General features: G+C 37.9%; 16 protein-coding genes and 1 non-coding gene across 33 annotated transcripts; 11 read left to right on the top strand and 6 right to left on the bottom strand.

Moving 5' to 3' along the window:
• Window positions 1-11,179: 11,179 nt before the first annotated feature.
• On the top strand, window positions 11,180-31,838 carry clint1a (clathrin interactor 1a). Its single transcript, XM_053505282.1, has 12 exons — window positions 11,180-11,353; window positions 16,440-16,544; window positions 17,000-17,096; window positions 17,478-17,586; window positions 18,450-18,614; window positions 20,917-21,091; window positions 21,614-21,839; window positions 22,153-22,240; window positions 24,397-24,474; window positions 26,233-26,480; window positions 27,531-27,714; window positions 30,172-31,838. The coding sequence occupies exons 1-12, from the start codon at window positions 11,313-11,315 to the stop codon at window positions 30,498-30,500; spliced, it is 1,845 nt and encodes a 614-aa protein (XP_053361257.1). The 5' UTR covers window positions 11,180-11,312; the 3' UTR covers window positions 30,501-31,838.
• A 1,790-nt stretch (window positions 31,839-33,628) lies between these two features.
• lsm11 (LSM11, U7 small nuclear RNA associated) lies at window positions 33,629-36,861 on the bottom strand. The gene is made up of 4 exons (XM_053505295.1): window positions 36,236-36,861; window positions 35,980-36,119; window positions 34,953-35,036; window positions 33,629-34,113 (listed from the first exon to the last, which is right to left on the bottom strand). The coding sequence occupies exons 1-4, from the start codon at window positions 36,663-36,665 to the stop codon at window positions 33,781-33,783; spliced, it is 987 nt and encodes a 328-aa protein (XP_053361270.1). The 5' UTR covers window positions 36,666-36,861; the 3' UTR covers window positions 33,629-33,780.
• Window positions 36,862-37,184: 323 nt separating this feature from the next.
• Window positions 37,185-42,921, top strand: zbtb3 (zinc finger and BTB domain containing 3). The gene is made up of 3 exons (XM_053505283.1): window positions 37,185-37,331; window positions 37,601-37,756; window positions 37,853-42,921. The coding sequence occupies exon 3, from the start codon at window positions 37,859-37,861 to the stop codon at window positions 39,611-39,613; it is 1,755 nt and encodes a 584-aa protein (XP_053361258.1). The 5' UTR covers window positions 37,185-37,331; window positions 37,601-37,756; window positions 37,853-37,858; the 3' UTR covers window positions 39,614-42,921.
• On the bottom strand, window positions 42,912-45,311 carry rnaseh2c (ribonuclease H2, subunit C). The gene is made up of 5 exons (XM_053505299.1): window positions 45,220-45,311; window positions 44,739-44,889; window positions 44,537-44,649; window positions 43,205-43,324; window positions 42,912-43,126 (listed from the first exon to the last, which is right to left on the bottom strand). The coding sequence occupies exons 2-5, from the start codon at window positions 44,887-44,889 to the stop codon at window positions 43,103-43,105; spliced, it is 408 nt and encodes a 135-aa protein (XP_053361274.1). The 5' UTR covers window positions 45,220-45,311; the 3' UTR covers window positions 42,912-43,102.
• Window positions 45,312-45,505: 194 nt separating this feature from the next.
• trmt12 (tRNA methyltransferase 12 homolog) lies at window positions 45,506-51,198 on the top strand. 4 transcript variants are annotated; one of them, XM_053505292.1, is made up of 8 exons: window positions 45,506-45,570; window positions 45,982-46,047; window positions 46,751-46,919; window positions 47,014-47,212; window positions 47,617-47,767; window positions 47,869-47,978; window positions 48,075-48,232; window positions 50,442-51,198. In XM_053505292.1, exons 2-8 carry the CDS (start codon window positions 45,995-45,997, stop codon window positions 50,847-50,849), a joined length of 1,248 nt encoding a protein of 415 aa, XP_053361267.1. In that variant the 5' UTR covers window positions 45,506-45,570; window positions 45,982-45,994; the 3' UTR covers window positions 50,850-51,198. The 4 variants fall into 4 exon arrangements, with proteins under 4 accessions (XP_053361267.1, XP_053361266.1, XP_053361269.1 ...); XM_053505291.1 differs by lacking the exon at window positions 45,506-45,570 and adding an exon at window positions 45,651-45,713; XM_053505294.1 differs by lacking the exon at window positions 45,506-45,570 and adding an exon at window positions 45,762-45,841.
• Window positions 51,199-51,901: 703 nt separating this feature from the next.
• On the top strand, window positions 51,902-71,723 carry sytl4 (synaptotagmin-like 4). 6 transcript variants are annotated; one of them, XM_053505279.1, is made up of 18 exons: window positions 51,964-51,978; window positions 52,298-53,249; window positions 54,069-54,206; window positions 54,841-55,056; window positions 55,191-55,300; window positions 55,519-55,633; window positions 59,745-59,870; window positions 59,954-60,050; window positions 60,300-60,396; window positions 60,956-61,056; window positions 61,151-61,243; window positions 61,334-61,512; window positions 62,894-62,996; window positions 63,339-63,500; window positions 63,644-63,749; window positions 70,813-70,921; window positions 71,034-71,242; window positions 71,528-71,723. In XM_053505279.1, the coding sequence occupies exons 3-18, from the start codon at window positions 54,088-54,090 to the stop codon at window positions 71,668-71,670; spliced, it is 2,085 nt and encodes a 694-aa protein (XP_053361254.1). In that variant the 5' UTR covers window positions 51,964-51,978; window positions 52,298-53,249; window positions 54,069-54,087; the 3' UTR covers window positions 71,671-71,723. The 6 variants fall into 6 exon arrangements, with proteins under 6 accessions (XP_053361252.1, XP_053361253.1, XP_053361254.1 ...); XM_053505281.1 differs by having other exon boundaries at window positions 54,045-54,206; window positions 59,760-59,870; XM_053505280.1 differs by having other exon boundaries at window positions 54,045-54,206; window positions 59,748-59,870.
• A 414-nt stretch (window positions 71,724-72,137) lies between these two features.
• On the bottom strand, window positions 72,138-81,595 carry srpx2 (sushi-repeat containing protein X-linked 2). The gene is made up of 10 exons (XM_053505289.1): window positions 81,356-81,595; window positions 78,893-78,970; window positions 77,661-77,852; window positions 74,666-74,842; window positions 74,139-74,262; window positions 73,943-74,064; window positions 73,651-73,830; window positions 72,860-72,993; window positions 72,641-72,762; window positions 72,138-72,494 (listed from the first exon to the last, which is right to left on the bottom strand). Exons 1-10 carry the CDS (start codon window positions 81,426-81,428, stop codon window positions 72,314-72,316), a joined length of 1,383 nt encoding a protein of 460 aa, XP_053361264.1. The 5' UTR covers window positions 81,429-81,595; the 3' UTR covers window positions 72,138-72,313.
• Window positions 81,596-91,367: 9,772 nt separating this feature from the next.
• On the top strand, window positions 91,368-96,958 carry tspan7 (tetraspanin 7). Of its 2 annotated transcripts, none has more exons than XM_053505297.1 (8): window positions 91,368-91,563; window positions 93,135-93,323; window positions 93,574-93,648; window positions 93,734-93,829; window positions 94,141-94,296; window positions 94,420-94,503; window positions 95,727-95,795; window positions 96,011-96,958. In XM_053505297.1, the coding sequence occupies exons 1-7, from the start codon at window positions 91,477-91,479 to the stop codon at window positions 95,793-95,795; spliced, it is 756 nt and encodes a 251-aa protein (XP_053361272.1). In that variant the 5' UTR covers window positions 91,368-91,476; the 3' UTR covers window positions 96,011-96,958. The 2 variants fall into 2 exon arrangements, with proteins under 2 accessions (XP_053361272.1, XP_053361271.1); XM_053505296.1 differs by having other exon boundaries at window positions 91,370-91,563; window positions 95,727-95,804.
• A 2,347-nt stretch (window positions 96,959-99,305) lies between these two features.
• mid1ip1l (MID1 interacting protein 1, like) lies at window positions 99,306-101,014 on the top strand. The gene is made up of 2 exons (XM_053505298.1): window positions 99,306-99,454; window positions 99,833-101,014. The coding sequence occupies exon 2, from the start codon at window positions 99,882-99,884 to the stop codon at window positions 100,353-100,355; it is 474 nt and encodes a 157-aa protein (XP_053361273.1). The 5' UTR covers window positions 99,306-99,454; window positions 99,833-99,881; the 3' UTR covers window positions 100,356-101,014.
• An 18,818-nt stretch (window positions 101,015-119,832) lies between these two features.
• On the bottom strand, window positions 119,833-159,455 carry bcorl1 (BCL6 corepressor-like 1). 4 transcript variants are annotated; one of them, XM_053505275.1, is made up of 12 exons: window positions 159,232-159,455; window positions 150,551-150,644; window positions 147,857-150,454; window positions 146,879-147,023; window positions 140,468-140,956; window positions 129,580-129,776; window positions 129,084-129,347; window positions 123,528-123,694; window positions 122,850-122,995; window positions 122,116-122,193; window positions 121,767-121,935; window positions 119,833-121,671 (listed from the first exon to the last, which is right to left on the bottom strand). In XM_053505275.1, the coding sequence occupies exons 2-12, from the start codon at window positions 150,554-150,556 to the stop codon at window positions 121,356-121,358; spliced, it is 4,575 nt and encodes a 1,524-aa protein (XP_053361250.1). In that variant the 5' UTR covers window positions 150,557-150,644; window positions 159,232-159,455; the 3' UTR covers window positions 119,833-121,355. The 4 variants fall into 4 exon arrangements, with proteins under 4 accessions (XP_053361250.1, XP_053361248.1, XP_053361249.1 ...); XM_053505273.1 differs by having other exon boundaries at window positions 159,241-159,455; XM_053505274.1 differs by lacking the exon at window positions 159,232-159,455 and adding an exon at window positions 154,990-155,428.
• A 1,135-nt stretch (window positions 159,456-160,590) lies between these two features.
• Window positions 160,591-160,663, top strand: trnav-uac (transfer RNA valine (anticodon UAC)). The gene has a single exon. It is a non-coding gene; the product is annotated as a tRNA-Val (tRNA).
• Window positions 160,664-164,697: 4,034 nt separating this feature from the next.
• Window positions 164,698-172,675, top strand: cstf2 (cleavage stimulation factor, 3' pre-RNA, subunit 2). Of its 2 annotated transcripts, XM_053505286.1 has the most exons (14): window positions 164,698-164,850; window positions 165,587-165,665; window positions 165,742-165,911; window positions 166,197-166,333; window positions 166,454-166,573; window positions 166,912-167,034; window positions 167,250-167,388; window positions 167,475-167,537; window positions 169,628-169,687; window positions 170,194-170,320; window positions 171,132-171,289; window positions 171,384-171,523; window positions 171,615-171,653; window positions 171,904-172,675. In XM_053505286.1, exons 1-14 carry the CDS (start codon window positions 164,772-164,774, stop codon window positions 172,024-172,026), a joined length of 1,557 nt encoding a protein of 518 aa, XP_053361261.1. In that variant the 5' UTR covers window positions 164,698-164,771; the 3' UTR covers window positions 172,027-172,675. The 2 variants fall into 2 exon arrangements, with proteins under 2 accessions (XP_053361261.1, XP_053361262.1); XM_053505287.1 differs by lacking the exon at window positions 169,628-169,687.
• On the bottom strand, window positions 172,492-178,925 carry nox1 (NADPH oxidase 1). Its single transcript, XM_053505285.1, has 13 exons — window positions 178,648-178,925; window positions 178,169-178,264; window positions 177,745-177,855; window positions 176,924-177,008; window positions 175,422-175,573; window positions 175,092-175,273; window positions 174,874-174,997; window positions 174,700-174,792; window positions 174,351-174,592; window positions 174,067-174,229; window positions 173,614-173,760; window positions 173,399-173,523; window positions 172,492-173,316 (listed from the first exon to the last, which is right to left on the bottom strand). The coding sequence occupies exons 1-13, from the start codon at window positions 178,690-178,692 to the stop codon at window positions 173,190-173,192; spliced, it is 1,692 nt and encodes a 563-aa protein (XP_053361260.1). The 5' UTR covers window positions 178,693-178,925; the 3' UTR covers window positions 172,492-173,189.
• Window positions 178,926-179,503: 578 nt separating this feature from the next.
• xkrx (XK related X-linked) lies at window positions 179,504-194,959 on the bottom strand. Its single transcript, XM_053505288.1, has 3 exons — window positions 193,762-194,959; window positions 182,148-182,413; window positions 179,504-181,152 (listed from the first exon to the last, which is right to left on the bottom strand). The coding sequence occupies exons 1-3, from the start codon at window positions 194,169-194,171 to the stop codon at window positions 180,374-180,376; spliced, it is 1,455 nt and encodes a 484-aa protein (XP_053361263.1). The 5' UTR covers window positions 194,172-194,959; the 3' UTR covers window positions 179,504-180,373.
• Window positions 194,960-203,823: 8,864 nt separating this feature from the next.
• arl13a (ADP-ribosylation factor-like 13A) lies at window positions 203,824-208,739 on the top strand. 3 transcript variants are annotated; one of them, XM_053506443.1, is made up of 9 exons: window positions 203,824-203,919; window positions 204,096-204,166; window positions 204,939-205,188; window positions 205,313-205,418; window positions 205,547-205,752; window positions 205,919-206,012; window positions 206,115-206,376; window positions 206,463-206,582; window positions 208,604-208,739. In XM_053506443.1, the coding sequence occupies exons 1-9, from the start codon at window positions 203,861-203,863 to the stop codon at window positions 208,684-208,686; spliced, it is 1,251 nt and encodes a 416-aa protein (XP_053362418.1). In that variant the 5' UTR covers window positions 203,824-203,860; the 3' UTR covers window positions 208,687-208,739. The 3 variants fall into 3 exon arrangements, with proteins under 3 accessions (XP_053362418.1, XP_053362419.1, XP_053362420.1); XM_053506444.1 differs by lacking the exon at window positions 208,604-208,739 and adding an exon at window positions 206,891-207,137; XM_053506445.1 differs by lacking the exon at window positions 203,824-203,919 and having other exon boundaries at window positions 203,966-204,166.
• tmem35 (transmembrane protein 35) lies at window positions 208,608-211,114 on the top strand. Its single transcript, XM_053506446.1, has 2 exons — window positions 208,608-208,898; window positions 210,017-211,114. The coding sequence occupies exons 1-2, from the start codon at window positions 208,779-208,781 to the stop codon at window positions 210,377-210,379; spliced, it is 483 nt and encodes a 160-aa protein (XP_053362421.1). The 5' UTR covers window positions 208,608-208,778; the 3' UTR covers window positions 210,380-211,114.
• A 4,571-nt stretch (window positions 211,115-215,685) lies between these two features.
• cenpi (centromere protein I) lies at window positions 215,686-245,798 on the top strand. Of its 2 annotated transcripts, none has more exons than XM_053506378.1 (20): window positions 215,686-215,920; window positions 217,653-217,790; window positions 224,307-224,425; window positions 224,524-224,631; window positions 224,953-225,001; window positions 225,087-225,133; window positions 225,278-225,367; window positions 225,459-225,590; window positions 227,947-228,072; window positions 230,762-230,882; window positions 231,046-231,140; window positions 235,895-236,012; window positions 236,347-236,411; window positions 239,487-239,596; window positions 242,266-242,401; window positions 242,603-242,727; window positions 242,925-242,973; window positions 243,235-243,453; window positions 244,464-244,505; window positions 244,663-245,798. In XM_053506378.1, exons 1-20 carry the CDS (start codon window positions 215,755-215,757, stop codon window positions 244,774-244,776), a joined length of 2,169 nt encoding a protein of 722 aa, XP_053362353.1. In that variant the 5' UTR covers window positions 215,686-215,754; the 3' UTR covers window positions 244,777-245,798. The 2 variants fall into 2 exon arrangements, with proteins under 2 accessions (XP_053362353.1, XP_053362354.1); XM_053506379.1 differs by lacking the exon at window positions 215,686-215,920 and adding an exon at window positions 217,945-218,099 and having other exon boundaries at window positions 217,657-217,790.
• The last annotated feature ends 42,560 nt before the right edge of the window (window positions 245,799-288,358 follow it).

The raw sequence follows: 288,358 nt of genomic DNA, 5'->3' as shown, positions 1-288,358 counted from the left end.
TATTAGTATGATAGCAATAAACTATGTAGTCTTAGAATAGTTTAGAATACTGTTTGTTTTATCGCCTAGAAATGCTAGAAGGCTCTAGTATGAAGATTCTGTGAAAAATTCAACCACATCGAAACAAATTTGTGAAAAGATAAGAGCATGGCCCATCAAACAAAGGTTACAACAAAGCTTGTCCAAATGAAATTCCTAAAAAATAAATAAACAAATAAATAAATAAAATTAAATAAAATTAAATAAAATTAAATAAAATTAAGTAAAATAGAACCTTATCATATAAAAATTTTGTTCATAGGATATATTGGCATATTCATGTTTCTGCTATGCCATTTTGTGTTGTCCAACATTATGGCAAAGTGCTCCATGCATTCAGAGTTATGATGTGATTTAAAAACAAAACTACTGAGATGGAGATGAGCAGCAAGTGCAGTGCCACTGCTTTTTTTCGTTTGTTTTATTAAAATTCTTACAGTATTTAAACTGGAAATGCACAAACACAGAAAAAGAATATTGTACCATTTTTTCCAGGTAGTAAACATGTAGCAGTTTTAAATGCTAAAAATATGACTAACATGCATAAGCAATATATACAGTACCCTTATACCATATGGGTTTCTCTGATTTTAAAAAGAATACATATAATAAAAAAAAATATCTGATAAGTTGTCAAAATTGTCAAAAAAAATACACACAAACTTATAGTTAATAGTCCATATAGTCAATTATCTTTCCTTCATTGTTGCCATACTAAGAAGAGTACGGAAGTGTTTAAGCAAGGGTGTTTGATAAATAATGTAAAAACCAATGTGACTTGACCTGCAGTCCCTCCCATTGTGAAATATAACCCACAATGTGTTACAAACAAAAACAGCTAATTCAATGAAATGTTGAAATTAAACAGGTCAGCAGCAATTTTTCTTTAAAAAAATTCTGATTTCTAGACCGAAAACCTGCATATTTATTAATAGTTATGAATAACTTGGAGGGGCACTTTCACCTGGGGCTACAGACCCTGTTTGTTCATGCATAGCCCAGGTACCATTTCACCCTACACTACCAGCAGCACTGCCATAATCACCAGGCAAGCACAGCTACACTGCAGTACATTTACTGAGGATTAGGCAGACCAACAAGAACTTGTCTTTTATTACAATTCCTAATTTATTAAAAATTTTGCCTCTGGCCTAAGTTATTATTTTTGAAAACATTTTCAATTATAATTACATACCAACAAACAATAGTATCTTTTCAAATTATAGGCAGACGTTTAGGAATGAAAATCATTAAAGTAATCTCTGATATTTTTTCAATATGAGGCAGCACCGTTGATTAGTGGTTAACACTATTACTCTCACCTCAGGGGTTCAAATCTCGCCTCCGGTCACTCTGTGTAAAGTTTGCACATTTTTCCTTGGTTAGACGCCTCCTGGTACTCATGTTTCCTCCCACATTCATGCAGTGTGACATGTGTTTCCAAATTGCTCCAGTGCTTGTGCGATGGGTTGGCACTCCATGGCCATTTGAGTCCAAAGTTCCTTGGGACAGGCACTAGACCCGCGTTACCCTGCAAAGACATGTCGTCAAGACAATTGAAAGTGATGTTTGTATGTCTTACTTTTCTTTATTTTTTGTCATCATGTAACATTGTGTCACATCATAGAATGTACTGGTACTCTCTTTCTGGATCCATGTAAACCATTACTGAAAACCAAGACAACAGTAGCTGGGGGAAAAGTACTTCCCAATGCAATTCAATCAAGAGATTCTAATGTACCCAGATCAAATGACTTTAACTCTCTTCACATTAAAATAATTTAACAAATTTTGCTTGGTTATATGTCATACATTTTCAATTATAGCAAGTGATGTAAATGTATAGTCAGTCCACTGATGCTAAACTGATTGAGATAAACTGCTGAAACCATAAGCAAAGATTGGGAAATGTAGCCTATTGTAAATGTATGGTGAAAAATAATGGCAGAAATAATCATAAACCAAAACCTGTCTCTTCATTAAGTGCTTTTAAGTGTTTTTAACCCTTCACTATAAAAATGGCTGCAATAATAGTTAAGGGTCTAGAATTTGCAAGATTTCTTTCTATTCGTACAAGGTTTCACCAACAACATAATCTCCTTGTGTATACTGTACATGCACAAAGTCTTATGAAGGGTATACTGAATTAATATGTTGCTAAAAATGGCTAAAGTTGAAAACTGGCAAGACAAATAAGCACATCCTATCTAAAACATTCAGTTCAAGTGTATACAGTATTTTACAAAAGTGAGTACACCTCTCAAATTTCAGCAACACTTTTACAGTATATATCATTTGTTTTGCCAATTTTAAAGTGTTTGCTAAAATTAGGGGGGTGTACTTACTTTTGTGAGTGGGTGTATATATACAAAATAAGTACACCCTCCTAATTTCAGCCAACATTTTAGTATATCTTATCAAAGGACAATACTATAGAAATCAAACTTTGATATATTTTAAAGTAGTCAATGTGGAGCTTGTAGATCAGTATCGACTGTCCTCTGAAAATAACTCAACATAAAGCTATTTTATATATACACAGTATGTGCATCTCAATAAATCAGAATCTCATCAAAAAGTTGATTTATTTTATTAATTTAATTGAAAAAGTGAAACATTATATAGATTCTTTACAAACATACTGATATATTTCAAGTGTTTATTTCTTTTCATTTTTAATGATTATGGTTTACAGCTAATGAACCCCAAATTGAGTATACAAGAAAATTTGACTATTACTTAATACCAATTTAAAATATATATATTGAATCCAAGAATGTTGGACAACTGAAAAGCTTCTCAAGCTACCAAGTGCTCAATACTTGGTCAGAGCTCCCTTTGCATGAATTATGCAGCGTGGCATGGAGGTGATCAGTCTGTGGTACTGGTGAGGTGTTATGGAAGCCCAGTTTGCTCTGATAGTGGCCTTCAGCTCCTCTGCATTGTTGAGTCTGGTGTCTCGCATCTTCCTTACACACAATCAGGATATAAAACTTCAATTCTTAATCCATAGGGTTTACTAAGATGTTGGCCCAACCTTTGCAGCTATTACAGCTTCAACTCTTCTGGGAAGGCTTTCCACAAGGTTTAGAAGTGTGATTATGAGAATTTTTGACCATCCTTCCAGAAGCTTATTTGTGAGGTCAGACACTGATGTTGGATAAGAAGGCATGGCTTGCAGTTTCCACCTTAATTCATCCCAATTCAATCAAGATGTTTTATTAGGCTGAGGTCAGGACTCTGTATTTAAGGACCTTGCTTTGTGCACTGGTGTGCAGGCATAAATAAGATGATGAGAACCAAATAAACACTCTGTGAAGCTGCATGGAAAAAAAACACAGTATGCTAATAGTAAAAGGAAGAGCATTTCCATATGTACGTACACAATGTGATAATGCTCAAATTTCTTAGGAAGCATAAAGATTGGACTGTGGAGCAATGGAAAAAGGTCATGTGGTCTGATGAGTTCAGACTGGCCTTATTTAAGAGAGATAAGTGCATCATGAAAAGAAGTAAAGCGCGTGAATAAGCCCCTTTTCATGCATAGTGCCCACTGTACAATTCTCTGGAAACACTGTTATGATTTGGGGTTGCTTCAGTTGGTTATGTCTAGTCTCACCTGCTGCTTGACGATGCCCCACAGATGCTCAATAGGGTTCAGGTCTGGAGACATACTTGGCCACTGACAAACACATGAACATAAATTCAAATTCAAATTCAAATTTTATTTCTCACATACACAATAATAATGTACACAATAATAAATATGATATGTGACTTTGCATGGTTAAAGATGTACAGCTGTTATCATTTAGGGTGTACTCACTTTTGGTGTCAGCTATTTTAACAATAATGGATGTATGTTGAGTTATTCTCTTCAGAGAACAGTAAATATATACTGTTATACAAGCTGCACATTGATTACTCTAAATAATATCCAAGTATTATTTCTAAAGTATTGTCCTTTGAAAAGGTATACTAAGATGTTTGCTGAAGTTAGAGGGGTGTACTCACTTTTGTGAGTGGATATACACAGTATATACAGTGGGTACAGAAAGTATTCAGACCTCCTTAAATTTTTCACTCTTTCTTATATTGCAGCCATTTGCTAAAATCATTTAAGTTAATTTTTTTCTTTATTAATGTACACACAGCACCACATATTGACAGAAAAACACAGAATTGTTGACTTTTTTGCAGATTAATTAAAAAAGAAAAACTGAATTATTACATGAGCCAATACTTGAATTACAAGTATTCAGGCCCTTTGCTCAGTATTTAGTAGAAGCACTCCTTTGATGTAATACAGCCATCAGTATTTTTGGGAAAGATGCAACAAGTTTTTCTCTGCCATTCCCCCTTTCAGATCCTCTCCAGTTCTGTCAGGTTTACATTTACATTTGGCATTTGGCAGATGTACATTTTTAATTTTTTTTTTATCTCATTATACACCTGAGCAGTTGAGGGTTAAGGACCTCGCTCAAGGGCCCAACAGTGGCAACTTGGTGGTTGTGTGGTTTGAACCTGAGATCTTCCGAACTGTAGTCCAATGCCTTAACCACTCAGATATCCCTGGCCCCTTTGGTTGGATGGTAAACATTGGTGGACAGCCATTTTTCGGTCTCTCCAGAGATGCTAAATTGAGTTTAAGTCAGGGCTCTGGCTGGGCCATTTAAGAACAGTCATGGAGTTGTTGTGAAGTCACTCCTTCGTTATTTTAGCTGTGTGCTTACCTTCGGCCCAGTCTGACGTCCTGAGCACTCTGGAGAAGGTTTTCGTCCAGAATATCCCTGTACTTGGCAGTATTCATCTTTCCCTTAATTGCAACCAGTGGTCATGTCCCTGCAGCTGAAAAACACCCCCACAGCATGATGCTGCCACCATCATGCTTCACTGTTGGGACTGTATTGGACAGGTGATAAGCAGTGCCTGGTTTTCTCCACACAACGCTTAAAATTAAGGCCAAAAAGTTCTATCTTGGTCTAATCAGGACCATCTTGGAGTCCTTCAGGTGTTTTTTAATGTGTCTTGCATTGAGTAGACATGCAGTCGGGAGATGGGAGAAAGTTGTAGAAAGTCAACCATCACTGCAGCCCTCCACCAGTTGGGGCTTTATGGCAAAGTGGCCACTTTGCCATAAAGCCCCAACTGGTGGAGGGCTGCAGTGATGGTTGACTTTCTACAACTTTCTCTCATCTCCCGACTGCATGTCTGGACTGCATGTCTGGAGCTCAGCCACAGTGATCCTTGAGTTCTCCTTTACCTCTCTTACCAAGGCTCGTCTCCCCAATACCTTAGTTTGGCCAGACAGCCAGCTCTAGGAAGGGTTCTGGTCGTCCCAAACGTCTACCATTTGAGGATTATGGAGGCCACTGTGCTGTTGGGAACCTTAAGTGCAGTAGAATTTTTTTTTGTAACCTTGGACAGATCTGTGCCTTGCCACAATTCTGTCTCTGAGCTCCTCATGGATGCTCTGACATGGTTTGTGAGCTGTAAGGTCTTATATAGACAGGTGAGTTGCTTTTCTAATCAAGTCCCATTAGTATAATTAAACACAACTGGACTCAAATGAAGGTGAACCATCTTAAGGATGATCTGAAGAAATAGACAGCACCTGAGTTAAATATATGAGTGTCACACCAAAGGGTCTGAATACTTAGGACCATGTGATATTTCAGTTTATCTTTTTTTAAAAATCTCAACATAAAACAGAGCATTGTTTGTTTGACAGCACTCTTAGGATTATCCAAATGCAGATCGGGAAAAAAGTCTTGTAGAATGTCTTGTAGAGCAATTTCTAAACAACTGCAGACTGCAAGATCATTTTAAACAGTTGTAAGTTGATGTACTGCCCCAAACTCTTACTCTCAGCTGAAAGGGAATTGGCTTAGCTGGTCAGGAGCAGACAAGGAAACACCAAGTCTGCAATTACTGCTAGAACACCAGAGTATTTTTCTACAGCAACATGTCCAGCTGAACAAATGGACAAAGAAAATGCTTTCTGGGGAAACATTTTCACCAAAGGTATGGTTTTAAGAAGTAAGGGTGAGGCAATCAGTCCCAGAAACACTGTACCAATTGTTAGTGGAGAGAGTGGACAGCTTCCGATACCTCAGTGTTCACATCACGCAGGACCTGTCATGGTCCTGTCACATCAACACCGTGGTGAAAAAGGCCCGGCAGCGTCTCTACCACCTCAGACGCTTGAGAGACTTTAGACTGCCCTCCAAGGTGCTCAGGAATTTCTACTTCTGTACCATAGAGAGCATCCTGACAGGAAACATCACGACCTGGTTTGGAAAAAGCACCATGCAGGACAGACGAGCTCTACAGAGGGTGGTGCGATCAGCTGAGCGCATCATCCGCACCGAGCTCCCTGACCTGCACTTGATCTACAGCAAGCAGGGCTCACCAGGAAGATTGTGAAGGACCTCAGCAATCCCAACAATGGACTGTTCTCTCTGTTGCAGTCTGGGAAGCGATTCCGCTCCCTGAAAGCCAACACAGAGAGACTGAGGAGGAGCTTCTTCCCGCAGGCAATAAGGTCTCTCAATCACACCACCACACAGGAGCAATATCTTTTAAACATTGACATTGACTGGACAATCATGGACACATTCATGCAATACATATTTACATACAGTATCTGAAACCATTGCACGTCACTTTCATAATTCACTTTATACAATACATGTTTATACTGTATATCTGCCATTGTTTATGGAAACACCTGGAAAGAGGTAGACCTGGTGAATATTAAAGCCTACAGTACATTGGTGTGTTGATTTTATGTGGTGTCTACAGATTACTCAACGGATCTGCATCCAGCTTATGGGATGTGGACACTGGTCAGGCAATTTTTTACATTACAATGTCTTTGCTGACCTTCCATATCCTGTCACGTGTGATTTGTATTGATGACCACTACACAAGAGCAGCCAGAAGTCAACGAGATGAGCTGGGATATTTGGCAGAAGTGGGTGGAGCATCTGTCAATCATTTACAAACCAGGTCCTGACATCACCGTTGATGAGCATCTTGTCGGTTTTAGGGAACGGTGCCCATTTAAGCAGTATATGCCAAACAAACCATCTAAGTATAGTATAAAGATATGGATAGCATGTGGTGTGAAGACATGTTATACCCGGAACATGCAAGTGTACACAGGCAAACTGGCTGATGGTGAGAAAATCAGGGAAAGTGGGAGGGTCCTAAAAATGACAGTAGGGCTACTTTAAAATATGTTCATACAGTGTATGGGTCACGCATTATATTTGTTATAGAGTCAATATATTCCCTGTGTACATTTGGGCTTTTGTTTTCAATAAATATATCATTCCGGTCAGTTTTGACAGGGAACACAAAAGTTGTTACTTTGTGCCATAGTTTAAAAGATTTAGCTTGTTTCAAAAAAGTTACTTTGATAAACATTTTAGTGAAGTACTCTGTGATAAACAGAACAATAGGTTTCATTATTTGGTCAAAATAATATCTTTATAATGTTTTTACTTTTAAAAAACGAGTATTATGAGCTCAGGTACTGTAAATGAGGCCTGCAGGACATACACAGCAAATACAAGTTTAAAACATGTAAAGTTCACAAGAGCTGAAGTTAATAAAAAATATTTAATACAGCATTATATAATAATATATTTATTATTGTGGCTTTACTGTATAATGAAATAAAATTCTCCGGTCAAAAGTGACCAGGAACACATTATGAGCCTAAAAACAATTACAACATGAGGGTTAATTACAGTGACCTGAAATATGGATGAGAACATTACAACACTTCAAACACCTGACCATCTACAGTATATGTAAGCCATCTACTGTAGCATGGATGGATGCAAGTTAGTTCAGTTGTGTAGAGGTCTCCTGGTTTCACTGGTGTGCAGTACAAGCATTGGGAAATACCATCCCCACCCTTCTTTGTTTCCCATGCAGGAGATAAAAGGAGTTCTTTGTACACAATGGACCACCTGGGAGTGGTATAGCCCCTCTGGGTGAAACATGCACTGTGCACAAAAGTCACAGAGGAAGCTGTTATTCCTGCTTGATAGGAACAGTTCATGTTTCACTCAAAGCAACTGATTGCTGCAAGACAAATGAAATGTTGGATGCTGCTCTCCTCTTTCACCCCTCGATATTCTTGAAAGTTGCAAACAGAAAATGGTGAACTCTGCAAGTGATGTCTGGATGACCATAAATCATTTTCAATACCATTACAATCTCGAGGGATTTTTGAAATGTAGTCATTTTTCTGCTTTGCGCGATATCAGTTAACAAGCATCTAATTATCTGTACCACTAACTGGGCCCAGCTGCCTTGTCTGCAACTGCAGGTTGTTCTGCCTACCTTTCCCTTGTCACCCACACAGTATTGGAATTGGCCAGTATTGACTTGGCTGTCTGGTCTCTCCTTAAATACAGCACATGCACAAAATGAAAGCTACATACAATTTTAAGAGAAAAGAGTGGGTGAGAATTCATCACTCATTGTTTCCCAAGAAATGCCTTTTAATTTTTGTTTTTTTATAATGTTTGTCCATCTTTATGTGCATGTGATGCAAATGAACTGGTTAATTTTGATTCTGTGACTGATGATAAGCTAACAATACCCTTAAAAAGGTTTGCTAGTCCAAAAGATGGTTACATACAGTAACAAATGTAATTGCAGACATGTTACTATTCCCTCGTAAAAGGAGTTGATCATTTGCACCACAAACAAATACGTAATCCATCATCTCTGAAGGTGTCCAATTGTACTATTACTACCTAAGGGCCAAAGAGTTGTGGGTCAGGAGTGTGTATTGTTCTGAATGTACTGAATGACCAGATTATTCACAGAATAACAAATACATATGTAATAAAATGTGACAGGACCATTTAATCATAAAATAAATATGTAAAAAATTTTGTATTTAATTTAATTAAGCAGTATTGCACAAGGAAGAGGGCATTTAAACTGAATATCAGCATGGCTCTTATTAAGCTTTGAGTGATCACAGCAGTGTCAATATTCAGTATAACCACACAACTACATGTGATATTGCTTTCATAGAACAGTTTTATACATATATATATAGTGTAAGTGGCATTTTAAACATAATATGGCCAAATGTTCTGCACATTTTTGCTTCCCTATTAGAAATAGATCACAAAAAAGCCACTTGAACTTTATAGCCTAAGTGATAGTATAGTGAGCTCACTAGTTAGCACAAATTGTGCATTTGTGAAGTGACATTGAAAGTGGTTTTGGTGACATTTCATTGTTAAGTCAAATTCCCAAATATATTATATGCTGTATGTTATATTCCCTTAATGTTTTCTAACACTACCATAATACAAAGGTGGAATTTTGTGGAGCAAATACAGATGAGCAGAGACATGCACGCACGCACACACACACACACATCCCAGCTTAAATCACCCCAGAGCAAAAATAGGAAAGATCAGCATTCATGGAATGCAGCTCAACTAGTCAAATTTGTGGACCGGATCTTTTGTGCAATTGCCTATTTTTCCTATAATTGTAAAATCATTTTACGTGTGTTAGTTGTAAAGTTATTTATTATAATTACATTTACATTTACATATGTAAGAGGGTTTTCAGAAAAGTGTTCCTCTAAAGGTATGTTTTGGGGAAATCATCATGGCAGACAACCAGAATTACCTAAGGGTCTCAATTAAAATTGATTTTAGTTACTGTAAAGCTAAAAAAAATCATTGAAAAAGTATGCATTATTTACTTATTAGTAATGTGGCACTGGATGGGAGGGCTGTGTCAGGAAGGGCATCCGGCATGAAAATCCGGCAATAAAATAATAATAAAAAATATAAAAAATATTTGCAAATTATGGTGGAAAATAAGTATTTGCAAAAAATCCTACAATGTGATTTTCTGGATTTTGTTTTTCTTATTTTATCTCTCATAGTTGAGGTATACCTATAATGAAAACTACAGGCCTCTCTCATCTTTTTAAGTGGGAGAACTTGCACAATTGGTGGCTGACTAAATACTTTTTTGCCCCACTGTGGTCCTACCACAGTCGTGATACTGGGAATAAATACAATAGTCACCACTGGCCTCCACAATCCCTTGTTAGACTACAGAGGTTCCTAGATGGATGGATTATTAAAGTTGATTAATGAACTTTAATCCACATTTATCTTTATTGGTCTAGTCCAGTGATATATTCACCTTATTTTTTACTTTAAAGGATCACAATAAACACTGTATATATATATATATATATATATATATATATATATATATATAAAAAAGGGCTATGTGGACGTTAATTCATGTCAACTGAAAGAAACATGGCTAACACATGTTAAAAGAGAGACACAATCGGTTAGTAACAGATTCTGCAGAAGAGATGTAAAGTGGTATATCAACCACATTTTAAGTAGAATTTACATGCGACTGCATATTGAAAGACACTGATCATGTGATTTTTGCACACTTTGCATAAATTGCAAATCAATCCATGCTAAGGGGAAGCGGACGCGTTAGAGGGGCCTGGGTATAGTGCACAATATGTAATGCACATTGGAGAGTCGAACTGCACCACGCTGAGACCACGTGTACACCTGAAGAAGCAGTGACAAGGAACATGTAAAGATTGTCATATGAAGAGTTGGATCCTTCTATTAAGTGATATTAACGCTAAAAAGGAGAATGCATTATTTAATCTTTGTGGATATTTTTAGTTTTAAGTGTAAAACACTTTAAAACAGTCCCAATAACATTTTATGTCTCTTATTTTATGTACACGCACACATCTTAGAAGATCAAAAATTTTATTTATAGGATAAATAAATAAAAATTTATTAAGTTGGTTCAAAAATATTTTATACTCATTATACTTTACTTTTAGATTAATTTTACATTTATACAATAGTGTTCAAATTTAAAATATTGTATAAAAAGATTACATTTTGTTTTCTTGTGTATTTCTAAACCTGTATCACATGAAATAGTGTAATTATATTTAGTCATACTCGCGTGTCAAACCACTTACTGTACAGTACATCAGTCAACACGAATAAACAACTTCTTTCGCACTTTACGCAACTTACGCAAGTGACGTCGCAGGCACATCACCGTGGTAACCTGGCCGGCCCACTGACACTCGCGCAGCCTGAAACTAGTTTGGAGAGTTGAAGGTTTTGGTTTCACGACAGCTGGACTTTCCCAACTAGTTGGATTTAAAAGGGCTGAAAGACGTGTTATCGCCACGGAAAGCCTTAATCCATCCAGTCAAGATGTTGAATATGTGGAAAGTTAGAGAACTGGTTGATAAAGCGTAAGTATTACATTTATTTGTCGACGATACTCCGCTGTTCTTTCGAGGCTTCGGAGTTGTACCTGTTCGAAAAGAGACACGTACTCATTCTCTGACGTCACGTCGCACTTTTGGATAGTAGCAGGCTAGTTAGCGTTAGCTAGCTAACTAAAGCGGCAAGTTTATTGACCTGAGTGGCTAACATAGCTACTTAGCTATCAAAGTATTTAGCACAGGTTCGTAACTGGCTCTGACTCATTAACGACATTTCTCGTGGACAGGTTTTATATCCAGGTTTAATTGGTTTTTATTTAAAAAAAAGTTCACTCTACACGTCAAGCACTTCCATACATTGGCTAGCATTAGCTATATAGTATCGACGCTAAGGTGCAACCGAGTGCAAGTGTTTTTAATCAGATAATTCCGAGGTTTTTGATGAGATTAGACCTGTAGGACTTATGAATCAACACGTTGATAATAGGCTTGACAGCCTTAGTGTTAACATAAATTCAGCTAATGTAGCTGTGCTAATATGCTGCTGCTAATGTTTATCAGGATTAACTTGGAAGGTTATTGAAGTCCTTAGGTGTCTCGGGTGTTGCCAAATGTAAGCGCAACTGTCTGCAACAAAGTGTCTCTTGTTCGTTAACCAAAGTTTAAACTGTTTCTGAGTTTTTAAACGCTGTGATGTTGTCCAAGGAAGCAAGTTATGTATAGCTTGATTGGTTTGTTATTGTCAAAGTTTGCAGTTGATCAGATGATTTCTAATTCCAGTCAGTTTAACGTTAGATAAACACGTGTGTATGTGTGACATTTCCAAAGTAGCATGTGTGCGAAAACACGGCCTGCTGTCGAGCTTTCTTCTTTTAAAACTGTAAATAAAACATAAGAACGTCTACCAAAATGTTCGGTCATCAATAAACACGACCTAATAGTTTTGAGCATATACCCTGAAAAAATATACCTTTAAACCTTTTCTTAAGAAAGGGGGATTTCCAAACTCGTTGACGTTTTATGAGACTGACAGTTCAGACTCTGACAGTTCAGAGTCCCCGACTCCGTGCCATGTGGGTTTTGGCCCACCTTAAAAATACATGCCCTTACATTAATTGAACACACCATATTGTAAATTCAGGGGGTCTTCCCACATCACTGCTTGTGTTCCCACCAAGGCAAGACATCCATCACACTACTGATCGCTTGAAATTACTTCCTGAAAATAAATGTATAATGTGTGATAGAGTGGTTATAAACCCTGGTTCTGCCTTCGCTTTGCACAGCTTTTTCACACCCACCTAGAATGAGAGGGGATGTTTGGTTAGTTGGATTAGTTGTTTTAGGCCTAGTTCCCATTTTTCACTTTTTCCCCTCATGGCTCACTATGAATGTGACTTTTAATGATTCGCAAATGAAATTGGGCAAACAGATCTCAGACTGCTATTTGTAATGCTTTAAACTTTGGCAAGGATGTTGAAACACCAAGATGTTATTACTGGTATGTAAGGATTTAAAAAATGTATAGACAAACAATATATCACAATACAAATAATGTGCCGCTAAGTATCATCTGGTTTCCTTACACCAGCAACATTTTATTTATTTTTGCAATGAAGGTAACAATTTGGGATGTCAATATTAACATGTTAACCCATGTGATTAATCTAGAAATTTTAATGGACTACTGTTTTTAATGCAAATTAATCATATGACCAAGTTTGACCCTAATGGCTTCTCGTAATCGCAGTGCGGTTAACCGGCTGTGTGTGATAATGGGATGTTGAGCATGGATAATAACTGTGACTGAGGAAACATCACCAGGTGTGCTGAATGGGCAGTTCCATTATACAAAGCTTCTAGATGGAAGTTTGGATTAAATCAAATTTGTGTGCTCGAACTTCTTTTAAGGGAAATCATTTTTACAATAATGCATTAAATGTAAGATGTGGGAGTGGTAGCTTAGATGGCTAGGCTCTAGATTGTTGTATTTTGAATCTGATGAGCCGGACTCAAGCCCCACCGTCAGTGGGCTGCCACACCCCGTACTACCCAGCCACTGCATGCTGTGCCGGTCCCATTTGAGAGATTTTAATTTTTTATTTTTAATGTTTGAGTTATTATAAAATTGAATTAGTTTCCTCTAACCAGTTTGTCATGCCTGTCTTTATTCCAACATTGTACATTTATACAAATAGATCTAAGTATTTTAAAATTGAATTAATTGTGATGAATGTCTAATTATTTTTTTATTGATTAACAACACAAGTAATAATACATAAGTGATTAAATATGAGGACAGTACACCCGTGCTAATAACACAAACATACAGCTAATATATGGCGTTAAAATTTTGACCAGAAAAAAAGCTTTCGCACTTTTTCTCTCATAACATTGCAGCCCTGGGCTTACTTTCAGTATATTGGCACACCACGACACAAAACCAGCTAATCATCGTGATAAATTGTGTTGGTTAAAACCGGAAGAATTTGCAAGCGTTAGCCATTAAATTAATAAAATGTAGGATTATAAATGCTATATATATATATATATATATATATATATATATATATATATATATATATAGATAGAGAGAGAGAGAGAGCTGTATGTGTGTGTATTTGTTTGTGTTTAAAAAATGGTGCTATTGCTGTGACGGTGCATTACAGTTAAACTTTATTTAACTTAATCTGACATGTTGCCCTTCAAGCTGCTTCATTTTAGACATGTGTGGTGCCATTTCCTGTATATACAGTAGGCCCCGGTTCTTATCAGCCTTCAAGTGGATTATATTTACTTTTAAAGCAATTAATGACTCAAATTTAAGATGACACATTTTGCATGTATTACTATTTGAAAAAAATACAAGTAATTGTAAACAGACTATGTTAAATTAAAAATAAGAAAAAAAAGAATAGCATTTTTTACAAATATTTGTGTGTTTGTCAGTTTAGATCCCTTTTCACCATGCGACCCTTTCTGCTTAAAGACTTATTCATGTGAAAGGGAGTTGAGCTTTAATTTGTTGAAAAGTGTATTAACTTTTTTTTTTATTTCTGTGTTAGATGACTAGATGAAGTTCTTTGAGAATGTATGTATTGAGCAAACAGCAGTTAAGTTAGGGAAGTTGACGTGTCTCGTAAAGCCACTATCAGCAGGAAATACAGAAAACACTGCAGTGTGTATCAGTGTTGCAGATCTGGGTTGTTGAAAGTGCAAAGCCAGCAGAAAATTATGTTTTCAAAATAGTCTTTTTAAGGATTTAAGGACATTTTAATGGCCCACATTAGCCCAAGCCTACTTTAAAATTGTGTATTTTTGTTGATTGTTTGCTATAGTTGTGATTTCCCAGGACCTGATTCTTCTTGTAAGAATATATGGAGCACCACATGTATTCGTGGGATGTTCTTTTGATTCATGCACTCAATGAACCTGTTTGCTCTGAATCTTCTGTGGCCCCACCTAACTTTTTAGCTCTCACCTCTTGCACAACCAGACTGTCTGTTTTGTCATTCCTGCCTTTTGAGTGCTTAACAGGTTTCACAGAAGCACTTTTGCTTGGGGTTTATGGACCTGCCCGTTTAATAAGCTACATAAATACAGGAACAGTTATTACCTAAACACTACTGCAATGTTTGTTGTAAACGTAAATAAGATAATCGATATTTAAACTGTATTTTTGTGTCCCTCAATTAAACCTAGCAGGAAGAACAGGGTGTGGTGCAGAGAATGTGAACTTGCAGGTCCAATGTTGCTTGTGTGTAGTTTGCAATGTTATCTGATTTAAAATATGTAGCTATTCACCAAATTCAGAGTAACTGACATTCATAGGAAAAAAGAAGCCTTGAGGTCTAGCAGATTCTCGTTAGCTCATTGGTTTCGGTAATGGTCTTTCTCCACTACTTCAGCACTTAAGCTTAACCAAATTTTTTAAAAAGTGGAGTAAAAACCATAAAAGTTTAACTTTTGGTAGGAGCAAATCATATGCTATACTAATGTTAGTGCAGGGTGTAATCTGTAAAGTTCATGATTGATTAGTCTTCTCAAAACAGTAAGCTAAATACAGTGAAACCTTGGATTGTAACTAACGCGGTTTGCGACTGTTGCGCAAGACGCGAAAAGATTTTTAATTAATTGTGACTTGGAAAACGAACAAGTCTTGGTTTACGAGTGTCGAGTATCATGTATAATGCATGCCCCTCTTGTTTTGACACCAAGCGTCATGTGATCACAACTGAGCCAGCGGTTTTTCTCTCTCTTGTGGAATTGTGGGTAATCGTCTCCCCTGCTGGGTCTTAGTGCGTGTCTCTCACTGGTATAATCAACATCCGTGCTGTTTACTATAACACTGTGACCACATGTGTGCGCGTAAAACATTTTATTTTGTGTCTGTATGCGTGTGTGTACAGCGCATGTGTAAAGCAAAAGCAAGTCTCATTAAAGAGGTTACAAATCCATTATCTCTCTCTGCTCAAGGCTTAGCCTGCTCTGTGTCTGTGTGAGCGCACGTCATTGGACACCGTGTCCCCCCCCCCCACCCCCCCCACACACACACACAGACCCCTCCTACTTTCGCCATCACAGACACACACTCTTTTTCTCTGCTCTACACAAAAACACTGTCGCGATTCTTTTCAAAGGTAAAGTGCAGGTTTTACTTTATATTTTTGGTTAATTATTATTATCTATTTATTTTTTTGGCCTCTGTAATGAATAATTTGAGTTTCTGTTATTTTTTATGGGAAAATTCAATTTGGTTTACGAGTGGTTTGGAATAGGAGCCCACTTCCAGAATGAATTATGCTCGTAATCCAAGGTCCCACTGTAGTGAGTATTGTTGCATCATGTCGGGATTGATCAAACACAAATGCTACCATAATCTCATTAGATGGACGTCCATGTTGATGTGATCTGTGACGAAGCTGGAGTTAAGAGCGTCTTCTCATATTTAAAATCAGGAATTCCAAGTTAAGAAGAAATTTTATTTATTAGTCAGTAAAAGCAGTGATTTACTAGTTATAGTAAATTGCTTTAATAGGACTCTCCTGATTTGATGTGTTCTTCAGTAACACATAATTAAACCTTTTCTGGTTCATGTGGTTTTCTTTTACAGAACCAATGTTGTTATGAACTATTCAGAAGTTGAATCTAAGGTTCGAGAGGCCACAAATGATGACCCATGGGGACCCTCTGGCCAGCTAATGGGAGAAATAGCCAAGTAAGTAGGAGGTATTCTACTTGGGCAAAAGTATATGGACGCCCGACTGTAACACCAATATGCATTTCTTTTCTAAAATTTATAGCCACATTTATTTGGAAGAACAGAATTGTGTACAGTGTCTTTCAGTGCTATAAAATAAGGATCCCTGCCACTGTTCATGCAGCAGGTCCATACTGTAAAGCATGGTTTGGTACAGTAAAAAAGAACAGGTGAAAGAACAGAATGACTTGGAGCGAGCACTGACCTTAAAAACTTATTTTGCAGGATCAATGTCCAACCTTATCAATGGCTGAATGAGCAAATCACCAGAGACATGTTCCAAAATATAGTGGAACGGCTAAAAACGTTTAGCAACATCACATGATTTGATGGTTATAGTGATCTGCTGCTGCTTTAATGTTATCTGTACATTGTTCTTGAATAATCTCACTGCTATCTGTGTATATGTGTAGAGCTACGTTCATGTACGAGCAGTTTCCAGAGGTAATGAACATGCTGTGGTTCCGAATGCTGAAGGACAACAAGAAAAACTGGAGGAGAGTTTACAAGGTAAATGTTGTTGATGAATGTTATTCAGCCTTGTGATTATGGGATTATATACATGGATATTGCTAAGCTTTTAAATCCGATTAGTTTTACAAATATACTAGGTGTCCCATGCATTGGCATTGTTTTCTTCATTTAAGAAAATGCTAGTTCAAAAAACACACTTTTGGTGTTTTCAGTTTACTTTACTGGGACCTGCCTGATTATTTTGTTAATTAATTTGGCAGTCAAGTGCCATCTTGTGCATTTATGCAAAAATTGTCTGCCTTAATTCCTTAAATGTGTTTTATCTGCATATGTTAATGTGTAATAACAATGTCATTCATGACAAAATTGTTGTTGCTTTTTTTAATGGTCATTTTAACTGAGCCCTGCTTTTTTCAGTCCTTACTGCTGTTGGGTTACCTTGTGCGGAACGGATCTGAGCGGGTGGTCACCAGCGCAAGAGAGCACCTGTATGACCTGCGCTCTATTGAGAGTTATCATTGCATAGGTGAGTCCGCAGCGTTGGTTCATTGTGCTCAAAAGTGTTTCTCACTAAAGTGTTTCTTTTTTGTTTTCCAAAAAGCATTACATTTAAAATCTTTTAAAGATTTTTTTTTCCATTTGTCGATCTGGATTATTATGTGAATATTACTGTACATGATCACCAGAATGCTAGATGCACAAACCCCAGTCATGGGTTTGTCAGAGCATTTTAGATGATATTCATTTTTTAAATTATTGGTTATAGTTAATAAACTTAATTTCTTTAATGTCTATATTCTAGAACTAAATATGCATTAACATCATTTTATCAACACGACTTATTAGCCATATCACATGCAAAATGTATTTTTGAAGTGCTTTTTGAAAGAATTCAGCTGTTTTACTAATTTACTATTTTATGAATACACAGTTGTCACACATTTACATGCAGTGTTGTGGGTTGTGGTTTTTGAGAATTATTTAATAAATAGTTAATGTTTTAAAGATGTCCTTTGTTTAATACAGTACTAATATAGCTATAGTAAGAGTAGAACTGTTGCAAATGTTTTCTATTGATGCAGGTGCTTAAAAACCAGGTCTGTTTGTTATCCATGACCTGAAACTACTCTCATGCTTAACCAATCACCATAGTTACCCGAGTCTCAGCACAACATTTCCAGTGCATTCAAATGTTGTGGGGTAATTTCAGCTCCAGGCCAAATGTAAAAGTAGCTACTTTCAACAATTTTGCAGTGAACCATTTTTTATTTAGTGTTCTTCCTCATGATGCTTTTGCGCATCATATTTTTGGTCTGCATAGATAGTGCTTTCTGCTGTGCAAACAAATGTCTTAAAGAGATTCATGACAGCAAGAGGTTATTTTTGCAGATGAAAATGGGAAGGACCAAGGCATCAATGTGCGGCAGAAGGTAAAGGAGATGGTGGAGTTTGTGCAAGATGATGACAGGCTGAGAGAGGAGAGGAAGAAGGCCAAGAAAAACAGGGATAAATATATTGGTGTATCCTCTGATAGTATGGGGGACTACAGATACGGTAAGTCCTGTTCTCAGGAAAGGTTTCCTCTGTTTTCTCTCTCTCTCACTTATTCTCAGTCACTCACTCTCATCCTAATGCTCAGCAGGGACTCACACATACTTGGATGTGCTGTGACTGGGGAGTTGTTTATCATGTGTGATGCCATGGTGTTTCTCTGTCGTCTTTCTTCTCCAATTCTCTTTTCCTCCCAGGAGGTCTGTTTTATCAGATGAGTGAACTCTGGATTTATTTTGATAGCCAGTAGGACTCATTGTTCTTACCACATGATGGCATACACTTCGATTATTATTATTTTTGTTTGTTTTCTGATTCAATGTCACCTTTAAATGTAATGTTTAAAATATACCATAATGTTTTAAACTATCCATTAAGTTATGTTTGTGATCACCCTTTTTTAATATTTGCATTTTTGTTAGTGTGAATACTGTTTCAATATTACACATTTTTATATAATGGAAGGGAGAGAATAGTATCTATTATTCGATAATTCCAGCTATGTGCTGGCCTGTACCAGTAAAAAGGCAGCAACGCATTTAAAATACCAAACCACTCAAAGCCAATTATATTTTCTTCCATTTTACTCTACAGAGCCCAGTAAAGCAGTTTAAATAAAGCATCATTTGAGTACAAAATCCTAACGCAGGATGGTTTTCTAAAAAGCTTGACAGAATTTTTTAGAATGTTTTAGTGTCATTTAGAATAGTGTCATTTAGAATGACACTAAAACCTTAAGTTCTCAGTTCATGAAGCGGATAGAAACATGTAATATGAACTATTTGAGAGTTTAAACCTTTTGGCTTAAACTGAATTACAAATGTTTGTTGTTTCCAGCCATATTTCCATATATATATATATATATATATATATATATATATATATATATATATATAGATGTTTTTTTTTTTTGTAGTGCATGACTATAATGATATATCGCACTTTATACAAGTAGTTTGTCATAATTTCACTAAAGATGTCAATAGACGTACTTGCCAAAGCACTCAGTGTCTTCTTCTTTGTCTTTCGGCTGTTCCCTTTCAGGGGTCGCCACAGCGAATCATCTGCCTCCATCTTACCCTATCCTCTGCATCCTCTTCTCTCACACCAACTAACTTCATGTCCTCTCTCACTGCATCCATAAATCTCCTCTTTGGTCTTCCTCTAGACCTCCTGCCTGGCAGTTCCAACCTCAGCATCCTTCTACCGATATATGCCAAAGCACTCAGTGTATTCAGCCTTTTTGCATTGTCTACAACTATGAACGCTGGCACTGGCACAAGTGCCAGGCCCACTTCTTGGCATACCACACTCTTGTCAGACCCTTTTCTTCTGAAAGAGTTTTTTACACTCATGCTCAGATATTGGTTATTAGGTACTGTTTTATAATGAGCACTCCTTGCTGTCAATAGGGTAACAAGCCCCTGTGCCAAGACCTCCAGCCAATCTTTGTACCCTCCTGTACCATTTTATTGAGTGATGCTAGAACTTTTTGCTGTACTACGACTATTTAAAAATATGTTTAGGATATATTGAGGGGCAGGGACTGAAGTAACTAAATACATTTCTGCTACTTGTATGAAAAACTGTCAGGTTAGGAAAAAATAAACACCAGTAGGAATTACACCAAATAATTTGTTTATGAAGTTATAAATAATCAAGATTTTTTGATTAAAAATCACCCAGTCATTGGTAATACACTGGGTGATGGCAAAATCACCCAGTCATTGGCAATACACAGCCCAATTAAAGTTTTCATTTCCTTTACCATAACAGGTCTCCACTTAGTGCTGAATGGAGTTTGATCAATTTTTTTCTGGGTTTCTGTGTTCTGTACTTGTGTCTATAAATATAATTAGGAGTTTTCTGGTGTGCCTCTACACTGTATGGTTGAGGAGCCAAGTTAAAAAAAGGAATTCAAGAGTATCTAATGCACCTTTCAGGTCCTCTGCTCTTACCATAGTACTGTAGTACTTTTACATTATTTTTATGTATACTAATTTAGTGGCACTGTTAAAACTGCTCATTCATGCAATTATGCATGTACCTAATGTATAGAATTTAAGGCGAACTATCATGCAAATGCAGGTTTCCGGAGCTTTGATTTTAGCGTTCACGTCAGATTTTGTAAAGCATGAGGTGCTTGTAAATCATGAGGGTGGATAGTAGGTAACTGTTGCAGCACAATAATGATAAACAGTCTATAAACCAGTACAAAAGGGTGTAACATGTTTTACTTGTAAATTTTATCTGTTTTTGAGCTGGCTGTTAATGTGTCAATATTCTCCTTTTTTGTTTGTTCAAGGAGGGGACAGGTACGAAACACATTCCAAATGGGATGACGACTGGGAGAACAATAAAGGCGCTTTCCCATTTAGTGAAAAACTGGGAGAGATCAGTGACAAGATTGGCAGCACAATTAACGACACGATAAACACGTTCCGCAGGAAAGACAGAGATGACTCGCCAGACAGATTCAGGTTAGTGCCTTGGGTGTTGTCGAACTTTCTTTATTTTCTGATCTAACACAAAAGCAGAACTGGCCAAATCAAGCTAAGATAAACATTGTAGCAGTTCTATGCTACAGTCAACTTTTCCCTGCTAACAATGCACTGCGCAAGGAAACCCTTAGTTTTTACTTTAATGTTTTGCACATAAATTCTAATTATAAGAACATTTAAAACATGACATTTTCTTAAATTAAAACTTTGTTAGCATTTGGTTACACAGTACTAGGATAGTAACAGCTTTTTTCTTTTTTCTTCTTCTTTGGCTGCCTACTCTTCAGAATATACTCATAACTGCAGTCTGTATGAAAACTAATAACTACATTTTTACCTATAGTTAGAAACATTTCTTTCCCTTTTAATTTTTTTGTCCATCAAATTGTCACCAGATGCAGTTGTATTGTTTTTGGGTTCCTGTTGAATCTATGTACACAGAGAATACACAGAGAATACATGCAAACACTTTTATCTGCATTTTATTTTTTTTCCCTCAAGTGAGACAGAGGAGGAAAGGAAGAGAGATTTCCGAAAAAGGCAGTCTGGCAGGAACGAATTTAAAGATGAAGAGGAGACTGTGACGACCAAAAGTGTTCAGATTGTTCAGGCTACCGAGACTACTGCCACGCGAAAGAAAGGAGGGACCCCATCGAAAACCATAGACTTGGGAGCAGCTGCCCATTACACTGGAGATAAACCTGCCACAACTATAAATGCCACCAAGGTAATATAGCATGAAGAATTTATTTAAGTGTAACTATTAATATCATTGTTAATTACTTTACCATTAGTAACATGGAATATAGTTCATTCAAAGTTAGGTACCCTGGAAAGATATAGTTAAATAATAAAAGCCAATAATAAACATAAATAAATATTCTCCTCTGAGAACCTTGAAACAAAAAAAAGTGAGTTAATATAAGGTTATACATATTAATTATTTAATGGTATGTAGTGATTTCTGGATGTATTTATTATTATTATTATTATTATTATTATTTAATATATATAAATTATTCCTATTTTTCTTGCATCAGCCAAATGTCTCGGGTACAAATCAGTCCAGTGGTGGTCTGGTGGACTTGTTTATGGCAGATTCTACACCCGTAAAACCAGCTTCAACAGGTTATCTTCCTCTCTCTCACACATGTACACAAACACCCAAACAAAAAGATTTTATACATTTTAGTTTAATGCAAGTAAAACTATCTTAGTGAGAAGTATTTTAATTAATCAGTGGAAAATTAAGTCCCATATTCATGGTTCATGTATCTTAAATTATATTATTTGCACTCATTTACAATATCTAATTAGATTATGTCGGTGGTGGGAGATATTACTTACAATATTACATAGAATGTTGATCTGCTAGTTCTGATTCATTGCTATGGCAAAGCAAGGATGCTATATAAAGATGTGTCATTATATGGCCTTGTGGTTTTGATGTGTGTGTGTGTGAGAGCGAGAGAGAGTGCATGCACACTCAAAAAGTGCACCAGATGGGCTCTCCTGTAGCCCCTGTCCACTGGAGCAGTTAGTTGCCAGGACCAGATGTTAGAGTGGTCCCTTGTGGAGGTGGAGTGCTGAGCAGATGTGGTGTTCCCATTTCTTCCCATCTCTTTCTCCACTTTCCTAATATACATCAGTCAAACAGCTGCTTCTGTCTCTTAGCATCAGTTTTCTAACCACATTCCACTAAATCCAACAAGAAATGGACAGTTTTTGTGGGCACAAAACAAGCCAACAAACAGTTTTTTTCCTCTTTAAGGATATTCGTTGAGCAAAATGAACAGTGTCACAGTTTTTTGAAAGTATTTTACAGTGGACATAAAAAGCAGATTTTTGTAGTATAAAGCCAAACATGAAGGAAAAATCACTGGCAACTGCTATATTTAATGTTAAATTTTAACCGACTAAACTGTATTAGATAATTAGTAGGAGTTTGTAGGGAGGATTTTGAATACTCTCTGAACATGGGATGCTAGTCCATTGCATGACCCGAAGCATACTGTTCAAGTTTGCATACTCACATAAATGTGAGCAATTTAGGGAAGCCAATCCACCTACTACAGATTTTTGGGAGGGAACAGAGCGGAAACACTTGTGAACATAGTGAACAGTGCAACCACACACACAACAGCATTCTGTCCTAAACCTCGTACTGTAAGACGGCTTAATTTTCAGATTTCTGACAGACGATAGTAGTTTCTCTCTCAAAATATCTTGACGCTTAGGGGTTACTCATAATTCCATCTACCCTGGGTAAAGAGAAGCTGCTTTAAACCCTTTTCTTGTCTCTTGCCTCACAGTATGTGTGGTATCTTCATGTTTAACATCTCTACTACTAATTAGGCATAAATATTTTTCTTGTCAGATCAACACTTTCTCACATTTTTTATTTCATGTGTTTATCCTGTCTTTATGGTCTGTATGGTTGAACATAATAAAATGGATGCTACAGTTGTGGTAATAATAGCGAAATGACTACCATGGTAGTCAGTAAGGCACACTTTACACCAGACATAGGAAATGCATCAGCAGCAGCGTCACATCTGTCATACTTCATTATTTATCTGTTTCCTTTTTTCACTAGAGTCATGTTGCAGTTACACAAAGCACATTTTTAGTTGTCCTACGGCCCTCCCGACTGAGTGGTATAAAATATTTTCATTTTGTGAATAGTTTTAGTACTTAGGAAGGTATGATGTTTAAGTAATGTGCACTGCTATCGAAGTTTTCATTATAAGGTTATGGTTTACATAATTTTTCCAGCGTTAACCTTATTAATTATTTATTTTAGTCTTTGATTTTGAAATTGTTTTAAAGTTCTTAAGTTAATAAATAACTCTTATAAAATTGTGTATGTGCACAATATAACGATTGTGGCAACCTAACCTATGATGTCCCTCTATACCTGATGTAATGAATGAAGACAGTTTCGGGAAAGGTTGATTGGGGGTGGAGGTGGGTACTTTGTCTGGAACGGAGTTGGAGCAAGCAGATACTTTGTCAGGGCTTTGTTGGGGGTGTCCATTAGGTAGGGACTGTGTTTAAGAGGGTGGGTGCTGGGTCAGGACTGTTACAGCATACTGTTACTAGGTGGAAACAGTGGTTTTAAAAGTGGGAGCAGTTGTGGATTTAATGAGTCTTACTCATTATTTTTGAAGTGAGGTCTGCAGTGAATATTGATTCATGACTTTTATACAAGAAAGCTGACTTTGTTTTAATTCAATTAACTTAAAATCTTATTTTCTGTTTTCCCTTCCCTTTCTTTGGCCTAGGTTTAAACTCGGACCTGTTTGGAGGATTTGCAGATTTCAGCTCAACTGCAGCTACAGTCAGTCTTCCTTCAGCAGCAGGTATGCCTGTGTAAATACTACATCAGAAAGTTTGAGTAACACTGGTGTCATTATTAGTCTAATTACAACAATTAATTTGGCAAAGAAGGCCACGTGATGGTAAAGAACCTTAATCTAAGTGTATTATGCAGAGGTAGCGAAAATATCTACATCACCCTCTACGTGATTAAAAACATGTACACCTGCATATGTAGTGCACAAGATAAAGCAGGTGCAGGCCAAGAACTTCAGTTAATGTTTACATCAAACATCAGAATGAATAAAAAATGTGATCTCTGTGACTTTAAACCATGGCATGGATGTTGGAACCAGATGGGCTGGTTGGGGTAGTTCAAAAACTGCCAATCTCCTGGGAATATCATACTCCGTAGTCTCTAGAGTTAATATAGAAAGAAGCAGAAAAACGAAAAAAGCACAGAGTGAGCGGAAATGGCCAGATGGGTTTGAGCTGCCGTGACTGATATAGGTTTACACATTATCACTTTTTACAACCATGGTGAACAAAAAAGCATCTTGACATGCACAAAACTGGTCACCCAAACTAGACAGCTCTAGACCTTTTTTTAACCTGATCTTTAGCTGTCCAATTCCAATGAGCTTGTGCCCCTGATGGGATACAACAGCAGAAGACCACATTGGGTTCCATTCCTGTCCTCCAACAAGAATCTGAGGTTAATATTGGCACAGAATCTCTCAAACTGGACAGCAGAAGACAGGAAAGAGACCAAGGGATTTTTTTTTTACTAATCTTCAACTGTCTGGTTTGAGAGAGTCTGTGCCCGCTTTTTGTGCCTGTGTGCCCATGATTAACATCAGATTCTCATTCTTAAAGGACTGAAGTCTTAAAGGACATCCTCTGATGTCCCTCATCAACAAGGTGTTGTAGTCTGTACAACCCCCACACAAAGGCTGTTTCCCCCCCCCACCATTCTTTGTATAATCTAGAAACTGTTGTGTGTGAAACGTTTAAGAGATCTGCAGTTTCTGAAATACTCAAACCAGGCTGTTCGGCATGGACAGTTATATATAATTTTAACTTTTTAGAAATCACACTTTTTTTCTCCAATCTAATGTTTGATGTAAACATTAACTGAAGCTCTTGATGTGTATCTGCATGATTTTATGCATTGTGCTAATCCCACATGATCATCTGAGTTGATAACAACATAAATGAGCAGGTGTATGTTTCTATTAAAGTGACCGATGTGTGTATATTTAAATCGATAGCCTATCAAAATTTGAGCACAAATACTCATTACATTTATCACTACAACTATGACACAGTTTTTTTCTTTTTTGTTTGATTAGTAATCATTAGTGGGAGAGAAAACTTTTTAGCTCCTTCCAACACACATTTTTACTTCAGCTATTTCGAGCAAGTGACACAAATGTAACAGAAGTCTGTTGGTAATTGCAATGGGGTCATCGCCTGTTGTCATCATCTGCCTTTTTATGAAAACCAGAGAGCATAAAGCTCTTAAATATTGAAAAGAAAAAGGAGGGCAAGCCATATGGTTGAGCTCTGTGCTAAAGCTAATGAGGACAGACACATTTCAACTCACATTGGGCAAAACATCTCCTGCTGTCTGCTTGGGCGACAGAGGAATGCCAGAGAAAAACCACTACTTTTTTTTTTTTTTTTTTTTAACAGAAATGGACTCTTTCTGTGTTCTGTGAAAGTGTTTTATATCGCAAGTATAAAACATGACTTGAGTTCCTACTTCTAAGCTGTTTACTAAAGTCTTTTTGTCAATTCAGCCTCAGCATCAAGTGGAAATGGAGACTTCGGGGACTGGAACGCGTTTTCAGATGGGCAACCAGCCCCTCCGCCTGTGAAACCGGCAACAGCAGACCTGTTTGCACCTGCCCCTGCCTCCACAGTGCCCTCTGGTGATCTTTTTGACCTCATGGGTCCTTCCCTTAGCACCAACATCAGTGCTTCCCAAAGCATAAATTTCTCCATGACCAGCACTCAAAGCATGGGTCTGCCAATGTCCAAATCTCAGGTGTGTATTTTAATTTTTATTTTTTTTGGCCATTTTTCTTCCCCCCAATCTTTTACACATTCATAAAATTGGCATTGACTCTTTGTTAACGTGATAATGGCCTCTAAGTAAGAATGTTCTGAACATGTATAGATATAACTTAACCTGAAGTCAGGTTTGATTTGTTGATTATTTATTTTAATATGCATTTTTTTTATTAATTTCTTATTTTATATTAACATCTGCAATTACCGTGTTTTTCTTGATTGACGTTCCCTTCACATAAAACGCATTAAACTGTGTAGAGTATATTGAGTAAAACATCTGAACCCCATCTGTAACATGATTAATACAGCATGTTTAGAGTGGAAAAGCTCACTAAACAAAATTTACCCAAGGAAAGACAATACTGGTTGAGATTTTTAGGAGGCGTATTTGAGTGCAGAGGAACATAAAAACAAGACAAAGGAGGGTTAAGATACAGCACTGGTACAATTTACACCCACCCTCTTTCACATCATCCACCAGCCCCTGCCCCCTGGGACACCCATCACAGAGCCTAGCAGAATGAAGAAGAACAAGTTTGAGTCAGAAAATCATTAAACTGAAACAAAAGCCTCATGTAAAGATGATATTTGCATGCTAAAATCCTGACCTACTTTAAAATGGCAACATTTGTTTGGCTAAAGAAAAAAGTAAACCCCACACACTTGCAAGCAATAACACAAAGCTTCTTAGTCATCATTGTTATAATCTAATAACTGTCAAGAAACCTGATAACCTCAAGAGATTTTGCTCCAATCTCTAGAATTTTTCACACTGTCCCTTATTTTGCCCTTTTTTTATTATTCTTGCCTTCAAGAAATTGAATCTCTTAAGACCAAATGCAACTGATATAAAAACAAATATTTTGCCTCTAACTATAACAAACTCTTGTAAATATCTTGTAAGAATTATCACTAGTATTGGTGAATGAGAAGACTGCAATAGAGCAACATCTCTGCCCTTATTTAAGGTGCAGTGGTCATCCCTACTTAACGAACCTCTGTTGTTTTTCTTCTGTTGGATCAGCCTCTTCAGAATATGGGGACTCCACTGGTTCCTCAGCAGTCTGTACAAAAACCAGAAGCCAAGAAGGCCTCCGTGCCATCCACTTGGTCTGATTCCAGTGTCAACATCAGTCTCGATTACCTGAGTCCTGGCATGCAGCCTCCCAAACCAAGTCAGCCCACACTCAGCATGATGCAGCAGCATGGTAATGACTCAGCATTGCACAAAAACATAGCCGGGCAAAATGCCTGCCTCTGATAGCCAGCTTACAATAAATTTCTAAACATGGTAGCCAAAAAAAGTTAAGACAAAAGTAAAATTCAATGTTTTATTGACTCTCATTTTTTTAATGACAAGTAAGATAATAAGAATCATTTATTTTATACAGTGACATTGCTCTACAACAATCAATATTTATTATGAAGTCCTTTATTCTTCAATGCCTGCTTGATCTGGCTGGGCAAAGAGTCCTAAAGACATCTGCAGTATTCTGGTGTCCCTCGCTCAGTCTACACCTGCTTAAATGCTTCTTGAAAATCATGTAGACAAGATGGTTTCCCACCATTGTCCCACAGTTTTCTGTTGGATTAGGTCTGGAGATGACTCCACTCATGGCTCAAGAAGCTGAATACCACTAGCACACAGCTAGTCTTTCATTAGGTTTCCAGTTACTTATTTGAATTAGTACTGGATGTACTAGTACTAGATGGTTTGATTCATTGTAAACACAGTCTAGCTGTAATTAATGCAGACTGACATTCTCCCTTAACTATGAGAGACAAAATAAGGAAAGAAAATCCAGAAAATCACATTGGGGTATTTTTAAAGAATTTATTTGCAAATTTTGGTGGAAAACAAGAATTTGCTCAATAACAATATTTCATCTCAATACTTTGCCAACAAAGGGTATATAACAATGACGGAGGTCAAACGTTTTTTGTAAGTCTTCACAAGGTTTTCACACACTGTTGCTGGTATTTTGGCCCATTCCTCCATGCAGATCTCCTCTAGAGCAGTGATGTTTTAGGGCTGTCGCTGGGCAACACATACTTTCAACTCCTCCAAAGATTTTCCATGGGGATGAGATCTGGAGACTGGCTAGGCCACTCCAGCACCTTAAAATGCGTCTTACGAAGCCACTCCTTAGTTGCCCGGGTGATGTGTTGGGGATCATGGTCATGCTGAAAGACCCAGCCACCTTTCATCTTCAACGCCCTTGCTCAAAATCTCTTGATACATGGTCCCATTCATTCTTTCCTTTACACTGATCAGTCGTCCTGGTCCCTTTGCAGGAAGACAGCCCCAAAGCATAATGTTTCTACCCCCATGCTTCACAGTAAGTATGGTGTTCTTTGAATGCAACTCAGCATTCTTTCTCCTCCAAACTCAAATAAGTTGAGTTTTTACCAAAAAGATCTATTTTGGTTTCATCTGACCATATGACATTCTCCCAATCCTCTTCTGGATCATCCAAATGATCTCTAGCAAACTTCAGACGGGCCTGGAAATGTAGTGGCTTAAGCCCAGGGGTGCAATTGGTGATTGACTAAATACTTTTTGCCCCACTGTGTGTATATATATATATATATATATATATATATATATATATTATTTTTTTTTTATTATTATTATTATTATTTAATAGTTAGTGTTAGATTTAACATATATCTGTATATACAAATATAACACCTAAATATTAAATAGAAAAAAACTGTTTATATATACACACACACATTCACTCACTCACTCACACTCTCTCTCTCTCTCTCTCCTAAGTTAACTGCCCAGTGTGTTGTCAGTGTGGTGTAATAGTCAGAACTTTGACGTTTCTGTTTATTTCCGATGTTGTGCACAGCCATGTTGATTTGACATCACTGTGTAAACTTGGGAAAACTCTTGGATTTGGTAATGGTACAAAACCCTGTGCTGTAGGATTGGGACAAAACAGAGGCCATAAGTTTAATAACTTGTTAGTGAGGCTAATGTGAAAAAAGCTTCAACTTGCTAGGGAGCACAAAGATCGGACTTATGAGTCCAGACTGTCCCTATTCCAGAACAAAGGGCATCAGCGTAAGAAGGTAAGCATATGAAGCATACACTGCACAAACCTCTGGAGACCGTGTCATAATCTGGGGTTGCTTCAGTTGGTCAGGTCTAGGCTCAGCAACATTATGTGGCAATAAAATGAAGCCAACTGACTACCTGAATGTACTGAATGACCAGGTTATCACGTTAAAAGGATTTTTTTCTTCCCTGAGTGCAAAAGTGTATTTCATTTACTTAGATTGTGAAAGGTTAGCTCTGGAAGTACGTATAATCATTTTTTACACATCAATTGGCCACTACAGAGTCCTGACTTTAATCTCATTAAATCTTTGGGACATGCTAAAGAAGACTTTACAGAGTGCTTTGGTTCTCCCATAATCAATACAAGACCTCAGTGGAAAATTAATGCACATGTATATAACCCGCAGTAAATAAACCCAGAATCACAACCTGTGATATGTTACTTTTTTCAAACAGAATGATCATGAATTGCAGAACATCCAGTACTTACAAGTATCAACGTTTGTGAAAGATATTTCTTATTTTTAAAACCTGTTTTCCACATATATTTAAATATTTGTTCTTTAAGACATTTTTTTTTCCCCCTATTCTTTAGGAATTCAAGTCCCAGTCAACATGATGGCACAGGGTTTTGCCAACATGAACCTTGGCATGCAGTCTGGCCCTGCCCCTGTGCGACCCCCCACTAATCCTATGATGGGTAGCATGGGCATGTCCCCAGCCATGGGAGGTAGTGCTACGGGCGTAACACCTATGGGAGGCATGCCGCTCAATCAGGGCATGATGGGAATGAACATGAACATGGGAATGCCAGGAGCTGTTGGCATGGGGATGGGAATGTCAGTGCCAGTCATGACTATGAGCCCTCCCATGGCACAACAGAAGAATGATGCCTTTGCTGACTTTGCCAACTTTGGAAAATGAAGGTGAGATAGTGGCTGTAAGCTGGGACAATCTTTCTGGAAGGCAGGAGCATGAAGGATTTAAAGAGCTACAAACAAAAAATACTTGAAAGATGTTAATTATAGCTGCCCAGAATTCTGTTGTTCCTTACACAATACAGATGTGTAAAAGAGTGAATCTAATCAGTCTGGCCCAACAGCCACATGGACTGATTTGTCTTTGTATAACAGAGAAATATCTGATTGCACTTCAACTTAACATTGCTTTAAATCTCGAAATCAGGTTCACATAGATAGAAATGTAATGACATTGACCGGCCCTAAATACTATTCTCACTCTCACTCTTGTATGTCGTTACTAATGATTATTTGATTTGTTAAATCTGATCAGAAGTTATTTCCTGTCTTTTCCATTCTCTTATACATAACCTTGTAAATATTATTGAAAATGGACATAAGTTATTTAAATGAGATTATTAATTAAAATATAAATATGTTGTTTCAAATTATGGGAATTGGTGCAGAACTATAGCAAGACATTGCAAGTGAGAATCATGTTAAGAGCAACCGCCGTGGCCTTTGGAATGGGAATTTATTTTTATAGAAATGTGATGGTGTGCATTATCTGAGTGTACAGGAGTCTCCCTGAGGCTTTGGTCATTCAGTGTCCTTACACACACAGTGCCTATCAACTTGTTGCCTATACCTTTTTCTCTTGAATATTTCTTGGGACAATATAAAATTACAGTATTTATTACAGTACTGTAGACTTTTGAGCATACATGTATGCATGTTTGTTTTGTTCGTTTTTTTTTTTTATCTGTTTATTCACACATTTTCACTGCGTGGCTAGTATGAGTGATTAAAATGTGTGTTTTTTTTTTTTGTTTTTTTTTATCATGATTATTGTTTTTACTATATGCAAGTCGGTTCATGAGTGAGTCGGGCCAGACTGTACACAGAGATGTGTGAGGTTCTGCTCACAGAGAGGAATTGTGTAGGATCATTTCTACTGTCAGCAGCAGGAACTCAAACTGAAGCCTTCCGTCTCATTCCGAAGTAGTGCACGCACATGCAAATGACCAAATTCTGCTTTCTTTCGTCTCTTTGTCCAAGGGATTGATGTGTGTCTTTTTATTTGATTTTTTTTTTTTTATTATTCTGTAGGTTGTGTGTAAGGCTGGGATATAATGAATAGGGGCTGTGGATCTTTACTAGAAAAACACTATACTTTTATGCAAATCTCAGACAACCAACAAAACATCCCTTTCTGTGTATGGTTCTCACATTTGTACACTGATTTGATTGTACCTATGATGGTCTTTTATGTCCGAGAATAAAGAGTTGATTTTCTTGTGGATTTATATAGTTATGCTTTTTTTTTTACTTAATCTATTTTTAGAAATGCTGAAAATTATTTGGGATTTTTACAACCACTAAGAGATGCCACACCCATCTTTTAGACAGAAAAAGAATAGTCTGAAAAAGAGAAAATATTCTGAGTCGCAGTTCTGTGGGTAAAAAAAGTCTTGTTGATGCCATAGGTCAGGGGAAAAATGGCCAGACTGGGCTGAGCTGAACAAAAGGCACCAGTACGTCAAATAAGCATGCAGGGGAGCATCTTTGAATGCACGATTCATCAAACCTTAAATTAGATACAGCACCGCATCATTCTACAGCAGCAGAGGACCACACTGGGTGTGACATTTGTTAGCTAAAAACAGAAAACTGAGGCTACAATTTGCAATTACAAATAAAATTGGGCAATAGAATATTTGGAAAATGTTGCCTGAATATTTCTGCTGCCTACATTCAGATGGTAGGATCAGAATTTGATATATAAAACTTAACAGCATGGATCTGTCCTTCCTTGTTCAGGCTGGTGATGGTGTAATAGTGTTAATATATTAATATTAATAAATACTGAAGATGCTGTGCACGGCTTTGACTTGTGGTAAGAGGTTGAGTGCCAGTGGAGGAGAGCCTCCATCTGGCCACATGTGTGTTCCCACAGCCAGAGCCAACTGGCCTGATCATGAATATGCACAAAACTGAGTAACGAAGGAATAATAAACAGTTGTAAGATGACTGCGCAGAAACGCTAACAAGAATTATGAAGAGTTTGCTATGAAGCTTTGTGACACCAGGACATACTGCTCACCAGGCACGCTTTACTCTAGTACTTTAGCCGTATCCAAGTGAGATCATTATAAACACTCTTAATTAAACGCTCCCCGCTTGATTAAATGTCAGATGCAAACTTCAGGGGAAATTTGTTTAACCTACAAGATTTCTAAATTATCTTTAAGCTCTTGTGTGATCCAAATGTACATACTGAGCGTGAAAAATATTGCAATCTTATCAACCTAAAAGAAGAGAACAATACAGAAATTGTAAACATTCAGCATTAAATGTGAAATACTTTTAAGTCTTTCTGAAGTAGGACAGATCATAAAGCATAACGACTTCCTTATTGAACCACAACGCACTTTGTATGTATGCTTTTGATTTTTTTTTATATTTATTTATATATTTATTGCCAGGAGACATTTAGATTAAAATTCGAAATCAAGAGGAAATGGCTTTTTAAAAGTTCCATGGACTGCAGTAAGTAGTGTATTTATTGCTTATGTATGCATAAAGCATCATCGGGACAGTAACAGCCTCTGAGTGCCATGTTCAATTTCCAACTTTAAAAGCTCAATTATTAATGCTGTGCTTCATGAACTCCCAGGAGACTGGTGTGTCATTTCTAAGAGTCATAAAACTAACAGGACTTTCCTTTTTCTTCGAATCTTTCACAATTATGTTAGTCTGAAGTGAAAATGGGTACTGTTGGGACTCGGATTCAAGATTTGGAGACAGGCTTTTAGTTTTCATCACATTATTGTTAAACATTTTTCTGTTAAAATGGTTTCAAAAATGTACCTAAAATAATTTATGTGAAGGCATTAGTGAATAAATAATGATTTGCCTGTCTTTTTGCAGATGCTAAATGAAGTAAACCAACAACATTACTACCAATAATGTCAAGGATTTTCAGCAGATAAACAGGCATTCATGCATGAAGCTGGTCATATCGGTCTCACAGCACCACCTAGTGGACATCTCTGTAAAGCATCAATATCTGATAAGCACTAAAACAAATCATTGCAAAGAACAAATTTGGTTTATTCATATTGTTTCCACTTCTACAAGTAGGATTATAAATCATATCAATATGATACATTGAGAAGACTCTGAAAATGTGCTTAGAATCAGAAACAGCGGCTATTCACACACAACCAGCTAGCACAACGCTGCTACTCTTGTTGAATATTCACAAGGAGAACGTTTTCTCCCCGGATAAAGAGCTGATTGACGTGACGAGTACGTACTCGTCCATACTCCACTTTTGGCTTAGACACCTTCGGTTTCCGTTTAGAACCAGCAGATATATTCGACATTCCCGCGCCAGTCACTTCCAGGTTTTTTACAGACTGTGCCAGTCTCTCTGCTGCTTTTCTGGAGGATTGAACCCTCGCGATGCTGCTTGTGCTAATAGGGTGTGGCTTAGCACCAGGATCATCTTCTTTAGAAGTTACAGCCTCTGATGCTTTCCCAAGTGCAGTTTGTACTTGCAACTTTTGAAACAGCTGTATTTAAAAAAAAATAATTAAAAAAGAGAATAGAAAAAAGATTATTCTGGATGGCAATTGCCTCTCATTTTCTTTTCTCACAAATACTGGTCACAACAGATTGGCCAAAAAAAAATCATGGTGCATGATGTGTTTTATTAAAATAATAATAATAAATGCAGAACATTGCCTGGCATGGGGCAGAAATACATCCTTCACCATACTCACACAAATTCAGACCTAGAATTAATTTTTCTTAGGCATGTTTTTGGGAGGAAAGCAGAGAACATAAAGGAAACATTCATGCAGACTAGGAAAGGCAAAAGAAACTCCACACAGTCACCTGAGCTCAGGATCAAACCCAGGACCCACTGTGGAAAAAGCTTAACCAAACAACAGAAATGACTATCAGAAATTCTGACCATTTAAAGAATTGTCACATCTTGCTACGTAGATCTAGCAATTTTCACTTAACTTAGATTCACATTCATTGATGAGAATTACATCTTCACATTACACTCTGCACACACAGTGGCTAGAGCGTCCCTATTTCACAAACTACACATCGTTTAGAGCAGTGGTTTCTCAACCTTATTCCTAAAAGACCACTTGCTGAAATATTTTTGTGTTTTACTTGCTCTACCATGCCCACTTCAATTACGAAAAAACTGAGAATAACACGCGTAGCAGCATTGTTGTCTTACAGCAATTGTTATTGTGGTCTTTCAATAATTTCCCCCACAGGATCGATAAAGTATATCTATCTATCTGACAAAGCAGTGTATAAAAAGTCAATCATGGATGAGAAATCTTTCAGCCAGGAGTAACTATTTCTGAGTAAAGTCGTCGTGCCATACCCTTGTAACAGTCAGAGCTTTTTCATGGTAGAATGCCTCTCCAAGTAATGGCTCCCTGTAGGTTTCATCCACATCCACCATCGCCTGAATTAAAGAATTAAAGCTTAAGTTAGTGGGTTAAAAACACACATTAGGACAGTTAAGCTTTTTTTATTACATACATATATAGTATTCTACTGAGAAGCCCCTCATTGCACTTTCTGACTCCGTACATGGTAAAACTTCCCATAGCCTGTATACAGATGAATATGCATCCAGACAGCTCATGTCTGCTGGAACCCTTTTGTTTAACTGGAGAATACTAATGTATTTCCTATTGTCTGTCTGTCTCTGGGTCTCTCTATGACTGACAAGTTAATTACTGGTTCTTTTGATGTATGGGACATATGTGGCATGTCTTTGAATGTTGGGAGGAAACTTACCAAGCATAAGAGAGAAAATACAAAACATGCTTACAGACCGTGAAGAGGGAACCACTATGTCACTTACAATAGTCTCTCATTGTCTATAGTGTTATATCCTGTACACAGGGTTGCAGGGCCTGGAGCTTATCCCAGGAAACTTAAGGAACAAGTTGGGGTACACATTGGACAGGGTGCCAATCCATTGCAAGGCATACACACACACACATTCACACACTACCGGCAATTTGGGAAGACCAGTTAGCCTAATCTGCATGTCTTTTGACTGTTGGAGGAAACAACATTTAAACAACAGAACATTCAACTCCATGCACCCAGACAGGAATCAAACCTGGCCTGGAATCAAATCTAACCACTAAGCCACCATCTAATAATACGTTTCCCAAAAGCTTTCATCTTTGAACTCTAAACGGTTCATCTATGCAGAGACTTTACTCTGGTTTCGCTCTGCTTCTGATTGCTCTTCAAAAGCTTCTTTCAAGCAAAACCCACTTATAATGCTGTTTTGTTTGTGTGTGTTTTCTTGTGTGTTCATGGCTCACGGCTTATGAGTTATGTATTCCCATCTCAGTACCAAGCTTGATATTTCAGTTGTAGTTCTTTACCAGGTTCCAGAATTTGTCGAAAGCCACCACGAAGCCGGTACACACTCCGCGCAGCCCCTTAAACGAGCGGATGTGGACTTTGACTCGGAGTCGGTGTTGGACGCAGCGGTTCAGTTCTCCTAAAGGACTGCCCTCATGCACTACACACACACACACACACACACACACAGGGGGAAAACGCATTTTTAAAAATAAGTCATGACAAAGACTGTATGTTTGTGTAATGCCTGGGAGCTTTCATTCCTGAGACACACACATGGCATCCGTGTGAGAACATTCTTCGGAGCTCTGCGCCTGGCAGCGTGTCTCTTCGCCCCGCGCTCCTCCGATTCCTCCGTCGGATTTTGCACCATGAGCTGCTTCAGCCTCTCTATTCTCTCCGGATCCGGTACTCCCCTTTTCGCTTTCCGGATTCTTTTCTCCACGTTTTCGGGTTTCGCCCTTCCACGACCACCTTTCATAAAGCTTTCGTATTCCGCGAGGTTGTTAAAGCACTTGATGTTGGGGTAAGGCAAAGGAACTGCTGAAGAATACAGGGCAAGCAGCGGGTCAAACTGGTCTGAACTAATGTCCAGTTTCCTGTCAATATCATCACTATCATCTTCTCCGCCTGTGTTCTGCTGCTTACACGAGGTGAAACTTTCAGAACCGAGCTCACTCACTACTTCCCTCTCACTCTCCTCCATTTTTTTTTTTTTTTTTTTAAATAAGCGCAGGCTCGTGGAAACGTGTGTTAGCGTGAAGCGCGCGCACAATTCAACTCGTTAAATGGTTCAACTTAAAAGCAGGCACGCGCTAAACGAACATTAATTTACTAACAAATCACCAGGTCGTTTTATATTTACAACCTAACCATGTATCATGGCTTGCTTCATTAAAAAAAATAATTCAAGTAAAACATATATTTCCGCTTATTGAACAACTCTTAAGCAGTGTCGAAGATCTTGTTATCTCAGGAACAGATGTTACTACGTTTGTGCTACACGGAGCTTTAAAAAGAGCGGACCGGTCCCGTTTCCAACCAATAGGTGGCAGACTTGAGGATGGGCCTATCCTGAAATCGTTCTATTTAAAACTATTAGTGCACTATTTATAGTGTGAAGGCCAATATGCCGTGGCCTCTCTAGTGCACCTATGTTGAGGCATCAGGGCTATTTAGGATTCAGCCGAGGAATAACGGCTACGTTAGCAGGATAGTGAGTCTTCGTTGGTTTCGATGCTTTACAGAAAACATCACTGTATGCTCAAAACTGTTTGTTGTTTATATCGGCAACAAATTCTGTCGTATTTATGAATTTAAAAGAAATATTACGAAATGATGTCTGCAATATTGTCGTATTTGTTTTATACAGGTAAATGTGATGTGCCGTTGTCTTAGCTACTAGCTAAATGAGTTTTCTTGCTGTTATGTTGGCTGAGAATAGCATGCTAGTGCTCAGAGCGTTTTGTTGTCAGAGCAACTAGTAGCTAAAGCTGCAGTTGTTTGTCCTGCATATCGGCAATGTGTACATTGTTAACAATATATATTCTGCTCGTTAGTTCTAACCGTAAAACGCGTTAATTAACCAACCTGTTGGAAATCCCCAGAGGTTTTTATAATGCTAATGTCTGCCTTTTTCAGGTGAAGTGATGGAGTGATTGGTTTTATTCCTTTCTGGGTTTTTTTTTTTTTTTTTTTTTAATAATGGCTTGATTGGATTCAGGTCTGATGACGTTACTACTCTGAAGGTCTTTGCTCGTTGCTGTAACCTCATTTACACCTAGTTCTTCATCTAAGGTATAGTAACTCAACATTTCTTATGTTTTATGCTTCAACTGCATGTTATCTTCACCTGTTGAACATGTTAACTGATCTCTACGTCACGTCTTGTAGCTTGACATGGAGTTCCCAGGTCACAGTCAGCAGCTCTTGGCCAGTCTACGTTCTCAGCGTCTACAGGGATTCCTGTGTGACTGCACCGTCAGAGTTGGCGCCACTCGCTTTCTGGCTCACCGTGCTGTGCTAGCGTCCTGCTCACCGTTCTTCCACATGTTCTACTCTGAACACCCAGTAGGCAGCACGTCTACTGTAAACGGAGGACCAGAGACGGACACCGTCACCATTAATGGAGACATAGTGACCCCTCCGGCATTTGGGTTGCTCCTTGATTTCATGTACGAGGGAGTACTACAGTTGGCGGCACATCCCCCTCCGGAAGACGTTCTTGCCGCAGCCAGTTTCTTGCACATGAACGATGTGGTCCGAGTCTGTAAGAAAAGACTGCAGGGTCGTGGACTGGCTGAGGCTGACAGCACCAGGGAAGAAGAGGGAGGAAGTGAAATGGGAGGAGATGGAACTATGTTTACTGGGTCATCTAGGGAAGGAATGTTGAATGGCCGAAGAGAAACGATGGAAAGTAGACAAGGAGCTGTCAGGGTGTCTGCATCAAATCCAACCTCGTCTCCCTCGGTAACACAATGTCCTCAGCCAAGCCAGCAATCAGCGGTTCATATTGACACTAAAGCAGAAACAAATGTGGGAGTTCCTAATTGCATCACACACAGCATAAATCTGGGAAGTCCAGACATGGCAGACACTACTCAACCAGGAATGGACTCTCTTACAGCAGTAAATGATTCTGCGCCAGGCTTGTACAGTTCTTCTCCTGGACCTGCTAGAGCTGGAATGTCAGCAGCTGGTAATATGGAATCTACACTTTCGAGTCCTTGCAGCACGACAGAACCAGTTCAAGCAGGAACAGAAATTTTGCCTAGTGCACCCACAGTTATGGTTTTGGTTCCTGTGGAACACAGCCAAAAGAGAGACCAGTCAGATATGTCCATGTCAAAAGAAATAAGCAATGTGTTTACAGTTGCTACTCATCATCCTGCACAAACAAAAAAAACGACATCAAGGCAACGCAATGGACCGAGTGCAACTGATGATGTGAGACACACTGCCAGAGCATTAAATGAACAGCCACGGTCACGGTCGTGCTCTCCCATGCCTTTGAATTCAGCAGGTAGAGGAGATGGAACAGAAGAGATGGCCAAAGTAAAAGTGGAGGCCATTGTGATCTCAGATGAAGAGCCAGAAGACATGGATGAGGAACCTGTTAGGGCCAGGGAGCATAGGAGAGATGCTAATTTAGAAGAAAGGGAGAATTATGAGAGCACTAATGACGTTGAGATTACTAACGCTCACTTCATACCTCCCCACTCATTAATGCAACTCTCGCACAATCACCAAGAGCCAATTTCTTTTCCCTTTTCACCACAGGCTTCTAGTGCTTCCTCTTCTGACACACCCAGCTTCCAAACTACACTTTTCACGGCAGCTTCACAGCAATCAGACCAACAGACTGTCTACTTTGAGGAATATCACGATTCTCTTGGGAATTATGTGGAAGATGTGCCTACATGTGCCACTTGTGGAAAAACATTTTCTTGTGCCTATACACTGAGAAGGCACGCCATAGTGCACACACGGGAGCGTCCTTATGAATGCCGTTACTGTTACCGGAGTTACACACAGTCTGGGGACCTGTACAGGCACATAAGGAAGGCGCATGATCATGATTTGCCAATGAAGCGCAACAGAACAGAATCTGACCCTCCCCCATCCCCACCTCTTCCTCAACCACCTCAGACATAACAAGATGCATGCTCAGTCATACTGTACAGAGTATCAAAGCTATCCTGAAGTAAAAAAAAAATCATCCATGTTAGATTTTTCTTTTTTAAACAGGTTGTGTGGACCAACTTTGCAATGGACTGTTATTGTGCGCTTTCGGAGTCAGAAAGTGAGCATTTAACCTTAACCTATTATGGTATTACATTGTGACGATAAACAAAATGTCCCATTCATGACATTGTTCACTCTTATAACACATCATTTTAAACAGTTGAGCTTCATTAATACAAACTGTTGTGTTTAAATACAGATTTTTCTGAAGGTATTGGAACAGAAGAGCAGTTCTATTGTTTTTGATAAACACATTTCGGTTTGAGATCAAAAGTTGAAACAGTAGAACACAATTCTTTTATTTCCTGATATTTACATCTAGATGTGTTCAAATATGGCACCTTTAGTTTGAACTCAAGTGGTCAAAATTATTGGAACAGTGTTTCTTGTTGCCTAGGTGTGCCCTATTAGACTGAATGTCTAATCTTGATTTGAGGCCTGTGTTTTTAATATAAAAGCTTAATTTATTGTTAAAAAAAAAAAAAGATAAACCAATGTGAAAACCAGAGAACATTCTAAGAAAAATCTAAAAAAAATAAAAAGCCAGCATATTTGAAGCTGAGAAAAGAGGGAGGCAAATACAACCATTTGTTGCAACAAAATGTCCTAAAATGTTTCTCTTGGTCTACTAACAAGTGGATATAGAACAGGTCACACAAGACAAACAGCAGTTGATAGAGTGGTTGGGAACTATGAACTATGAAGAAAAGCCCAAAACAACTGACATTACAAAGAAATTTTCTTGGGCTGGTCTGTGGGCATCTGCATCCACTGTTCAACTGTGACTGTGAGAGCAGAAAAAAAGAGGCCACACCACAAGATGCACATTCACATATATTTTGTATGGCTGCATATGTGACAGATAAAATTTTAAATTTATACACTAGCAGTGAAAAGCAGAATTGAGAAAGAAACACAAAGATGTGTCTCACAGATACAGGAATCAAGATTAACCTAAACCAAGGTAACAGAAATGCCAACGTGCAGAGAAAGAAAAGCTCTGCTCATGATCCAAAACCTACAAGCTCATCAGTCAAGCACAGTGGATGTATTTTTACTGGCTTGGGCTTGCATGGCTGCTTCTGGAACAAGCTCACTAACCTTTAATCAATGGCATAATTCATGACGGTGGCAGTACAATGGATTGAGAAGTCTACAGAAACATTCTGTCTGCCAATTTAGAGAGAAATGCTTCCAATCTAATTAGGGGGAACTTCATAATGTAGCAAAACAATGACCTAAGCCACAGTCCCAACACAACAAAGGACAAAAGTGGAAGGTTTTAAACCGGCCTAGTCGATCACCTTAACCTAATTAAGCAGCATTTCACCTCTTGAAGCGAAAACTGAAGGGGGCTGTGGTGCAAACCAGGAACTACTTTACAAAAGAAGAATAGTAATGCCATATTTTAGAATAAATATGGTTATGCAACCAAATATTAAGCGTACTTTTGCTTAAGACTGCTTTTTGCTATACATTTGCTTACCTACAATTCGGATGGTCAGAAACCAAATGGGTCATGTTCTAAGTTTAACACATCTAGATGTAAAAATCAGGAAATGGAAGCTAAAATTGTCATCTCACATTCATCTTTTGATCTCAAATCCAAATGTCTTCAGTGTCCTTGTTGTTCCAGAAAGAAGTATAGGATTAAAACTTGCGTTAAGGAATGTAGTTGACTCAATTCAACTAGCATTTTGTCCGTTACTGCTGACAAGTACTGTTAGTTTACTAAATTTGACCATCCAAACCTGCAGCAGTGTACAAAGTTACTTTCTTTGTATGCTAATATATTTGTCTATTAAAATGGATTCTGATGAATTTAGAAATTATGTATTTTTAGGCAAATTTTATTTTATGGTTACAGACATCATCCTGTCCTCTATTTTTAAAACCCTTTTGTTAAGAACATTATTTTGGGGCAAGCAGTGTTCTCTGGATGGGGAGAAGCTTTTATCCCTGCATGCTTTTAAGAAGCACCAGCTAAATCCATCTACCTAGACAGCCTCCTCTCACATTGAAGTAGGCAATACACCTGTTTAAAAGATCACATTAATACTATAGCTGTTGAATGTCACTGTGTCTTATTCATCATTTGTCATCATGTTCAGTAACTGCTTTATGCTGGTAAGGGTAGCAGCGGACGTTCTGGGAGTAATGGACGAGAAGTGGAAATGTAAGCTGGATAGAACGCCGGGGTCACCACAGAGCCTGCTGTACATCAAACACATAAGCTTCTTGCTAGTCTGCATGAAACCCGTTCTGTCTAATGCAAAACATGCAAAATAATTCATCCACCCACTTGCTTCCCCCCCCCCCCCTTTTTTTTTTTTTTTACACAATTTCCTCATACAAGACAATACTTAAAGGTACAGTACAACTGTTAAATGCTTATTAGTTCTGGTTATATTTATTCATTTTGTGAAAGCACGATTAAATTAATGTAATATTCATAATTACAAATAATGTTTTTTGCAAACAAAGTGTGGTAAATATATACAGTATATATACTATTTTTGTCACAAACCTGTAGCATTGTTTGTTGTGGGTCTCTGCCTTCTCAATACCAGAATGTGAGCATCCTGGATAGCTCAAAATGAGGAAGGCACTCTAAAGAAGCTACACACATGAAAGAAATTATCATCTAAGAAATGATACCAGAAATGTATAAATATTAGATTAACATTATCTTTATAATCAGTGTGAACTAAACAGGAAATGTGATCAAATAAGCGCCTTCACTTGCAAGAGAAAGTTTGTCTTTTTAACCAATTTTTAATTTCTTGCTAAAACATTACATTTCACCATACGTTAAACCAATAACCTCTATTGGTTTTCCTCAATAGAGCCACCATCATACATGTGAGCTTTCTCTCACCTTGTGTGTTTTAGAATCATTTACGTGATGAAATAGTATATCAGCACTCCCAAGACCAACATATCTTGGCTGCTCCATGTTCCAGGTTATGAGTGTGTTAATCATTTATACAGTCCCTGCAAACAAAATCCTGCAACAGCATGTCTTACATCCGGCTCTTTTGATAAACAGGTTTTTAAAAATGTTTCATGCAGTAGTTTGTTCTGAACTGTGTCGTTTTGAAGTTATTCAGATCCAAAACTGGGTCATCATGTTAATTAATTAAAGCCAGTAGATTTACACTAAATTCATGATGTAAATGTTGTTTCATGTCAATAATGTGAATAAACCTTTTACTAATTGCTGAGTCATCTGTTTTTTATTTCTCAGACTATATGTGTATATTTTTTCTACACAATCATGTGGAAAGGAGAACATAACAGAATGCAGAAATATACAGAATTATCAATTATTTCAGGGACTGCACACACAGACGAAAGTGGAACTGTATACTGGGTGAAAAATGTGTCTTGATAAAGCTTTCAGTCGTCCACTGGTGCATGCATCTAAAAAAAACGAAAAGATTTTTTTTTAGTTAAGAGCCAGAAGTCACTTGTCTGATCTGCATCTTTTGGGAAACTCACCATCTCTGCTAATTTTGGCCATGTCATTGCCATAATGATACGATCGTCTGATGTGGGAGGAGTCTCCAAATTCCAATATGTGAAACTGTGAAAACCTGAAGAAACTTTAACAACTCGGTCCTAATTTTGAGACAAGTAAGATAATACAGATTAGTTCTAATAAAACAAAAGCACAAATTCTCTCAAAATAAACAATCATTTAGTATTCACATACTATGTTGCTGGAGTTTAGAGTCTTTAAAGCACAGACCAGTGGTTCTCGAAGAAGACACTAAAATGTTGAGAATCACTGATCTAGATCAAATCATACATAGGTTCTTCCTATTAGGTTTTTTTTTTTTTTAGGACCATGATGTACTTAGGTGGTATACATTCTCAACCTTTACCAAAATGCTAACACGTAGTGTTATAAAGCACTATAAAAAATAAAAAATAAATAAACCTTAGATACAGTAAAAGTTGAGATTGTCCCAAATGGGGCTTTTCCAAAAAAGAATAAAAAAATAAAATAAATACATTGCATATTTTCACAGGTCTGGTTTAAATAAATAAATCATAAAATCTTGTTTTTTTAATTAAAATATTTGATTATTATATTAGATATATCCATTATTATAATTTTCCACAATAATTAATTTCATGCACTGTATTTTAGAAAATGGCTGCTTTGGTAGTGCTGTTTCTGTAATTTAGTGATACATTTTACTTTGTGCATGCCCATATGAACATGTTTATACATTACCTTTTTTTTTGTTGCCCCTTTTCATTTTACAAATGTAATAAACTGTCATTTCACTCTCTTTGACATGACCCCTCCTCAGGCTTTGTCTTATTAGCAAGGTCTTTTGCAACTTGCACTTTGAGTGTCTGGCGTTGCCTCAAAGTGGTATCGGTGCAGTTGTAACAACAGCTTCATAGGTAGATGAGCTCAGTATTTAACTGATACCCGATACCAATATCAGTATCTGTATATCAGTAGTTAATACAATAAATAAGTAAAAAAAGAAAACAAGAACAGAACAGAGTAGAGTACTGTATATATGTATATGTATATATGTGTGTTTGTTTTGCCCTGCGATGGACTGGCACCCTGTACCCCACCTTATGCCCCAAGTCCTCTGGAATAGGCTCTGGGATTCCCACTGCCCTGTATACAGGATAAGCGGTATAGAGGATGAATAAATAATTTTTTATTTTATGCTTAATAACGGTGATTAAAAAAAAAACTCCTTAAGAAATAAGGAGGTTAAAGTTGTACTGGTGTGTAGAAAACTCTGGCCAGAGCAGCCCTGAGCTGAACTTTAGTACAAACTGATAGTTCAGTAGACCTACTTCTTGATCAGATGAGGGTCTCTGAACCTCCTTCAGCACCAGTCCCGTGTAGCCCTCAGGATGCATTACTTCCTGCCCTTTCAGCCCTCGACCCCTAAATGAGACGGTCTTTTCTACAATGAAAGTAAACACACATACACAAACATTAGAGCACAGTCTGAAAAGCACCACACTGCTAAAAGTGAGTTAACTGAGAACGAACCAGGCCTTATCTCCTTCACTGTTGGTGCGAAAAACTCGGCCACTTGTGCGGGTCCATCATACTCGATGTCGCAGGGCAACAGATGAACCTCAGACTGATGCTGATTCTCTGAGCCGAGCTGCACCACAGTCACACAGCTATTCACTGCCATCTGAAGAAAACACACACAGTAGGTCACATCAAACATTCCCATCATCTAAATCAGCACACTGGACAGGAATTGTGAAATTAAGGCTTGCACAGTAAGCACCATAAGTGCAACAGGCGGGCATTTACGAGTTAGAATGAATAAATGAACAAATAAATAAATAAATAAATAATGTTTGCGGATAATGAATGAGCAAAACAAACAGAAATGGACCAATATGTCCCTTTTCCCCCACCGTGTTGTTGAGTAAAAGTTCATTTTATAATCTTGTCTAACTTTAATACACATTGCTGATTATTTCATTGAGTTTTAAGCAGCTACACAAAATCTTACCTTTTAAAATAAACTGCTTCTTGTTTGGGAGAAAACACACTCAGTTTCCAGGCAGCATGATTGGAACGAAGGAGGTTTTTGGCGGGTGTTTAAAACAAGTACTGCCATCTAGCGGTCTGGGATTACATGGCCGTATTGGGAACGTTTTATGATTGTTATTGACATGAAAATATCACCAACATTCGCATTTCATCTTTTAGTTCGTTGTGAAAAAAGAAATGCCATTTTTTAAAAGTATAATATAGATATATAATAATAAAAATAAATAAAGTATATAGATTTTTGTAACACGGAAGTGATGTCTGTGACGTGCAACACATAAATATTCCGACTAGGAACTTGAGCCAGAACGTGAGTTGTGTTTCTGATAATATACTATGAGTTAATTTTTAGTATATAAAGTACTAGTCGAATTTATAGAATGTATGTGATTTTAGAGGTTCATTAATTTACGATGTTAAGTGCGTCGTTGATATGTGTGATGTAAACAACAGGTTATGTATCCCACCCTGATAATACATCGATTAAATGAACCAGTGTTTGCTGTAGTGTATTTTCGGTTTAACTAAAAGTTCAACTTCATCTGTCTGTCATCTGTCAAAAGTGGTTTATAATATGGCAGGTTAATGCGTACGATTATTTTTGTATGCACTAACGCATATGAGACTTATTTAAATTAATTCTTTTTTAAGATCTTTAAATAGCAAAATGAATGCACGTGTGCTTTAGTCATTCATTTCTCCTCTTTGATTGTTTCCATAGTAACCGCTCACAAATGGATTGCATCACGGCTCTGAAGGTGCCACAACGTCATGCACAGCTTTACAAGTAAGTGACGTCATTCACTCCCAGTTTAATACAATGACCACTAGTGCTATAGGCATATACACTATATGGACAAAGGTATTTGGCCAAACTTGTTAATTTGGGGGTTTCAATCAGGCCCCGTATCCCCAGGCAAGGGCAATTTAATGATTCAGGATGCTAGGACATCGTGGACAATGCTATGCCTCCAACTTTGTTAAATTACAATAAATTGCAGTGCCAAAAATTTCAAGCATGGTAAATGCTGTAAGGATTTTTTAAATTCAGATCAAATTGCAAAAAACTTTTGGCACTGTTATAGTTCCATACCCTTTTCTATTCCAATATGACTGTTCCCTATTGCATAAAGCAACGACTATAAAGACATGTTTTGATGAGTTCAGTGCTTGACTGGCCGGCACAGAGTTCTGACCTCAACCCCATCAAGCATCTTTGGGAGGAACTGAAACTAAAATTGAGAGCCAAGCCTTCTCGTCCAACATAAATGCTCTACAGAATGAATGGGCATGAATTTCCACAGAAACCTTCCAAGATCTTGTGGACAAAATTCCAAGAAGAGTGGAAGTTGTTATAGCTGCAAAAGGCAGACCAACTACATATTGTAGTACATATGTATTTGGATAAAATGTAATTGCAGGTTTAGCCAATATTTTTGTCGCAAAATGTATGAACAAGATGGCAACCACCTTCTTACGTCTTTTAATAGAAAACATTTGTCAGAGAATGGTGCTTTAGACCAGCAGTACTGTGTACAAAAACACACAGATGGAACAGTGACTATCCCAGTCTTCACATCTACCCTGTCTCACCTGGACCCTGTCACACTGCAGAGCTCTGTGGCTCCGGACAGCTTCTGTGAAATAGTTCAACTACAGGTTGCCATATTACAGTCACGTAAATGATTTTCATTTTGTCAGTGTCTCTCAGGCTGAGGATTTCTTCTCCGGTCTGTAATTGTTTTATGGTTAGGATCCTCAGCTGTCCAAAAAAAGCAAAGCGAAGCCGTGTCGAGAGAGAATGATTGAAGTTCTGCAGGATCTGGTGGCTACTAAAGGACTGAAATGGAGTAAGGAATTTGAAGATGACATTCCCAATGGATGGCAAAGACATGGAGATCTGCTTATGTTTGGTGATGGGTGTTTTTCGCAAGCAATCTGGAAAAAAATCGGTAAGGCATCTTTCACTTTTCACTGCTGTCTTGTTGCTTTCGTTGTTTTGCATCATTAACTTATTGTCAAATTTATAGGATTATAAAAACTGCTAAATATTGGAACTGTTTGATTTGTCATCAAAAAAAGCGCTTGTATGAGGGTGAATAAAAAAATTATCTGCATTCTGGCTTTAGAATTTATTTCAATTAACTTTTAGAAAAGATAAATATATATAACCCAAAATAATCTCCTTGCTTTTCAATCCACTTTTTTCATCCGTCAACGAGCTTTCGTAATTTCTTCATTACGGATAATGCTCTGTATGCAGAAACATTATGATTATAATTATTATGGCATTAAGTCAGTTCCTAGACAGTTTAATAAAAGGATTTGTTTCTGATCTGATTTTTTCCCTTCTAAGGCTCTGAGTTGTGGTTGGCTGTTGCCCAAGCACTGGGCGTGACACGTCTAGCACAAATAAAACACATTTCCCAGGATGGGTGGCGAACACCAATGGTAACAATGCTATTAGGAGACAACAGCTATGTAACTCACATTGATAACCACATCAGGTAAAAACTTATTGTCAGAAACATTGAGTTATAAAGTATGAATTATATATAATATAAAACAAAATAGAGTGAGGTGTATCTACAGCAATTTCATCATGCAGGTACGAATTTGATGTCACCAAGTGCATGTTCTCCTTCGGAAACATCACAGAGAAACTGCGGATATCTTCCTTTGACTGCAGTGGAGAGACAGTGGTTGACCTGTATGCAGGTATGTGCTTAGTGTTTGCTTGACCCTGCCATTTAAAAAAAAAAAAAAAAGCCACACATTCATTGCGAGTTTAACACAGATTCTACTCTCTGTCAGGGATTGGCTACTTCACCCTGCCGTATCTGGTCCATGCTCGTGCTGCCCATGTACATGCATGTGAATGGAACCCCGATGCAGTCTCAGCTCTGCGAAAAAACCTGCACATTAATAAAGTAGCGCATCGTTGCACTGTGCATCAAGGAGACAACAAACAAGTAAGAAATCATCTTTCCGCATTTGTTTACAAATATCCTTATGCTTGTCTGGCATGTGACTCGTGTGATTACCCTCATGGACAAAAACTTTAGAGTACATGTTCTTCAAGCTCAGTATTGTTTTTTATAACATTAGAATGTAGAGACATTTTTTCTTTTATTTTCTGAAGTGCTAAAGTGATGTTACCAATGCAGAGAAATGTATGAAATTATTATTTTGTTATAATACAACCATGCTGTTAATTTCAGTTTCAATACTGGCAGCTCTGACACTAGTGCCAGCTGCAAGGCAAATGACCGGTTCACCTTAATGTACTTCTCCGATCATTTCTTTCATAGCTAGTTTAATCTAATTTACAAGCATTTGTTTTGCTGGTATGCCACAAACTCTAAGGTTGCTTTCACACATTGGTTATTTTGCTGTGGTCCGAATCACTTAAATTAGTCAAGTTTGTAGCGTTTTTAAACCTGGTTTGGTTTTTCTTTAAACCACAGAAGAACACTGGCCATTTGTGTCTGCTGTGGGCATACAAAAAAGTAAATGAAGGAAGAAGATCCTGTGTGTGACTATTGCATGCTTCAGTCATATAGAAGAGAAAATTTCAAGATGGAGGTTAACTTGCACTGGTTAGGTAATGCTCTAGTGATTTGTTTATTACGTTGCTGGTGTTTACCCATTAAGGCAAATCGTACAGTTTGAAAATGAAGCAAGGCTACAGCTGGGAAACCTTTTAATGCACACAAAGTCACTGAGGCAGTATGCGTTAATCCTACTGAACTGTAACATGCTTATTAGCTAATATATTTCAGAATACCCATCAAGAGTGTACATACAGTATGTCCTGTTTTGGTTTTCTCACCTGGAGAACCGTTACCAGAGTTTGCCAGATGATTTAGATAAGGACTAATTATCCAATTTAAACAGAGTAAAATCTGTAAGTGAGAAAATACTTACCCTCAGTGCCTACGACCCTGAATACAGGATAAAGCAGTATAGAAGATAAGTAAGTGAGCGAGTGGTGGTACAGCAGGTAGCGCATCCACTTGATAGGCTCAGGGTCCCTGGTTCAACCCTAAACTCACTCCCTCATCTTCTATACCGCTTTATCCTGTATATAGGGTCGCGGGGACCTGGAGGCTATCCCAGCAGGCTTGAGGCACAAGGCAGGGTACACCCTGGACAGCATGCCAATCCATCGCAGGGCACACACACACACACACACACCCACACTACGGGCAATTTGGGAACGCCAATTAGCCTACATATCTTTTGACTGTGGGAGGAAACCGGAGTACCCAAAGGAAACCCACCAAGCACAGGGAGAACATGTAAACTCCATGCACACAGAGACAGGAATGTTGCGTCACCAAGCCAGTAAATAAATAAATTATAATTAATTAGGGGTTTTCAACTCTCAATTTAATAACTGCTGTTGGTTGACCAAATTTGTTGGTCAGTTTAAACGTTAAGTGATATAAAAATATTTTTCTAACAAAGATAATTATTTGATGCATTAAATATGTAGTGTCCAAAATTCCATCCCAGGGCCAGATGCATCCCCTGGGCAGATACTAACTGGCCCTTGTCTTCTCTATTAGAATGCACACTAATCAGCCTTAACATTAACAACACCACCAGGCGACCTGAATAGCAATGATTATCAATTATACACCAGCAAACTGATAACAGGGTCATTGGCACCCACAGCTCCAAAGCCTATTTACAAATTAATTTGCAGAATGATATTACAGACAAAAAAAGTTGGTGTAGAGTGCAAAATTGAGAAAGGATCATTTCGATAGAGATGGAAAACCCTTCAAGATTTCTTGAGTCCTTAAAAGAATTTTTACACATTATCATTATTATGCAGAATTCTTCTCAACTTGCTATTTGCATAAACTAGCTAATAATCAGGATAAAATTTTCTCTTACAGCATCTTGGCAGAATTGAATAGCAGGTTGTTAAACAAAACAGTACTAAATAATTCTAAATAAACCAAACCAATTGCCAGCCATTAAATCATATTTAGCGAAATTAAACTAAGGTAGGATCATTTACGCCACTGTGGAGGGTAATGTGGTATGTCCTCAGGCACAAGAGTCCAATGCCAGAACATGCAGAATTACATAATTCAGTATTTATAATAAACGCATTATTCAACATAAACATGTACTCTAAAATAAATGCTTCCTGCTTATTCTCCCTAGCTGTCCCTGACTGACCTAGCTGACCGAGTGAATCTAGGCCTGATACCAAGCTCTGAAGAGGGCTGGCCTGTGGCATGCCGTCTCCTGCGCAAAGACACTGGTGGAATATTGCATATCCACAACAATGTAACCACACCGATCCAGTATCAGAGTCTTCAGCCATCCTCCAGTTCAATGAAAGATGGACAGCAGTCTATAAATGGAACTCAAAACATTTCTAGAGACAGAGAAGTGTGGAACGACTGGGCCAAAAACACAGCAATCCACATCGTCAACCTTTTGAGAGACAACACAAGAGCTGAATGGAGTACCAGCATTAAGCATATAGAGCATGTGAAGTCCTATGCACCTCATATACATCATATCGTATTGGATCTGGAGTGTAGACCAGTCAAATATGTTAACTAATGGTCTTCTTTTTGTATGCAACATATTTTTAAAAATATGAAAACAGAATAAAAAAATATTCAAACTTTACTTGGACCTATGTAGGGCACACTGGAAGCTAGTCTCTATTAATAGTAAACAAATCATTACATTAGCTATCTTCCCTGTAGCATTCATTTGAATTTTCTATTGAGCAGTGGAATAATAAGCTACTACTTTATATGTTTGAGTGTGTGTACAGTGTTTCAGCATTCCTACACCAAACTTTCTCATACTGGCGTCATAAATTTGTAATATATGAGGGGCATTCAAGTCAAACCCGGACTTGTGGTGAAGTTTCTTATAAATGAAGGTGTAAAACCGATTTTAAGTACAGTCACGAGCCCACTGCAGTCTATCCTTGAAACTTTTTGCCAACTTCCAGAAGAGACAAATCTGCCTATGGGAACAGTATTGTTCACACAATCATTCACAAACACCAGTTTCAAACTACATGAACTCCTGGAGTTATGGGAGATATTGCCATATCCCCTATACAGTCCAAAAGATTTCCACATGCTTGAGCCATTAAAGGAGTTCCTGGGAGGCCAGCATTTAAGATGTGCAGCAGGCAGTCCGATTATCAATCAGATGTAGTGCAAAAACTTCATACCTTGATGGTGTCCAAGCACTAGTAAAAGTTATTGAGTTAGTGTAAAAGTTAGTGACAGATTTTTTCTTTTTAACCATGTTCTGTTATACTGCGCCATCAATCCCAGTTTGACTTGAACACACATTGTACAATTGGTTTCACTTGAATGTAGCTCTTTAATTCAGTTTTCAGATTAAGATAAATAAAAATTGTGTAATGACAATATGGACAACTAAGAAACAGTGTGAAGTGTGTTTTAGATTTGTAGTAATCATGGGTTAGACTGCTCAAACTGGTGCTTATTTGAGCAGCTATGCTAAACAGTCGTATTGTGTGCTAAAGAAGCTGGGCAGAGCTGCACCTGTTTATTCCCTGGAAGTGTGTGTGTGTGTGTGTGTGAGAGAGAGAGAGTTTGTGAGTGAGTGAGCGTTTTCCCATCTTCCGGCATTGTACTTTTTTTCTAACGAGCTGAGTGGAGTTCAGGAGGAAGCGGCGGTCCAGTAAACCTCAGACACGTCGGTAAGTTCAACACTGTTTAAAGACATTGTGGTTATGAAATACAGCCTCATATGGATTAGTTAGTTAATTTTGTAAAGGATAACGTTTTTTATTATTATTTTTGTTTTCCATTGGTGTGAGTACAATTTACCTGTGTGTGTGTTTTACTCTGGCTTCTTTAACATGTCCCGAATACATCCTACTAACACTACGTTTGGTCTAACTGACAATAATTATGTACCATATGTACTTAAATATCTGCCCTCTTTCTGTGTTACCTGCTGTATTTTGTGCTGGCGTGTTTTAATCAACTGTGTTAACCTCCGGTGGGCTGGTTTAGTGCTTACAACTTAACCATTTCAATCGCAAAAGCTTTAAGATGCAGCAGACTTCCCGGTGGATTGTACACCCCTCCTCAGCCTCTCACCTTCCCTTTAGTGTTTAAACAATGAGGAAACCCTTGGCGTTAATCGTGTTATAGGATATCTGTTCGTCCCCCAAACCAGTTTCTGTCCATTATTCTAACGGCTACTGGTTTGTTTGTGTCGCTTCCTGACGCTTTGGTTACTGAATCTCAAAACAGTGTATGATTAAGAGGCGCCGGTGATTATTAACCACAACAAGCGACATCATTAAATAAATGTTAACCAAAGAACTCCACCCGAAGTTGTGTCTTTACAGGGTGGGAACTCCGGGATGTTTGCTTTTCCTTCTCTCCTTACACTGCACTGCCTGGTATTTCTCTTCAACATTTATGTTCAAATAGATAGACATTTAATGGGGTGTTATTTTCAGATCTAGTTGAAGTTCGAGTCCGGTCCCATGCCAGGTCTGTGAGAACTTGCTGACTTTTAACCCATTTGACATTTATAACCACAGTATGTAAATGTCCTGTGAGTTTGCCAACCAAATGCACACTTTGTACATTTGTACAGCTAAATGCATAAAGTACTTATTTAAAAAAAAATCGCACTTCAAACAGAGACTGAAAACAGAATCACTCTATCAGTTCTTCCCCGTGTCCAAGTATCTGCCCTTTTCCCAAACATCATGGGTCTCCAATATTTGTATAATCACTAAGACGGACATGCGCACTCGGTCACACTGCTTGTGCAAAGTGGTGCATGTCATTTCTGTTGACGTTAGTGATATTTTGTTGACTTTAGCATTAGTGTCGGAGCTTTTCTAACAAACGCGAAAATAGAAAAGAAAACTTTAAAAACCGAGTATAAAGGCAAAGAATACTAACTAAACCTCGCCTCTCCAGCTTCCAGCGACAGGTGTGCTGACAGGTCAATTCTGTCTGTTTTTTTAACCTTCAGGCAATGTTTCCTGCCTTTTAAATTGGGAACATTTCGAGGTGGGAAGGATCCTACATTTAAAATAATAATAGTTGAGATAATTATAATTCACACCATTGTAAAAAATTTTACAAAATCTCCCTGATTTCTTTTTTTTTTAATCTAAATTTGCTTTTAATCTGAAGCTAAAACATTAGGCTAAAGTTTAGTGCACCACCTGTAGGTTACATTATCATTAATACAATGGAAAATTGTTGGCCATATAGGTGTTAGATATTAATTAGATAATTGTTGGACCTATTTTTATTGCATAATGCATCTCTGAGCAACTTTCCATATTTATTATCATTCTCTGGGACAAAAAATGGTGGAAAGTTACCACTAGAGTGTTGCTTGAGCTTCAGATTTTCCCCAGTAGGTTACACAATATAAAGTGAAGTTGTCCATTATGTAAAGCCCAAGCTTTATTATACTGTAGTTCAGAAAACACTGGTCATTACACAAAGCCTGACTGTTATCTTCTACCTTAGTTAGTTTCATGTGTGTTTTATATCACCAGGAACAGCTGCAGCCAAATATAAACCTTCTAGGTTAAATAAAGAAATAATCAAAAATATCTCATTCTTTACTGCAAGATTTTGATTGACAATTTTGGGGAATGATGGAGGCTTTGAAAGTTTGTTATAAATGCACCTAGTTGTATCTACAGGCTACATATGGTTAAGTCAGTTAATTATTCTGTGATTGTGCCTGTATGTCTGTCTTTTGCTTAACTTAATTAAACAGCCCAGGGTGTTGGTGCAATAACAGGAAGCTTAGGCAGGTTGATATGGTGCACGCCATGGAGACCATCAACACATCTTTCTTGACTGACTCAGAGAGGGAGCGTATTTTAGAGGTGCTGAATCGGGACAAAGAGCTGAGACGGTTAGAGGAACATCGGGTGAAGTGAGTGCTGAATTTTTAACTACTTTTTTCTTATGCAAGAGGCTGATGTACTAAGGAATCTCAAGACCTTACAAACTTGCATAAATGTGGAAAAGGGTTTTTTAGGGTTGTACATTTTTAGTTAAAAAAAATGTTTACACACTTACACCTTTTAGGTAATTGTCCTAAAGTAAATACAAAAAATGTCAAATATATAAAAATTACTTTTTAAATTGTGTTTAAGTGAATAATAGTAAATTAATAATATTAATATTACTAATAGTAAACTAAATGTTAAAGGGCCCATAAAATTGGGGCAAAATATACAGTGGACAAAAACAGCAAAGAGGTGGAAATGTTGAGAAATGGGCTGTCCACTAGAATTGGCCATTACTGTGTGAATATTGTTTTGTAACTTAAATATTTTAAAAACCTTGTGATTCCTTTAACTTCAGCTGAAATTGTTTAGTAAATGTGTTGGGTTCTCTTGTTTCTGGGATTTCCAGAGTGTATATTTTTTAAGTTACGTTTTTGTAATGTTTTGTAAGTAAAACACCAACCATTCTGGTCCTGGGTGGAGAAATGTTTTTAGAAAAGCATTGACTGTAGTTTGATAGGCCTAACTCTTTTAATCAATTCTATTTTTGGTCTACAGGAGACTTAAAGCAGAGTTGTTAGACATCAGAAGGAAGGGAGCAAAGCGCAGCAGTGGCAAATACAATGAGAAAAGCTGTGGACGCTGTCAGGAGCCTTTGGGTCGTCTGGCTGCCAACTCCAGCCAGTGCCCAGTGTGCAAACACCAAGTGTGCCGAAACTGCCGCACTGCGCAAGCCAAAGGGTTTTGGCTGTGCAATGTGTGTGCCAAAGAGACGTGAGTATAAACATGTAATGCGTCTCTCTGATCTCAGAGCCATGAAGGACTGGAAAATTACCTTATTTGTTTTAATGGAACAGGTTAATGGTTAATTTTAAAAAATATATACTTTTTTTGGTGTTCCTTCTTAGAGACCTAAAGAAGTGCACAGGCGACTGGTTCTATGACCAGAGGGTTAACCGTTTTTCCACAACTCCTGGACATGACATAGTGCGAGCCTCACTCAGGAAGCGGCTCCCAAGTAAGTGCAGGAAACAGATAGCAGACAACTGAGTGTGCTTTAACTATTTTAGAGTTAGAGCTTCAAAAAGCGAATCATAATATTTAATCTTAAGAAAAAGCAGTTTAGTAGATAGTAGGAAAACATGCATTTATTTGATGTTTTACACATAAAAACATTAAATAAAAATTAGCTAACTTTAATTTTTTTTTTCTTAAATTGGCATTATGCCATCCCAGCAAAGAAGCGTGAAACTGCAGGGGAGGTGCTGTTGAATAGTCCAGAGTTAAACTCCAGCCAAACTTTACCAGTACCAAAGCCCAGACTGAAGGATCTTGCTGTGGAAAACAAAAGGTAAGTCTACAAGATGAAAACATGTGCATGATTTTAATATATATAAGATGACATTATTAAATAACAATGGTTTACACAGAAGAAAGCTTCAGGATACATTTATAATTTAGTTAGTATTGTTTAAGTTTGCTGCAGAATGAAAACTGGCCACGATAAACTAATTAAATTAACTCTACAGTGATCTCTGTTAATTTGAAATGTTCAATGTTCAAATTTTGTAACTGGATCAATTTCTTTTATATATAAATACCCTGATTGGTTTCCTATAGCATGGGAGCCCTATCACAAAACAGCTGGTATGGCTGCAGGTTTAATTTCAGCCAAAACCAAACCTGTTTTTAATCAGTTGAACTCTAGTCAAATAGCAGGTGTGGTTTCAGCTTGATCAAAAACATGCAGCCATGTTGACTCATTGCAGGTTGGAAATTGCACTACTGCACATTTGGACCCAATATTATTTGTATTTTATAATCAGTGTTTACAAAACCCTAGAAATACATCTAGAAAACCTCCTGAAATATATATTGGCATGCTGAATACTATTTAATAAATGGGAATTTAGAACATTAAAAATGTGCAGAATTCATATTTAAGATATGTTTTCAAATTAATGTATTTCTGATGGAAACCACTTGTATTTTGCAACTGTCAGCACCTTATTAATACTGAAGAAGGTAATAGTGATAACTGTGTCTGATACTGTGAAGGATATATTTTTAAGAATCTTGGAACACAGCTCCATGCTCTAGGCAAATTCAAGTTCCTGTTTGGGTGTGTGGACTATACTTTTGAATTAATTTTTTACAGGGAGGACATCCAAATACTAAAATGGCCTTTGCAGAGCACTGATTATGGGTTTGGCAGTGATTTCTGTACTGATTTGGATGAATGTTTAAGCTTAATATCTTATTGCCCTTAGTATGCATTCTCTAAAATAAAGGTTACAATTTTGTACTAATAAAGGTAAAAACCATTGTCACTGGGGCAGTACATTTCAAGGGCACAGGATTGTACCATTATATAAAAAAACTAATTTGTACCAACCTTTTTTTTACCATCAAGGATATTATTTGGATCATGGGCAACCAAAATGTACCTTTTGTTTTATAAACCTGCTGGTACATTATTAATTAAAGGTACAAATCTTGTCCTTGAAGGTACGACTCCAGTGACAAGTCCTTTTGTAACTTAATGGTGTCTAATGTGTTTCTTTGGAACCTATAAAAGTGTCATTTTCCTATTGAATAAGACATTCAATCTATAAATGATCAGTTCAAAAAATGTTTGGTTGTCATAAATTACAGTAGAATATTCTGTGAAAATACATCTTTCAGGTTTACAATAAACAAATATTTTTGTATCCCTTCCAGTAGCTAAAAACTTTCACAAAATAGAGTCAAACTAAAATGGTACAATATATACTGTAATGTACAATTTTCCATCTACAATATAACTTTTTCACAAACTGTTCACCATACAGTTTAAACTTTTTAAATGAATTTTTACCACTTTTCACAAAATACTATTGCATTTACCCAATAAATACCTTTCTGAGCAAAAATGAAATGAAAAGCATCAAAAATACTATAACGAAATGTAACTAAAAAATAAACATAAATAATCACAAAATAATACAATTATTGATTTTACGCCGTCTATTAGTTTGAAAATTCGAATACACTTTTTACTGTCGAGTTATAATAATAAAATCACAGCCATTCTGTTCATGGCCTGCTTCCTTCCCGCCCTTCTGACTGAAAATTCCTGCGGCTACTTCGGCCAATCAGTAAAGGCCTGTGACTACTTCGGCCATTCAGGGTTTTGTTGCTATGCCTAATAGTTAACACAGCAACCAATCAATGAAACAGTAATTGTGGTTGGCTTTATGCAGTAGTGAAGAGTAAATTTCATATTTCATTGGTAGCTACACATGTTGACCGATGTATTTGGCTGCAAAAAAAAAATCAATAAAAAGTTTCTAGAAGTATTTCTTTTTACATATCACAATATGTTTTAGATTTACATAATATTTGTCCAGTAGTTTTTTTTGTTTATTTAACTGTTATGATAATTAATATTTAAGCCAGTTATTAGAAAATGTAAATGTTGCTTCATATTTCGATGTGGAAATCTATGTTTTGTTCATAATGTATGCTATCTGCACATGTAATACAAAAGGGAGTAATCTATCAGTTAAAGTTACTGTACCTTTGGTGTTAGAACAACTATGTACCTTTAATTCAGTTGTACCTTAAAAGGTAAAAAGGGTACCATTAGGGGTACATCTATCATAAAGATTTAAAACTGTTCTTCAAGTAACATCATTTGTACCACTGTATACCTTTTTTCTTCTGACAGTGTGGTAGTTGGGAGAATTCGGTTTATTTGTATGGAATTCAAACCTGCTGATGGTGGCCTTGCCACATAGTTTTTTTTTTATTTATTATTATTTTTTACGTACATGTAATGTCCGAAAGGTATTTGTATTTTTTTCCCCCCATAATTACTTCCTGTTGTAGTTCTAATGAATCTTACCGAACCATTTTGTGGTTTGCTCAGCAAATGTTTATTTTGTTACAGCTGGTCTAACTGGTTGTTATGGAAATTATACATAATATTAAATTTTTAAACCTGCTCATTATCAAGAATCAATTTAACTGTGCAATTTTATATAATTTTATGTCCAATACCTGACTTGCAGATTAACAATTTAACAACCATCTGTCTATTTTATGTTGAGAAGATTTTAAGTTTCACTTCTTAATAGATAGAAAACTGATTTTATCATAGTAAATGAAAACAACACACTGAAATAAATGAGAGTATTTCTGATCCACCAGATGAAAGGTATTTGCTTGAGGAAATAACTGCCTGATTATTTGCCTTCAAAAAATTTTAAAACAATTATTGCTACTAAACAAAAGACACTTCAGTGGAACTGTGATTGGTAAATAAATAGATAAGAATTAACACTCAGTGCAAAAACAAAACTGATACTGATGAGCAAAGCAACACAATGACTAAGACTCCAAAAAGAGGTGCGGAAGATACATATTTCCAGTGCTCTGCATAATTGGGACAGTATGGAAAAGTGGCTAGAAATGTTTGTTTGTTGCTTGATAGATTAAATGTTGTACCTAGATCTGATGTGACCTTGATAACTTGTGGCATATAGTATGTAGAAAGACTGATCTGAGGGTAAATCTGAATTTCAACTTTAATTTTCTGAAGTTTAAATTAGATGTGTTATACAACTTAGAACAGTGTACAGACCACCCAAGTGGTTAGGTGAGAAAATTTAATATTGAAGTTGCATATCCCTTGCTTGTATCCTCATTAACATGCTGAGATCTCATTGTTCAACTGCTGAAATCATGCTTAGTTGGGTTAAGGTTTGTTGATTGACATAGTCAGTCTAAAACCTTCCCCTTTTTTTCCCTGATAAAGTCCCTTCTGTTTCTGTCTCAGTTTTGCTCTTATCTTCATAAGTTACATCATTAATAAAGATGAGGTAAAGTAAGCCCAATCCAGTAGCAGCCATAAAAGCTCAAGCAATGATACTACCTGCACAATGCTTGACCAATGAGCTAAGTGTAAATTGTGATACTTTACCTTCTTTTCTGTGGAGGAGGAGGTTGTTGTTGTTTTAATTCACTGACTTTTGTTTTGGGGTTTTTCTTTACAGCTTTCACAAGTTTTTTATTATTAGATTTGGTGCACCTTTCTTTTTTATTTCTTTGAGTGAGGCCCAAATTATAGTACTGGTTATGCAAAATGCTTGTTTGGTGGTCTCTTTTCCGCCTCTCAGCTTTGGAATTTGCTTGCTTTTTTCCCATAGGAAGCTCTTTGAACTTGTTGGTTTATTCTTTTTAACACCAGATACTGTTGTCAACAGGAACCCAGGACTCAAACCTTCATTAACTTTACTAACTTCATTATCAGTCTATTAACTGTTATTTTTTAACACTCAAAAATAAGGGTGTTCAAACAAAAATGCGGCATGGTCTAGGTTTAACACATTTAGATGTAGATATCAGAATACATTAAAAGAGAAACATTAAAACACTTGCATGTATAATTTCAACTTTCTAAAATAAAGAATAAATTTCAGCAGTGTTACTCTCAGCCAATCCAGTGATCATCTGCAGCAGAGTGAGACAGACTTGACAGAGAAGGTCAGCCTCAGCAGTAGCCGTGCTGAAACTGATACGATCTCCACTACTCCTTCGACACAGAGGTGCAGAGTTTACTTAACTACTGAGCAAGAAAATTCGGTGTAATTGTTTTAACCACATTAAACAGAAATACTTTCGTCTTTAGGAACGAGGTGGTTAACACGTTGAGTGGGACTGAGTCAAGTGTGTCCCCTCCCAGTAAAACCCACAGTCCTTCGGCATCCTCTGTTGACACCGAAACTGTGAGTGGATAAATGTACCTCACTTTTTCCATCTATTCAATTAGTACTCCTAAATGTCCACAGCACTGCGGTTCAGTCTTTTATTTCTGGTTTATTCACTCCTGTCCCCACGAGGGTTTGAATGGGATATCTGAAGGGGATGTTACTGTAACCGTCTAGACTTTGATATTACTAAAATGCATTTGTTTTCATCTTGTCTCTTTATCTGCATAACTGCCAACATAATCTCTTTTTTTATTTTTTAACAAGTCATCTTTAGTTCATCAAATTAATATTTGTCCGGAGTCCTTGAATGATGATGATGGCATTTTCAAGAAGAGTGTTAGAAGAGTGCACAAAATCTCAGGTAATGTTTTGTATTTACAGCCTTAATTAGGGTTGCCTAACTTGCACCATTTGAATAAATGTAATCTTTTTTACAGTTACTTACAGTTATAAATTATTAAAGGTTAAACAGATTCTAAAAGTGCTGTAGCTTTATTAATAACCTCAACAAAGAATATGTTTTACGTAACCTGTCCAAAAACTGGTAGATTCTATTACTGGGCACTGGGCTGCTTAGTTTCACAAAGAGCACCATCATTTCATCTACAAGCATTTATGGATAAATAATAAAAATTCCAAAAACACGACTTTCTTATATCCAGTTTATTCAACAACAGCAACGAAAAAACTTTTATGATGTATAGTAGAAAAAGTCAAATTGACTATAAGGGGAAATGTTTATAAAGAATTTAAGTTACTGGTTATAAACCTGAATTCAAAGTAGATTTAAGATAATCTGTTAACTCTTTTTTTTTTTTTTTCTTTTTTTCCAAACATTTCAAAAAGAATCTATTTTATTGCTAAGAAGTTAAGAGCTAAAATGTTTAGGATGTACTGTTTTTTGTTTTGTTTTTTCATAGATTTTAAGCCAGCATCTGTGATGGACGTACGCAGTGACGGGAATGAGAATAACACGGCCTCCATGGGAGACAGAAGCAAGTCAGTTCCAGGTCTAAACATAGTGAGTTTTCTTTTCTGACTGGTTATATTGCATTGTAGGATACCTCAGAAATATTGCTTTGGCATGCAGTATTTCAGATGGCATAATTCTGCAGGATGAAGAGGAGGAGGAAGAGGATATTGATAACTTGGTCAGCATTCACAGAAAGACTGTTGGTGATGGCAGTACCAGTCTGCGTGGCTCAAGTGTAAAAAACTTTTATATTTTATTATTTTTATAATAAGCTTTATATTAGCACCAACTCTTTAACTTTAATAATGTGATTGCATTGTTGCAGAGCTCTCTTGGCAGTATGATGAGTGTGTACAGTGAAGCAGGAGATTACGATGTTGTTGACGTCAGTGGAGACATTGTCTTCTCCTTCCAATATGATGAGAAAACACAGAGTCTCTCTGTTTTGATCAAAGAGTGCAGAGGGCTGTCTTATGGTGACACTGCCAAAAAGAAGTGCAACCCGTAAGTGTTCACTGCTAAAGATTTCACACACTACTGTACCTCAAAGACACTGCCTAGTCAAAAAAAGTCACCAAATAGATTTAACTAGAAAACTATAACTATAAGAGCCTGCCTCTGAATAATGACTGCAGTGATTAATATAGTTACAACAAGATATTTAACCCTAATTGATGCAGTGAGTAGCTTCTCACTTTTTAAATAACCATGTCAGAAGACGTATCCTGTGGTCATGGTAAAAATGCTACTGTTTCAGAATGGTCAAATTATTGTTCTGCATCAGGAAAAGAAAACAACTAAGGAAATTGCTGAAACTACTAAAATTGGGATGAGAACTAAAAAAAAAAGCATTATTAAAACTTAGAAGGATAGCAATGAACCATCATCTTCATGGAGGAAATGTGGTCAGAAAAACATCCTAAATGAGTGTGAAAGGCGTACACACCTGGTAAGATCTAATTATAAAAAAACAAAGGTGGAACTTATGGGAATGTTTAATAATGAAAGTAGAAGCATTTCACCATGCATACACACACCCAAATACACACACAATGCGAAGAGAATTCAAGAGGATTGGAAGTAAACATGTGTGGATTATAAAATCATCAAATTATAAAGAATGGACTGTGAAGAATTTGGAAAAGATCATGTGGTCTGATAAGTCCAGATTTACCTCTATTTCAGAGCGATTGGGGAATCATGATGAAAAGAGAGGCAGATGAAGTGATGCACTCACAATGTCTAGTGCCTTTTGTACAAGCCTATGGGGTCAGTGTTATTATCTGGGGATGCAGATCAGTTGGTAAGGTTTAGGTTAAGCAATGCAATGTTTCCGAAAGGGGTCAGCCGACTAACTGAATATACTGAATGACCAAGTTTTACTGTCAAAGAATTTCTCCCCTGATGGCACGGTCATATTCCAAGATGGCTCAAATTGCGCAAGAGTGGTTCAGAAAGCGTGATGCATGATTTTCACACACATGGATTGGCACAACAGAGTGCAGACCTTAACCCTACTGAGAATCTTTGGAATGTGCTACAGAAAGCTTTACGCAAGTGGTCTGACAGTCCATAGTTACAAGACCTTCTAAATTAAAGTGACTCTGGACTAAAATAAATGTTGTGGCATTGCATAGGCGGCCCAACAAAATAATAGTGTGTACACCTATTTTTATTTTTTAACAAGTATTTTACGGAACAGTTAAACTTTTGAACTCTGCAGAAGTTTAAAAAAGATATGGTTTGTCCATCACATCTAAGTGCAAATATAAGACAGTGGCGATTCTAAAGAAAAAAACAGTTGTACATGTGGTTTAAAAGTAATTGTCTGATCGTCTGTTTTATATACCGCACAGTGATGTTCAGCTGTTTTTCCCCACTGCAGGTATGTTAAAAGCTACCTCCTCCCAGACAAGTCTCGTCAGAGCAAGAAGAAAACAGCTATCAAACGTAACACCATCAACCCCAGCTACAAAGAGACGTTAAAGGTAATGCTTTACTCGTATGTTGCAGAATTTGGGTACTTCCTAAGAAAATATTTTATCTTTTATCTTTGGCTTATCTTCTATCTCTCTGCAGCACTTAGTAACAAATACTAATTCCTACAATTGCGTTTTTTTTTTAACTTGATGCCTTCCATTTATGCTAAGGATTTTTTTTTTTTTTTTTTATGAATCTACACATTGTTAACCAGCCATTTTGGAAGACGTGCCTCACCATTAATTATTTAATTCATTCATTCATTTATCATCAGTAATTGCTTTATCCTATGAGTGTTGTGTCAGTGTAGATTATTTACATCTTTTTTTTTTCCTGTGCATTTTTTTTAGTACCCCATCAGTCGCACACAGCTGATGTCTCGTACCCTTCAGCTCTCAGTTTGGCACTATGACCGTTTTGGGCACAATGCTTTCCTTGGGGAGGTAGAAATACCGCTGGACTGCCATGACATTGAATCCGGTCGAGAGGAGTGTATGACGCTCAGAGGAAAGGTAGTAGAATGTATGCAATGGTCTAATCCATTGCAGTTCACTCATGCTTTCATACATTAAATCTTGTCCAGTATTACAAGTTTTACATCTGATTCACCTTAGCAGTTTTAAATGGTAGTTATTTGTTCTTGATTTGTATGCAGACAGGCAACACTTTGGCATGGTCAGCTTTTTCCCAGTATAAAGGAGAATTGGTGATTTCTTTAAAGTATGTCACCGAGATGAAGGCAGCTGGGGAAAAGCCTCGAGGTAAGGGTACAGTTCTCCAATTCATTAAGTCAGTGATGGCAATAGTACACATAGCCAAAATGTCCTTCAAATAATCTGCCAAAAATATAAAGCCTCGAGGCAAACCAGAGTGAAAAGGGAACACAGCCTCTTTGGGATGGTCAATTTATTAAAAATTATTCAAAGCTGATCTTCAAAACCTCTAATCAATGTGATCTTGCCCATGTTAATTATTTCAGAGTTTTTATTTGCCCAATGTGTCCATGCACTGTTTCCTTAAATACATACTACCCTGTGTGTAGTCACATTTAGGCATTTGGCAGACGCTCTTATCCAGAGCGACTTACATTTTTATCTCATTATACCTGAGCAGTTGAGGGTTAAGGGCCTTGTTTAAGGGCCCAACAGTGGCAACTCGGTGGTTGTGGGGTTTGAACCTGGGATCTTCCGAACCGTAGTCCAATGCCTTAACCACTCAGCTACCCCTGTCACATGACTCCGCACCATCCAGTCTGCAACATGGAAGTAACATGTTGGAGAACTTTCATGGGAAATAATATCACAGCTCTGATAGTTGAGCATATTTACAGTACAAAGCTCATCATTGAACTACAAGGGCAAAAAAAAAATGTATGCCCTTGTGTCTTAAATCAATGGTGAATAGGAGTCTTTTTTATGATTTAAGGTTTAAGGTTTGGAGCTCTGCCATGTCCATGTGGGACCATTCACAGGAAAACTCTCAAACATGGCACGATAATAATCGGTCAGTGGCAATTTAGAATGTACCCAACAACATATGGATGGCTATATATATATATATATATATATATATATATATATATATATATATGCATATATATATATATATATATATATATATATATATATATATATAGTGAGGTCAATAAGTATTTGATCACCCTGTGATTTTGCAAGTTCTATTACTTAGAAATCATGAAGGGGTCTACAATTTTTAGCATAGGTGCATTTCCACTGTGAGAGACAGAATCTAAAAAGAAAAAGCCGGAAATCACCTTGTTGATCGTTTTTTAACAATTTATTTGTGAATTACTGTGTCAAATAAATTTGATCACTTTCTTATTAGCCAGATTTCTGACCCCCAGAGTGCAGCTACACTCTGCTCATGATTCTAAATTAGTAGCACCTGTTTGAGGTCGTTAGCTGTCATAAAGACACCTGTGCACCAACAATCAGCCAAAGGGGTATCAACGATGCTAAGAATGGTGAAGAATCAGCCCAGAACTACACGTGAGGAGCTGCTCAATGCCGTAAAAAGAGCTGTTACTATCGTTTCCAAGGCTACTATCAGTAATACACTAAGACGTCATGGTTTAAAATCTTGCATCGCACGGAAGGTTCCTCTGTTTAAGTCAGGGACCATCTAGATGATCCAGAGGGGACATGGGAGAAAGTCCTGTGGTCAGATAAGACCAAAGTAGAACTTTTTGGTCTTAACTCCATGCGCCATGTTTGAAGGAAGAAGAATGATGAGTATCATCCCAATAACACCACACCTACAGTGAAGCATGTAAATCGTTTAAAAAAATCATACAATGTGATTTTCTTTTTAGATTCTCTCACAGTGGAAATGCACCTATGCTGAAAATTGTAGACCCCTTCAAGTAAGAAAACTTGCAAAATTACAGGGTGATCAAATACTTATTGACTTTACTGTGTGTATGTGTGTGTATGTGTGTGTGCGTGTGTGTGCGTGTGTGTGCGTGTGTGTGCGTGTGTGTGCGTGTGTGTGCGTGTGTGTGCGTGTGTGTGTATGTCTGTCATTCATTCATTCATTCATACATACATACATACATACATACATACACACATACATACACACATACACACACACCCCTTGGACAAATTTTTGTCTTTCGGCTGTTCCCTTTCAGGGGTCGCCACAGCGTCATCTGTCTCCATCTAACCCTATCCTCTTCTCTCACACCAACTAACTTCATGTCCTCTCTTACTGCATCCATAAATCACCTCTTTGGTCTTCCTCTAGACCTCCTGCCTGGCAGTTCCAACCTCAGCATCCTTCTACCGATATATTCACCATCTCTCCTCTGAACATATCCAAACCACCTTAATCTAGCCTCTCTGACTTTATCGCCAAAACATGTAACATGGGTTGTACCTCTGATGAACTAATTTTTGATCCTATCCATCCTTGTCACTCCCATACTTTCCACACTCTCCATTGCTCTGGACCGTTGCTCCGTTCCTCTTGGGTTCCTCTCATTCACACACATGTATTCTGTCTTGATGTGGCTAACCTTCATTCCTCTGCTTTCCAGAGCGTACCTCCACCTCTCGAAATTTTCCTCGACCCGTTCCCTGCTCTTGCTACAAAGCACAATGTCATCTGCAAACATCATAGTCCATGGAGACTCCTATTTAACCTCATCTGTCAACCTGTCCATCACCAAAGCAAACAAAAAGGGGCTCAGATCCTTGATGCAGACCCACCTCCACCTTGAACTCTTCTGTCACACCTACAGCACATCTCACCATGGTCTTACAGCTCTCATACCTGTCCTGAACCACTCTAACATACTTCTCTGCCACTCCAGACTTCCTCATACACCGCCACAGCTCCTCTCTCGGCACCCTGTCGTACGCATTCTCTAGATCTACAAAGACACAATGCAACTCTTTTGCATCCTCAAAGCAAAAACTGCATCTGATGTACTCTTTCTAGGCATGAAACTATATTGCTGCTCACAGATGCTCACCTCTGCCCTTAATCTAGCTTTCACTACTCTTTCCTACAGCTTTATTGTATGGCTCATTAGCTTTATGCCTTTGTAATTGCCACAGCTCTGCACATTTTCCTTGTTCTTAAAAATCGGCAGCAATACACTTCTCCTCTATTCCTCTGGAATCCTCTCACTCTCCAAGATCTTGTCCCCCTCTCCCAAGAACTTCCATACCTCCACAGGTATGTCATCAGGATCAACAGCCTTTCCACTCTTCATCCTCTTCAACGCCCTTCTCACCTCACTTTTACTAATATTTGCTACTTCCTGCTCCACAACAGTCACTCTTCTACTCTTCGTTCTCTTTCATTTTCCTCATTCATCAACTTTTCAAAGTACTCCTTACATCTTCTCATTATCCTCCTGGCATCTGTCAGTACATTTGGAAGAAAGTATTCACTACTGCCATTTCCATCCTCTTTGCAAAGTCCACCACCATCTGTCCTTCTACATTCCTGTTCTAAAGACCAGACCTGCCCATCACATTTTCATCACCTCTGTTCCCTTCCCCAACATGTCCATTGAAGTCTGCACCAATCACCACTCTCTCACCTCTGGGGATGCTCTGCATCACTTCATCTAACTCACTCCAGAATTTCTCTTTCTCTCCTAACTTGCATCCTACCTGTGGGGCATAACCACTAACAACATTGAACATTATCCCTTCAATTTCCAGTTTCAGATTCATCACCCTATCTGATACTCTCTTTACCTCTAGAATGTTCCTTACAACTCATCTTTCAGAATAACTCCTACTCAATTACTTTTCCTATCCACACCATGGTAAAACAATTTTTTTTTGTTGTTAACCCGGGCCGCGACCGATCCGGTATGGAAATGGTTTTTGTGATTCGCATCATTGATTTGGCAAACGTTTTACGTCGGATGCCCTTCCTGACACAACCCTCTGCATTTATCCAGACTTGGGACTGGCACAAGAAAACACTGGATTGAGTCCCATTAATCATGGTCTATTTCCAGTCTTAGGAGAAATTCCTTCTTTTGAGAGAGTGCATGTGGTTTCTCACTCCAGTGACTATAATCAATTTAATAAATTTAGGTGTAATCAATCAAGGCCTAATAATGTTGGTAACACCTGCTCTAAAAAGTATAATTAAGGGGGCAAATCTGTCATCATCTCAGTCACTGTCACCGTGGCAAAGAAGAAAGAACTGTCATGATCTTTGTATATGTCTTGTCAATGCCCATAGTGGAGGCAAAGGCTACAAGACAATTTTGAAAGAACTGGATGTCCTTGTATGAACTGTACTATCAAAACTGAATAAGCATGGCAGGAAGCGCAAAGTATCCTCTAGAGTCCCTAAAAAAGATGTGCCGAGAGACTGTTTCACCAATCCACTGTTCAGTGATTTTTGCATCAAGGTGGTCTCCATGGACATCGCCCCAGAAAGGCACCACACTTTACCCAGAGACACTGGGATGTGCGTCTGGCGCGAGGGGTCACTTAGATAGAGATCCGAACTTCTGGTCATCCAGCCTGGTCAAATGAGACTAAACTGGAGCTCTTTGCACATATGGATGGTGCTTATATTTAGCATAAGAACGGAGAAGCTTTCAATCCTAAGAATAATATAACGGTCAGGCATGGCGGTGGTCACATCATGCTATGGGGACGCTTCTCTGCCAGTTGTACAGGTAACCTTGTTAAGATTGATCAATTTTGTGCAAACGACCTCAACACTTTCTTTAATAGATTTGATGTTCCTTTGTCTCACTCTTTCCCCGGCTTCAGCCCCAATCCACACTTTCCTGCTCTCATGTCCTCCCTATACAGAGAACTGCACTACTCCTGCACTCCCAGCAATCAATATCTCAGTGGATCAAGTAAAACATGGCCTGAGTAAGATCAGCCCTACAAAAGCTGTAGGTTCGGATAAGATTAATCCTAGAGTCCTGAAATCTTGTGCTCCCCAACTCTGTGGTGTCCTCCAATACCTCTTTAGCATGAGTCTGTCTCTACAGAAAGTCCCTGCATTGTGGAAAACATCATGCATTGTACTGGTCCTCAAAACGCCACGTCCTTGTGCCCAGAAAGACTACAGGCCTGTTGCTTTGACATCGCACATTATAAAGGTGTTTGAGAGACTGATCCTGGATACACTTCGTCCCCTGGTGAAGTCCTCTCTGGACCCTCTTTAGTTTGCCTATCAGCCTTTCATGGGAGTAGAGGACGCCACAATACACCTGCTACATCGAACCTACTCTCACCTTGACAAGCCTAGGACCACCATAAGGATGATGTTCTTTGACTTCTCCAGTGCCTTCAACACCATCCAACCGGCAGTACTGGGGGAGAAATTAATTAACATTAACCTTTGGTTTCTTGGATCATGAACTATCTGACCTGCCATCCCCAGTATGTCTGACTACAGAACTGTGTCCGAGACTTTGATCTGCAGCACTGGAGCTCCCCAGGGGGCTCTACTGCCTCCGTTTCTTTTCACCCTGTATACATTAGACTTCAGATATAACGCAGTCATGCCATCTAAGGAAGTTCTCTGACGACTCTGTGGTTGTTGGATGTACAAAGGAGGGTGACGCCTCTGAGTACCTGTCTGTAGTGGACGACTTTGTTTCCTGGTTTGAGCGTAGTGAACATCAGGAAAACAAAGGAGATGGTTGTAGACTTAAGGAGAAGCAAGACCCCTGTGACTCCTATATCTGTCAAGAAGGACATAGTGGCCATGGTCTCTGAATACCAATATCTGGGAGTCCATCTGGATAACAAACTTGACTGGTCACTCAACACAACGGCACTCTACAAGCTGGTTGTACTTTCTTCAAAGGCTCAGGTCTTTAAACGTCTGTTTTTTGTTGTTTTTTTACGCTGTGGTCTGTTGGGGTGGTAACATGAAGGTGTCTGACTGGACAAGGCAACTAAAAAGGCCGGATCTGTGCTAGGCATGGTGCTTGACTGTGGATATAGTAGCGAAGAGGAGGTTTCTGTCCAAAGTACAATCCATTTTGAACAATCCTTCTCACCCGCTATTTAGTGTTTTCGCTGAACAGAGGAGCAATTTCAGCTAAAAACTGATTACCATCAAGTGTTCCACAAAGCGACCACAGGAGATCCTTTCTCCCAATGGCCATAAAAGTTTACAACTTTTCTCTGTAACTCATACACACATGTATGTGGATATTCACTGTCTGTAACACAACAGGACATTAATACTTACCCGTATTAATAATTTGATAACTGCAATACTACTTATGTTAAAATATGTAATACAAGATTACATATAATAATACAATATTACATACATATACTAGATTACTGTGCAATATTTACAAATGCTCTTGGGTCATATTTTTGGTACTGTTTTAGGAACTCTTTATATTTGTTGTTGTTGTTGTTTTTGGAGATTATTTATTACCTTTCCTTAGATAACAACTGTAAGCAACTGTAACCTAGCATAAGCAATTTCCCTCTGGGATTAATAAAGTTCTTTGAATCTTGAATCTTAAATATTGGACGGTATCATGAAAAAGTAAGACTATTGTCAAGATTCTTGAGGCAAACCTGGTGGTGTCAGCACACAAGCTTAACCTGCCAAAGCATATGGTGCGAGTGATCAAGCAATGGTTCGCTGGCAATAAAATAAATGCTCTGAAGTGGCTAAGTCAGAGCCCTGACCTGAAACCTGTCTCCTAGAAAGGTTGCTGTATTACAGCTGACTCTGCGCTCTGACCCCAGTTATGCTGAGATATGCAAAGAAATAATTTTACTGTGCAGTAATGTATATGTCACAAATGCTTTACTTAACTTACAAACATCTGTGAAAGAATGGGTCGCACTTAGAGCTCAGTGAATTCCAGTGTGGTAACAGGATAGGATGCCACTGAAGAAATAAACACTTGAAATATATAATTTGTGTGTAATGAATCTATATAATGTACGAGTTTCACTTTTTGAATTGAGTTACTAAAATAGATGGATATAGATTTTAACACTGGTTATTAGGTTACTAACACTTGGGCAATTAGGTGCCAGAAAACAGTCCAGACAAGTTGACAACAGTGCAGATAGTGATAGTAAAAAAAATAGCATGAAAGTGACACTGAGACTGTGTGTTGGCATAGACATATAAAATAGTGAACAGATTCTTAGGCTAAAAGATAAGAGTTAAAAAGTAAGAGGCTTTAAGACTTTCCAAGTGTATTATTTTTTATTCCATATGTATATAATATGCAGAAATAATTTTATTTTTCTTTTAGGACACAGTGAAAACATCTCAAGTATTGAGGGAGACACATTTTTACTTTTCTTTTTTTTTCGTCCTCAGGCAAAAAGGCCAAAGTCGAGGTTGGTGGAGAGCTTCATGTTTTAATAAAGGAGGCAAGGAATATTTGTGCAATGAAAGCAGGAGGCACATCCGATTCCTTTGTAAAAGGGTAATCAGGTTAAATTTATTGATTTAAACGTTTAATTTCATTTTATGCAGTTGCATTTTAAATTGGCTTGTAATGTTTTTCCACTGTCCTACTTTACAATGACATTGTGCAGATACCTGCTGCCGTCAGCAGGCAAGTCAACCAAGAAGAAGACGCAAGTAGTGAAAAAGATGGTAAACCCACACTATGACCATACGTTTGTATACAAAGATGTGTGCCTGGAGCAGCTAAAGGGCATGTGTCTAGAGCTCACAGTGTGGGACCGAGAGGCCATGTCCAGCAATGATTTTCTGGGAGGAGTACGTTTGAGCTCAGGGTCAGGTGTGTGTCTGGCTATGTCTAAACACAGCATGTGTTTTTATACAATTCCTTTATCATTCAGATTAAACAAATCTCAAAAGACCTTTGGAGATTAAATTAATTAACGGATACATTACACATTACTTTTACTTAGTATTTACTTTGAATAAAAGCATTATATTGAATCTTTTGTTATTGCCACGAAAGTATTTTTGTTGTAACTGTATGGTGGACTTTATGTAATGCTGGCTACATTACAGATAATATTATTTTATATAACGGCTTGAATTTGGTTTGTGTCTGCAGTGCGACTGAAGGAAGGGAAAAAGGAGTGGGTGGCTGACTCAACAGGAGAGGAAGTGTCTTTGTGGCAGAAGATGATGCAATTCCCGGATTCATGGGCAGAGGGCAGTCTCCCCCTGCGTTCTTCCATGGGCAAACGAATGTAAAGGCTGACATTGTGCCAGGATTAGTAAGAAACACATGGGTTGGTATTGCAGATCTTCAAATAATAACACTCCAGTTTTCAAAATTATAAACAGTGCAGACTAAAGACGAAGTGAGCGCAAAAGTTTTTACACAGACTGGTTGAACCTGAGGAATGGACTACATTTTATGCTTCTGGATGACATTTTTTTTTTTGCATTTATTTTCTATTTCCTTTTTATGTAAAATCGCAATAATATAAATAATATAATAATAAATATTTAGAATTAATTTATAATAAATATAATTTTTATACAAAGAATGAAGCAAAAATTATGCACAAAATTCTTTAATGACATTTCTCCTGAATGAATTAAGTCACAAGTTTCTAAAAATTTGTTATACAAAGCTGTAATTACTTACTGCCTAATGACACAAAGCTCAGCTACTGTAGGTCCTGACTACAATGCACAGCTTTTAAAAACAGCTATATACAATTCACTTAATAAATATTATATAATTTTTGCACTATTGTTGTGTTAGCTGAGTTATGTACAACATACTTAGGTTTAAGAAATGCATTTATTATGTTTAAAAACTCTACTCATAAAGGACAGTATTTTTGGTACACAGCCACAACATAGACCTCTGTACCATTTATATGGCTCAGTCACAGAGGTCTCGGGTTAGCTGCAGTCTTTCTCGTTCCTCCTCTGTGAGAAGGTACTCCTCAATGTAATTGTAGAGTTCATCTGAGGTGGTGGGTTCAATAAAACGTTCCCGGTCCACACCAAGTTCATCAAGCAACACCATGTTGAAATATGATCGAGTGACCTGTAGCGCCTGCCTGTAATTAAGCCATACACAAAAGCATAACAGAGCTTCATTTGCCACTGACTAGAAGGAAATGTGCAAATTTTTTGTTTAATTAATAGTCATGGAGAAATAGTCAAGGAGAAAAACAGTGATACTATATATGTTTTTGTAACTAACCTGAGACCCTCTATGACCTCGGTATCGAGAATTTGATCTTTAATCCGGCCCACTTCTTGAGGTGGATTTCCTATCAATTCAATCACTGTCACATGCCGAAGATCCAGACCACATCCAGCGCTCTAAGAGATTAAGAATTGACATGATTTCCAATAGGAATGTCTTTGCATTTAAGATTTTTAAAGATTAAAGGTTATTGGTGCCTTAGAAGTAAAAGACCTGCAGCATGATGTTCTGAAGCTGGTAATACTGGTCAGTTACACTTGGCGTGGACACAATGAGGAGTCTCCTCTTCTCGTAGAACTGGTCAAGCAGGGCACCAGCAGACCTGATGTCAGTTTTGATCTGCATCACTAATAAAGTCACCATTTTTAGTAAATAATGCTTTACATTTAATCAACTGCAAAATGAGGAAACGTTTCTTCAAAGCATATCCTGTTACTGTATACGTGGCATGGTTATTAAAATTAAAATAAACATTAACATTAACTGGGAATTGGCAAAAACACATACAGAACCAGTCAAAAGTTTTTTAAGACACAATGGTCAACTGTTCTGGAAAAGGAAAAGTTCTTGCAAGAACAGTATTGTCAAATGCATTTGCAAAACCCATCATGCACCATGAAGAAGACCATCAAGAAGGCTCTCATGAAGACCATCCCAGGAAAACAAGACCAAAACTTAGCTTTGCTGCAGAGAAGTTAATTTAGATTTACCAGCCTCAAACATCAACAATTTACAGAACCTTTCATTAAAGGTGTTATAAAGGCTTAAGTAAGAGCATAAGTCACATCACAGACACAACTTAATATCAACTGTTCGAAGGAGGTTATTGCATATTTTAAAGTCATTCAGCATTGTTTTACAATGTAGAAAGAAATAAAAATGAGGAATATTGTGGAAATAAAAAGTGTGTCCAAACTTTTGACTGGTAGTGTAATGTAATTTTTTTTTAAAAAAGCACCTATCTCTGTTTTTCCTGGTAATTTAATCACTGGTTTATCACTTACACATGCACTCCGGGGCATCATCTGACCAGCTACGGTTAAACAAGCAGACTCGAGTGGAGATGCCACTCCTCTCATAACCAGCATCGCAGTGATAGTCGCAAGTAGCTCCATAATTATTTACGTCAGATGTGCAGCTCAAGTATCCATTCAAAGGGGCCTTCAGTACGGGACATCTCCTGACTGGAAAGGATAAAACAATAGCACAAAGCAAATATGTTAGAGTTTACAGAGACCATTTCAGAGAATATTGGTTTTTGAAATGTGTGTCTGGTTGTCAGTTCTGCAATAGTACCCTCAACCTGGACTGTAAACTTGCAGGTGGCCATGTTCCGGGCCTGGTCATAGACTTTGTAGCGAATTACATACTGCCCCTCACTAAATTCCGAACCTGATTCTGGTCCATTTCGTAAAATCCTGGAAAAGAAAGAAAAGCTTTAGGTTATTGGCTACTGAGTTTCAATTTAGGGAAGAAAGTATGCCATACATACTGCAGTGTTCGGTCAGCTGTGTCTGTGGATGTGGGACGTTCCCAGGACACTGTGGCAGTAAGTTTTCCTGGTTCTGCTACCTTAACTCTGGATAAAGGACATTTCAGTTTGGGGGGATCATGATCTGAAATAATTGAAGTTTGTCGCAACATTAACAACACTTTATTAAACTGAAGAAAAATGTAAAAAAATATAAAAAACATGCCTGTATTTCCTTGGTAATTTTTGAGCATGCCTTAGGCGACGGGTAAAATATAATAATTTCTTTTTGACATTAATATGCAACACCAACTGCTTAACCAAGTAATTTATTTACATATGCCCTGCATTATATAAGGATAATGTCCATTTTATTTATCCTGTTTACAATGAATTGATTGATTTTAACACCCAAATCACCTATTCATATCTTAATTACTGTTATCTATATTGTTATAATCACAACTTCTTTATACACAATTTAATGAAGGTTTTTTTTTATTTAGTAACCTAACAGCATAAGAGTAAAACTATCAAACAATGTGTACCAGCACAAGTAGGTTCTGCACCACTCCAGCGCCCTTCTTCCTGGCAAACACGATATCGGTCCCCTTCAATCTGGTAGCCTTGAAAGCACGAATAGTCACACCTGGAGTAAACCAGAAAGCTCTTGCTACAGATGTATGTACCATGCTGAATGTGAGGAAGCACATGGCAGCGCACCACTGAAAGGATTAGACAAAACAAACATTGATTATTATTATTATAAACACAACATCAGCAGAAAACTTTACTGAATTAATTAAAAAAAAAAATTAAAATGGAATTTAGATAGGGGTAAAACAATAGCTAGAGGAGGAGGTGTTGATAATTTTTTAGCTCAGCTTGCAAAACTGAGATTGAAGAATAATCCTGTAAAATCTCAGGCATAAAGTTAATGAGACATAAAAAGACTTGTCTCCAAGTGGATAATATAAGTTTGGGCATAACTAAAGAATACAGAGGTAAACTGGCAGTATTTATGCCAAGGATCACCTGTATGATTGGATCATTGTCCTTTTTTTTTCAGAAACAAAGAACGATGGGTTATGTTTTCAAGTAAACTGCACCAATGAGTTTAATATATTTAATTTATTTTACTGCTGTTGGTTGTTGGGGGAAAAAGTGTGTGTAACTGTTCTGCTCTTTGGTACTAAAGGTGCTTTTTGTATTGCCAGTTTAGTAATGTAGTACTTTAGTAGTTCAGAGCTGTAGTGCTATTTTTTTTCATATTAAAGTGCATCTGAGATGGACATGTGTGGACATAATCAGTTATGTTAGGACTCATAACAGCTACACATTTTTTAATTTTGCTACACAAACTTTGATCATGCTATTATATGTCTATATATGTTTTTGATTAGTTCTTGCATGACTTACAGTATATATACTGTACATATGCCACATATACACATGCTGGAATATCATGCTTTGCAATGGCCAAGTCACTTCCCTAACCTGATTCATCTGTGCAGGCTGAGCATGCATTTAATTTCCTTAAAAAAAACAGCTCAAGAACAAGCAGGAACTGAAGACAGCTGCAGGGCATGGCTTGGCAGAGCATTAGCAGAAAAGAACCCAGCATCTGAGGATGTGTAGTTTCAGACTTCATTGGCTTGCAGCCTAGGATCGAAAATGACAATTTAATTCATGATCATTAGTTTGTCTAATTACGTTGCTCCTTTAAAAAGAGGTGAATGGGAACAAAAATCATATTCATTATTTCATTTTCAACTCAAATATACTGTCATTTTAGAAATGATCAAATAAATTAGAAAACATATTGCACACTTTGTTTCACTGTCATTGAAAAGAATTCCTGTTGCTGTCAACATATCCAGTATAAGTGAGATAGTATACAATGTGTACTAAATAGTACAGTCTTGCCGATGCCAATATGGTGACCACAGTGATGTCTGCCTAATTATGACTGGGTTTAATATGGACACTATTAATTGAAATTGTAAGGAGTAGTCTTTTGGACATTAGGGTTCAAAGACCATATTTAAGAATTATAATTTTTATTTATTATTTATCTATATTTTTATATACTGTACTGTATGTGTTATAGCTTTTATATAACAGCACATTGTGCTATGGGTGTCCTAGGTCATACTCAAATCTTAGTATCACTAGTGAAAATTCCATTCAGGACAGCATACAGTGCTATAAAAAATATTCAGCCCCTTCCCGATTTCTTTCATGTATCTTATAATAAACTGTCTTCACACAAAATCAAACATAAAACAAGGGCAACGTCACTAAACACAAAATACAACTTTTAAATGGAAATTATATTTATTGAAAGTCAGGGTTTTTTTTTTTTTTTGCTTTTTTTTACACCAAACCTAATTGGTATGACATCATGTTTTGCTTTAATAAAAACAATTATTCATAAATTGATATTTTCTTAAGTTGCCTTATTTTATGTTAATGTTTTTTGAAGATCCGAGTTGCACACGAAAAGAAAAAGAAATCAGGAAGAGGTTGAATAATTTTCAATATTACTGTTTAATCCAGGGATAATATAAAAATACAGCTTAATAAAGAGAACTAAGAACTCAGCTAAGCATCAGCAGCAGTGATGACAAAAATATGCCTGTTTATAAAATAAAATTTGTATCAAGAGAGATTCTGAAGTCTGTAAGTGATATGCTAATGAAATAACATGAGAAATGAGAGAGAGCAGAGTTTGACTCTTCTAGAAGGAGGAATGGGGGCAAGATTAAGCAAGCAGAATGATGCATTAGATTTAAAGATAAGTACAGAAAGCTAGTTTGGCACCATTCCTCAGGTGTTTTAAGAAGCATATATTTTTTAATTAAAAGGAAACATGCATTTCCCTAATTTATTCATTTTAGAAGCTGATAAAGGTATCACAGAGCTTAACTGAACAAAAGACATTGAAGCACTAACAGTAAATATAATTATGGGTATGAAAAATGTAATGTGGAAATAAACTTCCTAGCCAAAAACATAAAACACCATTGGAGATTTGAAAGTACTGGAATTGAACCTTCCAATGGATGTTTACAACGTGAAAGGATCGTGATGAACCATCAACTTTTAAAAGAATGTGGTTTAAAAAAAAAAATCATGATTGGATAATGTACCTAATGTACTGAACGACCAGGTTATCAGATCAATGGATTTTTTTTTCTTGGATAGCATAGGCAGGACTCAATTTGTAAAAGACTTTTGGGAGAATAAGGATTCATTTTTACACAGTCAATTGGCCACCACAATACGTGAAGCACAAAAAAAAAGTAGATGTCAGGCAGCATATGACATTCAGGAGCAGAAGTGGCCTTGCAGTGGAGACCTTTGTGGAAACAAGTCTAGTGTTTAGATGAACCAGCTAATCAAATGCCAGAACTGGCACTAAAGCTAGAGACAATAGAGCCCTTATAAGGACTGATGATTATGCTGATTATATCTTGGAAACCAATAACTTTCCCACAATACAGACAGGAAGAATGACATTTAGACTTGTGGTTTACTTACTTCTGCAGTAAGCAGTTCCTGACCAGCGACGATTAGCCATGCACTGTACAGATGATCGACCCAGAAGTTTATATCCACGATCACAGGAAAGTGCACATCGTGTGCCGAATGAATTGCGATAGTTCCCACCTCGTGGGGAGGAGCATGTCATGTGTCCATTGTGTAGTTTAAGTGTTTGACACCAAAAGGGACCTGCCAAAAAAAGAGCAAATATTAGTGACTGTTCAGATATGGATTTAGTCAGGTCAGTGTTATTTATCCTAATGTTTGTTCCATATGTCTCTAGATGGACTCACTGTCTCATTAGCTTTTAAATGATTATTGGATCTACTGATTGAAAATGAGAAGTTTAGTAAATGCTAATAGACTAGTATTAGGGCAAGAATCATCTTGCCCTGTGCTCAATTTTTGTTTTCAGTGGAACAGAAGCAGCTTACAGGGCAATTAATTAATATGTTGCTTGGCTACTGTTTTGGGGTAATCTTGTTTTATAACAAATAATTAGAATATGAATGTAAAGACAAAATGTAAGATCAAACTGTGTGTCTATGATGTCCAAAACCTTTTTTGTTGGAATGGTGTCTCCATTTCAATGTTTCGAGTTTTTCTTTGATGAAGTTGGGCTGAATATTTTCCTTAAACCTGGTTAATTATATTAGTCCTTTTGAGAAACAAAGCTATAACATAAGTCAAGTGTGATAGGCTCCAGACTTAATATTATATGAAGCTTTTTTGTTATTGTCATCCTGCAAATTCTTTGGTTATGAGCCACTACTGGTGGGAAATGTCTGCAGGCAAAGGCATGAGTAAAAAAAAAAAAAATGCCCTTCGTTTATCTTCTATACCGCTTATCCTGCACAGGATCCCAAGGGCCTGGAGCCTATCCCAGGAGACAATGGGCACAATGCAGGGCACGCACACATACACATGCACACTTAGTCACATACTTTGAACAATTTGGGAATGCCAACTGGCATAATATGCATGTCTTTGGACTGTGGGAGGAAACCAGACGGCCATGAGGAAACCCTCCAAGCAAGGCAAGAACATGCAAACTCTGCGCACACAGACCGGAGGTGGGAAACAAACCTCGACCCTGGAGGTGTAAGGCCACAGTGCTAACCGCTACGGCACCATTTAATTTATTTAAAATTATCTGACCATGACTAAGCCAAAATAATTTGTTTGTATTTAAACATATATTTACAGAATATTTTCTATTTGTTACTTACGCTTATAGTCCAACTCTGGAGTGTAATGTGTATCTTCATGCACCTCGTTGCTGTTGTTGGGATACGTGGCCTCTGAGTCTGCGGATTAGTAATATTTATTTGAAGATTTGTTGGCTAAAGGTAACAGTAAAAATTACAGTGAGTGATAAAATCTAGGTTCTGGCAGTAAAGACTACAAGAGTATATACACTTCATTCAAAAATGGTGAAATAGTTAATAGATAATAAAAAAAAACGTATTAAATTATATAATTTTCACTTTGCTAAAAGCCATTCACTCCCTAGAATCTGGGAATGTTTTGCTAATACTTAAATGTCTTCTTTTTTCTGTTGATTTTACTTTTCCCTGTAACCGCTGTCTAACAATTGCCACCTACTGTGAATAATTACCATTTCAGCCCGAGACCAAGATATATTTTTTAAGCATACAAAAATATGAAATATTAAGCACCTTCGTTGATTTTTTTCACACAGTTGAATCTGTTTTGTGTACTGTATGCTAAGCTGTACTTTTAAGTTTGAATAATATTATATGTGAAAACACTGGACACATTTCATAAGTCAATACAGGAAGCATGGTTTGGCATCCTGCATTTTTGGGAGATTGCCTAAAGAAAGGACTTAGTTAGGGCCTGTGGAAATTTAACCCTAATGACTCTCCCAAACGTTCTGGGTGGGTGGGGGGGCATTGGCATTGTATATACAAGGGCAAAGTAAGTAAAAAAAACGTGTAGATGGTAGGCCATCGTGAAGGACAGCTTCACAGTACAGCTTTAATGCAATTTGGCAAAGGATCTACTATCCTGTGGGATTGAACTGGAGGTAAGAACACCCTTATTTCAAAAGACACTCCACACTCAACTGGTTTTGATGATGGTAGTGGAGAGCACTGACGAACATGTTGTACCAGGTATTCTCACATATTTAAGTTGAGATCCGCTAACATTATTTTATCAAACTATGCCTTCCTCATACCTTGGCGATAAGGACATTTTCATCCACACTTGTGCAATACAGGTTTTCTCTCAAATTCTAGTAGTCAATAACATGGTGCATTAATTCAGAAAGATCCTGACCTTGCTCCTGGCACTATCATTCATCTACGCAGGGGACGTGTATGTTTTGAGTGTTGTGACACATCAGTGATTTTGAGTTTCCAAACCAGCAAAAGTATGCCAAAATCTATTACCAAATCACTAAATGACTGGGGATTTTGTTCAAGACAGTAAATGTAGTGGATAGATTACAGATGTTGCCTCTACTACACAGAAAACTTTAGTTTGAACAAACACTTTTTCAGTGGTCTTAGCAGAAGGCCTATATTCCAGTTTTCCATGTTCTCAAGGACCTGGAAACATGCAGTGGTCTGACTGCAAGGTTCTAACATACCAAGACCCTGACGCATTCTGCATCATTGAGGCTCAGTCCATGCCAATAGTCTACCTTAGACTTACTACATTTATAATTATAGTGATTTGAGTTACTACAGTATTTTACTATCATACTTTAATGTATATTTTTACAATACGTACTTGCCATTTCTTTTTTGTGTGGTCTTTACTGTGCTTTTGTAGAATGATCTGCCAAACCGAAGGGTTAACAGGGATTGGTCACATCTGCTGTGCATGTCCACATACAGCAATTCGGCCAGATGGAAGTGACTAATTACAAGGAGTTGAGCTCTAAATAATATGGGAGGTATTGTTACAAAGACCACAGATGGACTAATGAGGCTATGCAGTCACTTCTATTAACACCTTACTCTCTAAACACAGGGGTCTGACTATAACCATGAGATGACATGTTGGTTATAGGTTTCTACGTGTGACTGACACAGATCATTTGAGTTGTTCTGCTTCAAACCAATTCGAAATGTGCATGCTTAAATGGCATGCAACTTTTCAGAGAGCAATAGACCAAAGTGCTAGAGTATCTTTTTTTTTTTGCCATTATTATCATTCACTTTGGTATTTTCTTCACTAAGATGGAGAGCTCCAGGCATTTCCTTGAAGCCCTCCACAAGAACAATTGGGGGTAAGTAGGAGAAACAAATGGATTCTTTTTTCTTTTTTTTCTATAAAAATGAAAGAAGTGAGATTACACTGGGAAATCTTTCAGTACTATGATGATGTTTTATATTTAACAGTTGGTGAAAATAAATTCAGTTTATAGCATAATATATAGCAAAACAGACTATTAATTTCCATTTGGTCAAATCAGCAGAATTAGGAAAGAACAGCTGTTTTTTATATCGCGCGAAGACAAAGTATGTCCCCTCAGGGTAGACATAAAGAGAAATGAGCGGAATAATTGCAACGTTTTGTTCGCTTTAGTTTCTTTTCACTGTTTTGATTAGTTCCTGTTTATATTAAATACGTATCTATTGGTATATACGTTTTGTTTTCACCATTTTACTCTCTGTTTCTGCGGTCGGAGAAACTCCTCCGTTCGCTCTCTAACTTACCTTCATGATTCAGTCCCAGAGCACGATACAGCGTAGACAATCCCAAAAGCAGAAGACATGCGAATGTCTTCATGTCCTCTCGCTGGTGGTGTGAGTGAAAAGAAAACCTACCCGTCCCAAAGGAAAAGACTGGAAGGTTCCCTGGGTGAACTAGAGACCCCAAGTGCAGGATGATAGTGATGTGCTTTAACGCTCAGTTCGGTTCAGTTCAGTCTCGGGTTTGTTTTAAAGAGTCGAATCAACACTAAAGCGAGTTTTGATTCAGTTGAATCATTAGGGAGAGGGGTTCCAGAAGACTCCGCATTTCCGTGCTACAACGGGCTTACAGCTAAATTATCTCACACTAGCACGCGTTAGCACGCAGAAAAGAGTTTTAAGAAATAGTTAGAAGGTTAAAGCTAAAAAAAATAGGCTGATCAGCTTGAATGTAATCCGTGAGGTTCTTATTTCAGGTTGAAGCCCACGTACAGTACATGTTCAGTCTGACTGTAACAAACATGAACCCCCTCACTGTAATTTCACAAGATTTTGTTTGGTGTAACAACTTTACATGGTATTGTTTTTTTACTGGATTGGCAGCTTAATATTAGGAAATTCTGCATAATTTACCCTAGTTCACAGCAAGATTCTACTGTCATTTCTTCTTTTTACAATCAATGTAAGATCATATTATGATCATATACAATCACATAAGATCATACAATCAAAGAAGATAATATAGAAACTTTATGTTTACACACCCTGTTTGATAATTAGAGAGTGCGAAATACAAAAAGTAGATCGGAAGTTTTGTCTTAAATTGACTCCGGCACGTTACAATTCACTTATACAACTTTAGCACTTTCAGCTGTGAAAACCTGTTCTTAAACATCGATTAACATACATAAAGTTAGACAGACACACAGACAGAAAATTTTCTGAGGCTGGTTTTGCATTCTCCAATATATGAATGCTCCAATTTATACAGTACAACCTGTTTTTTAGATAACAGGGGGGACTCAAAAGCCCAGTAATAGATCAGTTAAAAATTATAAATGAAAGATTTGCTTTGTGGTTTAATACTGCTTATTGTCTTTTCTGAGAAATTATACTTGACTGAAAGTATACCCTGATCAGCAATAACGTTTCAACGCAAAACTTTATGCCCAGTCATTATGCCCCATTTTCCCGAGCGTCCTATGGTTGATCATTTAGATTAGGGTCTAGGGAGTTTAAAGGCCAGGTTGGCAGTCTTGGGATATTTGCCCTGGGGTGCCCAGTTTACTGGTACTTTAAAATCAATAATCGATGTTAATGCGTTGATGTTATGTGGCCTTACTGTTATGGCCGATCAGCGTAAAGACGATTTCAAAATCTTATTTAATTAAAAGTGCACATATCCAATAACAACAAAAATTGTTTCACCATGCAATTTTATTTAACAAAAAGAAAAACACTAAACACTCTCTTAAGGCTAAGAGAAAAAAACATGTGGAAAATACTAAGTATCCCTTACTGCTTTCACAAGATTTAAGCTTGTATGAGTTTCCACCGTTATGCTGATGACATACAGTTATTTGTCTCAGCAAAGCCAGATGAGAAAAGCCAGGTTAATAAAGTTGAGCAATGTGTGAAGGACATAAAAGACTGGATGCTAATTAACTTCCTTCTGATTAAAACCGAAGTAATGGTACAAGGACAACATGCAGCTATAAGTAAGCTTTCTGATCACACAGTAACTCTGGATCGCTTTTCTGTTTCATCATGTACAACAGTAAAAGACCTAGGTGTAATTCTAGATTCTAGTCTTTTTATTGAGACTCACATAGATAATATTACCAGGATAGCATTCTTTTATCTTGAAAAATATTAAAAGTGCTATACAAATAAAATTGAATTAAATTGAAGTTGCAGCCAGGTTCTGCTGATCATCAGTAGATGTGCAGACCTCTATATATGATTAAGTTTTGGCAGTTTGCTGCTCTGGAGCAGAGGACAAGACATAAACAATGGTCTTAGAGAAGCAATTGCTGTACATAAATCTAGAAAGTGTTATAAAAATGTTTCCAAACAATTTGGAGTTCAATGTTCTACAGTGAGAAAATTTTTTTCCAATTAGAAAGCATTTAAGACAGCTTCCAGTCTTCCCAGAAGAGAACATCTCAGGACATTCAACCCAAGGTCAGACCACACAAGGCTCAGAAGAAAAAATAAGAAAAAAAACAAGAGCTACATGTTAGACCCTACAAGCCTCAATGAATATGTTAAATGTTAATGTCCATGACATCATAATAAGAAGACTGAACAAGTATGGTTTGTTTGGAAGGGTGCCAGGAGAAAGCTTCTTATGTCTAAAAAGAAAATGGAAGCACGACTGAAGTTCACAAAACTGCATCAGAAAAAAATCACAAAGCTTCTGGAACAATGTTCTATTGACAGATGAGGCCAAAGTGGAGGAAATTGGCGTTAATGCGCAGCACTGGATTTGGGGAAAAGCAAACAGCATTACAGCAGAAACATCTCATACCCACTGTCAAGCACATCGGTAAAGGGGTGATGATTTGGGCTTTTTTGCAGCCACAGGATTTGAGCACCTTGCAGTCAATAAGTTGACCATGAACTCCTCTGTATACCAGAGTTTTCCAGAGGCAAATGTAAGGCCATCTGTACGACAGCTAAAGTTTGGTCGGAATTGGATCATACAATAGGAAAATGATCTGAAGCAAACTAGTAAATAAAAATAAAAAATCAGTAATAACAGAATTATTTTTTAAAAAAGCATTTTTTTTTTATTATTGACCTAGTAAAAATTCAAACCTTGCTGTGGTACCTCAATGGTTTTTCCTTTACGTTATTGCTGCTAATGGTGGATCTCTAGACTACTGAATCATGGGGGCTACTTAGTATTGCCCACATGTTTGTTTGTTTGTTTCATGTTCATTAAATAAATAATGGCAAAGTAAAAAACGTTATATGTTTTTTTTTGTTTGAGGTTCTATTTGCTTATTTACGATCCACTATGATCATATGATTTTTACAACAACAAAAACTTTTAAACATGCCTGTATTGTGCAGTTGAGGAAAATATGTTACTATGTTTTAAAAGTGTAAAATTATTTGCCTGCAGTATTCAAAGGAAAAACTAATGAGAATGCTGAAATTGCTGGAATAAGAACTGTCCAACACTCTAATGGAAGGAAAGTGCTGAACCATCAACTGGATGGAAGAAATGTGGCCAGGAAAAAATGCTGAATGACTATGATCAAAGATCATTTAAATGCTTAAGGAAGTTGCATCATTAAAAAAACTGGACAGTAAATCTCAAAAGCTATGTTTAATAGTAAAAGTAAGAAGATTTTCACACACACACACACACACACACACGCACACACACACACACACACACACACACGCACACACACACACACAGAAAACTCACAGGGTAAGGACTAAGGAATTGTGTGGCCAAAAGAAAACTACTAGCTATAAAATGATAGATCTTTAAATTTTTACGGAGCATTAAGATTTGGAACTTAGACTTGGAATTTAGACCTACCCTATTCCAGTGCGATGGGTATATAAAAGTAAGGGGGGAAGTGCATGAAGTGAGGCACCGATCATGCATGCTGGCCTCTGTACAAGCCTCTGGAGGCATTGTTATGATCTGGGGTTGCTTTAGTTGGTCAGGTCTAGGCTTAGCAATGTCACGTGGCAATAAAATCAGCTGATGGACATTAATTGAGTTTTTCTTCCCTGATGGCATGGACATATTTAAGGATGACAATGTTAAGATAAATGGAGCACAAATTATGAAAGTGTACATGAATTGGACAGTAATGAGACCTGACACTAACCGCTTTGTAAGTCTTTAGGATGTGCTAAGGAAAGCTTTATAAAGTTTTTCAGATTTCCTGTGATGAATACAATATCTTCTCTGCAACTCTGGATAGAAATAAATGTTGTGACATTGAATAGGTTTGTGGGCACAATACCATGACAAATGTGTGCCATATTCTAAGCTCTACTGTTGTCACTAATTTCCATGACATACTTACAGTGCCTACTGTACAGTAGTAATTTAAATATCTTAATATTTGTCTTCATATTAAAAATCATAGTTACATATGTTAACATTCTTCATCAACATTCATCATTCATTATTTATTATTAATTAATTGTCAATAATACTTTAGGTGTATATTGCTACTGGCTGTGCACATTATACCTGGCTCCATTATCCCTGGGCTCCATTATCCCTGGCAGATTTGCTTTAAGTTTCAGATTGGCTAGATGTTTTTTGATGGAATTCTCAAACTATATTACATTTTTAATAGGATTCAAATTTGGACTTGGACACTGGACATTTACCCTTTTTGGGTAGTATTTAGATTAATTGTGCCAACATCCACTTTTACAGCATGTATTAAGAAATGGAATTAGGTGCTTTAGTGGAGCATGTTTTAACAGCTTTGTGGTGTGGTGTCAGTGCAGCCATCATCAGATTAACAACAGCAAGATTTCCATAAGGAGAAATTTGCACCAATTGTAGAAATGTATAAAACTTTTGTTAAGGGATATGTAGTGAGCATAGGCTACAACAACTAGCACCAGATCTAAACCCGATTAAATATCTAAGGGAAATTTTGTATTTGCATGTTAGATAGTGCTATTCATCGGCAACAACAAAATGATTCTGAATTTGTCTGTATTATTAATTATTACTTTCCCACCCCAACAGCCACACACACACAAAAAACTTGCACAAAAGTCACATTTAATTATTATTTATTTATTAATTATTAAGTAAACAGATAGCAACATTAAAAACTAGTCATTAATTATGTTTAGGTATTATTATTAATTTAAAGTTTTAAATATTTTTGGTTTAAATAGAAAACAATTCCATTGCAATTAAAGAATGAGTAACATTTAACCTTGACATTGGTTAAAAATAGAATAAAAAAAAAATAATAATAATAATCATAATATATATATATATATATATATATATATATATATATATATATAAATAAAAATAAACAGAATACATTCCAGAACAAATGTGTGTCCTGTTAAGCTCAGGGAAAAGACACAGTCTCAATATGGTGACCACACTGTGACCATACCTAACTGGTATGTTTCTTTCTCTTCTCTCTCTTTCTCTGTTCCTACCCCTGTTTCTCGCTGTCGAGCTACACCTTTTGCTTCTAAGCTGCCAGTGATCCAGACCCCCACTGCCCTCTGGACCTGCCTGACTTATCCTGATGCCCCCTTCTGGTTGGAGATCTCATCGCATGGAGGCCTGATGCAAGCTGCTTGGGATGTGTGCAGTGACTGAGGATGGTTCCATTTTACCTTGAAGACAGTCCTGGCCTCGGCTGATGCAGACAGCTGTTCTTTGAGAACTTGTGACTGCAGTCGCTCAATAGTTCAGGACTAGAAGTTCCTTTCCAACAGTTTTGTTCATGAGCCTCCAATAACGAACTGGCCTCCATATTCATTTCAACACATCTTTAAAGATTGCTTTGTGCTAATGGCAATTGTTAAAAGTGTTATACAAATAAAATTGAATAAAAAATACAACAATCTTTGCTAGCCACATGTACCAACTTATAAAACAGTTTCCCCCTTTACCCCCAGATCCCTATTTTTATCTGCCCTCATATGGGATTATAATGAACCACAGAGAAAGAGAACATTTTCCTCAGGCATTTTTGTTTTCAAAAACAAAAGGACAAGTTAAGGTCTGTGCCGGCAGGACTCTTTTCTGCATGCATTAAAGCCACTCCCTCATTTGCATTCTTTAACATATTATCACATGATTATTTTAGCAGTAAATCCAGAGGCTTCAGATAAACAGATGGTCTTCCCTTAAAAGGGCCTGCCATCTTATTGCTTGCCCAAATGCTCATTGGCAATGACTGATGAAGTATGTCAGCCAAGGCAGCACAGATACCACTTCATGCTTACTTCCAGGTCCTTGATCTCCCTCTAATTCACTAAATGCCAGCCAGTTGGCCAAAATTAATAAGTGGGAAAGATGGGGCCCACGTGAGTCGTAAGAAGCAATATGGGATATAAGTGCACACCCACATGAACCAAGCTTTGGTGTATTAAGATCTGCACTCTGAATCCACCAAGGCCTTATTTTTACCTGATTACTATCCAGCACTTGGTATGTTGGCTTCTGATTGAGGAGGGCCATAAGATCACAGAGGTTGAGAGTATGTAACCCATATGTGACTCCTATCCTATCCTTCCTGGAAAAAAATAATTCTAGGGGTTAGGGGACAGTTCTAGATTGGACCACAATTTCTTCAGTCGTGGCACTGGAGTGGATGGCATGTCAGGTTACTAAGTCCATGTACAAAGACAACCACTAGTTGAATCTAGGTGGTGGCACTGGACCCCCAAGAATGACCAATTCTTTCTAGATTTTTTCACAATGTCTAATTTTAGTCAGGACTTGCAGGGGTCAAGGAAGCACTGGGCATGTACGAAGGGCAATTTTCCTTGGCTCTCCATACAGCCGAGTAGTTGGTTTTTGCTGGGCTGCCAGTGGATTTCTTATGTCTCCTGGATCCAAAAGCACAGCATTCCACTTTCCACTAAGATAACCACACTGCGGTGAGGATTTCCTGCTGTTGCTCATAGATGATCTGCAGCAAGGGATTTGACTACTTGCCAACCTGACTTTGATTCTACAACCTGACCTTCTGAGTGTTAGCACCGGTGTGGATCTGTGTCAAACAGAGGGAGAGAAAGAGAGAGAGAGAGAGAGAGAGAGAGAGAGAGACTGTTAAGCTTGGATCACTAGATCTAAGAAAGATAAACAAACAGCATGTTGATATGAGCCTACAACTAAGTTGCTATGCTTATTGCCCAGTCCTCTATACTCCAACTATACTTTTCTGCAAAAGAACACTCTCACCTGCCACAATAACCGGAATGCTGTGGTGAATGAAAGAGATGACAGTTTATGGCAATGTAAAATTCAAGAATGACTATTTAAAGCTTTTAAATATTTAAACAATAAATCTAACAGGCCAAATCTGTGAAACAAGAAACATCTGTCAGTCACATCTTCATATATTTTTTTATTTTTTGGGAAATAGGTGGGTTTCAACAAAATGTGCCATGTTGAACTCATGCATAGAGCAGAGTGTGTTTTTGACACTTAATGACAAAATACTGTCCAAAGAAAAAATGAAAAGAGCAAAAAGCAGAGGTTATTTTCACTCACTTCTCTGCCAATAAAATGTAGCAGTATAACAACAACTGAAATGTCTGTAAAACCCCTTAGTAACAGATCACAGAAAAGCCAGAAGAGATGTGCATTAAGTGAGGTGTTAAGAAAAACCTATGACATGAAAACAAAGGAGAAAAAGGTCTACAATTTTCTAGCCAATCATGGACAACAAACTTGAACATCTTTATCTGCTCAGTGTCTCAAGTGATGTGCTGATTTATAAGCCAGCTTTCATTCCCTTAAAAGTTCATACCACACTATAAACTTTTTCACATAATCTCAATCTTCCATTAGCCAAAGTACTGCTTTATGGATTACACCTATACTCAGAGCAACATGTTCAGGACAGCATTTGTTATAATTTATTGACTGTTTTTGTTTGTCTCAGCTTATGGGTTTGTATTGGATCATTTTTTTTTTTTAGATATCTTTAAAAAGTGTTTAATTAACAGCAATATTATAAAACTATTTTTTCAAAGGTTTTTTGATCTCATTCTTAGTTTCTGACCTGATAACTAGAATGAGGATGTGATTTTTTTGATAGAGACTGCAATCACTGATGTAAGTTGCTCTGGATGAGGCCAGATAGACATAAACTTTACAGTATAAAGTATAGATTTAAAGTTAAACAGATTTAAATTAATTAGCTCATGTAAGCTACCTTGGTTTGTGACGTTATTTTTTTTCACTCATGCTGGTTTACTAGGTTTATCAGTACAACAAGCTGCCTTAAATATCAAGGTGAGCACCATAAAAATGTAAAAAAAATAAATAAATAAAAATAAAAAATGCAAACTCCCCGATTTGTTAGAATATTTTATGTAAAAATAAGACCTTGATATTCGTTAGCCGTGTGTTGAAAAGTGTGTGCATTTTCATGATACTGTACATTAACTATTATCTAAAACTGTTACTCAACAGCCATGGCCTTAAAATTATTAATAAACAGCTACTCCTACATCATTTGCCTAAAGCATCTAGGCATAGTTGTCATGGAATATGTGGAAACTACCAAAATCCTTTTTTAAAAAAACTGTAATTCTTAACATTCAGGTCATAAGCTGACTTAATTTTATTGCCACATAATGTTGTTGAGTGTAGACTTGACCAATTGAAGCAACTCCAGATCATAACACTGTCTCCACTGTCTTCCTTTCTTATCCTGACATGCTGATCACTCTGCAACAGGGTCAATCTGGATTCATCAGACCACATTAACTATTTACATTGCCCCAAAGTCCAATCTTTAGGCTCCATAGCAAATCAAAACCTTTTTTTTCTGACTGGACTTACTATAAAGCAATTTGTATAGCCACACAGCTGTTCAGTTCAGTTTTGTGTTATCACATTGTGAGTGCTTTTACTATAACACATAAAAACTATTATTTCTATTGATAATTCTTTGTAAGGCAAGTTTGCCAAGCATTTAAGTTATCTCAAATCATCTCAAGTCATTCATGATTTTTGTCCAACCATATTGTATATGAAGTATACATGTAATTGTACAAGTAGTTGGTTTTCAACACTATCCATGTGTTGGAAAGTTCTTTACCCAATTCCAGCAATCTCAGCAATGCCATTTGTTGTTGTTGTTGTTGTTGTTTTTTTGCTTGATGTAGGCCAATAAGTCTACCCTTTGGGAACACGGTAACAACTCACTGCCACTCCTCATTCTGCTCCAGTGTTTCAGCAGATATAGTATCACCTCACAGTATGACAAAAAATGTGATGATGACTTCATTTAATGTAGTGTTACAAGGTGAGGGATGCCCAGCCACCAAAGGGCAGGCCAAACAGAATTTGCGATGCACACACATAAACACACTGTAGACACAGTCACAGTATGACATAACAGTATGATATACAGTACTGTATATAAACCATGGCATGGTGGCTTAGTGGATAGTACTGTGGCCTTATATCTCTAGGGTCGGGGTTCAATTCCCGCCTCGGGTCTGCATGCATGGAGTTTGCATGGAGCCCTGTGCCTGGTGGGCTTCCTCCTGGTACTCCAGTTTCTTTTCACAGTCCAAAGACATGCAGGTTAGGCTAATGATGTTCCCAAATTACCCGTACTGTGTGCATGACAATGGGGCTTCAAGTAACTCCCAATCTCCAGGGTGGGGAGTATCCATCGCCCAATGTGCTGGATGGATACCATTATTATTATTATTATTATTATTATTACTATTTCCAGCTAAAACTTATAAATCACTGCGGCAATTATGTAATTTATAAATAATTGCGGCAATTATGCAATTTAAGGCTCTTAACTATTTGCTTGTTTCAATCCAAACTGTGATTTGTTTTAGCCACCAGTGTACTTGTTCCATAGTTTGTAGAATTACTTGGTCTGTAAATATATATTTTTTAATTATTTTATTGAGTCAGTAAAAAAAGTCAGTCAAAAGTATATTAAAAAAAAATTCTCAAAATTATGTATAAATAAAGCATCAGTAAAGCGCTTTCACTCAGAGTGTGTGCAAACTGAGAGACACACGAGATTTTAAACCGTTTATTAAGGGGAGAGTTTTTATTTATTTTTTTCCCAAAAAAGCCGCGTGATGTGTTTATTGCTGTGCCTTTATGTCCTCCATAACATAAATCTGTAAAGTGTAAAGCGAGTCCTGCCCAACAAACTTCGGTGGCAAAGTTCAGAGTTAAAATATAGAGAAAAGTGGTGTAGTGTTCTTCACTTCATCACTTTTTGCGATCCTTCGGACATCTCTGCACCCTCTCCATCCCGGAGGTAGAGCCTCAGCTGCTCCTACGACATTTCCTTCCCACTTGCAGTGACAAAAAAAACTTTTCCAGAGGGAACAATCCCAGTTTTCCTCCCCCTCTGTACATCACACAAGCCATATCGGCAAAGCGACGAGACGTAAGCGCCGAAATGTCTCCTCCGTCTAGAAGACTGCAGACCAAACCTGTTATAACATGTCTGAAGACGTTTCTTATTTCTTACAGCCTGATATTTTGGGTAAGTTGTTTCTTTGTATGGCGGACAACTTCTACGCTGAATCCGAGTTAGCTAGCCTGTTTAGCTTAGCTTAGCTCCGGTGGGGTAGCACACAAAGCGCCTGCACGCTCACTGCGATGGATTGAACAGCTGTTTGACCAGTTGTGTTTACTAAACTAGTTTTTTTTCTTTTCCCTGTGCAGCCAAAATGTAGTGTTTCTGCAGTGTGTGTGTGTTGCTTTCGGCTTAATAAATTCCAGGTCGGGACCTGACGGAAAGCTTGCATTTAAATGGTTGCTCTTAAATAGCTAGCTGCAGGAGTACAGAGTAGTTTAAGTTCCCATTTCATTTTTGCGAAGTAAGTAACCAACAGGTAGTGTTTAATCGTGTGAACGCGATGCGATTTCGCATAAAAATGCACAAACAACACGGAGAGATGGCAAGGATAAAATGAAACCAGTGAGAAAACAGACGTCCTTTTGTATGCTCTAAAACTTGTCAGCACTAGTCAGTAGCTTTACTCGTATCAGATTGTTTTTTGTTTTAAGGATATCTGCAAAGGTGCTATAACGTTTTGAAAACAACCTGAAATTATTTTAATAGATATTAAACGTGGCGTTAAAGAGAGCAGAGTCCACTGCTATAGTATTTATTACTCTTAGTAATCTCTCCTAAACAGATGGCCTGGTGACTGCAGAGACTAACTCAGATAAACTCACAGCGAGATGTGTTATAAGGGTTTGGTTTTCTTTGACACTAAACATGAAAAAGTAAATCTAGCAAGTGTGTCACTGAAAAGGCAGAAGTAATCACCTGATTTTAAAAAGTAAATCACGTACTAAAATATTAGGTACATGTGTTGGGAGTTCCACAGTGCTTCTGTCTTTTTTTTCTTTTCGCTCTGTCTCCACACTGTGATATTATACACAGACCCTAATTATAATAATCGGGAATAACAGCCCGATTAAAAAAATAAAATGCATCATCATGTAAAGACCTTAGTCGAAACAGTCTGACCTGTTCTAGCCCAATTGCAATGATTTTTTAATCAGAATGAGGGGGATGGGGTAAACAGTTAATAATCAGTTCCATAAGTAAATATTTGTCATGTAAACACTTGAGGTGATTGGTTTTCTCTTCGTGCAATAGGTCTATTCTTTCTGTGCATGGTTACCCCATGTGTGGGTAACATTAGCTGACACATATTGCCAATAGGGGGAATTTTTCTTCCATTTCTGATCCCTTTAAAGTCTATGAGAACAACTTCCTCCCACCTGTGTTTGCTTTCATACACTGGGTCACTCAAAGAGGAAATAGCCACTAATTTGGCACACATTTCATTTGTAGTAAAGCGTCTGACTAATCACAAATGTGACTGAATTCTTTCAACCAATCATAACACAGAAGTTGGAGAAAAATACTACTTCTCTGTAAATGCTTAACAGTGGGCAGAACATTTTTGGGCATGTATTTAAAAAATAATAATAATAATATTCTGATTAAATCCTTTGTGCAGGTTGGAATCTCAAATTGGAATTATTTCAATCAGATTTAAAAATTATTGTTTACACTGTTTTTGTCTCTGTCCCCAGTTCACAGGGGTGATCCTTTTAGCAGTTGGGGTTTGGGGAAAGGTTAGCCTGGAGTCCTATCTCTTGCTAGCCTCAGACGTGAGCACCAATGCACCATATGTCCTAATTGGCACTGGTGCAATCATCGTCATCTTTGGCCTGTTCGGTTGCTTCGCCACCTGCCGTGGTAGTCCATGGATGCTGAAACTGGTCAGTTTTAAAATTCTGTAAAAAAATTTACAGAAATGTTTTAACCATGAGTAAGCATTTTGCTGAAATATGATATTTAAAATATTTAATAAAAGAAAGATTTTATAATGATATTGTTTTGTTAAAGTTGAAATTATTTTTAGTGATGTTTGTTTAAATGTTTGTTTAAATGTTTGTTTATTTGGTTTACTATTAAGGTATAGAGTAGTGCTTTTTGATATATTTTGGTCTGTGTGCTTCTGTTTTGCAGTATGCTATGTTCCTTGTTCTGGTGTTCTTGGCTGAACTTGTAGCAGGCATTTCTGGCTTTGTTTTCAGACATGAGGTGATTTTTATTTTGGTAGCTAAAGAAATGCTACTGACCTGTAATGTAAAATGCATCATATATTAATGTTAGTTTTTTCCTGTAGATCAAAGCAGTCCTTAATGACGTATACTGGAATGCTGAAAAAAATTACAATACTACAGATGGCAGAAACCAAGCAGTGGATTCCATGCAGAGTTCTGTAAGCATTTTTGTGTAAACTTCTCAACCAATAATCGCAAGATCCCACAATAACACTATAATTATGTGGCTAGAGTTTAATTGTACAGTACAAACACTAAAGGTAGTGACATTAACTTTGGCACAATACAGGACATATCTCAAGAACCCTGTGGCCTAAAGACAAAATAATTTTTGTATGATTTCATGGCAAATTCCAATCCAATACCATTTGTAATATCTCTCATCTATTTTTTTCTTATTGAAATATGTAATCATGCCAGTAATGGTTTATTTTATATATATATAATGTGTGTGTGTGTGTGTATATAGCTGAAGTGCTGTGGTGTGTACAACTACACTAGCTGGGAAAAGACTGAGTACTTCAAGCGGGGTGGCATACCGAAAAGCTGCTGCATGCCACTCCCTAATTGTACCACTGAAAATCTCAAAGATCTTCACTTGGCTCAAACAGTGGTATACCAGCAGGTGAGATTACAGCCCTCTGTTAGTAAACATGGACCAAATGTGTTATTTCTAAGTAGGAAATTAGAAAATAAATCGGTAATTAGGAGTAAAAAATGTTTATGTTGCATTTAATTGCTACTGCAGGGCTGCTTCTCCCTTGTGACAACTGTAATGGAGTCTAATTTGGGAATCATTGCTGGGATATCTTTTGGTATAGCTTTCTTTCAGGTAAGGGGAAGTTTTTTTTTTTGTTTGTTTTGTTTTTTTCTTTAATTATATGTTCTATAGCAACAACTTGAAACTTGCTCTGGTAGGGGATGTTGTAAACCTTTTTCTCTGTACAATTACTATTCTTCCAAACCTTTCTACATATTTCCTAATAAGTTTAATATTGTTTAAACTAATTGCACTTGTGAGATCAGCTTGATGGATTTACTTGTATTTAAGGTTTGCAACATTTTTATACGGTACTTATGAACACAGAAATCATGCTACAAAGCTGCAAACATCCTGTCTTCACTTGTGTTCAGTAATTTACTTTGAGCCGACCAGTCTGACCTTAAGCCACCTACCTCCGTTTTTGAATTTATGGAGCATGCTGGCATTTCAGATTCAGAAGAAGCAGGACATTTAACACAGCAGTGTCAGCATCTAGTGTAAAGTGCATTGGAAATACCATGCATACCACTGCTTTCAAAATCATGGTGGGTTAACTGAGTGCTGATGTGCTTTTCAGAACAGTCAAATTATTAGCCTTGATAAAAAATAAAATAATTAAGTAGATTGCTGAAGTGATTGCCACATTATTAAACATGAATTGGTAATATTAAACCATCAATTGTGTGGAAAAAATTTGACTTTCGGGGGAGGTTGTCTGCATGAACGACTCAGAGATCACTTAAATGTTTGGTGAAGCTGCATAGCAAAAACTGTCAGGTCGAGATCACAGCTTTGCTTAATAGTGAAAGAAGGAGCATCACATGCACAATACAGTGAGACCTCTCAGGACTGGGACTGAACCACTGGGTGGCCTAAAAAAACATTTGTTAATGAGGGCTAAACTAAGAAAATAAAGCTTAAAGAAAGGAAGCATAAAGAATTGTCTTGCCACCACTCAGAATAAATAATTTTTTTTACCAGGCCATCATTCATACCAGAACTTACAAACTGAAATCTTATAAAATTTATCATTATTCATCAGGCAGCAAAAACAAGCTCAGCTCCAGTTTTCAAACACTCGTAGGTATATATATTTCCCCATAACAGACAGAAAAAGGACCTCCTATTCTAATTAGTTAATACAGACAGTGTGTGTTGCAAATGTGAGAGAGTCGGAGTGTGTCCTGATTACACACATGTTTTGATTTGTTTTTACATCATACCAGTGATATAAAAATTCATAGATTTAGTAAAACCAGATGTGTCTTGATATGTTGTAACTTTCATTACAGCTTATCGGTGTGTTCCTGGCATGCTGCTTATCACGCTACATCACCAACAACCAGTATGAAATGGTCTAGGAATTTCAGGTAATGCAGATTAATTGTTCTCCACATTGCAAAATTCTTTAATTTAAATGATAATTGTCCTGCTCTACAACAAACTATTTACACACTTTTTATTAATTAAATTATATGTTTGTAGTAATTGTATGACAGTTAATAATTTTACTTCTTTATAAATGTTGTTAATTAAATTTTCAAATCTGATTTAATGTCATTCTTGTCTATTGCAGAGTGGAAACACAAGGTCACCCATGAAATACACCACAAAGGGAAGCCATAACTTTTTAGAACCGTCTTTCATTTTAGAAAAAAACTTTGAGATACATTTTAAGGGGTTACCACGATAACTAGAAGGGAGTTATTTAATTTTCTATATTGGGGATAATTTTTTTTTCACAATTATTCATCTTGATGCAATTACGTGCCTTTTGTCATTTATTAGTGGATTACGAAAAGGATTCACAGAAAGTGAAACTTGTGCAGGTTTCAGCCAGTGTTAAATGTGTAAAATTGATGGTATATACGTTAACTGACTTGTCCTTGTTCGTTGGTCTTAATATCATACTTTTTTTTTTTTTTCAGTTTAGTAAACTGCCAGTTGTATTTACTAACAGTAGGTCAAAATGAATTATATTGATATGGGATGGCATTGTATAGTCAAGACTTAATTCCTATAATCTTGCCTTAACAAAAATGTTGAACCTCAGAACCCTTCTGTGTGTGGACATTTAATATGAATATTTTAAGGTTCACTGAGGTTCCACATTTGATAGAAGATTCACTGATATTAGGCACAGTGATCTATATTAAAGACAGTCAATGTATTATAAATATGCTTTTTTTCATTAATTGGCTTTATTATTATTATAATGTATTTGGTTAATGCACAGTTTCTACAACACAACTGAGGCCACATCTGCCCAGTTAGAGTGCTTACTCCAAAATTAATCCAGTGTTCTGCTCTTTTTTTCCCCCTTTTTTTGTGAAACACTGACATTTTCAAGATTGCTGGAGCAACACATAACCTGGTTATTACATTCCATTGTTTTGTAGGTTTAAAATTAACATTTTAAAGCATGTTTCGTTGTTCTCTGTCAACAATTCAGTGTTAATAGCTTGCATTGAGTTGTGCGAACAGCATGTATTATACATCCAAACAAATAAACAAGTGTATGATATTTTGTTGGTCTTTGTCAACTCAGTTATTGTATCCTCAAAACTCAGGAGAGTTTATTTATTTATTTTTTAAAACAGATTTTATAAGTACACAAGGTGGCAGCATTGACCAGTCTTTATATTTCGCATGCTCTCTCTCGGATGTAGGCAATGTCACTACTTTTGCAGTGTAATTTAATCAACATGGAAACTTCAGCTGTAAGGCAGCTATGATCCCTTACTGCTGGATGTAGAGGCAATCAGATATCAGGATAAAGTAAGATTAAGCTTCCACACAGACACATAAGGCTCAGTAATACTAATGCAAAAAACCCTTTGTTTTTATCAATGCACATTAGATTTTATAATCATTTTAATATATTTTAGCAAATCCGTTTCAAAGAAACTTTATTTTGTTCATGACTCATCATCAGCCACAGGCAAAGAAGAATGATCACTGTCCTCATTTTGAGGACTGGAGGCTGTTCTGGAACAAAATAGCAACAAGCCGTTTGAGGCCGAAAGAGTTGCTTTTTAAATGATTGCCTGAGCTAAACAATTCTGACTGATTAAACAGAGGAAGAATTCCCATTATTACTTCAGTCAGACCACACTTCCCTTCCTACTAACCGCAAGTGATGTGTCGGTCTCGAACGAGTCGAATGAGGAGGTGTTCTGTCAAATTATGCTACTGCGTCGTGAATTGGTAGATTCGTATTAGCCTTTATGGTAAACAGGCTACATTCCAAAGGGGTACGCTTAAAGAATGTAAAGGCACCGTTCCCAAACTTGTCGGCCTCTGCATATGCATATGAACTGTTGGTTAAGTAGCAAAAATAAATAAAATAATAATAATAAAATGATCAGTAACATGGATTGGCCGAACACCGACTCCCGTCTGAGAGATTTTTTTTAATTCACTCACTAGTGATGGATCTTTTTTAACGAATCTTTAACGTGACTCAGAAGAACGAGTAGTCTCGGAGAGTGATACGTTCATATTTTTTTACTAGGCGCGCATGCGCAAATCATCGCAAAACCTCCGTGGGTTATGTACAGGAAACAAAATTGAGCGATTCTTTCTCAATGACTCTTCTACTCCGAGTCGTTCGTTCTTTTGTCACGTGACTTCCATGGACGCTATGCAATGCAGTACACAGGAAACAGAATTGCACGGTTCTCAACGAATCTTCAAGTCTCCAGTCATTCATTCCGTTGTCACGTGACTTCCATAGACGCTATGCGGTGCAATAGATTCAAAATAACGAACGACTCAGACTGGAAGATTTATTTCTGGAATTCATTACTGGAATTGAGCCAAAATGTGTGTGTAGACATATTGGGGGTCTGTTTATTAAGAACAAAATGAACGAAATTACTCAAAAAAGATTTGTTCATTTCGATGAATGAGATTCAAAGAACCGAGTCACTAAAATGATCATTTATACTGCTTTAACCTGTATACATGGTCGTCGGGGGCCTGGAGCCTATCCCAGGAGACTTGGGGATGAGGCAGGGTACACTCAGAACGGGTTGCAAATCCACTGCAGGGCACACACACATACACACACTTATGTCCATATGTAGCCTGGTATTTTTTAAAAACTGAGGTTTTTCTACTTCATTTTTTTAATTAATTCTGTCCACACGACCCAAGTTGTGATATCTTTGTCCACATGAAAACGCAAAACGTCTTGTTAAGTGCATCCTTAATCAACAGGGGGCCAATCAGAAGCCTAGACAAAACTTCACCGGTTGCGCTATGTAGAGTTCGGAGGGTCTCGTGCAAAATCGCCTTCGCTGTCTGTGACTTCGGAGTTTTGTATGTAGCAGCAGTGGGCTTTGTAGTACATTTAGGCAACTTTGTTTGTTAACGTAATGTGTGAGTAATGCGTGTATGTACACGCATGTAAAAAGTCCAATAAGCAACGTTAAAACAGTCACTAGTTTACTGTACGTAAGTCCACTCGTGCACAAATATCCTCATTAACACACCTGACGTAAAATCAAGGAGACTAGCACACGGACAATTACATCATCGGCACCAGGTGACGTAACAACAAGCCAAAATTTTCTTTTCCCCTGTCCACACAACACTACTGAAAACGGAGTTTTGGAAAATCTTCACTTTGGACGGAGTTTTCCAAAAGCTCCGTTTTCAACGACCAAAACTGCGTTTGCATGTGAACGAAAGGCCAAAACCGCAGATAAAAATCTCCGTTTTTTACAAATACGTGTGGACATGGCCTAAAAGTATCATGTCGGTTTTGACAAGAGAAAAAAACGTCTCGATTCAAGGGCGTGTCCTAGATTGCAACCCTGATCCTGGATTAGCTAGTGAGTCTGTCAATTATACTCTGGACGCCACGCCATTGGGCGAGTCAAATCTATAAAACCGTCTAACTGCAGTTCCTGACAGAAGAGTCCTTCTTCTCCGGGGTGTTGGAGTAAGCGGAAGTTGAAAAATAAAAGCGAGCTTCGCAGAATATAATCGTGCTGCAGTTGTCAGTTTCATCCAGGTTAGTTTCCACAGTGTTGATCTAGTTTCTTTCGCGCTGTGTCCGTGTTTAGCGGCGTATTTGCTTCTGCGTGTGAAGAGCAGCCTCCTGAAGGGCTTGGCCAGCCGGCTGCTCTAAACATTAACGTTAGTTAATTCAATGCGGATCTTTCAGATTATTTTAAAAACGCTTTACTGCTCATTCAGTGTTACATAGGCGTGTTAAAGTAGTGACGGTTGCTTGTTGTCATGTATAAAATTTCAATCTCTTAAATCGTAATTGTTGTGATAAGCTAGTTTTTGCATGCTAAGATGTCTTTGTCGTTTGTCTACTGCGGGTCTCTTCCTGAAACAGTAACCAAAGTCTGATACGTTTCTCTTTCCTTTTTTTTATCCCCAGATTTTCACAGCCTGCAGAATCACACTCCGTTAACTGCTTTAACTCCGACATGATGATGCAGATAAACACAGACGTCTGCTGTCACAGGCACTCGCTGCTAAATGTGATGAACCGCTTCCTCGCGGCGGCGAACAACATGGACGAGACTATCATGGTGCCTAATTTACTGCGGGACGTACCGCTGGAGGACCAGGACGGAGAGATCTCGATGCAGCTGTCCTTCCCGAGCAAGCAGAGGGACATGTATGAGCACTATTTGCTGCTGAAGTCCATAAAGAATGATATGGAGTGGGGTTTGCTGAAGCGCGACATGGGTGGCGGCGCCAGCTTCCTGGAGATGGCGGTGAAGCAGGAAGAACAGAAGGTACCAGGCGGACCAGCGGAAGACCACCCCGACTTAGAAAGTCAGTTCCACTTCCACCTCCGTGGACTCTTCGGGGTCTTGTCCAAGCTCACAGACCAAGCAGATCACCTCACGAACCGGTACAAGAGGGAAATCGGCGGCGGGAGTCTCTTGCGATAGAACTGACCGGTGTGCTTTACATGGACTACCACTTGCACTTTGCTGAGGGACAGAACTCGAGCAGTGGACTCGCACAGCCACTCCTGCCTGTGGGGTCGCCTCTAAGCAAGACCTAAATCTATTTCCAGCTGCACAACTACTCAAGAGTACTGCTTTGTTTGGGGGATACATCTAAAAGCTGTGGGGTGTTTGGTGATATATTTTTTTCCTCTTTACAACAAGTGGTTTAATTTGAAAGGTTAATTTTGCTGTTTTGAAGTTCTATTAAGTGTTTTTGAGTAAGTGTGTGTCGGGGCACCCCTTATACTATACCATGTGGCTTTAAAAGTTCATAAGGTAAAAAAAAATGGTGTTGGAGAGAACGTGAATGCTGGTAATTCTGTTTAGATTTATTTATTTATTTTCCCCCTCACCTCAACCTAAATTCCCAGTGTATGTGTGTAAAATCCACAGGTCTGGTTTTAACAAAGGTTCCTTTTAGCCCCCTGCTCTTATGCACTTCAACCAGAAAAGCTTTCCCTTGAGCTACGCTCTTCATTGAAAACATGAAGGTTGTGTTCATTTGATTGGTTTGACCTGTTGCCACATTTTAGTGTTTGTTTGCCATAAATGTTTACTTTTATATAAAATGTAATAAATAAAGTAGACTTTTACATGGACTTGTATTTGGTGTTTACATAGTGTTTGTGGTTACCCCAATTTGTTTAATGAAATTTGCCCCTCTGTTGCCATGTTTGAACCTGAAAGATGCCTTGTTTGTCGCTCACCAATGTATAGTTGCTTCGGTTATTGTTTCCCATGGCTTTGTGTTGGGTAGGAAACGGCAACCAGTAATGCAATGCCTTCATAAGCATTTCTGGGTTTGTCCTCCTATACACACCACACCTGAGTCTTTTTCCTCAACCATGGCAACAGTTCTCTCAACCATAGCTGTTAAGATAACACAAAGGTGTGACACCCCCTCCCCCGCCCACCTATTTAAGGCACAGTGAATTTAAAGGATAAATTAAGCAGCAAGGTTGACAGACTACAGTGTAATCTATATAAATCATGATTGTAGTGCAATTAATAAACAGTATATTTAGTGTTTGATCTTTACTGTTGCTAGTTATGAACATGACAAAGTTTAAAATGCATTGGTATGTGGGAAAATCATGTCTCAGTTGGTATGGCTATTTAAAGGTGTGCTTGTTGAATTTTGTTTATAACCTAATATAGTGCTATGTAATACATTACTAGGATGTTAGACTATTGTGCATTATAGATGTCAATGTTACTGTATCATGACATTTGGGTTTGAGATTTAATGATTCAATTGATCAGAATTTTTAAATTTGTTCCCTGACATTTACATCTAGTTGAATTGGTAGGCAAAAGAATATTAATATAATTTAAAGTAAGGAACACTTAATGTTTGGATACATTTCCCTTGCTTAGAATAGCAACTGCAGAATAAAACTGTCAAGTTGGCAATCCAATGGCATAATCACACTATTCTTCCAAGAGTTTTTTTTTTTTTTGGTTTTATTTTTAATTTAGCTTTATTGAAATATTTCAAAGTATGTTTCAATAATGTGCATTTTACAAGGCTTGTAGCATAGTTGTTTTTCGGGTGTCTTCATTCAGTCCCCTCTTCAGGAGGTGAAAATCCTGCTCATTTGAATTAGGGTCTGTTGAAAACCTTCCAAATTTTGCCCATATTGTTGTGGCAATGTGTTCTGGGTCACCACCTTGCTGCATGATGATGTCCCTCCCAATTAGATTGGATACATTTTCGGTTACATTTTGGATGTTTCTGTAAATTTCTAAATTCCTTTTGCTGCTCTTATGAGTTTGGGCTCAAGCCAAACATGCATAGTCAAGATATGAACACCTGTCAATCACATGTTTCAATATTTCTGAAACATGGGTGATTAAACATGTGCAATGTTCTAAGTTGTTAAACACAGAAGTAAATATCAGCAAATAAAAGCTGATAAACTTCTGACTGATCTTTTCAGAATCTTTTTTTAACTCCAAACCCTGGGTATAGCGAAAATAAAGGGATTGACTTTGCTGTTCCAATACTTTTGGTAGAGACTATTTAATATCTAAAGTTTCACATCAGAGTTGCCTATGGTCATTAGTTCCTGAAGAAACTTCATTTTACAGTGTCGCAAAGGTCACGTTTACAGATACACGGATCTCACCATTTACTGATTGGTCTGATGTAACTGTCACAACTAAAGTTTAAAAATATGCTAAATTAGCACCTAAGCACAAACTGTATTTTAATTTTTTTTGTTTTTATGTTGATGAGACACTAACACTGATACCCACAAGAACATCCCTCTGATATATTTGCTTGTGTCAACACTGTGTGAAAAGGTCACTGCAACATGAGCTTGTCTCTCAGTCAGCAACTTATCCTAATGTATGTGATCATGATATCACAGGGAAGGCAGAGCAAACACGTGTACACTGCAAGCTATTAAACAGTGTGGCAACCTCTGAGTGGCCCATCACAGCCCCATGCCACTGATCACAAGAAGACTGCATGATCATGCAGCCGAGACTTGGCAGTGAGTTTGCCAGACAGCTCCCTGGCTTGTATTTATGTTCTTTGATACTCATCAAAGTCACTTTCTCAACAGCTATAAAGTAAATGACCTACTTATGCAAGCTGTGTCCACACTGTCTGTGTCGAACTACCCAAGCAACATGGTTAACAAGTATATCAAAATACCCACATTGTAAGTACTGGTGATATGGTAAATGACAGTTTAAAGTCCAGTAAAAAAAGAAATGTAACCATAATGGCTGCTTCTCATTTTATTAAGCATGCAAAGGTAGTGAGCCAGTTGCTGAAAGTCCCAACTGGGGTTATATTTCATTGAGATTTTGCCTGTCAGACAAGTGAAAGCTCACAAGCTCAGCTGGTATTAGGCCATGCTCACCCCACTGGTCTTAACAATACTTAGCCTTGTACTGTTGTAAAGCGTGTAATACAGCCAGTGTGCTCACTGCCTCTGCTCAGTGCAAACTGCACAATAATGAAAGAAGCCACACTTATATAGTGGTTTATATAGTTGTCATACATTTGCAAGGTGAGATCATTTTTTCTTTAGCTTTTAGTGATCATGGGATATTAACTGTGATTTGACTTATATGGTTAATCAAGAATATTATTTACTGAAGGTGGGGCTGTGGCATAGTGGATAGCACTGTGGCTACGCTGGTGTTTGATTTCTGCCTTATGGCAAAATTATTTAATATAGATATTTAAATAGAGATTTATACAATACACTTACATACAGTAAGGGATTATGAGAAAATTAAAAGAAAACTGCTTTTAAACATGGTGTGCCCTTCTCCGCAGATGTTCTTTCCACTGAGCTCTTGTTGCCCCTTTCCACAATTTGTCATTTGAAATGTCTGGCTTAACTCTTGGCTTCATCAGCAAATTCTCACTCACTCACTCATCATCTATACCGCTTAATCCTGTATTCAGGGTCATGAAGGGGGCCTGGAGCCTATCCCAGGAGACTTAAGGCACAAGGCGGGGGACACCCTGGACAGGGTGCCAATCCATCGCAAGGCACACACTCACACACTATGAGCAATTTGGGAACACCAATTAGTCTAACCTGCATGGTTTTGGACTGTGGGAGGAAACCCACCAAACACGTGGAGAACATGCAAACTCTATGAGCACAGAGACGGGAATCCACCCTGGCTGGGAATCGAACCCGGACCCTGGGGGTGCAAGGCGACAGTGCTGTTCGCTACAGCACTGTGCAGCCCATCAGCAAATTATTTGTTAAAAATGCATTTAAAGAAAAATTATTATATGATAATATAAATTGCATGGAATGTTTAATTCCTTACTATCTTTATATGCTAATATTTTATTCTAGACACACAAATAAATTAAGTTAATGTCATATATTCTTGGATGTGTGTCCATAATTTATTTTATGCCTAGACTTTCTTGGTGGCTTAGTGGTTAGCACTGTTGCCTTGCACCAACAGTGTCCGGGTTTGATTCCCGGCTCTCTAAGCAAAGAGTTTGCAGGTTCTTCACCTGGGTACTCTAGTTTCCTTCCAAAGGCATTCCCCAAAATTGCCTATAGTGTGTGCGTGTGCCCTGTGATGGATTGACACCCCGTACAGGGTGTGTGTGTGTGTGTCTTGTTTTGTTGTAACACCTAACTGATACAATGTCAAGAAGTCCTTTTAATTGTGGTTGAGGCAAGACTCATAATTGCCATAATGTCAGGTGATGAGGACGGGTTCTTGTTTGTCGTCTCAGAGAGTTTTTCCTTGCTACCATCACCTCAGTTAATTAGGGACCCATTTAAATCATTTACAGATCTCTACAAATCTAGTTCTGACAATAATCATTGTTGAACAGAATATATTTCAGCTGGAAAGACTATGTTATCAGTTATACAATGATGTTGTACTGAAATAGATTAAAATGGAATAATCAAGGCTGCACAAAGGTTGAAGATTTGTGAGGCACAGCACGCACAGGTCGCTCAGCACTTCTACTCTGAGATGGCAGACTGTTGGAGACTGAGCAGTGTGTGTGTTTGTATATATGTAGGGGGGGGGGGGGGTGTTTACTGAAGGTCACTGAGCTGAAACCCATCTTTAAATGTAATCAAATCAAGTATAGGTTATGTGTCAAAAGATAGTAGTAACTCGGATGTAACATATCACACATCCCATATACACCTACAGAAGATTTAAAGTCATTTTGGTAGCAATTACATTAATGCATTAACCAGCCCCCCAACACAGACACATACAAATGCGTGCTCAATATGCATGATTTTATGCATTGCAATGCTGCCACATGCAATTGTCTAAGCTTTCATGCCCTCAATTTGTTCAGACAACTGCACGAAAGCTTAGATGAATATCCAAAAGAAATAAAAATACACTTGTATTAAAATATGTGGAAAGTTGTTTTCCTAAACTTTCTATTTTGTTTTATTTAGATAATTGTTTTAAATAATCCCAAACTAAACTAAATGCCAAACTGGGTTTTAAAGCGGATTCTTATATTATCTTAGCCAGGCGGGTTGAACTAGTTTAACTTTGTAATAGCAGACAGCTTCAAGAATGAGTGGAGACCAATTTTATCCGCGGATTTGCACTTTTCAGATGTGACACATTCGATGACATTTTTAGACCTGCTGGAGGCACTTCCTCGTGGTGAAGGTGTGATCATTTTATTGTGTTCATTCTCTCCGCTTCATCCTCTGTTTGGATCTGGCCTTGTCCACTATTCTGCTTAGAAAGAAAATCTAACATAGTTTCCTTTTTGCATTCTGAAGTTGTTTAATTAACTTTTAATCATATTTAATCAGGAACCTATCAAGATATATGTACTGTATATAAATTACACCTCTACAAAAAGGTGGTGGATTTCTGCCTGGTGAGGCCCAATTTTGGACCAATCAGAGAGAGACCCGGGCCACATCTAGCCAATACCACAGCCTGAACTCAGAGTTCCTCAAATAGGCTACATCAAATCCCTCCTTCCTCCTTATATCAGGGCATTATCTAGACTATGAAACAACAGTGTTTCCACCCTATCTAGTGCACTTCTAAGTGTTAAAGTGAGTCATTTGGGCTTGAGAAGGTTTCAGTGAAATCTGAGGCCGTGGATGAAATCATAGGGGTTGACTCTCGGACAGGCAGAGTTTGACATCCTAAACCCATACTGCAGCTCTTCAATCGATTTAGTCAGTTACCATGCCACACTGTGCTGTACATACAAATGGAAAACACAAAAACAGTGCAGTCTGGTCTGGAAGGCAGTCTTTTAAAAGTCTGCTTCACGTATGGGTTTTTGTTTGACGTGGAAAGAAACTTGAGAAGTCACCACGCCCTTCCCCACATGCAGAACTAGGATTCTTATCAAATTCTCAAATATGCTAGGCCTACAGACACAGAAGGTGAATTAGTATTCCCACTCTGACTCCGTCATGGAAAAATAGCTAATAAAACCAAACGCAATTGCAAATAGACAGTATGGCTTATTGGCTCTATAACAACCATATCTAGCTATTGCTAGGTAACAGTTATCCTCTACCTTTATTTAAGATAAATGTGATTGGAAGGCACCTGTGTACCAATCCGCATAGAATAACACATGGATCCCTCAGATTGTCCGTATAGCTTCATTAAAGGATAATCAGACAAGGTGTACGATTTTATAAAATGATAAGAAGGTCCCTATGCCCATAAAACAACCCCCTCATTGTGTTTTCTGACCCCTTATGTGGTAGCACTTCCTATAGCCCATATCCGGACGAAAATACATGCAAACAGCTCGTGTCTGCTGGAAGCCTTTTGTTAAACCAGAAAATGCATTTCCTTTCCTCTCTGTCTCCGGTCTCTCTATGAGAGATAATGACCGGTTCTTTTGATGTCCTGGACGTACAGGACATGGGGGACCTGGCCAAATGCTTAAACGCTCTTTTTTCGCTGATAATAAACGGAGACATTCAGACATCATGTGTGCATGTGTGTCTGTCCATCTCTCCTGGTTGTTCGGGCCCAGCTGGTTAGTCTATAGAAGTGAGACGGACACAATAAGCAATAATTCTCTTTTTTAAATCATCCTAAATCCTAACAATTTGGGCTCTCTTCTTTAAACCTAACGCAAGGTGATTGCAAATTCGTCCAACATTAGGTTTCCAAGTTAAGCAAGTAAAGAAATTGCGGCCTGCTCCATTCCCACCTCGGTACACAAAGACACACCCTCAGAATCTACAGTGGTAATCGAGTTAGCTCACTAAGCATTATCACGTCATCACTTTATTTAATTATTTAGATTATAAAAGCAATTAGCATTTTTACCAGCAAACAATGTGGCTATAAACTGGTTTATATCGATGACAAGTATCAACAAGCAGCTACCCCACTCTTGCCAGTCATCCTGTACTGCACTTAACCAGAGCGACTTATTGTCTAATCTTGTTACGCAAACACTCTTACTCTTTAGAGAGCATCAAATGTCATTGTCTACCATGTCTCCTGGTGTTAACACTCACTCATCATCTATACCCTGTATCCAGGGTCGCAGGGGCCTAGGGCCTATCCCAGAAGACCATGGGCATGAGGCGGAGTACACCCTGGACAGCTCAATTACAGTCCATTACACACACACACACACTCATTTACACACTACAGATAATTTGTAAATGGCAATTAGAATAACCTGCATGTCTTTGGACTGTGAGAGGAAACCAGGAAACCTGGAGGAAACCCGTCAAGCACGGTGAGTACATGGAAACTCCATGCACATAGACCTAGGATGGGAACAAGGCATCAAGGTACAAGGCGATAGTGCTAACTACTAAGCCACTGTGCTGCTCCTGGTGTTAACATTTATTATATACTGTAAATGCACATTATACTTTATAAGCTTACAGGCTTCCATGAGAGGCTAGTGTCACTCTAAATGACAGGGAAAAAAACATAGTATAGTCTTGAAACCCGGCCATTAGTTACACTTACATAGAGAATGTTTCTTCAAACCAATGAAATCATTAAAGATTACTGTTTACATGGATGGTGATAAAGTAATCGATGATGTGCATTTACATGGACAAAGCATTTAATCAGTATGTAAATTTTTAACATGCATAAAGTGGTTCTGTGCATGGTGAAGTATTCACCCTGCATGAAATATAACAGAATAATAATAAGATCAAGTAGGCCTATTGTTCTTTTTTATTATGACTGGTTAAAAAAATTTTGTCTCCTCTATGATTGGTTGGATTTCTTTACTACATATAAAATAGCAAGCCAATCAGCACTCTTTCCCCAGTGGACAAAAGTCTAATGTAATGACAGGTAATCAAGTTTAGGGGACTTCAGGAACAACGTGGGGTAAATGCTGGACAGGGTGATAAGCTGTCATGGGAAACACTAATTACACTAATCTGCATGTCTTTAGACAATGAAGAAAAAAGGGAGTACTCAGAGGAAAGCCACGTATCAGAGAAAACATGCAAACTCCATGCACACAGACCTAGAAGGCTGGAACCGAACCCTTCGTCCCCGAAGGTGCGAGGCCACAAGTGTTATCGCCCCTGATAATCCACCCCCCTCTGTTATTCCTGCTGTTTATACTCCTATCTCACCTATGCGGTTTGACTATTTAAGGACCGACATGCGAAAAGATGGAAACCTAATCACAGCGCCAAAAGTCGCAGTGAATCATGATGAACTTACGCGTGAAACCGCATAAGTGAGATAGGAGTATTAGTAAGTAAGAGATTATGTGCCAAACTTCGCTGAGTGATGGTAGAATAAATATAAAGGGCTTGACCAAAACAACAGGCATAAGGAATCACAAAGGAGTTTTCATTTTCTGCATTTTTACTTTAATACTTTTATCAGAAAGTAAGCTGTCATGTTTCATGATTACTTTTTAAAGACAGAAATTTTGTAATGTAATTAGTTACTTTAAAAAGTAACGTCCCCAACACTGGAGGTCACAGTGATAACAATATAACTATGCCAATGTGCCATCTTAAGACGGCACAGTCACAAATAAAACAAAACAATAGGCACAGCACCAACCAGTACACAGTTTCTAAGCAGCAGTTTAAAGTTTGAAGAAAAAATGTAGGTGTTTGAGTGTGTGTCTATTTGTTGTTAGCCCAGTTCATGGGTACTAAAAAGTTTGATAGCTTGTAAGTTGAAACTGTTTTATATATATTCCTACTTATATCCCCTTTCACACTTTATAGCATTATCTATTCTGTTTCAAAAAGACACAGCAATTATTAGCGCTATAGTATTGTGCAATGTGTATAGAGATAAACTGCATGTATGTTAAGAGATTTTTGGGATTTATACTTGCTTTTATCACCTCTAGGTTGGACTATTGTAATGCCTTACTGTCTGTTTGTTCAACTAGGTGCATAAACAAGCTTCAGCTAGTCCAGAATGCAGCAGCGAGAGTCCTCACTAGAGCCAGAAGAGCACATCACCCCTATCTTATCTTCACTGCATTGGCTACCTTCGAATTGATTTAAAATTACTACTCTTGAAATATAAAGCATTTAATGGTCTTGCGCTGCAGTATCTAAATGAACTGCTAGTGTCTTACGATCCGCCACGCCTACTTTAATCAAAGGATGCAGGCTGCTTGTAAGTACCGCGTATTATAAAAACTACAGCTGGGGGCAGAGCTTTTTCTTACAAAGCCCCAAAATTATGGAATAGTCTTCCAAATAGTGTTCGGGACTCAGACAGAGTCTCAGTGTTTAAGTCCAGGCTAAAAACCTATTTATTTAATCAAGCATTTTTTATAAATAGATTTGTCTTGAGTAAAGCAGCAGATCTGGGGGACTCATGGACGTAGAGTATTATGGTGAACTGCTGTGTTTAGATGCTGTCTTCGTCACTCTCATTGATCACTTAGGTTTGTTGACGGTGAGGTGTTTTGCTGGTGTATTGGTTGCTGGTGCCCCGCTTCTGGCTGAAGATCTCGTCACATGGATGCCCCGTGTGTCTCTTTGGGATGCGTCTGGTGTCTGGGGATGGTTCTCTCTACCTAGAAGACGGTTCTGGCCTTGACTGGTGTTGGCACCTGTTTCTCTGAGGACTTGACAGTTCGATAATTCAGGACTGGAACTCCCTACAAGTCTACCTGAGTCTCCAATAACTACCTGGACTCCATATTAACATCAATTAACATCAGCTATTATAGCTGAACTGGCTGCCACCTAACACACAGTATGATGCAGATCAATTCCTGCTTTCTGTTTCACCCAAATGAGGATGGGTTCCCTGTTGAGTCTGGTTACTCTCAAGGTTTCTTCCTATTGCCATCTCAGGGAGTTTTTCCTTGCCACTCTCCTCTCTGCATGCTCATCAGGGACTATCTGACCATTTTGATTCATACACATTCAAATTCCATACAAACTTAAATAATTCTTTTGATTATGTAAAGCTGCTTTGCGACAATGAGAATTGTTAAATGCGCTATACAAATAAAATTGAATTTAATTGAATTTAATTGAATATACAAATCTACAGTATATAGCTATATACTATGTCTAGTATGAATTTGTCAGGATGCTCTTAATGGTGCAACAATAAAAGCTTTCTAGTGTTTGAGGGCATAGATAAACGTCCCCTTCCCAGGAAATAAAAATGCTGTTGTGCTTTTCTAACCAGAAGAGAAGTGTTATTGTGCCAAGACAGACCCCCTGGAACTTGAAGCTGGGGAAACATTCCACTTCAGTGTTATTGATGTAGATGGGAAATGGCTGCTGATTTTTGATTTTCGGAAAACCACAATGAGCTCTTTGGTTTTCTTGCCATTAAGGTTGAGGTTGTTGAAGGAGCACCATGCTGATAGGCTACGAATCTCCATCCTAGCAGCTGACTCATTGTTGTTGGTAATGTGGCCTACCATCTAATTCAGATGATCTTCTCCTTCAGATGATCTTGTCCTGAATATTCTCTGCAGGGTCGTGATCCAATGTCAGGCAGTTAACAAACCAGTGATACAGCTTCTCAGGATGCTTTTTCTAGTTTGTCTGTACAAAGTAATGATGGTGGGTTAAGAAGTTTTTTCAGCCTTTTCAGACAGTAGAGACCAGCTGAGTTTCTCCACCAGGTGAACACCAAGGACTTTGGTGCTCTTGACAATCTCCATGGAGAACTCATGGATGCTCCATGGGGAGGCGTCCTTCTGTGCTCTTCTAAAGTCAACAAACATCTCTTTAGTTTTTTCCACGTTCAGAGACAGGCTGTTAGCTCTTAACCAGTGTGTTAGCTGATGCACCTCCTGCATATATACACATTACCGTTCAAAAGTTTGGGGTCACTTGCAATTTTCTTAAAATTTATTTAGTCATTTTTTTAAGATTTATTTTCTACATTTTACAACAATACTGGGGATTTCAAAACTATAAAATAACACATATAGATTTAGGTAATTACGTAACAACAACAAAAACAACAGTTAGTTGTTATTTTAAGACACAGAGGTCAGCCTTTCTATAATAGTTCTTGAAAGAACAGTATTGTCAAGTGCATTTGCGAAATCCGTCAAGCACCATAATGAAGGCCATCCCAGGAGGGCGAGACCAAAACCTACCTCTGCTGCAGACGAGAAGTTCATTTAGGGTTATCAGCCTGAAAAATAACCAATTAACAGCACCATAAATTAGAGGCATTATGAAGTCTTTACAGAGCATAAGTAGCAGACACATCTCACCATTAACTGTTTATATAAGATCAATGCATTTTTTGGACGCCTTCAGCATTCCTTTACAATATCGAAAGAAAAAAATCTGGAACGATCATGGAATTAGAAAGTGACCCCAAACTTTTGATGACTTATATATACAGGACAATGAAACTGAAACGCCTGGTTTTAGACCACAATAATTCATTCGTATGGTGTAGGGCCTCCTTTTGCGTCCCTACACGCAATCAATTGATCTTGAGAATGACAAATACAAGTCCTGCACAGAGGCCAGAGGGATTTTTAGCCATTTTTCTTGCAAAATAGTGGTCACTACATGATGCAGCCCGGCCATGTACATTGACAGATTCATAGCTCGCACTGCTACAGCCTTAACAGTACAGTTTCCCACATCATACACACCTCCTTAATCTCACTTGAAGTTAGGGATTACTCTGTCTATTTCTTCTCTTCTTCAGATGAGATCTTCTCCATAACCTTTTGCTCCATAACCTCTTGCTCATGTTTCAGACCCCTTAAAGTCATGTCCAAGAACGCAATCCCAAGTCCAAAAACCCTTTCCCAGACTTTATTGATCACCTTAAGTTCATGGTGTGGAAATGACCTTTTCAAAACTCTCTGAGGGTAAGGTTTGTTCGTTCGATCACCTCAAAGCATCGCTGAAATAATGCTTTGGTGTAAAACTATTTAAAGTGTAAAATGACCCGCTGATCCATGGGCTGAAGTAGTAGATTGGTGTGAGGGGAAGGAACTTGACCTTAAACTCATATTTCTGCAGTAAGTTATCCTTCATAACCAACAAGACTTTGGGTGGAAATTTTTTCTAATAGGTCTTTTTACTGCAGGATCGAAGACCTTGTTGTTCCACTCCACGAACAAGATATAGTGAAACGTCGATTGTGAGTAACACGGTTTGCGAGTGTTCCGCAAGACGAGCAAAGATTTGTAATAAATTTTGACTTGAAAAAGTCTTGGTTTATGAGTACCGAGTATCCGAGTATCATGTATCACGCATGAGCTTTTTGTTTTGACGCCAAGTGTCATGTGACCACAACTGAGCCAGCGTTTTTTCTCTCTCTTGTGCTGCAGAACTGTGTGTAATCGTCTCCCCTGCTGGGTCTTAGTGCGCGTCTCTCACTGGTATAATCAACATCTGTGCACGCGTGAACTGTTTATAATAACACTGTGATCATGTGTGTGCGCGTAAAACATATTTTACTTTGTGTCTGTATGCGTGTGTGTACATCCCGCGTGTAAAAAAAAGCAAGTCTTAAAAAACTATTTTCTCTCTCTGTATTAGCCTGCTCTTTGTGTCTGTGTGCGCGCCATTATTGGATACCGTGCCATACTACTTTCACCTTCACAGACACACACACACTTTCTCTCTGCTCTACACAGAAACACTGCTCTGTCGTGATTCCTTTTAAAGGTAAAGTGCAGGTAAATTTGTTTTATTTTTACTTTACAGCAGTGATTCCGTTAGTGTGTCGCTCATTTGAGGGGGGCCGTGGAACGAATCATTTGTTTCCATTATTTCTTATGTGAAAATTCTATTTGGTTTACAAGTGTTTTGGAATATGAGCCTGCTTCTGGAACGAATTCTGCTCGTATTCCGAGGTTTCACTGTATGAGTGACCCAAGCCTTACTGTTGAACCTCTCCGTTACACTAAACTGGCTCTTCTGCACCTTTCATTTCTCAAACACTTGTGGATTTTCAGAATGGATTACACAAGTTTGGCATTGGCACAAGTGACCAAAGGTTTGGCTATAACGGCCCGGCCATGTATATTGACCCTGTGGAGCTCCCAACGAACAGTTTTGGTGGAAATAGGAGAGTTGACATTGCATAAACTTATTGAAAAGTTGTAATAAACACAAAAAGCAGTTCAACAAAATATAAGTCTTCTTGTCTCAATTCAAGTGTGTCACAATAATAATGTACACACAGCGCCGCGCTACCGTATGAAACGTACATTCACATCAACTACCAAACAGAGTTTTATCAGTAATCTCCCAGAGTTCCCAACTTCGATTAGATCACCGTCTGACCCCACAGAACTCGATCAGGCGACTGAATATTTAGAGTCGACATTTCACTATACCCTAGATAATGTAGCTCCAGTCAAAAGAAAAATTATTAGAGATAAAAAACTTGCTCCCTGGTATAACGATCACACGCGCACTCTAAAACAGACCGCTCGGAAATTAGAACGTAAATGGCGTCAAACTAAATTACTAGTATTTCAAATAGCATGGAAGGAGAGCATCCTGAACTATAGAAAAGCTCTTAGTGTAGCTAGATCAACATATCTCTCCACTCTTATAGAAAATAACAAAAATAATCCTAGATTCTTATTAAAGGCTGTAGCCAAATTAACCAGAAATAAGACCACTGCAGAAATCTCCACAACAACATCATGCAATAGTGAGGACTTCATGAACTTTTTTAATAATAAAATTGTAAATATTAGGCATAAAATTGAGGTTTTGAAACCGAACAATGTAATTGATGCAGATGTTAATCTAGCCATGTCAGACCAGAACCTAGAATACTTTACTCCCCTTGAAGAGAATGAACTAATTTCACTCATCTCTTCTTCAAATTCATCAACCTGTATATTAGATCCTGTACCGACACATTTTCTTAAACAGATAGTACCAGCAATAATAGAACCCCTGTTGAGAATAATTAATTCTTCACTCAGCATTGGATATGTTCCAAAATCTTTTAAATTAGCAGTTATCAAACCAATAATTAAGAAACCTGACCTCGACCCCTGTCAGCTGTCCAGTTACAGACCAATATCAAACCTCCCCTTTATCTCTAAGATCCTGGAAAAGATAGTAGCGGAGCAGCTATGCTCATATATACATAGAAATGGCATACATGAACTGTATCAGTCAGGATTTAGGCCTCATCACAGTACAGAGACAGCGCTCGTTAAAGTAGTAAATGACGTTCTATTGGCCTCTGATCAGGGTTGTGTAACTATGCTTGTATTACTTGACCTCAGTGCAGCTTTTGACACTGTTGATCACGCTATTCTTCTTCACAGATTAGAAAATGTAGTGGGAATCAAGGGTACAGCCCTCTCCTGGCTCAGATCCTATCTGACCCATCGTTATCAGTATGTAGACTTAAATGGTGATTATTCTGCATGTTCTCTAGTGGAGTTTGGCGTTCCGCAGGGTTCAGTTTTAGGTCCACTGCTTTTTTCCCTTTACATGCTTCCTCTGGGCAACATAATCCGTAAGCATGGTATTAGTTTTCATTGTTATGCTGACGATACACAGTTATATGTCTCAGCAAAACCTGATGAGAAAAAACAGCTTACTAAAATTGAGCAATGTGTGCAGGACATAAGAAATTGGATGCTAATTAACTTCCTTCTGCTAAATCCGGATAAGACAGAAGTTCTAGTCATAGGACCGCATACAGCTAGGAGTAAAATTTTAGATCACACCGTAACTTTAGATGGCCTTTCTGTTCCATCAAATGCAACAGTGAAAGACCTTGGTGTGATTATTGATTCCAGCCTTTCATTTGAAGCACATGTAGATAATATTACCAGGATAGCATTCTTTCACCTCAGAAATATTGCCAGAATAAGAAATTTATTGTCGCTAAACGACGCAGAAAAACTAGTTTATGCTTTTATCACCTCTAGGTTGGACTATTGTAATGCCTTACTGTCTGGTTGTTCAGCTAGATGCATAAATAAGCTTCAGCTAGTCCAGAATGCAGCAGCGAGAGTCCTCACCAGAACCAGAAGATATGAGCACATCACACCTATTTTATCTTCACTCCATTGGCTCCCTGTGAAATTTCGCATTGATTTTAAAATACTACTCTTAACATATAAAGCATTAAATGGTCTCGCGCCGCAGTACCTGAGCGAAATGCTAGTGTCTTACGATCCACCACGCCTACTTCGATCAAAGGATGCAGGCTGCTTGTCAGTACCGCATATTATGAAAAATACAGCTGGGGGCAGAGCTTTTTCTTATAAAGCCCCAAAGTTATGGAATAGTCTTCCAAATAGTGTTCGGGACTCAGACACAGTCTCAGTGTTTAAGTCCAGGCTAAAAACCTATTTATTTAGCCAAGCATTTTTATAAATAGATTTGCCATAGGTAAAGGAGCAGATCTGGGGGACTCATGGACGTAGAGTATTATGGTGAACTGGTATGTTTGGATGCTGTCTTCCTCACTCTCATTGATCACTCAGGTTTGCTGACGGTGAGGTGATTGTTTGCTTTACATGTCAGGAAGCCCTCATGTTTGTGTTTCCTTCTGGCTCTCCCTTTTAGTTATGCTGTCATAGTTAGTCCTGCCGGAGTCTCTGCTTGCACTCTACAGTTAATATACAGTCACATTATACATTGTGTGACTGTGACCATACCTAACTGCCATCTCTCCTCTTCTTCTCTTTCCCCCCCTCTTTCTTTTTCCTCTCTCCTCCTGTCCCCCCCTTTCACTCTTTCTCTCTCTCTCTGTCGAGCTACACATGTCGTTCCTGAGCTGCCAGTGATCCAGACTCCCTCTGCCCTCCGGACCTGTCTGACCCATCCTGGTGCCCTTGTCGCCCTCGGCTTGCTCACCAGGGACAAACTGACCATTTTGATTCACACAAATTCACATTTCATACAAACTTAAATAATTCTTTTGACTATGTAAAGCTGCTTTGCGGCAATGAAAATTGCTAAAAGCGCTATACAAATAAAATTGAATTGAATTGAATTGAATAAGTCTGTGGCTGTTGTTTTAGGCTGGGCAGTGTATACACAAGGCTCACCACTGCATGCCTGCTGAGATCAAAGGCCAGCCAATTCATCCGATCCCAAAGGAAATCAAACGCAGCACAAATTGCTGAAAAAAGTAAATGTTGGCCACAGTAGAACCAGAACACCCATTGCACCACAGCCCGCTTTAAACAGGGCGCAGCAAGCAGAAAGCGTAAAGTCTCCAAACTCCACACTTCCCAGTTAAGCACCATTGGGCATGCAACCCACAGTACCCAAAGGATCCACTGCCAATGTCCTGATGACAGATACCACCACAGACTCCCAGAGATCCTGTGGAGACAAGCCCCAAAGACCTGGAACCACCTGTATGGCATAAGGGAAACCCAGAACATAGATTATTTTATAATAATGCTTTACATGTTATGGCTGGTCAAAAAACAATCCAGTATTTTAAATTTTTTTATTTTACATTTTAGGAAATTACTTTTCACACAGTATAAATACCAGGTATCTCTCAGTCCAGTTCAATACACACATGGTAAAGACTGTTGACTTGACATTTGGCCAGAAGATGATAATCATGGACAACCTCACTGGTAAGGGAAACCGCAGAAGATGCTGTATTGAAGCCACAGTTACCACAGTTACCTTTTCATTAAAATGATAATAAATAGGTAATTGTGGTGAGAGGAGAAGTGTGTTAGAAAAAGGTGCATAAGCAACAAGTGGGTTAGAAACCAAGTAGCTTGAAGTCCAATGCAAAGTTTCCACAATGTGATGATTTGGGGTGCGATGTCATCTGTTGGTATTAGTCCAGTGTGTTTTCAAGTCCAAAGTCAATGCAGCTGTCTTCCAGAGAGAATTTAGAGCACTTGAGGCCTCAGTCAGCTGAAAAGCTTTATGGAGATGCTGATTTCCTTTTCCAACGAGACTACCCACAGGGCCAAAACTACCACTAACAGGTTTTCGGACCTTAATGTTATAGGGTTTAATTGGCCAGGCAACTTGCCTAAGGATGTATAGCCTATTGTCAAGATTAAGATGAGAAACACCTGACCCAACAATACAGATGAGCTTATGGCTGCCATCAAAGGAACCTGGTCTTCAGTAACACAGCAAGGCTCCATAATTTATTTTTTAATTTCTGCATTTTAAATCCTTTTTTGATTGATCTTATAAAGTATTCGATTTTCAGACATTGGATTTTTCTTTATCATGAGCTGTAACTGAAATAATCAAAATGAAAACAAATCTTTAACATGTATTGAATGTAGAATACCCAACTCTCAGTTTTTTTATTCAATTACAAAAGAAAATTAACTTTAGGATATTCTATTTTTTCACGATATATATCAGCTATACATATAGAATATGTAAGTAATAAAAAATTATGCCATAATAAATGAACTGTTTCAATTATTGTGACACCTGCCCTGAAGGGAATGACAGCACTGAGTTGCTTCTTGTAATATTTGCCAAGGTTGAAGGCAGTCATAGAAGGATCTTGGTCCTCTCCATGAAGAACCTTTGAATTTGTGGGTTAGTTTATTTGGAATTTATTCTACGATTCAGAGTGCATGCTTTCAGTAGAGTTCAAATTAAGACATTGGAATGGACATTGCAAAGCACTGATTTAAAAAAATATATATTTTAACTTTTATATATATATACTTTTTTTTCCTTCTATATTTCTATATTTCTATATTTTGTGATATTTTTATTATGCCCTTATTTCTACAGTTTATTTTACTAGTTAAATGTATTTTTTTTTTGTATTTCTTTTTATTCATATTTTTTTCTTACGTATAAGTTTTTTTTTTTTTTAAGGTCACTGGCAGTCGTATAAGCAATTCACTGCACATCGTACTGTGTATGACTGTGTACGTGACAAATTTTTCCCCCCAACCATTTCTGTGTTTATTTGTACATATGTTTTACTCGTGATCTTGTTGAAAGCTCTATCCATGGCCAAGTTCAATTCAATTAAATTTAAATTTTATTTGTATAGCGCTTTTAACGATTTACATCATCACAAAGCAGCTTTACACAATCAAAAGAATTAAGTTTGTATGAAATGTGAATGTGTATGAATCAAAATTATATGAATGTCCCTGATGAGCAAGCCTAGGACGACGGCGACAGTGGCAAGGAAAAACTCCCTGAGTTCAAGTCTGAACCTCCTGGCATAAACAGCTAGGCTTTAGGCTGAAATATGAATATAACCGCTTGCGGGATTTCTTGATGCAATAAATTTTCACAAGAGCCCCTGAAACACTGGGAATAACCCCTAAGCATTAGCGATCTAAATCCATATTTTACAGTGGCTAGTGGACATCTGGCAGCATTCCAGGGTCCAGGTTCAATTCCTGCTTTGGTTCTGTGCATAGAGTTTGCATGTTTGCATTTGCTTGATGGGTTTCCTCCCACAGTCCAAAGACATGCAGGTTTGGCTGATTGGTGTTCCTAAATTGCCTATAGTGTGTGAATGGTCCTATTGTCTTGTTATGCAAGGAGTGTTTGTCAACTATCAAACATAACTGTTAACCATAAGAATCATGTAAACGGTGTATTTCTAGAGTAGTGGTCTTTAAGCTATTTTTTCTTTCACTATCGTCCTCAGTATGTGGAGAAATCAGAATGCTCATGTGTCAAATTCATGTTAATTTTGTTTCAGATATGTGGAACTTTTTATGGTTCTAAACTGAATCCCTGGATACTGAGGGGAAATTATAAACTATATTTAAAAAATGAATGTTTTCACAAAAAGTATATTTTGTGTAGAAATGTTAATGATCTATTAATCACTAGTGTTTATTCATGAAGCATGCCAAAGATTCTTTGAGGGCAGTGCAGATATGGGTCATGCCATGAACTCTCACCTTCCTGACCAGGCTAATGTGGCTGACCTCTGTCCTCAGACTGTGTGCACATCCCCACCATTGTAACTTTACCCTGTCCCTTTGCTTCCAGAGTGTGAAGGCACAGTGACTGTTTCTCAACAAGTCTGGCTACATCATAAGTGGCTTCTTGCTCCCGAAAGAGTTGCATCAGAGATTACATAGTGTCTTCTAGATCCAGTGTCACCCCACTCATTATGCCAGGATTTGGGACTAAACCCTAATCTCCTTATCTTTCTATCTTGGTCAATTGGCAGCATGTTATTTCAATACATCATGTTTAATTCGAAAAAGAAAATATAAACCCAAGTCAAAATCCTTGTCTTGTCTTGTGTTAAATCCTTGTTATTTCATTCTTATTTGCAAATCAAATGTAAACTTTAATCCTTGAAAAAGAATGTTGTATGTAATAATGCGTAATTGTACCAAAATGTCCAGGGATATAGCTAGCTCATGTTATGTATAAACTGTTTTTTTTTTCAAAAACCCTTTTTTTCCATAACCCCTAGCAATCTTTCTAAACTTTACTTTGTATATATTATAATACTTGTGAAATGTACTGAATGTTATACAAGAAAAACTTGACAATCATGCTTTATTCTTGTCAAATTCATTTAAAAAGGAATGAGATAAACATATCCCCTTTGCGCATCACACAGACAATAAACCTTCAAAACCAAGCACTCTTGATGGCTTGATGGACCTCTATTGATAATGAAACTAAACTCTCTCTTTAAATTTCTCACTCATCAGTTAAATAGTATTTATTGGTTTCAGTTCAAAAAAAGGGTCAATGATTGTCAACACAAAATCTATTTTAGCACCAGTACAATAAAACTGTACTTTTGCTTGTTAAAACACTGTTTGGAGTGAAGGAGAACACAACATCCGTTAGGGTAAAGGGCTCATTAATTTTACATTTCAAATAAAGCACCAACCATACAAAGCAACTTTCATATATCATTTGTCTGATACACAAAAAGTCAAATATATTAATGACTATTAAATTAAACACAAACAGTCAAACCATGTAAATAAAACACACCATGCACCACAATGCTCGCTGGAACCAGATACACAGGGGAAAACAACGTAAGTAAGAGAGGTCTCCTCTCATGACCTTGAACTGAGCAAGGTGCTGGACAACATCCAGAACAAAGTCCCTAGAAAAATCTCCAAAAAAAAAAACTTCCAAACAGAAAAATATTCCACAGGTTTGCTTTTTCATCTTGTTTACACAAGGGTCTTCATACCTTGATATCCAACAATCTCTTTAGGGTTTGTAAACATAAAATGAAACTTCTCACTTATGGATAAGTCTATACCTTGTCTCAAAAATCAGAATAAATTGTTTTTTATAAATATGAAAGAACAATCCTTTGCCTGCTACAATGCAAAGAAACCAAACAAAATAAACGCAGCTAGTTGAGGTGTTGTAAGCAGAGCTGTGGTGCCAATGTAAGCCGAAGTACAGTGAGGTAAAGGAAGGCAGGGCTGATCGACATATGCTCTGGGTTAGGGGTCCTCTGGGAGAGAGTGCGCAAAACAGAGCAAGAGAGAGACTCTCATAGGTTTACAGAGGAACCATCTGTCCCAAAGTCCTTCCTGCCACAATAAGCTGGCCATAAACCTTCGAGTTCACCAAGGTAAAACAAAAAGAAAAATGCCTTGGGCATCCTTTCAAAACTATTCACAGAACTTCAGGAATAAACAAACATTAAAACATATCAATGATAAATTACAACCAAACTGGGTTCACCCTGATGTCAATATATACATATATATTTACATATACTTATAGGTTTATACATATAAAAAGATTTGAGAGAAGTTACTGGACAGTGAAAAATACCTACAGGTTAGGAACAGAAATTTACTTTGTCTGCTTTGCTAGAGTCCTCCCTTCTCCTGCAAGTGATTCCAAGGCAAGTCAATCTAACAAGTCTTCTTTAAGGGAAGGCAGTCTGGGAGAAGATTTGTTCTAAGAGAATTTTATGTGTTTTTAATGAGCCATTTTGGCAGATAGTGTACATACAAAGTGCTGGTTTTCGTAGCAGTGCATCTCTACCAGTAAATAAGAAGGCGCAAATGCCTGTTGATGGCTACTCCCTCATCCCAGGACATCGCTACCGGTTGCAGAGGCTTATGACCTCTGACCTCTCATCATCGTTGTCATCATCTTGTAGCAGCTGGATGGATGAGCCAAAAAGTCCCTGTAGCTCTGGTACACAGCGCACCAGCTCGACGGTTTCGTCATCCTCCTCCTCATCGACGGGTCGCAACTCATCTGGGGCAATGCACGTCTGGCTAACGCTCACCTGCCTCCAAAGCTCAGCCCTTGTGAGAGACACCACCTCAAATTGAGGGTATCTTGCATGGAAGATGCGAGCTGAGACCTTTAGGCGCTTCAATACATCCATCAGCAGAAACCAGTTGCAAAAGCTGTAAGCACAGAAAAACACACTTTATATAAAAGGGTATCATGCATGTGTAACAGTTTTTGTATTTTTTTATAATCAGGTGCTTTGGGAACTTACCCCTGTGTCAATGATACTTGAACATGGTAGCAAGGTAATAAAGGTTCAGAAGAGAACTCAAACAAAAGGCAGTCCGTGTCCTTTTCCTTTCCCTGCTCTCTCCATTCTTCCTTGTCTTCGTCTTCAGGTTGAGCCAGTAGGAAGTCCCAGCAGGCCTCCTGATCTGTCTCTAAAAAGTATTCAGAAATAAACAGAATGACTCCCCCTATTGGACATAAAAAGTGTTCCAGACAGGCAAATTCATTTTAATCTTGATCGCATTGTATGTACGTTAGAAATTAGTCTAATCTGAGCTTTTACCTAAAGAAAGGTATATTCTGAATAATGCATTTTTTTTAATGTCTCCTACCGAATACAGAGCTGCTGTAAAAATCCCACTGCAGACTTGGATCCTGGTCAGGGCGACCTTCTAGATCAGTGAAGTATTCTGAGGAAAGGAGATGTGTATTAAATATACACATTAATATAAAAAATGTTTTAAGTGACCAGACCATTAGACAAACCATTAAACACCATAAAATTATTTTAAATACTATAAAATTAAAAGTTAAATAAAATAAAATAGACTAAACTAAAGACATACAAATGTTGTACTGTGACAGGCTGCAAAGTGTCTAAAGAAACAATTAAAAAAATTGGTTGTTTATTTAACAACCACAGCAGCAATCTCATTTCCCCTCTCGTCTGTTCCAACCACTCAGCATTCAGCATCACCAGTATACTAATCACAGACCCGATCATCTGTCATCATCCGCACCTTTTTCTAGCTGGGCCATGCCATACCTTATTTATTTATTTTTTTTAAGCTTGAAATGATTCATAGGTCAAAGTGTGGATTAAAAAAAGATAATAATAATAATAATAATAATAATACATTCTTCTGAATCTAGTCAGGTACAGACTGAAAATGAGAATCAAAAACGTCCAAGTCCTTTACAAGGCCTGAAGAGCTTTTCCTCAGGACTAAATAAAAATTACAAGAAAGTCTGGCTCATTTGAAACCAAATATGCAGAAATGAGGGGTGGCTCAGGACTTTTGCACAGTACTGTAGATAACATTAAGATTGCTATGGATGGTCCTACCTTTGAGGAAGGTCTTCATGCTGGGACTTTGGGCCAATTTAACAGCTGTTTGGCCAGAGTAGGTGGCCAGCGTTGGGTCTGCACCATGATTTAACAGCATCCACACTGCTGCCAGGCTATCTGCAGCAACTGCGTCATGAATGGGGCTGTAAGGGTTCAGAACATCAGCAAGATTAACACGAGCCACTACATATACAAAACTTTGAACCTATACTTTGAATTCAGACAAGATGTGTAGCATAAGCACCGTATCAATGGTCAGGTCGTTCACACTGGGCATGTTTCAGCTGGGTTTCTGTATAAGCTACTGTCAGGGCATAAGTCAAGCTCAAACTACCCTGATTTGTGGATGCAGCGACAGAATCCCTTAATAATGGTTTGATCTCTATTAATTAATTTCCTAGCTTGTTTCCCCATAGTGATCTGCTCGAAGTAACTACCATACTGATTACCTGAAAGTTGTACGTGCAGGAAGTTGACATACTTCCAACTCCACATTAAGTGTGCAATGATGTAATTGTCATAATTTAATAATAAGGGCTTGCCACATCACATCACAAGATGCTGCACACAATTATATGGCGTAAATGTGCCTTGAGGAGACATCAAAAGTAGACCTGAAAAGTACCTGCACAAGTAGGTCTATAAAATTAAAAAGGGTATATTTCATCTGCTCACCGTGTTCCATCTTGTGCGCTACAATTGACATCAGCACCGTGCTTCAGCAGCACCTGCACAATGTGTGTCCAACCACGAGCACACGCCTCATGCAGTGCAGTGTAGCCAGCATTGTCCCGGCGGTTCACCTCTCTTACATCTTTCTCTAAGCAGTATAGCACCACTTCCTTGATGCAAAAAGGGGAGAACACATACCAGCTTAAGCAAAAAATCTCCAAGCATATTACACTCAGTTATTTCACAATATAACCTTTTGCCTATACACACGGTGTGGTTACCTAAGTGATCCAGAAGTATCCTTTGAGTACTTGTGTACTAATTAGCTTTACAACTTAATAATATCCATGAAAGTAAGAAGACCTATGTAGACACTGTGAAATAGTCACCTCAATGTATCATTTGGTTTTATATAGAGAAAAAGATCAGAACAGATCAGGATCCCTCCAATTACTATTTTTATATATATCTTTTCTTTGCCAAGTATACAATAATGCCCATTTGATGCCTATACAAAAGGCCTTTTTTTAAACTAATTAACTAATACCATCCGATATACTAAAACAGTCAGAAGTTTAGTAATGTGGCTACACGCTTAATTGACAAAAAAAAAATCAGGATCTCGATTCACACACACATGATCTTATTTATGAATAGTAGCGATTTACTTCCATGTATTTTAGACTGAATTCTGAAAACGCTGCATTCATGTGTTCACTTATTTACTTGACAACAATCCTAAATTGCTATACCAATCACTCTTATTTGGTCACGCTCACACAATGAAAAACACTTTTAAGTCACCAATCAGACCAGAGATTAGCAAAAGATTCAGTCATAAAACAAATTTACGGTGGTCACTCGCATGAAATGTAACAAGGAGGCAAACCTAAGCAGACTAGGGGTTTATATGGTGGAGCTGGAACAGTATGGCATTATTTTTGTGTAAAAACCCTGTGCTTACATTGTAAACTGTTCAGTTCAAGAAACCTAGCCTGCATCTATGCTTTTGGTTAGGGCTGGGTGATATGGTAAACAAAAAAAAAAAAAAAAATTTCAATTGTTAATTTAATAATTAAAATAATCTGTTAAGACTATTTTTTTAATAAACAGCAGGTAAAAAAGGCACTCAAAGTTAGAGAGAAAACTCTTAAATAAAAATAAATAAGGACAAGGGACGTTTATCAGGATAGGGGAAATACATTTACACTTAGGCATTTAGCAGACGCTCTTATCCAGAGCGACTTACATTTTTATCTCATTACACATCTGAGCAGTTGAGGGTTAAGGGCCTTGCTCAAGGGCCCAACAGTGGCAACTTGGTGGTTGTGGGGTTTGAACCTGGGATCTTCTGAACTGTAGTCCAATGCCTTAACCACTGAGCTACCCCTGGATAGCTCATACACACTTTCACGTAGGCACACGAAATGGTTTTGATATAATTCTCCTAGTGACCTTATACGATTGTCACCAAACCTGGCCGATGTGATCTAAAATAATTGAGAACGCAGAATTGCGAGAGTATTTTTGATATCTCAAACGTGTCAGCCGTGATAATGTCCTAAACTTGAACTTGAACCTAAATTATTAATAACTTTCTGTGTGGCATTATATTTAGTGACACGTTCAGTAACATCAGGATCAGTGACATCACATTAAATAACATCATAGTGTGATGCTTATGTTCCAGCATCTGCGGCCTATTGAACACACGTGCACCACAAATGTTAACACTCACACACACACAAACACATATCATACAGACACACACAAACACACACATGCATACACACACATTACAAATGTTAACACTCACGCACACACAGACACATCTCTCACAACGCACAACTCACACGTTTTACAAACCACACACATACTAACACACAAATAACTAAGGGTAACACAGACTTATGCACCACACACAAACATGCACAAACACATTTACTCGTCACACACACACACACACACACACACTCAAAAATATTTAGGGCTCAAACTGACATTAGCCCTGTATAGTGTGTGATGTGTAAAACTTGTGTGGTGCAACCAGGTGGCGATGGCGAGAACACACAGATTGTATATATACTATATTTTACCTTATGCTTATAAAAATTATAAGGGTGTAAACTAATGCATTCCATGATGAAGTACTGTATTTGTCCAAAAACAAAGGTTCTATTTATTAGTCATTTTCATTTATTACTACTTACATCCTATTGATCTTCAATAGCTTCATTCATGGTCTTAATTTTTTGTTTTATTTAGAATTTTTTGTTACAGTAGAGGTGAAAGGCCTCTGTAGACATCACATTTTGTTTGTTTGTTTATTTTACTTGAGTGCAATAAATGATTTGGTTGAAAAAATGAAAATCATGTAAAAATCAAGTTCGTGATGCACATTTTAGTAAGGATTGTGGTGCCCTGTGCCTTGTGGTGATACTAAATAACTCCACCAGGTCTCACCTCCCTTTTGTTGTGAAAGATTAGTATTAAATGGGGTTTTGCTAAAAAGCCACTCTGATTAGCTACTTTCCTGAACTTATTTTGCTGATTAACGAGCAGTGCAGGGTATGATTACTCTATATTATAGTTCATGTATAACTTATGAATGTAGTGTTATGGACAACTGGCTTGTATAGACGCCGTTTAATAAGGTCTGAATAAAGCTAAACTGTGGAACTCCCCATCCAGACATGGTTGTTGGCACTCTGGGCTAACTTTCTATCTTGTAACTACTGCCAACCTCAGGCTTTTGCTCAATGCAATAAAGTTTAATCGATTTTTTGATATTCGCTTCTTGCCTCGGTTTGAACCAATCAAATAAGAAAATGACCTATGTAATGTGAAAACCTAACATCACTGTGTTATTAAAGAGGGCAGAGAAGCATACAGAAAGTCTTATTTTATTAAAATACTTGCATTCTTACACAAGAAGCGTAGTTAGCGATGTGCAGCCCATCAGCAATGCGAAAATAAAAGCCAGTCAGGTGACCTAAATATAAGTTGCTAAATTATTTATAAGCAGAATTTTTTCTAGGTTAGTTTATTTGGTTGGTTTATATTATACATACGTAATTGAAAACTGTTATTTGTGTGAATTAGAAAACAAAAATGTCTATTGTGAGTCACTGTTATATTATAAGAGGTGCCGAAAAATACAGTTTTGAATAAAGGGCTTGGCCTCTGCAAATCAGCACTACTCTGTAGTACTCACAGAAACAATACATACTGGCCCTTATTACAGTTGTGAAACCTCCCATGTAGAATACACAAGGTGCTACTGAAAGGGCATGGCCTCTACAAACCAGCACTACTCTGCAGTACACGCATGGAAATTACCAACTTAAAGTCTTGTTTTTCTAGTGGAAACACTGTAGTGTCATTTAACAATATGGTTAGTGTCTATTGTTATGCCGACTATAAACAAGTATTAATAACCACCACATCTGTCACAGCCAAAACTTATTCAAGTCTTTTAAACCTGAATGAACTGAAAGGAGCGTGGGCGATAGAACGATAATGACATATACTGGGATAGTATATCAGTAACGACAAAAAAATGTTTGATAGGTTGGCTGGTTAAAAGCATAGCATTGGAAGACCACTGGTTTATCTCAATTCGGGGGCCACATCATTCGAAGGATGCATTTGAAGGCTGATTATGTGTCATGGCATTACGACTAAGACAGTCACATTTTGAAAGCTCCTTCAAATGCTCTTTCCTCTGAAAACGTAGGATACAATGGTGTATGCTTCACGGCCCAATCTACCCCAAGGTTCTTTACAGTCTAGGGGAAAAATGAGGGATGATGCAGGACCAGATGATAAAAATAAATACTTTTAAAAATAAAATATATAAATACAATTAAACATTTTTTAAATTATATAAACAATACTAGGAGATTTATGTGAAATCCACTCTCTGAGAAACATGTTTTTTTTAAATGTGGTTAAATGTTATACAACATTAACCAATTCACTTATTCACATACCATTGTATTTACTGAGATAAAGAGTTTATAATTGTAATATTAATTGCATTTTATTCATTTTGGTTCAATATACCAGTTGATTTTACATGCTTTCTTTATTTAATGAATGAGTTCATTCCATTGTCCTTATATATTTTTATTTTTATTCATTCTCTCTCCATCCTTGAGTGTTGATTAAGGTGTAATTAAACCGTTTTTATCTGCTGCTGTTTATAAAACATTGTCTTGAAATAACTCATTAAATCAATATTGATCAATATCACATGATCGATAATTATTGATATCAATCGGTGTGAAAAATTATGATAAATACTGTATTTTTGCCATATCACCCAGCCCTAAGTAAAACCATTTTACTAAAGGTATTGGGACATATATACACTACGGCATACCAAATCAATCTCCTGATCACTTGGCCCCTTCTTACTTGGCCGTTCTTCTACACTCACACATTCCCCATATGAAACATTTCCATTCCATTTGTTTCCATTCCCTGGAGAACAAAGGACCAAACCTGGGGGAACACAGCCTTCTTTATTGCTGCCCCCACCCCTGGAACTCTCAATGGACACTCAACCTAAAGCATATCCTTTTAAAGCTGTTTTTTATGCAATATTATGCTCGGCCTGCAATGCAACATGCACAGTACCAGTCAAAAGTGTGAAGGTACCTTTTAATGTTTTTGTTTAGTTATTTATTTTTTACATTCTAGAGCAATGCTGGATATTTGAAAACTATGAAATAACACATATGGCATTAAGTAATTTAGAAACAACAAAAACAGTGATATTTTAAGACAGAAGGTCAGCTGCTCTAGAATAGTTCTTGCAAGAACAGTACTGTCAAGTGCAATGGCAAAACCCATCAAAAAACTGGCTCTCGTGAAGACCCTCCCAGGAAAGCAATTCCAAAACGGACATCCACTGCAGAGAAGTTCAGTTAGAGTAACAAGCCTCAAAAATCACCAATTAACAGCATCTCAGATAAGAGTGGTTATAAAGCCTTTACAAGAGCATAAGAAGCACAAACATCTCAGCAGACACAACTGTTCAAAGAAGATAATTGGATATTTTGAACGCATTCAGCATTGTTTTACAATGGAGAAAGAAATAAAACTCAGGAAATACCGAATTAGAAGGTGTGTCCAAACCTATGACTGATAGCATATCCACCATATCCTTGTAATATTTTCAAATACCAGTAAATATAGTACACTCAGTCCTTTTTTTTATAATTGAGGTTTATATTCTGATCTACCATTTGGTATGATAGTTTCTAATTAATGCCCATTCTGTGTTGATTATTATTATTATTATTATTTTTAGAATTAATGTTCTTCACTAATTCTAATAACTTTACCCATACATCCCTGTAAAGATATGCTAAATACAAGACAAGTAAATCAATTCAGCAGGTTGTACTTCTGGTATAGGCAACTCAGAAATGGTAATAGCAGAAAAAAAAATTAAGATCACAGATGAGTTCATGAAAATCAAGACTAGGATCTTACAGGTTTTCTCTGTTCCTGAAAGGTTTGTTATGGATGAATATAGGAAAAGTACAATACCTGATATCCCAGCCTAGCAGCTCTTTGTAGCAAAGTCTCCCCTGCATTTTTGTTCACAATCAAGCGGCGAACCTCTGGGGGTACAGGACGGCTTGGTGTAGGTTCAAGGACCCCCCCCTTTCCAGGCCCTTTCTTCTTAGGAACAGGAGATGATGATTCCTTTAGGGCAGAGAGAGGATTGGAAGGTTTTTTGGCCATAGGGCTGTCTTCATCTGTGGAGAGGGATGAGGAGCGCTTCCCTGCAAGGCCCCGTTTGATCTTGAGCTGAAATAAAGATATTAGGTAAGGAAAAAGTTTTGAGAAGACATTATATTAAAAGAATGGCAGATGACCAGCTACTAAGAAAGAGCAACTTTTTTGTAGGAATTTCATGTGTCAGCAGAGGGCACTGAAAGACCAAGTAACACAAAGACATAACCACACAAGCATCTTCCCCTATTAAAGACATTTGTTATACATCAGACATTTATGAACAGTAAATAGTTAATAAGCCAACCTTTTTCTGTTCCTCTGTATCACACAAGTGCTTGCTTTTGAACTTTCGTTTTCCTGGAGGTTTGTCGTTAAATTCCGGTGTGGATGGACTTTCTTGATGTCGCATGGTCCCTGAGCGGGTAGTTAGAGACTTCTTGGGGCTGAGGTCAGAATTGGGATCTTCATATGGCAAAGTGCCACTAAGAGGAGGGTCCATATCTGTAAAAACAAATACTGCACTATGAGTCGGCCTTCTTATTTATTTTTAATACTGGACATGTTTAATGTATAGGTGTCTGTTTTAATGCCTGGCTATCGCCGACTAATTTAATCATGTGCCACCACATTAAAAAAATTATCTACAATTGTCACTGGAAAACCACTGGGCAATTTAAACAAGCCATGCAGTACATTCTGCAGTACATAAGTTTTAATGGGATTTTTGTGTATAAAACTTTGTTTAAATACCTTAGTAAGACAGAATGTACGCACAGACCTTGGACAGTACATAAGGAACAAATGATTTCAAGGTCTTGTACAGCTTTCATCTTGTTTTTAAACTGTAGTATAGTTCAATTTGAGTTTTCATGATGTAGTAGAGCTCTTTAACACGCTGGTCCAAAAATCTCCCTTACGTTTTCATTCAGGTTAAAATCTGGTGATTATGAATGATAGAGCATATGGTTTATATAATTTTACTACTCATCAAAAAATTCTGAGAAACTCTGTGCCCTGTGGATGTGGCACTGTAGGACATGGATGTCTGCATAGGATATAGATGTCTGCCATCTGTATATTTATATACTGTATGTACTTGCTACTTAAAAGTCTTTGGTAAGGCAAACGTAAGGGTAAGGCAATGAAGGAGCCAAATTGCACATACATTGTTAAATCTATAACCGCTCACCTTCAGTGATCAATATATTTTATTTAGCTCAAAACACATAGTTATTAAGAGTAACTACAAGGAAGGTATATTTGTAGCAATGTCAACTGAGCATACATTTATAAATACAGCTTCTGCAACTACATTTTATATATAAATACAAATGTACTCATATACAGTACACTCATGTTATTAGAAATACACTACACTGAAACTGTGTGAAGACTTAAGGTTATTTAGTGAGCAAAGGGAGGCCCTCCTTTGCTCACTAAATAACCTTAAGTCTTCATATCATGGATTCCACAAGATGTTGGAAACATTCGTTTAAGATTCTTGTCAATGTTAGTTTAGTTGCATGCTGAAAATCTCCTGGTCTACCATATCCACCCTCCATCAGTATGAACTAGTGACACAAGGCAGGTTGGGTCCATGGATCCATGCCATTTGCACCAAATTCTGACACTATTATCTGTGTGCATCAGTAGAAATTGGGATTCATTAGACTGTCTATATTTTTTCAATCTTAAACTGTCCAGTTTTGGTAAACCTATGGCCACGGCAGCTTTCTATTCTCCGACTGACAGAAGTAAAAGCCCATGTGGTCTTCTGCTATTTAATGTGGTCTTCTGTTTCAATGTTTGATGCATTTTGCATTGTGAGAAGATTTTCTGTTTAACAAAATTGTTGATGTTGTTGTAGCTACTGCAGCTCTTCTGTCAGCTAGAATCAGTCTGACCATTATTTGTTAATATCTAGAATCAACATGGTAAAGAACTGTACATTTTATTTATTGCATCATTCTGAAAAAAAAATCCCAGAACATCATCAATTATAAAAAAAATACTGAAAGAAGCCTTCTGAAAGCTTTTGTGAACATTACCCAAAACTGCTGGCCCTTATCATCATCATTTTTGCACTGCACAGCTACCACATGATTGGTTGATCAATTAATTGCTTGAACGTGTAGCTGAGTTCAGTAGGGACGGGAATTAGTGATGCGCGGGTCAGGTATTTTTCCAACCCACAGGTCCGGCTTTTATGAAATTATTCGGCCCACCCCAGCATGCTCCGCTCCACTGTATCTATTTTTACAACCCGCCCTGCCCCGTGACTATTAAATAGACATACTAGGCATTGTAATTCAAATGAAAACAGCCTTTATTTCAGCCTGAAAGTGCTTGGAAACATCGCCCTGTAAACTGGCAACAACATATGATTATGAATATGAACGAGATATAACAAGATAATGATACACATTTTAAACATTTACAAAGCAGCGTTTGTAATCTAAGCTAAACTATTTTTTATTTTAGATTTGTATAGGGCAGGCCTACAGTTTACAGCCTACGCTAAATAACCACTGAATTTTTTTTTTCATTTATCACACGAAAATGTTCATTTAGCGTTTTTACGTTCACTGTGCAAAAAAAAGATTTAGATTTAGCAGCCTGACCTTTTTTCTTTCTTGATGTAAATTCCTGACCTCAATTTCTCCCGCACCTCGTCTTCCATCTTCACTTTTATTTCTTTGTTTTTGTTGTGTCAATTTGACTTTTTTTTGTGTAAAGTGACAATTTCTTTACCCGGCCCAACCTCTAGGATTACAGTGGAAATAGAGGACAGCGATATTTCCACTGTATGTTTCCACTCTGTGTGTTAAGGCTTTGGGTTAATGACCCTTGCAGCTGCCACTGTTGGGCCCTTGAGCAAGGCCCTTAACTCTGTCTGTTCTGGGACACCATATCATGGCTAACCCTGCACTCTGACCCCCAGCTTCTCAACCCATGTAAAGAAAGGAATTGTATATGTGACAATTAAAGGCTTCTTCTTAGCAAAGCAACATTTTACCACCTCACATGAAAACATAAATGTAAAAAAATATAAAAAATGACAATAGATCACTGAATTTTTCCTCATCTCTAATGCTCAATGAGTGTACAGTATTTTATTTTATATGGGGGTAAAGGGGATCACAAACCCCCAAAATAAAAGAAAACATGTAAAGGCAGAGATTAAAAAAATAAAACCCTCTGCCAACTTCCATCAGCATGACCACAACAGTCAGAATGCTGGGGCCTACAGGTTTTAGCAAATGGCCTTAAATAATAAAGAACAGTATTTTTTGGAGTTTTACCAATATGTTAAAGGTATATCTGATATGAAATAATGAGGTTTTACAGTCACTGACTAGCAGCTTTGTGTAAAGACTTGTAAAGTCTAAAACAAAAAATCTAATGAAAACCAAGGTGTAACTGAAACACACATACATACATATATACTGTAAATACACATGCACATATGCATATATATATATATATATATATATATATATATATATATATATATATATAAATATAAATATATATATATTAGTATATATATATATATATATACACACACACACACACAGTATATATCTCTCTCCTCTCTCTCTCTTTCACTTAGAGTGCACATTTATATTTGTATTAATTTTTTCTAACTATCTAGGATCGTAGACCAGGGCTCCTATACTGTAGACTGATTTTTTTTTTTTAACAGCCCTACTTTAGAAGAAGCAGACTCAAAAGTTTAAAAGAATTACAGTGTACAGCTATAAAAGAGAAAAGATAAACAACAGTAAAGGCTGTTCATCAAGGGATGTTCATTATGAGCATACTGGAGTGATATTAAATTGAAGTCCAGTTCTGCCACAGAAAAGTTTTTGATTACTGCAGAAGAACAAGTCTACAGTATTCAAGTGATATTATTCACTGAAATAAGGGTGTGCCTTGGGCATGTACTGTTTGGGGAATTGCACACCTTTAGGGTCCATGTGAATTGTCCACAGTAACAGAAATTGAGTCATAAGTAGAAAAAACTTCAAACAGAAGTAGAGCATTGGAATGAATTAGGCAAGGAAAGCCACAGCAGTAGAAGTGTGTCAGGATCTGGTATCCATTGGGGAATCTAGCTGGTCTGACTCTGCCAGGATCATTAAATGTGAAAGCCAGAAAGCAACACTGGCATTAGGGCGACCTGGGACAAAGTGTCCCGTCACTCCACAATCAAATGGAATGATTACCAGGAATAAACGTCACCAAAACTCTTGTTCACAAACCCCTACTAATCTGCATCTTTACCTAACAGAGATTTTAAAGAACAGGTAATTAACCTGTTCTTAAAGGGTGAGTCTCTGAGTATATGCCATTCTGTAGCATGTAGAAAACGCTCTGGGCATGCAGTAGTATAATTATTTGTAGATTAAAAAAAAAAAAAAAAAAAAAACCTGCACCTTCTGACTGAAGCAGACATGACTGATCATAACAGACCCTAAGTTCAGTCGGTTCATCCAGTGCAGTGTGAAAAGAATAGCAATTTTAGACTGCATTAATTTCATCAGAATTTCTGGTTCTGTTAAAGACTCAAATAAAATCATGGTTGTTTTCCTGATCCAGACATTTTAATTGGCATGACATGCTTGTGCACTAGGAGATTGGAACAATTGGAGTGTTGATGACAACATACAATCAAACTATTACTAAGTAATTTTGTCACATTTATGAAACACCATTATAGCAATTTCACAGAAAATTATTGAAATAACCTAATAATTGAATATTATGCCTTACAAGATAAACTGGCATATATTATGTCACAGGAAAATCCAGTAAGACACTTCACCTCAATATCTGTGTTTATAGTGTAGCTGTCTGTTTAGTTGATTTCGAATAAAAACAGAAAAATCATTGTAACCAGTTAATCTCTGTTTCAATCCTTGGGCATCACAGTTACTACATAACTTCTGTTATTACTGCTGATTTTAATCTCCTTTAGGATTGTCTGAGGAGAATTCATGGTTTTGTCAATGTGTATGCTTAAGCCCTGAATCAGCAAAACAACCCAACATCATCACACTACCGCCACCATGTTTGAATGTTGGTATGTACGTTCCATGTTTTTTTAGTTCATAGAACATTTTCCAATGGCTTGCAAATCAAGTTTTTTTGGGCAAACACAGGTTGAATATTTTGCTTACCTTCTATTTTCTCTTGCATGGATATTAGTTTCTTTCTAATTATGAAATCACAAATTCTGTCTTTACATAGGCGAGTGAGCCCTGCAGTTCTTTGGCTGTTCCTGGGTTTCCTGGATGAGTGGGTATTTGTTGAAGCAGCCCCTTATGTCTTTTCTTCATTTGGAGATAACTGCTCCTACTGTGGTCTGCTTATGTGGTAACTTCCCATTATTTGGAAGGTTCTATTTAAGAAGTCATGTTTTGACTTAATTTGTTGGCTAAGTAAATGCTGTTGTTGTTATATCTGAAATACTTCATTTTGACCAATGCAAAAAAAAACAGATCAGGAAGCGGTCAAGTACTTTTTATCCATGCCACTGTCCTTCTAGCTGCCCTTTTGCCAAAGTAAAAATTTAGCAGGTAAGCAGAAATAGGTTTTTGCTTAGCATCCAGAGTCTAATGTCCTTTACACATTACTGCTAATGTCCATCACCCATGCTTTGCTGAAAACATACTGTGGTATTATCAGTTATAGTATTTCACCTGCCACACCAAAGCCTGATTACTGCCAGACCTGTTGAATCAAGAAATAACTTATATAGAGCCTGTCTGACAAAGTGAAGCACGCCTAAATATCTAAAAAAAAATCAACACGATCTATAGAAATTCAAAAATAGATGAGGAACGAATAAGTCACATGCATTAGTATAGAAAGGTTTATGGTGCAATTTCTAAGGCTTTGGGACTCCAGCAAACCACAGGGAGAACCATTACCCACAAATGAAGAAAACTTGGAACCTGATGAACCTTTCCAGGAGTGGACGGCCTAACAAAACGACTGCAAGAGAGTGTAAGAACTGCAGGCCTCAACATAAGCCTTGATCAAAGTCAGTGTTTATGGTTTAACAATAAAAGAAACTGGGCAAAAATGGCATCCATGGGAGAGTTCCAAGGCGAAAGCCACTGCTTACCAATACAAACACAAAGGCTTGTCTCGAATTTGCCAATAAATATCTTGATTATCAACAAGACTTTTGGGTAAATGTTCTTTGGACTAATGAAACAAATACTTAACTTTTTGGAAGGTGTGTGTCCCATTGCATTTGGTGTAAAACTAATAGCATTTCATAAAAAGAACATATTAGCAGTCAATTATGGCGTTGGTAGTGTGAGTCTAGGTCTCTGTGTTCAAGAACTGGATGAATTGCCATAATTAAGGAAAGCATGAATTCGGCTCTCTATCAGAAAATCCTGCAGAAGAATGTCCGGCCATCAGTTTGTGTCTTTTCCATCACGTGGACATACAGATGCTTTTGCCTCACTTACTATCGGGAAAAATATGGATGCACTATGGAAAGCGGGCAAGCCAAACGATGGTTCGGCTGTGAAACCTTGGGTCGTGCCATTTATGTGGCGGTTATTTTGCCATGTAACACCTATCCAAAACTTGTTGCAGACCAAGTACAACGATTCATGGAAACAGTGTTCCCTGATGGCACTGGCCTCTTTCACACTTCAAAAACTTTTCAGTACTGGTTTATGGAACAAAAAGTTCAAGGTGATGACTTCGCATCCACATTCCCCAGATTTCAATTTGATCAAGCATCTGTAGAATGTGCTGGACAAATAGGTTTGATTAACAGAGGCCACACCTCATAACTCACAGGATTTAAATGATAAGTCTTGCAACGTCCTACCTACAAATAAACAAATACTGGGCCAAAATAACATGAGATCATACTTTCTCAAAGGATAGGAAATATTTAAAAATATATGTTATAAATGGGAGATACAGATAGTAACCTTGTTATGCTAGTACATGCACAACCAATATATGCAGTAGTTTATAAGCTTGGTTCTCACAGGTACAGTGCATCTCAGTGCAGTCAGTGTTCTCAAAAAAAAGAGTAGAACTGTTACTTGTACAATGTGTAATGTGTTTCCATACTTTGGATATTTTTTTTCTATTTAACATGCACTGTCATTCACATCAAAAGCCTTAAAGTTTAAATTAAGTGAAATTGCTTGCCATTGTGTGACATTTGTTGGCAACTAGTTTTTATTATGGACTAAAGGGAACCCACTATGCCCTTATGCAGAGTTTGCGTGCTACCATTAACTGCAAATGGTGTGTGCAGTAAATCGCTGATGCTCCACACACTGCTCCAATATTTCGTCAGGTATATCAGTATGAGTAAAAGGTGATCACACTGCCTACTGTTACATTTGATGACACTGCCTACTGTTACACGGCATGGGATGCCTTTTCAGCCAGTGGCCAGTATAGCGTAGTGTCATTGAATGTAACAGCGGACAGCGTCATCATCACATTTTACGTATACTGTTACATTCGAGGACACTGCCTATTGTTACTACAGTATATGTTTGGCAGGCCAAACTGAATTTCCGTTTATATATATACACACACAGTAAGGTCAATAAGTATTTAATCACCCTGTTATTTTGCAAGTTCTCTTACTTAGAAATCATGAAGGGGTCTACAATTTTTAGCATAGGTGCATTTCCACTGTGAGAGACAGAATCTAAAAAGAAAAAGCCGGAAATCACATTGTATGATTTTTAAACAATTTATTTGTAAATTACTGTGTCAAATAAGTATTTGATCACTTGCTTATCAGCCAGATTTCTGACCCTCAAAGACCTGTTATTTTGCTTTTAAATATTCCAGCTAAACTCTGCTCATGATTCTAAATTAGTAGCACCTGTTTGAGGTCGTTAGCTGTCATAAAGACACCTGTGCACCAACAATCAGCCAAAGTCTAAGTAGATACATGGGGTATCAATGATGCTAAGAATGGTGAAGAATCCACCATTCCACAGTCCAGAACTACACAGGAGGAGCTGGTCAATGCCGTGAAGAGAGCTGGGACCATAGTTTCCAAGGCTACTATCAGTAATACACTAAGAGGTCATGGTTTAAAATCTTGCATTGCACAGAAGATTCCTCTGTTTAAGTCAGGGCCCGTCGAAAGTTTGCCAGGGACCATCTGGATAAACCAGAGGAGTCATGGGAGAAAGTCCTGTGTTCAGATAAGACCAGAGTAGAACTTTTTGGTCATAACTCCATTCGCCGTGTTTGGAGGAAGAAGAATGATGAGTATCATCCCAATAATACCACACCTACAGTGAAGCATGGGGCTGGAAGCATCATGCTCTGGGGGTGTTTTTCTGCACAGGGGACAGGACAACTGCATTAAGGAGAGGATGAACAGGGCTATGTACTGTATTGTGACATATTGGGCAAAAACCTCTTTCCCTCAGTCAGAGCATTAAAGATGGGTCGTGGCTGGGTCTTCCAACATGACAATGACCCAAAGCACACAGCCAGGAAAACCAAGGAGTGGCTCTGTAAGAAGCATATGGACTATTTAAAAGCAAAATAACTGGTCTTTAAGGGTCAGAAATCTGAGATTTCTAAGTAAGAGAACTAACAAAATCACAGGATGATCAAATACTTATTGACCTCACTGTATATGGGTCAATGACGTGACGCCCCCTTTTTCTGTCCGGGTTAATTTTATTTTGCAGAAAAAACAAAAAAATACATAAAAATTTCTCATCTACTTGTTATACCTTCTTTACCTACTAAACCACTCTAACTTCTCCAAATTTTTAAGTTTTTCATCATTTTTCTGCTATCCTAAGTGCCAAAACACCATATGGGGCGACCGTCCGGCCTTGCCTTTAGTTAGGACAACTGGTTTAAAAACACTTTAAATCAACTTAAATATATCCCTTTTCCTAGTTGGCATAATTTTAAACATGTTTTACATCCATTGACAAAACTATAAAGCATTTGCTCATATATTTCTATCATGATATACAAACGAATGTTGTCCGAATTATGTTGATTCTATCCATTTCATCCGGGGCGACCATCAACAAACCACAATTTTGGGACCTTTATTTCAAAAAAACATCTCAAGGATGGAATAGTGCATCAGCCAGACACAAGTGAAGACCCCCTGGAAACAACTGTATAGTAAATCAGTCTCTCTCATATAGTAAGAAAAAGCTGTTTTTTAACGGCTGTGATGTCGTAGTCACTTTTGGTTATCATGTGGGGCGACCCCAAAACTGTGAATTATAATTTTTTTCCACAAATTTATATTTTGATGATAAATTTGATAGTGCTTTGTCACTAGAAGAAGCTTGTTTGGTTTCTGAGGCTAACTGTTAGCCTGTTATACTGCCTGAGGCTAACTGTTATACTTGAGTAAACTTGAAAACATCATATGGGGCGACCGAGTATCATGTGGGGCGACCACTGCTGAGTGTTTTAAATGATAGATATATGTCCTATATTTGTAGTTTTCATATTATATACATCAATTATATACATAGAGTTAATTGTTTAAGTATAATTATTTGTATATTTTATCTTTTTTTTTTATAAATTCAGCCATTTTCCATTCCTTTTATAGGAATAAACATTTATTTTAACTGGATAATGAAGGAGACTCTGATATTATAGAATAAACTTGTGAAATAATGGTTTTCATAAAATGAAAGGGCACTAAGTTTATCTTTCTTCATCAGTTTATCTACTTACTGATATGAGTTCAACTAGTCTTAATAATACATAAAAATGTGAATTCTGAGATATATTACGGTCGCCCCAGATGACTTTTTTATGGCTTTGTTTTATTAACTTAAGTGTAAAAACACTAAAATGACATTTTTTTTTACTTTTCTTTATAAAGTCATGTGTACACTACATTCCAAATGTTTAGAAAATGGCCAAACATATCCATATTTTTAGTATTTTAAAATTGGCCTATTAAAAAGTCTTACCCGTCAATGACCCATATACCAATTACCTGGTAATTAATAACCTAAACTAGTTATTCAGACTGTAATAGTTACCAGTCCTAGCTTCTGCTCACAGATGCTGGTTGTGTACTCAATAATATCTCATTTTAGGTGTTCTGCAATTATGTATATTTTGACCATAAGAAACATTGACAATTTCAACATGATGGAGCCTGAATTATACGACAAGGCAGGCAGTCAGCCTAACCTTTTTTCATGTTATAGGCTACATTACTAAAAATAATAGCAGCACCTTCCCAAGTGTGACGGATACCATACAATCAGGTTGGCCCTCAAACGTGTTCCAATTGTCTATAAGCCCATTGTGTTTTCAGTGCACCATTTGGGCATTCAATATTTCAGTAACCTGCTGCAAGCTACCACTACTCATTTCATACTATGTATAAAATACTGCCTTCACTAATTTATACACAATCTTATATGATTAGCACCCAACTATGAATAATTAACCTGAACATTAACCTTAAGATCATTAGATTCCCTGCAATTTCTGCCACCCTGATTCCTGCCATAAAGCTACCCATAATTGCTGGTGTCCTAAAGTTCTAGAAACTTTCACATGGCATAGAACAGAATTACTTATAACCAGAGCACTTTCAATTGGCATCTTGGAGATAGAGATGAATTGCAATGAAATTATGTGCCTGTGGGTGAGCCTTTGCTTTCTAGCTAATAAGTTAATAACCAATAAGTTGTTATACATTTGTTCTTTACTAAGGGGTCTGTGTTAGTTAGAGTCTCTTTATCTCTGCCCAGTCCACATTATTAATAGTTTTCTATAACAACTGGATGTGCACTTCTCATGCAATTACTACTAATGATGGACAATTAGCTAAATAGGGTTAGGATCGCTTGTACTTTTACTTTTTACTTCACTTTTATTTTTATTTCTCCTTTTTCATTTTTTTTAAACAAAAGTAGCAGCAAATAAACAATTGTAAGAAAACTTTAGTAACCAATAAATAATATTTAAAAATTGCAGAAATTAATAGAGGTTTTTCACCTCTAGTAATGTCTGCGATTTTTTAATATTATTCTTAAATAAAAAAACAATATTTCAACAAACTGATTTAAAAGAACAGAAACTACTGAGGAAGGCACATCCCATGTGATTGTTTATATACTCAAGATCATAGGTGTTCAATAAAAAAAAAATAAATAAAAAAAAAAACTTACCTGCTTCTTCATTCTCTCCATTTTCAAACTTCTCCTTATTCTCCCTGTTGGCTTCCTTTTCCTTATCTGTAATATACTCCCCATTCTGGTACTTGCGGTTTCTGCATCGCTTTCTCTTTTTTGCAGAGGCCAGGTCTCCTCCCTTTGCGACCTGCACGGGTCTTGTATTGTCTGTGTCTCCGCTTTCAGGCAGAGGATTAAGACGAGGTCTGCCCCGAGGTCGTCTGAGTGGGAAAACAGGATTTGGCAAAAGTGGTGAAGAAAATGATTCTGGGGGAGGAGGAGGGGGAGGAGGAGGAAGAGGAGGAGGAGGAGTAGGAGGAGAAGCAAAGCTCCAGTCTCGCAGCAAGGCATCGTCAGTGCGTCGGCGACCTCTCTTTGGCCTTGGGGAAGACACCTGCTGTAAGTTAGTTTCCTTACTGGGCTGATCATTTTTGGTGATGGGGGCAGGTTCCACCTGAACACTTCTCACTGAGCTCTTTTCAAAATCTAGAAAAGTCACCAAGGAAAAACATTTAATAAGTCTACTATTATCTGTAAATGTTAAGATTACTGCAAAACAGCCAAACAGTTTTACTGTCCCAAAACCAGACTTGTGAATACCTTTACAAATTTTTGGCCATTGTTTCAGCCTTCTTGCATTTTGGGTTGCACACTGGCTAAACCGATCAACATATTTTTTTTAAAGCACACGATTAACACAGGATGCCCTTCCTGGGATAATCCTGCCATTTTTATGCAGGCTTGGGACAGGCACTAAGAGTGCCCTCAATCCCCAGTGGTTGAGTGTGGGGCATGGGCTAGAAATGCCACAGGCAAGTGAGAAGCCCACTACTAAGCCACAAACTTAGTAGACTTTTCAATTAAAAATTAAGTTCAGCATTAGCAGTGTCTGTTATGCTTTTGTGACAGGAAGCAAGTATGGTTCTAGATGAAGAAGAAAGTGATAACTAGCTATATAAACTTACCATTTATATAATATTTAATACAATATTTACATATTGCCTCACTACTACATGCCTCAAGTGTTTCCAACTGGTGCTGCTATATGTTCATGTTTGAGATGTTAGTCATGTTCATTCCTGGTTCAGTCACTGGCAGTTGGTTACGAGGTTCCATCATCAGTAAAGTTTAGTAAGCTCTGACGAAGCCATGCAAGACAAAGCCATGAGACAACTTCTGCTAACCTGATCAGTGAGCATGTATGCTTTTGGAACAAATTTTTTACACTTTAGCATTTCCATCAGTTTGATAAACCCAAATCTTCTTTCCAGAAGTTTCATATTTCTTATTAGTGGTTTCTTTCTTTTTTAGTACAACATTCTAAACTGTTGTATTGGCTATGCCTAATTGTGCCATAGCTCTGATTCGATTTTCACAGTTTTCCCAGCTTCAACATGGCTCAAATTTATCCCATAGATATCCCTCTCTCTCTCTCTCTTTTATAGAAGATACCCAGTTTTAAACCAACAGTAATCATTTACTGGTATGAATGATTTGGACAGTCAGTAACAGGGAACACATTGGCAACAAAAAAACCTATGGTAGTCATATTCCAATATTTTGGAAAACTCTTGTTTCAACGAGTTTTCACCATGGATCCATGTCCCCACCCATGTGATCGCGTGAACATTGTGTGTCGGATTGCAAGTGATATAATGGACAGTGTAAAATCTGATTCAAGCAGGGAGAGCATGTAGATTGATACACATCTTTAGGAATCTGGTTTCAAACCACCTCTAAAAATGGTTCTGATCACTAACTCAGTCACTCGCTCATCGTCTACAGCTTAATCCTGTATTCAGGGCTGCGGGGGGCCTGGAGACTATTCCAGGAAACTTGGGGCACGAGGCAGGATATATCCTGGACAGGGTGCCAATCCATCGCAGGTACCAGAGTACCCGAAAAAAAACACCAAGCAAGGGGAAAACATTCAAACTCCATGCACACAGAGGCGGGAATCAAACCTGAACCTTCGAGGTGCAAGTGCTAACCACTAAGCCACCGTGCCACCTTGTTTCAGATCAGATGTGCTAAATTCAGACATAATGTGGTTTTACTGTTCAGATATATATATATATATATGGATAAGCTGACCAGAGTACTGTAAGAATAAGCATTCTGACTGGTTCAATTGATTGTGTATGTTTGTCTCTTGTTTTTTTTTTCTCTGCCTTTTTTTTTTCTTACCAGAGGAGGAGTTTTACATTGGTTATAGGAACAGAGATAGTTGTTGTGCAGTTTATTGCTTATTGTACTCTGTGAAACCTGATGCTCAGTGTTTTCCTGCTGCTTTTAGGCTGTTCTACAACTCCTTCAAAATAAATCTTGCACACCTGAACACGGATAATTGGTTGTGGTTTCACTGGTATATTTTCATATCACATTTTCCTACCAATTGTACTGGCATGGAGGTCTTTGCTGTGGCGCCGTAGTGTTTTTCATACGTGCTCTTTAATAATGTAGTCTATAAACACACTAATAAAGCTTCTTCACCTTCATCTGATTAAATTCACAATCGCAACACGTTTTTATAATGACACAAGAACAGTTTTTTAATGCTGCTATCTAGAAGGTGATATTTTTATGAATCCTATCAATTGTGAATTTATTTATTAATCAATTTCAACCAATTCACAAGCATTAGACTAGCCAGGCCAGGTCTTAAATGATCAAAAATATTGGAATATGACTACCATAAGTTTTTAGTTGCCTACGTGTTCCCTGTTAGACTGACTGTTTAAATTAATTACTCTTGGTTTAAAACCTGGATATCTTCTTGAAGAGAGAGAGAGAGAGAGAGAGAGAGAGAGAGAGATCTATGGGATAAATTTAAGCCATGTTGAATCTGGGAAAACTGGGAAAATTAAATCAGAGCCATTGCACAATTGGGCATAACCAACACAACAGTTTAGAATGTAATAAATTGTACTAAAAAAGAAAGGAACCACTAAAGAAAAAAATGAAACCTCTGGAAGTAAGATTTGCCGTTATCAAACTGATGGAAATGCTAAAGTGTAAAACAATTTGTTCCAAAAAAATTACAAGCTCACTGATCAGCATAGCAGAAGTTGTCTCATGGCTTTGTCTTGCATGGCTTCGTCAGAGCTTACTAAACTTTACTGATGATGTAACTAATGATGGTAGCTGCTGAATGAATTTATACCGTAAGTCTGCAGAAACATTATGTCCAATAATTTACAAATTGTGAGGGACCATGAAAGACCAATGAGTGACAACACTGCCAACACGAAATAGACTTTATCAGAAAAAAGTGGCAGGTCTTAGACTGGCCAATCAATTACCAGACTTTAACCCAATTTACCCTAGAACTAAACAAAAACTGAAAGAAGCTATAGTACAAGACTATAAAAAAGCTTGTGAATACAAATTTACAAATTACAAAACAGCTTGCTGCAGTTATTTAAAGCAAAGGACATGAAACTTAATATTATGTGTACTTAATTTACACGAACTATATGTATGTATGTATGTATGTATGCATGTATATGGTCTGAGCATAAACGAAACTGCTGATCTACAGGGAATATCACATGAAACCTCTCTAGTGTTTACAGATAAAGGAGAGAATATCCTCTAAGCGGTAGTTCTCTGTGCAAAAATGCCTTGTCGAACAGCATCTCTGATCGTCAAACCTTGAAGCAGATAGGCTACAGCAGTCGAAAACCACACCGGTGCCAATCCTGTCAACTGAGTTCAAGAAACTAAGACTACAATTTGCATGGAATTGGAAAATGGTTGTCTGGTCTAAGAAGTCTAAATTTCTACTGTGACATTCAGAGTCAATAGCCCCATTAGTGCTACTACAACTAGTGTACAAATCCATATTATGGCAAAAAAAAAAACCACTCAGTAAAGAGAAAAGACAGGCCATCATTCATTTAAGAAATGAAAGTCAATCAATCCAAATAAAATCTCAAGAACTTTAAATGTATCTCTAAGTGTAGTCACCGAAACCATCAAACACTATGATTGAACTGGCTCATCATAAGTATCATCTGCTGCGGAAAGTTTGTTAAAATGACCAGCCTTAGAAACCGCCGGTTTACACTTTAACACTTCGGATTAGAGCCTACATAAATGGTTTTTGGAGTTCAAGCGGCAGACACATTTCAAAACATCCACTGTTCAGAGGAAACTGCGTGAGTCAGGCTTTCATGGGCATATTGCAATGAAACCATTACTTCAGAAGAAAAACAAAAAGAAGAGACTGCCTGGGACAAGAAACAAAAGGAATGGACAGCAGATCAGTGGAAGACTGTCCCTTCAGATGTCCTGGTCAGATGAGTACAAATTTTAGACGTTTGGTTCCACTATGTCTTTGTTATAACGGATGGTGAACGTATGGTTCCTGAATGTGTGGTTCCATTGTTAAACATAAAGGAGGTGTGATGGTGTGGGTGTGCTTTGCTGGTCACACTGTTGGTGACTTAGTCAAAATTGAAGGCACAACCCACAATCCCTTCTGGTTTGTACTTAGTGAGACTATCATTTGTTTTCCAACAGGACAATATCACACCTCTAGGTTATGTAAGATATATATGTCCAAGAAGTAATGAAGTGCTGCATCAGATGACCTGGCGTCCCCAATCGCCCAATCCAAATCCAACCGAGATGGTTTGGGATAAGTTGGACCGGAGAGAAAAGGAAAAGAAGCCAACTCCTTCAAGATGTTGGAAAACCATTCCAGATGACTACCTCATGAGGCTGACTGAGAGAATCCCAAGAGTGTGCAAAGATGTCAGCAAAGCAAAAGTTGGCTACTTTAAAGAATCAAGAATATTAAACATATTCTGGGTTATTTAACACATTTTTTGCCTTCATTAATCCATATTTGTGCGGTCACAATTTCAAAGTCTTCAATATTAATATACAAGATTGACAACAATAAAAATAAACATGAAATAAGAAGGTTTAAACTTTTGTGTTAACACAATGCCAAGAGGATAGGACAAGCAATGGTCTTAGAGAAGCAACTGTTGCTGCACATCAATCTGGAAAGGTTACAAAACCTTTTCCAAACAATTTGGAATTTGGAGTTTCTAGCAAGAAAGATTCAGAAGTGGAAAGCATTCAAGACAGTTCCCAGGAGTGGACATCCCAGCACATTCAACCCAAGGTCAGACTGTGAAATGCTCAGAGAAATATAAAAAAACAACCAACAGTTAGCTCGGACCCTACAGGCCTTGCTAAGCATGTTAAATGTTAAAGTCCATAACAGCACAATTAGAAGAAGAATAAACAACTACGGCTTGTTTAAAAGGGTTGCCAGGAAAAAAACTCTTCTGTCTAAAAAGAAGAGCATAACTGATGTTTGCAAAACTGCATCAGAACAAAACACAAGACTGCTAGAACAATGTCCTATGGACAAATGAGACCAAAGTGGAGTTGTTTGGCTTTACATCCCAGTGCCATTTTTTGCCAAAAAATTAATAGCATTTCAAGCAGAAACCCGCTGTCAAGCACAGAGGTGGAGGGGTGATTTAAAATTATTTTGGAGCCTTTGAAACTAGGCACCTTGCTATGGTGAGGTCATCTGTGCAACAGCGAAAAACTTGGTCGAAATTAGGTCATGCAACAGCATAATGATCAGAAACACACATGTAAATCTATATGAGAATGGCTAAAAACTAAAAGACTCAAAAAGAATTTTGGAATATCCTAGTCAAACTTCAGACCTCATCCCAAATAAAATGCTGTGGCATGACTTTAAGAGAGCTGCGCTTAATCAAATGTTCAAAAACCACATTTGAACTAAGGCAATGTTGAACAAAAGGATGGGCCAAAATTCCTCCACAACGATGTGAGAGACTGATAGAGTCATACGAGAAATGATTACTTTAGAATGCTCCTCGCTCACTCTGTAGGCTCCCTACACAGGCGGACTATTACTAAATAATAGTATATATAAACACACATACATGTGTCCCCATAATATTTTTACTTTAATCACTTTTGTGAAAGTTCTTTTATGATTTTCATTTATAAGCATAAACAACAGTGATTAATGTAAAGGACAAAAATAGGTGAAAGCACATTTTCCTGTCCCACCAAGTGTCAATAGTAAAGCAGAAAACTCTTAAGACTACTGCACTGAATGGTGAAATCTACTGTAATCATACAGAAATACTGTAATGTAAAAAAGTAAAGACAAAAGAAGACTTAATTCACATTCATGAAACACAGGACCATCACAACTCAGTTACTCACTTTAACTCAGTTAGTCAATTTCATTGGCTTTGCTTAAAAATGAAAACCTTTTTTTTTTTCAATAATAAGCCTAAATACATTATGTTTGTAAATATGATTATGTATACTTTATATTGAATAATAAAAACAAAAGTGTGAACACTTATTTCCTTATACTGTTTCAGCAAACAAATTTCTTACCAGATTTGTTGCAGGGAGGTTGCTCCGTTTTAACCGAAAGACTCTTTCCTTTGTGAATCTTAGCTGCATCTTCAGGGATTGGACATGTGCTCTGCTTTAGTGGGCTCTCCTTCAGTGGGCTCTTTTCTGTGGTGGTACCCTTTTTCTGTTAAAAAACAAGCGTCAAAATCCGCTCTGAAATACTTTCTTCCTTATCAATATTTATTATACAATATATTTTACATTTTGCAGATTTTTTTTATTATGAAATTTTGAGTTAACTCTTGTGACAAACAATCTGCAAGTTGGTTATTCTAATTTTAATTGATGGTTTCTCATATTAACCACAATACTGTTTAACTGCTTAGTATAGTGGAACCAGTGGGATTTAGCGCTTGTTACTCCTCTATCTGAAGAGACTAACGTAGCAGTGCTTAAGGAATTTACTCTGTCCAGCTCCCAGCTTCTTATCTGTAAATTTAAACAATTAAAGCTGTAAAGCTTTTACTTTAATGATAATGCTATAATGCTGTATGAAATCATCAAGCCAGTCATTGCTTAGATTAATAACTAACACAAAGTTAAGGATCTGGCTTAATTCAGTACAACTGCAACATGTAGCCGCCGTTTATTCCAGAACTCTTTTAACTTGCTGTCTACTTCTCTCATCAATATGACATTTAATGTCACTGGATAATGGCAAGTCAAAAAGGAGACATGCCCCTTTTTCCAGAGTTAATAGCAACATTAAATCATTACTGCTTAGGTTTAAGTTTTCTCCTGTTACACAACATTGCAACTGCACAAAAAACCCTTACTTTTCATGGGAACGATAAAAACATAAAACATCAACCAATAAATTAGTGCATTAACTATTAGTAATATTTAATGTGTTTTGCTTTCCTTTAAGAAACCAAATGAAAACAAACATTCCTATTATGTAGCATCTAGCTTACGTATATATATATATATATATATATATATATATATATATCTTACTTTTTTAGAGGTAGGGGCTTGAAAATCTGTAGCACTTTCCTTCATCTGAGGTTTCTTCTTTAATGTTGCAGTCTTTTTTAGTGTTTCAGGAGATGTCTTCTCCTTCTTCCTTGGTTTCTTCTGTTTGGTGATGGGTACATTTCCTTTGGAGACCCTATCTTTTTTACCACCATTTATTTTTTTCTCTGCCTCTGTATTTGTTTGAGGCTGAGGAATTGATATGCTCTCCAGCTTTGAATTTGGAGTCATTTGTATTGCAGGGTCTTCTCTTGTTTTCTCCTCCGGATCTGGAGCCAGCATGCTTTCCTTCTTGCCAACTTTACTACTAGATGCACATCTTTTCTTAGGACTGCTGAGCTCTGACTTTTGGCCTGTAAAGTTTTCTAAAAGCTTTGCCTGTTTGTCATGGCATTTCTCTTTGGGCAAAAAAACAGCTGTGGCATCCTGCCTATTGTCCACTGATGCATCTGTAAGCGGGGTATTGCTAATTGTCCTAGAGTCCTGTGGCTCTGAAATTCCACCAGGTGTAAAGCAAGTTGCCACAGTTTGTTGCACTGGAGGGTTCTGAGATCTGCTGAGCAAGTTCACCACATCAGGCTTCCTGGATCCCACAGTTGACAGGTTACAGTAGGTTTCACCAGTCAGTGCAGTGGTCTCAAGAGCTTTCTGCTTTACTATTGACTCCAAGTTGGACAGGGGCGAATGGGTTTTCTCCCATTTTTCATCCTTTACATTAGTAGGGCTTAATTCACATTTATGAAACAAGGGGCCATCACAACTCAGGTTGCCTTTGACCTTAGATGGGGCTTGGCTTTGAGCTGGACGTTTCTGCAAAGACATCCCCTGAAAAAGTGGTTGGGGCCACAGTGGTTTACCTGGTGGTGTAAATGAAACGCCTGCCTTTCCGCCTGATGTCCTTGGGGATTGCAAGCTTGTAGAAGTAAACAGGGGCTTGGATGGAAGCTCTTGCACTCCAGAGGCAGTAGTACTGGCAGATGTACTACCAGATTGCTTATCACCTTTATTGTGCCTTTCACCTTTAACTGAGGAAGGAGTCTTCTTGCTTCTAGAGGCCAATTGTTCACCTTGATCAATAATCGAAATTGTTTCTTGTTTAGCAAATATCTGAACATCTTCAACAAAAGCAGCACTTTTTCCATCCTTGCTGCGCAGGGTAGAGGCTAGTATAGGGCTTGCTACACCAACATATGTTCCTGGGAGGTTGTTTAAAGAACCTTGAGATGAGCCTTTGCCCCATGATGCACTGGGTTCCAAATTGTGATTGCTGAGTTTTGAGGTGGATCTCTGGGCTGACCCATTTCTTTGGGTGTCTGGTAGAATGGCAAATGTAGAAGCAGAACCATAAGTGGAAGTCTGAGGCCTTTTGGAGGCATGGGAATTCTTTTGATGAGGTTCAAATAAGCATTGCTCAGTTGTGGTAGTTGGACTGCTTTGAGCATCCTTAATGCTTTTTTGGCGCTTGGATTTTGAAGATAAGTCAAGAGGCACATCTCTAGCTTCTGGACACAGAGAACTGTGGTCCTCAGTAGATGATACAGTCTTCGGTTTCAAATATGCCACAGAAGTCTTTTCGATTCCTCTGTATGGGGGACATTTCTCTACAAGGCTTAGAAGCCTGTTCTGAGTGGTAATGTTGGCCAGTGCTGAGCTACAGCAGATGGCAGCAGTGGGAGAGATAGTATAATGAGTCAGTGGGGCTGAGGCTTGGGTAGCCTGTTGTGCTGGGAGAGGAATAGCTGGGCTAACAGAGGAGGAAATTGTTGATTTGTGCTCTCCGACACCTTTACAGCCCTTCGCATTAGAAACATGTTCACATCGGCCTTTCGATGCAGATGACAGTGGTTTCTTCTCAGCAATGCCTCGACCCATAGAAAAATGTAACGGATATGTTTTTAGCCTTGGAGTCGCACTTGAGCCAGGACAAGATACTGGACAGTCCTTTTGAAACTGACTAGCCGTGGCTTCTCTCAGTGCAGCAATCTGGCCCAATCCTGGGGGCAATGTGATCTTACAAAGAGAAGAAGCAAAGTTTGGAGATGGAAGAAAAGCAACAGGTTGGCCTGGTTTAAAGAGGGTTGAACATTGAAATCCTGGGGAAAGGCTGATAACAGGTTGGGTAGGTCCCGTGTTATGAGGAGCTTTCTTATTTTGAGTCGCACTATTGTTAACCAAAGTCATCAAGTCCTCTGAGCCAACCTTCTTACCACAAGGCCAGTGCTGAGCTGGGTAGGCAGCAGCTCCTTCAGGCTGGGCTTTTGGAACTTCCGTCCTATCGGGTAATGGCGTGCTAAAAGAATCTGTGTTAAATACAGAATTGTTGCGAAGATGGGAAGGGGGAACTTCGGGGCAATGGTTTGAATTGCTGGTCTTGCTAGCCTTGTCTGAGCAAACGCTAGGCATTTTGCAGTCTGTAGATGTCCTCAGCTTGTTCTGCTGTCCGTGAGGCACGTCTCCTCTAAGTTCAGGAGGCAGTGTCTGCTGAGGATTCCCCACCATGCTCTCTGACAGCTGTTTAAGGGCACTGCTCTCTTTGTTCACTGTGCCTCCATCCCCTACATTCATTGGTGAGGGATCCACCTAGGCAAATAATAAGAAAATTTAGAAATCAAAATCCTATCTAAAACTAAAAAAAAAAATTTAAATAATCACTCTTTTAACAAAACATATTATCACCTGCATAGGTGTTTTTTTTTTTTCAACACAGCATTCCTTTGAGTGTGTTGACAGATGTGTGTTTACCGGAATGTCTTCTATGTATGGCACAAAGCTAAAAACACAAAGAAAATGTCAAAGACAAAATCTGTATGATTAAATTAATAAATTATTAGAGTTATTTAAATATTCAGACCAGTCCATGCAGCACTAAAAAAGAAAAAATTAGATAATGAGACATATAGTACATCATAGAACTGAAGCACACTAACAGACACTAATTCACAATATTTAAAAATGTTTTATCTGGACATTAACATATTGTCCTGCATCTTGTCACTAAGTTAACATTATTGTGAATCATACCCGGTGCTATTTTCAAAATATACTGTATACATATATTTTTTTCAAAACAGTTTGGTACACAATATGGTGTTTAAATGATACAATCTCAATACAATTAAAAGTTTAGAAAAAACAATGTATGAATAAAATACAGAGTAAATAATAGTTTTCGAGAACATTCTATGTAATTTTTTTTTTCTATTTAGGATCAATGCAACGGCTAACAGGTGTGTCTCTCTGTAGCTCTAGATGTGTTTTTGAATCATGCATTCTCCACTACTGATTTTTGAACTTCCCAGTATCTGCGGTTCAAAATGCTGCCTATATACTGCAAAAAGTTCATTAAGCGTGTGTGTGTGGCTGTGTGATGCATTATCTACATCGGTCAAACGGCATGTACGTCCTCCAATCTCTGATTAGCTGGTTTTATGTCAAGCTGTACTGTGCCAACATAAGTGAGTCCAGAGCTACTTTGTTAAGAGAGCCCATACATTCTAGCTAACAAGTTAAAAAACCTGTTTAAGCACATAAAAAAGGTCATGAATATAACGCCATATCTTAGCTGTATGTAAGTACATTGTACACATATTTAGTAAGTTCTGCAAAATGTAGTGCTGGGCAATAAATCTCAAATTCATATCACGATTAACATTTTACTTTAATAAGGATTAATGAACGATTTTTGATGATTAACTTTTGTTTGTTTTTTGCCCCCATAGTTTACTGACAAGTTTTACACTGTAAATGTCATGTCACACACTGGATAGAGGAGTCATGTGACTACACACATAGTAGTATGTTTTTAAGGGGACAGTACATGAACACACGTTAGGTTAAGTCTTAACAGTATTTGAAAAAAAATTGACTTAAAATTAATTAGAGTTTTGATTATTTTTTTTATTAATTGCCCAGCCCTAAATTACAATTCTTATGTGCTGTTTACCAAATTACTCACTCACTCCTCATCTATACCGCTCCATCCTGTATTCAGGGTCGCGAGGGCCTGGAGCCTATCCCACACACACACTCACACACTATGGGCAATTCGGGAAAGCCAATTATCCTAATCTGCATGTCTTTGGACTGTGAGAGAAAACTGGAGTACCCAGAGGAAACCCACCAAGCATGGGGAGAACATGCAAACTTCATGCACACAGAAACGGAAATTAAGCCCACACCCTGGAGTGGCAAGGCATTTACCAAATTAAACACATAATATTTACTAGTGTGAGATGATCTCTCAAACATATCTTGAGACCAAGCAATAAACATATTGACATTTTTGTATCATGATATACATCAAACTCTGTTATACCTAAATGTATTTTATCTTAATTTTAGTGAACAACTGTAGTTGTACAGCAACAAACATTGTCTTCCAGAAGGCCAGGCAAAAAACTTGATATGTAAATGTATAAAATTTAGTTGCACAGTGCCTTTTGAGTTAACCTTTATACTGTTAAATTATTATTTTTTCATTACCAACATTTCATAAGTACAATATTTTACATGAAGAAAGTAGTGATGTGAGAATTTTTTAAAATCTGATTTGGCACACAAGATTTAAGATTTGGCAACCAATGGACAAAAATTGGTATAACCTGTTGTGCCAAAGCAAGATTTAACCCTTTAAATGTAATGTCTAAAAATTGAATACAGTAAGACGTAAACTAGTCATTATTGCATATAATAGGTAATAAAAATTTTCCATAGCAAGCTTTACAAGCAAGGGCGATATAACTTTGAGGCAAGGAGATTTTTTTTCAGCTCTTGCGTTCTTTAGTTAGAAACTTTACTTACAAAACATATCACAATTTCAGTATAAGTTGTAATGAATATATTTAGCATAGGATGCCTTATTTAACACTAAGATAAAAAAAGTCTGTTAAAGACTCAGGCCTAACAGACACATTTATATATAGGTACATTTAAAAACATCTTCCATATGAAAATTAAAAAATGCTGTCAAGGGATCCCAAACCAACAGAAAGTGATGTAACCCCATCACTGAGTATGTCATGCAGTAATGTCAAACACAGGAGATAGCTCTCAGACTTGTAAGATTAGTGCATGTCACCAGTGTCCGCACGTCAACACTGAAAATGGACATTATAAATATTTTTACCCAGGGTGGAGTTTACCAAAATGTCTGTTCGTGGAGACCTAGAGTTTTAGGCAGGAAAACAATTGTTTTTTTAACACCCATGTATATGTGGACAAGGTCTTAAATACAAATCGAATGATCTATATGTGCTTAAGCTAATATTTTGCCCCAAAGAGAAGCAAGTTCCTGGATTCACTAGGTAGATGTATAGCTCAATGAGACAGTGTGAAACGGAGTGTAGGGGCATCCCTAGTCAGTGAAGCCACCATTTTCTCAAGGAAATGTTATAGGTAATTTTTTAAACCACTGCTTCTGCTTGTTATAATTAAAACCAGTAATCTATATGAAAAACCATTCTATCAAATTTCTTTTTGCCTATTTCTTATTTCGATAAGAAACCATGAATTTTGTTTAGATTATGTCAATGTTAGGAATAAGTGTGAGAGGAATGGCTATGTCTTTGTCTCATAGCCTCAAAAAGCTAGGCCAAAGATTGCTACAACTCTGACCATATTCTTAAAGAAAGAGGAAGCCAGGCCGAAACTTGTCTTTACCCAATAAACAATGCAGGAAGAAGCTTCCATGAAAACACACACACACTTACACACACAGCAGGACCTTCAAACCAGAGTGCTGAATGAACGAAATGTGACTTAGTACCTGTGTGGTTTTAGTGTTTGAGGAGTTATTTACAGTATATCAGTATTAATAGTGGATGTAATGCACTTGGCATCCACTATTATGTGTCTAAAAATCCTCTGAAATACAGTTCTTCAGAGAACAGCATCTCACATGACTGGTGCACCAGATCAAAAGCAGTCCTGCACAAACACGAGGGAAAAGCGAACTACAGCCTGTGTGTGTGTGCGTGTGTGTGCGTGTGTGTGTACAGCGCACGGTTCCTCTCGCAGGTCAGCCGAGTCTGGCTAACGGACAGGAGAGAGAGAGAGTGTGTGTGTGTGTGTGTGTTAGTAAAGTTTGTCGACCCACGCGAGCTCTCATTGTCGCTGGTCTCGTGCTCCACTGACTGAAGCTCGATACTGAAATACCCCATTAGAGAATGCTAAATTAAGCTGGAGACTAGACACATTCGTCAGTCGGCTGGGGTGAAGCGAGAACCCGATTATCGAGTCGCTTTTTGATGTGATAAGACATGTGAAAGGCATGGCAGGGAAATACAACCTCGGCTCCTGAGCCCACTCTCTCCTGGTGTGTCGGCAGCGCAGACCAGAGGGAGCACACACACACACACACACAAAGGAGACGCTACAAGTATACATACAGGATGCGGGTTTGAAACCGAACGTCGTATGGAGATCGCCGATTTTCCCCAAGATAAAAGACTAAAAAGGATTTTCGCAAGATTTAAAAAAAAATGTCCCCTCGCATAAACTCTGCCTCGTCCACTCGCTCGACCGAGCCTGATGAACAATTGAGCGATCACACAACACAATACAGAAAGACGCCGCTGGCTCTCAGGTGGAAAATATTCTGTTTAAAATTAGGCCAATACATGAAACAAACTCGCCGCGATTCGCACACGGCTGAAAGGGGTGAGGCACGCAAACACGAGACGATGTAGGTCTTCTCAGCGGGAATTATCCGAAAACGACTTCGCGCTGAAAACGAGCCGTGTTGTTGATATGCATGCTCGTGTGGCCACGACGGAGGCAAAAAAAAAAAAAAAACACGCGTCCCTTCGGATGGACAGCAGTCCTGTCGATCAGAAACTAGAATGCCTAAATGCCCAAACTGAGGAAGCCTGACCGCATCTCTCGGTGACCACGAGTGTGCAGTCCAACTACAACGCCTTCCTCATCGCAAAGATAAATCGAGAGAGAAAGCCAGACAACATTGCGAGGCTGATATAACCCACATGAGGAAACATCGTACTTTGGGCTAACTCTTCACATTCACCCTCCAATGGCTGCTTAAAAATGTACCGTGTGTTTGTTAGAGATAACTACCGAGTGTTACTCGTGTTCCGCGATGTACAGAGACGTAACCTTACTTAGCAATGTGCTCTACGCTGAAGCTGCAACGTCCAGATCCCTGCGCAGCAAAGTCTCCTCGAAGCAACTATCGATCTGTATTAGACTGTTTGCAAATGTTAAGGACAAGCCGTGTGTCATCGTACGGAAATATCTCCGATACGGTATTTCATCCGTCCCATATCAGACCAGCCCGGTATCCGCGGTGTTAGAACATAACACAGCCCCGACCCGATGTCTCTGTCCACTGAATAATTCCCGAAGGTAATTAGCGAGCCAGATAACGATGTCAAACAGTACAAACAAACACCAACCCTTTGGAGCCACATTAAGGGTGCTAAGGCTGCACCGAAAGGAAAGGATTTGAATCCCGTTGGTAGCAATTCAATAAGATCGACGATTTTCGGTTCCGAAAGTCCGTGGTGGTGGTGGGAGGGGGTTTCGTCAAGACAAGCCGTGTTGTAGCTCACAGGCTCTGCTCTGGTGGGAGAGAGGGGGAGATGGAAGGACCGCTAGTATGGGAGTTGTAGTACTCGAAACCCCACACCCTGGCGCTGCCGGCTCCGAGAAGGGAGGAGCAGGGACTGCAGGTACCGGCATGCAACGCTCGAGTCCAGCCGCTCAAGGGGAAAGGGGATCGCAACGGTGCGCTAAACTGAAAAAAAAAAAAACCTTCGTCAAGTAACAAAGTGGAAATATGCCGCCTAGTTACAAATAGGGAATGTTTTCCAAAAGCAACGCGGGTGACAGAATTATATTCTCCACATATAATTTATACAACATCTCCCGAAATTACGGGTCACGTTTTGTGAAGTCTGTTGAAAGCGGGCGGGGGAAAAAAAAGAGTTGAAGAGGTGCTGGCTGATTGTGTACCTCTGTACGCGAAGCCGCGAGCTGTAGACTAACAAACACCACAACTCCTCACCCTGCTAACGCTTTCCAAACACACAACCGACAAACCGTCAACCACGATGAAATTATATGGACATCTTTTATATAAGCTATTGTCTTGTTTTATTTTGTAGACTGGTGCGCAGGAAAAAAAATCCTAAGAAAACAACTTTTACCACTTGTTTCCCCACAAAACCACCACCAACCGTCGTCCTTAAATGTCTTACGACCAGTTTCAGCCTGAAATACAAAAATACTCTTCAATATCGACATCTACATGTTATTCCCCCATGGTCGAATTCTACTCTCTCTAAACCAGATTTTCAAAAACACTTGTGAAATCAGATTTTTTTTCCATCAGAAAATGAAAAAAAAATCATAAAAGTTTTATAATATAATAATGTGTAACATGCCAAATAATTACATAAAATGATTAAACAGCTGTCTAATTATTTATGAACACAGGGTAGTAGTTTATTATTATATAGGCTAAGGGACACACTTATAAAAGGCGAATGCTTAACAGTTTTTCTAATGCACCTTGTGTCAAGATGGTCAGTATATCCTCAATATGCACGTAAAATGATTGTACATCACATTACGATAAGTATGGTCACTTAATTTAGGTGCAGTTACTAACTCAAAAAGGTCCTTCCATTGCCCATAATCAATGTTAGAAAATCACACATTGTCCATAATCTACAACATCATTAGTAAAAAGAATAACACAAAAAGGCCTTGGAAATGTTAAAAAAGGAATGTGCCAGATTCTTATTATAAAATAATACAGAGTTTACCCCATATGTTTAACCCCTCATTCTCAATTACGGTTTGTCAGTTGTGTGTAGAAACTGGTGGTAAGTTTAAGTGTTGATGTGATCCCAGCTCACAAATTCACATGTAGACATACAAAATCAACCAGCACCTAAATTCCTTTTCCTTACTGCCTAAAAAGACAAAAATGTGATCTATAATTTCAGGAGATATCCTCCAAACTGTACACTATATCCTTATATCATCTTATACAGATATTTAACTGTTTCCAAAGGGATACTTAAAATCACAAATATAGGCATTTTAAAGATAAAAATGTTACAGTCCAAAAAAGTATAGTATCCAAGTCTAGGGTCCCAAGAATACAAAGGCAGGTAACATCTCTGCCCATCTCTCATGATAAGTGTAACTATCCTCACATTTTCACTCCGAAAAAGCTATAGTGTTTGGGAAAACCGAATAACACATGTTTTGCTCCACACATACTGTGTTTAACTAATTGCTGCTATTAAAACAGAAAAGTAACACACTACACTGAGGTGTGTATAACAGAAAATATACATTTAAAATAATCTTTATTTGTTCTTCTAAAATATTTATATATAGCTCAGTTTACAGCATCTATTGAAGTGAAGTAACTTTACCTGTCCCTAATGACATGAGCAATAAAATCCTTATTAAAAGCAATCACAAGGAGAGAGTTTTTAAAACATAAGAAGTTAGTAATCAACCTTCATATTCACATATGCATTCTGTCTTTATATACCTAATCTCTCAGTTACACCCTAACTCCTTCTAGTCATGCATGCTTTTTTCTTTTCATCTTCACACAGACTACATCCACTGCGCTTTGGACACAGATACGGCGTGACTTTACAGCCTCAAATTTAACTGTGTGCTGAGTTCACTGCTCAATGAAGTTTTTATGTTTGCGGGGGAAACACAATTAAGGACTAGATACCAGAAAAAGTCTTGTTTTCTCACACAAGGTTTTAACATTTATACCTTTTCATTCTTTGTCAGGACGCATTTAATTCTGGGATAGGCCCTAGTAGATTGAATGCCAGTCATCACAGGACCTCACATACATTTTCATAGTCACTCACACCTAGGCACAATTTGGAATCATCATTACACCACCTGTGAAGTTTTTAAGAATCTAAGGTTGATCCGCACAAATACAGGGAGAACATGCAAAACGCCATATAGAGTAAACCAAGCTCAGGAAGAAGCCACCTGGAGCTATGCCACCATCATGTCATAATTTCTGTACCTTTTTTCCTAAAACAGGCTTTTTAATATGCACAACAACAAACCACAGCGGACATTAGTTATTAGGCCTAGAACCTCCAGTGGCTGTGTTCATCACTGATGTATTCCTAATGACAAGCAACTTAGTATTTACATACAGTAAAATGTAACTGATATGCCAGGCACAAACTTGAGAAAAGTTAGAAATCTTGATCCCCCAAATAATAATAAACTATATAAAAATAAACTTATGGAAAAAAATTATATATATATATATATATATATATATATATATATATATATATATATATAGGGCAGCATGAAACATAGTTCTTTATGCTGTAGTATCTGTGCGATAAGCTATTTATCTGCCTTAAAGTTACAAACACAAATGTGTGACCCCAGCTACAAAAAAAGGCCGTATGGGAATACACACAGGTCAAGAGAGACAGCATACTGATATGTTTGTCTTTTTAACAAACATCTATCTCATAGGCAATAAAGTGTCTTTCTTCGAAACCACAGCAGTACATAATACACATATAGTTGGAATGAAAAAGTGCAGGAAGTCCATAGCACACTTCTTTATAATTCAGTTTAGGGCTCTGAGTCTCAGTACAGCACACTCGGAACTGAGATGACTCGAAGTGAGACGTCTGTGGAAATGAGCGACAGGTCTGTGGCTCTTTGTGACTTTACGTGCAAAGTTGGGCACAAAGGACACCCTTCGGTACTGGCCTGCCAGACTTGCAGACTGCCGTAAGGATCCCCGTTAGCAGGCTGATTTAGAGCCGCACGAGACGGTTTAAGCGCAGAATGGTGTGGTGGTGAAGGCGGATCCGCAGGATACGGGACAGTACGGCACGCCTGAGACGGGTTACGAGCGTTATAGACCTCCTTCCAACGGTGACAGGTTGAGATGATGAAAAGCGTTCCTCTACTCAGGAAAGCATGATAACGTGGCCTTAATTAAGCACACCCTGCCCCGCTTTGACCACGGGCTGTCGCTCTCATTCTTTTTGTAGGCCTAAAAACACACGCCACAGCGTGTCCCAATCCACCGAAGGCTGCAGATGAGTGACCATTAGCTATCATTAGCCGCACGCAAATTTGAAACCTAACGGTAGACGCTACTTTGCACGGCAATGCCAGATGAGCATTGGTGACAGCTACTGAATAACAGACGTTTAGCTACAATAAATCGAGACTTTCATACACTTGCGCAGGCTGCAAAGTTTCCAGAGTTGCCCGTAGCCTTGCATGGCGTTTCGTAGTGCCCCCTTTAATGCCCCTCGCTCGCCAGTAGCGCCTTTGTTAATCGCATGGTGCTGCGCCGCCTGCCTTACCTCACTTACCTAAACGGCCCGGACGCCTTTTCTATGCCTTTTAGGAAGAAGTGCTCACGAAGAGACCGTGCAACCAGCTCTGTGCTTGTGGCGCTCGTCTCGGTTTAACAGAGCAATTTGGCGAAGGATTCAAAGGCAGCGTGAATTTTGGGTTTCTCGCCGCGATCTTCCCTCATCGCCAGTTCTCGTCCGCAGCAGCTGGAGAAGAAAATCGCGCTTCCTGGGTCCTAAAGCCTGACGATTCTGTACAGGTGAGTGTACAGTGAGTCGTGCTCATATAATAAATCGGAATAAACCTGACTCCGATTGTTTATTGTTTTCGTTGATATAATGGTTTGTTTACTTTCATTATTTAAATCGTTCTAGCCATAATGTGATCTGGCAGAACTCACGGCAAACACTCTTTTACTCGAGGCAGTTTGTTTTTAAACGTAGAAAACATCTTTTGTAGTAATATTAAATAATATTAGATATTTTGGGCTGTAATTAATTGCGGTATGTGTGTGTGAAACATATCACATCTACATTATAATCGCATGCCATTAGTTTATGATTAGCTACTGACTTCTTACACTAATCAACCAATTTGCCTGTTCACTTAAACTGTGTGGGATTAACTCAGCATGTCACCTTAAACCTAACGTGTCCTGGGTGTAAGAAATTTAGAAATAGAAAGCTGAGAAGGGTTTAGTAAATAGGCAAAGTATTTTTGTACAAATGGACCAAGGATTGCCATGGGGTCCAGTAACCCTTTTAGTTTATTATTTATTCTTTTGTTACTTGTTGCATTAAATAGACAATAAATGTTCCTGATTATATTAATTAATGCTTTTCCTTTATAAACTTGTTTAATCTTTTGCTCTCTCTCTTGTTGCCTTCTCGCTTCTTTCCATGAGCCATGTGAAATATTTCAGACAGATTAGGAACAGGTGGATAAAAAGTGGATGAGAGAGACAAGCAAGAAACTTAAATGCACACAGTAGAAATAGGCCTTGGTGACACTCAAATGAGACACCCATAAAACTTGTGTAATACTAATGCCAAAAAGTGCTAAATTCCTTCCGCAAGTGCGATCAGTTATGAATTTACGATATCGTTGGCAATTTGCGATTCCTTGGTTGTTCTGTAGCGCTTTGACGTCGTAAAGACTAATTTTTCTTCTTTAAAGTTGGGAGTCACGTCAATTGTGCAAATTGTGCTTTCGAGGGAAGAAAGTTGTCATATACGGTCTATTTGGACAACATTTATAGTTAGCATGATAAAACAAGGGTGAAAAACATACTGTATTAAAAGTCTAAAAGCGGAGAAAATCGTCAAGCTTAGCGTATATCAGGGTCTATGCTGTGGTTTCTTCCACGCGGTTCCATAGTGTAGTGGTTATCACGTCTGCTTTACACGCAGAAGGTCCTGGGTTCGAGCCCCAGTGGAACCAGCTATTTTGTGTCTACTTAATGTGCTCTCTGGAATAATGTCGTGTTTCCCTTACGATCACCGACATGTTCTGGCAAAGAAGATTCTCTACGATAAGAAACTACACATCCTGTCTGTAAGGTTAGGCACCGCTGGAGAAAATCGGCAGCTTGCTAACAAACACGCACCATCAGTAATATAAGACCAGTCTCGGGTCACGTGAAAAAGCTTTCGGGGGATACTAAGATAGCTGTGTCGAATAAATGCCAGAAATATAACATTTATTCAAGTATCTTATAAAAACGTAGTAGTTAGCAGGCTAAACCCCTTTTTAAATAGACTTGCTTTTTAATCCCGTTCCATGCACGCTGTTCCCCCAACCCCCGCGTTTTACAGCGGAATACCGGACGAACGCAAACACACACACACACACAGACACACACACACACAGATTAATTCTACTATGTATGGATCCGATTAAGAAAAGCAGACATAACAGTCTACTTCTAATTGTGGTGTGATGTGCTATATAAAAGCAGTACGTCATTTTAAATTAAAAATTAACTGATCCGATCGATGATCTAAATAAGGTCAGATAATTCTTAAGCCTTGGCGACCTCTACAGTTCAACGTGTGTAGAAGCCTTAATACGCCCGAGTAATAATATGCACTTCTTATGCGATCAGGCTGTGTACATAATTTACAAGCTGCAGCAGAAAACAGGTAGGCGTTGCTTAATCATTCACTCACTTATTTTCTCTACCGCTTATCCTGTTCGGGGTCGAGGAAATCCCCGAGCCTGTCCCAGGCGCCTTGAGGCACGGGGGTTGCCAATCCATCGCAGGGCACAAGCTTGCACATATTACATATTCACACACTAAGGTCATTTTCATGTCTTTGGATAGTGCAAAGAAACTGCAGAACCCGGGAAAAAACCGAGGATCACAGACACACAACCCCCGACAAGAGCTCTCGATCCTTGAGTTGCGAGGCCACAGTGCAAACCAGTACGCCACCGTGTCGAGTAGTCGTTTCATATAATATATTAGGATCAATATGATGATAGTATATATAATGTTTCAAGCTAAATTTTACTGAATCTGTTAAAAACTGTATTTAGTTTAATTTAGTTTAAATTAAATCATATAGAGTGCCTATTTCTGTATTCACAAAATTCCTATAAAAGCCATATTTTCTAAATATTTGTATGCCTCCGGGGCAGTGACAGTAGCATTTGCTAGTTAGTAAAAGTACAAATGTTTTATAAGTATTTCTCAAGCTGGTCACTGTTTTAAGAAGCACTATACCTTTTCTCTAAAAGTAATGTCATTAGCATGCTGAAGGAGATGAATGGCGACACTGAAGAGGGTTTTACATGTGGTGTATTTGTAGCTGAAATACAACTCTATAAAATACATACAGCATACAATAAGTAACTTTAACCTACAGCAACTGTTCTATTTATAGTGACTATGTAAACAATGTTCCAGTAGACCTGATATATACAGTATATTTACAATTGATTGTGATTTCTCTTGAACAGGTATTTCTTGACATGACATGCTGAACTCAGCAGGATGTGCAAATCCAAACAAGCCTGGCAGACCTCTTTTTGCGAGAAGCTATACATTTTATTAAAGACTGTTTTAGACATTTTATTTATTTATTTATTTATTTATTTATTTAATTAACTATTGGAGCTGTCCAGGGTTCTGAATTTGCTCGTTCTTCACACGTGCATGTGTAATAAACAGTTTAATTATCTGCACCGGATACGGGAAACATGCTGAGCTGCGGCGCAGTAAAAGTTTGACTGTGTGCATGTTTTCTGTTAGCTAGATTAAAACCTTAATCAATAAATCTGTAAATGAAGAAATTATAATAATAGAGATATTCTCCCTAAAAAAGTTTTCATAATTTTGTAAAAAATAAAAGCAAACCATTTTCATTTGGTTCATTATGTAGTAATTTATAAGAAATATTATGTACGCATGGAAGGATTTTTATCCGATCAAAAATGAATTATACACCATTCCTTAAGTTTGTACTAAAGTCAAAAGTCTGCTCAAGTGTTAAGGCAACGTGGTCTTGCACCTCAAGGAATTATGGTTCAAGTCCCACCTTCGAGTATGTGTGTGAGGAGCTTGTATGTTCTCCATGTGGTCCATCGATTTCCTCCGGGTAACCGGGTGTCCTTTCACAGTCCAAAGAATTGGCGTTTCCAAATTGCTCATAGTGTGTAAATAAATGTGTGCATGCTTATGCCCTGTCATAGATTGGCACCTTTTCCAGTAAGTGCTCGACATGTTTACTAGTTCACTTACCCTAGATTCTAGTTTTCTGTGCTGCCCGAAGCAGAATCAACACCTTTCACTGTACTTTTCAGATAAGTTTAAGTAGTAACCTATAGGAAACGTCTGATGTCACATGCTACATTTCCCGCTAATTGAGTATGCGTTCAACTGGCTGCTGCTCCAATATTTCAGCAGATATATTGTTACCTCACAGTATGACACAAAAGATGATGACACAATTTGCACATCACAATCTACACTGCCCAGCCAAACAAATACCTTTGCTTTGACTATAAGCAGGGATTCACCATGGCATAATTTTATTAAGCTAATGAAATGTCACAATATTTATCGCATTAGCCGCATTCATTTCTCAGATCATGGCACAAAATCTTCTCCAGCACATTCCAAAGATTCTCAATGGGGTTTAGCTCTGGATTCTATGGTGGCCAAATCCATGTGATTTAAAAATGATGTCTCATGATCCCTAAACTACTCTTTCGCAATGTTAGCCTTATGAATCCTGGCACTGTCATCTTAGAAAATGGTCATGCCATCAGGGGAAAAAAATCCATTGATGGAAAAACCTGGTCATTCAGTATATTCATGTATTTAGCTGACCTCATTTTTGGGTACATAACATTGCTGAATATCGACCTGACTAACTGAAGAAACCCAAGATCATTACATTTCTTGTAAAGTCTTGTATAGTAGAGTAACCACCAGGTCTGCTGAGTTTATCACTTCATTTGGCTCTCTACTTACCCTGATGCGCCCATTACTCTGGAACAGGGTAAATCTATACTTACCAGACCACATGAACTTTTACCAATGATTCCAAATTCCATACTTTATACTCCCTAGCAAAGTGAATCCTTTTTTTCAGATTAGCTCCACAGATAAATGTTTTTTTTAAGCCCATACAGCTGTTTAGGTCCAATCCCTTGTTTCCTTTACATTGTGTATGTAGATGTGCGCTCAATGTCAGTATTAAACATAGCTGTGAGTTAAATTTTTTTTTAATAATTTAATTTCACAAAACTGTTAGGAGATCAAAAATAAAATAAATAGCATGTTTCCTTAGTTAAATTAATGTCAACCGTGTTCATATGATTGCAGATTACCCTGCAGTTTTTATGCAAACACCTAGCATACCTATAAAACAATGTCAATAATAACTTGGCTGCACAAGCAATACCTTTAGATACAAAATTTTAAATCACATATTTTTAGACTTTTTACAATGAAGTATTGTACAAATATGGGGCAGCAATATGGCTCATATGGCACTGTCGCCTTGCACCTCCAGGGTTGAGGGTTCAATTTTCCACCTCTGGTCTTTGAGAATGTTCTCTCCATGCTTTGCGGGTTTCCTCCGGGTGCTTCAGTTTTCTCCCACAGTCCAAAAACATGCAGATTAGGCTAATTGGCGTTCCCAAATTGGTGGGAGAATGTGTGTGTCTGTGTGTATGTCTGAGTGTGATGGATTGGCACTCCATCAGTGTGTGTCCCGTATCATGCCCTAAGTCCCCCTACGATCCTGTACACAGGATAAATCGGTATAGACGATAAGTGATTGAGATTGAGCGTACAGATATGGTTAATGTTAGAATCAGGACACCGTGCTATGAGTGTGGAAAGGGTTAAATTAATTTCGCCGTGACCCTTTACACGTTTACGCGATAGGTGGCAGCACGTGCGCACTTTGCGCTTAATGCTATGACTTTTAATATGAAAGAAAGTCAGCGTGGCGGCCATTTTGGATCTCGCCTGGTGTTTTATCCTGGGCTTCACTCACGCTTGTTTTCAAATGAATAAAGCTCTTAAGTGAGAATAATGGCGAACGTAGCAACAGCTGTGGCCGCAGCTGCGGGAAGAGACCCTGCGGTAGACCGCTCCTTACGATCTGTTTTCGGTAAAAGACCAAAAGAAAGAAAGAAATGTTTAATTACCGGGTGTACTCGGTCTGTTTGGTTGATGCGTGTTTGTCAGCTAGCTAAGCTAACACACTTTAAGCTGTTTGGCGAAGTGTTATCGTAATGCAGCAGCGTCTCTCTGGGTTTCAGGTTTATTATCACCCAAGGCAACTACAGAATAGTCTATTCTCACTAAAAATAATGTTACACTGAAAATAATGAAGTTACAGTCTGTTGTGTCGCATTGCTACATAAAAGACTCCTGTCCCATTCTTGACCTAAACACTAATGCCTGCTTTAACCTAACTTGAGCCATCACACGTCAAACTAGCCGTTGTCCCAAATAAATAAAAGGCTGTTTGTTAGTTTGTTACAGCATCCGAAAGTGTGCGATATTTGTCCAGGTCACGATCCGTTTATTTTTTTTATCTAATTTTGCCATAGTGTAAGCACAGTCCATGAGCACCTGGTTTAATTTATACAATTTATTTATACATTTTTTTTTAAAAACCTTATCCATTATATATATTTCTATTTTTATTTAACTGTGTATTTGTAGGTTTAATATTTTAAAGTCTTTTTCCCCTAGTGCAATTTGCCTCTTCTTACCTTCTTATTCTATTTCATCGTTCCTTTTTAAGGTCATGACCACTCGTAAACGAATTTCACTACATATCATACTGTGTATGCTTGTGTATGTGACAAATAAAATTTGTATTTGGTTTTGTGTCGTAGTGGGTAATATCCCATATGAAGCAACAGAAGAGCAACTGAAGGACATCTTCTCAGAAGTTGGACTTGTCGTCAGTTTCAGGTAACTTCTGATCTTCAGAGTGGTTGTGGCATGCTTATGTGAAGTATTCACGTGACTAAAATGACCTGCTTTGTAGGTTGGTATACGACAGAGAAACAGGAAAACCAAAAGGTTATGGCTTCTGCGAGTACCAGGACCAGGAGACGGCACTCAGCGCCATGCGCAACCTCAATGGCAGAGAGTTCAGTGGCCGAGCACTGCGTGTTGACAACGCAGCCAGTGAGAAAAACAAAGAAGAGCTCAAGAGTAAGTATGCTCAATTTTTTGCTTAAGGCTTTAAGTCTGAGAGTGGCTGATCGGGAAGCTAAACAGACTTGTACCTGGTTAGTACTAGGATAGAAGACTGTCTTGCAATACCAGGTGCTGTAAGCTATTTTGATACAAATTCCCTTTGGTATTAATAAAGGTATCTATCTATCTATCTATCTATCTATCTATCAATCATTAGTTTTCTCACAACAGTCCAGTGTTTGCAATTTTAAGTGACTCTTAGTGAGTGTTCTGTATTGTGTGTCTGTATTGTTCCCTAAGGTTTGGGCACTGGGGCTCCCATCATCGAATCACCATACGGAGACAGCTGCCCAGCTGAGGAGGCTCCAGAGTCCATCAGCAGAGCGGTGGCCAGCCTGCCACCAGAGCAGATGTTTGAACTTATGAAGCAGATGAAAGTGAGCACAAGAGCAAACGCTAGAAATTGCATTTTTCATGTGTAAGGTGCTGCATGAAAATTTGATTTGATAAACATATGGGAAACATTACTACTGTCACTCTGCATTTCTCTTCTGCAGCTGTGTGTTCAGAACAGTCCACAAGAGGCCAGGAATATGCTTCTGCAGAATCCACAGCTTGCCTATGCGCTACTGCAGGCACAGGTCGTCATGAGGATCGTAGACCCTGAGATCGCCTTGGTGAGACGACTTTAGGACAGTGTGTAAAAAAGTGTTTTAAAAAAGATAAAGAAAATTCCTACTCATTTTGGGAGTATTTAATAAGATGTGCTTTATGGTATGTCTAACAGAATGCTTCATGCATTTTACTTGTTTATTTACCTCCTTAAAACCTTGTCTGAAAAGATTTAGTTTAAGATGCAAAATGTTTCTGTGCTGTAATGTAAAAATCAATCTTAGTGACCAATCACATATTGGGATTGTGCGTCTTTGCTTTCTGATATTTTCATGTTAATAACCGTATTCCCATATTAGTTGGAAAAGCTGACAGCTTTTTTTTTTTTTTTTTTACCTTGCAGAAAATGCTTCATCGCCAAGCATCTGTGCAGCCCATAAACCCAAACAACCAGTCAGGGCCTTTGCCAGTGTCTAACCAGCCTCATGCTCAGCCCAGTGCCCCGGTGTCTCAGCCCCAGCCCATGGTGAACACCTCCCTCATTCTCACATGTTAATTTTATTTAAACATGTCAAATATCAGCAAATGATCATAAACTTTTTAAAGAGTTCCGTTTTAAATGTTCTGCATAGAACATGCAAAATGGGAGAAAAAAAAGTCCTATGTGACGAGTATATTATTTTGCTAGACTACAATGCATACGAAAACCTAAATTCTAATGTCTTTAATCTCATGTCTTAGCCAGGAATGCATGTGAATGGTGCTCCCCAGATGATGCCACCTTCTCAGATGGGAGGTGGAGTGCCAGGGCCAATGGCTGGACAGGGGCCTATGCCAGGGCAAGGCCCTATGCCTGGACCAGGGCCTCTGGGGCCAGGAGGTAAACCTGGTTTCCCTTTTGCAGTGTGTGCATTCAGGATTGCGCGTCTTGTGTCTCAAAGATGTCTTCTGCCCTCCTCATTGTAGGTGGAATGCAGCCTCAGATGGGGATTCCTCAAGGAGGCCCTGTCCCTATGGATAGGGGTGCAGGTGGGATTTTAATCTTGCTTGTTTACTTATTTAGTTAGCTATTTATAGGATGTTTGCAGTCACGTAAATGTTATGACATTCGAGTCCATATTTTGCAGGCTTGGATGATATTCTCAGAGAATGGTAAAAACAGATTGTGACCAAGTATTTTGGATGTGGTTCTTAAGTTGCAAAGAGAAGCGCTCTCTCTCTCTCTCTCTCTCTCACACACACACACACACACACACAAATTTGCACACAGGTGAACTATGCAAAATATAGTTTGTGGTAATTAATGTATTGTAATACAGGGATACAGACTTCAACAGAGCAAAGAAAAAAGAATAACTTTGACTTACAATGTAAAGAAACAGTTAACTACTGTAAGTCCTTTTGTTTGATGTACACCACAGTCATGAGGCAAGGTTTAATGGGGAAAAAGGTAATATTATTAAGGAAAGTGAAAGGACTTTAAGTAGAAAGAAAGAAAAGAAGTGGAGGAAACTAGTGATGGTGTGCACATGTGGGTCCAGAGGAAGTGCCCAGCTGGCATGGCTGGCGAGTGATGGCGGCGGGCAGAGTGGGCAGATTAAGCTTCTTAGTGTGGCTCCTCTCACTGTCTCGGACAGTCCCGCTCAGCTCTTCTCTAAAGTAATTGCAGCCTACCACTCCCCTGGTAGCCAGCGGCGAGCCAGATTGGGGAAACATGAGTTTAGCGGCCTTTCCCTCATGGGCAGCTGGAACGTGAAGGATGTCTTTGAAGCAGTGATCAAATGGCGGTGCTTAGTCTACCCGTCTTTGAAGTCCCAGGGGCGCATGACATCACCCCGCTCGCTTGCCACTCTTGCATTTGACATCTGCCACACATTTTTCTTAGTCCTAAAAGCTCTGGACTTTGGACCTTTGGACTTCGAGCTAAGCTCCCCGCTTCACTTTTGTAGCACGGAGAAAGCCCAAGATCCATTAACAATTATGATCCACCAGCTGTGCCCAATCTAGCGGCCCCGCTTCTTTAAACATCTGCAGAAGGGGAGGCCACATACCTAGTGAGTCTTTGTAGTGAGCAAGGAAAAATTTGGGTGCACACTGAGCCATTACATAAAGGTACATAAAACACATTAAATTTAATAGTTTTCATTTTACTTCGCTTCTGCCCACCGCACACAGGTTGCCTGTAATTTTCGGTCATTTTTTTGCACCCATTATAGCCAGCTACCTGTTATGCTCAATAAAATCTCATTGTGGATTATTTATTAAATCGATCCGAGCAATCACAAACGCACAAATCATGGTCATTTTGAGAGCCAGTAAAACTGACTTCAAGAAAATCACTTCCTTTATATTGTACTAACATATTCCATCTTTCAAGATTAGCTAGATTAGATTTTGGTAAAACAAGTGTACATTTCTTCATTTTATAAAAAAAAAAAAAATCTCATTCAGCTGGCTTATTAACATTTATTAGTGTTATTACTGTTTGTGTGTGTGGTTTGAAACAGGTGCAGTGCTAAGGTGGGTAACTTAAATAGCTAACTAACAGTGAATACAAGTATGACTTCATGTTTTTATAAATCCTGCCGTATGTTCACATATAATCTTTAACATTACGTCGTTTTGTATTATTGCTATCATCTAGCCATGTTATTAAATGTACTGTATATGGATTCAAATAAACTTTAGTATTAGTAATAAACACTAGTGAACAGATTAAAGAAGTCAAAAAAGCTGTTTTTGAATTTGAAAACGTGAAATTTAAGACCATTAAAATCATTTTTGTGGTTTTCAAATATTATCTTACATAAAATGTTTGGTATTTTTAAAAAATATTTTGTCAAAAGGGTATTTGTGGTATCGCTTTCAATACTACATTTGAAACTCTGCCCGTCACTTGATTCTACAATTTTTAGCATTCTAACTTTTAAATTTCCTAAATGCTGAACACTTGATAAATACTCCCAATTTTTTTTTTAAAAGAATGTCTTGTACACTAAAGAGCAGCAATTTAAAGTCTGCATCAGTTCACAGTGAATTGTTCCTGAGTAGTATCTGCAGGGGGTGCTGTTTACTTTCTCAGTTTCCTTTCCTGTTTTCTTTACCTAATGCTGACCCAGGAAGCCTTCAGGACTCTCCTGTAGGATCATCTGGGCCGGCTGCTATCGAGCGGCCGCAAGGTATCACCAGATTACCTTAGTGTTCTCGAAGATATGAGAACTGGGTTATGTGCTCCTCATAGGCTCTTATCTGAGAGGTTTCCTTTAGAATGTTTTATTATTCAGTGCTGGAACATTAAAAACATTTTTTTAGAGACCTGGAATGATTTTTAGCCGGTCAATATTGGTTGGTCTGATTAGACTTTCATTTCATGTTTTTGGCTTATTTGATGAAGGCTTAATTCATGATTTATAGTTTGAGGAAGCTACAATAATGAAAAGGAGTGGTTCTAAAATAATCCTCAGCTTGTGTTTGTCTAATGAGCATGATCACTAAAGAATATACTTGACAAATGAATACTTTTTTTGTTGAATCTTTTAGAAAGTGAAACTGAAATGAAATACACATCTGTACTTCTTTAATCATGGGGGGTTATTTTTTGCTGTGCAGTGCTTTTTGTGAATCGCCTGTTTTTTACTTGTTGAAGACTAGTGCTCTAATTTGACTTTGTGTGGCCTTTTCATAGTTCCCATGGTAGACCCACGGGCTCCCATGAGAGGAGCCCCTCAAGGGATTCCACCAAGAGGCCTGTTGGGTGATGGTCCTAATGACCCGCGAGGTGGATCACTAGTAAATGTGGGAGATGTGGAGCCGTGAGTATAGCTTTTTGTCTGGATTGTAGTAGCCTTTTCACACAGTTGTACTACACACAGTGTAGTGGTGGAAAATCAAGGTGACTGGTCTGATAACGAAGAACATTTATGAAACACAAGCAGATGTCCTTGTAAATCTGTCAACTAGGTCAATTTCACTAGATATTCACTAGAGCATCTCAGCATGTCTTTAAAAGCATGATTGATTACTGTTTGCATTATGTTATCATGAATAGGACCTGTTTGCTATAAAATAGTCACTAAAGTCAAAATAGAGTGTGAGCAGTAAAATTCCAGCTAGCTTGCTGTGTCTTAGCTCCTGCATGATCGCATTTTAGGTATAGAAGGTGAGGGCTTATATGGGATGAGCATGAGCTTCTTGTGACACTTGAAGCCAGTCACTGCATCTTTACAGACAGCTGCTCCCAGAGCAGCTGAAAACACTTTGAGCTCCTAGGGCTCAAGGCTATGGATGACTGAGGTGTTGTCGACATACACATATATTTAAATCTAAAATTATTAATTAATTCTCTTTTAAAACAAGAGAATAATTTGAAATTACAGAACATAGAACTCCAAACGAGCGCTTTAAAATAAATTGTCAGTTGGACAGAAGGACATCTTACACACATTACTTTCTGTAAGTTATTAGCTCAGCCAGTGCCTGAGACTATATTTGATTTTTAAGAATAGCTTTACACTCATCACATTTTATGCATCATTTAAGTGTTTTGGAATTAAATTTGTTACTTATTTGAGCTGCCTTTTTCTTATATTATGTAAAATTTTATCCCTGTCTGCATGCTTGTAGCCGTGGTTATATGGGGGTCCCTCCACCACACCAGGGGCCACCAATGCATATTGCTCCTCCAGACATGCGTGGACCCCATGAAATGAGAGGAGCAGCCATGTTGGGAGAGCCCAGAGGCCCAATGATGGATCAGCGTGGTCCACCCATGGACTCTAGAGGTACATATCATTACGAGCACCGTGTGGTGTTATCAGATTTCCTGTGACAAAAGAAGTAGTAAGCAGTTGTGATTTTTTTCATTTTGTTTTTCAGCCCCAATTCCTCCAGGCCGTGATCCTCGAGCTGTAGAACCTCGGGGTCCCGTTGCAGGCCAAAGAGTTCCTGTCGTGGGTGGAATGCAGGGTGCTCCTTCTCACGCCATGCCATCAAACACTCCCCCAGCTGCCCGACCCGTATGCCTTAAATCTGTTTTCTATTATTTCTATTGATGGATTCTGAATTATTTTTATATTTATGTCTTAAAATGCGTACTTGCTTTAACAGGGTCCTCCACCTGAGGTGTCCTCTCAAGATCATGAAAAGGTAAGTGTGTTATACAAATATTCATTAAACGAATAAGTATAAGATTGAGAAAACTTTTGTTTATTTAAGATTCTAGAACGTGTCTAACTGTGCGGAGTTAGAAAAGCACATATACTTAAAACAGGCAAGGTGTCATGTTGAGTAACCCTCAAAGCAGCTAACTTCTGGTTATGAAGGAAGTTTGATTGTATTGGTATCTCTTTCTACTTTTTCGTATAACTGATTGTAACTGTGTCATGTATTTTTCCAGGCTGCTCTAATTATGCAGGTGCTGCAACTGACTCCTGAACAGATCGCCATGCTTCCCCCAGAGCAGAGGCAGAGTATCCTCATCCTTAAGGAGCAGATTCAGAAAACTGCTGGTGCCCCTTGATTAAAAAAAAAAAGTTTCTTTTTCTTGTGTCTGTCTGTCTTATCTAGAACACGTCTGATAGTGACACAAGACATACTAGTTTCTGTGGATGTGCAACATGACAGTTTTTGACACCAGTAGTTGCTTAACATGCTTAAAGTGTGGTGTTTTTTGTTCTTTCTTTCAGGATGTTTCCACTGCTATGAAATTCTAAACCTTCCTCATTGTTTATAGGGCAAGAGATATATAACATGCAGAACATACCCATGGTTATCTTTTCTGCTAGTCATTGAAGACTAAGATGTGATTTGCCTTTTTTTGTCCTCTTTTCTGACTTAAAAGGCAAAAAAAGTACATAGCAAGACTTTGATAAATTCAATGTTGCCAAAGCTACATTGTAGTCGGATTTTTATTTTTTTTCAATAAAAAAAAGGCAAAAAAAAGTTGTCTTAGTGTGAATAAAATCTAATTCCATGCCAGTGCAGGTAAATTGATAAGGAAGTGTTTATTCTTGTCTGACTAATCTGATGTAGCTGTAATTAAATAACTCTAAGAAACTCTTTCCCCACCTATATCATAAAGTCTAGTACACACTAACATTGCCAAGTAGAAAGTCATATGTTGTGTATATTTAATAAACAACTTCCCTTATTTGTTTACAACTACTGCATTAACGGCAAAACACAGTTTTTTCTTTCATACTATGACTTATCTCTAACACTGCAATAATGCCACACCCACATTAAATGCTGTAACTCCTGAAAACAAAGGTCTTAAACATTTCTACAGTAGTTGCATACACTTCTTCACTTGTCCTACAACATATAAAAAATCACTTCAAGTGGATGCCTGTCAAAGTAAGATAAAGGTGATTGGTTGACATGCAGAATAATACATACAAGTACAGAATTATTGTAGAAAAGGAGGGGAAAAAACATTCAGGATTTTTTTTTAAATATTGGCCACCAGGTTAATTCCATTACTCCTACAGTTAGCCCAAGTGGTGAACAGCCTATGGTTTGGTTGTACAAACTTCTCTTATAACAGACATTTGGTTTAGTTTAAAAATTTCTGACCTTCACATAAAAGGAGGCATTAATGTATTTCATAAGCTCCTGCTGGAAAAGGAATGGAACACTGATGTGCCTGTCCTTCCGGTTAAACTGGTTGCTTGCAACACCCGCTCAAAAGTTCTCTTTGTTAAAGTAAAATCTGGTTTTCCGTGGATCAATGTCAGAATATTTTGCACATTTTTTTTCCAAATCTTCAGCTAAACTAGCTGGGCCACACAGGAATGTACCAACGACTGACCTGTAAGCACAGATAAAGACCTAGATTAGGCATATTTTGTCAGACACAGATAATGTGGTCATGCTTCAAGTTTAAGACTTACGAGGGGTTCTCTTGTCGAACTTGCTCAAATTCCTTATCCCAGTTTGGTCTTCCGTAGTGAGTCTTCTGCTTCAGTCCAGTGATAACATCAGTGTCTTTATCAAAATGCACCATCACGTGGGCTGCCTAGAATTACAAAATAAGTATCACAACGCAGCTTTCACGGTTTGCTTTGTATCTTCGTGGTTTTTGTAACAGCAGATCAATCAGACATACATGTGTATGGTCCCATCCTGTGAGGTAGAGTTTGTAGGTCAGAAAGTCCCTCAAGCCTCTCTCCTCCATCTCCTTCTCAAGCACATGGAGGAGATCAGCAAACCACTCAAAAGCATGTGTCTCTCTGCACAACCAATAGAAGTAAATCTGTAGGGGGAAAGCAAATGTAGGATATGTGCCAATCTGCTTAAACATGCCTTATTAAGTGAAATATCTTTCAGGTTTTTACACAAGTATTATGGTCTAGCTATTTTGTCAGAATCACATTCCTTTAATAAGACTAATTCAACTCATTAGCTAATCCCAAAGGCCATAAAGACTAATGATGTAGTGGTAGAATTGTGGTAAACACAACACAAACTTACTTTCTTTCTATTTTTTGTGACCCCTCAGGAGTTTTTAAATTGCTGACATGATTAATTAACCTGTTGGGAACATCTTGTAAATTCATACCTTTTTGGTGCGTAGTTTGGGGTTGGCGTCTTTAAATTTATACCAAATGGACTTCAAGATGGAAGCAAATGGGGTCACTCCAATGCCAGCACCCACCAACATGCTGACCTCATAATCAAACACATCTTCACTGGCTGTTCCAAATGGACCATCCACGGCTAATCTGTAACCAGATAATTAGCCTTGCTGAGATGTGGAAGAACCCTTACACACAAATCACGGTTGATTTATGTTGTAAACCGTAATCTATCTTAAAGTAGAATTGTCGAAATGTGCTAGCTTACTTAGGTCCTTGGCTCCCCTCGGGTAAGTTTTCTACCACCTTGATGAGCTTCTCGGTCCAGTCCCCGACTGAGCGGACGTGTACGCTGAAGAAGTCCTCCTCAGGTGCGGATGTCAGTGTAAATGGGTGCCACTCAAGTTGGGAAATGGCTGGACAGTTCAGAAAGACATATTGTCCAACATCCATTTTAAATCCAGACTTCGTTAACTGCAGCTCCAGGACATTGGATGGGTGCATCACGATCTTAAAATGCGAACAAGACAAATCGTCTGTTATAATTTTTTTTTTTTTTTACAAAATTCTATACATAATACAGTACCTCTAATACTTCAGCATTACTAAAAGCTTACCTTTTTGTATTTTACAGTCTGAATATAGCGAACGAAGCGCAATAGCCTCTCACATATGTAAATGATCATGGGACCAATCACCCACATCCAAGTCTGAGACAAAGCATTAGGAAATGGTTAATAATGGATTTCTACAAGAACGCAATACAATTTATATGTCTTTAAAAAAATTACCTGAGGAAACCCTCCTGCAAATTGAGGAACAGGACATTCAGGAATGTGACCCCACTGGTCTGGATAATCTTTGCAGAAGGAAGTGTTGTGCGGGGGTACAGGCATCTGACTTCGGACAATGCGACTGTATCAGATTCAAAATTAAACACAAGTAATTTATTTAATAACAGACAAATACAACTGCTTCAAGCAATGCCATCAATTCCTGCATGCCTTACCCTGCTCCGTGAAAGACCAGACCTGCAAAGAAAATGATGAAGAGATGGTGGGTGTACCAAAAGACCTCAAAGTAGCTTCGCCTTATCACCTCCATCGATGATGTAACCATAAGAATTAGAGCAAGAGTAATTACAACTCCTGTAAGGCCAGCAATGGTAGTGAATGCAAAAAGGAGTGGTGTCTAGGAGAAAAGCATAAAACATAGCTTTTAATTACATGCGCACAGATGTTAGAAGAATAAATATTAAATAACATATTTACCATGTTAAAACATGTTTGAAAGAAGACAGAGGCAGCATACTAATAAAATTTCAAGTGGACAGATTTACCGTAGAGTCAGACTGGATAGGATTGAGGAAAGTGGTATCATCAGATGAATCATCTTCAAGCAAGGAGAGTTTAAGAGCAAGGGGACCATAACGCCCCTCACGGCTACCGATGAACCATTCCACATTGCACAAATGGGCAATGGTGTGAACAGCTGAATAGTGAAAAGACAATAATTTGTTTTTTAACTATTGCATTCTTTTCAAAAACAACTAAACGGGCCTTTAATGATATGTTAGAACTGATGCAAAAGCTATGTTTTAAAACTTTTTAAATCAGTTTTTAATCAGTTTAAGTCTACACTGCTTGAGCATTGATTACATTGTGCAATATGGGTGACCAATTTTTGTGTGAAAACAATCCAACATGCACCCAGAACCACCTTTTTACCAATTGAGCCCTTGAATATACCTGTGCCTTCAGAGATGAAAAAAAAAACTATTTATGTGATAACCTGGTCATTCAGTACATTCAGGTCATCAACTAACTTCATTTTATTGCCACATAACATTATTGATCCTAGACCTAAACAACTGAAACAACCCTAGATCATAACACTGCCTCCAGAGGCTTGTACAGTGGGCATTATGGATAATTTGTACATCTCTTACACTGATGCACTCGTTGCTCTGGAATAGGATCAATCTGAACATCAGACTACATGACCTTTTTCCATTGCTCCAAAGTCCGATCTTTATGTTCACTAGCAAACCGCAGCAAAACAGTTTAATGATTTTTATTACCAATAATTAAATATTCAATAATTTAAGTGATCAAATAAGCATTTCACTGCATATCATATCGTATGTGTATGACTGTATAATTAAAAAATTTTAATTTCCATTGACTTTTAAGACACACTTCTTCCATCAAGTTGATGAGTTACACTTCCAGTTTTTAATATTGGTCAGTTCCTAACCCAGTTGTCTTTGCTCAATTCAGACAAATAATTTGACCTTCTTGAAATGGCAACTTTTTTGTTTTGGCTAGGCAGTGTAACCTTGTACTGACTTTAAAAAATCTTTTCTCATTCTCTGAAATCATGTATCTGCCCTTATTCACAATGTTAAATACTTTAGAAAGAGAAAATCCTAATGGAAAGCGAGGACTGCATGCAGCAAAAAAGCAGATGAAGACGTACAGGCTGAATTTGATATTATCTTACTGTACTGCCCTGAGAGGGAAAAAAAGGCTCCAAATGCATGTATTAAAGTCTTTTAAACATACTGCTAAGTTAAAAGAAATATTTACAATCTGTGATATCTCACCATCTATAATCAGATAAGTCTATTTACCCATGGAAAATGTTTAGCAACACTGGACTTTTTCCGCAAGCCATCTCAGACGGAGAATACACTGGAACTTGTGTATAAACCTTATATGATAAAATCTTAAAAGGAGGTGTCTAATAACACAAATACTGTTCAGGTAAATTGCTTCAGAAATCTGAGTAATAAAAACCATTTCCTGTTATCTGAATTCAGGACACAGAAACATAGATTACCAGTCATCAAGGAAATCATGTAGGCAACCAATTTGTGGAATGTAAGATTTTTGTCCAGCTGTTTCCTCAAGGTTCGTCCACAGCACTAAAATGTAAATGAGAGAAATCTTATGTGAAAACAGTCACAGACTACCTCAATCTCTTTATCACTAAAACAGGTAAAATGCTTCCGCAGAACCAAAGAATATATTGTTTGACCAGCTGTCATTGAGTTTTCATGAGAAATATTTCCACAATAAATCATTCTAACATTGCGTCACGAAGATCATGGTAAAAAAAAATATATATATATTACATCTATTTGTAATATTTTATGTTAGATATTTGTATTATTTCATGATTTAGTGGTATTAAATGTTAAAAGCCTACTTTAACATACACTACTGGTGTCTATTTTTGATAATACTAAGGTTTTTTTTTTATATTAGTGATACTTTTTGCAATTCATCTATTTATCCACTGTCTATACCGCTTCTCCTGTGTATGGCCTGGAGCCAATACGAGGGAACTAAGGCCACAAGGCAGGGTACACCTTGGGTGGAGTGTCAACCCATCGCCAGACACAAACGCACACACACAACGATGGGCAATTTGGTAAAACCAATCAGCCTACATTATATGTCCTTAGGCTGTGAGAGAAATCCCACTATGTATCTACCCACAGACTGGAGGTAAGACTCAAACACCAGCCCTAGAGGTGTGCTAACAACAAAGCTACTGTGACAGCCACTTGTCATTGGAAATAAAGCCTTTTAACTTCTAGTATCAATGGCATTTATTTTCCTGTTCGTTACGGCAGGGTTTTCACTTAAATAACTCACCATGAAGGACCCACGGATCAGAGACAGCAGGTTGCGGCACACTGGCAGAAGAATAAGCATGCAGTTAAAGTTAAGAACAGCAGCAGGAGCTCTTGCCCAGGACAGTGCAGACTGGAAGCCAACACACAAACACACTTCTTACTGTTTTATCTGTCTCATAAATGCCACAAACAAACTATAAAGCATTTAAATTCAATCAAACTGAACTGTACAGTGTGGTGTCGTAAATGTGAAATGTGATTTGTAAAAGGCGTATTTTTCCACGTCATTTGGAATCATTTACGATATGAAATGACCTTGCAAAAAATGATTACTAATGTGGTATCAAAACATTTTATGTTAAATGCACTTGGTATCTCGTATTCGTGAAAGTGTGAAATGTACATATAGGTGTTCCTGATAAGTAGTGTGGATGATCCCTCACCCCGATCAGGACACGGGTGTAGAAGAACTGAGGCCCCAAATCGTAGAACAGATAAAAGCGAACGAACAAGAAGATGTTGATGCCCATCCAGACCACCTACGAATATAATCACAAAGATTTATACATTCACCTGGTTAAATTGCAGAAATGATTTCTCTCCCTAAATTACTACTTGGTCTTCCAGCTCCAATTTTACACAGGAGTGGAAAATCAGTGCAGCCTGTGTGTACACTTTCTGGGTTACAGTGATGTCAGATGCTCTGAAATTTCGCTATTCATTTCTAATAGTGTCTAATAACACTAGGATGAACAATAAAAAAATATTTTTTGGTCTAATTGATTTATTGGTTATTTATAAGCAATTTCCCTCTGGGATTAATAAAGTTCTTTGAATCTTGAATAAAATCTTCCTACTTTTAAGTCACATGAGGAATCCATGTAGAAAGACATTTCAAATAATAGTCAAGATTATGTCTTACCAAAATAAATGCGTCCAGTCCATGGTTTACAATCCAGTTAGCCATGTTTATTAGATGCAGAGATAAAAATCTTCAGCTCGACTCGCAGCAGGTGTACGTGTCTGTGAGTGAGTGCATGTGTGCGTGTGTGTGTGTGTGTGTTATAAAGACACTCTATCCAGACTCCGCCTCAGGCTCCACACGGAAACCCGGGGTGAAAAAAAGAACCGAATTACAGTAATTATGAATCTGGGCTGGTTACATTGTTAACACTACACCTTTTAGTTAACTCCTCTAACGGACACTTCTTACTCAGGCAGTTACAAAGAAAAGCAGGGCTCACGCTGAGATGATGCAGGTGAAGTAACCACCCTGTTACGTTTGTCTTCCAAGCTTGTTCATAATACTGATTTGGAGTTGTGTCTAAAAGAAACATATAAGGACACACACACACACACACACACACACACACACACCGCCTATTCCTTCTTGTTTGTTTTATTACTAAGCGCCTGATTGTTTCCTGGCAAAGACGAATGATAGAAGTAGGAGCTTGTAAACTAGCTGCAAAGACCAACATTGGGCCATAACAATTACCCAACAGTTATTAACAAATTAAAATTCTCTTAGTAAAGCAGTGTAAAATTATAACACGATATTATAATCCCCTTTATCACATGATATGACAAAGATTTTGTCACATTTTTCACATAAACACAATGTGGGGAATGAGCTCCTCTGTGCTCTGACCAGTCAAACCCCATGAAACACAATCACTTTGGCCTGAAACACAGTTTATGCAAACTCCCAGTTTATAACTGTTTACATCAAATAAAAAAGAAACAACACTATTCTGTAAATGAAAAAATGAAAGCACTTAAGTCAAACATTCAAAATATTTTATTAATATTATATTTAAGTCAGCATAAGCAGAGGCACGGATTTCAGGCACAAAACAAGCAATAACAACAAAAAAAAACATTCAAAAAAATAATTCTCACAAAAGTTAAGATCTTATATTTTCGGCACTTAAAACCAACTTCATTAATTTAAACGGACATCTCTCTGGTTTTAATCCCGTAGGAAATACCGCTATAGCTACTTAAAACTAAGGTAAATGCTCACACCTAAAGTGTTTGCCTTCCTCCATAACTTACAGGAAAAAATATTTTCACAGGAGGCCTCCCAGCTTATCTCTGAGATACGCAAGTTTCAAAGGGCACTTGACGGGAATGAATGGCTGGCTTTTGTTTTTACATAATGCAGGGGATGCCCCAAATTTTCACGGAAACTTCATTGAGCCTTGATTCAGACCTCTGGCCTGGTTCCAACACACCTGGGCTAAGTATTCACATTTCAGCCCTTTGTAAAGGATGTCTTTGTGAATCATCCTATTCTTTGCAACATTCTTTGGTATGTAGCAGCTAAAAAAAAAACAAAAAAAAAAAACAGGTAACTACAATATCACTTCCCTGTCAATACACACCAAAGTAGTGAAGTCTAAAATTAGAGCAGTGAGGCGTTTTTTTTGTTGTTGTTGTTGTTCAAGGCCATTTCAAGGCAATTCAAAATAGTCATGCTGAGCTAACTCTTAGTAACACACAGGACTCTTAAAATGAACTACAACAGTTTCTGCATAGTTCACACTGCCCTTATCGAAGCTCACACGATGTTCCTGATCGTGGATTCGTGCAAATATGCTAAACTTGGGAGGGCCAAATCTGAACAAATGGATTACTGAGGCAGGTCAAGCTGCCTCCATCTCCTCCAAGATATCAGTTTCTCGCACCCCCTGCTGAACAGTGAGGTCCGGGGTTGGTGGAACCTGTGGAACCAGCGTGTGCTCTTTTCTCCAGCAGCAAGCACAACGCAGGCAGTCTTCCACATTATGCTTGAAGAGTTTGCGTGCCGGGTGGCAGAACTGGTAAAAGAGCAACATAAAGAGCACAGCGAGTCCATAACACACAATCAGTTGAACAACAAGTAGTGGTGCACACACATACTCATAAAAGTCTGACTTAAAGAAGTACCAGGCAACAATAAGTGCCACATTTTCAACAAAGCGAAATGTATAGTATAAGGCCAGGTGAATCCAGCGAGGCTGCTTCTCTATCAGTTCATGCTCAGCCAGGTTCAGCTGCACAGCCGACCAGCAGAAAACGTTGATGCAGGCGTAGAGAAGTGTGACCATACACAGCACCACGCACGTACCAAGCTTGCTCAGGTTATTTTCTAAATTATCAGGCATCGAGGCTCTTCGTGCCCAGAACTCCACCCACGGCTGGAAGAAGAAGATGAGCAGGTTCGCCAGACCTACAGGAACCACCCAGAAGGTCAGGGCTGTGCTGAAGAGTACCAGTGAAGTGACACGAGTGGCGATCTCCAAGCCACGCCACAGCACCATGCACAAATATGCACCGATCTTCATTCTGACTTTGTAATCGTCATAGCGGATCTGGATTGCTAAAACGCTGCACACCAGCGCCCCGTATGTGATTGATATCAGGGAGATGATCATCAGGGTAACTGGGGGGAAAAAAGGGGGGAGGGAGCACTTTAGTGCAAAATACAGCAACATTTTATTTTTTTATTTAGTAGAATTTCCAGAATGACAGTCTATCCTTACTTTTTTCTTACTGTAATTCACTTTAAACTGACGGGAATAGGCTCTTAGGAAGAAAGGGCTTAAGATAACCATAATAAAACAAATGAAATGAAATTATAGTTACATTAAAATCCTTATTTTATTAGACACTCACTCATAGCCAAACCATTTTACTCTGTATACAGGGTCGAGTGGGGCCTGGAGCCTATCCCAGGAGAATTGGAGCACAACGTGAGGTACACCAGGGACAAGGAGCAAACCTATCGCAGGGGGCTCAGACTCAAACACACACACACACACACTAAAGGCAATTTAGGAATGTCAATTAGCCTAACCTGAATGTCTTTGGACTGTGGGAGGAAACCAGAGTACCCAGAGGAACACCACCAAGGAAGGAAAGAACATGCAAACTACATGCACACAGACCGCAGAGACATGCACAGAGGCAGGAATCAAAGGAACCTGGAGGTGCAAGTGTAAGCCACCATGCTGTCCTTATTAAACAGTAATCAATTATAATATTAAATACAGTTAAGTGGAAAGTATTATGCGTTGCCTATTGAATTAAATTATTTATTTCACTATTTCAAGCTGATGACTCTGATCTCTCAGCATCAACTTAAAAACCAGATTGAACTGGATGAACTACAGCGTATATTCCCTAGTTAATTTTAACCCAGCTTGTAGACCATGATTTGGAGTAATTACATACCTACTCGAGATGAGGGTGAAAAACTAACATCAGTAATATCAGCTCATGCACTTTAAACAAAATCTGTAACAGTTTAGTAAACTTCTGTTGAAGTAATTATTTTATCTTTTAATTATTCAGTAATGCATATAATTTATTTATTTTACACATAACTTCCACCAGTCTCCCCTTTCGCTCAACAAGATCACCCAGAATAAAACTCACGTCTAGTAGGAAGTATGTATTTCTCTTGAATGGCAGCATACAGCTGGAGAGTGAGCTGAGGTGTGGAACCAAGGAATGCCTGGATGACAGCTGTGCGTTTAAAGGCATCACGGTGGACTGCCAGCTTGCGCTCTGAATGCCCAATTTCCCATTCCATAGGGGAGCCAACAGCTTTTCCATTTTTTAGCTTCATCTTCCTTGTGATGGTAACGTACGGCTCTTCCTGTCTCCCTGACTTGAAGTAAACTATCAAAGCTTCTATACACCTGTAAGGAGGATACAGAGAAGGTCTAATCAGGGATGCAACCTGCAGTTCATACACCAATCTATTTACACTATAACCTAGAGAGTGGACACAAGTCCTGTACAGTACCAGTCAAAAGTTTGGATTTATTTTTTTACATTCTAGAACAATACTGGATTTTCTTAAACCTATGAAATAACACATATGGCATGAGGTAATTAAGTGACATCATCATCATCAACAACAATCGGTTATCATTTTAAGATGAAGGACGGCTGTTATGGAATAGTTCTTGCAGGAACAATATTGTCAAGTGCATTTGCAAAAACTCATCAGGCACCCAATTACCTAAAATCACCCTTAAACAGCACCCCAGATTAGAGCCGTTATGAAGCCTTTACGGAGCAGAAGTAGCACACATCTCAATATCAACTGTTCAGAGGTGATTATTGCACATTTTGGCATTGTTTTACAATGTAGGAAAAAATGGAATTAGAAGGTGTGTCCAAACTGTTCACATGTGGTGTACGTGACGCTGAATTAGAAAAAATAATAAAATAGTATATTTCTTTTTTTTTTATGTGGTAATGCGATTTCGCTCGCCTGCAACAAGCTATAAAGTAAAAGGTACTCTTCTTAGATTAAAATAAAAATGACCAATTGTTGATAAATTTAATAAACTATTTTCGAAATTTGACACTAGAGGTCGCTATCGCATAAAAAGGAATTGAACACGCTCCCGGTCTCAACCTACTCAAAGCGCTAATGGCGCTCATTGACACGTGTACATTGTTGTTGTTATCAAGCTTTTGGAGATGATATTTAGCAGTCCTTCACGGAGTTCACAGAGAAATCTCTCTCTCGCTCTCCCTCCGTGTGTGTGTGTGTGTGTGTGTGTGTAGGTGGTTGGGTGCCCTGAAATTAGTTGCTACAGACTGGAAAATACATTATGAACTGCTTTTTATTCAGCCTTGTGTAAGTCTTGAGAGCACTGAGGATGCTTTCACAAAAGCAACTGGATCCCAATACAGCTGACCTGAAAATTTCGTAATGTGAACAGTCCACATTTTGCCCGGGCACGGATCATCGTACTGTGCTTAAAAAGGTGGTCTCACCCATGGTATGGCGTACTGGAACAAAATAGGAAAGCCAAACAGGAAATGTACCGATGGTTGGAACACCACATCATTAGTGCTGTCTGTCTTAGTGAAAATCTCTTTCTCAAATCCCACATCCGCTGAAGTACACATCCATAGCTGATAAATTTGAAGGGCACGTGGTACAAATCAATTGTGCCTAGTGTAAAAGCAGCCTGAGACACAACTCAGAGAGAGAGAGAGAGAGAGAGAAAGAACTATCTATCTATCTATCTATCTATCTAATATATATAACACAAGCAGAATGATAACTGCATCATTTACCTTTGCAATGTGCTTTGAAACTCTACAAGAAGCCCTCACTTCACTTGGCAGCTCTTCAGTCTAAAAAACTCTTCCCATCGGAATTATTAACTCACTGGTGAATACAATCTGCTACATCCCAAGGCATGAATGGACAAGTCATACTGAAAGAACACAACATTCCAGTGTGCAGATGTGCTCTATCAGACAGAAAATGCACGCATTCAGCTCATACATAGGTAGGTATATAGGTATAGGTTGGTAGATAGGAATGTACTAAACCATGGTTACGTAGACCAAGTAGGATTTCAACCACTACTGCCAGAAGAATTGTTCAGGACGCAAAGAAAAACCTACAAACAACTTTGAGACAAATGCTGCTTAATAAGGAGGTATTTTAACACAAATTACTTTCTGGAGTGGTCACCACAGTCTCACATTCTGTTATGCCTTACATCTCTCACTCACTCGTCGTCTATACCACTTTATGCTGTATTCAGGGTCGTAGGGGGCCTGGAGCGGGCAGGGTACACAGGGCAGCGTACACCCTGGACAGGGTGCCAATCCGTCGCAGAGCACACATACACACACTCACTCACACACTACGGGCAATTTGGGAACACCAATTAGCCTAATCTACATGTCTTGGACTGTGGGAGGAAACCCACCAAGCACAGCAAGAACATGCAAACTCCAAGCACACAGAGATGGGGTTTGAGCATGGTCAGGAATCGAACCTGGACCCTGGAGGTTCAAGGCGACAGTGCTTATGCCTTACATATTCATTTCAATTAAATTTAATTTGTATCGCGCTTTTAACCATGGTCATTGTCCAAAGCAGCTTTACAGAGTCAAAAAAAATTAAATGGACTTAAGTAAATAAAATTTATTAATTTTGCTTTTATGTTTTATTAACAAAAAAAAAAAAAACACATTTTGCTAATTCTCCCAAGGTTTGCAAACTTTTGAGCACAACTGTATGTTGATAATATATTTATTTTTAATAAACAGTTCTGACTAAGTAATCTGATTGAATGAGATGCAGTTCATAATACGACTGTGATGTTTAACTACATATCATTCAGCATCACAGGTGTTATAATAATTGTTACATAGACCAACTGTTCATTGCCAAACTAACAAAGTAGGCAGTGCTGTACTGAAAAGAGGGACTGCCTGCCAAAATCCACATTCAAAACCTGACTGAAGAAACCATGTCTGATAACACTTTCATTTTAAGCAACCCTTTGACAAGTTTTTTTCCGAATTACATCTCAACTGTGCATGTTTTTTTGTTAATGGATAACATGAGCTACAAAGCAAACTAGCTTCTAACACAAGGCTGATCCAAAAATCCCATTTGATCCCAAATCTCTTTCTAGCCCCTGATCAAGGGCACTACTTGGTGCTTGGAACAAGGGATTGTACACACTACATTGCACACTTGATTTCAATTTAATGCTATTTGGAATTTAACCCAGAAACCCAGATATTATCTGATATTCTAAAGCAAAATAAATAGAAATATAAAGTAAATCCCATACGTTTCTCAGGACTGTCCACAGCCTCCATGGTTTATTTGCTACATGATACCGGTAAGAATTTTAAAATACTTCTATAACCTGTTAATTATTGTACTAACTGTCAGTCACCCGCTTTACCAGTCAGTTACACCAAATTCTAAACAGTAGCAGTCAGTGTGGTCTTCTGTTGCTGTAGTCCATCTGCCTCAAGAATCAATGAGTTGCGTGTTGACAGATGCTCTTTGGCATCCTACAGTTGTAATGGGATGTTATTTGAGTTTCTGTTTCCTTTCTGTCAAAACCAGTAAAACCAGTCTAGCCATTCGTCTCTGACATAAACAAGGCCTTTTCCCCCAAGAGAACTGCTGCTCACAGGATATTCTCTTTTTGTCAGACAATTCTCTGTAAACCCTAGAGATGGCTGTGCATGAAAATCCCAGTAGATCAGCCGTTTTAGAAATACTGTCAAAACCATGCCATGTTCAAAGTTGCTTTAATCACCTTTTAAACCAACTTATCCTCATGCTTATGTTGAACTTCAGCAGATCGTCTTGACCATGTCTACATGCCTAAATGAGTGCCTAAATTTTGTCTGCCAAACTTATAGGATATATGGCAATATTCACATAAAGGAATACAGATTTTTTCCTTAAGAAATCTTTTTTTAATAGAAGTGTCAGTTCAGTTCAGTAGTTGTGCTGATTGCCAGGTGAACTGGAGCTCTTTTATTGTAATAGTGAACCAACAATTAAATATTTTTAACTGATTTATATTAGTTATATTTTTCCCAAGTAACATCCTTTTATGAAAGTTGCTGGTGGAGTTGCTGTTTGAATAGTTTTTCCCTGGTTTGTATGTCCTGCCTGACCTGCATTCAATTAATAGCCATCTTCTCTAAAATGGTTGAACCTTATTTAATAAAAACACTTGTTATAATTTGTAGATGGAAAAAGTGTTCGAACAGATGACTTGACTGATGTTACCAAACATAATGGCAGGTCTGTGGAAGCTGCAGCCATCATCTGTGGCAGCTTTTCACCCACAAGACACTTCACTGAAGACTAGTAAAGAAATAAATTCTGCTTTACCACAGCTGATATAACTATGGATGTAATTTTTATTTAGATATTTACAATCATCCAGTAGTTTTAAAAACTATGTGTTTTTGACAGTTAACAAACAGAGGTAAACTTTTGAATTAATTTCATGAGATATATAAAAATTTGGCTGAGGCATTATATTTCTTTCATGTAGATACATGCTTGGCTGCTCTAGTGCCTCCCAAAATATTAAAAGCAGTGTACAATGCTTTAAATCATGTTAAAAATGAACTGCGCAACAAAACAAAACCAACTAAACAGATGGCTATGAACTTTGATTCTGTTAGGTTTAAGCTTGACTTTGTGTTTGTGTGAGTACAGGTGTCTGACTGTAGCTCACTCTCTTTCACAATTTTATTCTGGATTTATTTCCAAATATCTGTCAATTCGCGATCGATTGAATTCATGGAGGTGGAACGCCACCTGTAAATTAGTTAAGAATAACGTTCCATGACTCATCCACCACCTGTCAATGTCAAGCCCCTCCCTAGGCATCTGGTTCAAGGGTTTTATGGGCCCCAGACAAGATATAACTGGCAAATCAATTATTAAAACTCTAAAGCTGTCAAAATGACATTTCTGCTAGGACTGTGGATTTGACCACAGTTGAAATCAATACATAGGGCATTGATGGGCCAAGGATAAGCTTCTCACCTGCCATACAGAACCCGTTTTTGTCCAATGGCACAGTGGTCAGATAAAAATGAGGGTTGTGTCAGAGTTGGCAATCAACGCAAGACCTGTGCCCAAACCAAAACTGAGGACTGGATGCTCCACTATGGCAAACCCCTAATGTGATTAGCTGAAAGGACAACCAACCCTAGCCAATGCATGAAGCACTTGATACAACTTAATACAACTACATTTGCTTTTCAATTAGCATGTTTTTATCAACCATGGCATCACACAACCAGTCCATGGCGGACTAATGTCCGGATCTGGACCAAGTGACAGTTCTGTCCAGACCCTGATACTTTTCTGATAAATGAGAATAATTAAGATACCATTAATTTAGCGTTTTTCCCCTTAAGGTGAGCGTGGCTATATGCATCACTCAACAGAGCCAATCATCGCAATAGTTTACCATGTATAGACAGAGTGTGTGAAAGAAACAGAAACAAAAGTAGTTTTATGAAAACAAAAGTAGTTTAGTTTTATGCAGATCAATCCAGTTTAATGCAGCTCTGCTATCCGTTTTCACCGGATTACCACCTCAGGGAATTTTTCCTTGCCACTGTCGCCGTCGTCCTCTGCTTGCTCACCAGGGACAGTCTTATCATTTTGATTCATACACATTCACATTTCATAAAGATTTAAATAATTCTTTTGATTGTGTAAAGCTGCTTTGCGACAATGTCAAATGATGTATACTGTACAAATAAAATTTAATTGAATTGAAAAGTGTGATGAAGCATGGCTAACTCCAAGAAAAGCAGTAGACTATAAAAATTAAGTAGACTAAAAAAGTAGACTATAAAAATTTTAACTTTAAAGATGAATGGACAGATATAATTATTCTTCCTGCGGGATGTTTAAAACCAGTTTGTCTTATCATGGGTCGCTAAAGAAAACATATTTGGAGCAGTCCAACGTGAGGGCATGTAAAATACCCAAACTGAAAACACAGTATGACAGACAGCATGAAAATAAAGTTTCACTAAAGAGTGATTAAACATTGTTGTTTGTCTGTGATGGATTGGCACCCTGCCCAGGGTCTACCCCACCTTGTGCCCTAAGCCTCCTGGAATAGGCTCCAGGCCCCCCACGACCCTGAATACAGGATAAAGCGGTATAGACGATGAGTGAGTGAGTGATGTTTGTATTGCATACAAATACAAGAAAATATAAAAGGCCATCAAAGAACAAATTGTCCACATGTTTAACATAGTTACTAAAAATTTACAATAAATATTACAGAAATGCTATGGAAATTTTAAATTGCTTATTTTTATAGACTTGCAATGACTGAACATGTAAAGATCTGAATCATGACATTTTAATACAGGACCTCTGTTATAACCGACGATAACCAACGGTTTCTCTTTTCCTTTAAGAACTTTTCAACACAAACAAGGAACACTTCTTTGTTTTTGGCTCCGAGGCAGCTCATTTTGCAATCCTTTTTTTCTGCAAATACTCGTTTGGTTTGTGTGACACTGACACACCCACATTACATGCAGACATGAAGGCAGATGCCTATGCTGTTGTTCTTTTGGCTGCTCACATTACACAGCATGGCCACAGCAGATCATCTGATTGACACGTGATTTTGACACTGATTTTACACCAGATGCCCTTCCTGATGTAACCCTTTCATTTATATCCACACTTGGAACAAGCACTAAAGGTTTAATTGATTCAAAATGATTGTAGGCAACTGTGTTGTAGTACAGTAAGCACACAACTAAGCTGGTGAAACATTCTCACCAAACCGTGTTTTAAACTCAGCACTACTGCCGCAACTGATGCAGTCATTATAAAATATCAGCCTGATGTGTCATCAGAAATAACACACTGGGTTTCATGTATATTCTCCTTTCAGGACATTACAAGGAAGTGCAAGTACACATGCAGGGTGTGGACACACCAGGTGGAACAAAACATCAAACTGCAGGTCAAACCACATTTAAACGACTTGAACTAAAAGCCAAAACCTTATGTAATGAGTTTAAACACAAAAACTATGCAACATTGGTGAACAGTTACTTGTCCTAATGTGTGTTCTCGCATACAGCTCAACATTAGTAAATGGTGTTTTGAGGAAACAAAAAATATCAAGTCATTGCTTCTCAGTAAACAGAATATGAATGACTGAGACTTCCTTGAAGACCAAGACTAGTCATGTACCACTACTTTATCCAATCCCCATACTAATATCAGAAATAACTACACACTACAGAATTACTTTTATCTTATTAGCAGCCTAACACTTTTTTCCCTCAATTCACTTGCCTTTTATTTAGCCTCTCACACAGCCCTTAGATTAGCACCTCATTTGATTTTTGGCAATAATTTATTGTGTTTTATTGTGTTATTTAATTTATCCTGCATGACTTCTTATCGTTTTATCAAATCTGCTTGTTAAAGTAGTAAAAAAAGGAACTCTGTATAAGGATATATGGAGAGTGTTCTACATAAGACAGTTGGCTTTTAGCATTTAGTTTTTGCTTAGTCTCTCACTCAAAGACTTACACTTAACAATAAAAGGTGAAACTCAGCTTATTAAAATCAACCATGAGGAGATTTCACTTTTGAGTGACATAATGCTAAACTGGTACACTGCTTGTTACCACACCAAGCGCCAGAGCTCTGTGTCTCCATGCCTATTTTTAGCATTTTAGCCACAAGCTTTGGCCAACAAAACCTTTCAAATGTTAGAAATCCAAGTCACAGCTTTAAAACAAAAAGCATTCAGATCTCCAATCAGATTTCCATATCCCGACTGGCTTATTTTACACTGACACTGTGCCTGTAACTAGAGTCGGCGCTCCATGTGGTGTTAGCACTTAGCTTTTCGCTCACTCAGCTATTCAGCCACGCAATATACAGCATTGGAAATTAAATTTTATTTATACAGATTAATGAGGATGAGTGCCTTGCAACCCTCTAATTTATTTATAACAAGTTCTCTAGAATTTTAGTATTGTTAGCACAGTTACATAATTATCTAACATTACATAAAACCTGTGCCAAGCTGTTTGTGCCCCTCTATGGAAGTCCAACAACAACATACATTTCAGGAAGGTTAATCCAAAGTGTGTACTTATTAAAATCCAAAAATGACAAAATTTATCTGCTGGATTCTTCATGCAAAGGTGGCCACTAAACCAGTACAAAGCTTTATATAAATTGCATTTATGGATCAATCCAGGTCCTCATTCTGCACAGTTTTTCAGATTCTATGTACATTTCGGAAAAACTAACTCAATATGTGCTCTTTTGACATAATACACGAAAAACTGAGGGTCGGTTAGGTTTAGGAGGATGCAAAGAGAGAGAAGTGGGGGAGAGTAGCACAGCAAAGAAGGGAAACCCTAATAAATCCTAATAAAGGTTTTTCCATTTTGGTTATTGCTTAATACTTAAGTAGTTTAGGTTTGCTATATTTTCTATATACATTTTATAAAAATATAATTTTCATACCATTACACAAACTCATTGATCAATTCTGCCACTGCATATTCTCAATCTTCTGTTGTAATGAAACTTGACCGTTATCATGTGATAATTTATTCTATTGTTACAACGTGTGCATCTAAAAGGGGAAACTGAAATGGGTTAACTATGCAACAAGTCAAAATGTGCTTTTTGTTTGTGCTAAAATATATTTTACTTTTCTAGATAAAAATAATAATAATTATATCTGAGTGAAGGTGAACACATAAAATGAATGCAGATTGCTGTGTGTCAACAATAAATAAACTGATATAAAAAGTTACTCATAGATGTTAATTCAAAGGGAGTGCTCATAACATGCATCAATGATGTCTGAAAATACGTAGATGACAAATAAATCCTAAATATCAGTGAGTAATAATAAGTGAGCTTACAATTATAGACCCGTAACTCAATTCTTTGCAGATTGCGCGGCAAACTTTTTTAGGCAAAATGTGCTATTTCCTTCAAGATGGTCTCCAATAGTTAAAATGACTGACCGGAGGCATGTCCAAACAGAAACAGGCACTCTGGATCAGATGTTAGTTTTCTCTGCGACTTAATACACTTTTGCGAAAGCCATCATTTTTATCATGTTTCAGGACTCTATGATGATTAATTCATGTGTGAAAATGATTTCTCATCTTTACAGAACCACTGTAACTACAACTGATTGCCATCCATTGATGTGAACCTGGTCATTCAGTTCATTCAGGTCATCAGCAGAGTTCATTTTATTGCCATATAACATTGCTAAGCCTAGGCATAAACAACTCAAGCAACCCCAGTGTCCACTACGCATGATGGATGCATCGCTGCGAGATGACATGCATTCTTACCTTGACACCCATCACTCTGAAATAGGGTCAATTGTGCTTCAAAGTCCAATAATTATGCCATTCATGATTGACTCACTTGTCTCACTAACAAGTAGTTTTTAAATTGCCACACAGCTGTACCAATACTGTGAGTTCTGATTGAACTGTGTGTGTGAAAATGCTCTTATTTTCACTATTAAACGTTGTTCAGATTTCAACTCCTCATTTAAATGATGCAACTTCACCGAGCATTAAGTGATCTCTGATCACTGTCATTTATGATTTTTTTTAAACCACATTTTTTCCACAATGTTGGAGGTTCACCACTACCTTTCCTTTTAAACCCAATTACAGTAATTACAGCAATCTCTTATTGTCGCAAGACAATAATTTGGCCTTTGTGAAACACAGTAATATCTTTTCCACAACCACAGGATTAGTCTTCCGACATGGCTGTTCTGAGAAGAACTGATCATCTGAAACTGCAGTAATTATTTCAGTAAAGGCTCACATATTTAAATCAAAATGCTGTCTTATTTTTTTAAATGCTGTCTTTATTCTATTAAATTATTTGCAGGTTTAAATATCAGTTCACTTACTCATCGTCGAAACCCCTTTATCCTGTATACAGGGTTGTAGGCAAGCCTAAAGCCTATCGGAGGAGACTTGGGGTGCCAATCCATCGCAGCGCACACACATTTACACACTATGGGTAATTTGGAAATGCCAATTAGCCTTATCTACATGTCTTTGGACTGTACCTGGAGGAAACCCAGCTTGTGGAGAACTGGCAAACTGCATGCACAAAGGCCTAAAGCGGGAATCGAACCCCGTGTCTGGAGGTGCAAAGCAACAGTGCTAACCGCTAAGCCACCATGCTGCCAATATACGTAGGATGATGCAGTCTGGTACACTGGTATATGTGGAGATTTGTTATATGTCAATATGGTTAAGTTTTTCCCCTGCCTCCTTGGCAGCAATTTTTTCTTATTAGGTTTTAATTTCTAGACTTAACCTCACAGAAAAGCTCTTCACCAAACATTAAATATAACTGCTAAGCTTCAACAAGGCTAGCACTTTAAAGAGTTTGGAGTCATAATGCCAACTTGTTAAACTTTAAGAAACAGAATAAATAATAAGTAATATCTCTAGACTTAATTTGAGTTCCATGTGCATAATATATTCCTGTACAATAGGTACATAAAGTAAAACTATGAAAGTAAAATAAAAGCTACTGTAACTGTAAGAAACTGGAACAGCTTATAGTTACTGGTTATTATAGTCAGAGATAGCCTATAATAAGGCATTATATAATTGTGTTTTATAACAATATAAAACATTTAAGAGAGAGAGTGTGTGTGTGTGTGTAAGAGAGAGAGAGATTAGACTGTTTAACTGTCCTCATGTGCACTAACCTTGTATGTGGCACAGCGCATGCGCGAAATCAAGTCCGCGATCCAAATTGCCCAAAAGAGGCTTAAGAAGCACTTGGGAACAGTTTTAAGCGACCTCGCATATGGAAACACCAAAGCACACTGGTTTTACCCATATTAGGTCGAAACATCCTGCGTGTCTAAGCGAACGTAGATGACAATGCGCGACCTTGTTCAGCGTGCTTGTGCTGAGCATGCGTTAGTTTTACTGTGGGGGTTATAAAGCTCAGGATGCCATCTGTAGCATCCCTTTACTTGGCTCTGACAAACTTGTGCTAAAGCTGTTTATATTGTCTATAGTAGTCTCTATCTGGTTAACACTAATAATTCCCATGCCTTTTATTTGCTGTGCAATTTGAGTGCGAAGCTGCTCATGACAGCACACATTTGTTAATAGAAAGTGATCCAAAAAGCCTGAGACGGCAGGTTTGCAGAAACTTGCCTCTGCCCTCGGCAAACTCTAGCGCCTTTTTGTGCAATTCTCGCAATACTGCTCGCGCTATATATTTAGCCGTGACACATTATTGGAGGCAGCGACACGTGAAGTCTGCTTTGCATAGGGTGTGTTTCGCGGCTCTAAAGAAACTACTACACTGAGATCAAGCAGCTAAATATCTAGCCCGAGGCGGAACCTGACTGACCGCTGGCACTGACGGACAGCAGGCGTGGCGCAAGGGTGATCACGTGACTGGGGGTTGTCGGCAGCTGGTACATTTTCATGTGAATAATCATGACGTGCCCTATACGCTGGAATTTTGGCTTTAATAATTGTGTAACAAAGATTTTAAAGCTTACTGTACGTTGGTCAGGCTCTGTAGAAGTCAGTGCATTGTAAACCCTTTTGGTAGTTTGCTTATGTGTCCCATAGCGTCTGCAAATACGGTATGCCTGGTTTGTAACGACTTTTGATCACGTGATACATATTGGCGTCTTGCACCTACCTCATGATCGGTCCCATTTGGAGCAGGTGCATGAAGAGCATAAAAGGTCGGTCTCTACCCAAATCCCGATGGACGAAAGTTAAGGTGAGCTGAGTGAGCACAGAAGGCACCAGGATAAATGTAATGGTCAAACCCATCCATATTACATCGTTGCTCTTGTGATACATGCTGGACAGAACAGAGGCGCATATAAACTCAGCACAGTAGAGGACAGTCGCCCACACCACGCTGAACGGGGGAAGAATTTTGCTGTGGTTGATCACCATAACAACGCCGTTTTCATTCGGTACCACGGTGACCTGAGGGATCTCCGAGATGTCGTCCTCCACCGTCTCGTCCATATTGTTTACCGAGCTCAGCTGCTTTACAGACTCAGGGTTGTGATCGTGATTTTTCATGTCAATTAACATCACCACTGCCACCTTTACACGTAAACGCACGTTGTGGGGTTGCGAAAAAATGACTAATAGGAGTGTTCGTCAAAGCTTGAATCGATTCACGTGGCTTTGATCGAAACTCCACATTCCAGCGATTTGGATGACACAGTGGAGTAGATTGATCTGGCCCTTATTTTCCCAGACACTGTCTTCATGATAGCCCACTCGAATTAAAGAGATCCATGATAAACCGTTCAAGTTACAGTTGAACAAGACAAACACGTAGTCGACAGCCCGAGGTATTCCCGTCGCTGCCAAAACGTCTCGTCCTCTCAAGGCTCTGGTCTCTTCGCACTGTAACTAGGGTTATTCGAGCACAAAGCCCCTGCTAAACATACCATTAAAATAAAACCGCGCATCCGAGTAATGTATGTCAGTGTGCCATTCAAACTCCACGACAGAATTCCCAGAAATCTATGTTGTTCGCCTGCTGTTTATGATCAGCACAACCAGGTGTGTCTCAACACGCGTTTCCTGACAGCGCGCTATTGCTTTGCTTAGCGCTCCGGCGGGTCCTAGCGCCCGACGGTTAAAGCGCCAAGGAGTGTTTCCCACTCGGCACCGAACATCCAGAGCGATGACAAAGAAATCACTTCAACTTAACACGTAGCGCAACATCTTATTTAAGCTAAAGCTACTCCTGACAATTTTTTCAGCGTTTTTGAGACTGCTACGTACGTGCTATAAAGAAACGTAATAATGAAAATAACCCATTACGTTCTCGACACTAGACAAAACTGGCGCAAATAAAAATATAATTTGTTAACCAAACTGGAACTAATGTTAGTAGTGTATTTAATCGTATTTAAATTATATTGGTACTTCTTTTAATTGAAGCCGACTGTGTTTATGCATTTTAATTTGTTTAGGCTTTAAAGTCATTACAGACTTCAACCATGGGTTGAAAAAGAAAACATGGATCTGTTTTAACTTCTTTACAAAAAATAAGAGAGGTAATCCAGAGAGATACTGTTAGAATTATTTTATATATAAAGGAGTTATTTCTACTCTCTTGCTCTCTTCCTCATAGATCTGATATTAACGTGTTAAATCTTTCCTGTTGCTATCTTCCTGTCTCCTCTTGCATCTGCTCCTTAAGGTGTGAACGCTCCCACGCTCACCTTCCTATTCTCTCTTCATGTCTCTCTCCCCCTCTCTCTCTCTCCCCCTCTGTCTCCTACCCCTCTCCCCCTAACTCGAGCCAACATCTTGTGATCTGTCTCTGGACGGACACCTCTCTATCTTCCTCTCCTTTGATTCTTCAGGATCTCACCAGGACATTTACAATGGTTCATGTTCTTTGTAGTAACATATGTCTATGGCACAGGCGTTTGGTCAAACATATATAAACCCCATCTTTTGCTGTTAATAAACAGAGACCTTTCTGACAGACAACGTGTGTGTGTGTGTGTTTGACTGAGTCTCTCCTGGCGCCAGAGAAGCTTACCGAAGCACAGCGGACAGACCGAGCAACTCGCCTCTCCTACTACGTAACTTTAGAAAAACTTTACAGATACCAATTAAACTAATATGCACGTCTTTGGACTGTGGGAGGAAACTGGAGCATCCAGAGAAAACCTACCAACCACTGGGAGCTGCAAGTCATTGGTGCAAACAACTAAGCCACCGTGCCACCTTTACCAACTTAATTATTTACTTAAAGATTTATACTGTATATCATAATGGACCATCCACTGTATGTCATGCAGTGAATTGCTTTATATGACTGACTGTGACAAGAAAATAAAAATGAAGTAAATCATGAGCATATGCAATATTTTGCAGTCAGCAATATTACACTTATAAACTGACTTCTGATCTAGTCACATGTCATGTCACAGAACCTGAAAATAATGAACATTTTAATCCAAATAGCACAGAAAAATTTAAATAGAAAGAAGTTCTACTTCACACTTTGAAAATCACTAAGATACCAGTACATGCAAAAAAGACCTCGGACATATGGACATCTTTTACTTTGTCCTTCTCATATTGCACACGCACACCATAAGGGACTGTCTGTGCAACAGCTTGTAACTATTGTCCAGCTATGCATATTTGGTCTTTTCTTTTTTTAAAGAAATAAAGTAAATGTTCAATATCTTAAATATTTAATTGTATTTAATTCTGTACTATGTACGCAAATTTGTGATATTGACCATGCTAACTGCTTTGTCCAAAAGGTCAGATTTTGCTCGTGTCTAATCTGTTCTGTTGAAGAGATAGCATTCAGACACCACAGACTTGATTCAAGAGGATTATATGTTTTTTGCACAAACATGGAGTGTGTGCCATAAACTTGAGTGGATACTGTCATTAAAGCAAAAAAGAGACATACCAAGATATTTTCCACTTTCTAGTTTTATCACTAACATAATTTATAATTAAATTATAATATCTGGGGAGATTGGCTGCCAGGTCAGTGGCCTTGGTCTCTGCCTGCCATCCTGTACTTGGGGAGCTGCGGTGCACTGAGTGTTTTGGTACCTTTCTGTCATAAGCAGTATTGACTGGTTCTGTGATTTGCTACACTGGCTTTTTTTATGTGATCTGTTTGAATAGTCTGGCCTTTGGTCTGCACGGGCATGGGTGAGCCTTAGGTTACCATGACCCTTAGGTCACCAGTTTATAAAATTTATGATTAATATTAATGTGTTATGGCTGATCAGTGTATATGCACAATATATTAAATAAGCATCAATAAAAGCAGTCAGGATTAGTCACTGACATGTTTGCGCTTAGAGCATTGTTAGTTTGCATTACATCATTTAAGGGCTTGTGCTAAAGAGATTGTATCCCGTGTGATTCAGTTATAGAATATTACTCTGAAGTACATTAGTCCAACACTGTGCTATTTTTCCTTTCTTTAACACACCTAAATTAACAAATCACTTTGGGCAGCAGCCCTTCCTGGGAATGAAATCAGTGTGTTAAAGCAGAGAAAACACTAAAATGTAAGACAGGAATTCTTCCAGAACTAGGGTCTGGAAACTGTGCTAATAAATCTTATAGCACAGTAAGCAGGTCATTTACTCAATCTACTAAAGGGGCACTATGTCATGACCAACCCTGCAATCTGACCCCTTTCTTATAAGCTAGGAATACAAAGAAAATAATTTCCCTGCATCATAAGGCAATTGAGAAATACATTCTATTCCTTTTACTTAACCTAGTATCACAGTTGCCTTAAACATGAATAGTTTTAATAATCAGGAAAATCGGTTAAGTAAACTGACACAGTGCTGGTGGATTGTACAATAACTGTGATTGTCCTATAGCGAGAGTTATTTCTTTTCTTGTCATGGTCACGAGACAATCTTAACCCATACAAGAAGTAGCTCTGCTACTCCACAGCTACTGGGCAATGAAAGGTTTTTTTTTTTGGTTGCAACATTACATCTAAGAGTGCATGCAAGAAAATTGATCTTCTGCCCTGCTGTAATTGCATTAAACTTGAAACTAAACCACAAGCATCATTGTAATATTATTCTAGAAGCCAAGGCTGAGAGATGCATTCAGATGCTCATTTAATGGCTTCTTCTTTCTATAGTCTATTGTGTGAATCTTATGGGCTACTACCTAGGATAATGGATGACCCAAAACTCAGTAACACCAACAGTGATTTTAAGGACCTCTGGTGGCCAGGAAAAGCTTACACTGTAAAATACACCAGTGTAAAATGTATATGTAAATGTGTTACATTCTTAAACAACTAAGGTAAGTACACTATTAATACAATGTTGACTTTACCTTAGCGGTTTTAACTGCAGCCACTAATTTTTTTTTTTACCATTTTTTTAAATTAAACTTTAATTCTGTAAATAGTAGAAATGGTAGATAGCCAAGCTATTATATTTTTTTAGTGAAAAAAAAAAAATGAATCCCTCAGAATAGAAATACTGCTGAGAATCACTCCAACTGACCAAAGAGCATGTAGCACTCTTAAGTGTAATTCCATTTATTTACAAATCTTCCATTGGTATATATAAAAAGTAGAACACGTTGTTTAGCACCATGTCCAGATCCCAGTGAAGGACCAGGTGTGGAAGATGTTCCTTATCATTATGAAATGTTTTTGGGTGGTTTTAAGTATTTGGTTTTAGCTGCAAACTGTTAACCAGTATCTGGTGGGGAGACAGTGCTAACACATACACCTTTAGGACAGATCCAAAAAGAAAGGATCCTAGCAATAAAATATATTGTACATGGTGTAGGATAAGGGACTTATGCTTAGTGTTTTACATCATGGTGAAAAAAAAAAAATTAGTTTGCCCACTGGTGTTTACACAGACACTCACTAACATGTACAGTATCTGACCACTTGCAAGATGCCAGTATGTTGGGAGTGGTTGCCAAGAGCTACAGTAGATCAACAATACTGTTTTTATAATCTGTCAGGTATGGAATAGTGTTATCTGTAACTGGCAGGAAAGCATACAATTTTATATTTATCCAGTCATCTTGCTGTGTCTATGTCTCTGCCCTGTCTGTTAACCACTGGCAGACAGCATATAAATACAAATCCCCTATCTGTATGTGTATCTATTTACTACTCCCAATATTTGTATCTGTAATTGGATTTAACCCAAAGTTAGCAACGCAAAACACTCACTGACTTATTTTCTATATCGCTTTATTCTGTATTCAGGGTTGCGGGGACCTGGAGCCTATCCCAGGAGGCTAAGGGCACGAGGCAGTGTACACCCTGGACAGACACACACACAACAGGCAATTTGGCAATGCCAATTAGCCTAACCTGCATATCTTTGGACTGTGGAAGAAAACCGGAGTACCCGGAGGAAACCCACCAAGCACAGGGAGAACACGCAAACTTCATGCCCACAGAGACGGGAATCAAGCCTGGCCGGGAATCGAACCTGGACCTTGGAGGTGCAAGGCGACAGTGCTAATCACTATACCACCGTGTCCAGCACAAGCAATGGAAAGAAATTCAATAAAATATTGAATTATGAGTTTATTATTGGTCTCAACTAAAGATGTGTGCCCATAGTATTGTTAATCCAATGTAGTTAGTGCTGTTTGAGCCTCATTAAGCCCGGTTCCTAAGGACTGCTTCATATGTGATCATTTTCTAATGTCTGCATTAAAATAAAATCCTCCTGCTTGTTCAATTTACATGTGCCGCCTCAACCAGGTGCCTTGCCAATCCTTCTGGATAGGTGTCTAATTAAAATTCTGTTTGGATATGTTTAATTTAAATGATGATTCCATATTTAGTTACACCCAGGGCTTAATTAATAAACCATTAGTGCCCTGCTTCTGGTTGGAGATCTCGTCATGTTGTGCATACAGTAGGACATTTTTTTCAACATGGATGAAAACTTTATCACTCTCTGTTCTCCCATGTACTCTACTGGACTGAGATGACACCTTAGAATAGAACTGTCCTTCTTTACAAGGATGCGGCCTTTTCTTGTCATCAGCTGGAATGCAGCTGCACCACAGACCACTCTAAAGTAGATGTGTGATGCTGCCACTCAATGGCCACAAACTCCTTTGTGCAGGTTTTCCCCTGCATTGATTTGGACTGGCACCAATCCACAAAGTCGTAGATTAGTTTTCTGTATTTCCTGTCATCCTCGTCCTCAGTGAGGATGACAATTATGGAGTCATTAGATTTTATGATGATAATACATTTTTAACTAACCCAGTTTAAAGATTACATTGGTTTGTCTGTTTGCATGTTCTCCCTGTGCCTGCATGAATTTCCTGTTAATCCCTCATGCTGTTTAGGGTGACAATGTCTTTGTTAATACCTTGGGTGCTCTTGAGGACACCTGGAATATGACTCTACTTATACTGTATGAAAGTGATAATAAAGAATCCATTGAAATATGCTTATTACAAATCTGTAGTCACAATTAGCATGACATGGAATGCAAAGCATAAGCAACAGGAGTCTTTAGGGAAGACATTTAGGTTTCTTAGATATAGAATCCACCTCCTTTTTACTATTTTATTTAAATAAATAAACTTAAATGCTATACAATGCTATACAGAAACAAGGCCAGGATTGCTTGCCACTTTTCATACCCTGTTCTGGCACAAAATCACCTTTGGTTCTGGGCTTTTACTGGATTATAAACCTGTATAACTCGCTCTATCTGCTCTTGGTGGTTTAACACGGAATAGCAGATACAGTCCTTCAATATTTGTCAGACATTGTCTAGTGCTTCCTGAGCCTGTGTGTTGAAAAAACTTTCCAGGTCCTAGCATCAGATGGCATAGAGTCTTTGTACCAGTCTCTAGCAATGCCATTTGAGCCAGGAAAACTTGCTTCGTCTTAACCCCTTAAGTGTTAACCCAGTGATTTACTACAACTCGTCCTTATGAATCTCACACAATAACTTGGAGTGTTCATTACAGTACTGCATTGTTATTAACACCTCTTGCATTTGGTCCATGTATCCTCTCAGCTACTTTCTGTAGTAAAAGTGTTTAATCCTACTTTTTTTAATGGGACTGAGCAGCCAAGCTTTCCGCCAGTTTCTATTCCTAATATGACACAGCAGCTAAGGAGCTGACCTTTTATACAGAGATTGCTGAGACGTTTCTGTGCCACTCATACTAATGTTACTTCAAGGTTCTGTAAATGTTCGCTCCAGTTCCATTTTGGGCATTGTAAAATACAATGCCTAGCCAAAACAACTGAACAGTTTGGTTTAAATATGCGAATGTTTAAGAACTTAAGAAAATGCTTTAAAAAAATGCTTAAATGATAATTACTGCAGGAATTAACTTGCATTCATGGAAGAAATCCATAGATGTGATAACCTTGTCATTCAGTAGATTCAGCGAGTCAATGGACTTTGTGGTCATTTTATTTCCACATAACATTGCTGAGCCTAGAGACCTGACCAACTGAAGCAACACCCAATTATACAGTAACACTGGCTACAGAGGCTTGTACAGTAGGCACTACGCTTAATCAGTATATAATTTTGGTGCACTTCCCTCCCTTTTTTTCTGACTACATTTCTTCCACATTCAAGTCAATTCAATTTCATTTATATAACACTTTTAACAATGGTCATTGTCTCAAAGCAGCTTCACAAAAATGAAAGATTTTTTTAGAAAAGAAAATATTTGGAAGTGTGTATGTGTAAGAAAAATGTGTCTAGATAATAATGAGATGAATGAATGATGAATGAAATGTCTCTGATAAGCAAGCCAAGGGTGACGGCGACGGTGGCAAGGAAAAACTCCCTGAGATGGCAATAGGAAGAAACCTTGAGAGGAACCAGACTCAATCAGGGAACCCATCCTCATTTGGGTGATAACAGATAGAAATAACATCATGTGTGTTGTGCAGGTGAAAGTTCAATATAACAGAAGTTATTTAAATTAACATGAGGTCCAGTTCAGCATAGGGATGAGTCAGTAGGTGCAGAGGGCAGATGGGGTCTGGGTAACTGGAAGCACAGAAGCAGCATGCGTAGCTTCAACCATTATAAAGCAGAATCCAGCTGGAGCCGGTCCTTCTCTGGATGCCTCAGAAACCTCGCAGGGTTGGCCTTAGTCTACTGAAGCTGGTACAACCTCCAGATGCCTCGGAATGGGTAGAAAAATACAGAACAGATGGAGAGAATTAGCGTAGTTGCCATTCAGGATAGGTGTGCTGGAGTATGAGGTTATGGGATGAGTTACATGTATGCCAGATTTAAGAGATGGTTGACCATGTATATTTTTCTGTAATTCCATGTTTTAATAAGGTGTTGGACAGTTCTTAAACAATTTGCAGTCATTTCTGCACTTTCCTTAGGTGTTTTTTTTGCTTGATCTTTTTCTTCTTCTTTGTCTTTCGGCTGTTCCCTTTCAGGGGTCGCCACAGCGAATCTTCTGCCTCCATATAACCCTATCCTCTGAATCCTCTTCTCTCACACCAACTAACTTCATGTCCTCTCTCACTGCATCCATAAATCTTCTCTTTGGTCTTCCTTTAGACCTCCTGCCTGGGCAGTTCCAACCTCAGCATCCTTCTACCGATATATTCACCATCTCTCCTCTGAACATGTCCAAACCACCTTAATCTAGCCTCTCTGACTTTATCTCCAAAACATCTAACATGGGTTGTCCCTCTGATGAACTTATTCTTGATCCTATCCATCCTTGTCACTCCCAAAGAGAACCTCAACATCTTTAGCTCTGCTACCTCCACCTCTTCCTCCTGTCTTTTCTTCAGTGCCACTGTCTCTAAGCCATAGAGCATTGCTGGTCTCACCACTGTCCTGTACACCTTTCCTTTCATTCTCGCTGATACTCTTTTATCACACAACACACCTGAAACTTTTCTCCACTCATTCCAACCTGCCTGTACCCGCCTCTTCACCTCCTTTGTACACTCTCCGTTGCTCTGGACCATTGACCCTAAGTACTTAAAGTCCTGCACCTTCTTTACCTCTGCTCCCTGTATCCTCACCGTTCCTTTTGGGTTTCTCTCATTTATACACATGTATTCCGTCTTACTGCGGCTAACCTTCATTCCTCTGCTTTCCAGAGCATACCTCCACCTCTCCAAATTTTTCTTCACCTGTTCCCTGCAAATGTCATCCGGAAACATCATAGTCCATGAAGATTCCTGTCTTACCTCATCTGTCATCCTGTCCATCACCAGAGCAAACAAAAAGGGGCTTAGAGCCAATCCTTGATGCAGACCTACCTTAACCTTGAACTCTTCTGTCACACCTACAGCACATCTCACCACTGTCTTTCATCTCTCATACATATCCTGCTCCACTCAAACATACTCATCTGCCACTCCAGACTTCCTCTTACAACACCACAGCTCCTCTCTCGGCACCCTGTCGTACGCCTTCTTTAAATCTATAAAGACACAATGCAACTCTTTATTACCTTCTCGTTATTTTTTGGCCAGCATCCTCAAAGCAAATACTGCATCTGATGTACTCTTTCTAGGCATGAAACCATATTGCTGCTCACAAATGCTTAACTCTGCCCTTAACCTAGCTTCCACTACTCTTGTAGTGCTTGATGCAGGTCAATAATTTGATCCCTTGAAAAGCAGTATTATATTTTCTTCATCTACTGGATGTGTCTTCTGAAATTAGTTTAAGAATTTTTTTTTTTTTTTTTTTTTACATTATTTGTAAATCTCTCTTTAGGCTAGATAAATAAACCATTACCTGCCTATAAGGACAGCAGATGTCACTGAAGCTCATGTGATTAGTAAGAAGCATAAACCTACTTGTCTCCTCCCAGATAAGGAGACAGGATTAGAGCTGTAAACTGAGCCTGATTAGGATTTCAGTACACTGTGCAAAATGCTACAGACAAAGAAAACATAAACATGCAAATGAATAAGAACATATTACTGTAAGTAATTTATACTTTTTTTTTGCAAACTTTATAACAAAATTTAATGCTTGTCTCATATAATTGTGCTACTGTACTACTACTGTAGTTTGGTTTTGTGTACTGCATTTAAAGTAACTTAATTTTTTTCAGAATATTGTAACATTTTCCTCAGCTCTAGTGAACAGCAGTTGTTTTTAGCTGCAATTCATTCTTATATAAATGTCAACATTTTTTTAGCAGCTTTACAATTAATATAACTTCTGCTTATACCATCTGTGTGTAGATATGAATCGAGAAGAAGATGGTTCTCTCCTCCTCATCTCAATATGTTTAGTTTGATGAGTAACTGCTGCAACTGGGTTTCCAAACTCCAGCAACCCATGAGGTAAATGCTGATCAGAGGATTTGCATGAACAAATCCTGCCACTGCCAAGCTGCCACTGTTAAGCCAGTGAGCCATCATCTGCTTAGTTTAGCTACAAGGCCAAAGTTAGTCAAATAGTTTAGGCTTGGGAAATTACAATGATGAACTAGTAATGTGCATCTTTTGTGTTCTTTCAGAAAAATTACTTTGCTGGTGGTTGGTCTTGAGAAGGCTGGAAAAACACTGTGTATCAGAGGGATGTTAAGAGGTAAGTGTCTAATATAAAATGATGTATATAATTTTACATTTATGGAAAAACAGAAAGTACATCCACATTTATTTATGCTTTTATGTATGAGGGTGAGGGCTTCTTTGCAAACAAATGGCCTCAGGTGACAACAAAAACACAAGAGATTTCTATATATACATTTTTTTTTCAGATGGAGGGAAATAAACACACCATTTACTTTTGCAATTATCAGTCAAGTGTAACTAATGAAATGCACAAGGCAAATTAAGCATCAATGAGTTTGATTACCTCAGGTGTAAGTCTACACCATGGCAATAAGAAAGAAAATCATCCGTGATCTAAGAAAAGACATTTTGTTGCTGCTCATTGATCTGGAAATGGCCATAAGACCATTTCCAAACACTTTGACATTCATTCTGCAGTGAGATTGTTTGCAAATGGAAATCCTTTATACTGGAAGAATCTTGAGACAAATGTGAGGTAATCTGTCCAGCAGGTTAAGCTGGCCTGAATTTGGGTCATGCAACAGGACAATGATGTCAGGCATACATTTTCACTCAAGTTTGTCACTCAGATTGCAAGTCCAATGTTTGATTACGTTTGGAAAAAATGACAACGTAATAAACATGTGTTTGTTAGAAATGGACATGATCTTAAATGAACGGAAAAAAAAAACAATAAATAACAAAATAAAGGGCATGCTTCTTTTTCCCATTTCTCTATATAAATAATGATTAAGATTATATTTTATTTAAAAAAAAAATATTTTCTATATCTGCCCTGTGTGTAGCTCCCCATGGAGAAGTGACTCCTACTTATGGATGTGTCCACTATGAGTTAAGGATGGAAAATGTCCTGGTGAATTTGTTGGATTTGGGTGGAGGTTCAGAACTTCGCTCATGCTGGAGAGAATACTACGGTGAGGCTCATGGAATCGTTTTTGTGTTGGACTCCAGCGATAGACAGAAAATGAAAGAGGTCAAAGATATTCTGACAGACATGCTGAGACAGCCTAGAGTGGCTGGAAAGCCCCTATTAATGTAAGCCATAATTTAAATATATTTTATAGCTTTAAATACTCTTTAAAATTATCCTTTAAAAAACCATAATTTGTTTTCTCCACACGCAAAATGAATTATTTTCTCAGACTGTTCCTCTTTACAGATTAGCAAATAAACAAGATAAAATGAATGCCTTAATGGGAAGTGAACTGATTGAGGTCCTGTCCCTGGACAAACTGGTGAATCAGAGCCGGTCTCTGTGCCACATTGTGAGTAGCAACCTGGGTTATGACAAAAAATGCTGGGAAAAATACAAATATTTCCAAAGTTATGTGCTTTTTATTATTTACATTGCATGAGCAGTTGTATGAAAAATAAAGTTTTTGTCTCACAAAAGGAGCCATGCTCTGCCTTAATGGACCTGCAGCGATGGTCAGATAGGAAGACATTGCGAGGGCTCAGGTGGTTACTACGGGCTGTGTGCCTTGACTATCCAGAACTCTCTGCCCGTGTAGTCAGAGATGGTGGAATGACACCAGGACCAGAGGAGAAAGGGAGGAAAGGAAAGGCTGGAAAAGGTCATAAGAAAAACAAAGTTCAAAGGTGCCATCGGTGTTTTAAGATGCTTGTAATAGTCTTTACTATTTGCAATTATGTTGGGTTTATTGCCATTTTATTATAGGAAATATTAAATAAATGCAACTATATGTAAGATGATTTTAATTGCTAACCGACATGTTGAATGTAATAAAGGTACTTATATCCGTAGACTAAAAGCTTGTAAACCTGAAATAAACCAAGCACAGCGCCCTCTGGAGGAAGAACAGAAAAGTAAGCGCCGTCTACAACCAATTATTCTTACTGTAAGTTAAACCAAACACACAGACACACACACAGACATAAATTTCTACATGTAGATTTTGTTAACCCCTTGATTTAAACTAGATAATTCAATCTGGTTATAGGAGAATTCTTTTCAAAAGAAATTAAAGAAAAAGAAGCTGAAAGTTAAGATGAAAGCAAGAAGTTTGAAAAACGGTAGCAGAAATAAAGAAGTAGATAAAATACAGAAGGAAGAGGAAGCAGAAGGAAATGTTGTAGAACAAGATGATAACAGTCAGAAGGAGAAGGCTGCTAGTAACCTGTTGCCACAAAAAAGTGGGAAACTGAAAGCAAAAGTGGAGACTTTTGATCATCCAGAGTCTCAGGAGTCCAAGCCCTCTAAAGGTATTCTGCTCAATATTACACTTCATAATAATTTTATGTAAATAATGGGAAAGATGTGCTGACTTTATTTCGATAAACTGCTACAGCAAGTAATGGAGAAAACAAAAAAAAGAAAAAAGCATTAAAAGGAAAACGAAAAAACAAGATAAACACAGAAGAAATCCCTGTCAATTACAGACAGCCAGTTGATCTCTCTGCCACCTTTGGTAAGTCTAACTGAATTTTAATTCTTCTTTATAAAAGTACAATTTATGTCAGGTCACTCCAATCCATGGCACTCTGGCACTCTATGATGAACTTTAAAAAGGTTTTATCCATTAAACTCTATGACGATATGTTTGTATCATTTTGTGTGCACATATATACATGTATAGTATGTTTGTATGCCATAAATCGGCCAACATAACATTCAATGGGTTTTCCTTAGACAGCACACTAGGAAAATACTTTCAGGGGTGAGCAGCGCTGATTTAGAATCTCAGCTAAACCACTTTATTTGCATGTTCCCTGATAGATCTTTACAGAAAAGCAATTTTGGCTCTAAAAGCCAGACAGGATCAAAGTTTGGTACCTGAACAGTGAGAGAACTAGATCTCCAATGGCAGATGGCACAGATCCAAGACCTGTGCATAACATTTCATAAAGGAACTGGATCACAAAACTACTATCCTTCAGTATCTTCACTAAATCATGGATTTTCACAGAGGCATGTTCATCTGGCTTTTCTTTTTTTTTAAGTATCTATGAAATACAAGATAATCTACTTTATAGACTAGTGTCTGTTTTTTGTCATTTTAAAAAAAATCTGATTTTTTTTGGTATGTTTGCTGTGCATCTCACAGAGATGCACAACAAAAATAAACATTTTGTTTACATTATAAATATCAGTAATGTTGACTTGAAATTAATTATAACTTAGTGAAATATAAACTAAGTTATAATTTAAGAAGAATGTACTGTATGCTTTCTGCTCATTGCAAATGTTCATATTTTTGTGAAACACACTGTCTTGTAAAGTCCTTCAATATAAATAGGTTCAGACTGGGAGATAAAACACAAACAAGTACATTATAGCTATTAAAGCTGAAATAGATTTAAGGTTAGTGTTTTATAATAAAAAGTAGCATAGGCAAAAAAAATCCAAGCTGCAAAGCAGAATCCCCAACAGGTTTAAGCCAAATGTCAGTAAGCAAACAGGTAATCACAGACAAATCCAAAATCACAATAACACATGTTATGTTTAGATCCAGTGTTGAAGATAACTTGGAAGAGATGTGCATGAAATGTGGTCCTGGGGACTGTAGATAATAACGTTCTTCCTCTCGTTATTGTATATACCACTTATCCCGTATAGGGTCGTAGGAGCCTGGAGCCTATCTCAGGGAACCTAAAGCACAAAGTAGAATGCATCCCATATGGGGTGCCACTCCAGAAAACCAATTAGTGAACCAGGCACCACTCCAGGAACCAAGTTTACTTGTTTTCCTTCTTTGGATCACTTTTGGTATGTTCTGACCACTGCAGACAAGGGACATCCGGTAAGGGCTGCAGTTTTGGAGCTGCTTTGACCCAGTTGTCTAGCCATTACAATTTGGCTCTTCTCACAGTAGCTACATTTTCAATATCTTGTTACAATGGCGACCGGAAGTCGGTGGGGTATATTAGGCAGCAAGTGAATCTTTTTTTTAGAAGTTGATGTGTTGGAAGCAGAAAATAATGTGAGTGACTTTGATAAGGGCCGAATTGTGATGACTAAAGGATTGATTTAGAGCAACTCCAAAAAATCAGCTCTTGTGGGATATAACTGGCCTGTAGTGGACAGGACCTAAAAAAAAAAAAGCTCCAAGGAAGAAAAACTGGTTAACTAGTGACAGGTTCATGGGTGTCTAGGGATGCACATGGTTAGCAAAGGCTAGCCTGTGTAGTCCGAACTAATAGGAGTAATAATGTAGATCAAAGCGATGAAAAGGTTTATGCTGGTTGTGCTGAAAAGGTGTTAGAACACACAGTGCATCAATGTTAGGGTGGCGAAGGGGGCACCTTCTGAATATTAGGCAGGTGGTCATAATGTTATGGCTGTATAATTGTTTAAATAAAGCTTTTACAAGTCTGATTAAAATAGGCTTTATCTGCTTTCGGTTCTGTGTCATCAAACTGTACTTCTGTGTGATTAAAAAATTACAACACGCGCTATTCCTTGTGCAAAATTTCATTGGTCGACTTCCAGAATTGCCCATCAAGCCGACGTCGACATCTAACCGAGACTCAGTGAGGCCGAGATGGCGTGCCGCCATGTTTGATTTAGGATAACCCCTCCCCCTCAGCATCTTCATGAGGACACCGAGGAGAGTGGACACAGCGGGTATTAGACGGAGCTGGAGTTTTGGCAGTCTTGACCGAATATGGCCTCGCCGAGGACAGTAACCATCGTCGCTCTTTCTTTTGCACTAGGTCTGTTTTTCGTCTTCATGGGAACGATTAAACTTACACCGCGATTAAGCAAAGATGCTTACAGTGAAATGGTAAGTGTGCCTTTGATAAAATGTACTTGCTGCACCTGGACGACAAATCATGCGTTTCAGATTGCGTCTTCCTTTGGTTCTTTTGTCTTAAGTCACCGTTACATTGCAGAATATGAGGAGATCGTGATTGCATTCATTTACATGATTTCATTCATTTACTGATAACCATAATTTGCATCCTAGAATAGAAATGTTTACACAGAAAAAGGGGTCCAACTGCGTTTTGATTCAACTGCAATTTAGAAATAATGTACAATAACTATGGGTTATCGGCCATACCGAGCTGAGGCGCGACAGTGCTGCCACAGGAACCGCATTACTGTACTGCGCGCCGCACACACTTCTTTCACACGAAACGGTGCGGTTTCTGGACAAAGCTATTGTTTGATACAGTGCTTGCATAGACCTGGCGATTTATCCTGCGGCACAGCGTTAATCCGTATGCTGTAATTAATGTTACAGCTATACGTTAATCTTTCGTTGACAGAGTTACGTTAGGCATATTCTTATCATTATTTTTTATGTAGCTACAGTCTGACTGCATCCGCGTTGTGTGTTGTAACTGTAACGCTTGCAATGGCGGCGCCTTCGAGCAAATTCTATGATGCACCTGCGGGTGGTGGTGAAAGGACTGGTTTTGTTAAATGAAGATTTCACAAGGACTTGAGCAGATAGGTATTAAATGCTTCGTTGTTAAAAACGTTAATTGATCACGCACATTGTGGTTATTCGCCAAGCTTTACGCTTTTGCGTCCTGAACACAAGCTTTCTGCACATATGGATCACCCAAGAGAGTATTTCTTTTAAAACGTCTCTTACAGGAAGTAGAATCCATTCTGGTGTGTATGACAAAGTTAAGGGTATGGATTTTGGTGTTCTATCCTATTATTATCCCTGTTTTGGGAATTTGCAGCTTGCAAGCCTCCAGTCACAATAACAAAATGTTAGTCATGTAGCTATTACTAACATTTTATTACCAATGCAACTCTAAATCGTGAAATTGTTAATTTGCAGTTATTTTATGACATCAGTGTATAAATACCAGCTCTAGAATCAGAGTCATCGCTATCCACCTTCTGCTCTTATTGTTAAATTTATTGTTCCTGTTTACTTTTCAGAAAAGGGCATATAAGAGTTATGCAAAGGCTCTTCCAGGTTTAAAAAAGCTGGGCATCACATCAGTGCTTCTGCGCAAGATCATCGGCACCGTCGAAGTGGCGTGTGGTGTGGTCCTGACACTTGTGCCTGGGAAACCGAAAGATGTTGCGAACTTCCTGCTGCTGCTGGTCATGCTAGCTGTGCTCTTCTTTCACCAGCTTGTAGGTGATCCTCTGAAACGCTACGCTCATGCACTGGTGTTTGGCATCCTGCTCACCTGCCGCCTCCTTATCGCGCGCCAGAGTGATGACCAACCTGAGAGGGAGGAACGACAAGAAGAACAGGGCAACGCCCAGGAAAAGAACAAAATCAAAGTTTCTTAGCTTCTATTTTTCTGACTGTAGGAAATGCAAAACAATGTGGACATTTCCTGAACATCAGATATGGAGTGACAAGTAAATGATGGTCACCAAAGAAGGTGATTTTCATTCTTTCTGCTCATACAAGTTGCCCAACCATGCAGTTTTTTTTAGCCTTTCATTAAATAAAAATGCCCTACACTGATCCTTATCAGTGAATAATCAGAGTACAATTGCCCCTGTTAACCTCTTCTGTCATATTAAACTTGAATCTATGTTATCCTGCCTTCTGTAATGCTTATATTATTTATATACTACCATCAGCTTTAAGGGCCAATTACTGATGCTTTCATAGGGACTATTTCTGTTTCTAACACCCTAGACACATTTTGGTTTCTTAATTGCAAAATATCAATTATAAAAATGTTCCTTACTAATTAATAAAAATAAATAAGATCTTGCAAAAATGTTTTACATTTATCCCATGCAAAATATTTAGGATTGAATTAATTTAAAGTTTTATCACACTAGGACATCTGAATACTTTCAAGCATGATATTCTTGTGGTTTCTCTATCACAGACAAATTGTGTGTTTTATGTGTTTTGTGTTGTGTTACCCATTTTTTTTTTTTTTATAAAAGAGACTATTTCTTTTGTGTTGCTTTTGTTGTGTGTTTGTGTGTTTATTTTTTACCACATGCATTTTGGAGACTGTCATTTAAAAATAAAAATCAATAAAGATTTTCTCATCCTTCCAATCTTTATGAACTTTATTATAATAGATCACTAATCTTTATTTCAATAAAGGGCTTTGCTTTTAATTAGGGTATTTAATCTTACTTTTAAAAAGTACAAGGAAAGCTTAAACATTAAGGAAAGTATTCTGATGCTTTAACTTTATTATAAATTATGCTTCCACCAGTAAGTACTGACAAGTTTTTTTTTCTGTGTTTGTCCAAAATACTTCTTAGCATTATGTTTGACAAAAGAACAGTTGAATGTTTGTGGGACTGAGTTTAGGATAGATCCAAACAGGTTCAAAGTCACAACAAGGACACATGTCAGCTTTAGTAGCGTCCTTACTGGTCATCATACTGAGAAGCTGCATTGTATTTAGGAACTCCAAACCTATTTTTTTCACAAGCTTTAATTCCATGTGTGAGGTTATTCCTTTTTAATTTTATTCCATGCATACAATTTCATAACAAGAAAGACTAGAATTACTGTTAATAGCATCCCTACCGATGGCATATGGTTAGACTTGTTTTCTGTTTTAGTTGTTACTCTAAATTGTATTGAAAAATCTATTCCTCAATAATCAATATTGTTTATCCTGTGTAAGGTCATAAGGAGCCAGGAGCCTATCCCAAGGAACTTAAGCACAAAAGCACACTCAATCATACACTAAAGGCATATTGGTAATGGCAATCAGCATACAATTCATGTCTTTGGGGTGTGATAAGAAGACAGGGTATTTAGAGGAACCCCCATGATCACACGGAGAACTAGAAAACTAGAATTCAGCACACAAACTGGAGGTGAGATTTAATTGCCCTGTGTTATCCAATAAGATAAAATGCTGCCCTGAAAAATCAAAAATATAATACAAATTTTCGGAATTGTAAAAAAAATAGAATACCTAAAGATTTACTTAACACTCCATCTTGTTTTTTTCCCCCTCAATTGATGATTGCCCTTAGTGATGTTTTGTTAAAAATCAGTTTACTGTAAGCATTTTAAAGGAGTTGGATTAAGGAATTTTCAGTTGAGACATAAAAAATAAATGATATTAATAATGTTTTGAAGTCATAATTGTAACATTGTATTGGGCTCAGATCCTAGAACAAGGAATAGGAAAGAAGTTTTGCTTAGGACTACATAGAAGTAACATTCATTTAGGCCTCATCATAGCACTTTATGTTATTACTGGTAAAAACAGTAAACGACCTAATACTGACCTCTGCTGTGTATCCTTACTTCAGTTGCTTGACTGTAGTGTAGGTTTTGACAACACTGATCGGTTTTCTCCTTGACAGATTAGAAAATGTTATGTTGTCTTTAAAAACTTGTAGTGTACACATTAACTAATTTTGGATTTCACTTACATCCCACCAACAGTGCACGAACACACACACATGTACACGCAGTAACAAATAAATTTATTTTTGAAAACACAGGTCATAATGTCATTATGTGATGCCCAATGTGCCATGTCACATGACATGAGTGATAAAAAATGGATTATCATAATTCTGCTGTGTAATATTATTAACAGTAATGGAGGGCAGAGAAACTAGTTCATGCTTTTGTTACCACTAGGTTGGATTACTGAAGTGCCTTATTGCCTGGATGTTCAAGTAGGTGCATAAAAAAGCTTCAGTTTACTCCAGTCTTTTTTGGAACCAGAAGATAACCACTCGTAATAATCACCCCTCCAAGTAAAATGTTGCTGTGATTATAAAATACTACTACTGACCTATACAAGACTAAATTATCTCATGTCACAGTACCTGAATAAACTGTTATTATTTTACCATTTCCTATGCCTGCTTGTTTGTCTTTCGGCTGTTCCCTTTCAGGGGTCGCCACAGCGAATTATCTGCCTACATCTAACCCTGTTCTCTGCATCCTTTTCTCTCACACCAACTACCTTCCTCTCTCAATGCATCCATAAATCTCCTCTTTGGTCTTCCTCTAGATCTCCTGCCTGGCAGTTCAAACCTCAGCGTCCTTCAACCGATATATTCACCATGACTTTATCTCCAAAACATGTAACATGGGTTGTTCCTCTGATTAACTAATTTTTAATCCTATCCATCCTCGTCACTCCCAAAGAGAACCTCAACATCTTCAGCTCTGCTACCTCTAGCTCTGCCTCCTGTCTTTTCTTCAGTGCCACTGTCTCTAAGCCGTAGAGCATTGCAGGTCTCACCACTGTCCTGGACACCTTTCCTTTCATTCTCGCTGATACTCTTTTATCGCACAACACACCTGACACTTTTCTCCACCCATTCCAACCTTCCTGTACCCGCCTCTTTACCTCCTTTGTACACTCTCTGTTGCTCTGGACAGTTGACCCTAAGTACTTCAAATCCTGCACCTTCTTTACCTCTGCTCTTTGTAGCCTCACCGTTTCTCCCCTGCTTTAGTCAGTAATGAAGGCTGTATTAGAAGGCAGATCTTTCTCTTACAAACCCTTACAGTTATGGAATAGCCTCACAATTAATCTTTGGGACACTTTTATTGGTGTTTAGATATTGCATTTTTTGGATAAAAAAATTGGATAAAAATCCATTTGTTTAGTCAACCTTAAAGATATAGGTCTTGCGGGGTTAAAGGCATAGAAGGTTTGGTTCCAACTTCTTTGTTGGATGTTCGAACGCTTTCGCATCCCCTCACTTTAATGTGTACACTCAGGTTTGTTGATGGTAGAGTGCTGGATGTATATCTACTGTATATATACGTATCCTAGGAAGCTTTCATGTCTGTGTTCTCTTCTGGCTCGCCCTTTTAGTTTTGCTGTCAAAACTACCTTTATGCAAAGAAAATATATTTCTCTATATATTAATTGTCAATAATATTGAATGATTTAGTGTTCTGATCTAAATATATTCACAATATACTGAATAATGTATTATATTAATATATTACAATATATTGAAAAATACATAAGAAACTGAAGCTTTTCATATATTGAGAAATATATTTAAATATATAGCTTAATGTATGTGATTTTATATTTAACAGTATACTTCATAATATATTGAATTTGATTAAATATATCTATTTCCTTATATTTTTTACAGTATGCTTATGCAAATGAGCCATATACAAGACCACAATGAGATTAAAGCCAGATATAAATGAGATGCATAAAACACAAATGAGAAATTTGATAGTTTTACTGAACATATCAAAATTCCTCACTTAACAGCATACAGCGATGAGCCACCTGAGACCAGTCAGTGTCCATACTGACCTCTGTCCACCACAACATTAAAACCAGCAGGTTAACAATATTAAAAATATTACAGTTTACTAATATCACTCATTTTTAAATCAAGCCCATGCGTAAAAATAAATATATTCATGTAATAAACCTAAATGTGCAAAATACAACATACAGTTTTTATTGTGTAATAAATTTACAACACACACAATATAACAGACAAGTGCAAAATCTGGCAAATCAAGACAGTAAATGATACAAAATGTTACACAACCTGACAAAGATATTAAGTGTCACACTGTGTGATTTATGTGTCACTCAAAGTGTGATTTATACACGAGTTACACAAAGTCCACAGTATTGGGATATTTACTAGATATTTACTAGATATTGACTAGATTACCCAGAAACAGCCTGTTTAATTAGCACAGGTGATCAAGCAGTGCCACTGGATAATGCTGTTTTTACTGCAAGTGAAGCCATGATCAGTATCAAATTAAAAGGAGTTGCAGTGCTAGATGACATACTACTGGCATTGTAATGACAGACACAGACATGAGAAAGGCCTTTTACTTTATAAATAAGTAAAACATTTGTAAATTTTGGACACTGAAAAAGAAACCAGTAGATAACTGTCATTATACTGATACTGAGACCGCCATGATTTTCTTTTTTTATGAATTTAAATACCTTCGCTAGACCTCTGTAGTTTAAAAAATAAAAATAAATTCAATGATGGTAATAAATGTGATGTAGCAGAGACCTGGTTTTGTGACACTCTATACCTAGAAATAATTTTTATTCAATTGATTAGATACATAATAATCCTTAGAGTAATTGAGTTGAATGAAGTAGGAATCGTAAAATTATTTGAGTTTAATTTGAGTTTTTACGCGTATTAGCATCCTGCTGTACCTGCAAAGACTAGCCCAGGGTTTTATGACGCACAATAACTTTATATGCGTAATCACTAATTAAAAAATGTGTACATCATTAAAATACATATTTAATGATTTACACATTTTAACTGAGTGATTACGCAGTTTACCGCTGGGTGGCAGTAAATACACCCAATTCCAGTCATGGTATTTTAGTCGTATTTGTGACTAACAGTGTTCCCAATTTTTAATGCTGTCTTGTAATAAGTGATACAAGATATTTTTCTTGTTACTGGAAACATTAGATAAATGGGGAAGGACTGTACGTTAATGTTGTGTGGTGACGTCTGTGTTGCTAATGACTTTTGTTGTGTGCAAAAAAGCGTCTACGTGTTTATCTTAGCACTTTTTTCAATATGACGTCAGCATTTTACCGCTGGGTGGCAGAAATGAGCAAAACCGGAAGTTTTCAAATGCGCATGTCCAAACGGTCGCGCGGATAATTCGAGTCGTGTTTGAATTTCGAGTGCCAAACAGCAACGCGCTGAAACAGAATTATGTAGCACGTATAATGGCGAATTTACCGAACGCGCCAGGATTAACTTTGGATACATCAAGAGAAATGTTAGAGTCTTCCAGCTCCATCTTAAGTAATAGGAGTTTACGTGTGGCAGAAAAAGCGAGAAGAAAGGGCGAGACCAACCCGTTACAGCTGGCGTTGAAATATCTCACAAACGGTAAGAAGCTGATTTGCTAATAGAGCACGCCATTAGAGATGCTTTCTAACGTATGGAATGTGTCAAACAAACAAAAAAGCGCGGATAGCTTAATTACTAAACTAACTTCAACTATGTGGTGGTATTCTAAACTATTTAGCCGGTTAGCTCAGTCGGGCTATAGTAACTGCTTATAGCAAGACTTCTTTACCAGAGTGTAAGAAAGGGTGCAGTTCTGCCTAGGAGCTTGAGTGGTCTAAGTTAAGCTACACAGAGTGTAGGAAAACATGGACAGCTCCATGTTTGTTTTAGCAAAATGCCAACAGGTCACGTTAATGAGAGGTATATACTTTATCTAAAATATAAAAAAAGCAGTTTGTTTGCATTTAAGGTGGTAAAATGCTGCCGTTCCTTTAAAAACCTACAGGTGGCGCACTGTAAACTTTTCAACATTTGCAGGCAGCACAGCATAATGTGTGGTTAGAGCGAGTTATTTGCTAAGTTTGTTTAGAATTGTAACAACATCTGAAAACCAAAAAATAACGTACAATCTTGATGTCTATAAAAGCTCTTTTATTTTTAGTACAATCTGATAAAACGCTTTGCACATGTCTCATTTGTGATCCTGCCTGTGAAAACCCAGTATTAGTATTATTTACTAAATAAAAAAAAGAATTTCTAGATAAAATCATAAACAACTATTCACGTTCAGAAACACGGGTAAAAGTTTTTGGGCAGAAGACTTTGTGAACTAAAAAGTTCACAAAGCATAAAAAAGGAATGTTTACATTTGGGACCATAAGTATTTGGACAACAGCACTATTTTATTTTTCTTCTGTGAAGCAATAAATGTTTAATTGTAGACTTGTTGGATTTCATTCGAGGGGTTTTATAAAAAAGGGCAAATATCTAGGAATTGCAAGCTTTTTATGAGTAGTTTTTCATTCTGGTACAAGTTAATTTTGTAGTGTTTCCCACAGGACTAGATTATATATGTGGAGGTAACAGTCATATTTTACCGGGCTTTTATGAAAAACAAAACAAAATATATTCTAATTCCCTTTTCATATACAGAAGGAAACCTCCTTGACAGGGTCTATTTATGGACACCTCAAGCAGGCAACTGAGCTCTGAAAATTAGAAATAATGCTGCCTTTTTGAGAACTCTCCTTTTCTGCCCTGCTCTACTTTTACTGCTCTAGCTTCTCTAGAAGGCTCTACCACAGCCAGATGTTACATACAGTATACTCTCCTCATTTATTATTTAAATGCTCCAGCTCTGTTTCCCCTTCAAGCATGCTGATTGTCTGTGAGGTTATTGTGTATTAAATGCGGAGATGTGTGTCATTATTCCCTCAGAAAGGAGAAAGCTAACATAATTCATGCTTGCTATCTGATTCAGTTCTGTTCTGCTGTGTCAGGCACAGATACAACCTCAGCAATCCTAAAGTCACTTGGTTGAAAATTAACAAGAAGGCTGATAAAGTAAAATAATTTCCTATTGTTAGTATATCAAAAATCTTTACACATAGTATATTTTTTTCCTCTGCTTCCATCCCTATTTGGGAGTTGGGTCAGTTGTGTGGAGAACAGGGAAAATAATTTTGTATAGAACAGCTGGTTCCTTGATATGAGAATCTTTGATCTTTTTATTCCTTATTGTTATCAAATGACATCCAAGCATACTGTACACTAGTGTCTTAACGGAAACTGCTTCCCTGTTAATCATGAGCTTTGTATTTGTCTCCCACAGTTCAGGAAGGCACAGTGGTAAGAGGCAATGATGAACTTGAAAGGAACTTGCTAGTGGTAGAAACTGTTGCTGTTCGTCATGGTCTTCCACCGGATGCTATCTCCTTGCTTCTTGACTTGGCACTAAGTCTCCGAGCAGGTAAGAGGATTTTTCCTTTATGTTGGCCTTTTTATTTTTTGGACTATAGAAGTACACCTGTAAAGACTGTTTTGAAATTTGTGGCAAATGGAAATTTACACTTAATTCTTAAATCTTGTGGAGTCAAACCTCTTTGAGTATTTTTCTTCCCCAGTGCGACTGGATAAATCAAGCATGTGGGGAGCAAGCATCGGAAGTAACATTAGCATTCATTGCTTTCCTCAAGATATGAAACAACAAAATATTTGATGAAAATTGCAGTACCTAAAATTGATATACGTACAGCCATTGACATACAGACATAAAAAGGTCATAATTGTGCAAGATAACAAAATACAGCAATGAGAGTAAAATCTTTTTTTTTTTCTTTATATAATCTTCTACCACATTGATGCACTTACACCAGAGCTTCAATAGTGCTTGGACACCAAGGCAAAAAAATTCTCAGCATGCCGGAGCCATGATAGGTCTGCCTGCTTCATGTCTGAAACACTGGCCTCCCAGGAACTCCTTATATGGCACAAATATGTGGAAATGGCTCAGGACTGTACAGGGGATCTGCAATAATTCCCAGCTAAGCTTGTGAATGATTGTGTGAACTATTTATAAAAATTCTTTAAAATTTTTATTATTCAAATGGTTTACTGCAGCTAAGGAGCTCATCACCGTACTGTGCTTGAAGTCATCTGTAAATGCGAACAATTTTTACAAGTTAAGAGAACTTTCATCACAAGTCCCATTCAAGTTTGACCTGAACACCACTCATATAAGAAGACGGTACAATTAATAAAATTTCTATTATGATTATCAGCTTCCAAAGATAATCAATATTGAACCGTTATTGCGCCACACTCCACTCCACAATATATAATTAATCATTTCAATTGTGGTAGCTAGGGATGCACCGAAATTTCGGCCGCCGAAAATTTTCGGCCGAAATAGCATTATCGGTTTCGGCTGAAACGTAAGAAAGCGCCGAAAATAAAAGCCGAAATTGTCGCCACGCCTCTCCCATCCTCCCGTCTCGTTCGCGCTGTCATTACGCATCAAACACGGAGTATGTCGGCGGTTTGGAAGCACTTCAAAGTTTCAGATGAGGACAGCAAAGTTGCAATATGCAACATTTGCTCTGCAAAAGTTTCAAGAGGGGGTCACGTGCTAAAGCACGTGACATAACAGAGAAAGTAATGGAATTCATTGCTTTAGATGACCAGCCGTTTTCAGTCGTGGAGGACATCGGATTTCGTAGGCTAATACACCACATTGAGCCGCGTGATTTTATTCAGTGCAGTATGTTCTTCATGAGAAGAGGAACTGTGTCTTCAGCCAGAAAACTGAAAAACTTTTGTTCATAAAGATAAACCTGCTTCTTTTGCTTAAATTAAAAGCAGACCAATTTAGTGTGTATAGTTATGTTGTTTACAGTAAGAGGTTGGATTTATTTATTTTTCTTCTGTTTGTGCACTGTTGTTTGGTACAGTGATTTAAAATTGAAGTAAAAAAGCAGCTAGCATTTTTTTTGCACAATTTTGTTACAGAAAGAAATTTTATTTAGTTTTGTTATTGTTAAACAGCCTTATTACTGTTATTTATTATCAATAAAAGTTTGATTGCTTAATTAATTTTGTTTTTTTAATACAAACAAAAAGAAAATATTTTAAACATGTTTTTTAATGAAGCCATTTTCGGTTTCGGTATCGGTTTTCGGCCAAGTGCATCCAAAAATTTCGGTTTCGTTTTCGGCCCAGAATTTTCATTTCGGTGCATCCCTAGTGGTAGCTCAATTTTTCTACAAAATCACAACAGAGTGGCATCTTCTCTCTTGATCAGGTTGCATTCATGGTCTATAAGTTGGACATTTGGGGAAAGGGGTGCTGCAGTTGTGCTGAGCCATGCCCCTCCACTCACACACTGCCTGGAATGTCAACCAATGTTGGTACTTGTTTGCTGAGTGTTACTTGCTAAAATCCCTGCCGCAGTCCTCAGTGTTATTAGATTGGGTGAATTGGTAGTCTAGATTTTGAACTAATCCCTGTAATATGAGGTGGACTAAAATTATGAGAGGAAGGTGGCTGTGGTCTGTTTTCTTAGTAGCAATTTCTTGCTTTTAAAATTTTCCCATGAACATTCAACTATTTTATGTAATTTTTTTTGTGTTGGTCTTGGTAGCAGGGTTTTTTTTTCTGTTAGTTAATACTGATAAAATCATTAGGGCTGATAAAATTAAATATGGAGATTTACTTTTGATTGCCAGACATTTTTAAACTTGATATTCTACACACACTGTAGTTAAGCTTCTCAAAATACAACACATATGTGTCGAAATATGCATGCTGCTTATTTCCTTATTGGCACTTGCTCAGATATACTCCTTAGGTAGGAAAATTTGGTACTGAATGACCTTCTTTTTTGTCTTTCGGCTGTTCCCTTTCAGGCGTTGCCACAGCAAATCATCTCCCTCTATCTAACGCTATCCTCTGAACACTTATCTCTCACACCAACTAACTTTATGTCTTCGCTCACTGCATCCATAAATCTCCTCTTTGGTCTTCCTCTAGACCTCCTGCCTGGCAGTTCCAACATCAGCGTCCCTTTGCTGATATATTCACAATCTCTCCTCTGAACATGTCCAAACCACCTCAATCTGGCCTCTCTGACTCCAAAACATCTAACATGGGTTGTCCCTCTGATAAACTCATTCTTGATCCTATCCATCCTTGTCACTCCCAAAGAGAACCTCAACATCTTCACCTCTGCTACCTCTACTGTCTCTAAGTCGTAGAGCATTGCTGGTCTCACCACTGTCCTGTACACTTTTCCTTTCATTTTCGCTGATACTATTTTATCGCACAACACACCTGACACTTTTCTCCCCACCTGTACCTGCCTCTTCACCTTCTTTGTACACTTTCCGTTGCTCTGGACTGTTGACCCTAAGTACTTAAAATCCTGCACCTTCTTTACCTCTGCTCCCTGTAGCCTCACTATTTCTCTTGGGTCCCTCTCATTCACACACATATATTCTGTCTTGCTGCGGCTAACCTTCATTCACACCTCTCCAAATTTTCCTCCACCTGTTCTCTGCTCTCGCTTCAAAGCACAATGTCATCTGCAGACATCATAGTCCATGGAGACTCCTGTTCTACCTCATCTGTCATCCTGTCCATCACCAGAGCAAACAAAAAGGGGCTTAGAGCCGATCCTTGATGCAGACCCACCTTCACCTTGAACTCTTCTGTCACACCTACAGCACATCTTACCACTGTCTTAGCGCTCTCATACATGTCCTGCACACTCTAACATACTTCTTTGCCACAGCTTTGCACATTTCCCTTGTTCTTAAAAATCTGCACCAATACACTTCTCCTCCATTCCTCTAGAATCCTCTCACTCTTCAAGATCTTGTTAAACAAACTAGTCAGAAACTCTACTGCCACCTCTCCTAAGCACTTACATGCCTCAACAGGTATGTCATCAGCTCTTTCCACTCTTCATCCTCTTCAACGCCCTTCTTACGTCACTTTTTACTAATATTTGCTACTTCCTGTTCCACAAGTCACCTTTTCTACTCTGTTCTTTCATTTTCCTCATTCATCAACTCCTTAAAGTACTCCTTCCATCTTGCCATCATCCTCCTAGCATCTGTCAGTACATTTCCATCTCTATCTTTAATCACTCTAACCTGCTGCACATCCTTGCCATCTCTTATCTTTCTTCTTTGCCAACCTGTACAGATTCACCTCTCCCTCCTTACTGTCTAGGCTAGCATACAAGTTCTCATATGCTTTTTGTTTGGCCTTTGCCACCTCTACCTTCTCCTTACGCTGCATCTCCCTGTACTCCTATCCACTCTCTTTAGTCCTCTGTGTCCCACTTCTTCTTAGCTAGCCTCTTTCCCTGTTAGACTTCCTCATTCCACCACCAAGTCTCCTTGTCCACTTTTTCCTTACCTGATGATACGCCAAACTAGGGTTGGGTACCAAAAACCGGTACCTATATAACCAGTATGTACCGAACCGAAACAGAACGCGAATTTCGGTGCCACTTAAATGACTGTCGATTGAATGACGCAGTTGTAATAAGCATCAGATTCATCAACACACATGATCGCTAGTAAAAATTTAAATACTGCATTCATGGGGTGTCAGAAATGATCGGGAAAAAAAATTATTTCCTTAATTAGAAAAATCTTGAGAACTTAGGAAAGCTTTGATAATATGAATTTAAAACATTGTTGCAGTAATGTTACTGTCCATTTTATTTTTGTAGATTAAAAGTTTATTGGATAAAAAAATTAAAAGCACAAATCATCAGGAAATAAGACCATCCGAGATGCACGTGAATGCAGCAACTAAGGTTACATTAGCTCTGACGGCAACAGGTGGTCTACCGCCATCTTAGCTCCGTAAATTTAACTCTTTTCGTTAAAATGCCTAAAACTAAATGGTCGACGTCAAATCTAATGAAACATTTGAGGGCACACGGAATAAAGTTAAAAGCGGAGGGATGCACCGTGTTTGACAGCTTGCGGACAACAGCTGGCACTATCGGTGTGGGCGACCCCAGCCCCAGTCATACCTACCGTAGCAAAAAGGAGTCCACAGATTATAATGACGACAGCAGCCTTTCCGCAGGTTAGTTGAGGGCTAATTTAATGTTAATTACAAAATGCAAATCTTGCATTCATGCTTACAAATGGTCAAACGATTTGTAAAATACTAATGTAACATGGATTCTGTTCAATAATTATGGCTTTTCAGCTAGTACTAGTAGTACTACAACAGTGACCTTATTTATCATTGCAAAGAAGGCTATGCATGTCCTGTGCAGGGCATGCAGTAAGTCAGAAAAGGTGTCGTATTTTGCCAGAAAAGGCAAATATAGTGAAATTTCTGCTATTGTAGTTGGGTTAGGTGGCTTATTTGTTGTTGTTTTTTGTATTTACTTATATATTCATATATACTTTAAACTTTTAATATATTGTTCAATTTTAAGCATTACATTTTTTGTTCAATAAAATTGTATTCTTGAGTCATCCACCATCATTTTCATCGGTTCAAGCATCGTTTTGGCACCGGTATCGAAACAAAACCAAACATTACCCAACCCTACCATGGACCCTCCTACCTGTCTCCCTGATCACATTGGCTGTAGTTGTCAGGTCGACTGAAAGCACCTCCTGACCACCCATAGCCTATCTCAACTCCTCACTGAAGACTACACAACATTCCTCCTTTCTCAGCTTCCACCACTTTGTCCTCAGCTCTGCCTTTGTCCTCTTCACCTTCCTCACCACCAGGGTTATTTTACACACCACCATTCTGTGTTGTCTGGCTACACTCTTCCCTACCAACACTTTGCAGTCACTGATCTCTTTCAGATTACAACGTCGACACAAGATGTAGTCCGCCTGAGTGCTTCTGCCTCTACTCTTATGTCACCCTATGTTCCTGCCTTTTTTTAGAAGAAAGTATTTACTACTGTGATTTCCATCCTCTTTGCAAAGTCCACCACCATCTGTCTTTCTACATTCCTGTCCTGATGCTCAAACCTGCCCATCACATTTTCATCACCTCTGTTCCCTTTCCCAACATTCATTCGTCCATTGAAGTCTGCACCAATCACCACTCTCTCACCTCTGGGGATGCTCTGCATCACTTCATCTAACTCATTCCAGAACTTCTCTTTCTCTTCTAACTCACATCCTACCTGTGGGGCATAACCACTAACAACATTGAACATTATCCCTTCAATATCCAGCTTCAGACTCATCACCCTATCTAATACTCTCTTCACCTCTAGAACATTCGTTACAAACTCCTCTTTCAGAATAACTCCTACTAAATTTCTTTTCCTATCCACACCATTGTAAAACAATTTAAATCCTGCTTCTAAGCTTCTAGCCTTGCTACCTTTCCACCTGTTCTCCTAGACACACAGTATATCCAACTTCCATCTCTGCATCACATCAACCAACTCTCTTCCCTTCTCTGTCATGGTCCCAACATTCAATGTCCCTACTATCACTCCTAAACTCTTGCCTTTTCTCTTCTCTCTCTGCTTTCGAACACGCCTTCCTCCTCTCCTTCTTCGACTGAATGACCATACATTTAAAAAAAATATATAAATCATACAAATAGTAATTTATTGTGTATACAAGCTTTTTGTAAGCATTACATTCAAATAATTGAAAAAATTACATTTGTTCAAACATTAATATTACTAGTTTGTATTACCAGCATGATTATCCCAGTGTTGTTAATTAAAGCTGATAGCTGATTTTTCTTCTGGTATTGAAGCACCTGGTTTAAATTGACATGACACATATACATCAGTTATTTCTTTTTTCTTTTTCCTGTCTTCATGTAAGTAAATAATAGTAATTGAGTTTGACAAAGTGCATTGCAGTAGCTCTTTAAAACATATCTAACAATTAAGCAACCTTCTGAGGTCTCATCTTTGGATTTTTCGACCAATGGTTGTTCAATTGTCTAAACTGTTCTTGTCACTCCATAGGTGGTGTGACATGTTTGCGGATTTTGAAGTTTTTGATACCTGCTACAGTAGTGCCTCAGGAAGCCATTGTACGATGCATATCTTGGCTGTGTGTAGGGAAAATGGCAATGAATGCCCAGGTAATAATCTATGCATGCAGCATTTTGCTAAGTCTTATGTACCTATTATCCGATTTCCAGAAAAATACCTGTTTCTTTTTTTTCTTTTTTTTCCTAAGGTCCTTTTTCTGCGCTGGGTTCTTACTGTTTTTGACCTTATTGACTGCAAAGACCAGCTGAGATCTCTCTATGGCTTTATATTCAGTTTTGTGACTGAAGAAAATCTGGTACGCTTGTTTTTTGTTTTTTTTACTTACCATATTTTAAAACAGTGGTCCTCATTTACATTTATGAACTTTTTGGGCACGTCTGAGAATGTTCGCTTGATACTGTTTGCAGTTCTTTAACAGTTATGCTGCTAGTAGTGTTCGTAATGAAAAAAGCCCGAACACTAAACAGTCAGCAGACAAAGCATAGGGCAACTGCCTTCTCCAAAGAGCATGTCACCAGGATTGGAAGTGGGCTACTTTTCCATAGCCCACCCTTTACTATGCTAGTACAGACTATTGATCAGCAGGCTAATCACTACTTTTTTTTATTTTGTTTAGTGTCCTTTCATCTGTCACTTCTTGTACCTTTTAACAATGAAGGAGCATGGTAAGTTTTTTTTTTTTTAATTAATAAAATAAATAAACCCATTTGTTGACATAAACACATCTCACTATTTTGCTGTTTTCTACAGTGCAGCCATACAGAGTAAGGAAACTGATGGATGTTCAAGTCAAAATGGTAATGGCATTAAATATCATTAAGCACTTTTTGTTTTATTTTTCTATACTAAAATTCGTAATGTTTTAGAAAGAGTATTATTGGTTATCTACATATGCAGTACTTCTTTTTGACAGTGCCTTTTTGCTTTCTGTTCTCCAATAGGGCAGACAGCCCTTCCTCATGCAGCTCCTTGCTGTGTACAAAGTATTTCGGCCAGAGCTGGTGACAATGTCTGTGCCGTCAAGAATGAGAGTGAGTGTGTCCATTTAGAACATTGTAATATACCTCTGCTCTAGGAGTAATCTTATCTGATGTACCAACTTCCCTGCCTGCATGGTTTCAGTTGGGCTTCAAGAACTACAATTCCACCTGGAAAGCAGCTCTTAGTGCTGTGCAGAAGAGGAACTGGGCTGAAGTTATGGCTGATCTAAGTCTCAGTCTGGAGCTAAAAGGCAAATCCACTTCCAGAAAAAGGGTAAAAAATGCTCAAAGCACAGATTTTGTTTTTCCTTGTTTTTTTTCTTTTCTTTTTCTTTAAATTAGATTGGATGAAAGAGCTGCTGAATAGACTTAAATAAAATACTGGACCCCATTTCGTTTAGGAGGAAGCTGCCATGTGGCCACTGGAGCTGATCGCTGCCACTGTAGTTAATGCTTGTAGAAGTGGCTCTCTGCTAAAGATATGCACCTAGTCTATTTTTGACAAAAGCTGCTTCTGCAAGCAGTTCAGCCTGCCAGTCAGATAGTGCTTTCTAGAAATGTGCAATTTAATGTTTTGCAATTTAATTTTTCATTTGTTGTTTGACTAATTCATTTGAATGACGGGTCAGTTTTCGCTTCAGGTTCGACTCACTTTTTATGATTTAGGTGAAGTTAGAAAGGTTAAATGGATGAAATTGCATATTACCTCTTTAGACTTTCTGGTTTGTTGGTACAATACTGGCATGCAGTGTAGAGCAGAAGATTGGCAGGAAAATCTGTTTTGCTTTGAAACAGATGTGACATTTAAATATTCAACCTTAACTTACACAGGATTTCAGTGTGTATTTAATTCTTTAGTGATTTTTAAATCCAAACCTATAATTTAATTGCTTTGGACAAATCAGACACTTAACATTCGTTCTAATGAATCAACCTGGAAATCGTAATGCCCCAAAATTTTAACCAATTGACAGTCTTCCAATGAGTCACAAAAGTCAAGTCAAACTGCTTCACTCCTAAAATGCTCCTGATGGGGTACAAAGCTGTGCAGAAGATGGAACAAAACTGTGTTGCAGATGCAAGGTCAAAGATCTTCTGCTGGGGGAATTCCTGGATAATAGCCTGGATTCTGGCTAGTGGTTTACCCACCGCTTGGGCATCATTTTTAGTCTTTGAGTAAAAGTCAGTTATACATTCACTTAAACTTTTAGTACCTTAATGCAGTTGTCTAAGTGGTCAATCTTGTGGCATTAACACAATACATACATGTCAAGAGCTTAAGTTAAAGGTTACATTACAACATCACAATAAAGAAAAATGTGATTCCTGTAACTTTGGGTGTTGTCTACACCCAATGTATTGGATAGAGTAGATCATAAAATTCCTGATGCTGGAGATTTTCTACTTTACTTATTTTCTGTTTTCGGTTTGTCTTAACCTGCAGTTAGGACGTGAATAGAGAAAATAAAAACACTCAGATGGTCTGTGACCTCTGCTTATAAATGCATTTATTTATCATGTGCAAAATAAATTTTCATTGTTCACTTTTAAAATGAACATGTTTTCAGTAACAGGTTTTGATTCATCATATGTACTAGGGCAATATGGCTAAAAATATTTGAAAATTTTCGATAACGATATAACTGACGATATGATTGACACGAGACAAAATACTTTTAGTGCAAAAAAAAACCCATCAATTTATTTTTAATTAAACAAGCAGCTTTTTGTATGTGCATTAAAGCTATATAAAATTTTAACAGTGCAAATGCAAATTCCTTGCTGACAATTTAACCAAAAGGCATTTCCAGTGAAAATGGGCTGACATATCCTGAGCATAACCATGTATAGTATCCACAAAACTTAAAAAGAGTTGCTTCGCAACATAAAACTGCAGTGTGCCAAATAAATAAGTCAAATAATAAAATTGCACAAACTCTTGAGTAAAAACAAAAGGTTTTCTATATTTCAAGTTTTAAGATTCTTTGTCAGAAACACTAACATGTTCACAGTATATCTGTGGTATCTGACGGTTGAAAACCAAACCAGTTCCACACCACTAAAGTTGCACCATTTTTATAAACCAATTCTGGTTCCTCTGTTTTATTCAACATTCCGCTTTCGCGCTTCTCATTCTCTGCCGCCGCCATGCTTTTTTCGCCATGAGTGTATGAAAACAAAGGCACTGCGCATGCACGTTTTACCCATATTCTGTCCCGATATTTCTTTTTCTTATCATTGCCTAACATTGTACCGGTATTACCGTGAAAGGTTAATATGGCCCAGCCCTAATATGTACCCTCTCGAAAATAGCTGGTTTACCGTTCAAGGTAATATAAACTGATGTGTGAATGGCAATGAAATGATTAGTAACATTCATTTACTCACACAACAAATGTTTATGATTTATAAATAATGCCTATTGTGATTTGGTCACAGTAAACTCACTTGCTACACTAGAAACTAATTTAATTAGGATTTACAAGTTTAATCACAGGCTGACCACATAGGAAAATCCTTAATCTTTAAACCACCATCTTCCTTAAAGTCTATATTAAAATTCCTTTATCTATGCTTAAAATCTAAAATTCCTTTATCTATGCTTTATCTTTCTTTATTACTTATTACAGAAACTGCATCATCTGGAGTTTCCTGGTTTTAGCACAGCATTTGATACCAGCTCTGAAAGGAAAGTCTTTCGTTTACAGGAACTGCGATCTTTCACCCAGCTGCTGCAAAACATACACAACATAGAGGTAATATTACAAAATGACCATTATCATCCATCCATACCTGATGTTTGTCACAATATAGGCATTCTTGTATAGCCATGTTTTGTTGTTATTCTAAGTCACTTTAGCACACTGAGTGAAATTAACAAGTTGCAGAAGAGGTAGTTTGACTGACCTCTGCCAAGTAACCCTATGTCATTACCTTTCCTGCCATTTATAAGTAAAAACATGACTGGAAAAGAAAATCGAGGTCAGTCTAGGTCAAAGCTTTGTTGTGCTCAGAGGCATCATATAGGAAAGTTGCAGAAATTTGTTTTTACTGAATATATAGATGTTCTATTAACTAAAAATATGTGAATAAATTCTGTAGATTGAAGCCTAGACAAATTAAAGCATGCTTTCAGATTTATTGAAACGGTAGTTCCCCCCTCCATTTCATGATTGAGCTCTAATATCACAGGAATGTAGAAAACCCTGCCTCACTGCCTATTTCTGTATTTAATATGTCTAATACAATACAGTGGTGTGAAAAACTATTTGCCCACTTCCTGATTTCTTATTCTTTTGCATGTTTGTCACAATTAAATGTTTCTGCTCATCAAAAACCGTTAACTATTAGTCAAAGATAGCATAATTGAACACTAAATGCAGTTTTAAATGAAGGTTTACGTTATTAAGGGAGAAAAAAAAACTCCAAATCTACATGGCCCTGTGTGAAAAAGTGATTGCCCCCCTTGTTAAAAAATAACTTAACTGTGGTTTATCACACCTGAGTTCAATTTCTGTAGTCACCCCCAGGCCTGATTACTGCCACACCTGTTTCAATCAAGAAATCACTTAAATAGGAGCTACCTGACACAGAGAAGTAGACCAAAAGCACCTCAAAAGTTAGACATCATGCCAAGATCTAAAGAAATTCAGAAACAAATGAGAACAAAAGTAATTAAGATCTATCAGTCTGGTTAAGGTTATAAAGCCATTTCTAAAGCTTTGGGACTCCAGCGAACCACGGTGAGAGCCATTATCCACAAATGGCAAAAACATGGAACAGTGGTGAACCTTCCCAGGAGTGGCCGGCCGACCAAAATTACCCCAAGAGCGCCGAGACAACTCATCCGAGAGGCCACAAAAGACCCCAGGACAACATCTAAAGAACTGCAGGCCTAACTTGCCTCAATTAAGGTCAGTGTTCACGACTCCACCATAAGAAAGAGACTGGGAAAAAATGGCCTGCATGGCAGATTTCCAAGGCGCAGACCACTTTTTAGCAAAAAGAACATTAAGGCTCGTCTCAATTTTGCTAAAAAACATCTCAATGATTGCCAAGACTTTTGGGAAAATACCTTGTGGACCGACGAGACAAAAGTCGAACTTTTTGGAAGGTGCGTGTCCCGTTACATCAGGCGTAAAGGTAACACAGCATTTCAGAAAAAGAACATCATACCAACAGTAAAATATGGTGGTGGTAGTGTGATGGTCTGGGGTTGTTTTGCTGCTTCAGGACCTGGAAGGCTTGCTGTGATAGATGGAACCATGAATTCTACTGTCTACCAAAAAAACCTGAAGGAGAATGTCCGGGTATCTGTTCGTCAACTCAAGCTGAAGCGATCTTGGGTTCTGCAGCAGGACAATGACCCAAAACGCACCAGCAAATCCACCTCTGAATGGCTGAAGAAAAACAAAATGAAGACTTTGAAGTGGCCTAGTCAAAGTCCTGACCTGAATCCTATTGAGATGTTGTGGCATGACCTTAAAAAGGCGGTTCATGCTAGAAAACCCTCAAATAAAGCTGAATTACAACAATTCTGCAAAGATGAGTGAGCCAAAATTCCTCCAGAGCGCTGTAAAAGACTCGCTGAAAGTTAGCGCAAACGCTTGATTGCAGTTATTGCTGCTAAGGGTGGCCCAACCAGTTATTAGGTTCAGGGGGCAATTACTTTTTCACACAGGGCCATGTAGATTTGGATTTTTTTTCTCCCTAAATAATAAAAACCATCATTTAAAAACTGCATTTTGTGTTTACTTGTGTTATCTTTGACTAATAGTTAAATGTGTTTGATGATCAGAAACATTTTGTGTGACAAACATGCAAAAGAATAAGAAATCAGGAAGGGGCAAATAGTTTTTTACACCACTGTATGTTCAGTTTTTATGTTGATCGTATTTTTTATATTTATTTTAAATAAAAAAAAATATATGGATTAAAATATTAACAGCAAGGTCACTTAATTTATACATTATTAAACAATATTACACAGCTTATTACGCTGGCTTCAAAAGATTGTAAATTGTTGCAACAGATGCCAAAAAATTGTGTGTGTAATTACTATGTCATTTGAGGTAAAAGAGTTTAGCAAAATAAAGATAAGCTAAAGAGAATGGTCAATCATATACTCTGAAGAAATCAGTTATGGTGACAGTAGAGCACTACTGCTTTCTTCTCTAATTTTGAAACATTCCTTCTCAGTATTACAGTAGTCAGTATTTCAAAGGGTACAAGATGCACTTCTTAACTATGGTGAGATTACGGCACGTCCATTAACAGTCCGTCCCTGATAACTGAAATGTTGACATTATGAAAAAGACTATTGTAATCTTATTCATTAATACATGGGTTGGGCACATAACATAATTTCAGCATATACTGCCCTATGACTAGTGGGAACATAAGAAATTTCATGTTCTTTACGACCTTATGTCATTTTTGTTTAAGCTGCCAGCCCAGATGGGCTCTTTGCTCGGATCCTCTTTAGCCCTGCACTACCTGGACTGTGTGCAGGATGAGTCTGCGTTTCTGCGCCTTAATTTCTGGCTTGGACATTCTCTCCAAGAGGGTAAAAATACCCAAATCTTTTAGCTTTGAGCATGCCAATGCATTCCTTTTGTTCCTTTTTCTGTTATCTCTGCTGTGATTTAAAAAAAAAATTCTTTCCTGTCTGGTATGTCTGGTCATTACTGGATCCAGTAACGTTTTTCCTCTCTTCATTTATGGGATAGAGTTCCTACTTTGTCCTGAAGATTGGGGTTCACATGACCTTTCTGAGGCCTCTACATTCCTGAGTACCATCCTCTCCTCGCAACAGTTTCTCCAGGTGAGGCTACACAGGATGGACATTTGAGCTGTGTGATTCGAACAATTATTCAGTTTAATCAATATGTATAAATATAATATTATATAATTTTTAGTTGATTTGATTAATTAACTCAATGGGTTTTAAAAAATAGTACGATGTATATTATATTGAAACCATATTAATAATAATATTGTATTATCATAATATCATATTTATCAATAGATAAAGTATAACAATAAATTTAGGCCATGTCCACTTGTAGCCAGGTATTTTAAAAAACTGAGATTCTTCTACCTTGTTTTTTTTTATTGAATTAACGTAATGTGTGGGTAACTGCATGTACATGTACACACGTAAAAAGTCCAATAAGCAATGTTAACACCGTCACTAGCTTACTGTATACAAGTTTAAGATTGCACAAAAATACTCATAAACATCATTGACATCAAATTAAGAAGACTAGTGCACAGATAATACCATACAGTGGAACCTTGAATTGTGATTAGCCTGGTTTGCGAGCTAAGTCAATGGTTCTTCTGTCTCTCGCGCTGTGAAGTTGTGGGAGTGTTCACTGTTTACTAAAACACTGTGACCACACATCCTTAAAAGCAGAAGCAAGATCCTGTTTCTCTTTCTCTGTGTCAGAAACCCCTGATTTCGTTTGTGTTTGCCTTCTCCCTCCTCCTCCCGCCTTTACACACACACTCTAACAGTGACACTGCTTTGTTGCGCTTCTTTTCTAAGGTAATGTACAGGTTAATTTGTTTTATTTTTTACTTTATACCAGGGTGATTCCATTTCAAATCAACCAGTGGGTGCCACCACATGATCACAAATTTTGCTGATTTTTTTTCACCAATTGTTGGTATTGGCATGAGAACAACAACAAAAAAAATTTTTTATTCGCTTCTAAACGTGTCATGCCCCTTTTTGAAATCCTCTTTTCCTTGATAACTCACTTGCTATATGTCATATGGAGATAAAATTGGGTGTATTTATGTACTTTTTCATGTAGATTCAGATTTTGCAATTAGAATTTGGCCATCTCTGTGGATGGAGATATGGAGATATTTTAGAAAAAAACTTTTTTGGAGGGTAACATATATACATGCAGACCTTGGGTTTTGGGGGGTCGAACAGGGGTATCCCCCAAAAATGTTTTTTTTTCTGAAATATCTTCATAACCACATGAGATGGCATTAGTACAAATACATAAATAAATAAAAATTATATAAACCCAGTTTTATCTCCATATGACACACAGCAAGTGAGTTATTAAGGAAAAGAGGATTTCAAAAAGAGGCATGACACGTTTAAAAGCGCGTCAAGGCCAAAAATCAAGATGGCTGCCATTTTTTAACGAATGGGAGTTGGGACAAAAAAATTTTTTTTTTTTTCTTATGCCAATACCAACAATTGGTAAAAAATCTGCAAAATCAAGAAGTGATGGTGGAAAATTTTTCTTCCACTGGTTGATTTGAAATGGAATTACTCAGCAGTGATTCCATTAGTGTGCGCGCACACCCTAGTGTCATTAGATATGTTTTTTGTTAAGTCCACAATAAAGCAGTGTTTCTGTTAGTGTGTGTGTGAGAAAGTTGTCCCACACAGTAGCCCAGGTCAACTGTGTAAGATAAGAGGGGGGAGGGAGTCATTCCTCCTCTAGCCTTACGTTAGCTTCACACACATACAGCACGTGTGAGCACACAAACACACTAATGGAAACCCCTATCTATTGGGATATATCTTTACGTTTTTCAAAGGTAAAGTGCAGGTTAATTTGTGTAATTTTTTTTGCATTGTGGAACAAATAGAGTTTTCATTATTTCTTATGGGGCAATTTGCTTTAAAGTGTTTTGATATACAAGCACGCTTCTGGAACGAATTACACTTGCATTCCAAAGTTGCACTGTATAAGGATACTATACCAATCAGATATCCATAGAATAGAAAATAATAGCATAAATATTACCCACAGCCTTTCTTTACAATATAATATTGCCTGCGTTCATTTCCTTAACAAAAGTTAAGAAAGGTTTCCAGATATTCTAAAATGTGCCAGTAGACTTTCTAACTGTATACAGTGGAACCTTGGATTGCGAGCATAATTCATTCCGGGAGTGGGCTATATCAAAAGCGAATTTCCCCAAAAGAAATAATTGAAACTCTAATTATTCGTTCCACAACCCAAAAAAATAAATGCATAAAAATAATAAATACAAAATATAAAGTAAAAATTAAACAAATTAACCTGCAATTTAAAGTAAAAATAAATCCAGACAAATAAGTGTTTGTGTTTGCACTCGTGTACAGTTTAGTGCAGGCTGAGAGAGAGAGAAAATGGATCTTTAACCTCTCTAATGAGACTTGCTTTTGCTTTACACGCATGCTATACGCATACAGACACAACACGTCATCACAGTGTTATAGTAAACAGTACATGTGTGCACGGATGTTGATTATACCAGTAAAAGACTCAGCAGGGGGGATGATTACACACAATTCCGCAGCGCAAGAGAGAGAAAAACCGTTGGCTCAGTTGTGATCACGTGACACTCTGTGTCAAAACGAGAAGCGCATGCGTGATACATGATACTCTTAAACCAAGACTTGTTTGTTTTCCAAGTCAAAATTTATTTAAAATCTTAGCTCGTTTTGGAAACACTCGCATTCTGCAATTACATTCACTGTAATTTGTACATAACATAATGTATAAAAACTGAATGAGAAGTCAAATTAGAGGTTGGTTAACTATTTTAGAATACAATAATGCTGTTAGGGAGGTCGACTCCACCGAAGCACCCTCCAGAATTGTCCAGACGGGCAGTAATGTCATTCTTTAACCAGAACATCAATGCTTTTATGTTGGCTGCCCAGTAATAATACATGAAACTTGGAAGTAACATCCCTTTTGCACAAGTTTTTTTTTTTCTTTGTTCCAAATAAAGCTCAATATCTGATTATTTAACTTGGAGAAGAAGAAAAAAACCCAGAAGGCACTGAAAGATTGAAACTTGGGCAATATTCTCATCTTATCTGTATTAATTCTGATGTTAGTTAATCACCTCTCTGATGGAGGTGGTCCCAAGATCTTGCTTTAGACTAGATAAAAGAGGGGGATAGTTGGCTCCATACAAGTCTTTATGATCATGGGTAATCCAAACCCCAATTTTTATGGCTCCTTTTAAAGGAAACTGAGCTTAAAGACGAGAGACTGACCCCATCAGCAACAGGCTTTAGTTCACTTTTCTGGTTAACAACTTTCTAGCCAGATATTTCCCAAACTTTGTAAGTAGAGTCACTAATTTAGGAAAGATGTCAGGGGTTGCGAGAAACATAATTACATGTCGTCGCATAAAGTTAAACCTTGTGTTCCAATCCTGCTCGCTGAATACCCTTGATATCTGCTCTTTGTCTCAGAGTTAAAGCAAGTGGTTCCATTGCGACTGGAAATAGAAGTGGGGACAGAGGACATCCCTGCCTTGTGCCGTGTTGAAGCTCAAAATAAGTAGATATGTTATTAGTACACACAGCAGCTAATGGAGACGTATATAAACGTTTAATCCATGATATAAGCATCCAATGAGAGAACTACCTCTGGTGTGCCGGTTGGAGAGGGGCTATAAAGAATATTCAAAAGTCGTCTTATGTTAAAGAAAGAATAATGATTCTTAAAAAACCCTGTTTGGTCATGTGATATGATCAACACCCCCTCTAAATGTCGTGCGAGGACTTTAGCAAGCACTTTGGCATCAGTATTAAGAAGTGAAATTGGACGGAATGAGCTACACTTGTAAGGATTCATTTAAGGATTAATGAGAATTGCCTGACGCATGGTTGGTGGTAGGGATTTTGATAACAGCGACTCTTCATAAATTGATGGAAATAAAGGGGAAAGCTGTTCTAAAAATATTTTTAAGAAATCTGTTGGGAAATCTGTTGGGTCTTGGTGACTTGCCACTTTGCATAGATCTAATTGCTAATTTTATTGTTTTTACCGTGAGGGTTTCTTTCAATTCAGAAGCGTCCACTGGATCTATAGAAGTAACATGTAGATTATCCCAAAAAACTTCCAGGGAGTGAGGATCAACACACGAATTGGAAGCGTATAGTGATTGGTAATAATTTTGGAAACATTAATTAATTTTAAGGCTATCCGTATTTTTTAAGCCCTGCTCATTACATAAGCAATATTATAAACAGAATTTAATTTAAACCAAATATACAAGCATGACTCAATCTAAAAATGGGCCATATAAGCAAAGAAATAGCACAGATTCATAAGATCGCATGCTTTTATGGTTGTTTTTGGCTGTTTCTGCAATAATAATAATATGTGTAATATAATATTTAAAAAAACTATTTTATTTATTTTATACATTTTTGCAACGTCATTCCCATATTATTCCCACATTATACTAGTGTGGGGAAACACTGGGTCAGTTTAGATTTAGAATCATTTCACGCTTTTTAATTATTTAGGTAAACTAACAAACATTAAACTGTGTAAAATTGCTTAAGGGTTTACATTTGTTTTATAGAAGTCTGATCAACTTTAATTTTATAACCTTATCCCTTTTGTCACATTAAATGTGCTGCTCTCAGGTGTTTAAGAATGTAATTGTATTTAGAATATTTTACATAAAAGCACAAACACCTAAATAATTTCTTTTGGTGCTCCTGTAAAACTACATAAAGATGGATAGCCTCTGGGTTTCTAATTACTAAAATCACTCCAAGGCTTCTGTTTAAAGTTTTTTTTTTTTTTGCAGGAGGTTTTCTTCAGCACAGAGAGTTTTCTCTACAAATTCCTGAGTGTCTGGGATGGTTCTCTGCTACGCTCCCAGATTTTGGATCTTCTTAGTCACATCCCCTTGAAGTCCAACCAATGTAAGTTTTCGTTTAGTGCCCAACCTTTTTCCCCTCAGCTTTTACTGTACATCTGTAGCCTCTGGCGGCAGGTCATACTCTCTAACTGGTTTAAAATAATTATGCAGCCTTTAAAATACACCGTCTGTAGTGGTTACAAAAAATCAGAATTTAGAAAGCTTGACTTTTAAATACCAGCCTTGGCTCACTATAAATATCAGTGTCCTTCTGGTCGGACATTCTCACTGCGCTGGGCTTTCTAGCCCTTGTCTCTAAAATAACGTTTAGTGCAGTCCTAGTTACTCATGACCATCATGTGAATAGTTGATGCATAATTTTTGTCTTAAATTCGCAGATGTAAAAATGCTTGTCTTTGACCCACTGATTCAACTTTACTTCACCTCCAATGTGTTCTTTAAGGTAGGTGTCTAATCTTTTGTGTTTTCTGTCTGCTTATTTACAGTTTCAGTTGTTACCTTTTTAGTAAAAAAATTAAAAGCAAAGCAGAAAACCATCCACTACATGAAACATTATTGTGTCTGGACGTGGCCTACGTTTGTGGACGCCTAACCATTACTTTCAGACATCCCATAACAGCGAGGGAGATTATTTTTTATCTTTTTTATGATTATTCAGCGAGAAGAACATTGAGCACCACTATTAGGCTCAGAAATCCTGGGGTGTAGGCAGCATTCCAAGGTGTCATATCAAAGGTGTTTATGGTTTAGGTCACTGTTTTCAGCAGGCCTCTCGAGTTATTTTAACACTATTCCTGCCATGTTTTTCTGTACCTGTGTTGTGACAAGGACAGAGATTTCACAAGTAATAAAATGCAAGTCTGTGTCAAGTTTTTAGTCTTTCCTGTAGAGTCCAAATCAAGAATTTAGGTATTTGAGTCATAGGTTTACAATGATAAAGAATAGCCTTCTTAATTGAAATGTGGAAGAATTCAGTACATATTTGCAATCTTCTTGCAAACAGTTGTGTGCAAGGTCCAGCTATTTCTTTAGAAATATTTCTGTAACTGGTATTTTCATAAAAGGAAGCCTTTTAAAAATTTATTTTTCTATTGCTCGAATGGACATTTACATGATTGAACATAGGTTGCTATAACTGACTTGACCAGAAGGCATGCAGAGTCCTGATGTGATGTCTTACATACTTATGAGCTCCTTGGCCATGAACAGATTCTGTTGAGATAAGCACCATTTCAATGTTTTAAATTGCTTACCTTTAATATAATTGAGGAGATTTTGGCCCATGCCTACCCAGCTATTAAATAAATGCTGTGGTAGTAGAGATTTGACAATGGTACAATACCAGCATTATATAAAAAAAATAATAATAATAATCAATACTTGTGTAAATGGCTGTTTAATTTGGCTAATATGGATATGTCTCTTTACACACAATGCTGGCAGAAGTGATGTATGTGATATAGCCAGAAGTAAACCCCAAGCATGAAGTGAGTACCTAGCGACAGTAAAGAGAGCAGAGCGGTTTATTGTTTTGTTCAGAGACTACACAGATTACAAAATGCAACCCCTGCTAGCAAATATCAAATCATTTTCATTAAAATATTTCCTTGGAATGTCTTAAACTTATTAGGCCAAGACAAATTTATTACCATGATTTTTTTAAACAGAAAATCCATAGCCTCTGGCTCAGAGAGACAGTATTAGAGATTACTGTAATTCTTGATTGTATTAGTATTAAAGCAACAGTTTTGAAATTGAAAAAACTCTACTCAGAAGTTTACATCAGGTTCCACTAGTGTCTGCCAAGAAATAATCTAAGGCTACAGTGATCTCAGAATCGCCAAAACCTGACAGCTGGAGTGGTCTACCACTATCTTAGCTTGCTAAATTAGACAACTTTCATTAAAATGCCTAAATGCCTATTATGGATGTAACGGTATTGTAAATACCGTTGTACTGCAATAACAAATTTTTCCGATAATACCGCGGTTGCATGACTCGATAAAATGACAGGTCCTCTGAGAAGTTTGCTCAGACGAATGGAGCGAACGGGAGGTAGAATTACAATTTCCATCAGCCCAGGCGTGGCCATCATCCTTTGCAGTCTGTTGTCGCTATAGATCCAGTAATGCGCACATCCGATTTAAAACCTGCGTACTCCGTAATGATTAATTACTCTTTCCATCTCTTTTCCTTCGCCGCTAATAGCAGCACCCGCCATTTCCGCATTGCTGGAGCTGTAGTGACCGCAAAGGATGATGGCCACGGCCACGCCTGGGCTGATGGGAATTGTAGTTCCCGCTACCTCCCGTTCGCTCCATTCGCCTGAGCATACTTTTCTCAGAAGACCTGTCATTTTATCGAGTCATTTCAGTTTCTTTCTGAAAAGAAAAGAGAAAGGAAAAAAAATCCTGTCTCTGTCTAAATAAGTGAGTGAATGAGGTGAGTGTTCTCAAATACTCATTCAGCACATGGGCCAGCTGCAATAAGTAGGCTGCTATTATTTTTTCTGAGGTTTCAAGAATACTAATATAAAACTTTTTTTACATGGTTTAATAATTTTTTGTTATTAAAATTTAAAAACTGAAGTTCCTGTTTCAAACAGATAGATGGCTAATATGTATGCCATTGATATGTTCAGTGTTTATGTATACTGTTTAATAAACACTTCTGGCACTTTTTTCGAGTCTCTTTATTAGTTTTGTTTTTCCTGTAAATTATTCAATAAATACCGTACCGTGCCATTCATACCGAGGTATTACTGTACCGTGAAGTTTTGATACCGTTACATCCCTAGTGGCTATATTTCACAAGAAACGATTCCGACACCGCGGCGTGCAGCAAATGTTCTACAGCAGTTATGTGTAAAGGGGGAAACGCCTCAAATCTAATGAAACATTTGAGGGCACACGGAATAAACGTAAAAGCAGAGGGATGCACCGTGTTTGACAGCTTGCGGACAGCAGCTGGCACTATCGGTGTGAATGACCCCAGCCCCAGTCATACCAACCGTAGCAAAAAGGAGTACACGCTTATAATGACGACAGCAGCCTTTCCTCAGGTTAGTAGTAGGCTAATGTAATGTTAATTGCAAAATTCAAATCTTACATTCATGCTAACAAATTGTAAAATACTAATGTAACATGGATTCTGTTTATAATTATGGCTTTCCAGCTAGTACTACTAGTAGTACAACAGTACCCCATTTACCATTGCAAAGAAGGCTAATTTGACTAAGGAGAATTTTTTGTTCAATAAAAATGTATTCTTGAGTCATCCACTAACATTTTGTGGCTTTTGTTCGGTTAGGCATCGGTACCGTTTTAAAAGTATCGATTCGGTATCAGGGGAAAAAAAAACGATACCCAACCCTAATCCACAGTTTGGGGAACCCCCAAATAAAGGTGTAATGGGAAAGTGTGTGCGAGTGAGTGTGCATTATATTTGTACTAGTGTGAAGATTTTAACTCTTCACCAGCTATAACGGTGTGTTTCTGGTTTTATGTCCTTCTCACAGTGCAGTGTCATTGAGTGTCTGAACAGTATGCTGCTGAAATGGCTGACTTGGCATTCTGTCAACCCTCTAGGGGAGTGCTTGGATTTAAGCGTCAACACGAACAACACAGTGTGAGCATCTCTGTCATTATTATTATTTTTAGGAATTCAGCAACACTGTTTTTACAAGAAAAGTGATCTTAAACTGGTGATTCTAGAACTGACCTGGTAGTGACCCTCATAGTGTGTCTGCTTACTTTGTCAGCATCACATGAGAAGTGTTCAGTGTTTTTGTGTGAAGAAAATGCATCAAATCCAGTCTGATACTAATCTTTTTAATATAATTGTATATTAGTTCATATTGGTCTGTTATTATGGTCCATGTTGTATTGCTTCATTTGTCTCCTGCTTAATTCTATGCAAATATGCATGAGGATATGTTACTGTGATGTTTATGCCTTATACAATAAATTAGAAGAAGCATTAGTCCCAGAATCACCTGGGTAACTTTTTGTTGCAGAGCTCAGGCTCATGGTGAGAAAATTAATGCTTCACATGGGGTGTATACACTATCAGACAAAAAAGGTCGCTGTTTGAATGTAGCTGAGCAAATACATAAAAGTGATTTATAGGTCTTTAACTTTTATCATAAGTTAATGGTAAAGGATTAAGACAGAATATCAACCAAAAATCCAAAAAAAAAAAAGCAAATGATACAAATGGTATGAATTAAGTTGCATTTTAATGAGGGAAATAAGTATTTGATCCCCAAGCAAAATATGACTTAGTACTTGGTAGAGAAACCCTTGCTGGAAAGCACAGTGGAAAGATGTTTCTTGTAGTTGTTAATCAGATTTGCACACATTTTGGGATGCATTTTGATCCACTATTCTTTACAGATTTCTCTCTAAATGTTTAAGGTTTCTTGCCTGTTGCTTGGCGACTCGAAGTTACAGCTCTCTCCGTGAATTTTCTATTGGATCAAGGTCTGAAGACTGGCTAGACCACTCCATGACCTTAATGTGCTTATTCTTGAGCCACTCCTAAGTTGGCTTGGCAGTATGTTTGGAGTCATTTTCATGCTGAAAGACCCATCCACAACCCATCTTCAGGAGGTTATTATCCAAAATTAAACAAACACATGGCCTCATCCATTGGCCCCCTCAGTGCAGCAAAGTCTTTCTCTGTTCATTGAAAAAACTTTCTCTGTTCATTGACAAACGTCAGACAGGTCTGTACATGTGTCTTCTTAAGGAGGGGAAGCCTTGCTGCGCTGAAGGATTTCAATCCATGCATCCAGGATTTCAACACGTATTGTGTTACCAATGGTTTGTTTTGTGACTGTGCTCCCAACCGCCTTGAGATCATTCACAAGCTTCTCCCATGAAGTTCTGGGCTGGTCCATTATTTTTCTCATGATTATTCTTAGTCCATGAGGTGAAATATTACATATAGGACCATTAATGGTTACTTTGTATTTTTTCCATTTGTGAATAATCGCTTCAGCAGTTGTCTCCTTCTTACCAAGCTTCTAGCTGATGGTCTTGTAGCCCATTCCAGCCTTGTGCAGGTCTAAAATCTTGTTCCTGACTTGCTTTGACAGCTCTTTGGTCTTGCCGATGGTGGTGAGGTTTGAATGGAAGATAGAGATTTTGTGGACAGGTGGCTTTTATACACATACCACATTGTTGTTAGGAGCACCTTCTTAGATTAATATGTGTACCACAAGAGCACTTAACCAGTCTTTGAGAAGCAGAATTATTGTTGGTTAGTAGGGGATAAAATACTTATTTCCCTCACTGAAATGCAACCTAATTCATAACATTTGTATCATGTGCTTTTTCTGGATTTTTGGTTGATATTCTGTCCCAATCCTTTACCATAACCTATGATAAAAAATTATAGACCCTTCATTTCTTTGTAAGTGGGCAAACTGTAAATGTAAGAGAATTTTCATATGCACTATGAGAGGAGAACTGACAGGATTGGGTCAAAACAGCTGTGTGGCCTTAATAAACCACTTTTTACGGAGGTTATTTAAAAAAACAGGCTTCCATGTAAGGGAGCATAAACATTGGACTTTGGAGTAACGGAAAATGGTCATATGGTCTGGTAAGTCCAGAGCAATGTGTGTATCAGGATAAGTGAATGAAGTGATGGATTTAACATGCATAGAGGCCACTGTACAAACCTCTGGAGGCACTGTTATTATCTGGGATTAACTGACAACTTTAGGTAATTATCAATGGATTTCTTTTCTTCTATTATGGCACTGGTGTCCTGGAATGTCTGTGTCAATATTCTGGTTTTATGAAGATGAGGAATCATTTTCACACATGAATTTCACCAGAAGCTACCAGTGTGCTACCAGCATGCCCCATCCGTAGTGGGGACATTAACCCCACTATGGATGTGCTGAAGAAGCTCTCAGACAAAAATTTATATAACTCTTAACTGAATTCAACTGTCTAATGCTGCATGAGCGTCAATGGAAACAATGCCAGAGTGAATGTGCATGTTTTTTCCCTCTTTTTTTTTGTTAAGAAATAGTAGGAGCAATTGTTGCAGTCTCCTTTCTCCTTCAGTTTTAATGTGGCCTAATTTTCTTTCCTAACTTAGTATAATGATGTGATATCAATTTGATATTTATTTAAGTCCTGTCTCTGCTTGTTTTAAATCTATGAATGCAGCACGCTGTGAGTAATACAGCTTTTGTGACATCGTGTCTTATGTCACTTTTTACTGTACAATATAATTACAATTTTAACTTATTTATTAAAATGGTTAACATTTTTCTGCAGAGCTATGAACCTCTCTGCTTTTAAAGAAACCCTCACAGAGCTTGTGAGCTTTGTTGGACGACTAGCTGCTGAGGGACTGCGTCTGGAGAACTGCCACATCCTACTCCTTAATCACACACTCAACTTCTATGAGACAGTAAGGCAGTTTGGCTGTTTAGTTATGTTTAGGAGTCTGATAGCTGAAAAGAAAAAAGTTTACCCAGTTTAGTCATTTGACTTGTTTCTTATACTGTACGTTTTATTTTCATGTACAAATTTAGTTTGTTTATATACTAGCTGATTTTTAAGGCATAAAGTACAAAATAAAATTGTTTGTTTTATATGCTTTTGTTTGTAGGTGTGTGACATGTTAGTAAAGTATGATGTGCCTCTAGCTATCTTGCCCCCAGCTGGCGTGTTTTATCCAGCTCTCCTTGCCACAGACTCACTCACTGTGGATCGATTGGGTTACATAATGTACAGGTAAGCTGTGATGTATGTTGGGCAGCAGCCACTAATTTGTAATGAGTCCAAGTCAGCGTTGATATAATTTATAATTTAGCTGTAGGATGTGACCCACTACAGAAAATATTGTAAAAATGGATGGTTTAATAAAAATCCTGTTTTTCATACAAGTCATAACAGGTTACTTTTAAAAACATCAACATTCTTTTTCTCAGATACAGGAAAAATCTGACCTTGGCAAAAAAACAGGAGCAGCAAAGTGAGGTAATTAAAATAATTTTAAGGCCAACAATAATTTAAACAGTGTTGTATTTTTTAAGGGTTAGTGAAATTTTTAAGCTAATTATTTATCATGGATCATGGATATTTTAAGATTATCATGGTCTAGCTGATGCATGGCCTCTTGTACAGGGAGATAAATTCTTAGTCACCTTAAACTGTGCAGACATTCAACGAATGCCAAAAAGTCCAGTAGTATATGTAGTGCCTATCAACAGAAATATATTTGCTCTCCTTGAATTGCAGGAAACATTTCACATAAGTAAAACTACATACCAAGATTTTAATATGCAACTCGTAGCCATGGTAAACTGTTTGTGGAACTCCAAACCATTTCTGCCTGGTACAACCAACGACATTGACGAGCACCTGCTTATCCAGAGCAAGGCACATAAGTACTGGAACAGCTTTGATCTTGTTCACCATCCAGCTTTCTTTAAGTATGCCATTGAGTTTCATCAAAAGGTGAGTATGTGCTATTGACATTTAAAAATATGTTAACAGGTAGCAGGACTTAATTCCAGTTTGAGTTTTTTACGTTATAGGATTTAACTGCTTGTTTAATGTTGGAGAAATTTTACAACTGGAATTTGTACATTTTTGTAGTAATAAAGACATGGCATATACAGTTTAACCAGGGTGCTTACTTGTTTAAATTTTCAGTTAATTTGGTAAAATTAGCAAAACATTCATTAGTGTGCTTTTATAGATGGAGTTCATGCCTTCTATGGTGGCAGACGAGACGAGTCATTTTATGAGAATCTTTTCTTGCTCTAGCATATTGAAACAGCTTACTGACATACAGCCAGTGGTCCTTACCGTAAAGTATTCAATAATAGTAAATAAAAAAAAACTTACAAAATAAAAATACTTTCCTTCAGCTAAATATAAGAGGTCCACACCTGTTGCAGTATGACAAAGTGAGGTTAGTAAGGACATTGTGCAGATTACTAACGTTTTTTCAATTCAAACTGGACAAACAGAGATGTGATCTATTAGTCTGCATAGAGACTTCATGGCAACCCCACTGAACATCTTTGAAATGAACTGCAGTACTGACCCCAGGGCACTTTACATGACTGCAGTGCCTGATCTCACTAATGCTTTTGTAGGTTAAATGACCAAATTCCTATAGCCAACCTTCAATATCTAGTGGAAAGCCTTCCCATAAGAGTGGAGAGTATTAACCTAGCAAGAGAAAACTAAATCTGGAGATGTTCAACTAGCACATATGACTGTAATTGTCAGGTTTAATTGTTCTCCATATGGTAAACATGAATCAAGAATTAATCTATTTTAATATAGGTTTTCATTATAAATAAGCATTTATAGTGAATTTCTATTTCATTATACTAAAATGAAAGGAACATCATTTTATTATTTGGTCTAAAAACCCTTCACCAAGCAGTCTATGCCAATAAGAATTAAGAGTAAAGTTGTTTTTCTTTTTCTTTTTTTTTCTTTTTGTTTCTTAGTGCTGGCCAGAGAGGACTTGTGTAGATCTCAGCTCCATAAAGGTAATGTCATTTCTGTTTTATTAAAATGACTAGTCTCTTTAAATGCGTTTTGTTGCAAATATTTCTTAAAGCACCTTACTGCTTGGTTGTGTGTGTTTAAGGTGTATGTGGGGTTGTCTGTGTATATAAGAGTGTAATTTGTATGTTTTCTCTTAAGGTTGGACGATACTGGAGCTGGTATGTGGAGTTTCTTTTCTGTCAGGGCTTTGATGGTCTAAATGACTTCATCCAGGTCAATACAGTACAGAGCAGCTCCTCCAGCTCTAGTTAGCTGTGAGTCAGGATGGTCAGTGGCTTGAAGATCATTTCTTGCCTGAGAAGCTGCACAGAGACAATGATTTGTTGTTTTAAAGGTCTTGTACATATTTTATGGTCTTTTCTGGAAGGGCATGTGGAGGAAACCACAATGAAACTGTATATAAACGTGTACAGGATATTTGTGTTGTGTGGCTCTCACAATAGTGTTTGTAACTATATATTTTTGCTCTAGATTTGTACTTTTTTTTTTTTTTTGCAATTTGTAGCTTATGGTTATTTTTACTGCTGCTGTCTAAATTACATTGCACATGTATGTTTTATGAAATCCCTAAAATATCTGTCTAATGAAGCATGTATTTCATTTGACCCCATTAAGCTCTAGTTTTTATGGCATATAAACAATGCATTGTTTTCATTTAAATGCCTTTGAACATTGAATTATGGGTTAAGTTTTGAAATTTATTTTTTTTTAAGTTCTTGAGTGCTATATTTTTCACCCTGAATAAGTAATGCAGTGGTAAAGTGTAAAACTTGAGTTCTTAGGATTAAAGATCAACCAAATGCAATTTCATTTTTAATTTCCCATTAAAATCCATGCACACTTTTAAAAAAAGTGTCTTTGCTTTAGAATAATATCAATCGAAATGTGCTGAGCAAAATCTTACACACTTTTGCCAGGATATAAATAATGTTATAAAAGTGAATAAACAGTCAAATGTGGGAGGTTTGTAATTAACTGCACTCTGCAAGAAGAGATGTTGCCTTAATGGTTATTTTTTTTCTGCCATTGCTCTCCACAGACATGCCGCAAATATTCAGCTTCAATCTTTCATAAATTTACTAAAACCTACAGGATTCTTTGGCAAAGTGAACAAACCAGGTTATTTTGGTGACCAAGTTTGTGTGGCATGTCTAGCTAGTTACACTATTATGGTACTACATGATCTCTAATGGGTTTATTCTGCAATCTTGACGTTATGTAAGAGCTTCACTAATCAGTTTAAGAATACTGAATAAACAACCAGGCTGTCAACAGCCCTCAGCATTTTATTCTGTTATTTTGCCTCAAATTCAAGCAGATTTTTATATTTAGTTCCAGCTTGTGTACTTCACCTGATCATCTTGGGTATGCTTTTAAAAGAAATCCCGTTTTTATCAGTATTGTCTAATGAGCTCAGGAAATCGGTGATGCGAGGTTTGCTGCACGCGCCACACAGTAGCAACTATCCGGTATTCCATTTAGCGGTGAGGCTCAGCGGAGGAGCGTGTAGTCAGAGCCGCATAACTGGACAGCGCATCATCAGAACCAAAGCCGGTGTGGAAATGCTAATGGGTTTCAGTTTTGAGTATTCAGACTGTCTCGGAGGTCGTGTCTAGCGCATGGACAATTCGGCGGACATCGGAAGCGTTTCTTCTCGCTTGGACATTTATTCGCTTCGTTGGAGGAGGTAAGAATTGATGTAAAAAAAACAAACAATGACTAGTATAAAGTCAACCACCTAGCGTGTGTAAAATCTTATCTATTGAAATATTGATCCGGAGTGCTGACGGAAGGAAACAGGAGCTTGACGACAGTTGGGGCTTGCTGTGATTGTATTAAACATCCTCACTTGTAAATGGACATGATGCAATGCCTAGTCTCGGTTATAATATCTGTGCTAAATGCACGTATAGTCTGATCCTGTATTTGACAAAGGCAGTGTGTATTTGGTTGTTGTCGCTCGGCTCTGTGCAAATAGGGGTTTTGTAAACGTCCACCACTTTTCAATATAACCCGATTTATTCATTTTGTGCATTACGTCTTAACATCGGAAACTGATGTGTTGTCAACATATGATGCGTAGAACGACTAGAGCTGCCGACTGAATTATTTCACGCAACAACAACAAAAAAAAAAAAGAGAGAGAGAGAGATGCGATTTCTTTAAGATTGAATACGAATACTGACGTAGACCTGTAGACCACCAGCCACAACCTCGGTAGTAACTCTATCGTTTTCACAAACACCAGGTTTCTCATCGTCATTCTGCAAGCCTCTTTTGCCTTTATTAATATTCAAGATCAGTGAGTGACGGACCCGTTTGTCGTTGTCACACCACCTCTTGTCATACAGTCTCTATCCTGATTACTCATGTCGGAGTAATTTCCCTCTGATGGGAATGGGGATGAGTCCTATAATTTAGCTTGGATATCGCTCATAGTGTTGTCTAATCACCACGACATTGATTTCATACCTTCCAGAAACTGTTGTGGCAGGAGAGATTTGAAGACAATGGCTGGCTTTTCGTCTTTGCAAATTTGCCTCATGTTCCAGGATAGCTATCAAATGAGTGATGGCCCAGTTTCTTGCATGCAGTAATGGAGAACATCTTGGACATGAACCGGACCAGAACAGGTGCTTGGGTCACTTTCAGCCCGAACAGAACCCCTTTGGAGGCCGTAGAATTTGGCGGTGCAGGACGACAAAAGACCTCAACAATATTAAATTGAGATGTGATCATATTCATTCTGTAGTGAAGTTTTGGAATAACCCTGTAATAGACAGTTCACAATACTAAATTCATGTGAAGAAGTTATTTAGAATGTTTTTTTTTTCAATGAAAGAAACTAAACGAAGTGATGTAGTCTGGCCTAAAAGCTGGCTCAGTCAGCCTGAAGAAGGGGCAAATAGTTTGTTTAGCTGATTAAACTGAATATCACTGACTAAACAGTAGTCCGACACCTATATTTTTCTTCATTTTTGAAGATAGTTACAAATTAAACTTTTTGGTGTGTTTATTGAAAATGGACATAATCAAATAGTACAAATAGCTATAAAATATAAAAGATTCAGCGAATATACATTTTGCACAAACACATTTGGCATTTTTCAGAGTAATGCTCCTGAGTTTTCTGTTCTTTCACAATAGTCTCTATATGTAACAGCTACTGTCTGGAGGTGCTCCCAAAGGTGTATGGCAATAACATTCATCATGTACTGTATATTCGAATACTTGCAATGCAGGCTGGATAAACTGTATTTCCTCATACAAACACAGCTACAAAAGTAAAAATAAAATGCATGAACAGTAGCTCAGGCAAATAGTGCATCGAATGTTAGCCCACACAGGACTGGTCCACATGGAGATTTTCATTTACATTTTTTTCTCATTTGTTCTTAAAAATGTCTGCATTAGTCCATGTTGACCAAAGAGAAGCCTGAAAAAAAAATGATTACTGGTACATGACACTAATCTGTCAAAGAAAAAAATATCAGTGCACATTCTTAAAAGCCAAAAGCTATTTTTTCCTGTCCTGAGTTTATGAATAGCACCATTCCGAAGGCATTTTGCAAAATGTCTGGTTTCAGTGACCCGAAGCATGCTTTGCATGTAGAAAGCCCAAAACACAAAGAAAACCCCACTTAAAAAAAATAAATAAAAATACCCATGTACTGTATGGATTAGGCAAGTTGACTGAAAGTATCACATGTAATTAACAAAGGGATGTTTTCAATTAAAAACAAAAACTGGTTTCCAGACATATTAAATTATGACATTTGTTTTGCTCTGACCAATTCTTCATGCCATTATTTTCCAATGCCACAATGCACATTAGTCATTCTTATACAGTGGAACCTTGGATTGCAACTAACATGGTCTGCGAGCATTTTGCAAGATTAAAAGTTTTTAATCAACCTGATCAAACTTTTAATAAATTATAACTTAATAAACGAGTGAGGTTTTGAAATACAAGTAGTGCTTTGTCTGCCGAGCATCATGTGATCACAACTGAGCCAATGGTTCTTCTCTCAGTTGCTATTTAAATTATATATATATATATATATATATATATATATATATAGAGAGAGAGAGATCATCAATCTACGCAAAATACTTTACAATGACAAAGTAAAAACTAGTGTTTGGTTAATTAGACACATCTCATTTACACAAGAATTTAGACCCATGACTTTGGTGACAAAGGTGTTTTCTTGGAGATATTATTCAGATTGTTATCTTGGTGAAATGTAAACTGATAACCATCCCCACAGCATGATGCTACCAACACTGTGATTGATTTTGATTCCCTAATTCCAAATGGTTGTCATCAGACCCAGAGGATTTTGTTTCTCACGGTCCTTAAGGTGCTTTTTGGCAAACTCTGAGCAGGCTGTTATGTGCCTTTTAGTGAGGAATGGTTTCTGTCTGGCCACTCCACTGACTAGTTGCATGCTGTGTTGAAGGTTGTCCTTGTGTAAGGCCCTCCCGACAAGGGAACTGCGTTGTAAATCGGGCAACATTATTAGGGACATGATTCAGAAATTTTGCTGGGATACTAGATTGGTATAACACACCCTGCATAGTCTAATAGTATAGTAGGTCCTAAAGAGCCTTTGATGAACAGTTTATTAAAATAATTGACAGTGATTAATATATCCGATTCTTTTAAACCTAACTGATGCAATGAGTAGCTGCATAGTTTTTGAACATCTTTTTTAGAAGATGTATTCTATGGTCATAGAAACTGTGTTTAGAAGGCTCAAAATCTTGATCTGCATGAAGCAACTAAAAAAGTGCAAAAAAGAAATTGCTAAAATATTGTATCTGTATTGAGAATTTTCCAGTGCATTATTAAACCTGGAATGATATTGGTAAACTGTGAACTTCACAAAAGAAATGTGTTTGGAAAAAAAACAAAAACAAAAAAATCAAAACATGTAACACTCACTCTCATCTTCTATACCGCTTTATCCTGTATACAGGGTCGCTGGGGGCCTGGAGCCTATCCCACGAGACATCGCAGGGCACACACAAACTGTACACACACTATGGGCAATTTGTGATCGTCAATTAGCCTAACCTGCATATCTTTGGACTGTGGGAGGAAACCGGGGTACCCGGAGGAAACCCACCAAGCATGGGGAGAACATGCAAACTCCATGCACACAGAGGCGGGAATCGAACCTGGACCCTGGAGATACAAGTTGACAGTGCTAACCACCACACCACCGTGCCACCCAAAATATATAACAGATCACTTAAATATACTGTGTTAAATTGCATTGTAAAAAATCTACATTAGAAATCACAGCTATAATTAATAATCAACCTGAAAGCATTTTCACTGTGTGACAAAAACCTGCAACAAACCTCTGGTGTTGTTATGATCTGAGGTTGCTTCAGTTCGGTCCAGCAATGTTATGTAGCAATAAAAAGAAGTCGACTACCTAAATGTACTGAATGTCCAGGTTTTCTTCAATGTAATTTTTTCTTCTTTGATGGCAAATCCATATTCCAGGTGGACAATGCCAAGATTCAGTGAAGTCAAATTTTAAAAGGTTCTGGGAGCATGATGAATTATTTTGGCATATGAATTGGCCACCACATGATAACAAATGGCTGTCCAAGCAGTTGCGTGGCCTGGTACCATGCAGTCAAAAAGTGAGGAGAATAATCAATGGACAGTCAATGTCAACAGTCAATGGTGTTGAAAAGTTGCTTTAGATATCAGCTAACTTCTGGGTTTCAGGAACAAATCCTAGATAGTGTAAAATGGAAAGCTACAATCTCCCACACCATGTAGTCTTAATTATGATTTAGAGAATGATTAGGAATTGAGCCTTGTGTTCGAAGTTAGTTAGCTTTGTCTTCTTTGTCTTTCGGCTGTTCCCTTTCAGGGGTCGCCACAGCGAATCATCGAAGTTAGTTAGCTTTGTACCCATAAATAAATAAAATGACATGGACCATTCAGAGGTGAGTAAAAACAACTTACAAGCATTTATTAAGGGGACAAATTATTGTTTAAGATGGAGTAATGTTATCGGATGCCACTTCTGCTGAAAGTGCCTCTGTTACCGGTTTCGGAGGTTTCGGCATGTAGCTGCTCTCCCTTCATTACGGCTAACCATCACGACCTACTTTCACCTTTGCTGCAACTAAGAAATGATGATGTATTTATTGATTAATAGAACACCTGTGACATGAAGTAATAGATATAGTTAAACATCCCACTTTCATTGTTTGAATTAATTATTGTATAATGCATTTTAAATAGTAAACATTTAGAAATAGCCGTTTTAAAGATTTTAATACATTGACATATTGCCAATTTAAACATGATCATGTAGTGAAAACCTTTCAATATACATGCTGTGAATTTTCATACTGTTCCATCTATTATCTCATTTATGTTCTAGTAATCCCAGACACTAGTCACCTTTTAACCAGCAAAGATATCATAGATAAAGCTGCCATGCGAAAAACATTAGTAACAGAACATGCTGTGATTGGCTTTGATAAGCATCTTTGCACCCATTTTTCCAAGTACCAGTGTCCCATCTGTCTCAAAGATACTGTAAAAAAACAAAATTATATCCTTCCATCATCTGCTTGTGCTGTTGAAAGTGTAGAATGGTTTAAAGAAAAAGTATATATATATATATATATATATATACACACACATACACTCAACAAAAATATAAACGCAACACCTTTGTTTCTGCTCTGATTTTTCATGAGATGGACTTAAAGATCTAAAATTCATTCCAGATACACAATATTACCAGACCCCCAATAAAGCAAAAAACTGCACATTCCAGGGTGGCCTTTTATTGCGGGCAGTATAAGGTACACCTGTGCACTACTCATGTTGTCAGATCAGCATCTTGATGTGGCACACCTGTGAGGTGGGATGGATTATCTCAGCAAAGCAGAAATGCTCACTATCACACATTTAGACTGCTTTGTGAACAATGTTTGAGAGAAATGGTAATATTGTGTATCTGGAATGAATTTTAGATCTTTAAGTCCATCTCATGAAAAATCGGAGCAGAAACAAAGGTGTTGCGTTTATATTTTTGTTGAGTCTATATATATATATTTATTTTGTAGTTTTTTTTATTATGTGTGTGTGTGTGTGTGTGTACGTGCGCGTCCGATGTGGTGTTTTTTTTAATTTTTATATTTGCCACTGACATTTCCCTAAATTTTAGACAGATTATGAGTCAAGTTGTTGTTTGAAGATAAATGCCTAATGTATTTGTTTATTTATTTGTTTGTTTTTATTTTGTAATTCTACTAGTAGCTTGATAACTAGCACCTGACAGACAGTTTCAGGGTCAACTGTAACAGAGAGTGATAATGTTGCTTTTTCGGTTTACACAACTAAATGAGACCTTAGTATTTTGTTTAATATATATATATATATATTGTTAAACTTACAAATAAATTCACTGGCCTGTAAAGATGACAACAAAACACCCTTATGTAATCTTATTCGTTTGGTTCTTAGATGTGTTCTATTTAGACTAGGAGACTTATATTTGGGATTTTTTTATAAAATCAGTTGTACTGACATGTCCAGATGATTTTTTAAACACTGGTCAATTAAATTTTTATTCGTATAGCGCTTTTAACAGTGGACATCGTCACAAAGTAGCTTCGAATAATGTAGTTTAGAAAAAAGTATAACGTATAACTATTAGTTTGTCACTGATGAGCAAGCCAGGGGTGACAGTGGCAAGAAAAAACTCTCTTAGATGACGTGCGGAAAAAATCTTGAGAGGAACTAGAATCAAAAGGTAACTTATCCTCGTTTGGGTAATCAGATAGTATGAACATAAATCAATTCTTGATATAAAGTTGAACATTCAGTTGTATAAAAGGAAAGGTGCTTTAGTTAATACAAAGTCCACTTTGATTGATGTAGGATCAAGTACAAAAATTTCCAAAATGTGCAGTCACAATCAATTTTCAGCCTAGATGTATATACTGGGAATTTTTTTTTTTGAAGGAGATTCCATTATGTTTTGTAAGCAATAGTTCCGCCCCATGGTTTTCTTATACAGTACATACAGTAAGGTCCTAATAAGTAGGGACCTTCTGATTGAAGTAGCCGTGACAGCTGTCGCACTCACCTTGTCATAACTTCCTATTAATTTTCTCCTTACTATTAATGCTAGCCATAGCCATTTGTCTCATTTCAACAATGGACCTCCTATGCTCTCTGTCTACACCCAGACCGAGTTCTTGCTGTCTCTAGATCTGTCAGGTTTCGCAACGAGCAACACGGATTTTCTGCTCCCTCCAAAGATTTTCTATTGGATTTAGGTCTGGAGACTGGCTAGGCTACTCCAGAACCTTGATATTCTTCTTACAGAGCCGCTCCTTGGTTTTCCTGGCTGTGTGCTGTGGGTAATTGTCATGTTGGAAGACCCAGCCACGACCCATCTTTAATGCTCTGAATGAGGTTAGAAGGTTTTTGCCCAATACATCACAATACATGGCCCCGTTCATTCTCTCCTTAATACAGTGCAGTTGTCCTGTCCCCTGTGCAAAAAAAACCCAACTTCCAGCCCCATGCTTCACTGAAGGTGTGGTATTATTGGGATGATACTCATCATTCTTTTTCCTCCAAACACAGCGAATGAAGTTAAGACCAAAAAGCTCTACTTTGGTCTCATCTGACCACAGGACTTTCTCCCATGACTCCCCTGGATGATCAGGATGGTCCCTGGGAAACTTCAGACGGGCCAGTACATTGGCTGACTTAAGCAGGGGAACCTTCTGCGATGCAAGATTTTAAACCATGACATCTCAGTGTATTACTGATAGTAGCCTTGGAAACTTGGGTCCCAGCTCTCTTTACGGCATTTACCAGCTCCTCCCGTAGTTCTGGTCTGGTTCTTCACCATTCGTGTTCTTTTTTCACCAAGCTGCTTGGCAATTGCCCCGTAGCCCTTTCCAGCTTTGTGAAGGTCTACAATTTTGTCTCTTGTGTCTTTTGACAGCTGTCACAAACTGCTAGTTGTTGGACTGTGGGCATGGTGTGGCAGGCATAAACGCAGAGGGGGATGATGTTGAAACAGAGTCTTTTAATAAACAAACCAAACAAACATGAACAAAGGACGTTGGCTAGAACTGTGGAGCAGACTATAAACAAAACCAATAAACAACTAATACACAGACTAGGGTTTACACACACTTATAGACAGTACAGACATGGGATACAAACCAGATGAGACAAGACACACTAAACAAACTAGCGGACTAAACACTAGGGACTATACATGCAGAGGATAAACACACACAAGACAGACTTGGCTAGGCCTACTAGCTGTTATGCACATTAGCTGCTAAGCTAGCTAGAAGCTAAACCGACTAATTGCTAAACAGGCTAGTAGCCAGAGACCCAAGGGATGAACAGACTAGGTACACAGCAGACTAGATATGGAACAGACTAAGAACTCTAAGGGTTAGTGGCTAAACAGGTCAGTACCTAAACAGACTATGAGCTAACAGACTTGAAGTCTAGACAGACTAGAAGTCTAGACAGACTAAGATCTAACCAAGTTAGTAGTGCACTGGTTAGTATTTATACTGACAAATTAGCTACCTCGTTCAGGTGAGCACCCGCATCACCTGACCGAGGTGCCTTCTGGGAAACTGAGTCTACCAACAAAAACTAGAAACTAAAAACAGTGCCCTCTAGTGGGCAACCCTTACAACAGCTCTTTGGTTTTGCCCATATTGCTACTTAGACTTTGGCTGATTGTGGGGTGCACAGGTATCTTTTTAACAGCTAAAAACCTCAAACAGGTGCTACTAATTTAGAATCATGAGCAGAGTGTAGCAAGACTATTTAAAAGCAAAATAACAGGTCATTAAGGGGCAGAAATCTGGCTGATAAGCAAGTGATCAAATACTTATTTCACAAAGTAATTCACAAATAAATTGTTAAAAATCATACAATGTGATTTCCGGATTTTTCTTTTTAGATTCTGTCTTTCACAGTGGAAATGCACCTATGCTAAAAATTGTAGACCCCTCCATGATTTTTAAGTAAGAGAACTTACTTAGAAAGTAATCACAGGGTGATCAAATACTTATTGACCTCACTGCAGATATCAGGGTACAAAGGTATTGTAATTTTTCTGCTGTACTAAATGCCCTTGCTCCCCAAATTCCTAGCTCATTTGATTATGTCCCCAGTTGGAAAACAGGACATGTCAAATCAAAGAGCTTGAAATCTAAACTTTTCAATATAAAAAAAATCATGTTGATCAGTAATAAATAATCCCTACGAAAAATAGCTCTATATTAATTATATAAACCTTTGTTCTCTCTCACTCATGTGCATGCTTCGACCCCCCGCCCGCCTTATATAAACTTTAAATGGAGATGATTAGTCAAACTGGTTATGACCTAGTAAGCGTTGTTTGAAACATGACATTCATTTAGCACTCTAGTGTTAGGCTACATTCTCAGAGTGTGAGTCAGAGGCTTCCTTAAACCTTACCAGCCTGAAGTCACTCAATTCCTATTTTTTACCCTAATATGACACATATCTGCTTTTTTTGGGGAGGCTGTCTAAATGAGTGACTCAGACTGGATCTAAGTCACTTTCATATATAGTCCAAGATACATTTTTGATATGTGGTTTTTCGACTTGAATGAGAACAGGCAGATGAGAATTATTTTTGCCTCTTTGCATGCATGGGACACTTACTGACATCAGTTAGCACCAGCAGTGCGGGGATTTCACAGCAGAGCTAACAAAAGCTGATAAAACAGCTAAAACGATTCTTCAGGCTGTCTATGGACCACAACCAATCCAGCCAACTAATTGCTTGAAGAGCAAAACCCCAAGCTTATTTTTTTTAATTAATGATTGGTTACTCATTATGTGTTTTGACCTAGATTGCACGAGCAAAGACATGATTTTTTTGTGTGTATGCTGTTTTAGAGGACAGACATGTCTACATTATACATGTTATATACATAATACATTATAAAAATCACTTGTATTACTGAAAATCATAAATGTGAAACATAATGAAATGCAAATCTGATCTGAACAAAAAATCTGAATTGAACAATGCAGTGTGTAATGTGAACGTAACCAGACATGCAGCCACAGGTATTGCTCAGACAATTGGACCAAACTGTAAGAGAATGGTTCGATCTCAGGGACCCTGTGGCCTACAAATAAGACATTGTCATTTATCCCAGAATAAGCCAATTTATCCATGCACCCCTACTGCACAATATCTCCAGACATTTTTTTTTCTAGAGGGTGACTGTTCTTGTATTTTGCTACTGGTTTGATTTTTCTGTGCATTGAGAATTGAGAGGTTTCTTAATGCACTGGAAATGTAGTCATTCTGTTATCTGTTTTTTTCAAGGCTTATTATGATAGTTATAATTCAAATCAATGCTTTTTTCATCAAGATGTACACAACAATGCATAACATTAAATAAATGTAAATAAAAGTGCACACTTTACACACTGAAAACAACTCAAATCAAATTAGACTGTTCAAAAGTGGCATATAAAAGTCTCCCAGCTTTTTGGGGTAAAGTTGCATTTTTTCTTTCCGAATAAAAACACACGAGAAGCAAAACAACTCTGGGTATTGTCATTTAGAAACAATGACATAAACAAAAGCAATTACAGTAAGTAAAGTACTTTGGGTCCATTACTTTTTATTGCAAAGCTTAAAATCAATAGTTATAGTGCATTAGTGTAGCCAGTAGTCCTGAGCTTTTGATTTGTTTTAATGGCCTCTTGAAGCTTAAAATATTTTATTTATTTATATTCTACCTATTATTCTACTAACACAGATTAATCTTTAAACAAACTGTTACTTGATCTATTCCAGTTTCTTTGTGGAAGATGAGAAGTGAGAAGTGATAAAAATTTTTGTGTAGGTGTCATTCCAACAGCCTGACTCACTAAAAAGTTTTATGGTATTAAAAATATTGTCGTCCATTTATTTTAATCACATTCAATAATTTCCATTTATTCCATTTCATAAGACATAGTTTGTCATTGTGCTGGGATTGTGTTGAATATGAGTCTGATAAAGTAAATAATATGCCAGCTGGGTATACGAAGCTCAGTGTTTCTGTTTTCATGTTCTGGTAGGCACTGGAGCTGAAGGCAGTGGTGGAAAATAGCAAGAAGCATGCTTGTTTACAAGGTGATGAATATTTCAAATGGTTAAAACGTATGTGTGTATACATATGTGTATTGGGCAAAATAATTCAAAAGCACAAGTTCAGTTTATTGTTGGAAAGAAGATTTTATGTCTAAGTTTGTTAAGTAACAAGGCTACTTACTGTCATATACCCCAGCTACATTTCTTATATAAGATATTATTACCCTATAATAGTTACATTCCATAGCTAAAAGCTATTAAAAGAAATATTATCATAAAACAGTTGCTTTATTGTATTGTTGAATATTAAAAATATCATATCAAGTCTAGACTCCTTATCATATTAGTCTACTATCATTCTAGTTTATTACTTAAATATAACTGGAATAGGCTGGTGACTAAAATGATAAATTTAAAGGCTATAATGATGACAAGCACAGCATTCTGAAATGTTAGTTCCCCTAACAGAACTCTTTGTTCTGAGAGAACTCTAATTTCAATCATACCACTTATTATTCCAGTTAACATTCCCAGAATGAAGTAGATATTGCAAAGTTCCATTGATCTTGATGTAGAATAGCAGCGTGATGACTTAATTTAGTGGCTTTGGGAAATGCTCCTCTGTGTGCAGTGAAAGGGTTCCAAGAGGACATGAAAATTAGAAAAATGCTCTCAAAGATGTATCATTTATTTCTCCTAGACAACTGTAATGTATATGTGTAAAATTAAAATTATTAAATGAAAACGATGGTATATTTAGCAAATTAGCTTCTAAAGTTTCAGAAGAGCTATCCTAAAGCTTTAAAATAATTCACAATTTATACACCTCTGTTCCCTCTCAAGTAAAGAAATCAGAGCACTCTATATGCACTCTGTCTATTCTGTTGCCACCCTCATTCACACCTCTCATGCTGAGGTCACAAAGAGCAAATAATCATCTTTCTGCAAGCACTCACCAAAATCTCACTCAGACCTAATTGTTTGTTTGTTTTTTTTCTCAGCGATATCTGCCTTTATTATCTGCACAATTAATTTTTTAATGATTCATTTTGTATTATATGTGTAGGCTGAATAAACAGATTGAACATGATTGATTGTAGGCTGAGCCCTGGCTGTCCTACCCAAATTATATTTACAGTTTGTAAGTATTCCATTAGACATTATTTAGTTTGGAATAATGTACCACTGAATAGATCTTTACTACGATTATTTATGAGCGATTTTTTTATGTTTTAGGTCTATAAATTCTCCATTGTAAAATAAAAAAAAAAGTGATTTGTTGGTTACTTTAGTGCAATAATGTTACTATTTATCATGCAATATTTAGAAAAAAAATACCTTTAAAAAAATCTGTTGGCTAGCTATCATTAAAAAATAGTTTATGTATGAACAAAATTTCCAAACTTCCACCTCAACCTTCACACAGGTCTATTATGAAAACTTAATAAACAATTCAATTAAAAAAAAATTTTGTTTGTTTTTACTTTTTGTGAATTACACTGCAGTAGGAAGTAAATAAAAATGAGCTGAGCAGTCAGTTGCTTGTTGGTAAAGAAACTGCTGGGCAGAAGGTCCCCAGTTCAAGCCCCAGCATCACTGAGCTGCCACTTCACTCACAATTTCTCAGATATAATCGGGTGTCACACTTGCAACCCAATCCTGTAAGGAGGATATATCTCCAGGGAGGGAAGTATTTATCGCCTGATGGCATGTGGACAGACCCTTACCTTATATACAGTATAGATTCACATAGTAGCTCTAGTATTTCTGAGTAAAGTTTAGCAAGGTCCTTTATGTGTTAAGGATGAATCCTGTTGATAATTGTCCTGTCTCACTTATACAGTCAAGCCTAAAGTTCTTCTTTAAGTCAGCAAATTCTGACTTAAAGTAACTTTTATTCAACCAGCAAGTTTTTTTTTTGACCGAAAATGACACAGGCTTCTCCCCAAAGATAATAAGACAATGTACAAGAGGCATCATTGTGGAAAAAATATTTCTCAGCTTTTATTTACATTTGAGCAAAAAGTGGCATGTCCAAAATTATTCTTACCCTTTGCAAATGGGTCAGAAAAAAAGTCAGGAAAGGACTATAATGGACTAACGTTTTTCAGTGGCCCAGCCAGAGTCCTGACTTATATCCAATTGAGAATCTGTGGAGTGAGATAAAGATCAGAGTGATGGCAAGGAGACCCACCAACCTAAAGATGAATGGGCAAAAATACCAGTGGAGAAATGCAAAAAGTTGGTCAGGAATTATAGGAAGAATTTGATTGCTGTAATAGCTAATAAAGGCTTTTGTCGTGATCATTGAGAAGGGTATGAATAATTTTGGACATTTACATTTACATGCCACCTTTTGGTCAAATGTAAATAAAAAATAAGTAATATTTTTTTCCACAACGAATCATCTTGTACATTGTCTTATTATCTTCTAAGAGACATTGTGTCATGTGTCATTTCCAATCAAGAAAAAACTTGGTGGTTGAATAAAAGTAACTTTAAGTCAGAATTTGCCAAGAGTATGAATAATTTCAGGTGTGACTGTATCTCCTAGTACATTTTTAGGAGAAACACATCAGAAACATATAACTAACTTAATGATAATATGAGACATATGTTTTTGTCTTCTAAGATGAAGGTGAGAACGTTTTAAGCAGTAAAATGTTCCTCTGGGTTAAACTGCCCAGTCTATTTAGTAGGCCAGAACTGAGGGAATCTTTCAAAAAATGCCTGCTGTGGTTCCTTGCATGCAGCTAAGGTGTCAAACCTTTTAATATTTGCTTTTAATGTGGCTTTCAGTGGCTTTATGATTTATTATGCTAGAAGGGCACGCTGCTATGCTTCAGTTAATTTTGTCTTGTTTTATTTGGGGGTCTGCACGGGAGTGCTGGGTTCATTAGTGACTCATTAATGTTGTTGCTAGGCTAGTATGAAAATACAACAGCATTAATTAGAGCTTAAGGGTCCCACATCATTTCCCCTTACTTAACATTTTCAGAAGCAATGAATAATATCAGCACGATAGTTGTCTAGTAGAGGAGATGCAATTTTGTTTAATTATCTTGTATAAGACATTTTGTGAGTGAGGTTTTTCAAGGACACAGATAAAACTTAGTCATTGGTCATTTGTATAAGACAAATATGTAAGAAAAACTATTAATGTAAACATACACTAAAAAAAACAAGAATTATCTCAACAGGAGAAGCAAACATGGACAACCCCCACATACGAGCGACAGAAACACAAACAGTTTGGAAACAATAATTTAATAGACGCAAGAAAGCAAACTAGTGCAAGACACTGCTTAAATACTTTTACAAATTATCCTGAAATTATACACACATATAGGTGGCGTGGTACCTTAGTGTTTAGCACAGTTTCCTTGCACCATCGTCCAGGTTTGATTCCCACCTCAGGTCTGTATGCCTGGAGTTTGCATGTTCACCGTGTGATTGATGGGTTTCCTTTGGGTGCTTTGGGTTTTACAATAACTAAAGCTTAGTAATATGTTTCAAAAGCAGTATAAACTGCTCATGTATTTCTGGTTCATTCGCTCAATATGTTTTCACACAAATTTATTTATACTGTTTTTGGATTGACTCACTACCTCAATGTTGTAGTTTAAACATTACATGTTGCAAATTCTGCAAAGCTTTAACTACTGTATGTCAGTTCCTGCTATAATTAATACTTGTCACTCTGGCATGATTGCTCTTATTGTTTTGTGGCAGTGTATAATTTGGATAAATTACTGCCTGAAATGCAGGAAATGGTATTCTAGAGAGCCTAAAATTTCCCACATTTTCTAAAGGGCAGACCTCTCCACCCCTTTAATGCTCGAAATACCTTACTGTGTGTATGAAAGTGAGAAAGAAAGGGAGAGATATATGCACTGGATGCAAAACCTTACTTCCTATTTCCTGGCCTGTCCTGCTAAAAGGATTACATTGCGAGAGAATATTGGCAGCCAACTAAAACCCAGGGGCACAACCCACACTGGAGCAGTTTCTCAGCCATCTCCTGCAGAAGAGGATCCAGCATCAGATGTTACTACACGAGCTGACCCACAGATTACGGAAGGCTAAACTCGCATGGCACCAGCATTGTGATGGGGTGGATTTTCCCTTATCTGACCCAATGTGAAGGCTCAACGTGTTCTGAGGAAGATCACTTCGCATGATGCCCCAAAATCTTTTTTTAAAAGAACAGCAGAACAGGAAGTATGGCCAAAACACTAGTGGAGACCGATTCTCATTCCCTTACTCTCTGGTGAGATGCAGCGAAGCTACTTTACCGTTACAAACAACAACGGAGAAGATCATGACCAACTGAAGAAAGCCATTCTAGTGCGTTGCAGCCTCTCTAATGACAGGCCACCGTTTCACAGCTGGACCTACTATGATACAATCTTCTGCAACACTTATGCACTTATTCCAGTGTTTCACTAGTACTGGGATACCATCCAAATAGAAAGGTTTTTCAGTACTCTGAAGCCATGATTGGACTGCTTGAGTCGCATCTGAAACACTTACCTTCCAGGAACTTGTTTATTGGCCGAAACATGTTGAAAAGGCTTGGAGCGAGGACTGCACAGGTTTGAAGAATTTATTGGTGAAAAGCTTTTGGCCAGAGATGGCTCATGGTCTACCAGCTGATTAGGCTGGTCATAGCTATGATTGAAATGTGAATACATAAAAAAACAAACAAAAAAAGAGTAATGGAAATGAAAATGATCACAGTACTTAGGAACAAGGGCATTTAAGATCTATGACATATTTATAATGTCTTTTTGCTATTCTTTTATCCTGCTTCATTTAAAAAGTTTTAAAATAGGAAATTAACTTGGTTACCTTTTCATTTCTTTTAATAAAAAAAAATTAACTTGATTACCTTTTCCTTAATGTAAACATGATTTAGATGTTAAATACCTGATGAAGTAAAATAAAAATGTGGGGTCAGTGTAAACAATAATTCTTCAAAATGGCATGTGTCGCAGGACCGACTCAGGGCAGGAGAACACAGACGACAGGAGTCACGAATGTGCAGGAAAAAAATGTGCTCTTTTATTTAAATTCTTCTCTCCTTTCAACCGGCATTCAAAAAGGAGAGACCCCAAAACGAAAAAGATGCATAACACTTATTCCCCACGCTCCCACACACATCCACACAAACCCAGTGCTCTTATGTACTGGGGATCACCGGAGGTTAAGGAGGTAGAGCAGTGCAGAAAAGGCAGCCTCCTCGATCAGAAGAGACAGTGTCCTGTGCCACGTGTGGCGGTCGGCCACGTAGGTGAGCAGCGGGGGCTTGAGACTTCGGCGCCCTGCCCCTGAGTCGCTGTCCACGGTGCTGAATGCACTCCGTTTCGCTTTCTAGCGAAAAGCTGCGAGTCCATGTGAAGTGTGGGCTGTAACCCCGCTGTCACACATGTAATAAAAGTAACAGAAGCCTAGTGCCTTGCATTCATGACTAGCATGACTAATTATAGCCCTAGTGTGGAGTCTAGAATTGTACTGGGGAGATGGATTATGGTTAGTGGTTGTTCTGACTGCACTCTCTTATACACAATACCTGGAGCATGATTGCTTCATGGCTTGTTTTTTGCATTTTGGAGGGAGAAGGTTCCAAATACTGTTTTCTCTGTTGAGCATGATCCAGGAATCTAGGGCTGTAAAATTTACAAAAAAAACAACAACATGATCTCGATTCATACATGCATGTGATCTCATTTTTGAATGACTGCAAGTATGCATGTATTTCCCTGCATTCAGATTATACCAGATCACAGCAATACCAGATTGCTATATCAGTCAAACTCATTGGTCACACTCACACAGTGTAACACAAAACACTATTAATTCACCAATCAGGCCAGAGATTAGAGAATGATTCCAAACAAATTCTCACTTCTCAATCACTTCTTTCATCTTTCCCTTCCTAATTTTACAGTGTTTTAATATTAGTGCGCACTTAATATTACCATGCTCGCCTACTTAATTCCAGCCAATCAGAGGCTAGACAAGTCACAGTAGTAGCCAATCTGGATAGAGTTAAGGTTTACATTTTGATGACCAGTCTCTAACTGATTCTCTGTTCTTGTGATTGTCATTGCATGCATTTGTATTTATTATTTTTAGCAGAATAAGGTAAATGTCTCACACACAGTAAAAAAAATATATTCAATGTCCTACACACACTAAAAAATATATTCAAAATATATACAACTATCCGAATAGAGACAGCCATGTACAATTCTAGCGACAGAGACAGCAATTCTAATTAAACCTGACATATTGATCCTAGCTGTTACACAGCGACTCTAAAAACAGATCAAAAGCTACAGAGAATTATACTAAAAATATGTTAAGAATAAGCAGAAAATCTTTGATGACAATAAATTCTATACTTTAAAAAATCTACACTTCCGTTCAAAAGTTTTGGGTCACTTTCTAACTCCATGATCGTTCCTGATTTTTATTTCTTACTTCATAACGCCTTTAATCTGAGGTGCTGTTAATTGGTCATTTTTCTGGCTGATAACTCTAAATGAACTTCTCGTCTGCAGCAGAGGTAGGTTTTGGTCTCGCCCTCCTGGGATGGCCTTCATGAGAGACAGTTTCATTATGGTGCTTGACGGATTTTGCAAATGCACTTGACAATACTGTTCTTGCAAGAACTATTACAGAAAGGCTGACCTCTGTGTCTTAAAATAACAACTAACTGTTGTTTTTGTTGTTGTTATGTAATAACCTAATTCCATATGTGTTATTTTATAGTTTTAAAATCCCCAGTATTGTTGTAGAATTGTTGCAGTAATGTAGAAAATAAATCACTAAATAAAAACAAAGAAATTTGCAAGTGACCCCAAACTTTTGAACGGTAGTGTATGTAAATAGAAACTGCCTGTGACATTTACCTTATGCTGATAAACAATTATGACATAAACTTGACACTTAAGTGTTCAAACAGCATAGGTGCTAATTATTAGTTATTTGATGTTTGAGTTGTCATTTTAAAGCTTCTAAAAAACGGAGAATCAGCTTTTTTGTTACAAGAGTTAAACATCCTGTATAGACAGCATCCCCACCCCTTTACAGCTTTACAGGATAAAAAATATGGAAAAGAGTTTGAAAAGTGTGAGAAAATATATATAAATCCTAATTATTAGTTTGTTGAATTTTCATTTCAATTCAATGTTATTTATATAGCATTTTTTTTTTATTTCATTGTCTCAGCTTAACACAATAAAAAGAAAATTATAGAAATGTGTCTAAGATTAGCGAAAATGTTTATAAATCATAATGCTCAGATTGTCCCTGATGAACAAACCGAGGGCGACAGCGACAAGGAAAAAGTTCCTGAGATGGCAATAGGAAGAAACCATGAGAGTAAGCACTTGGAGCTGGCACAATCTAATGATGCCTCGAGATGAGTAGAAAAAAAAAGAACTGGTGGTAAAGAATTGCTGGGTTGCATTGATTTTAAGCTAATTACCGAGGAAATGCATTGTCATAGCTGGGGTCATACTGGCACATTACAATCACCCAAATATTAATACTTCAATCTAGTAGTTATCTGTACAGCTGACTGATAGTTAATTTAGTCTGAGTCACAAGCAACTTTGGTTAAAGAGGGCTACCTGGTTAGCTTACATGCAGCCGTCATATTTGCATACTACTTGCCAAAGGGGGAAAGGTGTAAAATATTGTTATAACTCGGGAGAAACGCGGGCGACTTTTGACCGCAGAGTAAATTACTAGCTGGTGAAAAACGGGAGGGTTTGCAGGTGTGTATATTTGTGAGAGGGTCAGTGTTTTGTAACACCCCAGCATTTTATTGTCTCAAACAGTGAGATTAATAAAGTTCTAATGTTAATGTGGTTGCTAACGCTAGCAACCTAACTAAATGCTAGTGTCATGCTAATCCTACAGTTACAGTTTCGTCACCCTGCAAACATTCTACAGAGAAAGCTAAAAAGCTCAGACATCTTATCCGTTTCCTTCATACACAGGTGGAGTTCTTTGGCTAACTATAACAGCTATCGTCAGCTAAATTATCTTACATCAAACCAGCCTGAAAGTTTAAGTGTAACCTTAACACGGTAACAGTAATAAATGTTATATATAGTAATATTTTTTTTAGTCATATGTGACTTAGGTGAGTGAACATGTGTATACAGACCTTGTATTTAACGCCATTTTCCCTTAAATGAACCGTCATCAGCGGTGTGGGAGCTCAAGAGAGACACGAAGCTCTGACTGACAGCCGCTGAATACGCCGGTGAACTTTGGGGGAGGGGCCAAGCAAACTTCAACCCAGCAGCTGGGTTACACAAAAACTACCCAACTCTCTGTAAATAACCAAGAAAAATGACCCAACAGAGGCAACCCAGCGTTTGGGTAGAAAAAACAACCCAGCGTTTTTTAGAGTGTGTGTACGCCAGATATAGAGATAAAAGAGATGTCTTTAGTTTAAACTGGGAGAAAGCCCTGTTGTGTCTATGCCCCGAACACTGTCAAGAAGGCTATTCCAACACTCTACCTCAACATTTTGTTGACTTTGATATTCTGGAAACTACCAGAAATACAAAGTTTTTGAGCTTAAGGAGTGTTGTAAATTGTAACGTGTTAGAAGACTGGCTAGGTATGTGGGAACTTAACAATTTAGAGCTTTGTACATAGGTAATGCTGGTTTGTAATCAATTCTAATCTAAACTTAACATGTAGCCAGTGCAGGGATGATCATACTTTCTTGATTTGGTAATAACTCTGGCTGCTACAATTTGACTAACTATAGCTTGTTTACTGAAGATGCAGGACAACCACCTAGTAATGTATTACAATAGTCCAGTCTGGAGATGATAATGGCCTGAACTAGCTTTTCTGCATCAGAAATAACTAAAATGTTACTAAGCTTGGCCATATTTTTAACATGGAATAAGGCTGTTTAATACTGTAATATTTAAAATATAATTTTTGAAGAAAAAGTTGCTGTCTAATATTATGCCCAGGTCTTTCTTTGTCGAGCTAGTAGTAATACTACATTCTTCTAAATGCAAGCTGAATTGCGGGAGCTTGTCATTTGTGATTTTACGCAGTGCAGTTTCTGTACTAAGATGGACCTGAAAACTGACTGAAGTTCAGAATATATTTTTTCCCTGTGCGCATACATGAGCTGACACCACCTTTTAAAATATTTTAGAAATAAATATAAGGTTTGAAATCGGTCTGTAATTTGTTATTTTGTAAGGGTCTAATTTAGGGTTTTAAAGAAGAGGCTTAATGACTGTCAACTTGAGAGGTTTAGGTATGTGACCCAACTATAGCAAGGAATTAATAATGTTTAGAAGCATCTCTTAAGCTGTATTTACCACTTCTTTATATATATAAATATATATATATATATATATATATATATATATATATATATATATAATTTTGTTTTTTTCTTTTTTAGTGCAGGAGTAAGCTGAAGAGCCTGGAAGAAACCCATGTGAGCCAAGACAGAACTCCATCCAGGCCATTCTATGTGTTTAAATAAATTGAGAAACCACAGACTTATATATATTTATATATATAGTTCATATATAAATGCAAATTGTGGAAATCATCACTTTAGTACATTGGATAGGACATAATACAAAAAATATATATGCATTATTAAGAAAAAAAAAAGCAGGCCAAATCATTATTTATTTTTGAGAGTTGTTTTTCTGCTTAATCTTCTCTTCTATGTTTAGTTTAAGAGTAAATACAGGTTTTCCCCTACTTACAGATGACTTCCGTTTCTGGAGCTTGTTCGTATGTTAGATTTGTTCATGTCAGATAAAGTGGGACCTATACGACACAAATATACAATACATGTGAAGTCCCCTTTACCAACATAATTCCAGACTACATTTTGTCTCAGAAATACTGGAAACTCCAATGATTTATTCCACAACCTAAAAATATTCATATAAAATATAAATGAAAAATAAAACTAATTAACCATGCACTTTACCTTTGAAAAAAGAATCACCCCGACCCGAGAGAAGGAGGAGGAGGGGGGCCGACTCATTTCTCACACATCCCTATGCACACATACCATACACCGGACTTTAGACATATGAATTTACTTACACCCTGAAAATATTGTACATAACTGTAAATATTGGTATCTGATGCAATGCAGTGTCCATTTTTGTACAATACATGTGAGTTACTTCTGCGATTTGCTTGCATTTATGAATGTTAAATGCAAACTGCTCTGTTCGTATCTGCGGAGATTCGTAACTTAAATGATCGTATGTTGAGGACTACTTGTACACTGTGTCCAGGATGGCATAGAAGCAGGACTATTTGTGTCCAAAGAAATAGAGCAAAGCTGCTACATCCTCTGTGTTAAAGAAAAAAATTAAACAGTAATTGCACTAAATGGAATGAAATATACTTTTCACACTGTTCTTTATTTTAAAAATGGGTATAAAAGCAAGTTACTAGATGAGCGCCTATACGTGTTAGTTAATTTTTTAAATCACAAAGTCACAACTAACCTTTCCTCTAAAGACCTGTCTTATGCTTCTTTTTTTCCTTCTTTCACTTGCTGGTCCATATATCAGTTTGTGCCATGCTGATTAAGTATTTCTCCACTTTTCAGAATGTGTTTGCAGCTATTCTTGTAGCGTAGGTTCCTTTTGAGGAACCTTCAGTTAATTCACAATTTCCGAAACACTAACTCAAATACTTTATCGGTATCGGGATTGTGGTTTGGTGGTTTTGCATTGCTGAACTGAATATCAATAAATTATTTTGGCTGGAGTTTTTGGACAGTCTATTGGGTGGAAAATACAAGTTAACTCTACTGCTTCTCCAATTGTGTCAAATCAGGGTTAATATTGACACTTTTGATCAGAGACTGAACTGGAGCTACCTTTCTGGTTGCACACAAAGAAACAGACAAAAATAAACAAATAATTGTGGGAATAGCAATCAGGTCAACTTGTGTTTTCTCAAATGTCAGCAAGTATAGGTTTTGTGTGCTAATGTATCTCTCCCTAGTCTGTCTTCCTAACCGAGCCAAGCAGGGAATGTCTTGAGGTGAAAGTGCAACACAACAATCTATTTTAATTTAACAGATGCAAACGCGTAATAGTGTTTTAAACATTAATTAAGAAAATATTAGCGTGTTACGTGTGAAAATTTGCTCATTAGCGCACACTCAAATTTAAAACTCATATGGCGTCACTTGTGACAGTAACAGAGGCTTCTGTAAGAATGGTCAGAAGTTCCCATATACACACTCCTAAACCTTGTGGAAAGGCTTCCCAGATGAGTTGAAGCTGTTACAGCTGCAAAGGGTGGGCCAACATCATATTAAACCCTATGGATTAAAAATTGGATGTGACTCAAGTTCATATCCATGTGAGTTCAGACGAGCGAATACTTTAGTGGATGTGAAGAAGGAACATTTTAATTTTTACCCTTTGCTGTTTGGCATTTTACTGCAAGACTATCACGTATCAGATGTATTTTGAACATTATTACTCTTCATTAATCAATATTATTGTGAATTTTATTAAAACTGCAAAAGAAGGTTATAATGTCTCATTAAAAAATTTCAGGGCAACTTGACATACTTCTCCACAAACCAATCGTCAATCTCCCATTACAGCGCATTGCACTGTAGCGATCTCTTCATTATGATTCAAAGGTGCAATGGTTTATTAACACAGAATTATCAACTGGGCTCACCTGTTCCTTAATAGATGGAAAATGAGTAAATGACACATAAAAGGCTAGAGCAATTCTATATGTAAGGAGTAACAATATGATAATGGGTTTAGTTATCTAATTATCTTAAAGAGAGTAATGCATCTTAATTTTAATAAGGGCAGTTTTATCTGAAATTTTGGAATTTATCCTAATCAAAGAAATAGTGGAGAAAAGTCACCCAATGCATGTTAGAGTGAGGCCTAGGCCTTTGGGAGAATGTTTGAGTGTTTTGGACCTGATCTGTTGTTTCTACAATAAGATCTAAGAAATCTTCCAATTTCCTAGTTTAAACATTAAACCTATCCATTTATTTGTGTATGGGAGCAGGAAGAGTGGCTTATGTTTATGGTTCACTATCTGCGGAAAGCATTCCATACTTAGTAAATTGCCCTTCCCTATCTAATAAAATTTGGTAATGCCATAAAAAACACCTCACTGATGATGACCATGGGTGTGGAATGTTTAGAAAGAAGGACTAAGTGGCAGTTTTTTGTTTTACCCATGTTCTTTGTTCTTTGTATAATATTCTTTGCATGTTCTTGTGTGCCTTTTTCTAGAGTGGGTTCCTCTCTATTCTATGTCTCTATTCATTTAGAGCTGTTTCTCTGTATCAAGGGCTGTAGGGTGTAGTGAGTTTCCTGAAGTAAAACACAAAAAGCTGTTGTAAGAATTTTATGAGTGAATGAGTTCCCCTGTAGCGGTCTTAGATTTACTTGTACCATGAATTGCTATTTTGGCTTGACCTTGGGAACCTTATTTCAACCACCAGTAGAAGTGGCAAACTGCATAAACCCAGGCCACATTTTTAGTGTGCAATAATGTCATAAGGTCATATTTAGTGTTTATTTAAGGTATTTAAAAGTTAGTGTGCAGTATGATATTTACTGTTTTAGGATTCTTTTTATTTTATTCCATTTTATTTTATTTATTTATTTTTTATTAAGTTAGTTTTTTAGTTACTTTAGAGAGGGATTCTCAGGAAAGGTTTAAAGTTTACTGGTTTATCCACCTTCATCAGTGTCACAGTCAGGCCACGCTCCGAAATCAATCCGACGCATAATCAACGCATAAAGACCACACACCACGCTTCAGTCAACATCTGGGCTCGTCTCCATGAGTGTGGACCCAACTTCTAACTTCCAAGTAAGAAGATTAATACTTACCTGTTTACTTACCTTATACCTCTGCTTTCAGAAGCGTTCCAGTCACGGTCCCTGAGCGTGGAGCTTCGTTTTGCTGTGGTGTGTGGGTCTTGGTCGGAGATCGTCAGTTCCAGGTTTTGACTTCGTGTCATCCCATGTTCCTTCACGAAAAGAAGGAAAAGTTAAGTTTAGTGGATTGCGGTTGCGACCCGAGATTACCGTATATGCTATCCTAGCCCTAGCGGCTAATAAGCTAAAGATTCCTGTCCTGCCGTAAAGTACTCTGAACTAAATAAAACCTGCTCATTTTGATACTTACCCTTGTGTGGAGTCCGTCTTTGTTACAGAAGCCCGGACCAAACCAACACATGAACAAAACAGACCCTTTACGGGAGCTGGTGAGTCTACTCCGGCAAGCGATGCTAACACCACCGCCGCCATTACCGGCCGCAGCCACCGCTGCTTCTTCGTCGCCCCCAGTGGCCGGCCCAATGGCCCGACCAGCGTCCTTCTCCGGCACGGAGGGAAACTGCAAGAGTTTTTGCTGCAGTGCTCGCTGACCTTCAACTTACAACCCTCCGTATACCCGACCGATAAGTCCAAAATTGCATATATTATTTCTCTCTGATCTGGACAGGCATTACAGGTGGCCGAGGCAATCTGGTCGCATGGCGGACCTTTAATCGAGTCGTACGATCTCTTCATGGATCATTTCAAGGAGGTCTTTGAGCGATCCGACAGCGAGGTGTCCGCCGGAGAACAACTTTATCATCTTACCCAAGGTACTCTATCGGTACAAGAATATGCTTTACAATTTTGCACTTTGGCAGCAACGAGTGGATGGAACGAGAGTGCTCTCCTAACCACCTACCGTCAGGGACTGGAGCCCTGGAGCCCGCTCTCCGACGCATATTGGCCACATACGATGACGACATGGGGTTAAAACAGTTCATTCAGCTCTCAATCAGCTGTTCAGTATGACTCGCTTCATGCCAAACCAACTCCGGAAACAACATCGTCCCAGTGGCTGGATCGCAGAGAAAGGTAGCAACTCCAGAACCCAAGGATGAACCAATGATCCTGGAAAAGGGAAGGATAACATTGGCAGAGAAAAATCTACGGCTGTTTCAGGGTCTCTGCCTGTACTGCGGCGACACGGGGCATCTCAGAGCCGAGTGCCCCATCTGTCCATTTTGCGCTGTGGTGAGTTCGATTTCAACTAAAAGTGAAAAACTGCAACCCCTTACCACCAATGTGAACATCACTTCTTGTTATATGTTTCAGTGGCAGCCCTCCTCGACTCTGGGTCAGCCGGCAACTTTATCTCCGGGAAATTATGCCGGTACCTCCGGCTCAAGACCAATCCGCCTGAAAAAACTTACCAGGTCCAGTCCATAACCGGGAAACCCCTATCTAAGGGTCTGTGCATCTACTGACTGGCCCCGTCAAACTTCAGATTGGCCTTTTCCATCAGGAAAAGATCCAGTTGTTGGTATTAGAAGACTCCACCTCTGAGGACTCCTGGGTCGACCATGGTTGATTCAACACGATCCGATCCTGTCATGGACCACAGGTGAAGTGCTGAAATGGGGAGGAAAATGTGCGACTACATGTTTCCCAACGCTACCAGTAAAACCACAACCATTACCGATCCAGACCACCTCCATCAAAAGCCCCATTGAACAACAATCAGTGAGTATCCCTCCGCAATACTCCTCCTTCGCGGACATCTGCCCCAAAAGGCCATCGACCTGATCCCAGGAGAACCACTGCCCCGTGGACGTATTTACACTCTATCTCTCCCCGAGCTAGGTGCCATATAGAACTACATCTCGGAGGCGATGCAACATGGCTACATTCGCCCCTCAACGTCACCAGCAGTCTCCAGCTTTTTCTTTGTGGCAAAAAGAGGAGGTTGCTTACGTCCCTGCATCGACTTCTGTACCCTCAACCACGCCACAGTCAAGTTCCGATACCCATTACCCCTAGTCCCAGCAGCTCTCGAATGTCTCCGTAATGCAAACATCTTCACGAAACTGGACCTTCTGAGCGCTTATAATCTGGTGCAAATAGGGAAGGGGGACGAATGGAAAACAGCCTTTGTGACACCTACAGGTCACTATGAATATCTTGTGATGCCATATGGGCTGGTCAACGCCCCCGCAGTCTTTCAGAACTTCATGCATGAAGTAATCCGAGAATCCCTTTACAGATTTGTCATCGTATTCATTGACGACATTTTTATATTCTCCAAGTCAGAAAGACAACATCGACATCATGTTAAACAGGTGCTCCAACGTCTACGAGAGTTCCACTTATTTCTGAACGCTGAAAAATGTTCATTCCACCAGCCCTCTGTACAGTTTCTGGGCTACGTCATAGACCAGATTGGAGTGAAGATGGATGAGGAAAAAGTGGCAACCATAACCACATGGCCCCAACCTACTACTGTTAAAGAGTTACAGCGATTTTTAGGATTCGCCAACTTTTACAGGAGATTCATCAAGAGTTACAGTACCACCGCAGCTCCTTTGACTTCCCTCCTTCGCGGAAAATCCCAAGTCATTTAAGTGGACTCCTGACGCCATCGCTGCATTCCAACACTTGAAACAAATGTTCACTTCTGCTCCCATCCTCGTCCATCCTAACCCAACACTGCCGTGTTTGGTAGAAGTGGATGCATCAACCGTCGGAGTGGGAGCCATTCTCTCCAGCAGCAAGGAGAACCACCCATATACCATCCATGTGCGTTCTTTTCACGTAAATTCAGTCCGACAGAGGTAAACTATGACATTGGCGACCGAGAATTACTCGCTATTAAAATGGCATTAGAGGAATGGAGACATTGGCTGAAGGGGGCAGCCCAACCATTTCTAGTCCTCACTGACCACAAGAACCTACAATATTTAAGGGAAGCAAAATGGCTAAACTCACGACAAGCTAGATGGGCCATGTTCTTTACTCGGTTTGATTTTAAGATCTCCTACCTACCAGGAACTAAGAACATTAAGGCAGATGCGCTTTCCCGCCTGTATGCTCTCACTGATTCTATCGAAGAACCCGTACCCGTCCTACCCGAAAAATTGTTTGTTAACCCTTTTCAGTGGGAACTCCCTCCTTTCCTCTCAGAACCAGCTCGAGCACCTCCACCAGACTGTCCACCACTACGCCCTTTTGTGTGAGAAGAAGATCGCAACACCCTCATCCACTCAGTACATGTTTCACTAGGCACACGGCATCCAGGAATAGACCGGACTCTCGCGTTGTTACAAGAACGCTTCTGATCGCCCAACATGGGACGCGATGTCAGAAAGTACGTCCAGGGGTGTCAAGAATGTGCCATGTCCAGGACCCCTTGACACTTCCCTCCTGGAAAGATCATTCCCCTGCCCATTCCTCAGCAACCATGGTCACATCTCGGAATAGACTTCCTCATGGATCTGCCCGAATCGGAGGACATACCTGCGTGCTGGTGGCCGTAGACAGATTCTCAAAAGGATGCCGCCTGATCCCCCTCAGGAACTTACCAACAGCCGTGACCACCGCAGAACTGCTCTTTAACCAGGTTTTTCGCTACTATGGTATCCCAGAGGATATTGTCTCCGAACGAGGACCCCAGTTTGTATCTCAAGTATGGCGAGCCTTCTTTCATCGTTTAGGAGTGACTGTGAGTCTGTCGTCAGGATATCATCCCCAGACCAATGGACAAACAGAAAGGAAAATTCAGGAAATCGGGCGCTTCCTCCGAACCTTCTGCCACGACCATCAGAACTCCTGGAACCAGTTCCTGGGCTGGGCCGGTACGCCCAGAACTCCCTACGTCAATCCACAACAGGTCTCACCCTCTTACAGTGTATCTTAGGCTATCAACCTCCGTTATTCCCCTGGAACGAGGAACCGTCAGACCTCCCAGCTGTGGACTTCTGGTTTCGGGAGAGCGAAAAAGTCTGGGAGGAGGCACATTATCATCTGCTGAGGTCTGAGAGGAGGTGCCAGACCAATGCGACCGGCGCAGATCCAACTTACCAACTTGACAAGGTATGGCTCTCCACGAGAGATATGCGCCTCCGACAGCTCTGCAAAAAACTTAACCCGAGGTATGTTGGTCCATTTGAAGTCTTGGAACAACTCAATCCAGTAACGTACAGGTTACAGTTACCAGCACATTTTAGAATTCATCCCACCTTCCATGTATCTCATCTAAAACCTTACCGAGACCCTGTCATTTCTCCCCTCAGAGCCTGGTCCTGAGGAAGAAGCACCCCCTTCTCCGATCGTCGTCGACGAAAGTACCATTTATCAGGTTTGAGACATCCTGAATTCCCGACGTTGTAGTGGCCACCTAGAGTATCTGGTAGACTGAGAAGGATACAGCCCAGAGGAAAGATCCTGGGTGCCTCGCGACGACATTCTCGATCCCACGATGTTGGAGGAATTTCATAACACTCACCCCGAGCGGCTGGCACCCAGAGGACGAGGTAGGCCACCACGACGTCAGAGAGGTCGACCCTCAGGAGCGGGTCGCGAAGGAGGGGGTAATGTCACAGTCAGGCCAGGCTCCGAACTCAATCCGACACAGCGCTCTTTATCACCTGAGTACTAATCACCACCACCTGTCAGTGATTAGCGCAAACGCATAAAGACCACACACCACGCTACAGTCAACGTCCGGGCTCGTACCCATGAGTGTGGACCCAACTTCTAACTTCCAAGGAAGAAGATTAATACTTACCTGTTTACTTACCTTATACCTCTGCTTTCAGAAGCGTTCCAGTCAAGATCCCTGAGCGTGGAGCCACGTTTTGCTGTGGTGTGTGGGTCTTGGTCGGAGATCGTCAGTTCCAGATTTTGACTTCGTGTCATCCCATGTTCCTTCACGAAAAGAAGAAGTTAAGTTTAGCGGATTCCGGTTGCGACCCGAGATTACCGTATATGCTATCCTAGCCCTAGCTTTTTTAATAAGCTAAAGATTCCTGTCCTACCGTAAAGTACTCTGAACTAAATAAAACCTGCTCATCTTGATACTTACCCTTGTGTGGAGTCCCTCTTTGTTACAATCAGAGTCTGCTTCACATATTTATTCTGCTCACAAGAGGCACTGACCAACTGTCAGTCATGAAGTTAATTAGAACTGTGATTATAATGTCAACAAGACATTAAAGGGTCACTCATAAAACAGCATTTATTTTGCTTATAATATTTCCTCCCACGCTCTGCTTTATTAGACATACAGTACCGGTGCACCTGTTCACTCATGGATTTATCCAATCCTATAGCATTGGCACAATGCATAGAATCAGGTCAAGCTCTTCAGTTACTATATAGCAAACATCAAACTTTAGCATGGTGGGTGATCCCAGATGGACTGGTTAAGTGTGTCTGAAACTGTTGATCTCTTGAGTGTCACTGATCGCCACAGTGGCGTAGTGGTTAGCACTGTCACCTTGCACCTTTATGGTCCGGGTTTGATTCTTGCAAATCAAAAAAAAGAAGTACCTTTCTTAAGCCCTTTGTCAGACTTGGGATATGTAACATTTTAAGCTTTATTATTTTATTAAAAAAAAAAGGCCTTTATGTTATTCAGACATACCTCGCTTTTATGTAAATTGTCCTCACGTCTTCTTTCAGACATATATCAAGGCCATGAGAGAGACGGTCCCTGTATGTGTGTGATATTTGCCATTTCCGTGAGATTCTGTAGTACATCAAATGAGCTATAACATAATTAAGGGTTGGCGGATTGACAAAATCCCTCATAGAGAGTGCTAAAAAAAAATCTATTTAATCACATTGGTTTGAAAATATTTTATATAAAATCCATATATGGCAGGGTCATCCATGAAAAGGGCCTTTCTCTAGAGCCCATCAGTGAACCATTGTTTTTTCTAATGTTTAATCCAGAGCTTAATTCATTACCACATATATATGGATTACAATTACATTTGAAAATTGGAAGGTAAAAGTTGCATTGGTCCTTGTATGTTTTTTTGGATTGTAAAGTGATATAGTTTTTATATGCTCTTAAATTGGCATTGGGGATAAGTAGCTCTAAGTATAAGTTTACTCACATTTTTTTTGCTGCAAGTGTAAGTGTATGAGAAGCTGTGAGGCAAGTATTCATATTGGGTAAGTTTTTTTTCCATGTCCAGGGGCCTCATGTACGAAGACTTGCGATGAATTCATACTAAAACATTGCATACGAACAACGCTGTAAATGTGCGTACGCAGTAAAAAAATCTGATGTATTAAACACTGCGTACGCGGAATCCCACGCATATTCTCTTTGTACATCCGAATTAACGTGAAATTGAGCAAAACCCCTCCCTGCCTCCTCCCCTGTATAAATATGGTAATGACTCCACTTTGGCAAAACCAAACGAAAAAGCAATGGCAAAAGCAAGCAAGAAGAGAAACTTCACAGAATGTGAATTGGAGGTGCTCCTATTAGAGGTAGACCGGAGAAAAACTGTGTTATTTGCAAGTTTGTCCTCCGGAATTAATAACAAAATAAAATAAAAAAAACTTAGCTGGAATAATATCTTTAAATACATCACTTACCAAGAAGCCACCCATCGCGCACCCTGCCACCTTGGAACCTCATCCCAACCATGCTGTTTGTGAGGATGAATGAATTATGGGTTGTCCCAGCATTTGAGCATCACATATTATTTGCACATTTATTAATTGGAAATGTTTCGGATTCCCGTATGCAAATTCGTCTTCAGATGGCGCCTTTATAGCAATGTGCGTGCAGTCGATCGCTCCGATTACATTAGGAAAACCGGCGATCGCTGCAAATTGCGCTTTAATGTTTGGCTGGTCAACTGCATGGTATGAAACCTTTTATACCTGCTATACATGCGGATGATACCGTCCCATAGAGCTGGCATTGCACGGCTCAAAGATGTCTGGCTTAACCCCGAGCGGTCTGCCAGTTCCCTTTGGAAAGAACCAGTTGCCAGGTAACCAAGCGTTGTCAGCACCTGTAAGGAAACGGGTAATGCGTGGCTCCTCGCTCTCTCTCTTTCCAATTTTGGACCCAACTCAGCACAGAGCTCCAAGAGTCCTACAATGGTCCTCTAATTAGGCCTACACTGCTATTGCCATAGACTAAGGGTTGTATACATTTGCAAATGCTTTTATATGTTCTAAATCAAATAATTGGTAGAAAAATATTGTGTCAATTAACCCATTTATTATAAATTAATAGCAATGTTTTTCACGTGTTGGTGCGATACTTTGTAGTATGCAATGTAACATAATTGCTTCTAGGAGTTGCCAACAGAAATAAAACAAACACACACAAGAAATACACGTATGCCAGACATGAAGTTGGCGTGGAAGAACGCACATTCTCACGTTAATTTCACTGTTAATAAATCCGACTGTGAGTGTGAAAACTGGCGTAAGCAAAGTTTTTGTGCGTATGCAGCGTTGATACATGAGGCCCCTGATGTTGCTGGTAATAAGTGGTTTTGCCTTGGCTTTTAGCCCAATCTGAAAGTTCACAAAACATTTCTTATTAATGAAAAAAAAAAAAATTATTATTAAAGCAAACGCATGTTATACTAAATCATCTAGCCAACACATATTTAAAAAACTACTGAGCCCCTAAAGCCACAAGGGTGGGGAAAAATGCATTGGAGGAAATAAAATTCACACAATGTTTTTTTTTACAAATTGCGAGGAAAAAATATTTTTAGGAGAGAAAATAGCCTTTTTGTTTGTGAGATCTCGACAACATTTTGCGAGATATTCGAGAGTTCATCAGGTGATGTTTTATTTTAGCAGATGACTGTAATGCACCTAAAAGCTGCCTGCCAAACTTGATCCTTGACTGGAAAGGGGGGCGTTACCGATCCAATCAAATCCTTTTAGGTGCATTATTGCAAATCAGTTGCAATAATGCACCTAAAAGCTGGCTGTCAACAGGTAAAAATCAAAAGAAAAAGCAGCAAACTGGCAAGATAATATTTAGATTACTTTCATCTTGGCCTAAAATATAAATACGGCCTCTGAGTGGCGCAGTGGTAAAGCGCTCGCCCTATCATCCGGAGATCGCTGGTTCGAACCCCGGGTGATGCTGTTTTTCTCTCACAGCCGGAGGCACAGAGAGAGCTGATTGGCCGAGCTCTCTCAGGGGGAGGGATGAGAGGTACTTGTGCTCCCACATTAACCACGGCTCTACAGCCAATCAGGGGCGTCTGTGAGCTTGCGCACAGGGAAGGAGCGGCTAGCGCTTTCCTCCGAGTGTGTTACTCCGCCCCTAATTGTGCGTGAGCGAGCAGTTCGAAAAGATGCGGTCGGCTCGCGTCACGTGGTTCGGAGGAAACACGGGATAGCTTTCGTCCTCCCGACTAAGTGGTGGTAGTAGCCTTAATGTGGGAGCCTCCTAGTGACGGGGAGGAATTGGCCACGACTAGATTGGGGAGAAAAATCGGGGAAAAAAGAATTGGACAGGACTAAATAAAAAAAAAATATATATATATATATATAAATACAATCAGTTTATACTCTGATCTTGCCCTTTCTGTATTTTGGCACATGGTCTGTTTACTGTTCGCAATATCTCACAAAATGTTCGCAATATCTTTCGAAAATAAACAAAGACTTGATAGTTCAATGGAGCTGCTGAGCAGAAATATATTCTATATTAGGTCTAAGCAATAAAAATGTTAAGATTTTAGTTTCTTTGTATTTCTGCTTGTAGAGAATACAATATTGTTTTAGTGACAATAGTTTAACTGAATTACTACAGATGGCAATAGGCGTGATTGTTCTAAATGCAAATTGACTTCCCAGATAGCACTGCTTCGTTAGCCCAACATCAGAAAAATTATGGTTACCTTTTGTCAGTGTTCATAATTTAATTATATTGCTTTAGCTTTGTGCAGCAGGCTCTCTCAATGATGCCATTACATCAGGAGCTCATATGAGAGTTGGGTAACAATCTGGTACATAAATACATTGAAAGACCTATATCTGTAACTCAGTGGACCCTAACTAACACCCCAGTTTTTTTACATTTATTTTCTTATGTTTTTTAGCATGATAAATATTAAAGTAATTGTACTTTGTGCTCAACTGAGAACACTGCCAAACAGGTTACTAAACTGCGCTTATCGCTAGGGAGGAAACTAAAACCTCACGGAGGCCAAGTGCTCCACACAAGCTAAGGTTTTGTGCCTCTTTGCTCCTATCTACAGGTGGATTAATATTCCTCCAAATAAGATGTAAATTCGCTTGAGTAAAACATAAGAGTGTTGAGAATATGCAGTGGTAACATGAAAAGCATGCAGTTAGTAGTTTTGCTGTAATGTGGTGGGAACATGCATACAGTAGTAAGTGCCAGAAACGTTAAAGGGCTAATGTACAGTACATATTGTTTTGCTTAAGGGCACAGCATTTTTGTACTGTATGTTTATGCGGTTGTCGAATATATGTACTAAGGTAGATGCCATGTAAAACATTTTATTTGACAATTTCATTTGCTTGGTTATTTACTGTTTGAATTGCTTTGTTTACTTTGTGTACATTAAACCTGCAACTGTTGTTAAACTAAATTGAGCCAAATGTGGAATTTTATTTTTTTCATCATTTAGCTGATTGAAGAGGAATATTTCATTTAAGTACATTTTACAGTACAATGCTCAAATTAGTGATGTATTTACACAGACTACAGTCACAGTTCTCCAAAGATGCTGTGATGCTGATGATGATAAAGAACAGCTGAGCTACAGTGACCAAGCTAATGGTGAAAGTACTGAGGTGAATGATAATAAGGGAAATGCAGAGCCACCTGATATAAAGACAGTCTGAGGCAATGGGCACTTTGTTTGTATGCATTTGTTTTCATCCACCTTACTGAGAGAAAAAGTGTTTGTTATTATTTTTTAATTTATAATCCTAATGGTTACATATATTTTATTACTTTGTAATCATTTAATCACAAATGTAAAATATAAATAAATAAATAAATAAATAAATAAATAAATATTCAACTTTTGAAGATATAAATGTTTTTTATATTATTGGCAATGATGAAAAGAGTCTAATTTATTTTCCAATTTTCACTGTATGCCACTCCTTGGCACATGGACTTCGTGTGGACTCAAAGAGAGAAATTCAAATATGCAATTCAAAATGTTTGCCATAAATTCAGTTGAGGTTACTCTTTGATTTTTAAAAGTAACCTTACTATTTGAGAAAAATATTCACCGCCAGAATATGGGCAGTGACTTCTATATAAGAGTGCACTAAATCACCAGGCATGAAGCATAATTTAGCGAAAAAAATGTCAGAAGTGTTGGAAAGTAGATTGCATGTCTGCTGTCAAATTTAATAAAGTTTATCTTTAAGCTGATTCCATTTATGCAGGCTAGATTCAGGTCAGATTAATTAAAACAATAAATTGTTCTCTAAAGACAATTTATTCAGACTGCATGAACAAGTAAAAACTGACATTTCTTAGTTAATTGTACTCGTTGCTTAAGAATGCATTCCACCTGAGGCCCAGACGATAAATGAGAAGGAGCATTGACAAATTATGTTTTCAGTACTAATTTTATAAAGATCCATTTGTACAAAAACAGATTGTTTTTAATAATATAAAAATATAAACCCATTTAAAATTATATGGTTTAATTATTTTTCTTTCAGATTTTTTATTTTTTTGTTTCATCAACAAGCCATTTTACAGTTTAGAAATAAATGCAATCATCATATTTAAAATTTACCAGTTCACATTGCAGCAAGTTCAAACTTCACAAGAGCTCAAAGTTCACGCACAGTAAAATTAAAAGTTCATAGTTTACAAATTATTATAGTTTGAACTTGGTTTACAGTCCCAAAAATTAAGTATTTCACATTCACTCCTTTTTTTTTAACAAGGTGCCCTGAGCAGAGTGTTTTATGTTACCAGAGGATCCTGACTTGTGCACTTCATCTTGAGTGTTTTCTGCTCACAGAAAATTTGCAATAATAAATGGGAGTAACAAAAACTTTAATGCTCACATTTACCACCCTGCATCTTAGCGACGATCATGTTCATGTTTTTGTTGCAGACTGGTCCGTTCAGTTTCCAGAAAAATAAGCCTCTGCAATGATCGATGCTCTGTAAGCGAGGTGATGAACACAATCTTATTACCAGACAGTCAAGACAACCAGGTGGCCAAGTTGGCAAATGTTTGTTTGCCAAATGTTACCTGTTGCTGGTAATAGCACCACCCTCAGTCATATGAGTTTAGGGTGATTCTGGTGGTGGAGATTCTAAAGGAAGTTTTGTAAAGGTCCCCTTTTGCTTGTTACAAAAAATAGCAGACAACGGCAGATTTTTGCCAAATGTTTGTCAGTGCATGTTTTTGCTGATAACAGATACAAAATAATTCCTCATCCTACATTTGTGACATAAATGTAAGTGCAACAGTCAGAAGACAATTGCTGAATGACTCCTTTGTAAATAACACTATTATAAATAGCCGCTACTCAACTGAAAAGACAAGACAGTAAATAGAGATATCAGTGATTAATGGTCAAACAAGCTGGAGACCATAAGAGATAATCAAAATGTGAAGGTCAATTGCCATTAGATTGTCTACATATCCCATCAGATTAACACTTGGTTGTCATCTGATTTTAACCCATGGATGCACAATATAATAAAAATAAGGATTAGACCAGATACAGTACTTTATATTGCCAAAAGTATTAGTTCGCGTGCCTTCACATGCATATGAATTTAAGTAACATCCAATTCTTTATCCATACGGTTTAACATGATGTTAGCCCACTCTTTGCAGCTATAACAGCTTCACCCACAAGGTTTAACAGTGTGTTTATGGGAATTTTTGACCATTCTTTCAGAAGCACATTTGTGAGGTCAGAAACTGATGTTGGACGAGAAGGCGTGGCTTACAGTCTTCACTCTAATTTATTGTATAGGTCTATTGTATATGGGTCTTTATAGACCTTGATTTTTACAGTGGTGCACAATCATGTTAGAACAAAAAGGGGCCATTCCCAAACGGTTCCCACAAAGTTGGGAGCATGAAATTGTCCAAAATGTCTTGGTATGCTGAAAGATTAAGAATTCTTTTCACTGGAAGTAAGAGGCTGAGCCCACCTCCCTGTCCGAGACACCCCTTCCGGCGCTGTCCCGGACAGCAGCCTGTCTGCATGCTCTCTGCTTTTTAAGTTACTTTTCTCTTTCTTTCTGTTTTTCTTTTTTTATATATTTCTTGTTTTTATTTTTTTTTACTTAGTTAAGTTTTTTCAGTTTATAATTTTTGCACTGTTGAGTAATTTTTTATCGGTTCGGACATGCAATTCTTTAAAAATAAAAACTCCTCTGCGATGACTGCGACGCCACGCTGCCCCTTTGTTTACAGCCGAGACGAGCTGCTGGGACTCCGACAGCACAGCTGCGCCGGCGTTCAGCACGACATCCCCGCGGAGATCAAGCACAACGACTGAAGAAGAGAAGATTTCGTCCTGCTCTCCCGTCAGTAGTGTTGGTTAACGTCAGATCGTTAGCGAATAAGATGGACGAGCTTACGATGCTAACAAGGAAAGAGAAAGTTTTCCGAGAATGCAGTGTTTCACGGAGACATGGCTGCATAAAAACATCCCGGATCTGGTAGTTGATCTAATCTTTCTGGCCTTGGTTCAGCACCGCTTGCTGTAGATTAAGTGCAGGTCAGGGAGCTCGGTGCGGATGATGCGCTCAGCTGATTGCACCACCCTCTGTCCTGCATGGTGCTGTTCCCAAACCAGGTTAAGATGTTTCCTGTCAGGATGCTCTCTATGGTGCAGGAGTAAAAGTTCCTGAGCACCTTGGAGGGCAGTCGGAAGTCTCTCAAGCGTCTGAGGTGGTAGAGACGCTGTCGGGCCTTTTTCACCATGGTGTTGATGTGACAGGACCATGACAGGTCCTGTGTGATGTGAAGGTATTTGAAGCTCTCCACTCTCTCCACTGGGCTCTCGTTGATGATGGGGGTCTTGTAGTTCCCCTCCTACTTAGTGCTGAAGTCCACTATCAGCTCCTTTGTCTTACTGACATCCAGGAGGAGATTGTTCTCCTGGCACCAGTTCTCCAGATTCCCAATCACCTTCAGGTAGGCCAACTCGTCATTGTTAGAGATCAGGCCCACCACGACTGTGTCATCAGCAAACTTAATGAGGGTGGTGGAGCTGGCACAGAGATGAGCTGAGTCCCAGGTGCTCCAGCTTGGTGGTGAGTGTGGAGGGAATTATGGTATTAAATGGTGAGCTGTAGTCGATGAAGAGCATTTTAACATAATTCCCCCTTCTAGTGTCCAAGTGAGTAAGTGATGTGTGGAGGAGATGAGAGATGGCATCATTAGTAGAACGGTTTGGGCGGTAAGCGAACTGTAGAGGGTCCAGTGTGTCTGGTAGAGATGAAATGATGAAGTCCTTGACCAGGCGTTCAAAGCACTTCATCACTATGACTTTGCTAGAGTTTTTAAAGACTTCAGTAGTATAAAGTCTAGTGTACATGAACAGTTTGACAGCAAAATGTGATAAATGGCATTTTCAGACTTTTATTCATTTTAATTAATTAAAATCAGCTGGCACACAAGGTTGTCTATAACAAATGGAAAATTAAAAAATCACTTCATTTCCTTCTTTTAGATGCTTAAAAGATCCATTTGTAGGTTCAAACCATGACAAGAAGTGAATTAATTTCATAGCAAAAGTATCATGAAAATCCAATCAAATCACTTCTTTCTGTCAGTCAGTGAATATAAACTACCAGCTGTACAACACTGTAGTGTAATCTGTTTCATTTCCAAATCAGTTCTTTCTCTTGCTTTTACAAGCCCTGGTTTGTTGCAGTAGGGAGCCATAATGCAAGGTTAAGCAAAGAAATAAAGATACAACACTACAAAGATATGCAAGCATTTTTACAAGAGACATGAGATACATGCATTAAGTGTGAAAAGGTGTTGTGTTTGCTGTGTCCTTATCTCAGGGAATCCAGTCAAATAGTACACAAGTGGATGCTATAGGGTGTATAGCTGTGCCCCTGAAAAGGTACTGTCATTAACTACAGAAGTGAAACAGAAATTGTTAAAGGATGATCCTAGAAACTGTAGTTTTTGTATCATTTACATAAGTTTCTCATGGTAACACTTCGTACATCTGATAATGTTACAGTGGGGAAAATAATTTTATCCCCTGTAGATTTTGTATGTTTGGTGACTTACAAAGATATGAAGGTTCTATAATTTTTATTATAGGTATTAAAGGATAGAGACAGAAATTCAGTCAAATATCAGTCCAGAAAAAACATTATATAAATGTTTATAAATGTTCTTAACATTATATAAATGTTCTTAATTGGGTTGCATTTCAGTGAGTAAAATACATATTTGATCTACTTGTGGAGCTTGTAAATGATTTCAAGGTAGTTGGAACCTCACACAATATGCCGACTTGGATTGAAATAGCTCAGCACTGCAAGGTCCCCCTCCCCAAGAAGGTACAGTACATGTCCAGGCATGTTAGTTTGCCAATGAGCAGAGAAGAATTGAGAGAAAGTGCTATGGTCAGATGAGACCAGAATTGAGCTCTTTGCCATCGACTCGACTTGGAGGAAGAAAAATGCTGACTATAACCCTAGGAACAACATTCCTACAGCCAAGCACGGAGGTGGAAACATTATGCTTTGGGTATGTTTCTCTGTTTAAGGTACAGGCCGACGTTGCCGCATTGAGGCGCCAATGGATGGGGCCATGTATTGTAAAATTTTGGAGGAGAACCTCCTGAACATTTGTCATGGATTAGACTTCCAGCATGACAATAACTCAAAATATACCAGCAAAGCAACAAAGAAGTGGCCTAAGAAGAAGCACATTAAGGTCATGCAGTGTCCCAGTCAGACACCAGACCTAAATCCTAAAGAATAGTGGACCCAAATGTCTCCTGAGATGTGTGCAAACCTTGTTACCAACAACAAGAAATGTCTTACCTCTGTGCTTGCCAACAAGGGTTTCTTCATCAAGTACTCGCTTGCGGATCAAATACTTATTTTTCACAATGAAAGGCAAATCAGCTTCTAACATTTGTACAGTATCATGTGCTTTGCCTGGAATTTTGGGACATATTCTGCCTCTATCCTTTACAAAAAACCTATAATAAAAATTATAGACCCTTCATTTCATTTGTAAGTGGTTAAACTACTACAGTGATCAAATAATTATTTTTACCACTTTGTGTCATTTTAAACAACATTTTGCCCCTTTATTAATTTCTTCTATGTTGTTCTAAATTGCCTATAAACCCACTGTGTTTATGTTTTGCTCTTTTATGACTGCTTGACATCTAAAATTAAAATAACACTGCATATATCTTTTTTTTTTTTTTTTTACCTTTATGCCATGTACACCCATTCACAAAAGTAAGTACACCACCAAAATGTCAGCAAACATTTTAGTATATCTTCTTTAAGGACATTATTATAAAAAATAAACTTAGTCACATGGCCAAGTCACATGTCCTATTTATGCTCATGTGTTTATCAGTGGCCACATATGTCTCCACACTTGAACCCTACTGAACACCCGTGTGGCATTCTCAAGTGGAAGGTAGCTAAATTACAACATGTGCAGCTCTGGTGTATTCCATGCAATGCAGGATAACAATCGTGCTCACACAAATTATTGACACTTTGGACACAATTTTGGCTCGTTTACTTAGGGTTGCCAGTTATTTAGACAATAAAGTCTGCACGTTATGTTATTTTTAGAGGACAGTAAATCTGTTCATTGCTTCAGGCATACAATGTAGAAGCTGTACATTGACTACTCTTAACTGTCCATTGAGAACATATAATAATGTGGTGTGTAACTCACTTTTGTGAGATACAGTAAAAAAAAAAAAAAAATTAAATAAAAAATCGAACTTAAATAGTCAAACTTAAATAATCCCAAAACTGCAGTATACTTCTGTGTGCCGTCATCCTTTTTATTATGTGTAATGGAGAATTCAAGCCGGTGATGCGCATCAGCAGATGTAACACATTTTTTTTATGTTACAAGATCACCATAATCTTCAAATTTAGCATTACATGTAAAAAAAAACCCCGAATTAATTAAAATAAAATTAAATGATTGTTTTTTATTTTCCAAATCCACAGGGAGCTGCAGCAGAGAGATGAAAGAGCCACATGCTGCTCTGGAGCTGCGGGTTGTCGACCCCTGCCCTAGCTAAACACATCAAATCAACATGAGTAATTCACACCATGGCTTGATGCGATAGTAACTCAAGTATCACTCGAGTAACTTGATTGAGTTTTTAATCGTGTTTGGCTCAGTGTATGTAGTTTATATGCCATTTAACCATGTTTTCCTTTTAATTGCATGATCTTCTAAAGGTATAAGAAAGGCTAGTATTTTGAGGCAGTGCATTCTTGTAGTAGATGATATGTGAGCAAATGTAAGGCTTTATGTTATATTGTTAACTGGCATTATGTGACAATGCATGTCATGCAATGTTGTGGAGTAAAGCAAAGGGATATGAGAGCTGCATTAATCAAAGTATTGAACAACTTAAATTTAATTGTTTGGTATATTATATGACTGTCCACTGAAATGATAATGTTATGAACAGAGGCTTTTCCACATTTTGGCTTATTTTACTACAACTGTCTTTGCAGCTGTATAACTTGCTACTTGTTATGACTTGTGATGTTTTGCTGGCTTGTGGTTAGGCTGAAATTCAAGTTGTCTGACTTTTCTTACAGCAAAGTCTCTGATAATGTCCATAAGATTCAGTATTTGAACATTTCTCTAGTAGTTTTCTCAGTGGATAGTCTATTGAGCTTTTCTTGGCTCATTGTAGCGAGCTTATATTTTTAATGAGTTCTCTTGCTGAATGCACTCTCACTTCAAGTCACCATCAGCGATAATGTGACTGGCCAAGTGATTCAACTGCACCATTTTCACAGAAGCAGAAGGGCTTTGGGGTCTTAGATGAAAACTGTTTTTTTTTTTTTTTTAAATGATGGCAATACAATTTTTTAAGTATGATGATAAATATAGATTATATTGTTAGTTATATTCTTCAACAAATTAATTGCTGTACTCATTTAAGGGTCAACCATTGGCCTTTGCATGGGTTCGCTTGGAAGTTGGGATAGGGTTGGGGTCAGTAGTTTGGGGTTATTACATGTGATTAAGATTCCAACATCAATCAATTATACAGAATAACTAATGAAATTGCATTACATTATAAATTATATGAAGATTGATGTAATTTTAAATTATGCAAATATCTATGACATTAAAGTTATAATACATGATAGGGCACCAGGCTGTAAAAGAAGCTAGGCAAGATTTAAACCCCAGGCTTAGAGAAGCTAGGCAATAGTGCAAATGACCAAATGAATTGTCATGTCTGTCTTCAAGCAGGTGTAACTTTCTCTGATTCAGATTTTTTATCAGGATAAAATTACACTTGAATTCCCAAGATTGGTCAATTAAACAACAAGACAAATAATAGTGTAGCAGTGAGGGTGTGGTCGAGTGTCATTTGCAGACAGAACGAAGCGGGTGAAGAGAACTGGTAGCACATATTGCTTTCTACCTCTGGCTCATTAAACTGCTTTTATTTATGTGTGTGTTTCTTTGTGTTGGCAGATGAGTATGAGAGAGAGAGACCTCTGGCTGAGAGTACTAGTACATTGAGCAGAGAATGAATGAGTTTGTGTGTGTGTGTGTTCCTAAAAAGCGATATTTGGTTCACAAGTACGAGAAGGTTCTAGACTCACCAGGCCAAGAATTGTTACATATAAGTAGCACTTAGGGACCATAATTATGGAAACCCAATAAAGCAAATAGTCCATCTACACATTCACTAACACATTCACTATCTCTATGTAATTCATCCTTACTATATTGGCTTGTTATGAAAATTAAATACTATTAAAGTTGATAACACTTTACAGGTATTATTAAACAAACAAGTGCCACACCTGCCTAAACATATTCTGAAAAACAGAAGATAGCAAACAATGTAATAATAATAGTCATACATTTATACAGGGAATACAGTTCAGCGAACTGCATTATTGCATATTTTATGTTTGAACAAAAGTTTGGAGAGCAATTAACATTCCGCTTAAATGTTTCTCTGGAGGACAAAGACCTAAAATTCTTACTTAAGTAGAAATTTTCAAAAATCAGTAGTCAATTCAGACCCCAATGAAAATGGAAAAGGTAGAGACTGCTTTATTGTATTCATTCTTTTTACTTCTGCTTTTCCTATTGGATGATTGCGATGGAAACATTCCTTGACAGTTGTGTGAGATGTTTTGCAGATGTTATGAAATAACTTCTGCTTCATTTTATGTTGCTTTAATATCTGTTGAATTATTTTATTCTGTCATTATTATTGGAGCAGCTGGAGCTAAGCACGAGACAGGCAAGACTTCACAGGTGATGCTCTGTAAATGAATAGGACAAGACAGGGATCTGATTTGCTATCAAAAGCCTTCTCCATGAGTTGCATTGAAATGTGTTCCCTCTTTCTGCTTTCCTGGACTAAGTATGCAAAGAGAATGAAGTCTGGTGAAGTTCATACTGCTCTGTTAACTCTTTCCATATTCTACTATTAAAGTATAGGCAGTTGTCACTGTTGCCACATTGCTGCCATTTTCTGCAAACACATTGTATTATAGTGGAACCTTGGATTGCAAGTAACTTGATTTGCAATTGTTTGGCAAGATAAACAATGTTTAAAAATAAACCTTGACTTACTAAA

The sequence above is a fragment of the Clarias gariepinus genome, chromosome 10, assembly GCF_024256425.1.
Source record: "Clarias gariepinus isolate MV-2021 ecotype Netherlands chromosome 10, CGAR_prim_01v2, whole genome shotgun sequence".
NCBI classification, from domain to species: Eukaryota; Metazoa; Chordata; class Actinopteri; order Siluriformes; family Clariidae; genus Clarias; species Clarias gariepinus.
The sequence above is the reverse complement of the archived record's forward strand: the minus strand, read 5'-3'. Positions and strand labels throughout refer to the sequence as shown.

Coding starts and splice junctions, on each gene's coding strand:
- clint1a (XM_053505282.1), top strand. CDS start 11,313: ATGTTGAATATGTGGAAAGTTAGAGAACTGGTTGATAAAGC. Junction 21,092..21,613: donor GACTCGCCAGACAGATTCAG/GTTAGTGCCTTG, acceptor TTTTCCCTCAAG/TGAGACAGAGGAGGAAAGGA. Junction 21,840..22,152: donor CAACTATAAATGCCACCAAG/GTAATATAGCAT, acceptor TTCTTGCATCAG/CCAAATGTCTCGGGTACAAA.
- lsm11 (XM_053505295.1), bottom strand. CDS start 36,665: ATGGAGGAGAGTGAGAGGGAAGTAGTGAGTGAGCTCGGTTCTGAAAGT. Junction 36,120..36,235: donor TGTTCTCACACGGATGCCAT/GTGTGTGTCTCA, acceptor GTGTGTGTGTAG/TGCATGAGGGCAGTCCTTTA. Junction 35,037..35,979: donor TCGACAAATTCTGGAACCTG/GTAAAGAACTAC, acceptor TCTTTAATTCAG/GCGATGGTGGATGTGGATGA.
- zbtb3 (XM_053505283.1), top strand. CDS start 37,859: ATGGAGTTCCCAGGTCACAGTCAGCAGCTCTTGGCCAGTCTACGTTCT.
- rnaseh2c (XM_053505299.1), bottom strand. CDS start 44,889: ATGGCAGTGAATAGCTGTGTGACTGTGGTGCAGCTCGGCTCAGAGAAT. Junction 44,650..44,738: donor AGTGAAGGAGATAAGGCCTG/GTTCGTTCTCAG, acceptor CTTTCATTGTAG/AAAAGACCGTCTCATTTAGG. Junction 43,127..43,204: donor GGCCAAAATTAGCAGAGATG/GTGAGTTTCCCA, acceptor CGTTTTTTTTAG/ATGCATGCACCAGTGGACGA.
- trmt12 (XM_053505290.1), top strand. CDS start 45,932: ATGCACGTGTGCTTTAGTCATTCATTTCTCCTCTTTGATTGTTTCCAT. Junction 46,048..46,750: donor CGTCATGCACAGCTTTACAA/GTAAGTGACGTC, acceptor GTCTTTTAATAG/AAAACATTTGTCAGAGAATG. Junction 47,979..48,074: donor AGTGGTTGACCTGTATGCAG/GTATGTGCTTAG, acceptor ACTCTCTGTCAG/GGATTGGCTACTTCACCCTG.
- sytl4 (XM_053505277.1), top strand. CDS start 54,088: ATGGTGCACGCCATGGAGACCATCAACACATCTTTCTTGACTGACTCA. Junction 60,051..60,299: donor CCTCTGTTGACACCGAAACT/GTGAGTGGATAA, acceptor TTTTTTAACAAG/TCATCTTTAGTTCATCAAAT. Junction 63,501..63,643: donor GTATGACGCTCAGAGGAAAG/GTAGTAGAATGT, acceptor ATTTGTATGCAG/ACAGGCAACACTTTGGCATG.
- srpx2 (XM_053505289.1), bottom strand. CDS start 81,428: ATGAAGACATTCGCATGTCTTCTGCTTTTGGGATTGTCTACGCTGTAT. Junction 74,065..74,138: donor ACAGCTGACCGAACACTGCA/GTATGTATGGCA, acceptor TTTCTTTTCCAG/GATTTTACGAAATGGACCAG. Junction 72,994..73,650: donor TGATGCCCCGGAGTGCATGT/GTAAGTGATAAA, acceptor TGACTTTATTAG/TGATGCAGATCAAAACTGAC.
- tspan7 (XM_053505297.1), top strand. CDS start 91,477: ATGTCTCCTCCGTCTAGAAGACTGCAGACCAAACCTGTTATAACATGT. Junction 94,297..94,419: donor AAACAGTGGTATACCAGCAG/GTGAGATTACAG, acceptor TTGCTACTGCAG/GGCTGCTTCTCCCTTGTGAC. Junction 94,504..95,726: donor TTGGTATAGCTTTCTTTCAG/GTAAGGGGAAGT, acceptor CTTTCATTACAG/CTTATCGGTGTGTTCCTGGC.
- mid1ip1l (XM_053505298.1), top strand. CDS start 99,882: ATGATGATGCAGATAAACACAGACGTCTGCTGTCACAGGCACTCGCTG.
- bcorl1 (XM_053505275.1), bottom strand. Junction 147,024..147,856: donor AAGCCCCTACCTCTAAAAAA/GTAAGATATATA, acceptor GTTTTTTAACAG/AAAAAGGGTACCACCACAGA. Junction 122,194..122,849: donor CATGAAGACCTTCCTCAAAG/GTAGGACCATCC, acceptor TCCTTTCCTCAG/AATACTTCACTGATCTAGAA.
- cstf2 (XM_053505286.1), top strand. CDS start 164,772: ATGGCGAACGTAGCAACAGCTGTGGCCGCAGCTGCGGGAAGAGACCCT. Junction 164,851..165,586: donor CTCCTTACGATCTGTTTTCG/GTAAAAGACCAA, acceptor TTTGTGTCGTAG/TGGGTAATATCCCATATGAA. Junction 167,035..167,249: donor TGTCTCAGCCCCAGCCCATG/GTGAACACCTCC, acceptor CTCATGTCTTAG/CCAGGAATGCATGTGAATGG.
- nox1 (XM_053505285.1), bottom strand. CDS start 178,692: ATGGCTAACTGGATTGTAAACCATGGACTGGACGCATTTATTTTG. Junction 175,574..176,923: donor CATGATTTCCTTGATGACTG/GTAATCTATGTT, acceptor TTCACTATTCAG/CTGTTCACACCATTGCCCAT. Junction 175,274..175,421: donor CTATCCAGTCTGACTCTACG/GTAAATCTGTCC, acceptor CTTTTCTCCTAG/ACACCACTCCTTTTTGCATT.
- xkrx (XM_053505288.1), bottom strand. CDS start 194,171: ATGTTAATTGACATGAAAAATCACGATCACAACCCTGAGTCTGTAAAG. Junction 182,414..193,761: donor CAAATGGGACCGATCATGAG/GTAGGTGCAAGA, acceptor TCCTCCTTACAG/GTGTATAGAAGCTTTGATAG. Junction 181,153..182,147: donor ATACATACTTCCTACTAGAC/GTGAGTTTTATT, acceptor TTTTCCCCCCAG/TTACCCTGATGATCATCTCC.
- arl13a (XM_053506443.1), top strand. CDS start 203,861: ATGTTTAGTTTGATGAGTAACTGCTGCAACTGGGTTTCCAAACTCCAG. Junction 204,167..204,938: donor TATCAGAGGGATGTTAAGAG/GTAAGTGTCTAA, acceptor CCCTGTGTGTAG/CTCCCCATGGAGAAGTGACT. Junction 206,013..206,114: donor TACAACCAATTATTCTTACT/GTAAGTTAAACC, acceptor ATCTGGTTATAG/GAGAATTCTTTTCAAAAGAA.
- tmem35 (XM_053506446.1), top strand. CDS start 208,779: ATGGCCTCGCCGAGGACAGTAACCATCGTCGCTCTTTCTTTTGCACTA. Junction 208,899..210,016: donor AAGATGCTTACAGTGAAATG/GTAAGTGTGCCT, acceptor TTTACTTTTCAG/AAAAGGGCATATAAGAGTTA.
- cenpi (XM_053506378.1), top strand. CDS start 215,755: ATGGCGAATTTACCGAACGCGCCAGGATTAACTTTGGATACATCAAGA. Junction 239,597..242,265: donor GTCAACACGAACAACACAGT/GTGAGCATCTCT, acceptor ATTTTTCTGCAG/AGCTATGAACCTCTCTGCTT. Junction 243,454..244,463: donor CCATTGAGTTTCATCAAAAG/GTGAGTATGTGC, acceptor TTTGTTTCTTAG/TGCTGGCCAGAGAGGACTTG.